Source organism: Myxine glutinosa, chromosome 8 (genome assembly GCF_964187855.1).
Source record: "Myxine glutinosa chromosome 8, kmMyxGlut1.1, whole genome shotgun sequence".
In the NCBI taxonomy this organism is placed as follows: Eukaryota; Metazoa; Chordata; class Myxini; order Myxiniformes; family Myxinidae; genus Myxine; species Myxine glutinosa.
The window spans coordinates 96,214,049-96,502,406 of NC_136268.1; the positions used below are offsets into that span (position 1 = coordinate 96,214,049).

Here is a 288,358-nt window from a genome sequence, read left to right on the forward strand (position 1 = left end):
TAATCATTTCGTCCTTGTCACATACGCTACATCTCTGCCAAATTTCGTCCGAATCCGTCCACAACTTTTGGAGATATTTTGTTCACAAACGGACAGGCAGGGACTGTCGGACTTGTGTTAGGAGGGATGTCCACTGTCGGCCAGGACTACTTTTGGCTTATTAGACATCCCGTCAGGTTAGTAGGCCCAGTTCGTCTTGCGAGAATAGCTTTCTTGTTCGGCAATGTCCTCTAATCGACTTGCGGACGGACGTTGAGAAATCCAAAGCTTCCTGTATCTGTGACCTGCGGTCATTTTCACTTCCCCTTTTTCAGCCATAAAGCTGCTGAAGCCAAGAACCTTTTTCATTCCGAACTGGGAAATCCCACATCTAATCGGTACAGTGAGTGCTCTCTGTTTGGAGGGAGACGCCAGTCGGTGTTTGCTCGAGAAGGGCCATGTCCGTCACGTCTCTCCTCGCGTTCGTGCTGTGTTTGAACCTTCCTGCAACTCTTGCACGAGTGACGCTGAAATCCAATGGTTATGAAGGACTCGTCATCGGGATTAACGAGGAGGTTGAGGAGAGTGAAGAATTGATCACGAAAATAGAGGTGAGATCTCGGCGTACACACATTTGTACTTGCAATTCGTTCTCCACTCGCTTTTGGATATTGTTTAGCATGTACAGAAGCTTCTTTCCGGAGTTCGTTTCTCAGGAAACAAGCAAAATTTGCTCCAAAAATCGAATGGGACAACAAACTTCCTGCTATGTGACACGTTCTCAAATGCAGGGCTTCTTTTATCAAGTTTTCCAAGAATATTTCTTATTGTACCGGAGCCAGGTCCCCCTAGTGGGTACCTCAAGAACCGCCGGATATGCACTCCGCAAAGCAAGTAGGCCCTACAGTGGTGGTTACAATGCACAAGGAACTTGGCCTCAGGAGGCCATGATAAAATGTTCCCTCACAAGGAACTTCGAAGCAGGATGAGGTCACATTATGAAATCCTGCCCTATTATTACCAGACCAACTTAAGGTTGGTTGTTTGTCCGTGCCAACTGGGAAAATCCCACATGCCAGTGCTTGCTGGGTGGAGGGAGCCAGATGCAAACCGGTATTTGCTCGAGAAGGGCCATCCATGTAACTTTTAAAGTCATCCATGTCATGACTCGTCCGTGGGTCGAAATGCATGGACTCGCATTCGGCGAGGAGGCGTGAGGGGTGGAGGAGGAGTGGGTGTGAGAACAGTGCGGTAAGCGCAGGCAGCGTGGGTGTGAGAACAGTGCGTCAAGCACAGGCATCAGAATGGGTGTGAGAACAGTGCGTCAAGCACAGCCATCAGCAGGGTGTGAGAACAGTGCGTCAAGCACAGGCATCAGAGTGGGTGTGAGAACAGTGCGTCAAGCACAGGCATCAGAATGGGTGTGAGAACAGTGCGTCAAGCACAGGCATCAGCAGGGTGTGAGAACAGTGCGTCAAGCACAGGCATCAGAGTGGGTGTGAGAACAGTGCGGCAAGCGCAGGCATCAGCGTGGGTGTGAGAACAGTGCGTCAAGCACAGGCATCAGCGTGGGTGTGAGAACAGTGCGTCAAGCACAGGCATCAGCAAGGTGTGAGAACAGTGCGTCAAGCACAGGCGTCAGAGTGGGTGTGAGAACAGTGCGTCAAGCACAGGCATCAGAATGGGTGTGAGAACAGTGCGTCAAGCACAGCCATCAGCAGGGTGTGAGAACAGTGCGTCAAGCACAGGCATCAGAGTGGGTGTGAGAACAGTGCGTCAAGCACAGGCATCAGAATGGGTGTGAGAACAGTGCGTCAAGCACAGGCATCAGAGTGGGTGTGAGAACAGTGCGGCAAGCGCAGGCATCAGCGTGAGTGTGAGAACAGTGCGTCAAGCACAGGCATCAGCAAGGTGTGAGAACAGTGCGTCAAGCACAGGCGTCAGCAGGGTGTTTCATACACGGACAACATACATATTTAAGTAAATAATTCGAATCCATGCATTTTTAGTCCTTGGAAGTAATTTCCACAACAGTATTTTCACATTCGGGAGATTTCATACTAAAACTACAATATACAACAGTAGTTCATGATAATCTCATTCACAGCCTATTGCAATTAACACTAAACCCTTTCATTCATTCAGAGAAGTTGTTTCATGTGTTGTTACCCAGATCGAATCATGCTGAAATTGTTTAAAATTTGTGCCCAGGGAGTCAAACTATTCGGCCTCGGGTTCCTCTATATCTGAGACACGACGATCATGATCGCACACACATGCACCACAATATCAACCTTTAAGACGTTTCACAAGGCATTGCAAATGAAGATGTTCAAACTTGTTGTTTATCAGAGTGACAAGGGTGGGTCACATGATGTATTTGTCAATTTGCATGTTTGGAAGTTTTGAAACACAAGTGTAAGGTTTGTGTCTGTCTGTCTCTGTCTGTCTGTCTGTCTGGCTGTCTGTCTGTCTGTCTGTCTCTCTCTCTCTCTCTCTCTCTCTCTCTCTCTCTCTCTCTCTCTCTCTCTCTCTCTCTCTCTCTCTCTCTCTCTCTCGCCCTCCTATCTTCTAGTTGTATATTTATACAGCAGACACAATCTGCTCGTGTAGCTGTCAACCCAAACCTGCTTGAAGAAGTGAGGATATTTCATAACATGCTTAGCCTCGACCTATAACTGTGCACAGTCGCCTCTGAGCTGTCCAGCTTGTGTTTGAATCCACATCCAGGGTGTAAAAAGTCATCCTGGTGTTCAGCAGGCAGGGCGAGGTATCGGTGCGTTCGCCGTCCAATGGATGGATGTAACCAATCCGTCTACATCAAGGTCCCACAGTATCTTTTGTTAAGAGAAGAGAAGTTATCGCAGACTCCTTGAACAAATTACAAATTCCTGCATAAAGTGTAGGGAGCAAGTAGTCTGTTTTTCTTGGATATCCTTCGGAACACCAACTTACACCGCAATTATGTCACAGTGCGGTTGTTGTCTAGTTTCAGAGAGCCGTTTCCACAAACAACCTTGAAAGTGACGGCGTTTTTCCTTAGTTGGAATCTCAGCTGTTTTACTCACATTATAATAGTACATACTTTAAAGATGTACTCACATTCTAATAGTACATACTTTATAGACGTACTCACATTCTAATAGTACATACTTCAAAGATGTACTCACATTCTAATAGTACATACTTTATAGACGTACTCACATTCTAATAGTACATACTTTATAGACGTACTCACATTCTAATAGTACATACTTTAAAGACATACTCATATTCTAATTGCACATACTTTATAGACGTACTCACATTCTAATTGCACATACTTTATAGACGAACTCGCATTCTAATTGTACATACTTTATAGACGTACTCACATTCTAATAGTACATACTTTATAGACGGACTCCCATTCTAATAGTACATACTATATAGACGTACTAACATTCTAATTGGACATATTTTAGAGACGTACTCACATTCTAATAGCACATACTTTAAAGACGTACTCACATTTTAATTGCACATAGTTTATAGACGTACTCACATTCTAATAGTACATAATTTATAGACATACTCACATTCTAATAGTACAAACTTTATAGACGTACTCACATTCAAATTGTACATACTTCATCGACGTAGTAACATTCTAATTGTACATATTTTATAGACGGACTCACATTCTACGAGTACATACTTTATAGACATACTCACATTCTAATTGTGCATACATTATAGATGTACTCACATTCTAATTGTGCATACTTTCTCGACCTACTCACATTTTAATTGTACATACTATATAGACGTACTCACATTCTAATTGTACATACTTTATAGACGTACTCACATTCTAATTGTACATACTTTATAGACGTACTCACATTTTAATTGCACATAGTTTATAGACGTACTCACATTCTAATAGTACATACTTTATCGATGTACTTGCATTATAATTGTACATACTTCATCGACGTACTCACATTCGAATTGCACATACTTCATAGATGTACTCACATTCTAATAGTATATACTTTATAGACGTACTCACATTCTAATTGTACATACTTTACAGACGTACTCACATTCTAATCGTACATACTTTATAGACGTACTCACATTCTAATTGTACATACTTCATAGACGTACTCACATTCTAATCGAACATACTTTATAGACGTACTCACATTCTAATAGTACATATTTTATAGACGTATTCACATTCTGATAGCACATACTTTAAAGACATACTCACATTTTAAATGTACATACTTTATAGATGTACTCACATTCTAATAGTATATACTTTATAGACGTACTCACATTATAATTGTACATACTTCATCGACGTACTCACATTCTAATTGCACATACTTTATAGATGTACTCACATTCTAATAGTATATACTTTATAGACGTACTCAAATTCTAATTGTACATACTTTATAGACATACTCACATTCTAATAGTACAAACTTTATAGACGTACTCACATTCTAATTGTACATACTTCATCGACGTACTCACATTATAATTGTACATACTTTATAGATGGACTCACATTCTACGAGTACATACTTTATAGACATACTCACATTCTAATTGTGCACACATTATAGATGTACTCACATTCTAATTGTGCATACTTTCTCGACCTACTCACATTTTAATTGTACATACTTTATAGACGTACTAGCATTTTAATTGTACATACTTTATAGACGTACTACTAGCATTTTACGTACTAGCATTTTAATTGTACATACTTTATAGACGTACTCACATTCTAATAGTACATACTTTATAGACGTACTCACATTCTAATTGTACATACTTCATAGACATACTCACATTATAATTGTACATACTTTATAGACGTACTCACATTCTAATTGTACATACTTTATTGATGTACTCACATTCTAATGGTGCATACATTATAGATGTACTCACATTCTTGTTAATTAATTAATTGTACATACTTTATAGACGTACTAGCATTTTAATTGTACATACTTTATAGACGTACTCACATTCTAATAGTACATACTTTATAGACGTACTCACATTCTAATTGTACATACTTCATAGACATACTCACATTATAATTGTACATACTTTATAGACCGACTCACATACTAATTGTACATACTTTACAGACGTACTCGCACTCTAATTGTACATACTTTATAGACGTACTCACATTCTAATTGTACATACTTTATTGATGTACTCACATTCTAATGGTGCATACATTATATGTACTCACATTCTAATTGTGCATACTTTCTCGACCTACTCACATTTTAATTGTACATACTTTATAGACGTACTAGCATTTTAATTGTACATACTTTATCAACGTACTCACATTCTAAGTGTGCATACTTTATCGATGTACTCGCATTCTAATTGTACTTACTTTATAGATGTACTCACATTCTAATTGTACATACTTTGTAGACGTACTCACATTCTAATTGTACATACTTTACAGACGTACTCACATTCTAATTGTACATACTTTATTGATGTACTCACATTCTAAGTGTACATACTTTATCGATGTACTCACATTCTAATTGTACATACTTTATAGACTGACTCACATTCTACTAGTACATACTTTATAGACAGACTCACATTCTACTAGTACATACTTTATAGACACACTCAAATTCTTAATGTACATACTTTATAGACGTACTCGCATTCTAATTGTCCATACTTTATTGACGTACTCACATTCTAATTGCACATACTTCATAGACTTACTCACATTATAATTGTGCATACTTTATAGACGGACTCACATTCTAATTGCACATACTTTATGGACGTACTCGCATTCTAATTGTACATTCTTTATTGACGTACTGACATTCTAATAGTACATACTTTATAGATGTACTCACATTCTAATTGTACAAACTTTATAGACGACTGACATTCTAAGTGTACATACTTTATAGATGTACTCACATTCTAATTGTACATCCTTTATAGACGTACTCACATTCTAATTGTACATACTTTATTGACGTACTCACATTCTAAATGTACATACTTTATTGATGTACTCACATTCTAATTGCACATCCTTTATAGACGTACTCACATTCTAATTGTACATCCTTTAGAGACGTACTCACATTCTAATTGTACATACTTTATTGACGTACTCACATTCTAATTGTACATACTTTATTGACGTACTCACATTCGAAGTGTACATACTTTATCGATGTACTCACATTCTAATTGTACATACATTATAGACGTACTCACATTGTAATTGTACATACTTTATAGATGTACTCACATTCTAATTGTACCTACTTTACAGACGTACTCACATTCTAATTGTACATACTTTATTGATGTACTCACATTGTAAGTGCACATACATTATCGATGTACTCACATTCTAATTGTACATGCTTTATGTTTGTACATGCTGTATTGTACATGCTAATTGTACACTGACTGGGTGGGGCTTGGGTGGCTGGGTGGCTGGGTGGCTTGGTGGGTTGGAGGATTTGATTTTAAAAAAGGCCTCCCCAAGAGTAGTTCAGTTCCTCATTGAGGTCCGTGAACAGTTCCTTGAGTCATTGGTGGGGGAGAACTGCTGGCACCCACAGCTCTTTCGCTGGAGAGGCAGTCCATGAGAAGTGGGTCAGGTCTTAAACGGGTGGGTCAGTCTTAAGCAGGTTGGAGAGGATCGCGCTTTTACTGTGGCGCCCTTCTTGCCTCGTGCCACCTCCAGCAGAGCTGTTTGGCTCGTCCGGTGGCGTTGAGGCCCACCGGCCGAGTGCACTTCGGACCGCGAGACTCACGCTTGGGTCGTGACTGGTATTCCTTTGTCTCGTCGCACTCTCTATTGCCATCTACTGTCAGATGCTTGAGGCCTTAAGTATAAACAATTAAGGTTCCCATTCATACGAATCCCCAGAGCACGTATTTTGGTTTATATAACTGTTATACGCCATTGAAATTGTTGGTACTCCTTTTCTCTCCCCTCCCCGTTTTAATACATGTTTTGAATTCACTGGCTCTCTTTTGAATTATTTGGATGGTGGCGGCCGTTGCTGGTTATAGCTGATTTGGCTATGTATCAGAATAGAGTAAAAACTAACAGAATAGCTGATTAAACTATCAGACCGGCTATAAACGATCAGAATAGCCAATGCAGATATAAATACTTTTAGAGAATATTCGGGTTAACAAGTGCTTAACGCTCATTCATAAATTCACCTCCTCGCTGGGTAAAAACCTTCATTTGGGTTCCATCTTCAAAACCGATTGGCTTCCTGACATTCGAATTGAACCAGGTATAAGTAAAGCAAGGTCCTTTATCCTAATTGGAGCATCTTGCCTATTTGGCTTGCGTGACCACTGGAACAATAGTTACAATGAAACGTAACGTGATGAAGCTGACTCTGAGGGCCTCTCAATTACTCACCGCAGGTAGGTGGGTGGTCTTTCTGTCTTCTACCGACACCTCTCCACCCTTTCTCTCCCAGCTCTGTCTGTGCTCTGTCCCCCAATATATTCCTGCAGGTCGCACAAGATCTGCCAGCAACCCTCTTCTGGTGCAACTGCCAAAATCAAGACTCTCTGCTCACCTTCACTCTTTCATTCCTCTTTTCTCCCACCTCTAGAACAAACTCCCTCACTCTCTTCAATCCCACTCCTCCCTTCAAGTCTTTAAAACAGCTGTTCACCACCATCTCTTATCTTCCCCCATCCAAAACCTTGATCTTTCTTACCCCCGTTAAAACACCCCAAATCCACCTCTTTCAATCTCCAACTTCTTTCCTGAAATTCCTAGTGGTGTTTATTTGCTTTATACTGTGTACCCCTCCCTCTCTTCCCCCAGCCCTCCCCTTTCCACAGATCTACCGACGTCCTTGTTCTCTACTGTTGTTGTGCTTATGCTTCCCCCTCTCTCTCTCCCTCTTGTCTCCCGCTCCCTTCATTGTATGTTTTATGTGTCCGTGCATGTTTTTGTGTTTAATATGTTAGCTCTTACACGAGCCTCCACTCTGTAAACAAACAAAAAAAATTATTGGTCGACAACCTTTTGAAATATCATGCTGCATATCACTTTTGATGCTGCATATCACATGCTGCATAAATATCATGCTGCATATCACATCTCTCAATAGAGAAGAATCACTTTTTAAAATTTCAAAAATTCTCGAATCCGAATCCGTCAACAACGTTTTGAGATATCCTGCTCACAGACAAATGGACAGACAGATATACAGACAAACAGACAGACAAACAAGGGTAAAAACATAATCTCCATCCACGTTTGGTGGCGGAGGTAAAGATGACACTAATGACACCAAAGGGTCCATTGTTATGATCCACGACCAGTGGATTCCAGCCTAACTTGCTCAATTGTATTGTGATGAATTGTCGTTGTGTGCAGGAAATGATGACGAAAGCATCTCAGTACCTGTACAACGCAACAAATCAACGAGCATTTTTTCGGCAGATAAACATTCTGATTCCAAAAGGTTGGTCACGAAGACCTGAATATCTCAACCGTCGTGGAGAATCCTATGGACAGGTAAATCAGTTATTGCATTAAATTACTTTACGAATATAGTAGCATCAAAACAATGTCACAATTGTTGATTGTTCAAGCAAAATCGTAAAAAGATCTTAAAACAAATAAAGCATGTTTTAAATATAATGACATATAGTTTTAAATACAATGACATATACGTACCTGCGTATTCTAGTGAACTAATGTTTCCCAATTCTGAAGAGGAAAGCCCACTTTCTATTCCATTATTTAATGTCAATTTATTCATTTCATTAGTTCACAATTGCATTGCAATACCTGAAACCAGTAAAGCAAAATCATATTGAACAAACGGGTAATTTCTGAACTACACTGTCCAGCAAAAGTTACAGAATCATCTTAGAAACAAGCAACTTTTCTCATCAAGCTTCATCACCGTTTTTGAAGAATTGGAGATTTTGTTCACCCCGAGTTTATTTATTTATTTATTTTTGTTATTGAGGCTTTCTCCGTCTCCTCTTCAGTTTTCCTGGTGCCATTAGGCTCCTTTCCATAACTCACAAGAGGTGATGTTTTGCAAATCATATTTATGGTCATCGATGCTAAATTTTTTATTCTTGTTCTTCCAATGTAAAGGTCCACATCACCTGTGAGATCACTCCTTTTTTCTTCTTTTTTTGTATACAGAATCGAGGCTCGTGTAAGAGCTAACACATTGAACATGAAAACATGCACAGACACATAAACCATACAATGAAGGGAGCAGGAGACAAGAGGGGGAGAGAGGGAAACACACAAGCACAACAACAGCAGAGAACAGGGACGTCGGTAGATCTGTGGATGGGGGAGAGCTGGGGGAGGAGGGAGGGGTACAGGGTGTAAAGCAAATGAACACTTATAGTGGGGTGCCCGGACACTCAGTCATTTCAAATATTGATGCAAAAGTTTCGTTTTCAGTACCAATTTGAAGGTAAGGGCCTATAGAACAATTTTGGTTCGAGTGTCAAGCACTCAGATCAAAAATGGGGATTCTGGGGACGTGGGGGGTTCCCGACCCCCCACCGGCCTATGCGGAAATATGGAAACTGTTATAACTTTTGATTGGATGATCCGATCTGAACATATGAGGTATGTATGGATTCAGGATCAGGAGTAGCAACTTGTATTTCAAGCATATTGCCCATAGAAGCAATAATTTTGCCAATATCGGTGCATATCCACAAAAAAAGACCAAGGGTCATCGGCCCGGTAAGCTGAAACATGTTTAAAAAAAAATAAACTGGACAATTATACTCGGACCCAATGATGTAGTGACATTTTTATTTATCTTTTAACTATGCTACAATATGGTGGTGAGTAACTGCTTGGACGATTGCTTGAATAACTCCTTGAACAATAGTTTTAATAAGAAAGTGGCTAACAAATCGACCATACACAGTCACGTGAAAAAGTAAGTAAAGTTTAGACTTTTTCAACGTATTTCAAAATACAGCTATTTGATCTTCATTTCAACAATATTGATGGATAAAGGTGATATAATATAACAAATATCATGAAACATTTACATTTTGTAGTCCATTGTATAATTTAAATAAACATAAATGCAAATTTCGCATGTGGAAAAAGTAAGTACACCCTTGGCTCTAATCGGTGGTATTGCCCCCTTTGGCAGAAACAACCTCAAGTAGGCCTTTCTTATAACTGTCTACCAGTCTCTGACATCGACTGGGAGAAATTTTTGCCCTCTCCTCCATGCAGAATTCTTTCAGCTGTGCGATGTTTGAGGGGTTCCTTGCATGCACAGCTCGTTTAAAATCCCCCCACAACATCTCGATGGGATTTAGATCCGGGCTTTGACTTGGCCATTCCAGAACCCTCCATTTCTTTCTTTTCAGCCATTCCTTGGTGGATTTACTGGTATGTTTAGGGTCATTGTCATGTTGCAAGGTCCACCTTCGGTTGAGCTTAAACTCTCTGACAGATGGCCTCACATTATCCTCAAGCACCCTCTGGTACAATGAAGAATTCATCGTGGATTCTATGATTGTGAGCTGCCCAGGCCCTGATGCAGCAAAGCTGCCCCAAACCATAATATTTCCATCACCAGGCTTTACAGTTGGTATCAGGTTCTTGTGGTCAAATGCTGTCTTTGGTTTTCGCCAAGCATGTCTTCTGGTACTGTGGCCAAATAGCTCTACCTTTGACTCATCTGTCCAGAGCAACTGTTCCAGAAGTGCTGGACTTTGCCTAGGTGTTCATTGGCAAACTTTAGTCTTGCCCTGATGTTCTTTCTGGATAGCAAAGGTTTCCTCCTGGCACACCTCCCATGTAGATGAAATTTGTGCAGCCTCTTTCTAATGGTACACTCGTGCACTTTGACATCAACAGTGGCAAGAGCTACCTGTAGGTCCCGTGATGACATTCTTGGGTTCTTAGAGACTTCTTTCAGCATCTTGCGGCCTGCTCTTGGGCTGAACTTGCTGGGGCGGCCTGGCCTGAACAAGTTGGCAGTTGTTTGGAATCTTCTCCACTTGTAGATGATCTTCCAGACGGTCGAATGATTGATTTCAAATTGTTTGGAGATCTTTTTCAATCCCTTCCCAGACTCGTAGGCATCTATAACCTTCTTTCTGAAGGCCTCAGAGAGCTCTTTTGATCTTGGCATGGTAACGCTGCACACTTCAACAACAAGTAGCAAACCAAACTAAATGTCTGAGGTTTAAATAAGACAGGTTCCTCCAAGATCCTCTCTAACGATGTTCTAATCATTTGCACCTGAGCTGGTGCACCTGATTCTAATTTTAGGTATTTGAAGTAGTGATAAATGTAGGGGTGTACTTACTTTTTCCACATGCGAAATTTGCATTTATGTTTATTTAAATTATACAATGGACTACAAAATGTAAATGTTTCATGATATTTGTTATATTATATCACCTTTATCTATCAATATTGTTGAAATGAAGATCAATTAGCTGTATGTTGAAATATGTTGAAAAAGTGAAAACTTTACATGGGGTGTACTTACTTTTTCACGTGACTGCATACATGTCAGTATTGGAAATTGTTCTGGTCCAGCTACTTCTCGCATTTGCACTTGCACAGACGTGTGCACTTCAACTTTGCCCTCATGCACTTGCACAGAGCGCAGGTACTTGTGCAAGTGCACTTCACATCCAGGTGGAATACATCCTTGGCGAGGGGCAGTGAGGTCCAAATGGGAAGCAGCTTGCCGTTCTCTTCCTTCCACCCATGATTAGTGGGGTTGTTGACAGGCATCATGGACCTTTGGGCTGTTGTCCAGATGCTCGGTTGGAAGACACTCCTTTTGAGATGTTGATCCAAAGCATCACTCGTTGGGGGAATTCTCTCCACGTTCCTAGTCTTCTGTGAGAACACCCTCATTCGGACGAGGTCAACGTCATTGTCCTCGTTTGACTCATTGGAGTAAAGCCTACAGACAAAGTTCGTTGCCACTTCTTTCAGCCTTGGCGATGTTTGTAATGGAGTTTCGACGATAGTTGCAGATTCCTCCATGAGTAGGAAAAATTCCACACAAAAAAAATTATATGAGTGCTTGACACTCGAACCAAAATTGTTCTATAGTCCCTTACCTTCAAATTGGTACTGAAAACGAAACTTTTGCATCAATTTGAAATGAAAAGAAAAATTACCCATGCACGGCCCCCCACTATTATAGGAATTTCAGAAAAGAAGTTGGGGGTTTAAACAGTCAGATTTGCGGCGTTTTAACAGGGGTAGAAAGAAAATCAAGGTTTTGGATGGTGCAAGATAAGAGATGGTGGTGAACAGCTGTTTTAAAGACCTGGAGGGAGGAGAGGGATTCAGGAGAGTGAGGGAGTTTGTTCCAGAGGTGGGAAAAAACAGAATGAAAGAGTGAAGGTGAGCAGGGAGTCTTTATTTTGGCAGTTTCACCAGAAGAGGGTTGCTGGCAGATCTTGTGCGTCCTGCAGGAATATTTCGGCGACAGAGCACAGAGAGAGCGGGGGGAGCAAGGCCAGAGAGGAGTCGCTAGAAGACAGAAAGACCACCAACCTGCCTGTGGTGAGAGAGAGAAAGGCTCTCAGAATCAGCTTCATCGCGGGAGATTCCAATGATACTGAATGCTTTTGTTTCAACCGTGTGAGGCTGAGCTAGGTGTGAGGCAGGAGCACCAGCCAAGAGGAAGGAACCAGCTTTTGAGGCCATTTTGCCCTGCAGAGCAGGGGTTGGCCTTTTTCGGGCACCGTGGTCCCCTTTTTTGAAGCGATGTTTTATGGCCGGATGCCCTTCCTGCCGCCAACCCTGTTAGTCGCCTCTTGCGACACACAGGGATTTACCAGTGAAACTGGTACTCAATTTGCCGACCTCGGAAGGATGACAGGCTGAGTCAACCCCCCTGGCGTTAATTCAGCGATTGACTGGGATTCGAACCCAGGATCCTAGGCATCCCAAGCCAGCACCCTGACCGCTAAGCCAACACCAGGCTCTAAGCCAACACCAGGCTCTAAGCCAACACCAGGCTCTAAGCCAACACCAGGCTCCCAGTCAAGAGGGGAGAGCAGTATTCCATTGAGCTGCGGCTGAAAGCTTTGCATGTGGTGAGGAAGCCCAGGCGGCGACTGGCTTTGGAGGCCAGCTTGGAAATGTAGTCCTGCCAGGAAAGATCATGGCAGATAGTGAGACCCAAAAGCTTGAGTGACAGAACTTCTTCAAGAGGATTGTTCAGAAAGTAGATGGGAGTGTTGTCCCGTCGGTCTTTTCAGAGAGACAAAATGAGAGTGTGAGATTTGTCAGGATTGAAAGACATGTTCCACTTGTTTAACCAGTTTGTGACTTTATCCAGGTCTGCAAAGAGTGAAGAGGCTGCTGCCTGCCGGTCTGAGGGTTGAGATATGGAGCGGCAGAGAGTGGAGTCATCAGCAAAGAGATAGAGAGAATTTTCCTGAGAGTCGGAGAGATCATGAATGAAGACCAGAAAAAGCACAGAGCCCAGAGCATTGCCTTGAGGAAAATAAGCCTGAACAGGAAGGGGAGATGAGAAAATTCCATTCAGGGCCGCACGTTGACTGCGACCAGAAAGGAAATCTGCAAGCCATGCGTGGAGGTTTCCATGGATACCATAGGAGGGAGTTTGGTGAACATGGTGGGGTGCCAGACCATATCGAAGGCACATGATATGTCAAGGGAGATAGCTCTGATTTCCTCTTTGGCATTGAGGACCTCCATCCATTGTTGATACTGCAGAAGCAGCATCTCCAGAGTGGAATTACCTGGTCTGAATCCAAATTGATGATCAGAGATCATGCCATTGGAGAAGAGGAAGGATTTGATGTCAGAAGCGATGATTGATTCCATGACCTTGCTGATTATTGGGAGCAGGCTGATTGGTCTGTCGTTGCAAGGATCTGTTTTTGCACCTTTTTGTGTAAAGCGGTAATGTTGGCTGATTTCCAAGCAGATGACAGATGACCTTGACCAAAAGAGAGGGTGAAGAGAACAGAGAGAGGCTGAGATTGAACAGCAGAGCAGGATTGTAGGACCCTTGGGCTGATGCCATCTGGTCCAGTTGCAGAATCAGAGTCGAGGATTGGCAGAAACTTCTCCACCTTGTCAGGAGAGAAGGACACAGAGTCCAGGAGCAGCTGGGTTAGACTGGGTAAGGTGGGCACAGAGAGAGATGGGTTTGGGACACAAGATTTTGAAGCAAACACAGAGTTGAGGCATTCGGCTTTGTCACCTGCAGTGTCGGCTGTGTAGCCATTTGAGGTAAGGGAGGGGCTGGAGGGGAAACAAACACCAGAAACAGATTTGACCAGATGCCACCAGGATTTGGAGGAGGGAGTCAGGTTTGAGTGTTCAGTCTTGAGATAGAGAGATATTGTTTCCTGGCTCTCCTGAGGGTACAAACACTTGTTCCGAGCTTTGTGAAAGGAAGTGAAGTTGCCTTCAGTTGGATTAGCCTTCCAAGAGGCAAAGGCAAGTTGTTTCAGGGCAACTGCCTCACCACAAGATTCAGTGTACCATGGACGGGAGGAAGAGTATGACAACTGAAGACGAGATTGGATAAATCTGTGCATGAGAGAGAGCAGTTTACTTTGGAAGAATTTCCAGGGAGAGTTTATGTCAGAGGCAGTAGAGATGGGAAACCAATCCAGATGTTTGATGGCGCTTGAAGACTGTGCCAGTCAGCCTGAGTGAAATGCCAGACTCGTTGACGCTGAGGAGGCTCTCTAAGAATGGCCAGACAGATGTCCACTTTAACAAGCAAATGATCAGAAGAACCGATTGGAGCAGAAGAAGAGCAGCAGACATTTGCAGGAAAGTTAGTCATAACCAAGTCTAGAAGAGAAGATGGAAATTGACAGATTGTGTCAGTCCCAGTGAGTCACAGAGGTCCTCTGCTGAGGTGCCATTGCTGGTGAGAGAGGCACCCACACCCAGCCAACTGGCATGATGACAGTTGAGGTCGCCACAATTGAGGAAGAGAGAGTTGGGATGAGTGGATAGAAGTTGGTCGATGTTGTCAGACAGCGAGATGTGAATGGAGTCATCACTGTTTGGAGGATGGTACAGAACACATATGAACAAAAGGTGGAAGCGGAGAGGAAGCCATAGCCCGAGGTACTCCTGGCGGTGTGGTGGAGAGAGGGCAGTGCAAGGAGAGTGAGGAAGGGAGTTTTTGATAAAGAGAGCAACCCCACGTCCACGACGAGGCTCGGGTCTTTCATGCAGTTGATTGCAGGGGAGGGAGTAACCCGGAAGAGATATTAAGGAATCAGAGACATCATGAAGGAGGAACGTTTCTGTTTGGCAGATCAAGTCTGGTTTGTCAGAAGCAACCTGAATGGGGAGATCAGTCAAGTTTAAGCGAAGGCCCCAGATGTTTTCGGTCCATATCGTGAAGGAAGAGGGAGGGGGAGCATCAGGTACAGGACAGGTACAGGACAGGTAGGCTAAGATGAGTGAGGGGTGAGAGGTGGAGGTAGGTAGAGTTGTTGATAGTGTGTCAAAGATTGCAGAAGAGCTAGGAGAAAGGGAAGGATGAGGAGGACAAAAGGTTTGATGGTGATGGGATGAGGAACAGTGAGGCATTGTTTGAGGGGGGGGGGGCAGAGCAAAGTCGAAGGTTGGAGGAGATGGAGGTGTGAGATGGAAGGGAGAGTGAGTGGGGAGGAGGCAGCTTTGAGGAGGAGGAGGAGGAGGGAGGGGGGAGAATTGGAAAAAGATGGTAGGGGGGGGGGGGGGAGATTAGAAGGGGAGGCATGGGGGGAGGGTTGTAGGGGAGGAGCAAGGAGGAGATTTGGAAGGGAGGGGTGAGGGGGGATTTTAGGAGGGGAGGGGTGAGGGGGGAGTTTAGGAGGGGAGGGGCAAGAGGGGAGAATTGAAAGGGAGGGGTGAGGGGGGAGTTTTGGAGAGGAGGGGGGGAGTTTAGAAAGTGGACGATTAATGAAAAACAAACATTTATTACAAACTGGGTTTATTGTGATTTTTCAAGTCAGAGATCTGTTTGAAAACAATGGAAGAGGGGTGTAATGAAGGTGAGTTTAGAGAATGTAGAAAGGGAGAAATGTAAGAGATTGAATTTTTTTTTTTTGAAATGGAATGATTTGAAGAGGAAATGGAAAAAAGCCTTTTAAGCCTCCCATGGATGGGAGGAAGGGTATGACAACTGAAGATGAGATTGGATAAATCTGTGCAGGAGAGAGAGCAGTTTACTTTGGAAGAATTTCCAGGAAGAGTTTATGTCAGAGGCGGGAGAGATGGGAGACCAGTCCAGATGTTTGATGGCTGCTTGAAGACCGTGCCAGTCAGCCTGAGTGAAATGCCAGACTCGTTGATGCTGAGGAGGCTCTCTAAGAATGGCCAGAGGGATGTCCACTTTAACAAGCACATGATCAGAAGAACTGATTGGAACTTTTACAACTTTTAACAACTTTTAAGTTGGGAAAAAAACAGCGTGTTGTAATATACCACTGAATAAAACACTGCAGGAGAAAGTTTAAACATATTTAAACAAAACCGTGAAAAACAATCTCGGAAAAGTCCCTGAAGTGAGATCCATATTGATCCATATTTTGAGATTCCATATTCCATATTGGAATATCGAAACGTTTTTGGAAGAGATTATTTGTTATGTGTCATGGGTTCAATCTACAGAAATTATAAATTGAGGAGGAAGTGTTGTACCATCTACTTTCTTCTGCTGTCATATCTGTCAGTCTGTGTCTCTCTCTTCAATATATTTTCTCTTTTCGCTATCTCCCCATCCCTCCTTCCTCGTCTCTGTTCCCTACATCTATCCTTACCCACTTTCCTCCCTCAAATACATTATCTTGCCACCACACATTATAGTTAGGCAGCTTAGCTATTTTTGGGGGAACGACTTTACAAAAGTACCATTTTTATTTTAGTAGTTCATTGGACCATATGCAATAGAATTAGGACCGGAGGCAAGACATATACAGTGTTTGACTTTTGCGCAAATACGACTCGCACAGCATAATATCGAGCAATACATTTATGCAAATAAATCATCAGCTATTGGAGTTAGACTAAAATCGTAAATACTGAAGGAACTGCGCTCCAACGCGAGTCGAAAGAATTGACGCGACCAAAGACGGAATTCGTCCGAGTTGCTTTATTGAAACAAAACAGCTCAGGTATTCTAACAAGCCCGTTTATCGGGCAGCAATATATATACACATTTATGTCGGGAAGTTTGCCCAGCAAAAGCTATACCGGGCATGCCCGGGTGTCAAGGGCGAGCCTTGGAAAGGCGAGTCTGGACCTGCCCGGGCGTGTTTGGCTGCGGCCTGGCAAGTCGAGGCTGGGCGTGCCCGGGCGCTCTGGGCGAGCCCTGCAAAGGCGATAGCGGGCATGCCCGGACGCTCTGGGCGAGCCCTGGAAAGGCGATAGCGGGCATGCCCGGACGCTCTGGGCGAGCCTTGAAAAGGCGATAGCGGGCATGCCCGGACGCTCTGGGCGAGCCCTGGAAAGGCGAGAGCGGGCATGCCCGGGAAAGACGAGACCGGGCGTGCCCGGGAGGTTCGGGCGTGCCCGGGAACAGCGAGTCCGGGCATGCCCGGGAGAGGCGCGTCTGGCCGTGTTCTGGCCGGTGCAAGGCGATTGTGTGCATCCAGCGGTAACCGCTACACACGCCCCTCCAGAATCGACCTGCACCGGCAGGGTCAATTTAAGGGGGGTCCGGATGACCCGGCCGAAGCGACCCCTGGAGGGTCGTGGGGAGGGGTCCGACGTGGTGGTGGGTGGTCGAGCGGGGGGAACTGTGGACGGGGGGCGGCCTCGCCGCGGAGGAAGGGCCAACCGTGGTGGTCGGTCGACGTCCATGTGCGCCGGTTTGAGGCGGTCCACAGAAATCCGGTCCGGCCGGCCGCCGATGAAAGACTTGTCGCCCCGTCGCAGGACCCGGAAGGGCCCATCGTACGGCGGCCGGAGTGGCCCCCGGTGCGCATCATGACGCACAAAGACGTACTCCGCTGTGCGAAGCGCCGGGGGGACGTAGGACTGGGGGCCACCGTGGCGGGACGTCGGCACGGGGGCAAATCGTCGGGCGGCCTCCTGGAGGTCCGAGCGCTGGCGAGCGGCGGACCAGGGACTGGTAGCGTCGGGCACGAATTCGCCCGGGACGCGGAGTGGCTGGCCGTAGACGAGCTCGGCGGCGGACGCCTGGAGGTCTTCCTTGGGGGCCGTGCGAAGGCCCAAAAGGACCCACGGCAGCCGGTCGGCCCAACCGTCGTCCTGAAGGCCGGCCATGAGCGCGGCCTTCATGGAGCGGTGAAACCGCTCGCACAACCCGTTGGCTTGGGGGTGGTAGGCCGTGGTGCGGTGCAGCGTGACCCCCAACGAATGGGCGACCGCGCCCCAAAGCTCAGACGTGAACTGTGGGCCGCGGTCGGACGAGATGTCCGCTGGTGCGCCGAAGCGCGCGACCCAGGTGGCGATGAACGCCTGTGCCACGTCGGCGGTGGTGGTGGAGGCGAGGGGCACAGCCTCCGGCCACCTGGTGGTCCTGTCCACCATGGTGAGCAGGTGGGTGAACCCCCGCGAGGGGGGCAGGGGACCCACCAGGTCCACGTGGACGTGGTCGAAACGCCGTTCAGGCACGGCGAAAGGTGCCAGCGGGGCCTGGGTGTGGCGGTGGACCTTGACCCGCTGGCAGGCCGTGCAGGCGTTGGCCCAGTCGCGGATGTTTCGTCGAAGGCCGTGCCAGACGAAACATGCCGACACCAGCTTCTGAGAAGCTTTCCGGCCCGGGTGAGAAAGGCCGTGCATGGAGGCGAAGATGCGGCGCTGCCAGGAAACGGGCACGATGGGGCGAGGCTGGCCCTGGGAGACGTCGCAGAGCAGGACGGTGCCCGCGAAGGGAATGTCGGCCAGGCGGAGGCCCGTGTCCGCCGCACGGAGTGCCTGCACTGAGGCGTCGGTGGTCTGGTTGGCCGCCATGAGCGCGAAGTCCACGCTGAGGTGGACCGCGTTCGCGCTGGCCCGAGAAAGACAGTCGGCCACGGCGTTGTCTTTGCCGGCGACGTGCCGGATGTCCGTGGTGAACTCCGACACGGCGGAGAGGTGGCGCTGCTGGCGGGCCGACCACGGCTCCGTGACCTTAGCCATTGCGTAGACCAACGGCTTGTGGTCGACGAAAGCCGTGAACGGGCGGCCCTCCAGGAGGTGTCGGAAATGGCGAACGGCCAGGAATAGCCCGAGCAGCTCGCGGTCGAACGTGCTGTAGTTTAACTCGTTCGGCCGGAGTTGCCGGCTGAAAAAAAGCGAGTGGCTGCCAAACCCCGTCCACCCATTGCTCATGGACGGCGCCCACCGCGTAGTTGGAGGCGTCCGTAGTGAGGGCGATGGGCGCGTTGAGCACCGGGTGAGCCAGCAGCGTTGCGTCGGCGAGGGCCCGTTTGGCGCTGGCGAAGGCCGCGTCCATGGCCGCGGACCAAACAATGTCATGCTTGGCCGGCTTGCCCCGGGGGGCCTCGTAAAGGGGCCGCATGAGCTGAGCAGCGCGGGGCACGAATCGGTGATAATAATTCACCATGCCGAGGAACTCTTGGAGGGCCTTGATGGAACGGGGACGCGGGAACGTGGTGATGGCCTCGACCTTGGTCGGCAGCGGCACGGCCCCGGTCTTGGTGATGCGGTGGCCCAAAAAGTCAACGGTCGTTGCGCCGAAGTAGCATTTGACCGGGTTGACAATTAAGCCGTGCTCGCTGAGGCGACCGAACAGTGTTCGGCGGTGGAGGAGGTGCTCGGCGCGGGACGTGCTGGCGACGAGGATATCGTCCAGATAGACGAAAAGAAACGGCAGGTTGCGCAGCACGCCGTCCATTAAGCGCTGGAACGCCTGGGCCACGTTCTTGAGGCCAAACGGCATCCGCAAAAATTCGAACAGGCCGAACGGCGTGATGACGGCCGTCTTCGGGACGTCGGCCGCCCGGACAGGTACCTGGTGGTAGCCCCGTATCAGGTCAATTTTCGAAAAGATGACCCGTCCCGCCAAACGGGCAGAAAAGTCCTGAATATGCGGGATCGGGTACCTGTCGGGGGTGGTAGCGTCGTTGAGACGGCGGTAGTCGCCACACGGGCGCCATCCACCCCCCGGCTTTGGCACGATGTGCAGTGGCGAGGCCCACGCACTATCGGAGCGCCGCACGATGCCGAGGTGCTCCAACGCGTCGAACTCGGCCTTCGCCACGGCGAGCTTGGCCGGGTCGAGGCGGCGGGCCCTGGCATAGACCTGCGGGACCGTAGTGGGTATGTGGTGCTCGATCCCGTGCCGCACCGCGACGGCCGAAAACGTCGGCCGCGTGAGGGCCGGGAATTCCGCGAGCAGGCGAGCGAACTCGTTCGCTGCCGGGAGGGCGCACGCCAGTTCGGTCGGCGCGGAGCTGCTCATCGTGCACGCCAGGGAGCTGAAGGTCTCGGCGTTGACAAGGTGACGACGTTTGACGTCGACCAGCAGCCCGTGCGCGCAGAGGAAGTCGGCGCCCAGCAAAGCCATGGGGACGCAGGCGGTCACAAAAGTCCATTGAAAACGCTGGCTGCCGAAGCAGAGGGTGACGACGCATGGGCCGAAAGTGCATATGGCCGAGCCATTAGCAGCGACCAAAGAGGGGCCGCAAACGGCGTCCCGCCTGTCCTGCTCGGAGGCGGGTATGATGCTCAGTTGGGCGCCGGTGTCACACAGGAAACGCCGCCCAGACGCTTTGTCCCGAATAAACAGCAAGTTGCCCGAGTGGCCGGCGCTCATGGCTGGGAATGAACGCCGGCCCGGCCGTTTCCCGACCTGCCGAAAGTGCACGGGGGCCGGCACGTCCGAGCCTTGTGTCCGAACCTGGCGTGGTAATAACACCACGCCCGGTCAGGTGGAGGCCCCGGCCGTCGTGTCGGAAGCGGGCGGTGCGGCGTGGCGGCCGCCAGTTGCACCGGCAGTTCGGCCTCCAACCGCGCAGGGCGCTCGGGCGTCGTGGGCGTCGCCTCGGACGGCGGCGGGCTCCAGTTAACCGCGCCGATGTGCTGGCGCGCCGAGGAGATCTTATCGGCTTCCCTGGCGAGGGCGCGGGAATCCGTGATCAACGTGCCAGCCAGGGCGAGGCGTACCGGGTGAGGCAGCTGGCGAAGGAACAGCTCGCGGAACAGAAAATCCGGAGAGTGCTCACCGAGCAACGAGAGCATATAGTCCATGCGCTCTGACGGGCGCGTGTCGCCGAGCTCAGGCAGAGCGAGCAGGCGCCGTGCGCGTGCTGCCGGTGAGAGGGTGAAAGCGTCGAGGAGGAGTGTCTTCAGCGCGTCGTATTTGTCAGCAGCCGGCAGGTGCTCGAGGAGGCTCAAGGCGCGGGCCGCGGTGGTGGAACCGAGCGCCGCCACAACATGGTGGAAGCGGGTGTCGTCCGCGGTGATGCCTCGCAGGGCGAACTGAGAGTCCGCCTGAGCGAACCAAACAGCCGCGTGAGCCTCCCAGAAGGTAGGCAGTTTAAGCGTCACTGCCGTATCCATGTCGGTAGGTCACCAATGAAGGAACTGCGCTCCAACGCGAGTCGAAAGAATTGACGCGACCAAAGACGGAATTCGTCCGAGTTGCTTTATTGAAACAAAACAGCTCAGGTATTCTAACAAGCCCGTTTATCGGGCAGCAATATATATACACATTTATGTCGGGAAGTTTGCCCGGCAAAAGCTATACCGGGCATGCCCGGGTGTCAAGGGCGAGCCTTGGAAAGGCGAGTCTGGACCTGCCCGGGCGTGTTTGGCTGCGGCCTGGCAAGTCGAGGCTGGGCGTGCCCGGACGCTCTGGGCGAGCCCTGGAAAGGCGAGAGCGGGCATGCCCGGACGCTCTGGGTGAGCCCTGGAAAGGCGAGAGCGGGCATGCCCGGGAAAGACGAGACCGGGCGTGCCCGGGAGGTTCGGGGGTGCCCGGGAACAGTGAGTCCGGGCATGCCCGGGAGAGGCGCGTCTGGCCGTGTTCTGGCCGGTGCAAGGCGATTGTGTGCATCCAGCGGTAACCGCTACAACACATAAATTGCTGGACAAATTACCTTGAACAACATGTTGTCTGTTCTAAAGCTATATTGTCATTACATCCTTGTAGTTGCGTACATGTTTGATATATGAGAGGTGCACGAGTCACAAGTATAACACATTTGTATAAACACTCGGTATTATATTACTAATTATTATTACATGGAAGCGTAGGATTTATTATGCAGGCATGCATAAGTTTTACAAATAACACTGCATGTAATGAAATAAAAGTTAGCATCCTTGTTGAAAATATACACATAATTGGTTTTTGTCCTTGGTTTCTGTCCAATAAAAAGGTGAAGAACACTGTATATTTCTTGCCTCCGGTCCTAAATCTATTGCATATGGTCTAATGGACCATCAAAATAAAAATGGCGCTTTTGTCAAGCCGTTCCCCATTTTCGATAAATATGCTGCTAAGCTGCCTGACTATTACAACGAGAACGGCACTTATTTGAGAGCATACCTCCGCCAGGTGAACAGTTTACGTTTTGTATCCCAGAGTAGACCAGAAAATCACAATACAGAATCACATTTAATCAAAATCATCCGTCCACAACTTTTTGAGGTATCCTGCTATATATTGGTTTTAGCCCCATCTCTCAATGGTGAAAAATCACTTCTAAATTAAATAATTCTCATATCCGAATCCATATCCAAAGCTGATCCAAAAGGATGACAGGATATCATTTTGTAAACAGATGACAGTTGTAAACCTCCTGGCATTAATTCAACGGAATTCGAACATAGGACCTTAGGATCACAAGCCCACCACCCATTAGGCCAACACCAGGTGACTCCATTCTAAACTAGAACGGCACTCAGTAGGTTGGCCATATCACTCAATGGTGAAGAATCACTTTAAAATTTCTAGTAGCCGGATCCGAATCCGGATATTCACCAAAATCTAAACATTTCGTCCTTGTCACATACGATACATGTCTGCCAAATTTCGTCCGAATCCGTCCACAACTTTTTGAAATATTTTGTTCACAAACAAACAGAGAGACAAACAGACAGGGGTGAAAACATAACCTCCATCCACCTTTGGTCGCAGAGGTAATACATCATGTTCAGCATTGCCTGAAGTTAGTGCCTCCTTCCTTTAGCAAAGTTTCCTTCCTGGCAAGGGAATTGGGTTGCTGTTTTGTCACTGAAAACCATTTTTAACATGTGACTTCCCTAACTGATGGCTCACAGAATCATATCTGATTCCACGTGTTTACCAAACTTATGATAGTGCTCGTGAATGCGTTCAGCAAAATGAAATCACAGTCATCAGGCCTGGATTTTTAATTTTGATGGGTTTGTAGAGTTCATTCAGATATGCTCGAACCATTTGTTTCTTTCTTTTTCCCCATTCTTTCTTACAGAAAATGTCTGATTTTCCTGACATCGACATATCTATGGAGTAGCACTATTGCACTTTGGTTGTAATTACCCTCGCGAGAGGAGTGGGTATTGCATTTGAGTCCATTTGTTTGTTTGTCTGTTTGTCACACGGAATAAATATGATTTTCTCTGCAACCGTTGGTCCGATTGACAGGAAATTTTCACCATAGGTGCAACTCCTCCTGCAGAATTTGAAAATTATAAATATGACGTCATACGTCACGTGTTATGGCCGCCATCTTGGAAAAAACGAAAAGCTTTGCACCTCTATATCTCCGAAAGTGCTGCATAGAAAAAATTGAGACATGGCTCATTGTAAAGAACTCTCCATGGGGAATAGAATATGGTAATGATGATGTCATCGGTCACGTGGTTCGGCCGCCATATTTGTCCTAAATGGCCGATAAAAAAGTAAATTCCGGCAAGTCCTCGGTCTCTGACAGATTTTTCATTTGTTTGTCTGTCTGTATGTCGCATGGAATAAATATGATTTTCTCTGCAACCGTTGGTCCGATTGACAGGAAATTTTCACCATAGGTGCAACTCCTCCTGCAGAATTTTTAAATTATAAATATGACGTCATACGTCACGTGGTATGGCCGCCATCTTGGAAAAAACGAAAAGCTTTACACCTCTATATCTCCGAAAGCGCTGCATAAAAAAAATTGAGACATGGCTCATTGTAAAGAAATCTCCATGGGGAATAAAATATGTTAATGATGATGTCATAATTCGACAAGTACAAAACGTCATCCGATCAAGATGCAATTTCTTGAGCATCATCTAGGGATAAATTGGAGGATAAAAAAACCGATGACGTCATTGGTCACGTGGTTCGGCCGCCATATTTGTTTTAACACAAAAGCCTTTTTTTTTAAAACACTGAAAATACGTACTGGCGAGGGTCTGCAATCTCTGATTGCTCTTTCTTGTTCCCTTTTTAATGTCTTCCATGGTTTGAGCTTGGGATATAAATGAATGTCTTTGTCTTGCACCAGTCTCAGCATAAAGCTTGTCGCCTGCATCCCTTCCGCAATGCTAATAATGTCCTGGTTTCTGTAAACTAGTCAATACTAATTTTTAAAATGATCTTTGATCCCATGCTTGAACTTTTCTTTCAACCGTTAAACCATTTTCTGGGAGTTTACATGTATCCATCAACTGTTTAATTTCTGCACTTGCTATCCACTTTTGGCTTCTCCCACAACTTGCAATTAACTAGTTATTCGCTTATTTTCCACAGTCAAAGATTCACTTAGGATGTCACATGACGTGCATGGTTGACATGCTGTCGTTACAATTACAAAGCTCAGTTTGATTGCTTAAAACCTTTTCATAAAAATTTTTTTGAATGACACATCAAAAGATCACAGCACACATAAAAAATGATTAATGCAGACTCCTTTTTCACATTCACACAGGTAAATTTACTATAATCACTTCCGGATCCAAAACTTATTTTTTAAATTACAAGTGATTCTTCACCATTGAGAGATGGGGCCAAAAACGATATATAGCACTAGTATAAAAGCCCTTCAAAATGACGGGTTGTGACAGTTTATTTGAAGTTGCAGCCTCCTGAGTGTGCCAAAGTCTGAAGCCTCAGCCTAGTGTCAGGTGTGCTTATATATATATTTTATTTATTAGGCATAATACAGATGTAAATGAACACTCGTTTTAGTTTGCGCACATTGCACATCACTTGCAGCGAATTTTACCTCCCTGTGCCTTGTATTTATTGTTATTTTTCAAAAAGTTTCTGTACACCACCCTTGAGGCTTGGTTTGCAAGCCACCATCTACAATTCCAATCGAAGAGACATATTTACACTTTTATAGAAAATATTTTTCGAGTTTGTTTTATCCTGAAAAATAGACCGTAGTGATTGCACATTCGTGTTCAAATATTGGCGTTTAAAACCCGGCTCAAATTGGCCTTGTGAAGGGGGACAGACATCAGTACAAACACACAAACACACAAACTGACATTGTGTTTTATATGGCAGATGATATTTCAAAAAGTTGTGGACAAAAAAAAGTTGACAGTGGACAAAAAAGTTGTGGACATGATATTTCAAAAAGTTGTGGACGGATTATGACAAAACTTGGGGGACGAGTTGGTAAGGTGACAAGAACAAGAGATTCGATTTTGGTTCAGGTTTGAATCCAGATCCGGCCTATCAGTGGGATACAAAATGTAAACTGTTCAGCCTGGCGGGGTTATGCTCTCTACCGAGTGCCGTTCTAGTTATTACAGTATCGAGGCTCATTGAAGACCTTCTAATGTGATCGAAAGAAACACAGAGAACACTTCATAAGTATCGATGTGTGCATAAAATTACAGGAATGTAACTTAAATTCCATGCAAATAAATTCTTTCATTGAAAGTAGCTATGAAATAACCATAAATAGACGCATCATCGCATTAGGGATATTGCACAACAAAACATAGCACGTGACTAATAATAGGACAATGTAATCAAATTTACATGATGATAAATTATAAAACAATGTAATTAATTTTCTTAAACATAATTTCATAGTGCATATCAGATGACATTTGGTGGTGTTACACGAAATTAAGCGAAAGGTTTTGATGTATGGTGTAAAATCAGTGCTGATATTTAACTTGCTTAAAAGACAACAGAAAGGGGCAGGAATGGAATAATGAAATTTGAGAAACAATATAATAAAGGTAAAAAGGATAGTGACTTGTAAGACTGGTACATGCGAGAGAAATAAGAAAAGCAAGGAGAAGAAGAAGAAGAAGGTATACTTCCAAAAGCAACCAATGCTGGTTGAATGGCATTGAGAGGGGGTGGTGTAACACCATCTTACTATAATTCACCAAATGTCCGTCCGTCTGTCTGTCCGTTTGAAGGTACCGCAAAAACGGCTCAACCAATCGCAACGATATTTTGGGTGGATAATCCTGGGACCGCCTGGAGTAAAATAGGCTATATTGTTTTTCCAATTTTTCCAATTTTTCCAAACACATGGAATAATATTTACCGATATGAACAGTGATGTGGCTTTTGTTGAAATTCTACAAATACTGTTTAGATTTTGATGAGAATTACGAACCTGCCGCGAATGTGGAAGTGGACAGATGACGGCAATGAGCGGGTTTGATAATATCCCAATACAACCGTCATTCAATCGTAATGTTAAATCGTTAAACGTTAATCGTGTTAATCGTTTTGTTAAAGTATCAATTCATGATTGGAATTGAGTGAATACAATTATGATTTTGAATTCGTAATTGTGTTCACCCAACAGCACGGAACTTCACATCAGGATTTAAATATTTGTTTATGTCACGAATGTTGTTAAAAGTTTGTTTTTTATATTAATGCTATTTAATTTGTGATTGGAGTTATGTTGTTTGGAATGAAAAAAAGAGATATCGAGTTCAAGTGAATGACGAAATGCCATGACGGTTTATACTTTCTAAGCGTGAAATTCGTGGATTGCCATATGCAGATTCGCCATTGACTGGTTATGGAACAAACGTACCTGTTTGTTTGCGAACGGGTACGTTTTTCATGGAAGTCCTTCACGAACTTGCTGTCCATGTCTGATGTACGACTGAAAGTGCTACAGGAATGTGGAATTTATTGGTTTCATGCTTTAGCATTCACCATTTCTGCATTGTCTGTTTGCTTCTGGCCTCCTACCCGTGCGTAGCACAGGTACCTCACTAGTTATAATAAAATAACAGCAAGGCTTGCAAGCAGTTTACCATGGGAAAAAACACCTTTTGCTAAAACTTTCTTCGGATTGATACGAATAATGGAGAGTGCTCCACATTGAAAAGACTCGACTCGGGTCCAAAGACAAGAACCATATTATATATGAACCCGCAAATTCATGCTTTGTAAAAGGAGGCCTTCCCGTCAGTTTATTACAATGGTGTTACATTGTTCTTGCTTATTTCAATGTTTATTACAATGATCTTACCGAAGAAGAGATCTGTTCGGCTTTTCCGGCAGACGGTGTAAAGCTTCCGAGGACTATCCGCTGCTACATTGGTGACCGTTCGGGTGGAATATTGAACCACATGTCCACCCACGGTCTGCCGTTACATTGGTGTCAGGAGTGGGATTCTTACTGTTCTTGCTGTTTACAATGGTCTTTGTAAACAGCAAGAATCTTAAAAACAGCGATGGCAAAACGTCACAACAATGTAGATTGAATCACATAATCCAAGAAGATCATTTGAAATATTTTCAAGATCAAAATCAAGAGAATCACCAATGCTTTGTCTTTCATAGGACTGCAATCGACAGCAAAGTGAAACAGAGGTAAACACATTTTTAATAGATCGTTGAATTAAATAATGAATAAACCAAATTGTGGCAAACCAGCAAATGTAGAAATTGATTAACAAGGGTTATGGGTACCATTGATTATGGGTTGTGTTGTTCTCTTTGAGAGAAAATCTATATGAGCAGGAAGAAGGACAGACTATGGATGTTTATGGAATATATTTGGAAAGAAGATCATGGATCTTCGACCTTCTCCTCTCCTCTGACGCTGGCAACCTCAACATTCTCGTCCTCCTCGACCTCAGCGCTGCCTTTGACACCATCGATCACACCATCCTCCTCACCCGACTTGAATCCACCTTTAACGTTACCGGCACTGCCCTCTCTTGGATTAAATCATACCTCTCTGACAGACGCCAGTTCATCTCCATCAATAACTGCAAATCCCCCACTGCTCCCCTCCCCCAAGGTGTCCCCCAAGGTTCAGTTCTTGGCCCCCTCCTCTTCATCCTTTACCTGTCCCCCCTCGGTCACTTAATCCGCCGTCATGGTCTCCAATTCCACTGCTTCGCCGATGACATCCAGCTTTTCATCTCCACCAAGTCCGTCTCCACCGACACCCACTCTATCCTGACAAACTGCATCACTGAAATAAAATCCTGGCTTCAAATCAACTTCCTCAAGCTTAACTGTGATAAATCTGAAATAATCATCATTGGCCCAAAAACGCTCACAAAATCCACCCATAACTTTGCCCTCAACATCGACGGTATCCCAGTATCCACCTCCCCTCACATCCGGAATCTTGGCGTCATCTTTGACCAAACCCTTTCCTTCGACAAATACACTAAACAGATCACAAAGTCAGCCTTCTTTCACCTGAAAAACATTGCCCGTCTCCGCTCATCCCTCTCCTCCACGGCTGCAGAAACCCTCATCCACGCCTTCATCACCTCCCGTCTGGACTACTGCAATAACCTCCTCTATGGTTCACCCTCAAAAATCACCAATAAACTCCAATACATTCAGAACTCCGCTGCCCGTCTACTCACCCATTCCCGGACCCGTGACCACATCACCCCCGTCCTTTACAAGCTTCACTGGCTCCCCATCCCCCAGAGAATCCAGTACAAAATCCTCCTCTTGACATACAAAGCCCTCCATAACCTGGCCCCATCCTACCTGGCTGACCTCCTCTCCAGACACACTCCCACCCGCAACCTCCGCTCTGCTGGTACCAACCTCCTGACCCCCTCCATCCAGACCAAATTCAGATCCTGGGGGGACAGGGCCTTCTCCATCGCTGCTCCCACCCTCTGGAACTCAATACCTCACACCATCAGAGACTCCTCCTCACTCACCACATTCAAAACATCACTAAAGACCCACCTGTTCAACACTGCATTCAACATTCAACCCACAGCATCTAACCCCTGACTATCTCTTCTCCTTCCTCCTCCTTTTGCTTTAAATATTTCCCTATTGATTCTTGTCTTTTTGCAATTGTTGTTTTCATGTATTGTTATGCATTATGTTTTCCACTCTGTCAAAGCGCCTTTGGGCTTCTGGAAAAGCGCTATACAAAATAAATGAATTATTATAATTATTATTATTATTATTATGGATCACACTTTCTTAAAAGCCTACATCTATTTGTTACCTTTTATGAGATAAAACAATAAAAACTAAAAATCATGTTCTACCACTTAAACTTTAAAAAAAAAAGATTGAATAATTTCAAGGCTTTCATTTTTATCCCTCACAATTGGTGAATGAATGTATTTGCAGGCAGACATACGAATTGATATTCCAGATGTACTGATGGGCCATGGACCATATACATTCCAGTTTGGACAATGTGGAGTTCAGGGAGATTTCATTCACTTTACTCCAGAATTTATACTCGATGATGAGTTGCAAAATTATTTTGGAGCCCGAGGTAATGTTGAACATGCCTGATGTGTTGTTGGATATGCCTGATGTGTTGTTACATTTGCCCCAAGTGTTGTTACATATGCCCAAATTGTTGTTGAATATGTACGAGTTATTTTTGAATATATGCACAAGGTGTTGTTGAATGTGCCCGAGGTGTCGTTGAATACGCCCGAAGGGGACAAAGCACACAAAGAGCAAAGGGTGCAAGACCAGAAAGAAGGTGGTATACGGACCTGTCTGTGATAGCAAAGTGATAGGCCCATAGACTCAGCTTCATTGCAGGAGATTGTAATAATCTTAAAGGCCTTGGCTTCCATAGCTTCAAGCTGAGCAAGATGTGAGGCAAGGGAGTCAGCCCAAAGGGGAGAGCAGTACTCCATCAAGCTGTGGATGAAAATCTTGCAGGTGGATAAGAGTTCAGGTGTGCCAAGGAAGGACTTTGTACGACGGAGAATGCCAAGTCAGGAGCCGGCTTTGGAGGCAAATTTTGAAATGTGGCAAGACGTTGCAACCTTTCTGTCTGAAGGATGAGGGATGTCACGGCAGAGGGTGGAGTCACCAGCAAATAGATAAAGAGGATTTTCCAAAGAGAAAGAGATCAGTTATTAACATCAGGAATATCACGGGTCCAGAACACTGCCTTGGGGCACTCCAGCCTTGACAGGGAGAGGATATTAAAGGATTTCATTGAGTGCTGCATGTCAAATACGAGAGCAGAGAAAGTCAGTAAGCCAAGTGTAGAGCTGGCCTTGGATGCTGTAGGCAGAGAGTTTGGACAAAAAGACAGGATGCCTTTTTGATACTGACTGGATCAAAAGCACGAGATATGTCCAGATAGATGGCCCTAATATCATGTCTCGCACCGAGGGCCTCCAACCATTGTTTGGTAAGTAGAAGCAGCATGTCCAAGGAGGAATTTCCAACCAGATGAAAGATGACCTAGCACAAATGACAGGGTGAAAAGGGCAGAGAAAAAATGTGCAAGAACAGCAGAGCAGGGTTTTTTAAAGGACACATGAGCTGATGCCCTCTGGTCCACTATTAGATTTCGAGTTGAGGGTTGAAAGAAACTTGAACTGGAAATTCTTCTTTCTTTTTGGTCTTTCTTTTTGAAGACGACTCCGCATTGTGTCATATCATACCTGATCCCACTGCTAGGCAGACTGCAGGTGTAAGTCACTCTCAGCTGATCTGGAATTGATTAGATGCTGGACTGTTAAATGGAGGATGTCCTTCAATCCTGGAAAATCTTACCATCTCCCGCGATTACACTAGAAGGGTCGTCAAACTGACCCACCTGTCTATTTAAATATTCAGACACTGAAAGAGCTTCAGTCTCTTGAAATTATTGGCCTCGCCATTAGCCATAACCTCGCCTGGGCCAACCACATGGCAAAGCTGACCTCCTAAGCTTGCTGCGGAGTGGGCATCCTCGATCGATATAAGTCTTTCCTTGGAAAATCAAAGCTACTCACAGTCTACAAGGCATTTTTCCATAGCTCAATGAAGTACTGGTCTCTGCAATGGACTGGTGTCCCAGCATAACATCTGTCTCTCCTGGATTGTGTGGAATATAACGCTCCCGGAATTATTGGAATCTCCCATGATGAGGCTGAAGCACAAGGTCTGTTGCTTTCACATCGCAGGCAGGTTGGTGGTCTCCATTTTTTAAACTGCATCTTCTCCAATATTTCTCACTCTGCTCTTAGTCTTCCAACCCTCCACAGAAACTGCAAGATGCACACATTCTTCCAGTAACCCTCTCCTGTTAAACTTCCAAATTCCAGGCTGACTGCACATCTCAACTCCTTTGTTCCTCACTTCCCCCAATCAATGGAACTGCCTTCCAGACTGTTCTTTCCCATTCTTCCTTCCAGGGCCTCAATCAGGCAGTGCATGCCTGCCTCATATCATCCCCCACCCTGACTCATGATCTTTATTACACCTAGTAACCCTTTCCAACACAACCCTCTTACTTGATGGTTTCAGTGCATGGTGACATTTTAAATCACCACAGATGTGGAACATAGAGTTGGGATAGATGGTTATGAGTTGATTCATGTGCGAAGAATATAATATGGAGTTGTAGTGACTTATAGTTGTGCATGTATCATTTTCTAGATAAACAGTCGGTTCAGGCAAAATCAATTCACCAAGCTTGATCCTCACATACTGAATCAATTCACCAAGCTTGATCCTCACATACTGAATCAATTCACCAAGCATCATTATTGTCAGAAAACTCAGCTGACAGGGTCACATCTGCTAATTTGGTGCCATCAATATGCCAAAGTGGAAGAAAACTAATATAATTTGCAGCAAGCACCTCAACTACCTCATTTATAAATCAGGCTGGTTGCAGGAACCACAAGAAGAGACCGAGAAACAACCTTCATCTAAAAGTCAGCAGATGACAAGGGCTTGGGCGACAGAAACAGCAAAGACTTACTTTTCCAGGGGGGATGCTAATCACCAGTGGATGACAAGGGCATTTCATTGTCTGCAGAAATAGCATGGGCTTCCTCTGCCAGGAGAGTTGCCAACCGACAATGAATTGCAGGTGTAAGAGCATGACAAAGAAAGATGAGACGAGAAGAAAACTACAAGGCAGCCATAACCTGGGACAGCAACAACCCACCAGTCTCAAGCTGTGTGGGTGAGATGAACAAAGAATGTGGCAGCTGTTCAGCCTTGAATTGGATGCGTGAAACACCAACCGGCAATGGAAGTTCTCGATCGAACACCGAAGGACATCCTCCAGAGCAGCAACCTCATGGGTGGGCATTTGTTGGTTTTGTCAGGAGATTTCCGCCAAACTCTTCCTATTGTGCGTGGTGGAATGAAAGCCAACGTGATCGACACTTGCCGCAAATCTTCAAGTCTATGGAAGAATATACAAAGTCTTCATCTGACATGACAACAAACATGCAATCCTTCCTACGAGGTCATCATGATGCAAGTCAATTTGCAAAACTGTTGTTGAGGATTGGAGATGGCCAGGTGCCTCATGTTAGTGATGGATATTTCATCAGTATACCACAAAAATTGGGGACCATAATATTTTCAGCCAAATAATCTCCAGTCAAGGGTGTACCAAACATTACTGCAACACAACAAAGACATGGAGTAGCTGGGTGAGCATGCAATCCTTGAATCAGTAAAAACAATCAACTGGGAACTTTTACAAAACTTCCCAGGGAGGCACTTCCTACAAATCCATGGACAAAGCCATGAGTGATGACGAAACAGTTGCATATCCCACAGAGTTCCTGAACAGCCTGGAGCTCTCAGGCCTGCCACCTTATCACCTCCTTCTGAAATTAGAGTACCAGCCATGTTCTTACGCAACCTTGAGCAACGGAACTCAAGGAATGTTCAACCAGTTGCTGCAGAATTGCCTACATATCACCATCGCCACTGGAGCAAATAATGGAGAGCAAGCCATGATTCCAAGGATACTGGTCATCCAATCATACACAGGCTTGCCTTTTCACTTTAGGCAAATTCAGTATCCTCTCAGTGTCTGCTTCGGCATAGTCGAAGTCCCACGGACAAAGCCTCAAGGTTGTCGGCCGAAGTCTTCAAGAGCTCATATTCTCACATGGCCAAGCTGTACGTGACAGCAAGCAGAGTGGGAAGCCCCAAAGGACTTTTTGGAAACTCTCAATATTGTTTACCAGGAAGTCCTTCAGTGAAACTAACGCAGTTGCAGCTCATCCTCAGTTCACGGTTCAGTCAGTTATTGTCATTGAGGATCACAAAAGAAAAAAATAATTCTACTCTTCACCAGGTTTTGACCCTGGTAGGCCTTTCTCAATGAGTGCTTAATAATGCTGCCTTCACAACTTCATAAAATCACGACATAATTGTTTACCATATTGACAGCAATGGAAATTTCACATGTTTTTATGGCAACAGAAAGATGATAATTTACAGAACGAATACTTTCCAACACCATTTTTTAGGGTATGCTGCAATGTCACTGTGCATCCCTCCTGTTCCAGAACGTGTGCTTGTGCACGAATGGGGACATTACTGGTGGGGGTTGTTTGACGAATATGGTGTGGAGGAGAAATTCTACATCTCTTCCATGGGCAAGTTGGAGCTTATCAGGTGGAACTGAATTATCAAGATTTATATTTGTTTTGCAAAATCACAATATCGGACAATGAAGAGTAAATAAAATATCAACTAGAACAGCACTCGGTAGAGCGCGTACCTCCGCCAGGCTGACTAGTGTACGGTTTTAATCCCACTGATAGGCCGGATCTGGACTCGGACCTGAACCAAAATCTAATCGGCTTGTTCTTGTCACATACTCAACTCATCCACAAAATTTTGTTATAATTCATCCACAAAATTTTGTTATAATTCATCCACAACTTTTTGAGATATCGTGCTATGTATCGTTTTTGGTCCTATCACTCAATGGTGAAGAATCACTTAAAAACTCTCGTATCCAGATCCGGTTCCGGATCTTCACCAACATCTAATCATTTCGTCCGTGTCACATACCTAACCTCTCCACCAAATTTCATTCCAATCTGTCCGCAACTTTTTGAGATATCCTACTTCACAAACAGATGGACAGATAGATATACAAACAGGGGTGAAAACATAACCTCACCCATCTTTGGAGGCGGAGGTAATTAAAAGGATAAACCTCTGGCAAGTACAAAGTAGTTGTAGATCTTGTTACAAAGTACAAAGTAGAACTTGCTGCTCACTGCAGTCCCCTACAGGTTAGGTCTGCTACAGCATGTTAGGCAGGAGAACCGAGAACAATGTTACATTCTCGACAGGAATGGGTGAGCTCGGCTGGGGAGGAGCACCTGAACGAGAGGAGGATCAACGAGTAGTCAGATCTGCTTTCTGTAGTGTGCACAGAGCCTGACATTTATCCTTATTCCAGTTTAAGTTTTCCAGGCTATCTCCAGATGTTTGGAGCATCCAGACAGGATAGTGTGTGTGGTCGACACATCCTACCAGTCAGGATCCTTGTGGAAATATATATTCATTCTTTCTATGCTCTTCCAGCCGAAGAAAGTTGCAGCAACCATCCTTTTATTCATGTGTACAACACACGCCACACACTTGTGCTGGGTGGTGACATACTCTACTGCCACCACCTTACATACCATTATCTCTCAAAACTGTTGCTTCTTCACTGCCAACAAATCCATCTCCATTCTATGCTATCCACATCTGGAAGTAATACTGTATACAGTGCCTTCAGAAAGTATTCACACCCCTTGACCTTTTTCACATTTAGTTGTGATTCAGCCTGAATTTAAAACGGTTTACATTGAGATATTTTGTCACTGATCTACACATAATACCCCAGAATGTCAGTAATTTTTTTAATATAATTTTTTTTATTAAATAAAAATTAAATTATGAAATCTCTTGAGTCAATAAGTATTCAACCCCTTCGCTATGACACTCCAAATTGAGCTCAGGTGCATCCAATTCCCTTTGATCAACCTTGACATGTCTCTACAACTTGATCGGAGTCCACCTGTGGCCAATTCAATTGATTGTACATTATTCAGAAAGAAACCGTATAATGTCTCTCAGAAATCTTTCTGTATAAGGTCCCTCAGTTGACAGTGCATGTCAAAGCAGAAACTCTACCATGAAGTCCAAAGAACTGTCCATAGAGCTCCTAGATAGAATTATGAGGAGGCATAGATCTGTGGAAGGGTATAAAACAATTTCTAGAGTGTTGAAAGTTCACAAGAGCAAAATGAGCTCCATCATTAGGAAATGGAAAGAATATGGAACTTCCCAGACTCTTCCTAGAGGTGGCCGTCCGACCAAACTGAGCAACCGGGCAAGAAGGACCTTAGTCAGGGAGGTGGCCAAGAACCCAATAACTACTCTAACAGAACTACAGAGACTGAGCAACCGGGCAAGAAGGACCTTGGTCAGGGAGGTGGCCAAGAACCCAATAACTACTCTGACAGAACTACAGAGTTCCTTGGCTGAGACAGGAAAACCTGCCAGAAGGACAACAGTCTCTGCAGCACTTCCCAAATCTAGGCTTTAGTGGAGAGTGACCAGATGGAGGCAACTCCTGAGAAAACGGCACATAACAGCACGCCGAGAGTTTGCAAAAAGGCACGTGAAAGACTGAGAGCATTAGGCAAAATATTCTGTTGTCTGAAAAGACGAAAATTGAACTCTTTGGCCTGAATTCAAAGTGCTACAACTGCTGGAAACCGAGCCCAGCTCATCACCCATCTAATATCCCTACAGGGAAGCATGGTGGTGGCAGCATCATGCTACATGGATGGTTTTCAGTGGCAGGGACTTGGAGACTTGTAAGGATAGAGGGAACAATTAATGGAGCCAAATAGAGGCAAATCCTTGAGGAGAACCTGCTTCAGAGTGTTTAATAAATTAAAAATAGCCTTTACAGCTAAATCACTTGGTCATTGTCGTGTCCAAATATCAGCTTCAAGCTCAAAAGGTGCCTGAGATAATGCCCAGAAGAGAAAGGAAATAAATAAGTGCTTGATTAATCGATAAAAATTAAGTAACTTATCAATTAATTGATTAATCAAAAAACAAAAAACAGCATTTTTGTCAAAACAGTTTCTCACTATTCTGCTGAAATGTCACCTTCCTAGCTCAAAGGATGGCTGAGATATCGCCCGGACAAACAAGAAAACCAGAAAACAAACAAGAAAACAAACAAGAAAACAAGAAAACAAACAAGAAAACAAGAAAACAAGTACAGATACATTCGAACTACACCCCCATGCCAAATAATGAAATATCCTCCAGCGCGGCATTGCCGGGGTGCCTCTGGCGTCCGGCAATACCACCGTGCAGCTCATAGAGACTCTATTTGGAGAGAGAGGTGCACAATATTTGATTGATTAATTGCATAATTAAAATAAATAAAAGATCGTCATTAAAATATTTTCTTAATCAATTGTCTAACAGCATAACTAAACCACTAGTGCTTCATTCGAAGATGTAACTTTTAGAAATTTAATTAAATAATCATTAATTAAAAAATTAAACAATTAATTAATTAATCCAAAAATAATTGATCGATTAATTGATGAATCAATAAATCAAAAATACCCTTTACAGCCAAATCATTTGGTCATTGCCAAGTCCAAATATAAGCTTGCTAGCTCAAAAGGTGCCTGAGATATTGCCCAGATGAGAAAGAAAATAAATAAATGATTAATAATGAAAATAAATAAATAATAATCTTAAAAAATTAAATAATTAATCAATTGGCTAATATAATATACTAGCGGGGTCACCCGTGGGAATCCCACGGGCATGGATGTGTGTGACATTTCGACATATTGAGTTAGATGCTGCACATTCATTTTTACAAAATGGTTACTGGCAAGTCATCAGATCCAGAAATGGTGTAATGAACACAATTTATTTATTTCACATAATATGTGACCCCTCACTCCTCTCCACCTGACACTCTCCTGTCTCCACCTGACACTCTCCTCTCTCCACCTAGCACTCCTCTTCTCTCCAATCCCTCACATTCCTCTCCTTTCCAATCCCTCACCTCTCCAATCCTTCACACTCCTCTCCTCTCCAATCCCTCACACGCCTCTCCAATCGCACCTCACACTCCTCTCCAATCGCGCCTCACACTCCTCTCCAATCGCGCCTCACACTCCTCTCCAATCGTTCCTCACACTCCTCTCCAATCGCGCCTCACACCCCTCTCCAATCGTGCCTCACACTCCCCTCTAATCACTCCTCTCCAATCGCGCCTCACACTCCTCTCCAATCGCGCCTCACACTCCTCTCCAATCACGCCTCACACTCCTCTCCAATCGCGCCTCACACTCCCCTCCAATCACTCCTCTCCAATCACGCCTCACACTCCTCTCCAATCGCGCCTCACGCTCCCCTCCAATCACTCCTCTCCAATCGCGCCTCACACCCCTCTCCAATCGCGCCTCACACTCCTCTCCAATCGCGCCTCACACTCCTCTCCAATCGCCCCTCACACTCCTCTCCAATCGCGCCTCACACTCCTCTCCAATCGTGCCTCACACACCTCTCCAATCGCGCCTCACACTCCTCTCCAATCGCGCCTCACACTCCTCTCCAATCGTGCCTCACACTCCTCTCCAATCGCGCCTCACACTCCTCTCCAATCGCGCCTCACACTCCCCTCCAATCACTCCTCACTCTCCTCTCCAATCTCTCCTCACTCGCCTCTCCAATCGCTCCTCACTCGCCTCTCCAATCGCTCCTCACTCGCCTGTCCAATGGCTCCTCACTCGCCTCTCCAATCGCTCCTCACTCGCCTCTCCAATCGCTCCTCACTCGCCTCTCCAATCGCTCCTCACTCGCCTCTCCAATCGCTCCTCACTCGCCTCTCCAATCGCTCCTCACTCGCCTCTCCAATCGGCTTTCCCCGTCTCGTTTCTCTCGTTTTTCTCCCGTCTCATTCTTTTTCTTGCTCCAAATCGGCCCGTCTCACCCGTCGGCCCGTCGGAATCGGAAATCGGCCCGTCTTGCTTTCTTGCTTGCGCGAAAATAAATTGTGTTCATTACACCATTTCTGGATCTGATGACTTGCCAGTAACCATTTTGTAAAAATGAATGTGCAGCATCTAACTCAATATGTCGAAATGTCACACACATCCATGCCCGTGGGATTCCCACGGGTGACCCCGCAAGTTTGCATTGACGTTCGTCGACGGACTCGTTCGCCCGTCTCATTCGTTTTCTTGCTACATCCTGTTCAAGTCTGCGTTCTTCATCGATCGTCTCATTCATTTTGGAAATAGAAGTTTCCACGCAGCGCATGAATTGTCACGATCCTCAAGAGGAAGTGTCTCGTAATCATCAAATGATAAATGGCAAGTAAATTATATTGTGGAAAATTAAAGATTTCAAATAAACCTATTTAAAGTGTATGCGCACATCACTAATAAAAAAAACGAAGAAATATCTCTCGGTAATTTCCTGAAACGTATTTTACTTCCGGCTAATAATGTTGAATGAAATAAAAACGAAGAAATATATGTCGGCATCATTGTTGACGTTTTTGTGACGACTGTCATCAAACGAAAAAGTAATATATCTTAACGGAAAAGCAAAAGCGAATTTTTTATATATATTGACACGTTGCCGTCGGTGTCATGTTGGGCGGTGTATGATACACCATGACGCGATTTTAAAAAAATATATCTCTGCATTTTCCCGCGTGTGTGGAATGTTCTCAATTATTGCTGACACCGAGTCTAAAACCATCGATAAAAATGAAATCATATGGTGAGTTAGATTGGAGATAAAGGCGTGAGAGAGACTCAATGGCCTTGAAGTTACAGGCGTTTGAGAATTCATTTCGTTCTATAAACGGCAACTTTCATCGGATTTTCTTCCCGTTTTTTTTCAACCGAGTCTAAAACTATGTTAGCGACTGTGAAAAATGAAATGATATATCGAATTTGATTTGAAATAAAACTGGGAGAGAGAGCAAGACACCACGGGCCTACAAAACAGGCCTCAAAGCTATGCGAGTTAATAAAATGGTGGATATTTGTTTATAATTATATGAAGCCTCTCCCAGAATGGGTGGAGCTAAGGGTGGAGCTACTCTGCAAACCGAGTAAGCCACACCCCGGACAGACACCCAACAGATAGACAGACAGACAGACAGACAGAATCATCTACGGCTACTAGTACCGACTGCAAAGCCGCAATGAGCCGGCGAAGCCAAAGCCTCTTGCCACTATTTTTACCCATCACTATGGCATCAGTAGGTTAGGTAGTTGGTAGTAGGTAGGTGTAGTAGGTACCGTACCTGGTAAGACTTGGTAAAAGAGAAGAGCAGACAGTCCTCCCAAAAAAACATGACCCATCACCAGGGACATCGACTGCAGCATATTCCCAAAAAGAAGACAATGGTGTCACATCCGATGGCTTTACTTGGTGCAACGTAAAAACCTCTCTCAAGTTACCACGGACTGTTGTCGAATCATGTTTCAGTGATGATAGCACTGGTGGAGGTTGTACCATTTTTCCTTTCATTTCAGTTCTTGTTCTTTCTCCGTAACAGACAACAGTGCCCAAAGCAATGACGATTTAGCTTAGGAAATTTGAGTATATGATGAGAACTATTTCGAGCAGTATATGCTTACGCGTGATTCGGTTGTTTTGCACCAACCTCGTTCCCGGCATCGCAGACGTGTCGAGGGCGCTGGTAAGATGTCCTGTGTCGAGGGCGCTGATTGGCTGATTCGGTTCTCCGACGGCCACGAGATTTCTAAAAAATAATTTTTCGTCAATGTGAGAATATTTGACGCCGTTTTCACCGTCCGAAACGCGTAATAAGCTTGTAAAAAAATATTTTTTCAAATGCTCGAATCTCATTGGTTCTGGTCTTTGATGACGATTTTCGTTGAAGATAACGAGGTTGGTCTTAACGTATTTTAATTACTAATGAGAGGTTTCATTAGATTATGAATCAAAGAATGACGGGTGAAACAAACTCCTATTGAACTTTTTCGCAATTGTTTTATGCAAACTTCCGCATCCGGTCGATGGCTGTCTCCAGCACTCCATCCAGTGAGTGATTTCATTTTAGAAATATTTTTGCAAATGCTCGACTCTCATTGGGTCCGGTGTTTGGTGACGCGTTTTGTTGAAGATAACCAGGCCCGTGTGGGCCGATGTTGGTCTTAAATTATTTTATTAATACATCGGAGGTGCATAAGATTGTGAATCAAACGACGACGGGTGAAAGAGACTCCTAATGAACGTTTTAAATTTGTTATGCATACTTCCGCCTCTGCAAAATGGCTGCGCCCACTGCGCTTCGGATTCTCGAGCCAAGGCATAATCAGGTTTTCAACATAATACGTACTCGTTTATTGACAACACCGGCTTCACCTGGCTATTATAATATAGATAAACCACCACCATTTCATCCAAATTTGTAACTTTAAAAATTTTTTTAGTCATTAATCGAATAATTTAATAATAATCGATTAATTGATTGATCAATAAATCAAAAATACCGTTTTTGACAAAGTACTTACTCACGATTGTGCCCAAATTTCAGCTTCCTAGCTCAAAGGATGGTTGAGATATCACCCGGACAAACAAACAAGAAAACGAAAAAGCAAGAAAACAAACGACGAGAGTGAAAACTGAGTACTCCCTTTCAGCGTGTCATTGCCGAGCCCCCTTCGGTGCCCGGCAATGACGTTATGCAGCGCCTGGAGATGGCATAGGAAAGGAGCAGTGCACAAAAAGTCAAGGTGAAAAAAGTCATTGGGTGAGGATAGTTTCTGAAGGCACTGTATATATCACAAAGGACATTTCCCACAAGAGACAACATTTAAGAAACACAAAGGGAACCTTCTCTCAGGACTTCTTGTCCTTGCTGAGATTTTGTGACGTTGCTGCATTGTTCTCTTTACCGAAGCAAGGGAGGACCTCCATCTCAATAAAAGTGAGAAATGCCAAGAGTGCATCAAGGATAACATCCTGTAGCGTTTTTTTTTTGTTTTGTTTTTGTATACAAGATCGAGGCTCGTGAAAGAGCGAACATTAATCACACAGAAAGACAAACCGACAGAAAAAACATATAACATCGGGAGCAGTAGACAAGATAGGGAGAGAGGGGGAAGGACACAAACACAACATTTGAGAGCAGGGACCGAGAGACATGGAGACATCGAGAGATCTGTGGGAGGGAGAGGGCTTTGGGGGGGGGAGGCATGGGAAGGGGGAGGGGTGGGAGAGGTATAAAACATATGGACACTGCCAGGACTTCCAGGAAAGAAGTTGGAATTTCAAACAAGGTGGATCTGGGGTGAATTAGCGGGGGTAGAAAAGATCAAGGTTTTGGATGGGGGAAGACAAGAAATGGTGGTGAACAGCTGTTTTAAAGACATGGAGGGAGGAGTGGGATTGAAGGGAGTGTGGGAGTTTGTTCCAGAGGTGGGAGAAAAGAGGAATGAAAGAGTGAAGGTGAGCAGAGAGCCGAGATTTCGGCAGTTTCACCATCAAAGGGTTGCTGGCAGATCTTGTGCGACCTATAGGAATATTTGGGGGACAGAGCACAGAGAGAGCTGGGGGAGCAAGGCCGGAGAGGAGTCGGTAGAAGACAGAAAGACCACCTACCTGCCTGCGGTGAGTGAGTGAAAGGCCCTCAGAGATAGCTTCATCGCGGGAGATTCCAATGATTCTGAAAGCTTTGGTTTCAACAGCGTGAAGCCGAGCTAGGTGTGAGGCAGGAGCACCGGCCCATAGGGGAGAACAGTATTCCATTGAGCTGTGGATGAAAGCCTTGTATGTGGTGAGGAGCTCAGGTGTGCCTAGGAAGGACTTCGCACGACGGAGGATGCCCAGTCGGCGACTGGCTTTGGAGGCCAGCTTGGAAATGTGGTTTTCCCAAGAAAGATCATGGCAGATAGTGAGACCCAAAAGCTTGAGCGACAGAACTTCTTGGAGAGGATTGTTGAGAAAGTAGATGAGAGGGTTGTCCAGTAGATCTTTTCGGAGAGACATAGTAAGAGTGTGAGATTTGTCAGGATTGAAAGACATGTTCCACTTGTTTGACCAGTCTGTGATTTTGTCCAGGTCTTCAGAGAGTGAGGAGGCTACAGGCTGCCGATCTAAGGGAAGAGGAATGGAGTGGCAGAGGGTGGAGTCATCAGCAAAGAGATAGAGAGGATTTTCCAGAGAGTCGGAGAGATCATTGATAAAGACCAGAAAAAGCACATGGCCCAGAACACTGCCTTGGGGAACTCCAGCCTGAACAGGATGGGGAGATGAGAGAAATCCATTCAGGGCCACACGTTGACTACGACCAGAGAGGAAGTCCGCAAGCCATGCATGGAGATTTCCATGGATACCACATAAGGAGAGTTTGGTGAGCAGAGCTGAGTGCCAGACCGTATCGAAGGCACGTGATATGTCAAGGGAGACAGCTCTGATTTCCTGTTTGGCATTGAGGACCTCCATCCATTGTTGAAACAGCAGAAGCAGCATGTCCAGAGTAGAGTGACCTGGTCTGAAACCAAATTGATGATCAGAGATCAAGCCATTGGAGAAGAGGAAAGATTTCATATCCGAAGCAATGATGGATTCCATGACTTTGCTGATAATTGGGAGCAGGCTGATTGGTCTGTAGTTGCAAGGATCTGTTTTTGCACCTTTTTTGTGTAAAGCGGTAATGTTTGTTGATTTCCAGGATGCTGGCAGATGACCTTGAGCAAAAGAGAGGGTGAAAAGAACAGAGAGAGGGTGAGATAGAGTGGCAGAGCAGGATTTTAGGACCCGTGGGCTGATGCCGTCTGGTCCAGTTGCAGAATCAGAGTCGAGGTTAGACAAAAACTCCTCCACCTTGTCAGGAGAGAAGGACACAGAGTACAGGAGCAGTTGGGTTCGACTGGGAAAGGTGGGAACAGAGAGAGATGGGTTTGGGACTAAAGATTTTGAGGCAAACACAGAGTTGAGGCATTCGGCTTTGTCACGTGCGATGTCAACTGTGTAGCCATTTGAGGTAAGGGAGGGGATGGAGGGGGAACAAACACCAGAAACGGATTTGACCAGATGCCACCAGGATTTGGAGGAAGGAGACAGGTTTGAGAGTTCATTCTTGAGTGTGGAGAGATAGTGCTTCCTGGCACTCCTGAGGGTAGACACACACTTGTTCTGAGCTTGGTGGAAGGAACTGAGATTGCCTTCAGTTGGATTAGCCTTCCAAGAGGCAAAGGCAAGTTGTTTCAGGGCAACTGCCTCACCACAAGATTCAGTGTACCATGGACGGGAGGAAGGGTAAGACAACTGAAGACGAGATGGGATAAATCTGTGCATGAGAGAGAGCAGTTTGCTTTGGAAGAATTCCCAGGAAGAATTGATGTCAGAGGCAGTGGAGATGGGAGACCAATCCAGACGATTGATGGCTGCTTGAAGACAGTCCCAGTCGGCCTGAGTGAATTGCCAGACTCGTCGACGCTGAGGAGGCTCTCTGAGAATGGCCAGAGAGATGTCCACTTTGACAAGCACATGATCAGAAGAACTGATTGGAGCAGAAGAAGAGCAGCAGACATTAGCAGGAAAGTTTGTCATAACCAAGTCTAGAAGAGAAGATACTCCATTGGCTGAGATCCAGGTCGGGAAATTGACAGATTGTGTCAATCTCAGTGAGTCACAGAAGTCCTTTGCTGAGGTGCCATAACTGGTGAAAGAGGAACCCACACCCAACCAGCTGGCATGATGACAGTTGACGTCACCACATATGAGGAAGAGAGAGAGTTGGGATGAGTGGATAGAAGTTGGTCCATGTTGTCAGACAGTGAAATGTAAATGGAGTCATCACTGTTTGGAGGACGGTACAGAACACATATGAACAAAAGGTGGGAATGGAGAGGAAGCCATAGCCAGAGGTACTCCTGAGGGTGAGGAGGAGAGAGGGCAGTGCAAGGAGAGTGAAGAAGAGAGTTTTTGATAAAGATAGCCACCCCACCACCAGGATGAGGCTCAGGTCTATCATGCCGGAGGATGGAGTAACCAGGAAGAGATATTAAGGAATCAGAGACATCTTGAAGGAGGAAAGTCTCTGTTAAGCAGATCAATTCTGGATTGTCAGAAGCAACCTGTTTGGAGAGATCAGTCAGGTTTGAGCGAAGGCCCCGGATGTTTGAGGTCCATACCGTTGATGAAGAGAGAGGGGGAGCATCGGGTACAGGACAGGGGAGGGGAGGAGTAGGGTAAGATGAAGGATGAGAGGGGGAGGTAGGGAGAGCAGTTGATAGTGTGTCAGAGATTACAGAAGAGTTCCAAGAAAGGGAAGGATGAGGAGGATGAAAGGTTTGATGGTGAAGGGATGAGGCACAGTGAGGGGTTGTTTGAGGGGGGGCAGAGGAAAGTAGAAGGTTGGGGGGGGTGGAGGTATGAGATAGAAGGGAGACGAAGTGGGGAGGAGGCAGCTTTGAGGAGGAGGGGGGAGGAGGGAGAATTGGAGAGGAATGGTATGGGGGAAGATTTGAATGGGAGGGGTTGGGGGGGGAGTTTTGAAGTGGAGGAGTGAGGGGGGAGTTTAGGAGGGGAAGGGCAAGGGGGGAGTTCAGGAGTGGAGGGGCAAGGGGGGAGTTTTAGGAGTAGAGGGGCAAGGTGGGACTTTAGGAGTGTAGGTACAAGGGGGGGGGGGGGATTTGGAGGGGAAGGGCAAGAGGGGAGTTTAGAAAGTGGATGAATAATGAAAGACGAACATTGATAACAAATTGGGTTTGTTGTGATTTTCAAGTTAGCAATCCGATTCAGAACGATGGAGGAGGGGTGGAATGAATGTGAATTTAGACCATGTAGTGAGGGAGACGTATAAGAGATTGAATTTCTTTTTTTTGACGTGGAATGAGTTGGAGAGGAAATTGAAAAAAGCCTTTTAAAGAGGAATAGAAACAGCGTGTTGTAATATACCACTGAATAAAACACTGAAGGGGAAAGTTTAAACATATTTAAATAATATTTAAACAGAACCGTGAACAATCTTATATGCACAAAATACCAACGGGGGGAGGGCCGAGAGGGACCACCACGAGTCACGTGAACAGGGCAAAAGGTGGATGGCAAGGAGATAATGGGGGCGGGGCGAACAGCACACCTGGACAGAAAGTACAGGATGAGACAACAGCACACGTGGAGAAAGGAAAATAAATGTTTTTGGTTTTTTTTTTTGTTTGTTTTTTTGTTTTGTTTTTTTTGGGGGGGGGGGGGGAATAAAACGTTAGACAAAGAGTATTATGTTCGGGGTAGAAGGGAAAAAACTAAGAGCCAAGCAAAACACGATATAGGTAAGTTAACAAACACCGACGAGGGTACAAGGCCGCACACGCGGAGCAGAACACGATTAATTAATTACGAGTTACAGGAAATTCAAACCAAAACTAACTATAAACAAACAATAACGCATGGACGATAAAATAACGAGTTGAAATTTGACAAACACACGAATGAAAAAATAACCGCTTTGGATGCCCGGAGAGAAACCAAGCCTCAAGGTCGGAAGCTTCAACAACTAGGCCGCGTGGCACGAAATACTCGACTATTTTATACAGGTATGAAAGATTAACACCGATAATCTCCCGAGGGACACGCAAAAGGTACACACACGTAAGATAAATACAGTTTCGACAAAAATACAAATGTGACAATTACTTAATTTCGAGCGTGCGTGAAGATGGTGGAACCTAATTTTGATCAATTAATTTTGGCACACGATTGTCCTTCGGATAGCAGACCAGTGCAAGCAAATGCACATGTAGCCAACCTGTCGCCTGTTAGTAATGGAATCAACATTCTGCCCAGCAGGAGAGACATAGCAGAAAAGTAGCATGTGATCACCATCTCAACCAAGAAATCCTTTCTGTTCAACTTAGAGCAGGTTCCTACGTCCTATCTTTAAAATTCCCAAATGGTCAGCATTAAATAATTTTTTACACACAAAATCTTGCATCATAGAAAAGTGAAGCGGCAGAGGATAAAACGGAAGGAATTGACAATGTAGCAGCGGTGCCACAGATGGACATAATAAGCAAGGGAATTAATGAATAGCGAAAGGAGAGAGAGGACAGGAGGAAACACATTGACGTGAAAATAAGTTGGGTACAGTTAATTTGGATTAGGTTACAACAACAACAACAACAACAACAACAACAACAGGTACAGTTAATTTGGGTTGGGTTAGGTACAGTTAATTTGGGTTAGGTTAGGTACAGTTCATTTGGGTTAGGTTAGGTACAGTTAATTTGGGTTAGGTTAGGTACAGTGAATTTGGGTTAGGTTAGGTACAGTTCATTTGGGTTAGGTTAGGTACAGTTAATTTGGGTTAGGTTAGGTACAGTTCATTTGGGTTAGGTTAGGTACAGTTCATTTGGGTTAGGTTAGGTACAGTTCATTTGGGTTAGGTTAGGTACAGTTCATTTGGGTTAGGTTAGGTACAGTTCATTTGGGTTAGGTTAGGTACAGTTCATTTGGGTTAGGTTCGGTGCAGTTAATTTGGGTTAGGTTAGATACAGTTCATTTGGGTTAGGTTAGGTACAGTTAATTTGGGTTAGGTTAGATACAGTTCATTTGGGTTAGGTTAGGTACAGTTCATTTGGGTTAGGTTAGGTACAGTTCATTTGGGTTAGGTTAGGTACAGTTCATTTGGGTTAGGTTAGGTACAGTTCATTTGGGTTAGGTTAGGTACAGTTCATTTGGGTTAGGTTAGGTACAGTTAATTTGGGTTAGGTTAGATACAGTTCATTTGGGTTAGGTTAGGTACAGTTCATTTGGGTTAGGTTAGGTACAGTTCATTTGGGTTAGGTTAGGTACAGTTCATTTGGGTTAGGTTAGGTACAGTTCATTTGGGTTAGGTTAGGTACAGTTCATTTGGGTTAGGTTAGGTACAGTTCATTTGGGTTAGGTTCGGTGCAGTTAATTTGGGTTAGGTTAGGTACAGTTCATTTGGGTTAGGTTAGGCACAGTTCATTTAAGTTAGGTTAGGTACAGTTAATTTGGGTTAGGTACCGGTACAGTTAATTTGGGTTTGGTTAGGTACAGTTAATAAGGGTTAGGTTAGGTACAGTTCATTTGGGTTAGGTTAGGTACAGTTAATTGGGATTAGGTTAGGTACAATTAATTTGGATTCGGTTAGGTACAGTTCAGTTGTGTTAGGTTACATTAGGTACTGTGAATTTGGTTTAGGTTCGGTACAGCTGATTTGGGTTACATTAGGTACTGTGAATTTGGATTTAAATGATTGCATGTAGGGATGGCCAGGGGGTGACAGGATGCTGGTGCACTGCCTGTTTGAAGCCGTGAATGGAAAATTGGGATTGAACAACCTCAGGAAGATGGTTCCTTGAATTATAGAAAAGAGGAGTAATGGTGTGAAAGTGGTTGGAAAACCTGGATTTGGAAGTTTAATGAGCATGGAGTTACTGGAAGAATACATTCATCCTGGAGTAGCTGGAGAGGGTCACAGGCTTTGAGAGCAGTGAGCTACACCAGAGGAGAGGAGGAAATTAAGAGAGAGGTCACTGACTTCTCTGTGACATGGACTGAAGACATGTACTGTATATGTACTGAAAAATTCAATACATCACAGTGTAAACCTTATTTATGTACTTACTTACTTAGAATTAGTTCTTCCTGTCCCTATTGGGGCATTGGGCAGCAAAGTGTCGCCATCTTGTCCGGTCCATAGCAATTTCTCTCGCGCTCACCATGTGGTGTTTCGTGTCTTCAGGTCTTCTTTAAAAGAGTTTCGCCAGGTCTTTTTCGGGCGATATTATTTCCTTTTACCACCTAGTGTTATCCATTCGAGGGCTACTCTGGCATGGCAGATATCAGGGAGACGAAAGATATGTCCGGCTAACCTCAACCTTCTTTCTGTTACGATGGTACTAAAGCGCGGCGTTACGCGCGCTGCTTGCGAGCAAGGAGGAAGCGGACAAGCGGTAACTTATAAGCGTCTTTATTTCAGGAGCTCACTGTAACACTGGCGCGCTCCGGGCTGCGTGCCCGGTGTATATCATGAAGCCACGCCTACCCCTCGGGCGTGGCCACCGCCCACTTGGTGCGCGGAATGATGTCACCACGCCAGTGGGCTTTTGTGTCCGCCACACGCGCCCCCCCAGAATTCCCGCGCACCTGGAGGGCCAGTTTGCGGGGCAGACGAATGACCCGGCCGAAGCGCCCCCTGGCGATCGGCGGCGTCCGGGGTGCAGGGATGCCAGGTGGGATGCCCCTGGCTGCCCCTGGGATGGGTGCAGGACCGGGTGGCGGCGGGGCTGGGTGGTGCCGGGGGTCCGCCCGCAGGGGGGCGGCCCCGACGTGGGGGTCGGGCCACTGGCGGTGGATGGTCCACGTCGAGGTGGGCCGGCTTGAGGCGGTCCACCGAAACGCGGTCAGGAATACCGCCGATGTCCAGGGTGAAGTGCTTCGCCCCGGTCTCCAGCACACGGAAAGGCCCGTCGTACGGGGGCCGCAGTGGTGTCCGGTGGGCATCGTGGCGGACGAAGACGTACTCCGCCGTGCGAAGCTCCGGGACGACGTGCGTCGGTGGGTGCCCGTGGCATGCCGTTGGCACCGGGGCGAACCTCTGGGCGGTCTCTTGCAGAGCGGAGCGCTGCTGTGCCGCGGACCATGGTGCCGTGGAGTCAGGGAGGAACTCGCCCGGCACCCGCAGCGGTTGCCCGAAGACCAACGCCGCCGCGGATGCGCGCAGGTCCTCCTTGGGCGCCGTCCGGAGGCCCAGCAGGACCCAGGGGAACCTGTCGACCCAGCCGCCGTCACGGAGGGTGGCCCGGAGCGCGGCCTTCAATGAGCGGTGAAATCGCTCACACAGGCCGTTAGCCTGGGGGTGGTAGGCCGTGGTTCGGTGCAGCCGGACCCCGAGCCCCTGCGCGACCGCCCCCCAGAGCTCCGAGGTGAACTGGGGGCCGCGGTCGGACGAGATGTCTGAGGGGGCGCCGAACTGGGCGACCCAGGTGGCGATGAAAGCCTGCGCGACATCGGCCGCCATTGTCGACGCCAAGGGCACGGCCTCCGGCCACCGGGTGGTGCGGTCCACCATGGTGAGGACGTAGGTGAAACCCCGCGAGGGGGGCAGAGGTCCCACCAGGTCCACGTGGACGTGGTCAAACCGGCGTTCCGGCACCGTGAACGGGGCCAACGGGGCCTGGGTGTGCCGGTGCACCTTGGCGCGCTGGCAAGCGAGGCACGTCCTGGCCCAGCCGCGGACGGCCTTCCGGAGGCCATGCCACACGAACTTGTCGGCGATCAGCCTTTGGAAGGCCCTCGCGCCCGGGTGGGACAGGCCGTGGATGGCGTCAAACACCTAGCGCTGCCAGCCCGCGGGCACGATGGGGCGAGGACGCCCGAGGGAGACGTCGCACAAGAGGGCCGCGCCTGCGTCGTCGAACGCCACCTCGGTGACGCGGAGGCCCGTGACGGCGGTCCGCAAGGCCTGGACGTCGGGGTCAGCGGCCTGGTCCACTGCCATCCGGGCATAGTCGATGCCGAGGTGGACTGCGTGGGCGACGGCCTGGGAAAGGCAATCCGCCACCGGGTTGTCCTTCCCCGCGACGTGCTGGATGTCCGTCATGTAATCGGACACGGCCGAGAGGTGACGCTGCTGCCGGGCCGACCACGGCTCCGTGACCTTTCCCATTGCGAAGATCAGCGGCTTGTGGTCGACGAAGGCAGTGAACGCACGGCCCTCGAGCAGATGGCGGAAGTGCCTGACCGCCAAGTGAAGCCCGAGCAACTCGCGGTCGAAGGTACTGTAATGGCGTTCGGGCGGGCGAAGCTGCCGGCTAAAGAACGCCAGCGGTTGCCAAGCTCCACGCACCCATTGCTCGTGCACCGCGCCCACCACGTAGTCCGAGGCATCGGTGGTGAGGGCGATCGGTGCATCGGGCGCCGGGTGCGCGAGCATGGTGGCGTTAGCCAAGGCGAGCTTCGCGCCCGTGAACGCCGTGTCCATCTGCTCAGTCCAGGTAACGTCGCCTTTGCCCGGCTTACCTCGGAGAGCTTCGTGCAGGGGGCGCAGGAGCTGGGCGATACGGGGCAGGAACCGATGGTAAAAGTTCACCATGCCCAGGAACTCCTGCAGCCCTCTGATCGTGCGGGGGCGCGGAAACCCCTTCACCACCTCCACCTTGGCCGGCAGGGGGACGGCTCCGTGCCTGGTGACACGGTGCCCCAGAAAATCGATTATGGTGGCGCCGAACCGGCACTTTGCGGGGTTCACAATCAGGCCATGCTGGCCCAGGCGTTCGAAGAGCGTGCGGAGGTGGCGTAGGTGCTCTTCGCGGGACGCGCTGGCGACGAGGATATCGTCCAGGTAGACGTAGACAAAATCCAAGTCGCGCAGGACGCTGTCCATCAGTCGCTGGAACGCCTGAGCCGCATTCTTCAGACCGAAGGGCATGCGCAGGAACTCGAAGAGTCCGAATGGCGTGATGACCGCCGTCTTCGGGACGTCCTCCGGCCTGACGGGGACCTGATGGTAGCCGCGTATGAGGTCGACCTTCGAGAAGAAGGACATGCCCGCCAAACGGGCGGAAAAGTCCTGAATGTGGGGGACGGGGTAGCGGTCAGGAGTCGTGGCGTCATTGAGACGGCGATAGTCCCCGCACGGTCGCCATCCCCCGCCGGGCTTCGGCACGATGTGCAGCGGCGACGCCCAAGCGCTCTCTGAGTGCCGAACGATGCCGAGTCGCTCCAGTGTAGCGAACGCCGCTTTTGCCACCGCCAGCTTTGTCGGATCGAGGCGGCGTGCCCGGGCGTAGACCGGTGGCCCGATGGTGGGGATGTGATGGGCCACCCCGTGCTTGACGGCCCCCGCCGAGAAGGTGGGCCGCGTGAGGGCCGGGAAGCCGGCGAGGAGGCGGGTGAATGCGTCCGCTGCCGGAAGCGTACAGACCAACGTGGCCGGAACCAAACCGTTCGGCAAGCCGCTTGGCAAGCCGCTCGTTGAGCTGGGCAACGCACAAGCGAGCGAGCTGAATGTCTCGGCCTGGACAAGACGTCTGCGCTTGACGTCGACCAGGAGCCCATTAGCGCACAGGAAGTCCGCGCCAAGCAGTGCCATGGGCACGTCGGCGGTGACGAACGTCCATCGGAAAACCTGCCCTCCGAACCGCAGAGAGAGGCAGCGTTTTCCGTACGTACGGATGGGCGTCCCGTTCGTGGCAAGCAGCGCGGGGCCCCCACCCGCGGCGTGCTTGTCTGACGTGCCGGCGGGAACGACACTCACCTGCGCTCCCGTGTCGCACAGGTAACGGCGCCCGGAGAAGGTGTCCGTTATGAACAGCAGGCTGCTCGAACGGCCGGCGCTCATCGCCACTATTGAGCGCCGGCCCGGGCGTTTCCCAACCTGTTGAAGGAGCATGGCGGATGACACTGCCGAGCTTCGTGGCCGAACTTGGCGTGGAACCAGCACCAGGTGGTGGAGCTGGAGGAGCGCGGCTGGCTCTGCCAGGCCGGTGGAGTTGGCGGGTTTCCCCGTGGTGGCGGTTTTCGCCGCGGCGGTGGGCGGGGCGTGGCGGCGGTCACGAGGTGCGTATCAGCATGCTGTGTATGCTGTATAAGCTGATGCTGTGGATCAGCAGCATCAGCAGCATCAGCCACGAGGGCCGTGACGGCCACGCCGACTCTCGCCCGCGTGTCCGAAGCGTCGAAGTACCTGTCCGCCTCGGCTGCCAATGCTCGGGGTTCAGTTAGCCCGGTCCCGGCCAACGCGAGGCGAACCTGCGCTGGAAGTTGGCGATGGAAAAGCGCCCGGAATAGAGAACCGGGGGCTTCGTCGCCCAACAGTGACAGCATATGGTCCATTCGGACCGACGGGCGCGTGTCACCGAGCTCGGGGAGATCCAGGAGGCGGTCGGCCCGTGCGTCGTCCGTGAGGCCGAACGTGGCTAGGAGTAGCCGCTTGAGTGCCTCATACTTGTGGCCGTCCGGTGGGTGGCGAAGGACGGACACAACTCGAGCGGCCGTGCCGGGCCCGAGGGAGGCGACGACGTGGCAATAGCGCGTGTCATCGCCGGTGAGGCGCCGAAGCTGAAATTGGGCTTCGGCCTGGACGAACCAGACTTCGGCCTGAGCCTCTCAAAATTCGGGAAGTTTGATGAAGTTGGCTATGGCAATGGCGTCGCGTGTGGAAGGATCGCTCCGGCAGATCCAACGTCGAGGGGGTCACCAGTAAAGCGCGGCGTTACGCGCGCTGCTTGCGAGCAAGGAGGAAGCGGACAAGCGGTAACTTATAAGCGTCTTTATTTCAGGAGCTCACTGTAACACTGGCGTGCTCCGGGCTGCGCGCCCGGTGTATATCATGAGGCCACGCCTACCCCTCGGGCGTGGCCACCGCCCACTTGGTGCGCGGAATGATGTCACCACGCCAGTGGGCTTTTGTGTCCGCCACAGTACAGTAGACAGCTTAACCCAGTTCTCTCGACCACTTGTTTGTGATATGGTCTCTCTATGTGATTCCAAGAATCTTTTGGAGGCAACGATGCACCTTTATGTACACCCCATATTTAATGTGCATAAGAATATGAATCCACAGTTTGGAGAGTTGAAAAAGTTAGGGTTTTCACAGTTTGCAATAACATCGTTGGTCTAGTAGTTTAACTATCGTGTACCGTACCAAAATTAATTTGCATGTAAAGGTATGGCGAGCCCAAATGTTTCTTGATATGATTTTTAGGTCTCCTGGAACATAGTTCCCGGGAGTGTATGGGCTGGCGCATCGTTACTCCTGCCAGGGAGTAATGCGTTTGATCGTGTCCGTCCGTGTGTGTGTTTGTTTGTGTGTGTGTGTGTGTGTGTGTGTGTGTGTGTGTGTGTGTGTGTGTGTGTGTGTGTGTGTGTGTGTGTGTGTGTGTGTGTGTGTGTGTGTGTGTGTGTGTGTGGTCGTGTGTTTGTGAACAAGATATCTGGAAAAGTTCTGAACGGATTTGGATGAAAGTTGGTGGGATGATTGCCCTTGGGATAATGAAGAATTGATTAGTTTTTGGTGAAGCTCAGGATATTATTCCGGATCCAGGAAAAAAAATTGGGAATTTTTTACCATTGGAAGGTAGGGCTCATTTTTTTTTTACATTATCTTCTATATATTCTATATTTAACATTGTGATATGAAAATAGTTTTCATATTTGTTGTAAATGTAGTTTAAACTTGTGGTTATGCGTTAGAGCGGTGTATTTTTTTAGCAGCGTTGTCTTCAATGTTCTTTTTTTTCTCTCTAATAAAGAGATATTCTGTCATTTTAAAACCAGCAAAGTGTGCATTAGGTTTCCCCGTTTCATAAAATGTATCGTTTGATACGTATAATGCTTTAAAACTGTTTTTTTTTTGTTTGTTTTTTACCTCAGAAGAGATATCAACATTTACCTCAGCGAATGTCAATCGCGGTGTCAGTATTTGATGAACTTCTAAAGACTTAGGTGACATACGTGTGACAAGCATGTGCCCGGGATTCTTCCCAGAAGAATGAGTGGTCGCATTAGCTTGTACGACTTAAAATGAGCGAGTTTTGTTTTGACGTTTGGGCCAGTTTTACATGTTGTATCCCTAAGGAATGAAACAAACGTTTTTCTTGCTTACAATAATTTTATTTGAAGTCACACATGCCTCAAAATACACTCACCTATATGGAATTGAACGCTGAATCCGAAAATGTAAGTGAAATTGCCTTGTTTTTTTTTTTTACATTGTCTTCTATATATTCTAAATATATATCTGTGCAGTGTCTGTCTTGTGTTGTCTTGTCTTGTGTTGTCACTGAACTACTCCCTCAAACTTTTGTGAAATTGTACTATTCCAACTTGACCCACGGCAGGAGTATGCGCTCTACTGAGTGGCGTTCTAGTTTGTTCTTTGTCCGTCAGTCCGTAAAAACTTGCAACTTCTTCCCCGAAACTGCTGATGGGATTGTGACCAAACTTGCCAAAAATTATATTTGGTATTGAAGGAACTGCGCTCCAACGCGAGTCGAAAGAATTGACGCGACCAAAGACGGAATTCGTCCGAGTTGCTTTATTGAAACAAAACAGCTCAGGTATTCTGACAAGCCCGTTTATCGGGCAGCAATATATATACACATTTATGTCGGGAAGTTTGCCCGGCAAAAGCTATACCGGGCATGCCCGGGTGTCAAGGGCGAGCCTTGGAAAGGCGAGTCTGGACCTGCCCGGGCGTGTTTGGCTGCGGCCTGGCAAGTCGAGGCTGGGCGTGCCCGGGCGCTCTGGACGAGCACTGGAAAAGCGAGAGCGGGCATGCCCGGACGCTCTGGGCGAGCCCTGGAAAGGCGATAGCGGGCATGCCCGGACGCTCTGGGCGAGCCCTGGAAAGGCGATAGCGGGCATGCCCGGACGCTCTGGGCGAGCCCTGAAAAGGCGATAGCGGGCATGCCCGGACGCTCTGGGCGAGCCCTGGAAAGGCGAGAGCGGGCATGCCCGGGAAAGACGAGACCGGGCGTGCCCGGGAGGTTCGGGCGTGCCTGGGAACAGTGAGTCCGGGCATGCCCGGGAGAGGCGCGTCTGGCCGGTGCAAGGCGATTGTGTGCATCCAGCGGTAACCGCTACACACGCCCCTCGAGAATCGACCTGCACCGGCAGGGTCAATTTAAGGGGGGTCCGGATGACCCGGCCGAAGCGACCCCTGGAGGGTCGTGGGGAGGGGTCCGACATGGTGGTGGGTGGTCGAGCGGGGGGAACTGTGGACGGGGGGCGGCCTCGCCGCGGAGGAAGGGCCAACCGTGGTGGTCGGTCGACGTCCATGTGCGCCGGTTTGAGGCGGTCCACAGAAATCCGGTCCGGCCGGCCGCCGAAGTCGACGATGAAAGACTTGTCGCCCCGTCGCAGGACCCGGAAGGGCCCGTCGTACGGCGGCCGGAGTGGCCCCCGGTGCGCGTCATGACGCACAAAGACGTACTCCGCTGTGCGAAGCGCCGGGGGGACGTAGGACTGGGGGCCACCGTGGCGGGACGTCGGCACGGGGGCAAATCGTCGGGCGGCCTCCTGGAGGTCCGAGCGCTGGCGAGCGGCGGACCAGGGACTGGTAGCGTCGGGCACGAATTCGCCTGGGACGCGGAGCGGCTGGCCATAGACGAGCTCGGCGGAGAACGCCTGGAGGTCTTCCTTGGGGGCCGTGCGAAGGCCCAAAAGGACCCACGGCAGCCGGTCGGCCCAACCGTCGTCCTGAAGGCCGGCCATGAGTGCGGCCTTCATGGAGCGGTGAAACCGCTCGCACAACCCGTTGGCTTGGGGGTGGTAGGCCGTGGTGCGGTGCAGCGTGACCCCCAACGAACGGGCGACCGCGCCCCAAAGCTCAGACGTGAACTGTGGGCCGCGGTCGGACGAGATGTCCGCTGGTGCGCCAAAGCGCGCGACCCAGGTGGCGATGAATGCCTGCGCCACGTCAGCGGTGGTGGTGGAGGCGAGGGGCACGGCCTCCGGCCACCTGGTGGTCCTGTCCACCATGGTGAGCAGGTGGGTGAACCCCCGCGAGGGGGGCAGGGGACCCACCAGGTCCACGTGGACGTGGTCGAAACGCCATTCAGGCACGGCGAAAGGTGCCAGCGGGGCCTGGGTGTGGCGGTGGACCTTGACCCGCTGGCAGGCTGTGCAGGCGTTGGCCCAGTCGCGGATGTTTCGTCGAAGGCCGTGCCAGACGAAACGCGCCGACACCAGCTTCTGAGAAGCTTTCCGGCCCGGGTGAGAAAGGCCGTGGATGGAGGCGAAGATGCGGCGCTGCCAGGAAACGGGCACGATGGGGCGAGGCTGGCCCTGGGAGACGTCGCAGAGCAGGACGGTGCCCGTGAAGGGAATGTCGGCCAGGCGGAGGCCCGTGTCCGCCGCACGGAGTGCCTGCACCGAGGCGTCGGTGGTCTGGTCGGCCGCCATGAGCGCGAAGTCCACGCCGAGGTGGACCGCGTTCGCGCTGGCCCGAGAAAGACAGTCGGCCACGGCGTTGTCTTTGCCGGCGACGTGCCGGATGTCCGTGGTGAACTCCGACACGGCGGAGAGGTGGCGCTGCTGGCGGGCCGACCACGGCTCCGTGACCTTAGCCATTGCGTAGACCAACGGCTTGTGGTCGACGAAAGCCGTGAACGGGCGGCCCTCCAGGAGGTGTCGGAAATGGCGAACGGCCAGGAATAGCCCGAGCAGCTCGCGGTCGAACGTGCTGTAGTTTAACTCGTTCGGCCGGAGTTGCCGGCTGAAAAAAGCGAGTGGCTGCCAAACCCCGTCCACCCATTGCTCATGGACGGCGCCCACCGCGTAGTTGGAGGCGTCCGTAGTGAGGGCGATGGGCGCGTTGAGCACCGGGTGAGCCAGCAGCGTTGCGTCGGCGAGGGCCCGTTTGGCGCTGGCGAAGGCCGCTTCCATGGCCGCGGACCAAACAATGTCATGCTTGGCCGGCTTGCCCCGGAGGGCCTCGTAAAGGGGCCGCATGAGCTGAGCAGCGCTGGGCACGAATCGGTGATAAAAATTCACCATGCCGAGGAACTCTTGGAGGGCCTTGATGGAACGGGGACGCGGGAACGTGGTGATGGCCTCGACCTTGGTCGGCAGCGGCACGGCCCCGGTCTTGGTGATGCGGTGGCCCAAAAAGTCAACGGTCGTCGCGCCGAAGTGGCATTTGACCGGGTTGACAATTAAGCCGTGCTCGCTGAGGCGACCGAACAGTGTTCGGAGGTGGAGGAGGTGCTCGGCGCGGGACGTGCTGGCGACGAGGATATCGTCCAGATAGACGAAAAGAAACGGCAGGTCGCGCAGCACGCCGTCCATCAAGCGCTGGAACGCCTGGGCCGCGTTCTTGAGGCCAAATGGCATCCGCAAAAATTCGAACAGGCCGAACGGCGTGATGACGGCCATCTTCGGGACGTCGGCCGCCCGGACAGGTACCTGGTGGTAGCCCCGTATCAGGTCAATTTTCGAAAAGATGACCCGTCCCGCCAAACGGGCGGAAAAGTCCTGAATATGCGGGATCGGGTACCTGTCGGGGGTGGTAGCGTCGTTGAGACGGCGGTAGTCGCCACACGGGCGCCATCCACCCCCCGGCTTTGGCACGATGTGCAGTGGCGAGGCCCACGCGCTATCGGAGCGCCGCACGATGCCGAGGTGCTCCAACGCGTCGAACTCGGCCTTCGCCACGGCGAGCTTGGCCGGGTCGAGGCGGCGGGCCCTGGCGTAGACCGGCGGGCCCATAGTGGGTATGTGGTGCTCGATCCCGTGCCGCACCGCGACGGCCGAAAACGTCGGCCGCGTGAGGGCCGGGAATTCCGCGAGCAGGCGAGCGAACTCGTTCGCTGCCGGGAGGGCGCACGCCAGTTCGGTCGGCGCGGAGCTGCTCATCGTGCACGCCAGGGAGCTGAAGGTCTCGGCGTTGACAAGGCGACGACGTTTGACGTCGACCAGCAGCCCGTGCGCGCAGAGGAAGTCGGCGCCCAGCAAAGCCATGGGGACGCAGGCGGTCACAAAAGTCCATTGAAAACGCTGGCTGCTGAAGCAGAGGGTGACGACGCGTGGGCCGAAAGTGCGTATGGCTGAGCCATTAGCAGCGACCAAAGAGGGGCCGCAAACGGCGTCCCGCATGTCCTGCTCGGAGGCGGGTATGACGCTCAGTTGGGCGCCGGTGTCACACAGGAAACGCCGCCCAGACGCTTTGTCCCAAATAAACAGCATGTTGCCCGAGTGGCCGGCGCTCATGGCTGGGAATGAACGCCGGCCCGGCCGTTTCCCGACCTGCCGAAAGTGCACGGGGGCCGGCACGTCCGAGCCTTGTGTCCGAACCTGGCGTGGTAATAACACCATGCCCGGTCAGGTGGAGGCCCCGGCCGTCGTGTCGGAAGCGGGCGGTGCGGCGTGGCGGCCGCCAGTTGCACCGGCAGTTCGGCCTCCAACCGCGCAGGGCGCTCGGGTGTCGTGGGCGTCGCCTCGGACGGCGGCGGGCTCCAGGTAACCGCGCCGATGTGCTGGCCCGCCAAGGAGATCTTATCGGCTTCCCTGGCGAGGGCGCGGGAATCCGTGATCAACGTGCCAGCCAGGGCGAGGCGTACCGGGTGAGGCAGCTGGCGAAGGAACAGCTCGCGGAACAGAAAATCCGGAGAGTGCTCACCGAGCAACGAGAGCATATAGTCCATGCGCTCGGACGGGCGCGTGTCGCCGAGCTCGGGCACAGCGAGCAGGCGCCGTGCGCGTGCTGCCGGTGAGAGGGCGAAAACGTCGAGGAGGAGTGTCTTCAGCGCGTCGTATTTGTCAGCAGCCGGCGGGTGCTCGAGGAGGCTCAAGGCACGGGCCGCGGTGGCGGAACCGAGCGCCGCCACAACATGGTGGAAGCGGGTGTCGTCCGCGGTGATGCCTCGCAGGGCGAACTGAGAGTCCGCCTGAGCGAACCAAACAGCCGCGTGAGCCTCCCAGAAGGTAGGCAGTTTAAGCGTCACTGCCGTATCCATGTCGGTAGGTCACCAATGAAGGAACTGCGCTCCAACGCGAGTCGAAAGAATTGACGCGACCAAAGACGGAATTCGTCCGAGTTGCTTTATTGAAACAAAACAGCTCAGGTATTCTGACAAGCCCGTTTATCGGGCAGCAATATCTATCTATAATTCCAGTAATCTCTGTCTGTACGTTTGTCTGTGACCGCTGTTTCTCGACAACCACGGGTCCGATATACTTTTAACTTGCCAGGTATATTGCTGGGGACCCGAGGATGTGCCTTTTCAAGGTTTCATATTAATCGGACAATTACTTACCGAGCTATGTCCAAAAAACGATTCAACCAATCAGAGAGCAGCGAACGATCGCGTGTGCCGGCGTTGCGAATGGACCAAACCATTCCATGTAAATAGAGGGGGGGGTTCTGTGGTCGTTGCGAATGGACGAAACCATTTCATGTAAATAGAGGGGGGGGATTGTCACTGTACTCGCAAGCCGTTCGCCGTTCGCTTTGGCGTTGCGAATGGACCAAACCATTTCATGTAAATAGAGGGGGGGGATATAATTTTAGATAGATATATAGTACGGGCATATATATAGTACGGGCATGCCCTAGTCTATCTATAATTCCAGTAATCTCTGTCTGTACGTTTGTCTGTGACCGCTGTTTCTCGACAACCACGGGTCCGATATACTTTTAACTTGCCAGGTATATTGCTGGGGACCCGAGGATGTGCCTTTTCAAGGTTTCATATTAATCGGACAATTACTTACCGAGCTATGTCCAAAAAACGATTCAACCAATCAGAGAGCAGCGAACGATCGCGTGTGCCGAACGTGGCGGGCACACTCTGCCTCGGATGGCACATTTGAGAGCGTATTCATTTATTTCACGTTTGCAAACTATGTTGGCGTTAAACTATGTTTTACAACTAATAAAAACGAATTTGCGATTTTTTTTTTTTTTTTTTTTTTTTTTTTTTTTTTTTTTTTTTTTTTTTTTTTTTTTTTTTTTTTTTTTTTTTTTTTTTTTTTTTTTTTGTATACAAGGTCGAGGCTCGTGAAAGAGCGAACATTAATCACCCAGAAAGACAAACCGACACATAAAACATATAACATAGGGAGCGGTAGACAAGATGGGGAGAGAGGGGGAAGGACACAAACACAACATTTGAGAGCAGTGACCGAGAGACATGGAGACATCGAGAGATCTGAGAGAGGGCGAGGGCTTGGGGGGGGGGGGCGTGGGAGAGGTATAAAACATATGGACACTGCCAGGACTTCCAGGAAAGAAGTTGGAATTTCAAACAAGGTGGATCTGGGGTGAATTAGCGGGGGTAGAAAAGATCAAGGTTTTGGATGGGGGAAGATAAGAGATGGTGGTGAACAGCTGTTTTAAAGACCTGGAGGGAGGAGTGGGATTGAAGGGAGTGAGGGAGTTTGTTCCAGAGGCGGGAGAAAAGAGGAATGAAAGAGTGAAGGTGAGCAGAGAGCCGAGATTTCGGCAGTTTAACCATCAGAGGGTTGCTGGCAGATCTTGTGCGACCTGTAGGAATATTTGGGGGACAGAGCACAGAGAGAGCTGGGGGTGCAAGGCCGGAGAGGAGTCGGTAGAAGACAGAAAGACCACCTACCTGCCTGCGGTGAGTGAGTGAAAGGCCCTCAGAGATAGCTTCATCGCGGGAGATTCCAATAATTCTGAAAGCTTTGGTTTCAACAGCGTGAAGCCGAGCTAGGTGTGAGGCAGGAGCACCGGCCCATAGGGGAGAACAGTATTCCATTGAGCTGCGGATGAAAGCCTTGTATGTGGTGAGGAGCTCAGGTGTGCCGAGGAAGGACTTCGCACGACGGAGGATGCCCAGTCGGCGACTGGCTTTGGAGGCCAGCTTGGAAATGTGGTTTTCCCAAGAAAGATCATGGCAGATAGTGAGACCCAAAATCTTGAGCGACAGAACTTCTTGGAGAGGATTGTTGAGAAAGTAGATGGGAGGGTTGTCCAGTCGATCTTTTCGGAGAGACATAGTAAGAGTGTGAGATTTGTCAGGATTGAAAGACATGTTCCACTTGTTTGACCAGTCTGTGATTTTGTCCAGGTCTTCCGAGAGTGAGGAGGCAGCAGACTGCCGATCTGAGGGAAGAGGAATGGAGCGGCAGAGAGTGGAGTCATCAGCAAAGAGATAGAGAGGATTTTCGAGAGAGTCAGAGAGATCATTGATGAAGACCAGAAAAAGCACGGGGCCCAGAACACTGCCTTGGGGAACTCCAGCCTGAACAGGAAGAGGAGATGAGAGAAACCCATTCAGGGCCACACGTTGACGACGACTAGAGAGGAAGTCCGCCAGCCATGCGTGGAGATTTCCATGGATACCAAAGGAGGAGAGTTTGGTGAGCAGAGCGGGGTGCCAGACCGTGTCGAAGGCACGTGATATGTCGAGGGAGACAGCTCTAATTTCCTGTTTGGCATTGAGGACCTCCATCCATTGTTGAGACAGCAGAAGCAGCATGTCCAGAGTAGAGTGACCTGGTCTGAAACCAAATTGATGATCAGAGATCAAGCCATTGGAGAAGAGGAAAGATTTCATATCCGAAGCAATGATGGATTCCATGACTTTGCTGATAATTGGGAGAAGGCTGATTGGTCTGTAGTTGCTAGGATCTGTTTTTGCACCTTTTTTGTGCAAAGCGGTGATGTTGGCTGATTTCCAAGCAGATGGCAGTTGACCTTGAGCAAAAGAGAGGGTGAAGAGAACAGAGAGAGGGTGAGACAGAGCAGCAGAGCAGGATTTTAGGACCCGTGGGCTGATGCCGTCGGGTCCAGTTGCAGAATCAGAGTCGAGGGTTGACAGAAACTTTTCCACCTTGTCAGGAGGAAAGGACACGGAGTCCAGGAGCAGCAGGGTACGACTGGGTATGGTGGGTACAGAGAGGGATGGGTTTGGGACACAAGATTTAGAGGCAAACACAGAGTTGAGGCATTCAGCTTTTTCACGTGCGGAGTCAGCTGTGTAGCCGTTTGAGGTAAGGGAGGGGATGGAGGGGGAACAAACACCAGAAACGGATTTGACCAGACGCCACCAGGATTTGGAAGAGGGAGACAGATAAGAGAGTTCGGTCTTGAGAACGGAGAGATATTGTTTCCTGGCTCTCCTGAGGGTGGACACACACTTGTTTCGGGCTTTGTGAAAGGAAATGAGATTTCCTTCCGTTGGATTTGCTTTCCAGGAGACGAAGGCAAGTTGTTTCTGGGCAACAGCCTCACCACAAGATTCCGTGTACCATGGACGGGAGGAAGGGTATGACAACTGAAGACGAGATGGGATAAATCTGTGCATGAGAGAGAGCAATTTACTTTGGAAGAATTCCCAGGATGAGTTGATGTCAGAGGTGGTAGAGATGGGAGACCAGTCCAGATGATTGATGGCTGCTTGAAGACCGTGCCAGTTGGCCTGAGTGAAATGCCAGACTCGTCGACGCTGAGCAGGCTGAGCAGGATTCATTCGCTTTCCTGCGCGTTTGTGCACGCGATGGCGATTTCTTTACCAAACTCCGGAAGCCGTTCGCTTTGGACCAAACCATTGCATGTAAATAGAGGGGGGGGATTGTCACCACTCGCAAGCCCTTCGCTTTGGACCAAACCATTTCATGTAAATAGAGGGGGGGGATATAATTTTAGATATAGATATAGTACGGGCATGCCCTAGTATATACACATTTATGTCGGGAAGTTTGCCCGGCAAAAGCTATACCGGGCATGCCCGGGTGTCAAGGGCGAGCCTTGGAAAGGCGAGTCTGGACCTGCCCGGGCGTGTTTGGCTGCGGCCTGGCAAGTCGAGGCTGGGCGTGCCCGGGCGCTCTGGACGAGCACTGGAAAAGCGAGAGCGGGCATGCCCGCTCTGGGCGAGCCCTGGAAAGGCGATAGCGGGCATGCCCGGACGCTCTGGGCGAGCCCTGGAAAGGCGATAGCGGGCATGCCCGGACGCTCTGGGCGAGCCCTGAAAAGGCGATAGCGGGCATGCCCGGACGCTCTGGGCGAGCCCTGGAAAGGCGATAGCGGGCATGCCCGGACGCTCTGGGCGAGCCCTGAAAAGGCGATAGCGGGCATGCCCGGACGCTCTGGGCGAGCCCTGGAAAGGCGAGACCGGGCATGCCCGGGAAAGACGAGACCGGGCGTGCCCGGGAGGTTCGGGCGTGCCCGGGAACAGTGAGTCCGGGCATGCCCGGGAGAGGCGCGTCTGGCCGTGTTCTGGCCGGTGCAAGGCGATTGTGTGCATCCAGCGGTAACCGCTACAGTATGTTGCAACTCAAGTTTGTTCACGAAATTGAGAAAATGAGGGTCTAAGGGGATCTGCAGGGGGTCAATGTGGACCCTGTCTCCTAGCAACCATTGAAATTGGTTTAAAATACTGTGATACTGTTCAAAATACCTTTAGTTGATGAAGTATACTGCCTTATTCTACCAGGTGAGCACCTAGGGGTATTGCCCCTATTTTTTCTTCTTTAGAAACGTGCACCAATAAGTATGTACGATTTTTTTGTACAATGGTTGTACACGATTGAAGTGCATAAAGTTGAACAGAGTGAAATGGAATATGCGATGTGCAAACAAACAAGCCAGACCTCTTTGTAGGTGCAACCTTGACATCGCTTGGAACATGGAGTCCTGTCGCAAAGACACTGAAACTGGACTTCCAGATGAGCATTGCTATTTCGCGTACGACAATGTCCAGACATCAACCTCCTCCGTCATGAGCCAGCAGTATCTGCCAAGCGTGCGTTCTCTTGTCTCACTCACGTCGGTATCTCCTCCTGCAATGATCAAATTATTGCTTCTTCAATAATATCACTTTCATGAATAATATACTTCGATTTCTCTTGCAGATTGTTAAATTTTGTGATAAAACCTCACACAACACTGAAGCTCCAAATCTACAGAATAGGTTTTGCAATCATCAAAGTACATGGGATGTCATGATGAAAAGTGAGGATTTCAAAAACGACACCAACTCACCTGTAACGGTGACTTCTACTTTACCAACATTTATTTATCTTTACTCATCAAAACCGGTGTTCTGTTTGGTGCTGGATACTTCTGCAAGTATGAAAAAAGTGAGTACGTATTTGATTGATGTGACCTTTACAAGATCGTTGGTTGGGTTAACCCTCGTCTACATGTTTAAAATGTGTACAATGAGTGATATTACATCCCATGATGAATTAAAATGGAAACCGCCTTGAATATGTTATGATGTCATGGATGTTTGAGGTCGGTTTTATTTGTTTGCAATTGAAAGTTTTATGGAAGATTTGCTATGGCAGCGAAATTTTGTTCCATGCATGTTACAGAGGACAATGGGAATGAAATATCATTTTGTTTTACACAATTTACCAAAATCTATGAAACGATTCCTTTTCGAGGAGAAAATGAAGCAATATGTGTGGTTGAGTGAACCGAACATGAATGAGAGGGAGTTAAAAGAGGAGGTGGGTTTGCATCAATTAGTTATTTCTCCCATTGATATGACAAAGGCAGGTAGAACTAGAACGGCACTCAGTAGAGAGCGTACCTCTGCCAGGTGAACAGTTTACGTTTTGTATCCCAGAGTAGACCAGAAAATCACAATACAGAATCACATTTAATCAAAATCATCCGTCCACAACTTTTTGAGATTTCCTGTTTTGTATCGTTTTTGGCCCTATCTCCCAATGGTGAAGAATCACTTTAAAAATTATACTAGCCGGATCCGAATCTTCACTAAAATTGAATCGATTCTTCCTTGTCACACACACAATCGGTCCACCAAGTTTCGTCCAAATCCGTCCACAACTTTTTGAGATATCCTGCTATGTATCATTTTTGGCCCTATCTCCCAATGGTGAAGAATCACTTTTAAAGTTCTAGTAGCCGGATCCGAATTCGGATCTTCACCAAAATCTAATCATTTCGTCCTTGTCACACACGCTACATATCTGCCAAAATTTGTCCTAATCTGTCCACAATTTTTTGAGATATCTTGTTCACAAACACACAAATTGAAAAATCACATAGAGCGACACTTGGCAAAACAGAACAAAGTAGAATGGCATTCAATAGAGCATCCTTTTGACCTCAAAAATAATTGGTGGTTGAATTCAGTGACCTGATATGCAAATCGTCTTCAAAGTTTAAGTTAATTGGATGAAAATTGACAATTTTAGAAATTTGGCCGATGTTGACCTTTTGGCCAATGTTGACCTTTTGGCCGATGTTGACCTCAAAAATAGTTGGTCGTTGGTTTCAGTAAGCTGATATGAAAATCCTTTTTAAAATCCTATTCAAATTTCAAGTCAATCGGATGAAAAATGAGGATTTTACGAATTTGAAAAAAGTGGTTGACCTTTACCTATGTTGACCTTTTGGCATATGTTGACCTCAAAAATAGTTGGTGGTTGAATTCAGTTTGCTGATATGAAAATCCCCTTCAAATTCCAAGTCAATCAGATGAAAAGTGAAGATTTTAGAAAGTAGAAATTGTTGTTGACCTTTGGCGTATGCTGATCTCAAAAATAGTTTGCGGTTGAATTCAGTTAGCTGATGTGAAAATCCTATTCAAATTTCAAGTCAATCGGATGAAAATTGAGGATTTTAGAAATTTGAAAAAAAGTGGTTGACCTTTGGCCTATATTGACCTTTTGGCCAATGTTGATCTCAAAAATAGTTGGTGGTTGAATTCAGTTCGCTGATATGAAAATCCCATTTAAATTATAAGTCAATTGGATGAAAATTGAGGATTTTAGAAATTTGAAATTGTTGTTGAACTTTGGCCTATGTTGACCTTTTGGCCTAGGCTAATCTCAAAAATTGTTGGTTGTTGAATTCCATTAGCTTACATGAAAATCCTATTGAAATTTCAAGTCAATCGGATGAAAATTGAGGATTTTAGAAATTCGAAAAAAGTGGTTGACCTTTGGCCTATGTTGACCTTTCAGCCTAAGCTAATCTCAAAAATAGTTCGTGGTTGAATTCAATTAGCCGATATGTAAATCCCATTCAAATTTCAAGTCAGTCGGATGAAAATTGAGGATTTTAGAAATTCGAAAAAAGTGGTTGACCTTTGGCCTATGTTGACCTTTCAGCCTAAGCTAATCTCAAAAATAGTTCGTGGTTGAATTCAATTAGCCGATATGTAAATCCCATTCAAATTTCAAGTCAGTCGGATGAAAATTGAGGATTTTAGAAATTTGAAAAAAAGTGGTTGACCTTTGGCCTATGCTGACCTTTTGACCTTTTGACCTTAAAATATATATAGGGTTTTGTAGGACCACAAACTCTACCATTTGATGAAGTCGTGAAGATCGGTTTAAAATTGTGACCTATAGGCAAGTATAAGTGGGTAGACAAACAAACGCACAAACCGGAGTGATCATCATACTTGGAAAAAAAAAAAAAAAAAAATTGCCAAGTAACAAATGGACAAACGGACAGACAGGTGTGAAAACATAACCTCTATCCACCTTTAGTGGCGGAGGTAAAGATCATTCGAGCCTAGAGGGATGATAATGGACAGTTGACTCTGATCAGAGAGGAGTCAGTGTGTTGAGAAAGCAGAGAGGGTTGGAGCTCTGGGGAAACAGAGAGGGGGTGAAGCTTTGGGAAAGCAGAGAGGAGTGGAGCTTTGGGAAAGCAGAGAGGGTTGGAGCTTTGGGAAAGCAGAGAGGGGTGGAGCTTTGGGAAAGCAGAGAGAGATGGAGCTTTGGGGAAGGAGGGAGGAGGTGGAGCTTTGGGAAAGCAGAGAGGGTTGGAGCTTTGGGAAAGCAGAGAGGGGTGGAGCTTTGGGAAAGCAGAGAGAGATGGAGCTTTGTGGAAGGAGGGAGGAGGTGGAGCTTTGGGAAAGCAGAGAGGGTTGGAGCTTTGGGAAAGCAGAGAGGGGTGGAGCTTTGGGAAAGCAGAGAGAGGTGGAGCTTTGGGGAAGTTGGGAGGAGGTGGAGCTTTGGGAAAGCAGAGAGGGGTGGAGCTTTGGGGAAGCAGAGAGAGGTGGAACTTTGGGGAAGCAGAGAGTGGTGGAGCTTTGGGGAAGCAGAGAGGGGTGGAGCTTTGGGAAGCAGAGAGGGGTAGAGCTTTGGGAAACAGAGAGGGGTGGAGCTTTGGGGAAGCAGAGAGGGGGAGAAGCTTTGGGAAAGCAGAGAGGGGTGGAGCTTTGGGAAGCAGAGAGGGGTGAAGCTTTGGGAAGCAGAGAGGGGTGGAGCTTTGGGGAAGCTGAGAGAGGTGGAACTTTGGGGAAGCAGAGAGTGGTGGAGCTTTGGGGAAGCAGAGAGGGGTGGAGCTTTGGGGAAGCAGAGAGGGGTGGAGCTTTGGGAAACCGAGAGGGGTGGAGCTTTCGGGAAGCAGAGAGGGGTGGAGCTTTGGGGGAAACAGAGAGGCATCAGAGCATGGAAGAAGCAGAGAGGCATCAGAGCATGGAAGAAGCAGAGAGACATTAGAGCATGGAAGAAGCAGAGAGGGGTGGAGCTTTGGGGAAACAGAGAGGCATCAGAGCATGGAAGAAGCAGAGAGGCATTAGAGCATGGAAGAATCAGAGAGGGGTGGAGCTTTGGGGAAGCAGAGAGGCAACATATAATTGGGCAACACAGAGAACAGGGGTCGAGGTGGGGGTCAATGGGCACCAGGTGTGTGGGTACCGAAGCGTGAGGGAGATGATGTGGGGAAGTGTATTGATGTGAAGGGGTTTAGCAGTGTAACCTGCACTCTTTACAAAACCGGTTTGATTTGAGAATTCTAAAAGCAGAAAGATGAAGGCAGACATCAGGATTGGAATGGCAGGATGGGTGATTTAAGGCACGAAGACAGACAGGGCTGTATGGGCGCGATGGGAGACAGTACACAGATTTGTGAGCAATCCAGGAATTAAGCAGAAAGGAAGGTTAGAAGCGGAAGGATTATGGGAGTAGGACATTTGGAAATAAATGTGTGGGAAGATTAAACATTGTAAAATTGTCCTTAAAATATTTGAGATGACATAGTGAGAGGGAAGGAGGAAGAGGAGAGATGATGAAAGAAATTATTTTGGAAATGGCTTCAGAAATGAGCTCAGAATGAGTGGTATTTTATTTATTTGTGGTAATTTTGAGAAGAATAAGGGAGCGAGGGATTGCTTTTGAGGCAGGATGAAGAAGAACAAGTCTGGTGAAAGATAAAGTTTAGCAAGGAGTTTTTTTTTTTGTTTTTTTTTGTATACAGAGTCGAGGCTCGTGAATGAATGAGGAAGCAGGCTTGTCAAACACTTGGCCAGGGAATGATATGGGTCGGCCATCAAAACGTGAGTTCAGAGGTCGTGGGTTGTTTTATAGAGGGTATAAAGAAGGAATTACAGTGAGGGTGTCAATCGGGATGATGAGAGACAATGGGAGAAAGCACAACAAAGGGTTGTTGTTGTTTTTGTTGTGTTATAGCCCCGGACAGTTCTCTCAAACAAGTCCGCAGCACTGAGACATCCGATCGATCTCCCAGGAACGACCCAGAGTACCCCCACATCCAGGATGGTGTACACCCGCCTTCACCAAGTCAGGGCCACGACAGAGTTAGAGAGCGAGAGAGAGAGAGAGGGAGCGAGAGAGAGAGAGAGAGAGAGAGACAGAGAGAGAGAGAGAGAGAGAGAGAGAGAGAGAGAGAGAGAGAAAAAAAAGAGAGGCAGAGAGAGAGAGAAAAAAGAGAGGCAGAGAGAGAAAGAGAGGCAGAGAGAGAGAGAGAGAGAGAGAGAGAGAGAGAGAGAGAGAGAGAGAGAGAGAGAGAGACAGACAGACAGACAAGAGGGTAAGGGCCAGTTCATGGGGGACCGATCGGCACCCTGACCATGACTGTCCTGACAAATCCAAGGCAGCAGTGAAGAATGGGGAAGATTTGGCCCCCGACTTGTATTGGAGGGTACAACCACTGCGAAGAGGCATCCCCAACACCAAATGCTTGTGCGAGTAGTCCGATCGAACTGAGGCAGAGGCATAAGATCAAAATTACAAAATAGGCACATAAAAGTCTGAGCAAAAGTGGACTACAAATGCTAGCAACAGATACAAATCCAGAAATTTATTTAACTGTGGAAGCAGGTCACTTGGACGAGATAAGAAAAGCTGCCACGACCGGAAACCGGAAGTCCTAATTGTATTGGTCAGGTTACAGTTCTCGTTAGTATGAAAATTCCAAAACGGATGTTTTTTTTGCATTTTTTTTTGCAGGAGAATCGGCTTCAGCGATTAAGACAAGCTGTGGAAGCTTACATCATGCAGATGCAGTATGGTGACAAAATTGGGATTGTCACATTCAACAGCATTCCTCATATTCAGAGCGATCTTGTGGAGATTCGAAACAAAAACAGCCGTGTGAAACTCCTTAGCAGACTGCCCACCACTGCTGAGCGTGGAACCGTTATCTGTTCAGGAATCCAACTCGCTCTCAAAGTACGTATTAAGTAGATCCCGTTTAATTCAGTTCAACAGTAATAAGCCCTCAGTGAAAGGGCGTCTAAAATTAAAAAGAGAATGGAATTTCCTGCTCAATGTTACGTGACCATCAATGGCGAAAGGAGAATACATCAATGTGATTGCCTGATACTGTACATTTAAAAGACATTTTTGTTTTGATGAAAATGATCCAGGTGGTTTCACAAGATGATGGGCAAACAAGAGGAGATGAGCTCGTTCTGATGACGGATGGAAAGGACGAACGCATAAGTATGTGCTTTAAAGCGGTTAAAAAAAGCGGAGTCGTCATTCACACCATCGCCCTGGGATCATCTGCCGACAAGAATTTGGAAAAACTATCCACAATTACAAGTAAGTGATGAAGGGAGACAATTATTGCACTCGTAATGTTTTTGTTGGAGAACCCATTCGATGAATCATGTTGCGATTTTGCATTGTAAATGAATTCTTGCTCTTCCATGAACATTGCTCTTGTAGAGGAAAATAAAATAAAATTATAACATTGATAGATTGATGGAATAAATTATGATTACAAGAAGTACTGACGATGTGTAAGGCTCATGTAGGACATGGTACAAACCTTGTGTGCAGGACAATGATGTGGAGATATCAATGCTTTTCTCCAATAAATAACTAGAGAGCTCACAAAACAACTTACCCCGCACAATCTTGACAAAAGGATATGGGAAGGGTCTTTCAAACTATACGTCTGAATGCTGAATCTCACAGCTAGTCTGCCCGCAGGGGATGAAACAGCATAACTATTTTTCGAAGTACTGCTAAACGGAAGATTTTTGATTGAGCACATTTTTACAGGACACATTCTTACTCAGACCTTCACCACTTGATAGAGGTCATGACAAACTGGAAGCCTATTGTTTTTTTAGGTCAGTGGGTCAAAAGGTCAAAATCACATACATCATCAATTTTCAACCAATCCACTAGATATCCGTGTATGTATGTATCTATATATCAACAACATAACAGTGTGACAAGCGCTGTCCCATCTCCTGTGGACCAAAGTCCGACACCAAAGCGTCACCTCAGTCCCGGTGGCCTCAGCCCGGCCACTCTGTCGACAGACAGTGATTTCATTCTTTGGTCCCCATTGGCTAAACATAAAGCAGAGCCGCCAATCCAGATTTTGGGCTTATTTGTCTCTTTTGAAGGCGCCTTTTTATTTATTTATTTAAAAAAAAAAAAAAGGTTAAAAAAAAAACATTAGCATACACATGCACCTTTGGCCAAAGGCTGAAGCACATGGTCAATCACAACACATGCATCCTGACCCCAAAGCACCAGAATGCATGGTCATACAATTGGACCCCTCCTCCATAGGAGTGAGTCCCCACGACTTCAACACCATGCCGTTCTGCTTTTGAGTCCAGCAGTTAAGATGGTGGTTTTGGTATTCTATTTGCCAATTGATTCATTCTTTATTTATTTTATGATTACTATTATTATTTTTTCTCATCTGTGCAATATCTCAGGCACCTTTTGAATTAGGAAGCTGATAATTGGACACGACAATGACCAAGTGATTTGACTGCAATGGGTATTTTTGATTTATTGATTAATCAATAAATCGATTAATTATTTAATTTATCTGATTGATGACCTGATTAATTTTTATTTTTTTTAAGTTACAGATTCGGATGAAACGGTGGTGGTTTAGGTATTCTATTAGCCAATTGATAAATTGCAAAATTAATTTATGATTATTATTTATTTATTTTCATTATTAATCATTTATTTATTTTCATTATTAATCATTTATTTATTTTATTTCTCATCTGGGCAATATCTCAGGCACCTTTTGAGCAAGGAAGCTGATATTTGGACATCACAGTGACCAAGTGATGTGGCTATAAAGGATATTTTTGATTTATTGATTAATTAATTAATCAATTAATTATTTATTGATTAATCAATTAATTATTTAACTTTTACGATTAATGACTTATTTAATTAATTTTCAAAAAGTTACAGCTTTGGATGAAGCAGTGGTGGTTTAGGTGTGCTATTAGCTAATTGATTTTAAAAATATTTCATGATTATTGTTTATTGATTTTAATTATGCAATTAATTAATCAATTATTCTTCACCTTTCCCTCCCAATACAGCCTGGTGTTAGCTTAGTGGTTAGGCTGCCGGCTTGGGATCCTAGGATCCTGGGTTCGAATCCCAGTCGATCGCTCAATTAACACCAGCGGGGTTTACTCAGCCTGTCATCCTTGCGAGGTCGGCAAATTGAGTACCAGTTCACTGGTAATTCCCTGTGTGTCGCAAGGGGCGACTAACAGGGTTGGCGGCAGGAAGGGCATCCGGCCATAAAACATTGCTTCAAAAAGGGGCCATGGTGCCCAAAAAAGGCCAACCCCTGCTCTGTGGGGGAAAAATGGCCTCTAAAGGTGGTTCTTTAGTTAAGGCCTGCCTTTTTTAATTAAAAAAAGGTAAAAAATCAATCATTTGAACAGTCTTGGACGTGCACCTTGACCCTACGGCCAAGGCACACTATCTATCAAGACTGTCCCATTGGCATACACGTGCACTTCAACCCCAAGGCTGAAGCACATGGTCATTCAAAACACATGCATCCTGACCCCGAAGGGCCAGAATGCATGGTCATACAATTGGACCCCTCCTCCAAAGGAGTGAGTCCCCATGATTTCAACACCATGCCGTTCTGCTTTTGAGGCCAGCAGTTAAGGCCTGCCTTTTTTATAATAAAAAAGGTAAAAACATCAAACATTTGAACAGCCTTGGACGTGCACCTTGACCCCACGGCCAAGGCACACTATCTATCAAGGCTGTCCCATTAACATACACATGCACCTCAACCCAAAGGCTGAAGCACATGGTCATTCAAACACATGCATCCTGACCCTGAAGGGCCAGAATGCATGGTCATACAATTGGACCCCTCCTCCATAGGAGTGAGTCCCCATGATTTCAACACCATGCCGTTCTGCTTTTGAGGCCAGCAGTTAAGGCCTGCCTTTTTTATAATAAAAAAGGTAAAAAAATCAAACATTTGAACAGCCCTGGACGTGCACCTTGACCCCACGGCCAAGGCACACTATCTATCAAGGCTGTCCCATTAACATACACATGCACCTCAACCCAAAGGCTGAAGCACATAGTCATTCAAACACATGCATCCTGACCCTGAACGGCCAGAATGCATGGTCATACAATTGGACCCCTCCTCCATAGGAGTGAGTCCCCATGATTTCAACACCATGCCGTTCTCATCAGCACGGCATACTACAAAAAATCTAACCAATGAGGACCAAACTCGTCTATGAAGTGAATCAAGGCACCTCCTCACTTTAATGGTGAGCACCAGCCACTGATTATGTCTCACACGCGAGAAACCGCATAACCCGCAAGGAAGCAACAGCCTGTCTGCCACCCAGACCATATATATATATATATATATATATATATATATATATATATATATATATATATATATATATGTGTGTGTGTGTGTGTGTGTGTGTGTGTGTGTGTGTGTGTGTGTGTGTGTGTGTATATGTATATATATATGTGTGTATATATATATATGTGTATATATATATATATATATATATATTTATATATATATATATATGTGTGTGTGTGTGTGTGTGTATATACAGTGCATTCAGAAAGTATTCAGACCCCTTCACTTTTTTCACATTTTGTTATGTTACAGCCTTATGCTGAAATCGATTAAATTCATTTTTTCCCTCATCAATCTACAGACTTGGCATTTAATATGGAATAATTTGTTTTGTGGGGGTGAACTTACTTTCCAAGATGACTTAGAACCAAAAGTTCATTGGAATTATGTTTAAATTATTCTAGATTTTGTTAATGTGACCTTTAAAAGAAACAAAAACCACATTTGACATTTCGAAGCAAATAAATTGATCCTTGAAAGTGATGTAAACTGATATCGAACTCGATCCACGGACAGTACTGTGTTAAACTTCTGTACGTTTTCCAGAAGTATCTCTTTATTTTGCACATTAGCCAAAAAAAAATTCAATAAACACAAAAGCTAAATTATGACTGGGATTACGGACAGTAAAATTAGAGTTCAGTACTTCGTGTAACCCCCACGAGCATTCAGGAGAGCACGTACACGTCGAGGCATGCTGTTCACGAGATTTGCCAAGGTTTGGACAAGAATCGCTTGCCATGGAGTGACAATAGTCTGCTGCAATTCACGCACAGAGGTAAGCTGCTGGTCCAAGTTGTCGATTTGACACGTTAATTCTGCCCACAAGTTCTCTATCGGATTCATATCCGGGGACATGGCCGGCCACTCCATATGCTCTACACGATGGTCAGCAAGAAAGTGTTGGATCATGCGAGCACGATGAGGCCGTGCATTGTCATCTTGGAAGACAAAGTTTCCTCGAAAGGCTGCACGAGCAAATGGAAGCAATGTTTCTTCCAGAATGACCCTGTACTTGAACTGGTTCAGGTTTCCATTCAGAACAACCAGGTCAGTTTTGCCCCCTGCATGAAAAGCAGCACAAACGGTCACCCCACCACCTCCAGCTTGGACTCTTGGCACTATACAATCTTCGTTGTGGGCTTCATGTACTTGTCTGCGCACTCGGATGCGGCCATCTTGACGATAGACCAGAAATCTAGACTCGTCACTGAAGGTCACGTGATTCCAGTGTCCTGGCTGCCATTGACGGTGCTCTCTGGCCCACTGCAATCGGCGCTGGCTGTGTTGTCTGGTCAGGTGTGGCTTTCTCAGGGGACGCCTGGCACGATAGCCTGCTTGAACCAGTCGTTGGTTGACTAGCCTTCTGGATACAGGCACATTTGTCGGTTGCTGCCACTCAGCCCTAAGCCGATTAGCTGACTTGGTACGGCCATTGCAGACTAACCGGTGCAGCTGGCGATCATCTCTCCTTGTGGTTCTGCGTGAACGTCCTGGCCTCGGTATTGGAGTAGGGACACCCCTCTGAGCATTTCGTTTCAGGATCTTTGACACCTGACCTTGAGTGATGCCATACTGCCGAGCAATAGTACGCTGTTTCATGCCAGAATTTCGTAAAGCCACCACTCCCTGACAAACAGCATTGTCAAGTTGACGGACCATCTCCAGAGGAAGCGGCAATAACTTTTGTAGATGTGCAGCAGTTGTTTTCCACTAATACAGAACGCAACAACCCTTATATACCCGATTGTGAAGCCAATCGTCAAATGTACCTGTCCTTACATTTTGTCACGCCACCTGTGATAAAATCCTGTTATTGACTTCTTGCTGCGACAGACAATCAGTGACATGGTTCTTTCAACAAAGACATCACCGAAGGGTAAAAGAAACTCACCAGATTGATATACTGAGTTCAGAAAGTAAACCCAAGTCAAGAAAAAAAAATATTCGATATTAAATGCCAAGTCTGTATATATATGAGTTCAGAAAGTAAACCCAAGTCAAGAAAAAATATATTCCATATTAAATGCCAAGTCTGTACATTCAATACTCCATAATGACAAAGAGAAAACAGGATTTTAGAAAGTTTTGCAAATTTATTAAAAAGAAAAAAATGAAATATCACATTGACATAAGTATTCAGACCCTTTGCTATGACACTTGAAATTTAGCTCAGGTGCCTCCCATTTCTCTTGATCATCTTTGAGATGTTTCTACACCTTGATTGGAGTCCACCTGTGGTAAATTCAATTGATTGGACATGATTTGGAAAGGCACACACCTGTCTATATCAGGTCTCACATCTGACAATGCATATCAGAGCAAAAACCAAGCCATGATGTCGAAGGAACTGCCTGCAGAGCTCAGAGACAGGATTGTGTCGAGGCACAGATCTGCGGAAGCCGACAAAAAAATTTCTGCTGCATTGAAGGTTCCCAAGAGCACAGTGGCCTCGATAATTCTTAAAGGGAAGAAGTTTGGAACAACCAGGACTCTTCCTAGAGCTGGCCGCCCGGCCAAACTGAGCAATCAGGGGAGAAGGGCCTTGGTAATAGAGGTGACCAAGAACCCGATGGTCACTCTGGCTGAGCTCCAGAGATCCTGTGTGGAGATGCGAGAAACTTCCAGAAGGACAACCATCACTGCAACACTCCACCGATCTGGGCTTTATGGCAGAGTGGCCAGACGGAAGCCAAACAGTTCAATCTTGGTTTCATCAGACCACAGAATCTTGTTTCTCACAGTCTGAGTCCTTTCGGTGCTTTTTTGCAAACTCCAAGCAGGTTTTCATGTGTATGTTCACAAGTTCTGAATTAGTCGAGATGTTCACTAAGTGCTGAAATGCTTGTGTATTTGTTCCTGTTTATTTTTATGGTATTATTTCATTTATGAGTATATTTCCATATGCATTTCTCTCCAAGTTCAACATTATTTGGGCCGTTATTGATTATGCAATCCTAATCCATTAATGTATCTCATGTAACAATAAAGTTTAACGTTAAAATCAACATATAGACTGGTGGAAAAATGTTCAAATTCCACTTCAGGGGGTACGGAATGTTAGGAGCAGGCATCCATGTCAGCTAGGTAATATGACCCATACTGAACATATTTCAGGTGGATGCCCATTGATTTGGGCCTTTTTAATTTTTTTATACCAAAAACAAAATGGCCGGACAAATAGAAAATGTATAACTTAGAAAATGTCTGATAACTTCAGTTGTACTGAAGCTGTGGTTCTGAAATTTGACATATATCATCGCAGCAATACCAGTAAAGTGTCCAAGAAGTATTAGGCCATTCCATAACGAATTGATAAAGTTATATACAGATCAGTCACAAAAATGTACCAAAAATCTCAAAGCTGAACTCTGTTAATTTTCAAATCACGCGACTTATCTTGACTTTTACTGTGGGTATGTTTGTGTAGTTTGGTATATTTTACTCCAGTGATACCAGTAAGATGTCCTGCAAATATCATGCCAAACTATACATATTTGATAAAGTTATGTGCATATTTATATACAATAGTCAGATTTGACTATTAAGAAAAATATGTTAACCTTTACCAAAAATATGGTTCTGAAATGTTGCATTTGTATCTCATTGATACCTATGAATTGTTCTAAATATATGAATTGTCCTAAATATATTGATGCAAAGATATTATGTTTTAATCACATGTTAAAATCATTTATTATATAATAAATTATTTTAGCATAATGTGATTTTAGCATATGTGTTTAATAATAATAATAATAATAATTCATTTATTTTGTATAGCGCTTTTCCAGAAGCCCAAAGGCGCTTTGACAGAGTGGCAAACATAATGCATAACAATACATGAAAACAACAATTGCAAAAAAGACAAGAATCAATAGGGAAATATTTAAAGCAAAAGGAGGGAGAAGGAGAAGAGATAGTCAGGGGTTAAATTCTGTGGGTTGAATGTTGAATGCAGTGTTGAACAGGTGGGTCTTTAGTGATGTTTTGAATGTGGTGAGTGAGGAGGAGTCTCTGATGGTGTGAGGTAGTGAGTTCCAGAGGGTGGGCGCAGCGATGGAGAAGGCCCTGTCCCCCCAGGATCTGAATTTGGTCCGGATAGAGGGGGTCAGGAGGTTTGTACCAGCAGAGCGGAGGTTGCGGGTGGGAGTGTGTCTGGAGAGGAGGTCAGCCAGGTAGGATGGGGCCAGGTTATGGAGGGCTTTGTATGTCAAGAGGAGGATTTTGTACTGGATTCTCTGGGGGATGGGGAGCCAGTGAAGCTTGTAAAGGACGGGGGTGATGTGGTCACGGGTCCGGGAATGGGTGAGTAGACGGGCAGCGGAGTTCTGAATGTATTGGAGTTTATTGGTGATTTTTTAGGGTGAACCATAGAGGAGGCTATTGCAGTAGTCCAGACGGGAGGTGATGAAGGCGTGGATGAGGGTTTCTGCAGCCGTGGAGGAGAGGGATGAGCGGAGACGGGCAATGTTTTTCAGGTGAAAGAAGGCTGACTTTGTGATCTGTTTAGTGTATTTGTCGAAGGAAAGGGTTTGGTCAAAGATGACGCCAAGATTCCGGATGTGAGGGGAGGTGGATACTGGGATACCGTCGATGTTGAGGGCAAAGTTATGGGTGGATTTTGTGAGCGTTTTTGGGCCAATGATGATTATTTCAGATTTATCACAGTTAAGCTTGAGGAAGTTGATTTGAAGCCAGGATTTTATTTCAGTGATGCAGTTTGTCAGGATAGAGTGGGTGTCGGTGGAGACGAACTTGGTGGAGATGAAAAGCTGGATGTCATCGGCGAAGCAGTGGAATTGGAGACCATGACGGCGGATTAAGTGACCGAGCGGGGACAGGTAAAGGATGAAGAGGAGGGGGCCAAGAACTGAACCTTGGGGGACACCTTGGGGGAGGGGAGCAGTGGGGGATTTGCAGTTATTGATGGAGATGAACTGGCATCTGTCATAGAGGTATGATTTAATCCAAGAGAGGGCAGTGCCGGTAACGTTAAAGGTGGATTCAAGTCGGGTGAGGAGGATAGTGTGATCGATGGTGTCAAAGGCAGCGCTGAGGTCGAGGAGGACGAGAATGTTGAGGTTGCCAGCGTCAGAGGAGAGGAGAAGGTCGATGGTGATTTTGAGGAGAGCAGTTTCAGTACTGTGGTTGGACCGGAATCCGGATTGGAATGTTTCATACAGGTTATTGGCAGAGAGATGATGTTTGAGTTGAGTGGCTACAGCGCATTCCAAAACTTTTGACAGAAAGGGTAGGTTGGAGATGGGTCTGAAGTTGTTTAGGGTATCAGGGTTTAGACCAGGTTTTTTTAGAATGGGGGTAACAGCAGCAATTTTGAGGGAAGGTGGGACGATGCCTGTAGACAGGGAGGAGTTTATTGTTGCAATGATAAGTGGAGAGAGAACAGGGAGGGAGGCTTTGACAAAGCTGGAGGGGATGGGGTCAAGAGTGCAGGTGGCAGTTTTCATTCCTATGAGGAGTTCAGAGAGGTCAGTAGGGGAGATTGGGGAGAACCGAGACAGGGGATGGCAGGACAAGGGGGGGCAGGTGGTTGGAGGGGGAGCGGGTGCGGCGGTGGTCAAGCTGTTGTAGATGTTGTCAATTTTGCGTTGGAAGAAAGAGAGGAAGGAGATGCAGTTGTCTACTGTGAATGACTGGGTGGTGGTGTTCAGGGGGCGGAGGAGTTTGTTTATTGTCGAGAAGAGTGCTTTTGGGTTTCCGGAGCCAGAGTGGATAATTTGAGAGTAGTAGGCAGAGCGGGCGCGGGAGAGGGCATCTTTGTAGTGTTGTAGGTGGTCCTTGTAGGCTTGGGAGTGAACTGTGAGACCCGTTTTATTGCGGAGTCTTTCAAGTTGGCGAGCACGAGTTTTCATCAGGTGGAGTTCAGGGGTAAACCAGGGAGCAGAATGGGTGAAAGAAACTGTTTTGGTTTTTACAGGCGCAAGCTGGTCAAGGCAGGAGGAGAGAGTGTGGTTGTAGTAGTCAGTGAGGTCAGAAGGGGTGTGGAGGTCAATGAAGGGAGAAGTGGACATTTTTTCAGAGAGGGTGGATGAGAATGAGGTAGGTGAAAGAGCGTTTAGCTTACGGAAGTTGATTGTGCGATAATGCCTTGGTGTTGGGGCGGGGATGTTGATGGTCAGAGTGATGGCTAAGTGGTCAGAGAGGGTGAGGTCAGAGCCATAGAGATGGTGCAAATTTAATCCAGTGGAGCAGACAAGGTCCAAAATGTGACCACGGATATGGGTAGGAAAGTCGACATGTTGAGTGAGGTTAAAGCAGGTGAGTAAATCAGTGAAGTCAGTGGTTATTGTGGAGTCAGTGGAGTCCATGTGGATATTGAAATCACCAAGGAGGAGGATTGAGGGGGAGAGGGAACATAGCTGGGTCAGAAAGTAGGAGAAGTCAGACAGGAATGATGCGTGTGGTTTGGGAGGGCGGTAGACGACAGCCATGACTGACTGCGTGCGACCAGAGAGTTTTAAAGCCAGGTGTTCAAATGATGGAGCAGATGAGATGGAGATGAGGTTGGTCTTGATGTCTTGACGGTGGATAACGGCAATTCCACCACCTCGGCCCTCCGAGCGTGGTTTATTGACGTAGGAATATCCATTGGGTGTGGTGAGGTTAAGTGTGTAGTAGTCCAGAGGTTGTTGCCAGGTTTCGGTGAGACAGAGAAAGTCCAGTTTGTTATCCAGGATGTATTCGTTCAGGATGAGGCATTTGTTGTTGAGGGACCGGGTGTTGAACAGGGTGAGCTTGATGTTGTTTTGAACAGCAGGGATGAATTCAGGTGATTTAGCCAGGGTTCGTAGGCAGGAGGTGCGATCGTGTGCGTTGCTGTGACCAGGTGCGCTGGGACGAAGAGTGAGAGTGCGCTGAGCCGACCAGAGGACGGGGATGGAGTGACCTGATTGCAAATAAACAAACTTACGACCGGAGCCACGGTGAATGTACCTGGGTCGTCGGAGGAGTCCATTTGATTTGATGGCAGAGATGCATGATGGGGTGGAGCGGGTATTGAGCAGAAGAAGCCTTGCGGCGGAGTACCTCAGAGCCATGCCAGGCAGGAGCGAAGGGACGAGTACGAGGCCAAGGTCGAGGAGGCAAAGTGGCAAACGCAGCGGCAAACGACTGCAGCCGCTAATCAAGACCACAGCGGCAAACAGCCACTGCCGCAAACAACGGGAGCGGGCCTGAGGAAACAGTGGAGGAGCCGGGCAGGTGAAGCCAGGAGCAGAGCCGGGACCGAGCAGAGGGCAGACCCAACGGTCAAAAATCCGCCACGACCACCAGAAAAGCAAACTATGTACAATGGCCCAGTCGGAGAAGCGGCGAACAAGTAACGCCAGCGTCCTCTCCGTCTCCAGACCGGACCGGAAGCCAACTCCGTGGACCGGAAGACAATTATGTTTAAAACATAATTTCACCAAATCATTAGGCGTTAAACCTCTCACAAACTTGAAACTCATTATGGAAAGATTCACGTATTTTCTGTTCGTATCCACCATGTTGGGCGCGGCCGGAAGTGCCTCGTTATCAAGTCAGCTTCACTTCCGGTGTTTCCGCTTCCGTTCAGCGTCAGTGTTGCCTGATGTTCAGACCGATGACCGATGTTTGAGATGAACTTCAGCTTTTCACCAGCTATACAGGTGCAGCATTGATCTTTTTTGGCTTGAACACGGACATCTTTGCGACGGGAAAACGCTGATTGAAAGGTTTGATACCTACAGCCCGCAGTCCGGCTATCGTGAAGTCGGGCTGCACAAATTTCAATTTTTTATAGGATTCGACATTACGGCAGTAATGGGACGGCACGGTCGGGATGCCACGTAAAAATGCCGACAGAAACTGGCTATCATATTATGCAATTTCTGATGTTTGCAGGATGTGGTGAACTGAGTTGAGCTTCAACATGGAATCCAAGGTAAAATGCCAGAGCCAAAAGCGGAGTTCTGACACAAGTACTGACTGGACCCTCTGCATCTTCTGTCAAAACAGAGACCCAAAGAAACCAACGAGAAACCTCGGAGACGCCGGAATTCAAAGAGTCCGTGAAGCCGCTGCAGAGCGCAAGAAGTACAATGACTTTGAGAACTGGCACACTGTTGAAAGAATTCAAAACATTGACTTTAAGGAAATCACAAAACAGACTGAAGTCCTGAATCACAAAGACTGCTATTCGACGTTTACAAGTTCGTTCAAAATAACTCGACTCAGGAAAAAATATGAAAGCACTCTTGCCACCTCAAGCAGTGCACCTGAGACAAGTTCACCACCGAGACCATCTCTACGCAGTAAACTGTCCATTATGGACACTGATTTGTGCTTTTTCTGCCAAGAGAAAAGTTGCAAACAAACGTATTTGGTCGCTACTTTTGATGTTTCTGACAAAATTCTCCAAGGAGCTCAAACAGACCCTGTGTTGCGGTGTCGCCTGGCAGGAGTAAGTGATCTCGTGGCTGCTGATGCCAGGTATCATCTTAAGTGTTATGTACAGTTCAATAGAAAAGCATCGAAATCTAGTACAAGCACAACTCAAACGTCCAGAGATATCTGCTTTGAGAAAGTCGCATCTGAAGTATCGACTGGACTGGCCTGAGGTGAAATCTATACGCTTCTAGACGTTTGGGAAAGGTACAGGTCTTTGCTCAGCGAATTCGGCATTGACGCTGGACCATACCGGGACAATAAATCCCGCCTCAAAGAGAAACTACACCGACTTCTTCCAGGACAGATCAACTTTGTACCTCAACTCGATCCACATCAACCACAATTGTTGTTTTCCACACTGTCATCTAAGATCGCTGTTCAGACACAGAAAAGGCGTTTGGATGAAATGGAGACAAAGAGAAATATGGATGATCTTAGGCCAACCCAGTTCTCGCGCTCAGAGACAGAAGAGTTGTTGACCTTGCATCACTGTGCGTTACGCATTAGAGGTGACATCAGTTCTCGTCCAGGCCTAAATAATTGCACGTCAGTTAGTAAGGAGAGTGCCGAAAAGATTGTACCGGAGAGCTTGTTTCTATTCCTCAGTATTTTGCTGTCTGGGGAAGTGGACGGACAGGCTGACGATAAATTTGTGAAGCGAACTGCTTTGAGCATAAGTCAAGACCTAGTCTACGCAGTGTCGAAGCACAAAACGCTCACACCAAAACACGTTGGACTTGGCCTAGCAATTCATCAGGCAACACGTTCAAAATCATTGATTGAACTCATCCATCACGCAGGACACTGTCCCAGCTATGACCAGATACGTAGACTGGACACAACTCTTGGAGTTCAAAATCTGCAACACTTCGCAGATTGCAACAATACTCCTGTCCCTTCAAATATATCATCCAACAAGTTTTGCCAATACGCTGCTGATAACATCGACATTATCGAAGAAACGTTAGATGGTATGGGGACGTTTCATGCGACGCAGATGGTAGTTTACCAGAGAGGGACCCCTCAACATCAGCAACAGGAAGTACTTCCTCTTGGAAAGTCAAGGTCCTTGAAGGTCCCTCCCGAACTTCATCGTTTGGAGAAAGTCACTCGCCAATCTTCTCGAGAAGATCCTAAATTCACAGCCACCTTGAATGAGACGATGTTTACCCCAGATGATCAGGTGTCTGACGAAGCTTCTGCCCGAGATATGGCCTGGATTCTCTCTCGCATCTATGGCTCTAACAGTGATGATGTGCCAGCGTGGACCGGGTTCAACCAAGTTACAACACAAGACAAACACGAGCTCTGCACAATCGGGTATTTGCCGCTCCTCAACGCCCCGGCCCACGAGAACGACACACTGTGGACAGTTATGATGCGATGCCTGAGGATTTCCAACATTATAAATCCTGGCCAGTCCACAGTCATTACTCTGGACCAGCAGCTGTACTGCAAGGCCAAGGAAATACAGTGGGCAAACAGTAATGAATGCAAAACGATATTCTTGCGACTTGGGGGGTTCCACATTGTCAAGAATTTCATGTGTGTGATTGGAAATCATTTTGCAGACTCTGGTCTTACGGAGGTGTGGGCGGAGAGTTCCGTTTTTGGAGAGAATACAGCTCAAAATAACATGCAGGCCAAATCGTACAACCGGGCTATTCGTGCACACAAGCTAACATTTGAAGCTGTTTGGAAAACACTCTGGCCGACATTCATCGTATGGGCTAAAGATCACCAAGTAGAAGAAGTTGAGCTCCAAACATTATCAGTCCACGTCGTAGAAGCTTTGGAAGCACACAATGAGCGAGATGTGACCAGCAACAAAGTCAAAGCACTGAAAGACGCAGTTCAGCACTCCAGAATAACAAGACTGTTGGACCACTTCCAAGAGACACAACCACCCACTACCAGATTTTGGGTGACGTACATCAAAATGATCTCCATCTTGTTGCTGTTCCTGCGTGCAGAGAGAACTGGAAATTGGAACCTACATAAATCGTCCTTTGCTGCAATGTTACCCTGGTTTGCTCAGTATGACCACGCAAACTACACTCGCTGGGGGGCAGTTTATCTTGCTGACATTATGATCCTTGAAACAAGCCACCCCGATGTTCACCAGGAGTTCATGAATGGAAATTTTGTGGTCAAGACAACCAATAACACATTCAATCAGCTATCGACGGATCAAGCCTTAGAGCACGTCAACAAAGTCGGCAAAGTTGCCGGTGGTCTTGTAGGAATAACGAGATCAGAAGGAGCAAGAGATCAATGGTGCCTCACATTCAACGAACGGAGCAGAATAGTAGACGACACAAGCGCCATGTTGGACATGCATGCTACAGATGAAGACTACAACCCTTCTTATGTAAAAGAAGCCGGACCCTCAAGACTAAAGCGGGACAAGGAAGATGTTCAGAAGATTGTCGACCAACTGAAGAAATTCGGCATTTTTCAACACCAAAATCTAGCTGTCGTTAGCCTGGCCACTCGAGATGTAGCTTCTCCTCAAATAACGGAATGTCTTCTGACAGCACATGCACAAGGGCAAGACAAATTGAAAGAATTTGTGGGCTTACGTCTCATCACGAAAAAAGTGGGATTCCATGACAAGCTCAGACAGTCGAAAAGCCTGACGCTGAAAAGCATGTATCAGGTCCAGAACAAAAATTCGACTCTGAAACAAAAACTCGTCAAAGCAGACCGTAACCTCTTTCAACGCTTGCTTGTTTCAAAAGAAGCTGGACGCGAGGTGGACCTGAAGGAAATCCTCAGCCATGAACTTTCGCCGGTTCCTCTATCACTTGCAGACACATCCGGAGCAATGCGATCCACAAACAAAGCAGCTCTCGGAAATATCCTTCAGACAAGAACAACTGTAGAGAAAGAGCCGCCGACAGCAAATCTGAAAACGTGTGTAATCATCGATGGCCAGGCACTTGTTCAAGCAATCGGCAAACCTGCAAATGCCCACAATTTTGGACAACTCGCAGACCGGTTCGTAGCCTCTGTCTTCAGTCACTTCAGTGACACTTGCTCCAGAGTTGACGTTGTGTTTGATAGGTATGAAGCACATACCATCAAGGACACCACTCGGATTTTACGGACCGGGAAAACCCGGCCAATACGTCGCAAAGTGGACAACAGGGATGTGCCATTACCCGTCAACTGGAGGCAATTTATTGACCTCCCAGAAAACAAGCAAGACCTGGAACACTTTTTGAGCATGGAGCTCATTCGTCAAGCAAGGTCGACTCAACCGAATCGTGAAGTCGTGACATCTGGCGGATTCCATGACCGAACGGCGGTTGAGTCATCCCGTGGAACGGACGTCAACTCCCTCAAATCAAACCACGATGAAGCTGATACCAGAATATTGTTACACGCCAAGTCTGTGACAGATCTTGGGTTTGAGCGTCTGATCATTTGTTCCAGGGACACAGACGTCCTTGTTCTCCTCGTTCACTTTGCCAGTGACTTATCTGGAGAGCTTTGGTTGCAAACGGGAACAGCGAAGCAACGGAGCTTTGTTGCTGTGCACGCTGTAGACCTTGATCCAGCTCCCCGCCACAATCTTCCAGCATTCCATGCCCTCTCGGGCTGCGACACAGTCAGTCAATTTTGTGGCATTGGCAAAACAATAGCATGGAAAACGTTCATCAAGAACTGTCCCTTATTGGACGGGCTCGGACGCGGCACACTTACTGAAAGAACACTGACAGATGTAGAGAGCTTCATCTGCAGACTGTATTCAAACAATGATAACAACACAAACATCAATGACGTGCGTTTCAAAATGTTCCTCAAAGGTCACAAAGAACCAGAGAAGTTGCCACCAACCCGATCTTCTCTGAAGCTGCATATCAAGCGAGCACACCATCAGTGTACAATTTGGCTCTCTTCACTGATCGCACAACCAGATATATCTTCCCCGGTGGGAAATGGATGGAACAAGGACGGTACAACTGGAAATATACTTCCTCATTTGATGAGTGATAAACCATTTCCAGAGGTTTACCTCAAGCTTACACAATGCCAGTGTAAGAATTGCGAATCTCACAGATGAAGTTGTCGTCTTAAGGAGCTAAGATGTACCGCTGGTTGTGGTTGCGCTGACGGAACGTGTCGGAATCCTTTGAACAGTGCCCAAGATGACTCGGACTACACCACCGAAGACTGATGTTAATATTATCCCAACACAGTTTTTTTTTGAAATCAAACGAACTTCATCAAAGTATGTCCGTACATTTGTACAAGCTCAATATAATGCATCAAGATGTAATTTTCTTAGATTTTCAGAGCATTTTTTCATGTTTGTCTCTCCATAGGGAAAGAAATAGATAAAATATCACTTAGATCGTTTGAGGAAGATGTGTGTATTATTATAATATGTCCAAATACAGCAAATTTCATTGTTATCCTGTATAAATACAAAGTTGTGTAATTTTATTACAATCCGGAGTTTTCGGAGTTTTCGATAATGGCAGCCACTTTGTTTTGGCTGTATAATATTTAAAAAGGCCAAATTTGATGGGCATCCACTTGAAATATGTTCACTATGAACCACTTTAACAGTCTGACATGGATGCCAGCTCCTAACATTCCGTACTCCCTAAAGTGATTTCTAGGCCCCTTTTCAGATTTTGCCTCTAGTCTAATAATTTTGATGTAGTTCTTAAACGTTTTTACTTCGAATTCTATTGTTTTCTTACCGAATTTTCACTTGAACCACATTAAACTATGTAAATGTAAATACATTTAGGCTGTGCGTATGATATTGTAATTTAAAGGTGTGATTTTAATTTTGCTAGTTGTTTATGTCACTACTATTGCCATAATACATTCAGTGATATACGGGAATGACGATTTACGAGTATCATCTCTATATCTATCTATAATTCCAGTAATCTCTGTGTGTCTGTGTGTCTGTGTGTTTGTCTGTGACCGCTGTTTCTCGACAACCACGGGTCCGATATACTTGAAACTTGCCAGGTATATTGCTGGGGACCCGAGGATGTGCCTTTTCAAGGTTTGAAATTAATCGGACAAGTGGTTCCCAAGGTATGGTCACCGTACTCGCAAGCCGTTCGCTTTGGCTTTGCGAATGAACCAAACCATTTCATGTAAATAGAGGGGGGGGGGGGGGTTCTACCGTACTCGCAAGCCGTTCGCTTTGGCTTTGCGAATGGACCAAACCATTTCATGTAAATAGAGGGGGGGGGGTTCTACCGTACTCGCAAGCCGTTCGCTTTGGCTTTGCGAATGGACCAAACCATTTCATGTAAATAGAGGGGGGGGTTCTGTGGTCGTTACTGCCACGTGGTTTCAAAGTTTTTTTTTGTTGTTGTTGTTTGCACGCATGTTTTTTTGCACCCACGTACGGGCACGCCCTAGTCTATCTATAATTCCAGTAATCTCTGTGTGTGTGTGTGTCTGTCTGTCTGTATGCAACCGCTGTTTCTCGACAACTACCGGTCCGATATACTTGAAACTTGCCAGGTATATTGCTGGGGACCCAAGGATGTGCCTTTTCAAGGTTTGAAATTAATCGGACAAGTGGTTCCCAAGGTATGGTCACCGTACTCGCAAGCCGTTCGCTTTGGCTTTGCGAATGGACCAAACCATTTCATGTAAATAGAGGGGGGGGGTTCTGTGGTCGTTGCGAATGGACCAAACCATTTCATGTAAATAGAGGGGGGGGGGTTCTGTGGTCGTTACTGCCACGTGGTTTCAAAGTTTTTTTTTGTTGTTGTTTGCACGCATGTTTTTTTGCACGCACGTACGGGCAAGCACGTACGGGCGCCCTAGTCTATCTATAATTCCAGTAATCTCTGTGTGTGTGTGTGTGTCTGTCTGTCTGTATGCGACCGCTGTTTCTCGACAACTACCGGTCCGATATACTTGAAACTTGCCAGGTATATTGCTGGGGACCCGAGGATGTGCCTTTTCAAGGTTTGAAATTAATCGGACAAGTGGTTCCCAAGGTATGGTCACCGTACTCGCAAGCCGTTCGCTTTGGCTTTGCGAATGGACCAAACCATTTCATGTAAATAGAGGGGGGGGGGTTCTGTGGTCGTTACTGCCACGTGGTTTCAAAGTTTTTTTTTGTTGTTGTTGTTTGCACGCATGTTTTTTTGCACGCACGTACGGGCAAGCATGTACGGGCAAGCACGTACGTGCGGGCACGCCCTAGTCTCTATATAATTCCAGCAATCTCTGTGTGTGTGTGTGTGTGTGTGTGTGTGTGTGTGTGTGTGTCTGTCTGTATGCGACCGCTGTTTCTCGACAACTACCGGTCCGATATACTTGAAACTTGCCAGGTATATTGCTGGGGACCCGAGGATGTGCCTTTTCAAGGTTTGAAATTAATCGGACAAGTGGTTCCCAAGGTATTTTCACCGTACTCGCAAGCTGTTCGCTTTGGCTTTGCGAATGGACCAAACCATTTCATGTAAATAGAGGGGGGGGGGGGGTTCTGTGGTCGTTACTGCCACGTGGTTTCAAAGTTTTTTTTTGTTGTTGTTGTTTGCACGCATGTTTTTTTGCACGCACGTACGGGCAAGCACGTACGGGCAAGCACGTACGTGCGGGCGCGCCCTAGTTAGTACAAAAAACATTACTAAGGATTCTGTATGGTCTGGTACGGGAGGAGGTCCATGGGGGGGGGGGGAGGGGGGTGACACCATGAGTTACTGCACTGGGTGACACCAACCCTAGTGACGCCACTGTTTTCATCACAATCCCAAAAGACACTTAAGACTCCGAAAACCTTTAAGACCCTGAAAACCCTTTAAACCCAAACGACAATGAAGACCCCAAATACCTCTCGAAGATCCCAAAGGCATATGAATTAGGTCCGGAAAACCTTTATACATATAATAATATAATTTGACATCCCATCCTTTTAAAGTGACATGTAATATTTCACTTGCAATCCTAGATGGAAGGAGATTCTTCGCCTCCGACAAGGTTGAGTCCAATAGTGTGATTGATTCTTTCATTTCTTCTGCTTCCAAAAGAGAAGAAGTGAAATTGAAGCCCATTCAGGTACAGTTCACAGTTTCACTTTAATGAACGTACTATGGTGACAACACACACTTCATGCATATTTCTTTGAAGTTGAAAAAAGCTCAGGAGAAGATGAGGTCACCCTTTTGTAGATTGGCTTTGGTTTATGGTTAATCATCCCCTCAACATTCTTCACCTTAACAGCAAAAAAACACTGCAGATTATCTCGTTGAGTCTCATCATCTCATTGATATTTTTGCACTGCATCAGGGGAACGTAAAGCACATTTCCATCCCAATACGCAAAACACAGGTTTTCTCACAAACATGAAGGTGGAGTGGAGACAGAGGCAGAGATGCTTAGCACGATGGCCAGCTCAAGACTAACTCATGCCTGAGTGAGTCTAGCTCATCTAACTCGTGCCTGAGTGAGTCTAGCTCATCTAACTTCTACCAGAGTGATTTTAGCTCACCTACTGTGTCTCGTGCCGGAGTGACTTTAAATATTGTAACTCATGCCGGATTGAGTTTAGCTTATCTATCTCGTGCCGGAGTGACTTTAAATCTTGTAACTCATGCCGGATTGAGTTTAGCTTATCTATCTCGTGCCGGAGTTATTTTAGCTCATTTAACTCGTGTCATAGTGAGTTTAGCTCACCTAACCCACACTGGAGTGATTTTACCTCATCTATCTCGTGCCGGAGTGATTTTACCTCATCTATCTCGTGCTGGAGTGATTTTAGCTCATCTATCTCGTGCCGGAGTGATTTTAGCTCATCTATCTCGTGCCGGAGTGATTTTAGCTCATCTATCTCATGTCGGAGTGATTTTAGCTCATCTATCTCGTGCTGGAGTGATTTTAGCTCATCTATTTCGTGCTGGAGTGATTTTAGCTCATCTATCTCGTGCTGGAGTGATTTTAGCTCATCTATCTCGTGCCGGAGTGATTTTAGCTCATCTATCTCATGCCAGCGTGATTTTCGCTCATCTATCTCATGCATTGAGGTAGTTAGGAGTAGAGGAATGGTTGATCAGAGTAGTGATGGCAATGTACAAAAGAGCGCGCACAGCTGTAAGGATGAAGGATGGGAACAGTGGTGAGTTTGAGGTGAAGGTGGGAGTGTATCAGGGGTCGGTACTAAGTCCACTACTATTTGTAGCTGTGATGGATGTGCTGGCTCAGAACATAATGGAGGGTTTACCGTGGGAGTTGTTGTATGCAGATGATCTGGTGTTGATTGCGGAAAGTATGGATGGACTGAAGGAGAAGATGAACAGGTGGAAGGAATGTTTGGAGACAAAAGGTCTGAAGGTGAATATCGGAAAGACGAAGGTGATGGCAAGTGGTAAAGCATGTGATGAGGTGGTAAGAACTGGGAAGTGGCCGTGTGCTGTGTGCAGGAAGGGTGTCGGAGTGACCTCCATTCAATGTACTATGTGCGCTGAGTGGGTTCATCAAAAATGTGGTGGTCTGAAAGGGTCATTAACCAGTGTGGCAGCTACATTCAAAAATTTAGCTAATCAATCTTGTGCTGGAGTGATTGTAGCTCATCCAACTTGTGCTAGAGTGATTTATAGTTCATCTAATTCATGTCGGAGTGATTATAGCTCATCTATTTCATGCTGGAGTGATTTTAGCTCATCGAATTCGTACCAGAGTGATTTTAGCTCATTTAACTTGTGTCGGTGTGATTTTACCTCATCAATCTCGTTCCGGAGTGATTTTAGCTCATCTATCTCATGTCGGAGTGATTTTACCTCATCTATCTCGTACTGGAGTGATTTTAGCTCATATATCTCGTGCCGGAATGATTTTAGCTCTCATAACTCGGACTGGAGTGTGTTTAGCTAATCTATCTCATGCCAGAGTGATTTTAGCTAATCTATCTCATACCAGAGTGATTTTAGCTCATCTATTTCATGCTGGAGTGATTTTAGCTCATCTAACCCATGCTGGAGTGGGTTGAGCTCTTTTCAGTCGTGCCAGAGTGGGTTGAGCTCATCTAACTTGTGCTGGAGTGAGTTTAGCTCATCTTACTCATGCTGAAGTTTAGTTTAAGTCCATTTCATGCTGGATCAAGCTTAGCTCAAGGCTAGCAAGTGCTGGAATAAGTTTAGCTCACCTCACTCATGCCCCAAAAATTTGATTTCTTCAAACTTCCAACAGGATTGGAACAGCACCGGGCAACGCCAGGTACCCCTGCTAGTACCTTATAAATACTTTCTTCTAATCATTATTAGCCCTCCTTACCTCCATGCTCGACCACCCTTTTATTTCTGACTCCAGATTTACATGTCTGGAATAGACTTACTTTGTAACATTTCCTGGGGTCCACTTTTTTAGGTCACCCTGTATTTTATTATTTAAACTTCTGATATTAGTATAGAATATTTCAACTTTTTGCTTCCTGGAATTATTTTTTGCAGCATGACCTTACCAAAAGCCCTATCAGTAGCAGTTCCTTCTTTTATAGCCTCTCCAGGCTCCATGCTCTTCTAGCCTAAAAAAAACCCCTCAATTCCTTCCTCAATTCAAACTACAAACATTGATGTCCAAAACACTTTCTTTGCCCCAAAAATGATTCCCATTGTTTCCTCAACCCAAAACTATGGTTTTTTCAATCCGCCCAGTAAATCTTTTCTCCATCATTTGCTCCTACATCTATTACAGCCAACGTCTTCCTGTCATAATAGACATGGTGTCCTTAACCTCACTCCAACAGCCCCTAACTCCAGCCCCTTCAAAACAACACACAACTCTATGTCTGCAATCATTCCTTCAGAATGAAGAATCTACCTAGCTCATTTTCCTGCCCAAACCAAACTATCTCCCTGGCCCCATTCGTACTAATCTTCACCCAATCTTTACGACTGCCTGCCATTGTCTCACCCACAACACTGCATTCCCTTGTATCAACCTCATCAAAGCCTACCCTCACATTACTGTCACCATAACATTCTCACCGCTGCCCAGCCCTGTAACATGTTCGCCACTGCGCACACTCACCATACCCTCACCGCTGCCCAGCCCTGTAACATGTTCGCCACTGCTCACACTCACCATACCCTCACCGCTGCCCAGCCCTGTAACATGTTCGCCACTGCGCACACTCACCATACCCTCACCGCTGCCTGCACTCATCGCTACCTCCAGTCACCGCTGCTTAAACTCATCGCTACCTCCAGTCACCGCTGCTTAAACTCACCGCTGCCTACACTCATTGCTGTCTACACTCACCGCTGCCTACACTCACCGCTGCCTACAGTCACCGCTGCTTACACTCACCGCTGCCTACAGTCATCGCATCCTCATCGCTACCTCCAGTCACCGCTGCCTACACTCACCGCTGCCTACACGCACCGCTGCCTACACTCACCGCTGCCTACACTCACCGCTGTCTACACTCACTGCATCCTCACCGCTGCCTACAGTCATCGCTACCTCCAGTCACCACTGCTTACACTCACCACTGCCTACACTCACCGCATCCTCACGGCTGCGTACAGTCAATGCATCCTCACCACTGCCTACACTCACCGCACCCTCACCGCAGCTTGTAATCGCCCATCCTCACCATTGTCTACATTCACCACACCCACTCCATTGCCTGCACTCACCACACCCTCACTACTGCATACACCACCACCTCCTACCTTAGTACTTCACTCATAATAGCTTGTAGTTAAGTCGATATTGTTTATAATATATTCAATATGTTAAAGGCTAACTTAGTGTGGTACGTCACGAAGTTACCGAATGATAATGCTTGCTTTTCCCTGTGCTGTTTCCTCCTTTAGCTCGAAAGTGCCGGCATGCAGTTGGGAATGAATGACTGGCTTAATGGAACAGTGTACGTGGACAGAACAGTTGGGACCAACACAGAGTTTGTTGTGTCCTGGAGAAACCAGAAACCACCAAACATACGCATCACCAACCCAAACGGAACACATTATGGAATACATGACTTTGTTGTTGACGAATCTTTCAAAACCGCTCGTTTGCAACTTCAAGGCCGAAGAGAAGTAAATACATTCATTTATTTTTTCCCCAATTGTGATGTAAGGCTCATTCATGGAGGGGTTTGTACACACACTGTACTACATTGGGCAAGGACATGGGTGGAAAAAGAGAACTTTTCCATGAATTACAATAACCATCTTGTGGTTTGCCATTGCTCTCCCAGGTGAATCAGCATTTGAATCTGCAACAACCAAATTACAATAGAGCGACCAAGCGCCCTAATGCAACCTCGATGAAAACACCAGTTTTTGTTTTTTTTGCATACTAAGTCGAGGCTCGTGTAAGAGCTAACACATAGAACATATAATAACGGGAGCAGGAGACAAGAGGGGGTGGGGGGGGGGGGGGGGAGGAGAGAGAGAGAGAGAGATAGAGAGAGGGGGAATCACAACAACAGTAGGGAATAGGGACATCGTGAGATCTGTGGAAGGGAGAGGGCTGGGGTGGGGTACACGATATAAAGCAAATGGACACTATTGGGATTTTCAGGAAAGAAATCGGAATTTTAAAGAGGTGGATTTGGGGTGGTTTCATGGGGGCAAAAAAATCAAGGTTTTGGATGGGGGAAGATAAGAGATGGTGGTGAACAGCTGTTTTGAAGACCTGGAAGGAGGAGTGGGATTGAAGAGATTGTGGGAGTTTGTTCCAGAGATGGGGAAAAAGAGGAATGAAAGAGTGAAGGTGAGCAGTGAGTCTTGAGTTTGGCAGTTTCACCATAAGATGGTTGCTGGCAGATATTGTGCGTCCTACCGGAATATTTGGGGGACAGAGCACAGACAGAGCAAGGGAAGCTAGGCCAAAGAGTAGTCGGTAGAAGACAGAAAGACCACCAACCTGCCTGCGGTGAGACAGTGAAAAGTCCTCAGAATCAGCTTCATCGTGGAAAATACCGATGACTCCAAAAGCCTTGGTATCTATGGCGTGACGCCGAGCTAGGTGAGAGGCAAGAACATCATCGCAGAGGGGAAAGCAGTATTCCATCAAGCTGTGGATGAAAGCTTTGTATGTGGTGAAGAGCTGAGAAGTCATCATAACTCGGTTACTTCACAGGATGGAGGATGCCCACCAGTCTGCGACTGACTTTGGAGACCAGCTTGGAAATGTGGTTTTTCCAGGAAAGATCATGGCAGATATTGGGACCCAAAAGCTTGAGTGACAGAACTTCTCGAGAAGATTGTTGAGAACGTATAATGAAAGGAGCAGAAGACAAGAAGGGGAGGGAGAGGGAAGCACAACAACAGTAGGGAACAGGGACATCAGGAGATCTGTGGAAGGGAGAGGGCTGGGGTGAGAAATCGGGATTGTAAGGGAGGTGGATTTGGAGTGGTTTCATGAGGGTAGAAAATATCAAAGTTTTGGATGGGGAGATAGTTTTGGTTTTGGAAATAAGAGATGGTGGTGAACAGCTGTTTTAAAGACCTGGAAGGAGGAGTGGGATTGAATAGATTGTGGGAGTTTTGGACAGCGTCGTGACGACCACGTCAAACTACTATCAGGGCGGGTAAACTGGAGAAACCGCTGTTATCTCCATCCATATTATCAGCGCCTTGAGTGTGGGGTGACACCCACCAGCGACAAGTGGCCACCTACCGGCAAGGACCGACCACACAGTTCCCCACCTAAGAGCGTCTGGTTGAGCTACTATCTGGACAGTCTGCCCAAAAGGAGCAGCCACACCCATGTCATAGTAAATGCCCACGTCGAGCTCCGCGTCACTATGATGCGCGAGTCCTATACCGGAACTCTTGTCCCTGGTCGAATTGTCCTTGTTTGTGTTTGCTTGTTTAGCATTTGCATGATATATGTGTGCACTGTGCAACCTCTTCGTCACTCTTCGGTGGAGTTTGTTGCATGACACAAATACTACACGTTGCATCCTGCAACTTTGAAAGGGGAAGGGGAGGTGTGGGATTCCATTCCGGGTTACTTTCTGGGTTAGGGTTATTACCGGACGTGACATCACGTTCTGTGACATATAACCAGAATAACCCTGCTCTTTTATTGTTCTCCATGCTCTCTTCTCCCTGATTTAATTTGTCGTTTTCCCCTTGGTCTTTTATCATGTACTAATGTCCTTATAATTTCTGTGTGTGCCATGTGTGTGCCAACTCAGGGTCCTGGAATCTCAGGTTCAAATCACACATACTGCAATGCTTTCTTATTGTCCACGTATGTCCTTGTAATTCATGTAAAACCAGCTCCAGCATGAACTGTCAAAACTGTAGTAAAGAAGGAAATAGATTTTAATGGCTTTTTTTGTTTGTTTTTTTCTTCATTCTTCCCACTTCGTGTACTCCCTAGGTGGGAGCATGGCACTACGCTGTTCATAACGCCGACACCTCTGAGGATCAAGTGAGCATTACGGTGACCAGTCACAGTTGGGACTCGTCCATCGTGCCCATCACCGTGGTTGCGCACATGGATGGGGAAAAGAACTCTTGGCCGCAACCGATGATTGCATACGCAAGAGTCATGCAGAAATACAGGCCAGTCATTGGTGCAAATGTGCTTGCCAAAATCGAGGATGAACACGGGTCAGTAGTGAGCTTACAACTTTTGGATAATGGAGCAGGTAAGTTTCTTTCAAGAAGTGAACAATATTGTTCTCGCAGTAAATTCGTTAAATGAATGATTTTAAAACATAGCTTTCTTGAGAGACTTGGACATTGATGCAAGAAACACAGGTCATAGCACTTGCAAGGAGTGTTTTCACAGTTGCGTCGATTTTTTGTTTTGGTGTACAGTACACTGAACTACTGGGGTAAAAGAGCTAGTACACCGAGCGGATCAGGACGTAGCAGGAGCAGGTTTTCATCTTTTGGGTTACAACGGTCGGTTTAAAACTTTTCCTGAAATAACAAGCATTCTGAGTATTGCGCTGCAATACATGTCCCCTACCGGCAGTCTCCCGTCCGGAAAACTGTTGGGGAAATTCCCAAAGTTCAAAGTGCCATAACTTTGTCAAAAATGATCGAAACGTCGTGAAGTACGAACTAGATCTGTAACTTATCATGAAGAAACCATGTACCAAGTTTGAAATCATTAGCATTAAGAGTTTAGAAAAAAAGTCTGGAAAACTGTTCTTTGCGGGACGGACTGACTGACAGACGGACAGACGGAGGGATGGAGTGCAAACCTATAGTCCCCTCCGGTGTACACCGGTAGGGGACTAATAAAAGCAAACTAGATTGACACTCGTAGAGCGCAAAGTATCGCATCATGCGTTCATCGTTTACTGAACACGCTACTATTGTGGCCCATATACCTGTATCATCCATGCACCATATTATCTCACATAGTTTCTTGGCATGGGTTATGTACGTCATAAATTTAATTATTCCCTCACATCGGGTCATGCACAGATCAGATACATGAAGATTCAGATTTTTCACATAAAGATTTAAATTCAACCAATTATGGCTGGGATACCACTACACGGATGACGTCGTCGTATCACCCTATATATCCCATGAGGAGTTGATGGCAAGTTTCAAAAAAAAAATGCGCCGAGTGGTTTAAGATAAAATTCTGTCCAATTTTTTCCCTTTAATCCAATATGACTGCCATACAATGTGACCTATGACGTCAGGGTTAGCAATAAAATATTATCCATGGGGAGTCCTTCCTAAGTTAAAAGTTTCGCATCAATCAGACAAGCGGTTGCAGAGCAAACCATTTTTAAAGCCAAAATATATAGACGCAGACATACATACACAGATGCACACACAGACACGCACTCACACACACAGACAAACAGACAGAGGCATTGCATCCCCTTCGGGGCGATACTAATCAGGACACATTGTACAAACAATACAGTCATAATTTCTTATGTTTGATTTAAAAACTTCTACCCTGTTTGAGATTTGAAAATGACACAAGTGACATTCTCTTGCAGGTGCAGACCTTCTGAAGGATGATGGAATTTACACGCGGTACTTTACAAATTTCAGCAAAACCGGACGACACAATTTAAAGGTGTTTGTGAAAGGAGAGGAAGGATCTTCCAAAATTTCATTACGACGTGGTTTTGGAAGTGAATTCATCCCGTCCAAAGAAAAAGGTCCATCCTTGTGAACAACAGAGTTATGAATATCGGTTTGAAACCACGAGCACTTGATATCTGTTTAATACCACCAGCACTTGATATCGGTTTAATACCACGAGCACTTGATATCGGTTTGATACCACGAGCACTTGATATCGGTTTAATACCACGAGCACTTGATATCGGTTTAATACCACGAGCACTTGATATCGGTTTGATACCACGAGCACTTGATATCGGTTTAATACCACGAGCACTTGATATCGGTTTGATACCACGAGCACTTGATATCGGTTTGATACCACGAGCACTTGATATCGGTTTGATACCACGAGCACTTGATATCGGTTTGATACCACGAGCACTTGATATCGGTTTAATACCACGAGCACTTGATATCGGTTTGATACCACGAGCACTTGATATCGGTTTGATACCACGAGCACTTGATATCGGTTTAATACCACGAGCACTTGATATCGCTTTGATACCACGAGCACTTGATATCGCTTTGATACCACGAGCACTTGATATCGCTTTGATACCACGAGCACTTGATATCGGTTTAATACCACGAGCACTTGATATCGGTTTGATACCACGAGCACTTGATATCAGCTTAATACCACGAGCACTTGATATCGCTTTGATACCACGAGCACTTGATATCGCTTTGATACCACGAGCACTTGATATCGGTTTAATACCACGAGCACTTGATATCGGTTTGATACCACGAGCACTTGATATCGCTTTGATACCACGAGCACTTGATATCGGCTTAATACCACGAGCACTTGATATCGCTTTGATACCACGAGCACTTGATATCGCTTTGATACCACGAGCACTTGATATCGGTTTAATACCACGAGCACTTGATATCGCTTTGATACCACGAGCACTTGATATCGCTTTGATACCACGAGCACTTGATATCGGATTGAAACCACGAGCACTTGATATCGGTTTGAAACCACGAGCACTTGATATCGGTTTGAAACCACGAGCACTTGAAATCGGTTTGATACCACGAGCACTTGATATCGGTTTAATACCCCGAGCACTTGATATCGGTTTAATACCCCGAGCACTTGATATCGCTTTGATACCACGAGCACTTGATATCGCTTTGATACCCTGAGCACTTGATATCGGTTTGAAACCATGAGCACTTGATATCGGTTTGATACCACGAGCACTTGATATCGGTTTAATACCACGAGCACTTGATATCGCTTTGATACCACGAGCACTTGATATCGCTTTGATACCACGAGCACTTGATATCGCTTTGATACCACGAGCACTTGATATCGGTTTAATACCACGAGCACTTGATATCGCTTTGATACCACGAGCACTTGATATCGGTTTAATACCACGAGCACTTGATATCGCTTTGATACCACGAGCACTTGATATCGCTTTGATACCACGAGCACTTGATATCGGTTTGATACCACGAGCACTTGATATCGGATTGAAACCACGATCACTTGATATCGGTTTGAAACCACGAGCACTTGATATCGGTTTGAAACCACGAGCACTTGAAATCGGTTTGATACCACGAGCACTTGATATCGCTTTGATACCACGAGCACTTGATATCGCTTTGATACCCTGAGCACTTGATATCGGTTTGAAACCATGAGCACTTGATATCGGTTTGAAACCACGAGCACTTGATATCGGTTTGAAATCACGAGCACTTGATATGGGTTTGAAACCACGAGCACTTGAAATCGGTTTGAAACCACGAGCACTTGAAATCGGTTTAATACCCCGAGCACTTGATATCGCTTTGATACCACGAGCACTTGATATCGCTTTGATACCCTGAGCACTTGATATCGGTTTGAAACCATGAGCACTTGATATCGGTTTGAAACCACGAGCACTTGATATCGGTTTGAAACCACGAGCACTTGAAATCGGTTTAATACCCCGAGCACTTGATATCGCTTTGATACCACGAGCACTTGATATCGCTTTGATACCCTGAGCACTTGATATCGGTTTGAAACCACGAGCACTTGATATCGGTTTGAAACCACGAGCACTTGATATGGGTGTGAAACCACGAGCACTTGAAATCGGTTTGAAACCACGAGCACTTGATATCGCTTTGATACCACGAGCACTTGATATCGGTTTGAAACCACGAGCACTTGATATCGGTTTGAAACCACGAGCACTTGAAATCGGTTTGATACCACGAGCACTTGATATCGGTTTGAAACCACGAGCACTTGATATCGCTTTGATACCACGAGCACTTGATATCGGTTTGAAACCACGAGCACTTGATATCGGTTTGAAACCACGAGCACTTGAAATCGGTTTGATACCACGAGCACTTGATATCGGTTTAATACCCCGAGCACTTGATATCGCTTTGATACCACGAGCACTTGATATCGCTTTGATACCCTGAGCACTTGATATCGGTTTGAAACCATGAGCACTTGATATCGCTTTGATACCACGAGCACTTGATATCGGTTTGATACCACGAGCACTTGATATCGGTTTGAAACCACGAGCACTTGATATCGCTTTGATACCACGAGCACTTAATTTCGGTTTAATACCACGAACACTTGAGGACGGTTTGATACCACGAGCACTTGATATCGCTTTGATACCACGAGCACTTGATATCGGTTTGAAACCATGAGCACTTGATATCGCTTTGATACCACGAGCACTTGATATCGGTTTGATACCACGAGCACTTGATATCGGTTTGAAACCACGAGCACTTGATATCGCTTTGATACCACGAGCACTTAATTTCGGTTTAATACCACGAACACTTGAGGACGGTTTGATACCACGAGCACTTAATATCGGTTTAATACTATGATCACTTGATATCGGTTTGATACCACGAGCACTTGATATCGCTTTGATACCACGAGCACTTGATATCGGTTTGATACCACGAGCACTTGATATCGAATTGAAACCACGAGCACTTGATATCGGTTTAATACTATGATCACTTGATATCGGTTTGATACCACGAGCACTTGATATCGCTTTGATACCACTATTACTTGGATATCAGTTTGATATCAGAAACACATGTGATACCAAGAGCACTTGATATGGGTCCAAGTCGAGTTTTACCCCAGTTGGGTATTTACGCTAGCAGCAGTTCGACTGGTTTGAAGGTTTAAAAGTGCAATGAACATATTCACTGGTGGCCAAAAATATTGGCACCTTTTTCAAATAATGCACCATTTCTTCCAGAAAATTGTTGAAATTAAAAAATATTTTGGTATCCACATATGTATTTATTTGGTTTGCAGTGGAACAAAACAAAAAGCTCGAAAAATTACTAAATCCTAGCTTATTCCATACAGAAATCATAAAATTTCCAGGACAATATTATTGGCACCTTTTGGAAGTTGATAGAATTAATTGGATTTCAAGCAGGTGATTCTCCTTTACTTTGGAATTGAAACCACCTGTGGTGAGTTGCCGGTGCCTGCAATATAAAAATCACTCATTCAACCAGTTTGAATAGAGATAAGGAGTCATACTGCTGTTTTGTGTCACTGTGTGTACCGCAATGAGCATGGAGGAAAGAAAGAAAACCAGAGAATTTTCTGAGGAGGTCAGACACAAGATTCGCGAGCGCATGGTAATTAATTGGCTAATAGCATACCTAAACGTGAAAAGCTGAATGCCTCAACTCTGTGTTTGTCTCTAAATCTTGTGTCCCAAACCCATCCCTCTCTGTACCCACCATACCCAGTCATACCCAGCTGCTCCTGGACTCTGTGTCCTTTCCTCCTGACAAGGTGGAAAAGTTTCTGTCAACCCTTGACTCTGATTCTGCAACTGGACCTGACGGCATCAGCCCATGGGTCCTAAAATCATGTTCTTCCGCTCTTTCACTCCCTCTCTCTGTTCTCTACACCCTCTCTTTTGCTCAAGGTCATCTTCCATCTGCTTGGAAATCTGCCAACATCACCGCTTTGCACAAAAAAGGTGCAAAAACAGATCCCAGCAACTACAGACCAATCAGCCTTCTCCCAATTATCAGCAAAGTCATGGAATCCATCATTGCTTCAGATATGAAATCTTTCCTCTTCTCCAATGGCTTGATCTCTGAACATCAATTTGGTTTCAGACCTGGACACTCCACTCTGGACATGCTGCTTCTGCTTTCTCAACAATGGATGGAGGTCCTCAATGCCAAACAGGAAATTAGAGCAGTCTCCCTTGACATATCACGTGCCTTCGATACGGTCTGGCACCCCGCTCTGCTCACCAAACTCTCCTCTTTTGGTATCCATGGAAATCTCCACGCATGGCTGGCGGACTTCCTCTCTAGTCGTGGGTCAACGTGTGGCCCTGAATGGGTTTCTCTCATCTCCTCTTCCTGTTCAGGCTGGAGTTCCCCAAGGCAGTGTTCTGGGCCCTGTGCTTTTTCTGGTCTTCATCAATGATCTCTCTGACTCTCTTGAAAATCCTCTCTATCTCTTTGCTGACGACTCTACTCTCTAGGTCGCTCCATTCTTCATCCCTCAGATCGGCAGTCTGCAGCCTCCTCACTCTCTGCAGACCTTGACAAAATCACAGACTGGGCAAACAAGTGGAACATGTCTTTCAATCCTGACAAATCTCACACTCTTACGATGTCTCTCCGAAAAGACCGACTGGACAACCCTCCCATCCACTTTCTGAATAATCCTCTCCAAGAAGTTCTGTCACTCAAGCTTTTGGGTCTCACTATCTGCCATGATCTTTCCTGGGAAAACCACATTTCAAATCTGGCCTCCAAAGCCAGTCGCCGCCACAGCCTCCAAAGCCCCCCCCCTCCCCTTCCCACGCCTCCTGCCCCCAAGCCCTCTCCCTCCCACACTTCTCCCTGCTCTCAAATGTTGTGGTTGTATGCTTCCCCTTCTCTCCCCATCTTGTCTTCCGCTCCCTCTTTTTGTATATTTTGTTTGTCTGGTTGATTTGTTTGTGAAATAAATGTTAGCTCTTTCACGAGCCTCGATTCAGTATACAAAAAAAGAAAAAAAGAAAAAAAAAGCCAGTCGCCGACTGGGCATCCTCCGTCGTGCGAAGTCCTTCCTTGGCACACCTGAGCTCCTCACTACATACAAGGCTTTCATCTGCAGCTCAATGGAATACTGCTCTCCCCTCTGGGCTGGTGCTCCTGTCTCACACCTAGCTCGCCTTCACGCTGTTGAAACCAAAGCATTCAGAATCATTGGAATCTCCCGCGATGAAGCTAACTCCAAGGGCCTCTCACTCACTCACCACAGGCAGGTTGGTGGTCTTTCCGTCTTCTACCGACTCCTCTCTGGCCTTGCCCCCCCAGCTCTCTCTGGGCTCTGTCCCACAAATATTCCTACAGGTCGCACAAGATCTGCCTGCAACCCTCTTATGGTTAAACTGCCAAAATCAAGACTCTCTGCTCACCTTCACTCCTTCATTCCTCTTTTCTCCCGCCTCTGGAACAAACTCCCTCACTCTCTTCAATCCCACTCCACCCTCCAAGTCTTTAAAACAGCTGTTCACCACCATCTCTTATCTTCCCCCATCCAAAACCTTGATCTTTTCTACCCCCGCTAATTTCACCCCAAATCCACTTTTTTGAAATACCAACCTCTGTCCAGGAAGTCCTTGGTGTCCTTGTGTTTTATACTTCTCCCTCCCCCCCCCCACCCCCTTTCCATGCCTCCTCCCCCTGGGCCCTCTCCCTTCCACACATCTCCCTGCTCTCGGATGTTGTGTTTGTGTGCTTCCCCTTCTCTCCCCATCTTGTCTGCCGCTCCCTCTTTTTGGGTATTTTGTTTGTCTGGTTGATTTGTTTGTGAAGTAAATGTTAGCTCTTTCACGAGCCTCGATTCAGTATACACAAAAAAAAAAAAAAAAAAAAAAAACTACCACCGTTTCATCTGAATCTGGAACTTTTTGAAAACCAATTAATTGAATTAATCTAAAAATTAATTGAATAATCAGTAAATAAAAAATACCCTTTATGACCAAATCACTTGGTCACTGTCTTATCCAAATATCAGCATCCAAGTTCAAAAGTTGCATGAAATATTGCTGACGAGAAAGAAAATAAATAATTGATTGCTTAATTGGGTATTTAAAATAAATAAAAATTGTGTAATAATTAATTTCTTAATCAATTTGGTAATCGCATAGCATACCTAAATCACCACTGTTTAATCCAAATCTGTAACTTTTTCAAAAACAATTAATTAAATAATTAATCTTAAAATTAAATAATTAATCGATTAATTCATTGATGAATAAATCAAAAATACACTTCATAACCTAATCACTTGGTCACTGTAGTATCCAAATATCAGCCTCCAAGCTCAAAAAGGTGCATGAAATATTGCTGATGAGAAAGAAAATAAATAAGTACTTAATAAATCGATAATAAAATAATAAAAGGTAGTAGTTGTCCATCCGTCCATCTGCCTGTCTGTCTGTCTCCTCCATAACTCAAAAACCATGAAATCTAGCGGCCCCAACATTTGCATGCATACACGTCGACCTTCAACAGAATGCAATGATGAAAACTGTGTGTTTGGGTGTGTTATAACATCTGGGTTCTTAACTCGCTGGGTTCTTAAGCCGCCATTTTGTTTCAGCCTATTCAAACGTGCCTTGCCTTGGAATCACCATCGATTATCATTGCATAATTGAAGCATATCATCAAAATCTGGATTCGAATATGAGGATTAGATGCTGCAGACTAAATATATGTCCAAATCTGGAGTGAAATCTGACAAAATTTACTATATCAAGCGATTTTTATGACTAAGTGTATATAATATAACTAAGTTTTTTTTATTTAACTTAATAATAATTCTTAACTTAATTCATACTTCCATGGGATAGGGTGTCAATCCACTGTATCTGCGATCTGTTTTTTAAATTACTCGGCCATTTCAACCAGAAGCAATCAGCTTGCTATCGCTTGCCAAGCCAGCCGTTCCTTATGACCCATTTTGTTGGAGTGGTTGCTGGAGTGCTGAAGCCGCTTGGCCAGGGCTCTACAAAAGAAGTCAGAAATATCTGTGTACTTAATTAATTAGTCATAAGGACTTGGAAGTTTGGGTGCGTTATAACACCCTTATTGAATATGATTAACCACCACTTGATGAACGCTATTCAGGCTGCTTTTGCAAGCCATGGCGTTACAGTAGACAGAACTCCCTTTTTGTTTTTACATACCCATTTTTTCATTGACATATTTTTGTGCGATATACTAACCATCCCCTCCCTGCCCCCTTCCCATTCACTCTCTCTTCTCCCACACCCCTTCCCTACCCACCCTCCTCTCCTTCCCTCACCCATCTCTCCTTCCCCTCCTCTCCTCCCCCCTCTCAGCTCTCTTCATATTCCCATCAGGAAGCAACTCATTGTTACTCGGCAATGCTGGGTACTTTTGTTAGTCGATAATAATTAAGTAGCTAATCAATTACTTAACTACCCTTAAATTGACTGCTCTTAAATTCAATTATTTGACTGCTCCTGCTCATTTTGTCACCCTTGAGGCAGTGAAGTCGAAGACCCTCCATTTCTTTGGAATCTAGTGACAGGATGAGTGTCTGTGAGAATAAAAACTACACCAGTGAAATAAAAACAGCGACCTTTTAACCATTCAACCACAAATATACTCATTCTGCCCGGTTGCTCGTCCATCCCCCGTGCAGCAGATGGGATTTTTGGAATCGTATGTGTGTGTGCGCGTGTATGTGTGTGTGTGTGTGTGTGTGTGTGTGTGTGTGTGTGTGTGTGTGTGTGTGTGTGCGCGTACGAGCGTGTATTTGTGTGTCCAGGCCATAACTTTTTTTACCATTTGAGTTTTTGTTATCAGATTTTCAACAAGCCCTTACTGTAAGAATATGGAGAGCACTAATTGATAATTGGGTCAAAATGTCAAAGGGAAAAGTAACAGTGAGTACAAATAGGCGTGGTCAGCCCGTCCACAGCACGTCAAGCATGAGACGGCCGTTTTTTAATCGCTTCTGTGTTTTTTATTTATTTACCATTGAGCTTCAGTGCATCTGTCCAGGCCATAACATCTTTACCATTTCAGCTTTTAGCATTAAATCTTCAGCAAACCTTCATTATGAGAATATGGAGAAGACAAGTTAATTGTCTTTAGAAGATTATGAGAAGAGAAGACAAATTTTCCATTTTTTTTTTTCAACTGTTGTTTTCTTCAAGTTTCGTTCGACTACAAAGCGGACACTTTGTATTTTGAGATGCTTTCTAGTTATATCTTCATTAAGGAGCATTGGTCCATTGTGGAGTCATGGGTTAATGATGCCCAAATATGGGGCAATGGCACCCCTTAAGAGTCAAACCCACAAGCAGGAACACTAAATGAGGAACAGGAAGGATATGCCATTTATAAAGTGAAACACTGATGAAGTTTCAAAAGTCAGAATCACAAAATCTTATAATTATCAATTTTCTCAAGTGGCATCTTATTAAAAGAACTGTACAATTAAGTCAACAATACGATGACAGCGAGTATTATGAAATTGTTCTTTTGTGAGTACCTCCATGTCTGATTCTTATTGATCGGAACTTCCCACCAAAATGAATGACGTTGTTCTGTTGTGTGTAGATGGTGTACGGAGAAATATTTCTTCAGCACCGGTATTCACTTCAACGGGAGACTTCAGCCGGACTCAATCTGGGGAAAGCTTTATAATTTCCATACCTCCAGGTGCTCCCACTGATATTTTCCCACCAAACAGGATCATTGATCTCAATGCCAGTGAGCAAAAGATTGGTTTAGTAGAGCTCACCTGGACTGCACCTGGTGACAATGCAGACTCTGGACAAGGTTAGTCAAATTTGTGGATGTTTTTCCATTGCTGTCTTTATGACATTTACTTCATGTTGTTATAGTAACTATGACTTGTTTTTTTAATATAAACATGTGCAGAAGAGCATTTGTGAATCATCAAACCAACATGCAGTTTGCTCATCATTCAGATCATTTGTTAGAGGGATCACGTCGGCCAAGATGCTCCAAGCGGGATTGAGGGCCTATTTGCTCCTATACAAAAAATCAATTTTGAGCAGCCAATCCGGCGGCATGCTGGGCACCTTACCTAGCTGATTGCCCGTCATTATCATCAAAGATGCAATGTCCTCATCAAAGATGCAACACGAGCGGTGGTTCTAACCGGCGAAGTGGTGAATTTGACAATGAGCATTACATGCTCGAGACCCGAATATCCTCTAAAGGATTTAAAGCCAAGTCAGCTATTCTCAACCAGCGATTGGTAATACATTGGTGATAGTCTGTAAGGATCAATAATGGTCCGAATGACTCAGAGACCCAGTGAGTTTATAATGTGTATTGAGAATGGGGAGGTGGTAGAACAGGAATGCAGTGGTTATAACATAAAATAAACAGGTATATAACAAATACAATATGCGCCCCTGGGTTTCATACAAACGGGAATATTATGTATCCTAACTTAAGGCCTCAAGCATGCCACATTAGGAGACCAGAGAGAGATGCGACAAGGAGCACTAAATGCGGCCCGTTCATGCACCGCAAATCGATTGGTGTGTGTGGCTGGAAGAGCGAGAGACAGGTATGGTCATGCATGGCCCATGGTCCTGTAGGTCAGGGAGGGGACTTTGCACGATGCTGGCGCGCAGACCGAGTAGGAGAGGAGTGGATAGCACGATGATGGGTGATGGAACCCAAACATTGATTGCTCCCTACCCCTGTCCAATCAGCCATCGGCTCTCTCCGCTTCTCTAAACTGAACTCCAGACTTGACTAAATGCAGTAACAATGCAGTAACAAATCAATGGCTAAGTTAGTATACCTGCAGGAGTTAGTTAGTCGCATGCACAGGCAAAAATCAGAAGTCGACTCCCTATCCTTGCCTGGGAAGGGGGTGTGCCTATGACCTGGAAGCACATTTGCAAAATTTGGTGATCAGCGAAGCCGTTTTTGATGATTTAAGGTTCAGACTTACACACACATACATACATTTTAGGTGAAGTCACCCAGTGAAGATCGGGTTATTTAGACTTTCGTAAAACATCAAGAAGATAGCTGCAGCAAAAAACTTTAACTTGGGATTGCAACACGCCAATGATGGGCCAAAGTGCTTCCTAATTTCCTTGTAAAATGTCTACAAGAACTTGTGAATACTACTTACACTGTATAGTCCTCTGAGACAGTGGCTCCTTTGTATATTACTTTCTATTCTGCAATCGATATGTAAATATTTAAATGCAAGTGGTTAGGTTTCCGACAGAGAATCACCTTCAAACACCGAAGCACAGAGGACCAAACCAAGCTCTTCACTCCCCACCGAAGGGGACACCAGACAAACAACGGTCGATTGATCAAAATGCAGATAATTCATGATTTAACTTCAATTTGATTAAGAACTAGAAGAGCCTACCTGTTGCTTTGCGAACGGACCAATTCGTCGTCACATCCCTTCCTGCTAGAAAGGGGAGAGGCAGGGAGGGGGGCGGGGGGGTTGAGGGGAAGGAGGTGAGGAGAGGGGGGAGGGGAAAAAGGGAGGGAGGGAGTGGAGAGGATGGGAGGTCGAGGGGAGATATATATACTGCATATATATATTTTGGGGGGCTTTCACATGCCCCTCCGTTTGGGAGAGTGGGGGGAGGGTGGAGGGGATGGGCGAGAAGGGAATGAGGACAAATTTACCTGTGCAAACAGTGCTTTAACCTCAGCATTACCCAGGTAAAAAAGGAAATTGTAGTACCCTCTGCCACCACCACCAGAAGGCGCTACACGGTACACATTTACATATGGAAGTTACACCCAACTCCCGTTTTGAGGTCATGGCCACATAGCCTGTGTTACCACCCACCCCTCTCCCTCCCCCCTCCCGCCCTGCACACACATTATTGTTATACTAGCGGGGTCACCCGTGGGAATCCCACGGGCATGGATGTGTGTGACATTTCGACATATTGAGTTAGATGCTGCACATTCATTTTTACAAAATGGTTACTGGCAAGTCATCAGATCCAGAAATGGTGTGATGAACACAATTTATTTATTTCACATAATATGTGACCCCTCACTCCTCTCCACCTGACACTCTCCTGTCTCCACCTGACACTCTCCTCTCTCCACCTAGCACTCCTCTCCTCTCCAATCCCTCACATTCCTCTCCTTTCCAATCCCTCACCTCTCCAATCCCTCACACACCTCTCCTCTCCAATCCCTCACACGCCTCTCCAATCGCGCCTCACACTCCTCTCCAATCGCGCCTCACACTCCTCTCCAATCGCGCCTCACACTCCTCTCCAATCGCGCCTCACACTCCCCTCCAATCACTCCACTCCAATCGCGCCTCACACTCCTCTCCAATCGCGCTCACACTCCTCTCCAATCACGCCTCACACTCCTCTCCAATCACGCCTCACACTCCTCTCCAATCGCGCCTCACACTCCTCTCTAATCGTGCCTCACACACCTCTCCAATCGCGCCTCACACTCCTCTCCAATCGTGCCTCACACTCCTCTCCAATCACGCCTCACACTCCTCTCCAATCACGCCTCACACCCCTCTCCAATCGCGCCTCACACTCCTCTCTAATCGTGCCTCACACACCTCTCCAATCGCGCCTCACACTCCTCTCCAATCGTGCCTCACACTCCTCTCCAATCGCGCCTCACACTCCCCTCCAATCACTCCTCACTCTCCTCTCCAATCGCTCCTCACTCGCCTCTCCAATCGCTCCTCACTCGCCTCTCCAATCGGCTTTCCCCGTCTCGTTTCTCTCGTTTTTCTCCCGTCTCATTCTTTTTCTTGCTCCAAATCGGCCCGTCTCGCCCGTCGGCCCGTCGGAATCGGAAATCGGGCCGTCTTGCTTTCGTGCTTGCGCGTAAATAAATTGTGTTCATTACACCATTTCTGGATCTGATGACTTGCCAGTAACCATTTTGTAAAAATGAATGTGCAGCATCGAACTCAATATGTCGAAATGTCACACACATCCATGCCCGTGGGATTCCCACGGGTGACCCCGCAAGTTTGCATTGACGTTCGTCGATGGACTCGTTCGCCCGTCTCATTCGTTTTCTTGCTACATCCTGTTCAAGTCTGCGTTCTTCATCGATCGTCTCATTCATTTTGGAAATAGAAGTTTCCACGCAGCGCATGAATTGTCGCGATCCTCAAGAGGAAGTGTCTCGTAATCATCAAATGATAAATGGCAACTAAATTATATTGTGGAAAATTAAAGATTTCAAATAAACCTATTTAAAGTGTATGCGCACATCACTAATAAAAAAAACGAAGAAATATCTCTCGGTAATTTCCTGAAACATATTTTACTTCCGGCTAATAATGTTGAATGAAATAAAAACGAAGAAATATATGTCGGCATCATTGTTGACGTTTTTGTGACGACTGTCATCAAACGAAAAAGTAATATATCTTAACGGAAAAGCAAAAGCGAATTTTTAATATATATCGACACGTTGCCATCGGTGTCATGTTGGGTGGTGTATGATACACCATGACGCGATTTTTAAAAATATATCTCTGCATTTTCCCGCGTGTGTGGAATGTTCTCAATTATTGCTGACACCGAGTCTAAAACCATCGATAAAAATGAAATCATATGGTGAGTTAGATTGGAGATAAAGGCGTGAGAGAGACTCAATGGCCTTGAAGTTACAGGCGTTTGAGAATTCATTTCGTTCTATAAAGGGCAACTTTCATCGGATTTTCTTCCCGTTTTTTTTCAACCGGGTCTAAAACTATGTTAGCGACTATGAAAAATGAAATGATATATCGAATTTGATTTGAAATAAAACTGGGAGAGAGAGCAAGACACCACGGGCCTACAAAACAGGCCTCAAAGCTATGCGAGTTAATAAAATGGTGGATATTTGTTTATAATTATATGAAGCCACTCCCAGAATGGGTGGAGCTATGGGTGGAGCTACTCTGCAAACCGAGTAAGCCACACCCCGGACAGACACCCAACAGACAGACAGACAGACAGACAGAATCATCTACGGCTATTATAATATAGATAACTAATATAAAAAAACGAAGAAATATCTCTCGGTAATTTCCTGAAACATATTTTACTTCCGGCTAATAATGTTGAATGAAATAAAAACGACGAAATATATGTCGGCATCATTGTTGACGTTTTTGTGACGACTGTCATCAAACGAAAAAGTAATATATCTTAACGGAAAAGCAAAAGCGAATTTTTAATATATATCGACACGTTGCCATCGGTGTCATGTTGGGCGGTGTATGATACACCATGACGCGATTTTTAAAAATATATCTCTGCATTTTCCCGCGTGTGTGGAATGTTCTCAATTATTGCTGACACCGAGTCTAAAACCATCGATAAAAATGAAATCATATGGTGAGTTAGATTGGAAATAAAGGCGTGAGAGAGACTCAATGGCCTTGAAGTTACAGGCGTTTGAGAATTCATTTCGTTCTATAAAGGGCAACTTTCATCGGATTTTCTTCCCGTTTTTTTTCAACCGAGTCTAAAACTATGTTAGCGACTGTGAAAAATGAAATGATATATCGAATTTGATTTGAAATAAAACTGGGAGAGAGAGCAAGACACCACGGGCCTACAAAACAGGCCTCAAAGCTATGCGAGTTAATAAAATGGTGGATATTTGTTTATAATTATATGAAACCACTCCCAGAATGGGTGGAGCTATGGGTGGAGCTACTCTGCAAACCGAGTAAGCCACACCCCAGACAGACACCCAACAGACAGACAGACAGACAGACAGAATCATCTACGGCTATTATAATATAGATATAAATACATATATTGCTAAATAAATAAATACATATATTGTTAAATATATAAATACACTAGCTGAATGCACCCGGCGTTGCCCGGGTTCTTTTTGAATGAATTTACTACTATAATTCAGCTTTTACTCGCGGCCGTAGAAGATTGACTACTATAATTCAGCTCAGATTTTAATTGCGAAATGGGCCCAGCCCAGCCGAGGCAGCCTCTGCCGGCCTCGCCACCTAGCCTATAACCTTCCCGGGGCCCGTCACGACATTTTTAGTTCTTTTTGAATGAATTTACTACGATAATTCAGCTTTTACTCGCGGCCGTAGAACATTGACTACGATCATTCAGCTCAGCTTTTAATTGCGTAATGGGCCCAGCCCGGCCAAGGCGGCCTCGACCGGCCTCGCCACCTAGCCTATAAACTTCCCGGGGCCTGTCCCAACATTTTTGGTTTAAAAAAAAAAGAATTTACTGCTATAATTCAGCTTTTACTCGCGGCCGTAGAACATTGACTACTATAATTCAGCTCGGCTTTTAATTGCGAAATGGGCCCAGCCCGGCCGAAGTGGCCCTGCCTGGCCTCACCACCTAGCCTATAACCTTCCCAGGGTCCGTCCCGACATTTTTAGTTCTTTTTGAATGAATTTACTACTATAATTCAGCTTTTACTAGCGGCCGTAGAAGATTGACTACTATAATTCAGCTCAGCTTTTAATTGCGAAATGGGCCCAGCCCGGCCGAAGTGGCCCCGACCGGCCTCGCCACCTAGCCTATAACCTTCCGGGGCCCGTCCCGACATTTTAAGTTATTTTTGAATGAATTTACTACGATAATTCAGCTTTTACTCACGGCCATAGAAGATTGACTACTATAATTCAGCTCGGCTTTTAATTGTGAAATGGGCCCAGCCCGGCCGAAGCGGCCTTGCCCGGCCTCGCCACCTAGCCGAAAACCTTCCCGGGGCCCGTACCGACATTTTTTGTTTCAGAGGTTTCCTCCTATCTTTCACCGTTCAGGAGATTAGCGCGTGCAGACAAACAAACAAACAAAAACTTTCTTTTATATATAATAATATAGATATATAGATAAAATAGATAGAATATAGAAGAAGACAGAAGAAGATATTGTTAAAAATATATATTAAAAATATATATGTTGACCTTACACGTGTGTGCCTTTCCCTGTTCTCCCTGTCCCTCTTTGCTTCTTTTGATTATAATAAACGTGTTTCCCACCACTGGCATGTCGGCTTGATACGCGGTTTGGAATTGACAATTATAACGACAGCGCGAGTCGAACTCGCAGCCGTTGGAAATTTGGTGCAAATGTTGCAAGGAGCGTTACATTTGCGGTACGTTTCCCCGCGGTTCACGCTTGGCCCCAATCCTTTTAAACAGGATAATTACCAAAGGCGATAAATCTAGTTAGAGTTTCTGTATGTTGGAAACCAAAGGAAAGATGTGTTCGGTTTTCACGATGGACAAGTGGGTCTCTCAGCACCATCCGTTGCTAAATTAGTGATCGCCCAGAAGGAGGATTTGACCTCATGTCCACCCCACAGTCAACCGTTACAATACATACGTGATGTACATACATACGTTAAATTTTAGTATGATCGCCTTCCTGAGGCTTTGATAACATTGAGGTTTAAAAAAAAATTAATTTGATTTTGTTTACTTTGTTTCTCTAATGTAAAAGTGTAATTTCTGATGGGCTCGTAAAAGTGTGTTGTAAATTATTTTTATACATTACTTCCGCTATCGAAGGTGGATGGAGGTTATGTTTTCACCCCTGTCTGTCTGTCCGTTTATCTCAAAAAAGTTGTGGACAGATTTGGACAAAACTTGGTGGACAGGTTGGGTGTGTGACAAGGACGAATTGATTAAAGTTTGGTGGAGATCCGTATCTGGATCCAGATCAGAGAATTTTTTCATTTTTAAATTGTTCCTTCACCATTGAGAGATGAAGCCAAAATGATACACTACATGGACAAAAGTATGCGGACACCCCTTCTAATTAGTGGATTCGGCTGTTTCAGCCACACCCATTGCTGACAGGTATATATAATCAAGCACACAGCCATGAAATCTCCATGGACAAACATTGGCAGTAGAATGGGCCGTAGGCCTACTGAAGAACTCAGTGACTTTCAACGTGGCACCGTCATAGGATGCCACCTTTCCAACAAGTCAGTTCGTCAAATTTCTGCCCTGCTAGAGCTGCTCTGGTCAACTGTAAGTGCTGTTACTGTGAAGTGCAAATGTCTAGGAGCAACAACAGCTCAGCCGTGAAGTGGTAGGCCACACAAGCTAACGGAACAGGACCGCCAGGTGCTGAAGAGTGAAGCATGTAAAAATCGTCTGTCATTGGTTGCAACACTCACTACCGAGTTCCAAACTGCCTCTGGAAGCAACATCAGCACAACAACTGTTCGTCAGGAGCTTCATGAAATGGGTTTCCATGGCCGAGCAGCCACACACAAGCCTAATATCACCATGCACAATGACAAGAGTCGGCTGGAGTGGTATAAAACTCGCCGCCATTGGACTCTGGAGCAGTGGAAATGCGTTCTCTGGAGTGATGAATCACGCTTCACCATCTGGCAGTCCGACGGACAAATCTGGGTTTGGCGGATGCCAGGAGAATGCTACCTGCCCGAATGCTTAGTGCCAACTATAAAGTTTGATGGAGGAGGAATAATGGTCTGCGGCTGTTTTTCTTGGTTCGGGCTAGGCCCATTAGTTCCATTGAAGGGAAATCTTAATGCCACAGCATACAATGACATTCAAGACGATTGTGTGCTTCCAAATTTGTGGCAACAGTTTGGGGAAGGCCCTTTCCTGTTTCAGCATGACAATGCCCCTGTGCACAAAGCGAGGTCCGTACAGAAATGGTTTGTCAAGATCGGTGTGGAAGAACTTGACTGGCCTGCACATAGCCCTGACCTCAACCCCATCGAATACCTTTGAGATGAAATGGAACGCCAACTGGGAGCCAGGCCGAATCGCCCAACATCAGTGCCCGATCTCACTCATGCTCTTGGGGCTGAATGGAAGCAAATCCCCTCAGCAATGTTCTGACATGTAGTTGAAAGCCTTTCCAGAAGAGTGGAGGCTGTTATTGCAGCAAAGGGGGGGGGGGGGGGGGGACCAACTCCATATTAATGGCTATGTTTTGGAATGTTCGGGTGTCCACATACTTTTGACCATGTAGTGTATATAGCGTAATTTTGTTTTTTTAAGTTGTGGATGCATTCTGACAAACATTGGTGAATGAGTTGGTTAGGCGATGATCATATATACAATAAAATCTCTTCCTTCCTCTCCAAACAGCATCACGTTACCGCCTGAAGGTGTCCACAACTATGCCAGAACTACTGGATGCTTCTGCAAAAAGCATAATCACCGAAGAGGACATGGAAGGAAATCTGGACTCTCCGTCACCAGCCGGCCACTTTGAACGGATTCTACTGAACATTTCAAAGGACGAAAGTCTACCAGAGGTCATGTACTTTGCCATGTGGGCTTACGACGAGACCAACCTCGAATCTGAAATGTCCAACATGGCACGTGTGTACCCAGCATCGATTTCCAAAGCAGAAGTGAACTTTGCTGCTCGTGATGAAGGCACAGTGATCGTCCCGAAATTAGAAAAAGACAAAATACCGTTAAAAATCATTGTCAGCATTGCGTTTGGATGTTTCATTTTGGCCTGCATCTTGGTAGGCCTCACACTCGCATGTGTGTTCTGTAAAAGAAAGTCATCTACTGTGGTATAGGTAAAAAAAAAAAAAACTTTCAGGATGTACAAGTGACGGGAAGTTGCCTTGACCGATTAACCCTAGTCATACAAACGACAACATATCAGTAAAAGATTTTTAGGAAATTATTTATGGAATTTTTGTCTTTTAAAGGACGAGTGGAACATTTATGTACACCTGAACCTATTACAATTACGAGGTCTTCACACGTATAAGAATAATAATTGGGAAATATTTTTTACTTAACTTGGTCCTTCTTCATATGAAGATTAACCTTTCACGAAGCTTTGTCCAAATGTGACAGGATAAGTTTGATTCCTCTCACTTAGTGTGTGAATTATCTCACTCCTAAATTGACTATTTTGTTGAAGTATTTTGATTTGCATGCACTTAATTTCCCCTAAATCGTGTTTATCAAACGTAGAAGCTTTCCTTTTGTATACTGTACAGACATTTTCAGTTCTAGTGTAAAAAATGTTTTTGGCTGAAAACACTTGTGAGGCTCCATGAGTGAATGAATGCAGGTTAGCTGGATAAAAACCAACGCCTAAGGGTTCAGTGAGAAAAATAAATAGTGCAATCGAATGGGCGCACCCAAGAGACGAACCTTTTTCTGCATTCCAAAAACATATCTTCGGACACACCACCATTCTACAAACCCCATCAATGCACAGATATCCACAAACACGCGCACACACACACACACACACACACACACACACACACACACACACACACACACACACACACACACACACACACACACACACACACACACACACACCTTTTGATAGTGTCCCACATTCATGGATGATAAAATGCATGAAAGTGTACAATATCAACCCCCAAATAATCAAACTGATTGAGAAAGCAATGGAGCTCTGGAATACCACATTTATATTACAGCACGTGGAAGGAAAGATTGAAATACTACGGGTGAAGATATAATGCAATATTTTCCAGGGAGACAGCCTTTCACCACTGCTGTTTTACCTGGTCTGGACCCATTAAGCAACCCCAGTAATGAGCAAGGTCATAGATACACGCTAACATCCAATAGAAAGACACCCAAAGAAGCATGAATGGTGAAAGCCTAAAGCTCTTCACACCGAATGACGATTTTATTTTTTATTATTTTTTTTTTTTTGTATACTGAATCGAGGCTCGTGGAAGAGCTAACATTTATTTCACAAACAAATCAACCAGACAAACAAAATATACAAAAAGAGGGAGCGGAAGACAAGATGGGGAGAGAAGGGGAAGCACACAACCACAACATTTGAGAGCAGGGAGAAGTGTGGGAGGGAGAGGGCTTGGGGGGAGGAGGCGTGGGAAGGGGGAGGGGGGGGGAGAGGTATAAAACTCAAGGGGACCGACCGACGATGAATTAGCAGAACAACTCAAATGAGCGAAGCGGTACTCTGACGACATTCAAATGGAATTTTACCTGGACATATGTGTCAAGTGCACATTTGTACAAGGTAAACCAACAAAAATAGACAACATAAAAATCGGCTTAAATACAACAATAAAGCAGCTAGAAAACGAAGCATCGTACAAAAACCTCGGAGTAGAATAGGGCCTACAAATATGCCACAAACAAATGTGCAAAACAATTACCAAACAATACCGATGTAGAACAAGGTTGATCCTGAAAAAAAGAAACAAAATCAAAGCCATAAACCAACTTACTCTACCAATGTTCCAATACAGCTGCGGAATAATAAACTGGCCACATTCTGAAATCAACAAATTATATGTAAAAACCAGGACAAAATAATGTACCTACTGAGACAAGAATTAGGTGGCGGCCTCATGGAACTCAACCAAGTGCACAGAATGACAACTGTATGATTAGCTGAGTAAGTGAAAGCTTTATCAATCTACCGAGTCCAATATTTATGCAACCACGAAGACAGCAAGCCAGAAAAGGCATCTCTAACTCATCTTGCAAAATAATTTCAAAGATAGGTGCGAATAGAAGATGTCTCAATATCACTGAAACAGCAACAAATACAGCCCCAACGATTGTGAAAAAGACATTGAAGGGAAAATAAAAACAAAATATCAACAGATATATACTGACAACTGTGAAAATAATCCCCCGTTCTCCTCCACAAGGGAGTTTACCACTTTGGGCGAAATCCGTGTTGAGGTGTATATCCGTGTTAAGATAGTTAATCTTGGCATTTTTTCCAAGGCTGCTTCTAATAACAAAAGTAATAACACTAAAAGGATAATATTAATGTTATTACAAAACAATATTTACACAAATAATATCCTCTTTCCCCAAAGGGTTATTTTTCCTCCTTGGACAAACACCATATTGACATGTATAAATAGCTTATCGTGGTGGTTTGAGGGGCAAGTCTACCAAAATAAAAAAAATTGTGCACCACAAGCACATATGACTACCTTTTTAAGCAGTCGCTACTGCTGTTTTTTGTTTTTTTTTGGATACAAAGTCGAGGCTCGTGTAAGAGCTAACACATTCAACACAAAAACATGCACAGACACATAAAACATACAATGAAGGGAGCGGGAGACAAGAGGGGGAGAGAGAGGGAAACACACAAGCACAGCAACAGTAGAGAAGAGGGACGTCGGTAGATCTGTGGAAGGGCTGGGGGAGCAGGGAGGGTACACGGTATAAAGCAAATGAACACGACTAGGAATTTTAGGAAAGAAGTTGGGGATTGAAAGAGATGGATTTGGGGTGTTTTAACGGGGGTAGAAAATATCAAGGTTTTGGATGGCGGAAGACAAGAGATGGTGGTGAACAGCTGTTTTAAAGACCTGGAGGGAGTGGATTGAACAGAGTGTGGGAGTTTGTTCCAGATGCAGGAGAAAAGAGGAATGAAAGAGTGAAGGTGAACGGAGAGTCTTGATTTTGGCAGTTTCACCAGAACAGGGTTGCTGGCAGATCTTGTGTGACCTGTAGGAATATTTGGGGGCAGAGCACAGACAGAACATGGGAGCAAGACCGGAGAGGAGTCGGTAAAAGACAGAAAGACCACCCACCTAAACGGCTTGCGGTGAGAGAGAGAAAGGTCCTCAGAATCAGCTTCATTGCGGGAGATACCAATGATTCTGAATGCTTTGGTTTCAACCACATGAAGCCGAGATAGGTGTGAGGCAGGAGCACCAGCCAAGAGGGGAGAGCAGTATTCCATTGAGCTGTGGATGAAAGCTTTGTATGTCGTGTTTAACACTAAACTGAAAGAAATCTGAAGGAATCCCGATGTCCTTGAGGCATTATATGCTTATCGCGTCCACCACAGACTAAGGGACCTCAGCCTAGATCTATTGAAACCCATGTACCCCAAAGAGGATAACAAGAATAAAAAGACATAAAATATCATAACCCCAGTGGTTTTAGAAATTTCGCTGTACGGAGTTAAAGGCCGTCAGTCAGCCATCTTTGGTCAGATTACAAAACAAAATAGTCTGTATATGTATAACATCATGGATTGTCTTTATGCCAAGTTTGAACAAAATCGGTGAACATGTCCAATAAATGCATGGGGACACGTTTAAGTAACAGAATGGCTGCCAGTTGGCCATCTTGAAGCTGATCTCGAAAAATAAAATGGCATGCATATGTAACCCATCATTCATTTGATGTGTGCCAAGTTTGAACAAGATCGGTAAATGCATGTCCGAGCAATGGTCGAGGATGTGGTTAATATCGGGGTTTTTACAACTAAAATGGCCGCCAGTCTACCAGTCAGCCATCTTTGATCAGATCGCAAAATAAAGTGAGGTGCATGTGTATGCCGTCATGTGCTATGCTTGTGCCAAGTTTGAACAAAATCAGACCATGCATGTTCAATAAATGGTTAGGGACACGTTTAAGTAACAAAATGGCCGCCAGTCGGCCATATTGGATCTGTTCTCGAAAGAAAATAACGTGCATATGTATGCTATGATTCCTTATCGGTGTGCCAAGTCTGAAAAGCATTGGCAGATGCATGTCCGAGAAATGGTTGAGGACGTGTTCAACATCGGGTTGTTTTTACAACTAAAATGGTCGTCAGTCGGCCATCTTTGATCGCACCACGAAACAAAATGATGTGCATGTGTATACCATCGTGTATTTTCTGTGCGAAGTACGAACAAAATCGGTCCATACATCTCTGAGATATGGTTGTGGACGCATGCACGGACGGACGGACAGACAGACGAGACCCAATACTTAAGCCCCGTTTTGGACCAAATGGCTTTATGAAGATGGCACGACTGAGTCAATCGGACAAGTGTAGGTTCTGCTATGGAGAGAGCAGGTTGTGATTTCTATGTTGTTTCAGGCGTATACAAAGACCATGCATTTGAAAATAAAGTTTTCAGACTGACATGCGTTTCATAGAATGATGTTTCATAGACTTGCCCATGAAAGCTATCGTGTTGATCTACATCAGCGAACACGTAGAATGATGGATGGAATGAACCAGAACGTTGATCGAGGGACACTAACTGCCAAGGGAAGCAAGGATAAACTGATGTTTTGGGCGTTAACCCTTCACCAAAAGGAAAACAAACCAGTTTTTTACTCCAAAGAAGGATTAACACCAGTTAAAGGTCAGCTTCACATCGCTTGCCGTGGTACTTCCATCAACCTCCTGTTAATTTAATTCCTTGAAACCCACTTTGGGGTTGTTTATTTCTCTGACATTAGAAAAACCAGTAACGTCACCAGTAACGTCACGCTAATCCACGACCAAAAATGTTCTTCTATGTCGAACTTAGATTGTTTTATCAGACAAGGTTACCAACATTATGCGCACTTATAGACCATGGAACTTAGTGATATACCCACCACTAATTGCAATAGAAACCATTCAAGTGTTTTTCAACTGCAAATATACTATAGAATAACATACTAAAAGTCTCGGGAAATCGAAGTACAGGCTCTTGCTTATTTTTCAAGTTGGCTGCCAATTCCCGCCAAAACTGAATTTTTTTTAATTGGCCCTATATACGCAAGTAAAAGTGCTAAAAATGTATATGAAACACCTAGACATATGTTGTTGGTGACAAGAAATCCATTTCTGACATTTTTAAACTGGTCACATATTTCAAATTCAAAATGGCTGCCAAAATTCCCTCCAAAACTGACAAATTTTAAAATTGGCCATATATACGCAAGTAATAGTGCTAAAAATATATGTGAAACACCTACGTATATGTTGTTGGTAACAAGAAACCCATTTCTGACAAATGTTTTCAAACTGGTCACATATTTAAAATTCAAAATGGCCATGAAACTAATATATTTAGAGATAAAATCAAATATAAGCAATTACTTGTACTTCATATAATGAATCATTGGTTCAAAGGTAATGAAAGTGAATGAAATACATTGGATACACTGGCTTAGTTGTTGTCTTTAATAGTAAAGTGTTCTTTTATTTTCTTTCACAGAGTAACTAGCTCATCATGGACAAGTGCGTTTTCTGTGAAGAACCGTTATCCAATGGAGAGGCAACTTCCACATTACGCCCAAAAGGATGTCAAGGCATTGCTAAAGCTAACGAGTTGCGGAACAGAAATATAAGTACCGTGCCTGGCCAACTTGTGCATGTCAAATGTAGGAAGAACTTTTGTTGCCCAAACAGCATAACCAGTGACAACAAAAAGCGAAGTCTTGACTCGGCAGCTCCAAGTAGTTCACAGTGTGCACGTCGATCCACAAATATGGCATTCAATTACAAAGGTAACTGCATATTTTGTGGTGTTTCCGATGCACAGAAATATAACAAACCAACACATTAACTTTTCGCTGTCAGAACGATAGATTTCCAGAAAACGATATTGCAGGTATGCAATGAACGCAATGATTCATGGTCAGACACTGTTAGAGGTAGAATTGAGTACGCACAGGATCTACATGCTGCAGATACAGTATATCATAACCTCTGCAGCACAAACTTCAGAACAGGAAGGCGAATGTGAATAATGTGAATCAGCGAATAATGATGATGAAGTCAACATGGAACAGAGAGATTATGTGACATTTGGTAACAAAGATAGTGAACAAATGAGTACTGAAGATGGAGAACAAATGCGTGACACAGATGGTGAAAGACAGGGTGAAAAAGGCGGCGATGGGACGGGTGACACAGATGGCAAACAAATGGGCGATCCGGATGTAGGACAAGACAACATAGTTGGCAAACAAATGGGTGACGCAGATGGCGAACAAGTAGATGACACAGAGGGTGAACAAATGAGTGATACAGGTGATGAACAGGTAACTGCCAGGCTTCCCCGGAATGGCGACGTGATTGACCTCCATGAGTTACAGGCCATGTATGATGGTTTGATAACAGGTGAAGTAGCTGAGGAGAGTGCTTTCTCAACAGACGTCCTTCAGAAGATCGACTCAGCAATGAAAGAAAAAAAGGGTTCCATGAAAGACCTCCGAACAGCGCAACTTTGGCTCCAGTACATGGACATGATTGACATTGTTCGGAAATTCATCAAATCGGAACGTACTGGAGACTGGAATTTGCACTTGCAGGCCTTGTATGATATGCTTCTTTTCCTGGCAGCTTCTGGTCACAATTTATACACAAAATCAATCGATATCTACCTCCAGCGACTAGCTCAGTTACCAGTGCAAGATCCTAATGTTCAACAACATTTTGAGAATGGATTTCATGTAGTGCGACGTTCAGACCGTTACTGGGCTGGGTTGTCAACAGACCTGGTGATTGAGCAGGTGCTCATGAGAAGCCTGAAAACTACAGCAGGTCTTACTAGAGGTAGAGGGATGGAGGAATCACAGAGACTCACATGGGTACTATCGAACCCTATGTGTGCAGAGGTGAACAATGCCTTGCAAGAGTTCACGTCAGTTTGCTACTCCACTAGTGAACAACATAAAGACCAAACTACAGCACGTAAAGAGAGGGACACAGGTGACACGCACAAGATCATGACATTCCTGTCATCAAAAAGCCCATTCGATAATGAGGATTCGACCTTACACAGCATTGCCACTGGAGTTACTGCAAGTGATTCAGTTAATGTTGACAAAGCCCTCCCTGTTGGAAAGACTATTTTAGATGGAATGGTTGGTCAAAAAGTCTTACAATATGTATTCAAGAAGACAGATCAGGTTGTAACCCTTGGAGCCAAAACAGCTGTGAAGAAGGGCACAGAGTCTGTGTTAATCGACCCACAACTGCTGTTCCAGCGTCTGGTTACTGTAGGGACACGCCATGGTGATCTGAATGAAGTTTTCTCACATGAACTTTGTAGTTACCCATCAGCACTGTTTGAAACAACCAACGTATTGCTTGCACCCGACAAACCTACACTGGCTGATGCAATATGGAAACAACTTCCTGATGCTTCCAAGACATCTAGCCTACCAAATGACCCACCAAATGATGTGCAGTATGTCCTAGATGGTGGAGCTCTCTTGCACAGAATTCCATGGAATGGTGGAGAGACGTACAATGCCATTTGTAGTCGTTACGTCCAGTATGTTGCAGGCAAATATGACCCTGCCATCATTGTATTTGATGGTTATGAAGGTGGCCCGACCACGACAGATGTTACACATGGTAAACGGGCCAGAGGAAGTGTCAGTGCTTCCGTGCATTTTACAGGGGGCATGGTGTGTTCGTTGAAGAGAGAAGACTTTCTGGCCAACAAGACCAATAAGCAACGATTCATAAATCTGCTCAGCGAACACTTTGAACACCATGGCACTGAAGTATTGCATGCAGAGGCTGATGCAGACGTCCTGATGGTGCAAACGACTATTGCATCTGCAGATAGAAAGAACTCTGTCCTCATTGGAGATGACACCGACCTACTTGTGCTCCTCTGCGGTCAGGCATCAGAGACATCCTTTGACATTTATTTCAGACCTCAGCCAAAGTTGACTTCCAAGAAGCCACCCAGATTCTGGAACATCAAACTGGTCCAAAAGGCACTTGGAAAATATATTTGTGACAACCTTCTCTTTGCGCATGCCATACTTGGGTGCGATACTACATCCGGGTTGTTCGGCATTGAGAAACCCATGGCTCTGAACAAACTCAATAGGTCAAATGAATATTTCCGGCAACAAGCTGCAGTCTTCAAAAACCCATGTGCCACACATGACGGCATAATGACAGCTGGAGAAAACGCCCTAGTTTGTTTGTACAATGGCAAACCTGGCGATAGACTGAACGCCCTTCGTCTGCAACGCTTCCACCAGAAGGTTTCATCCAGTACAACTTGTGTGAAACCTCGCAACTTGCCTCCCACATCGTCAGCAGCTCAGTACCATAGCCAGCGTGTGTATCACCAAGTCCAGCAATGGAGTGGGGTAGATATGCGTGCCGAGGATTGGGGATGGAGGATCAGCGATGGGAAGATGTTTCCTGTTCAAACGAACTTGAAGCCTGCACCTGAGTATCTCCTGCAAGCGATCAACTGTTCCTGCAAGACAGACTGTAGAGGAAGATGCAGTTGCGTAAAGTATGGACTACAATGTTCTCCAGCGTGTATAGAATGTAAAGGACTTCATTGCTCCAATGTGACTCTGCCTGATCAAGAAAGTGACTCTGATGATATGTAATGGTATCCAGCAGAGGTTTAGTATTCAGTGCACTAGATATTTTAACATGTTTCTAGAAAATGGAAGTACAAAACTAGTGTCGAGTATAATAACACTGCTCCTGCGCCGCTGTGCCCAGCATTTTGCTTAATTGTTGGTTTGATGCACCCCACTGGACGTGCCAATTTCATAAAATCTTTGTGAAACTTCACAGAGTGCAGTGCTGAATTCTGCAAGAGCTTCTTTTTTTCTCTTTTTTTTGTATACAGAGTCGAGGCTCGTGAAAGAGCTAACATTTATCAAACAAACAAATCAAACAAACAAGTAAACAAAGTATATAAAAATGGGAGCAGTCGACAAGATGGGGAGATAGGCTATGAGCCAGACCCCCCAAATTGACCGGTCGGTACCATACAGATGGAGTAAGGCTCATTGTGATTTTTAGCAAGATATATGTCCCTAGATATGAAAACAAAGTGATAGCAGTGTATAACTCTCGGCCATCTCTGTGTTATCACCCGATATATTATTATACGCCTGCTTCGCTTCGCCAAAAAATGTGATATTTGCTAAAATTGGAATAAATATGTTTTTAAGGACCACAGAGTGCCGAGATCGAGATCGAGATCGTATTTGTTCGAGAGATCATGATAAACCTAGAGTGTGGAGCAAGTTTGCATGCATTGTGAAATATAATGTAGCTGATGTTACAAACCGACTTTAGGATACTAGCTAATACCAAAAATTACACTGAGATACCAAAAGTAGTAGACGAATAAACCTAAAATGTTCAAAAGCTATGTTTCGTTCCAAAATATCAAAATTAGGGGGTATGGTTGAACATATTTTGAACTTTGCCAAAATATGTGCCCCAAACAACCACCATATTACAAAGTAATGATATATTCCAATGCAGTGGTTCCTTGCGAAGATTTTGAGGGGTCAAATGTTACTCTGGGAGTTTTCATTTTTGAAATATTGACAAAAATGTACAATGTGAATTCTGAACTCGAAGCGATTTCGACCACTTTTTCACTAAATTTAACATATTTTTTGTCATTATATCAATATTTTGATAAATAACCCCCACAAATGTTCTATATTTCTATTACTATATTAGTTGGCATCCAGTATGCAAATTATTGGCACTCTGTGGTCCTTAAAAACATATTTATTCCAATTTTAGCAAATATCACATTTTTTGGCGAAGCGAAGCAGGCGTATAATAATATTTCGGGTGATAACACAGAGATGGCCGAGAGTTATACACTGCTATCACTTTTTTTTCATATCTAGGGACATATATCTTGCTAAAAATCACAATGAGCCTTACTCCATCTGTATGGTACCGACCAACCCCCTTGGCTCATAGCCTAAGAGAAGGGGAGGAAGCACACAAACACAACATTTGAGGGCAGGGACATCGGGAGATGTGTGGGAGGCAGAGGGCCTGGGGGGAGGCAGGATAGGTATAAAACGCAAGGACTTCCAGGAAAGAAGACAAAAGTCACCTTAAAAAAGTGGATTTGGGGTGAAATTAGCGGGGGTAGAAAAGATCAAGGTTTTGGATTGGGGAAGATAAGAGATGGTGGTGAACAGCCGTTTTAAAGACCTGGAGGGAGGAGTGGGATTGAAGAGAGTGAGGGAGTTTGTTCCAGAGGCGGGAGAAAAGACGAATGAAGGAGTGAAGGTGAGCAGAGAGTCTTGATTTTGGCAGTTTAACCATAAGAGGGTTGCAGGCAGATCTTGTGCGACCTGCAGGAATATTTGGGGAACAGAGCCCAGAGAGAGCTGGGGGAGCAAGGCCGGAGAGGAGTCGGTAGAAGACGGAAAGACCACCAACCTGCCTGCGGTGAGTAAGTGAAAGGCCCTCGGAGATACCGTCATCGCGGGAGATTCCAATGATTCTGAACGCTTTGGTTTCAACAGCGTGAAGACGGGCTAGGTGTGAGGCAGAAGCACCAGCCCAGAGGGGAGAGCAGTATTCCATTGAGCTGCGGATGAAAGCCTTGTATGTAGTGAGGAGCTCAGGTGTGCCAAGGAAGGACTTCGCATGACGGAGGATGCCCAGTCGGCGACTGGCTTTGGAGGCCAGCTTGGAAATGTGGTTTTCCCAGGAAAGATCATGGCAGATAGTGAGACCCAAAAGTTTGAGTGACAGAACTTCTTGGAAAGGATTATTCAGAAAGTAGATGGGAGGGTTGTCCAGTCGGTCTTTTCGGAGAGACATCGTAAGAGTGTGAGATTTGTCAGGATTGAAAGACATGTTCCACTTGTTTGCCCAGTCTGTGATTTTGTCCAGGTCTGCAGAGAGTGAGGAGGCTGCAGACTGCCGATCTGAGGGATGAGGAATGGAGCGGCAGAGAGTGGAGTCATCAGCAAAGAGATAGAGAGGATTTTCAAGAGAGTCAGAGAGATCATTGATGAAGACCAGAAAAAGCTGCATTAGCTGCTGCTAATGTCACGACCTAAATTAATATCCAATAGCAAACAATAGCAATAGCAATAGCAAACAGTTTGGCGGCCATTTTGAATTTGAAGTGAACAGTTTGTATATGTCAGAAATGGGTTGATTATATTCAATAACATATACCAACGTATTTCACATCTGTTTTAGCTGTATTACTTGCTGATAAGAAGGTAATATTCTAAAATTAGCAGTTTTGGTGGTTATTTTGGCACATTTTGGCGGCCATTTTGAATTTGAAATATGTAACCAGTTTAAAAATGTCAGAAATGGGTTTCTTGTTACCAACAACATATATGTCGGTGTTTCACATATATTTTTAGCACTATTACTTGCGTATATATGGCCAATTTTAAAATTTGTCAGTTTTGGTGGGAATTTTGGCAGCCATTTTGAATTTGAAATATGTGACCAGTTTTAAAATGTCAGAAATGGGTTTCTTGTCACCAACAACATATGTCTAGGTGTTTCATATACATTTTAAAAAAATTCAGTTGTTTTTTTTTTTTTTGTATACAAGATCGAGGCTCGTGAAAGAGCTATCATTAATCACACAAAAAGTCAAACCGACACACAAAACACAAAAAACAAGGGGAGCGGCAGACAAGATGGGGAGAGAGGGGGGAGGACACAAACACAACATTTGAGAGCAGGGACAGCGGGAGGACTTGGGGGGAGGTGGGAGAGGTACAAAACATATGAAGTATGAACACTGCAAGGACTCTGGGGTGAATTACCGGGGGTAGAAAAGATCAAGGTTTTGGATGGGGGGAAGATAAGAGATGGTGGTGAACAGCTGTTTTAAAGACCTGGAGGGAGGAGTGGGATTGAAGGGAGTGGGGGAGTTTGTTCCAGAGGCGGGAGAAATGGGGAATGAAAGAGTGAAGGTGAGCAGAGAGCCTAGATTTTGGCAGTTTAACCATAAGAGGGTTGCAGGCAGATCTTGTGTGACCTGAAGGAATATTGGGGGGACAGAGCACAGAGAGAGAGCTGGGGGAGCAAGGCCGGAGAGGAGTCGGTAGAAGACAGAAAGACCACCAAACTGCCTGCGGTGAGTGAGTGAAAGGCCCTCGGAGTTGACTTCATCGCAGGAGATTCCAATGATTCTGAAAGCTTTGGCCTCAACAGCGTGAAGCCGAGCTAGGTGTGAGGTGGAGGGAACAACATGGCGCAGTTACTAGCCAAGCTTACCTTTGCAGTCACAACCACGAGCCTCTTTGCTATTCCCTTGTACCGATCCTCAACAACCTTGTTCTGTCTCTGGTCGTACAGGGGAAATAAAATAAATAATAAAATAGCACAGCAACACCAGTATCATCATAAATCTACTTGTATAAAATAACGCCTTCATCGTGCCATGTGTTCATCAATGGTTCACGTCACAACCAATCAAACGTAATTGTGTAAGTCATCAAATCCAGGAGTCTTTGATCCACGTGTAGTGCATTTCCTATCCAGTCTCATATCAGGTCAAGCTGACAAATGCAAAGCTTCCCTTATCATCACACCCCATTTTTGTCCCCACCCTTCCGAAAAGGTCGGAGCCGGGAGACGTTAAAATGAGCTCCGTCCGACCGACCGATATGGCGGGAATTTTGGCGGCCAACTAGAAAAATAAGCATGAGCCTGTACTTCAATTTCCCGAGACTTTTAGTATGTTATTCTATAGTATATTTGGAGTTGAAAAACACTTGAATGGTTTCTATTGCAATTAGTGATGGGTTTGGCCATATACCTTTACAGATTCCCTGGTCTATTAAGACCCTGATTGAAATGAAAAGAGTCTTTTACCATCGGCTGGCTGTTGGTAATTTTCATTGATGCCGAGGAAAAGCTTTTTTGCAATGTTGACCTTTGCAATGTCCACGAATGTGCAGACATAAATTATAATTGATAACAACATCAAAATGTACTATGGTATTTATGAGAACATGTTTTTTTCTGTTTACATGACATACAAATGATTAGACACTGAGATGGTTACTATCATGGAAACATTACTGTGTAATGAATTAGGGTTCAATAAAAGATTCAATTTACATTTTGAATTTTGAAAAGCAAACTTTGACTTTTCCAGTATTTTTGTACACAATCAAGTCTCGTGGAGCAGCTGGAAGAGAACAGAAGGTAACTTTTCAAACAAATAAATTGCTCCTGAAGTGATTTAGGGTTTATTAGCGCTGAGGAAGCGCCTCTAGCGAATGACTTCCAGCCAGTGTAACGCGAATTCCTGTCACAGGAATTCTGAGATCATATAAGTGTGACGTGGCAGTTCCTGATTGGTTCGTGTTGGGGAACCCCTTCTCGCTGCCGACGTGACGTAAATTCGCGCACGCGCACTGGTGAAGCGCGAGATTCGGCCCAAGGTTCTGTTCCTGCTCGCCATGAAGTTGGTCAACATGTGCTTCTGCCGGCCTGCGCTAACTACGTCTACGGCCTCAGCGCAATCCAAGAGGATTCACTTGTTACGCAAAGGGTTTGAATACTTATGTAACTGAAAATCATCTGATTTTCTCTGTTAATCTAACTTATTGTACACCGCTCCTTTCCTATGCCATCTCCAGGCGCTGCATGACGTCATTGCCGCTAATTATTGAATTATTCGATTAATGACTTAATTTAAAAAAAATTAAATTACAGATTCGGGTGAAACGTTGGTGGTTTTTTTTTGTTGTTGTTGTTGTTGTTGTTGTATACAAGATCGAGGCTCGTGTAAGAGCTAATATTAATGACAAAAAAAAGAAACGGACACCTAAAATGTAATAAAGGGAGCGGGAGACAAGATGGGGAGAGAGGGGGAAGCACACAAGTACAACATTTGAGAGCAAGGACATCGGGAGATCTGTGAGAGGGAGGGGGCTTGGGGGGAGGAGGCACGGGGAATGGGGGGGGGGGCACGGAAAGGAGGGGCACGAGAAGGGAGGGCGTTTAGGTATTCTATTAGCCAATTGAATAATGATTTAATTATTTTATAATTATTATTTCTTTATTTTCATTATTAATCATTTATTTATTTTCTTTCTCATCTGGGCAATATCTCAGGTACCTTTTGAGCTCGGAAGCTCATATTTGGAAACGACAGTGACCGAGTGATGTGACTATAAAGGATATTTTTGATTTATTGATTAATCGATTAATTATTTATTGATTAATAATTTGTTTATTTAACTTTTTTTCGATTAATGGCTCATTTAATTAATTTTCAAAAAGTTACAGCTTCGGATGAAGCACTGGTGGTTTAGGTATGCTATTCGCCAATTGATTAAGAAAATATTTTATGATCATTATTTATTGGTTTTAATTATGCAATTAATCAATCAAATATTGTGCACCTTTCCCTCCAAATACAGTCTCTAAGAGCTGCATGGCGGTATTTCCGGGTGCCAGAGGCATTATTTGGCATGGGGGTGGTGTACTTTGAATGTATCTGTACTTGTTTTTGATCTATTGATTAATCAATTAATCTATTAATTATTTAATTATTCGATTAATGCCTTAATTAATTTTTTAAAATTTAAGATACAGATTCGGATGAAACGGTGGTGGTTTAGGTATTATATTAGCCAATTGATTAATTATTTCATGATTATTATTTATCTATTTTCATTATTAGTCATTTATTTATTTTCTTTCTCATCTGGGCAATATCTCAGGCACCTTTTGTGTGAGGAAGCTGCAATTTCGGCATAATAGTGAGCACGTGCTTTGGCAAAACGTTCTTTTTTGTTTTTTTTTGATTAATCGCTTAATTGATTTGTTACGTATTTATTATCGATTAATTAAGTACTTATTATTTCCTTTCTCTTCTGGGCATTATCATAGGCACCTTTTGAGCTTGGAAGCTGATATTTGGACATGACAGTGACCAAGTGATTTGGCTGTAAAGGCTATTTTTGATTTATTGATGAATCAATTAATCGATTAATTATTTAATTATTAGATTAATGACTTCATTAAAAAAAAATATTTAAGTTACAGATTCGCATGATACTGTGGTAGTTTAGAACTTTAGGTATTCTATTAGCCAATTCATTAATTATTTAATTATTTTATGATTATTATTTATTTTCATTATTGATCATTTATTTATTTTCTTTCTCATATGGGTAATATCACAGGCACCTTTTGAGGTAGGAAGCTGATATTTGGACACGACAGTGACCAAGTGATTTGGCTGTAAAGGCTATTTTTGATGTATTGATTAATCAATTAATCGATTAATCATTTATTGATTAATCAATTAATTATTAATTTTTTCAATTGATGACTTATTTAATTATTTTTTGAAAAGGTTACAGATTTAGATGAAACACTGGTGGTTTAGGCATGCACTTAGCCAATTGATTAAGAAATGAATTATTTTATGATCGTTATTTATTGATTTTAATTATGCAATTAATTAATCAATTATTGTACACCTCTCCCTCCCAATAGTCTCTATGAGCTGCACGGTGATATTGCGGGGTGCCAGAGGTGCTCGGTCAATGCCGCGCTGGAGGATATTTATTTATTTGGCATGGGGGCGGTGTACTTTGAATGTATCTGTACTTTTTCACATTTTATCTGCATTTTATCTTCATCACTTTGGAGTATTTTGTGAACACTCTTCAGGCCGAATTCCCAAAAGGTGCTTAAGGGTTAGACACGTGTTAAATAGCTAATTGTGTGATGATCACCTCTTCAAAGTTAATCGCCTTTCGCTGAAGAGTGTTCATCTAATGTGCGATCAAAACCTAATCACAAGCGTTTAAATAACAAGGAAACGTTTACACTTTAGCGAGGGCTTGTTTAAGAGTGCGTTTAAGGTCTTGGAGCAAGCATTAGGCAAAAATGGTAAAGTTATAACTGCAGTTGTACTTTCATATACGTCCTGGCAGTTCAAGTTAACTTTAGAATAACTATAGGTTACACTAGAGTCCCTGTATATAGAGAGTTGTGCCAACTCAAATTTGGACGCCATTTTGTGTCTAAGTGTGTCGGATTAGATATACATGTACATTCGCAATATGGGGTGATATATTCTAAACCTGCTAAAAAAAAATTTACTACACATATTTAGTCTTATTATTACATACAGGTGATATTTGTTTTGTCAAAAACTCAGCTATTGCCGTGAAAAAGAGCTGTGTGGTGATATTAAAAGTGGTATGGCAATGCATATTACAAGCCAACACTGCATATAAGAGCTAACATTATAAGTAAGACAAACCAATGCTGTCGTTCTCTGAATTTTAATAACTTTTAGAAAGGAGTGTGGGTTTTTTATTTTTCTCCTCCAATCTCAGCAGCCGTTCTTCAATAGAATCACTAGTATCTTGGCCCTCTTGTGTATCAGTGTCCATAGGTTCACTCTCAGCTACAAAAGAGCACATATACAATTAATGGCCAACTGGAAAATTGGTATGTACAATTGCTCAGTATTCTGTAGATAAATGTTGTAATCGGGAAAGATAATTTTATACTTAACGTTAAATATAACACAATTTTTTTACAATTTAATTTTGCAAAATATTTAGAATAATGTAAAAAGAAAATGGCAACAGGAAGATAGTCATCATAATCTGAACGTACAATTATAGTTCAAAGAGCTATACAAATATAGACAAGCACATGCCTGTCATTTTGTAATCGTTTAAAATATGTCATTGATTGAACATGTCCTGCCATGATTTTGTAATAAATAAAACAATTCTTACATTGAGATTCATTTGAGGAGTCAATACATTCATGAGTGGAGTAGGTGTGGTCGGATAGGTTTGGTAGATGTAGTCTCTCAGTTCTGGACGGTCCACGCTTCTTAGGGGAGTTGCGCAGCTTCACGGGTTTCCAATAGCTAAATATTGTTGGAACTGCAGAGCACTTCAACCTCTTGTTGTCATCAGCTCGCCCCCTCTCAAACTGATTCACATCGAAATGTTCCTGCAATCATACAACGAGTGTCCTTGATGTATTTATTTATTGAAATTTTTATTCTAACACAACACAGTTTAATTTTAATGAGCTGTCATGTACTAGTACTTCCACAACAGAAAATCACATGGACAATCTTCCGGAAGATGGCCAGACAAATCGCTAGCTCTATCGACCACATGTATATTGATATCAAACAGGGATAACAGCTTTTGAAAGTTGAGCCAGTTTTAAATGTGGGTACACAAATACACCTGTTTTACTGCATTAATCACCTAGAAATATTGTATGTTTTGGGAACGATAGCTGTCACCAGGTTAAATATATAGGGATTGTCCAATGTGCAAAATCTTCCATCACTACAATTTGGCCATAAATCCCGGGGTGGGAAATATTTGAGCAAATATGCCACAAGACGCATGAGCACTGTACAAAGCAAACAATAACTCGTCAAATTTTGGACGTATGGATGGCTGCACAACCCGCAAAAAAATTGAGCAGGTCACCCCCTAAAATTGCTTTTATGATTGCCGATTAGGCTAAAGATTTTAAACCAAAAAAATAACTTGCCTCGGAATAAGTTTTGAATGGACGGACAGACAACTGAAAACAAAACGGACCATGGGTTTCCCACCCCTATAAAATCAAAATTAATTCCCTCTGAAAAAGTACAGTGACATTGGCCGCAGACTACCCAACCGCAGACCAGGCAATGTCACTGTACCGGGACATTTCATCAATCAATGACAATATGCGGTCCGCTAGGACTACCCGAAAAAAATTGAGCAGGGTTCTTCCCACGGAAATGCATTTTTGGTCAGCTCCTTGAAGATTATAAACAAACACAAATCACTTCCCTTTAAAAGGGTTTTCAACGGACAGACAACCAAAAAAAAACCGAGCAGATAGAATTGCTTTTGAACATCGATCATCAAGCGGCGTGGGCCTACCTGGCAGAGTCTCGAGGAGTCGATCGCTTTCCAGCTCTTTCGTCTGACTTTCGCTTCCCAAATTTGTCTTCTGACTTTATCACTTGGAAATCTATACATCTTATATTTCCCAGATTGGTTTGAACAACCAAAAGCAGAACAACCAGTCATTTTGTTTGGCAATAAACAACATTCCCGTACCAAGCTGACGTTCACGCACGGTGAAGTTAGACACAAAATGGCGCCACGAAATCACGTGACCAGAAATCTCGGGTCAGCGCATGGCGCAACTCTCTTTATACAGGGACTCTAGGTTACGCTATTGTCGCTTATGTTCTACAATAAGAATTGCCGGTAACTGAAGTTATTACCGTTCTAATTACAGTAATCTGCAGAAAAGAATTGCATTGATTTATAATTGGATGGAAAATCTTCGAGTATACTGCAGGATGAGTCATAAGTCCCAGGACACGGTTTTTGTATATTGAATCGAGGCTCGTGCAAGAGCTAACATTTACTTCACAAACAAATCAACCAGACAAACAAAATATATGAAAAGCGGGAGCGGAAGACAAGATGGGGAGAGAACTCTCTCTCTCTCATCCCAACTCTCTCTTCCTCATATGTGGTGATTTCAATTGTCACCATGCCAGTTGGCTGGGTGTGGGTACCTCTCTCACCAGCCATGGCTCTTCAGCAAAGGACTTCTGCGATTCACTGGGACTGACACAATCTGTCAATTTCCCGACCCGGATCTCAGTCAACGGAGCATCTTCTCTTCTGGACTTGGTTATGACTAACTTCCCTGAAAATGTCTGCTGCTCTTCTTCTGCTCCAATCGGCTCATCTGATCATGTGCTTGTTAAAGTGGACATCTCTCTGACCATTCTCAGAGAGCCTCCTCAGCGTCGACGAGTCTGGCATTTCACTCAGGCCAACTGGCACGGTCTTCAAGCAGCCATCAATCATCTGGACTGGTCTCCCATCTCGACCGCCTCTGACATCAACTCATCCTGGGAATTCTTTCAAAGTAAATTTCTCTTTCTCATTTATCCTGGGCAGATTTATCATACATATTTATCATATCATATATCATACATATATCATACAGATTTATCCCATCTCGTCTTCAGATGTCATACCGTTCCTCCCGTCCATGGTACACGGCATCTTGTGGTGAGGCTGTTGCCCAGAAACAACTTGCTTTCATCTCCTGGAAAGCAAATCTAACGGGAGGAAATCTCATTTCCTTTCACAAAGCCCGAAACAAGTGTGTGTCCACCCTCAGGAGAGCCAGGAAACAATATCTCTCCGTTCTCAAGCCCGAACTCTCTTATCTGTCTCCCGCTTCCAAATCCTGGTTGCGTCTGGTCAAATCTGCTTCTGGTGTTTGTTCCCCCTCCATCCCCTCCCTCACCTCAAACGGCTACACGGCTGACTCCGCACGTGAAAAAGCTGAATGCCTCAACTCTGTGTTTGCCTATAAATCTTGTGTCCCAAACCCATCCCTCTCTGTAACCAGTCGTACCCAGCTGCTCCTGGACTCTGTGTCCTTTCCTCCTGACAAGGTGGAAAAGTTTTTGTCAACCCTCGACTCTGATTCTGCAACTGGTCCTGACGGCATCAGCCCACGGGTCCTAAAATCATGTTCTTCCGCTCTTTCACTCCCTCTCTCTCTGTTCTCTTCACCCTCTCTTTTGCTCAAGGTCATCTGCCATCTGCTTGGAAATCAGCCAACATCACTGCTTTGCACAAAAAAGGTGCAAAAACAGCTCCCAGCAACTACAGACCAATCAGCCTTCCCCCAATTATCAGCAAAGTCATGGAATCCATCTTTGCTTCAGAAATGAAATCTTTCCTCTTCTCCAATGGCTTGATCTCTGACCATCAATTTGGTTTCAGACCTGGTCACTCTACTCTGGACATGCTGCTTCTGCTTTCTCAACAATGGATGGAGGTCCACAACGCCAAACAGGAAATTAGAGCTGTCTTCCTTGACATTTCACGTGCCTTCGATACGGTCTGGCACCCCGCTCTGCTCACCAAACCCTCCTCCTTTGGTATCCATGGAAATCTCCACACATGGCTGGCGGACTTCCTCTCTAGTCGTAGTCAACGTGTGGCCCTGAATGGGTTTCTCTCATCTCCTCTTCCTGTTCAGGATGGAGTTCCCCAAGGCAGTGTTCTGGGCCCTGTGCTTTTTCTGGTCTTCATCAATGATCTCTCTGACTCTCTTGAAAATCCTCTCTATCTCTTTGCTGACGACTCTGCTCTCTGTCGCTCCATTCCTCATCCCTCAGATCGGCAGTCTGCAGCCTCCTCAGTCTCTGCAGACCTGGACAAAATCACAGACTGGGCAAACAAGTGGCACATGTCTTTCAATCCTGACAAATCTCACACTCTTACGATGTCTCTCCGAAAAGACCGACTGGACAACCCTCCCATCCACTTTCTGAATAATCCTCTCCAAGGAGTTCTGTCACTCAAGCTTTTGGGTCTCACTATCTGCCATGATCTTTCCTGGGAAACCCACATTTCAAATCTGGCCTCCAAAGCCAGTTGCCGACTGGGCATCCTCCGTTGTGCGAAGTCCTTCCGTGGTACACCTGAGCTCCTCACCACTTACAAGGCTTTCATCCGCAGCTCTATGGAATACTGCTCTCCCCTCTGGTCTGGTGCTCCTGCCTCACTCCTAGCTCGTCTTCACGCTGTTGAAACCAAAGCGTTCAGAATCATTGGATTCTCCCGCGATGAAGCTAACTCCAAGGGCCTTTCACTCACTCACTGCAGGCAGGTTGGTGGTCTTTCCATCTTCTACCGACTCCTCTCTGGCCTTGCCCCCCTCCCCCCCCCCAGCTCTCTCTGGACTCTGTCCCCCAAATATTCCTACAGGTCGCACAAGATCTGCCTGCAACCCTCTTATGGTTAAACTGACAAAATCAAGACTTTCTGCTCACCTTCACTCCTTCATTCCTCTTTTCTCCCGCCTCTGGAACAAACTCCCTCACTCTCTTCAATCCCACTCCACCCTCCAGGTCTTTAAAACAGCTGTTCACCACCATCTTCCCCCATCCAAAACCTTGATCTTTTCTACACCCGCTAATTTCACCCAAAATCATACACTTTTTTTTTTTTGAAATACCAACTTCTGTCCTGGAAGTCCTTGGTCCCCTTGTGTTTTATACCTTCCCCCCCCCCCCCCCTTCCCATGCCTCCTCCGCCCAAGCCCTCTCCCTCCCACACTTCTCCCTGTTCTCAAATGTTGTGTTTGTGTGCTTCCCCTTCTCTCCCCATCTTGCCTTCCGCTCCCTCTTTTTATATATTTTGTCTGTCTGGTTGATTTGTTTGTGAAATAAATGTTAGCTCTTTCACGAGCCTCGATTCAGTATACAAAAAAAAAAGAAAAAAAAAAGGGGGGAAGCACACACACACACCATTTGAGAGCAGGGAGATGTGTGGAAGGGAGAGGGCTTGGGGGGAGGAGGCGTGGGAAGGGGGGGGGAGAAGTATAAAACACAAGGACACCAAGGGCTTCCAGGACAGAAGTTGGTATTTCAAAAAAGTTTGGAATTGGGGTGAAATTAGCGGGGGTAGAAAAGATCAAGGTTTTGGATGGGGGTGGTGGTGAACAGCTGTTTTAAAGACCTGGAGGGTGGAGTGGGATTGAAGAGAGTGAGGGAGTTTGTTCGAGAGGCGGGAGAAAAGAGGAATGAAGGAGTGAAGGTGAGCAGAGAGTCTTGATTTTGGCAGTTTAACCATAAGAGGGTTGCAGGCAGATCTTGTGTGACCTGTAGGAATATTTGCGGGACAGAGCCCAGAGAGAGCTGGGGGGGGGGGGGGGCAAGGCCAGAGAGGAGTCGGTAGAAGACGGAAAGACCACCAACCTGCCTGCAGTGAGTGAGTGAGAGGCCCTTGGAGTTAGCTTCATCGCGGGAGATTCCAATGATTCTGAATGCATTGGTTTCAACAGCGTGAAGACGAGCTAGGTGTGAGGCGAGTGTGAGATTTGGCAGGATTGAAAGACATGTTCCACTTGTTTGCCCAGTCTGTGATTTTGTCCAGGTCTGCAGAGAGTGAAGAGTCTGCAGACTGCCGATCTGAGGGATGAAGAATGGAGTGACAGAGAGTAGAGTCATCAGCAAAGAGATAGAGAGGATTTTCAAGAGAGTCAGAGAGATCATTGATGAAGTCCAGAAAAAGCACATGGCCCAGAACACTGCCTTGGGGAACTCCAGCCTGAACAGGAAGAGGAGATGAGAGAAACCCATTCAGGGCCACACGTTGACGATGACTAGAGGGGAAGTCCGCCAGCCATGCGTGGAGATTTCCATGGATACCAAAAGAGGAGAGTTTGGTGAGAAGAGCGTGGTGCGAGACCGTATCGAAGGCACGTGATATGTCAAGGGAGACTGCTCTAATTTCCTGTTTGGCATTGAGGACCTCCATCCATTGTTGAGAAAGCAGAAGCAGCATGTCCAGAGTAGAGTGACCAGGTCTGAAACCAAATTGATGATCAGAGATCAAGCTATTGGAGAAGTGGAAAGATTTCATATCTGAAGCAATGATGGATTACATGACTTTGCTGATAATTGGGAGAAGGCTGATTGGTCTGTCGTTGCTGGGATCGGTTTTTGCACCTTTTTTGTGCAAAGCGGTGATGTTGGCAGATTTCCAAGCAGATGGAAGATGACCTTGAGCAAAAGAGAGGGTGAAGAGAACAGAGAGAGGGAGTGAAAGAGAGGAAGTGAAAGAGCGGAAGAACAGGATTTTTGGATCCGTGGTCTGATGCCGTCAGGTCCAGTTGCAGAATCAGAGTCGAGGGTTAACAGAAACTTTTCTACCTTGTCAGGAGGAAAGGACACAGAGTCCAGGAGCAGCTGGGTACAACTGGGTACGGTGGGTACAGAGAGGGATGGGTTTGGGACACAAGATTTAGAGGCAAACACAGAGTTGAGGCATTCAGCTTTTTCACGTGTGGAGTCAGCCGTGTGGCCGTTTGAGGTGAGGGAGGGGATGGAGGGGGAACAAACACCAGAAACAGATTTGACCAGACGCCACCAGGATTTGGAAGAGGGAGACAGATAAGAGAGTTCGGTCCTGAGAACGGAGAGATATTGTTTCCTGGCTCTCCTGAGGGTGGACACACACTTGTTTCGGGCTTTGTGAAAGGAAATGAGATTTCCTTCTGTTGGATTTGCTTTCCAGGAGACGAAAGCAAGTTGTTTCTGGGCAATAGCCTCACCACACGATTCCGTGTACCATGGACGGGAGGAAGGGTATGAAAACTGAAGACGAGATGGGATAAATCTGTGCATGAGAGAGAGCAATTTACTTTGGAAGAATTCCCAGGATGAGTTGATATCAGAGGCGGTAGAGATGGGAGACCAGTCCAGATGATTGATGGCTGCTTGAAGACCGTGCCAGTTGGCCTGAGTGAAATGCCAGACTTGTCGACGCTGAGGAGGCTCTCTGAGAATGGTCAGAGAGATGTCCACTTTAACAAGCACATGATCAGATGAGCCGATTGGAGCAGAAGAAGAGCAACAGACATTTTCAGGGAAGTTAGTCATAACCAAGTCCAGAAGAGAAGATGCTCCGTTGACTGAGATCCGGTTCGGGAAATTGACAGATTGTGTCAGTCACAGTGAGTCACAGAAGTCCTTTGCTGAAGAGCCATGGCTGGTGAGAGCGGTACCCACACCCAGCCAACTGGCATGGTGACAATTGAAATCACCACATATGAGGAAGCGAGAGTTGGGATGGGTAGATAGAAGTTGGTCCATATTATCAGATAGCAAGATGTAGATGGAGTCATCACTGTTTGGTGGACGGTACAACACACATATGAGCAAAAGGTGGGAGCGAAGGGGAAGGCGTAGCCAAAGGTATTCCTGGGGGTGAGGTGGGGAGAGGGCAGTGCAGGGCGAGTGAGGAAGAGAGTTTTTTTATAAAGATAGCAACCCCACCTCCAGGACGAGGCTCAGGTCTATCATACCGAAGGAGGGAGTAACCTGGAAGAGATACCAAGGAATCAGAGACATCATGAAGGAGGAAAGTTTCTGTTCAGCAGATCACGTCTGGTTTGTCAGAAGCAACCTGTATGGAGAGATCAGTCAGGTTTGAGCGAAGGCCCCGGATGTTTGAGGTCCATACTGTTAAAGAAGAGGAAGGGGGAGCATCGGATACAGAACAGGGGGGGGGGGGGGAGCGGTAGGGTAAGATGTGGAAGAGGAGGAAGATGTAGGGAGAGCTGTTGAAGGTGTGTCAGAGATTTCAGAATAGCTTGGAGAAAGGGAAGAATGGGGCGGACAAAAGGTTTGATGGTGATTGGGTGAGGCGCAGTGAGGTGTTATTTGAGTTGGGGGAAGTGTGAGGCAGAAGGTTGAGGGAGATGAAGGTGAAAGTTGGAAGGGGGAAGATGTGGGGAGGACGCTTTGAGGAGGAGGGGTGAGAGGGGAGTCTAGGAGGGTAGGAGCGAGGGAGAGTCTCGGAGGGGAGGGGTGTGTGGGGAGTTAAGGAGGGAAGGGGCAAGGGGGGAGATTTGAAAGGGATGGGTGATGGGGAAGATTTGGAGGGGAGGGGCAAGGGGGAAGATTTGAAAGAGATGGGTGATGGGGATGATTTGGGGGGGAGGGTCAAGGGGGTAGATTTAGAGGGGAGGGGTGATGGGGAAGTTTTGGAGGGGAGGGGTGATGGGGAAGTTTTGGAGGGAAGGGGTGATGGGGAAGATTTGGAGGGGAGGGGAAAGGTGGAAGATTTGAAAGGGATGGGTGATGGGGAAGATTTGGAGGGGAGGGGCAAGGGGGAATATTTGAAAGAGATGGGTGATGGGGAAGATTTGGAGGGGCGGGGTGAGATTGGATTTTGAAAAGTGTACGATTAATGGGAAACGAACATTTATTGCAAAATGAGTTTCTTGAGACCTTCGAGTCAAAAATACGTTTGAGGATGCTGAAGGATGGGTGCAGTGCTGGAGAGTTTAGGGAATGTATGAAAGAGGCACTGTAAGAGATAGAATTTTTTTTTGGAATGAATAGATTTGGTGAGCAAGTCAAAAGCATCCTTTTATAGAAGAAGAAGAAAAAGGTGTTATAGTATACGACAGAATACAGTTCTTCAGGGGACAGACTAAACATTTTTTAACAACGTGATCACGTGATCACGAACAACGTGGTCGAAGAACGAACGAACAAATAAGAACGAACAAACGGATAAGAACAGAGAAGGAAATATTTTTTTGCTTTTTTTTTTAAAGGAGATTTTAAAACAAGGAAGTATGGGGTGAAAAGACCGGGAAAAACAGAAACCGAAAGTAATTACAGTGCGATCGAAGAACCACTGAGACAAAAACAAAGCCTCAAGCAAAGGTCGGACACGGTAGCCTACTAGTACTACACTAGGCCTCAGAATACGCGACACGAACTAACCGACGATTCTGCACACAGGTATGAAAAACCAACACCGATAATCCTATTAAAGACACACCAATAGGTACATACACCGAACGAAAGATACAGTTTTGACAAAAACACAATTGTGAAAAATTACTTAACTTCGAAAGCGTGCGCGCATGGACAGCTTTGAAGAGACGTGACCTCCAATCTTGCGCATGCGCAGATCCTAGGTTTTAGCTGCATTAGCTGCTTATACAGGTTTTAGGTTTTAGCTGCTTATACAAGATTTGTTTATCCCATGTATTTATACTGGGTTTTTTTTCTTCAGATAATACAAATAATGCATTCGACCAAGATGGCAGACACCAGTCCATTTACAGTGGAAGAGAGGCTGGTAGCAGTACAAGAGGAGAAACACAAACAAGATTATGAAACAGGTGCAAGAAGACTTCGAGGAGCGTTTTGGAAAGCCAGCACTGTCCATATCAAATCTTCATCTTTGGGGAAAAAAGGAATTTCAGACTGGAAGTGTGCTCGAAAGCAAGCACAATGGACGACCAAAACTTCGTAATTTGGGAATTCAATACATGAAAACATCCGTTATCAGATCTCCGAAAAAATCATTACGGAAACGTTCTGCAGAGTTGAGTGTTTCATATTCATCGTTACATCACACAGTGAAAAAAGACCTTCGCATGAAACCATATAAACCAACTGTCATCTGTGAATTGTCAGATGCAGATCATGAAAACAGGTTGACAGCTTATGACTGTGGCCACACTTTTGTGGCCACTGCACGCAGTCCTTGACACTCTGTAGGTTAACGTTAAAGCTAAGGCTGCAGAACATTGCATGACATCTGTTTATCAAATGAAAAAACACATTCAGGAACCATTTGGCACCATAACACATGGTATTTTGCATCTGTTTTCACACCGCACATGGAGAAAAATTATCTTCCTAAAGGCGTACGTCATACGGATGCACCCAATGTGTAACGAGGCATTGCAATTGTTGTATGACTATAATATTCTATTATTACTCCTGTTATTATGTATTACTGTTATTTCTGTGATATGTTATTACTCCTGGGGCAATATTATTGCACGGACAATATTATTGGCACCTTTTCGAAGTTGTTAGAAATAATTCGATTTCAAGCAGGTGATTCTCCTTTACTTTGGAATTGAACTCCCCTATGGTGAGTTGCAGGTGCCTGCAATATAAAAAATCACTCAATCAACCAGTTTGAATGGAGAAAAGGAGTTATTCTGCTGTTTTGTGTCACTGTGTGTACCGCAATGAGCATGGAGAAAAGAAAGAAACCCAGAGAATTGTCTGAGGAGGTCAGACACAAGATTGTAGCTGAGCATGGACAATCTCAAGGCTACAAGTCCATCTCCAGAGAACTTGATGTTCCTGTGTCCACCATACGCAATGTTATCAGGAAGTGTAAGGCCCATGGCACTGTAGCCAACCTCCCTGGACGTAGCCGCAAGAGAAAACTTGATCGAACATTGCAGCGAAGGATTGATTGAATGGTGGAGAAAGCACCTCAATCAACTGCCAAACTGATTCAAGTTGACCTTCAGACACAAGGTACGACAGTTTCAACTCGCACCATCTGTCGCAAACTCAATGAAAAGGGGTTCTATGGGAGGAGACCAAGGAGGACCCCATTGCTGAGAAAGAGACATAAGAAAGCCCGAGTGGAGTTTGCCAAAACACACCTGAACAAACCAAAATTCTTCTGGAAAATGTCCTGTGGAGAGATGTCGTCGTAGGTGTTTGCAAAATTAGAGCTTATCAGTAAAGCACATCATCTCTATGTTTACAGAAAACAAAATGAAGCCTTCAAAGAAAAGAACACGTTCCATACAGTCAAACATGGACGAGGTTCAGTGATGTTTTGGGGTTGCTGTGCTGCTTCTGGCACTGGGTGCCTTAAATGTGTGCATGGGCATCATGAAATCAGGACATTAACAAGGCATTTTGGAGCACAATGTTCAACCCAGTGTCAGAAAGCTGGGTCTCCGTCGAAGGTCATGGATCTTGCAGCAGGACAATGACCCCAAACACAATTCAAAAAGCACCCAAGAATGGTTCAAGACAAAACGCTGGACTGTTCTGAAGTGGCCAGCAATGAGTCCAGATCTAAATCGCATTGAACACCTGTGGGGAGATCTGAAAACAGCAGTTGGGAGAAGGCACCCTTCAAATCTGGGAGAACTGGAGCAGTTTGCACAAGAAGAATGGGCCAATCTGCCAGTAGAGAGGTGTAGGAAGCTCATTCATGGCTATAGGAAGTGCTTACAGCAGTTATTTTGTCCAAAGGTTGTGCTACCAAATATTAAGTCTAGGATGTCAATAATTTTGTCAATGACATTTCTTTTTATTTTCTGAGTTAAAAGGATATATTAAGTTCTGAATCAAAAACAAAGGTTACGTACTATTAACAGTGAAATAAAGAATTGTGGAGACCAAATACTTTTGGCAATCTAAACTTATTTTTAGAGAAAATTGTGAATGATTTGAAAAAAGTGCAATGGTGCTAATATTTTTTAACCACAACTGTATAACAATATCAAATTTGTTCGGCGTTAGAGACTCTCCAAGGAATAATTTCAATGGCTGATAAATCTAATGCAAGATGACCTGGATCAACCGACGATGAGGAACAATGCGCTGAATTCCCTCCAACAATTGTCTGTGGTGCTTTGATTCTCTGCAAGTGCATCATTTCAATTGGATGTTGGAGATATGGGTGGAGTTTCACAGGCTAATCGGCTGTTTAGACGAGCACAACTAAACAGCTGTTAATCTCCCTCCAGGAGCAATCGGCTGTTTAGACGAGCACAACTAAACAGCTGTTAATCTCCCTTCGTAAATTGCTATTTAAACTGGTACTTAGCCATGCATACAAAGATGTTTTTGCCAGCATTTAAGGGTTAGGCGTGTTAAATAATATAGCAAGACTCTCGTTAAATATCTTTCGTAAATTCGGCCCGATGAGAGATATGTTCCAGAACCAGAGTTTGAGCTGTTCGCTTTAATTACTTTGATCAAATTATCCAACTGCTTCACCCTTGGATTGTTTGAGCTTACTGATCTCCAGGCTCTTAGACATCAACCCCCACTATGGTACCATGTCTTTGCAACCCTACATCCCACTATGGTGAGCTTTGGAACTCCACTACCCGCTATGGTATGAATACTTTGAAAATCATGTCCCACTTACAAATTTGAAACTCGACTTCCCACTGTGGTAAAAGGACTTTGGAAATCGATTTTCCACGACAGTATAAAGAATGCTGAACTAAACTACCTACTTACAGTATAAAATCTTTGGAACTAGACTCCTCACTATGGTACAATAAATTTGGAAGTCAATGCCTCACTATGGTACAATGGCTTTCGAGCTAGACTATACCTACTATATGATATATTGATATAAGGACTTTCTAGCTATAGACCGATCCGACTGAGGGTTCAATGGACGGGCGCCCTCTATAGATGCCGCCATAGGTGGGAGGCGTCCGCTTCATTCGGCTTGCTCTCCAGCGTTCAGATTACATGCAGTTACCGGGCTCAGTTCACTTTGCCGAAAGAATATCGATACAAATAATATTTGTTTGTTAGATTCATCGGAGAAGATGGAATCATGGACGATACCACCAGTCCACCGAGCTATACGACTGGTGAGGAGCCGGTGTGGCGGCCCGCGCGGAGGTGGACTCTGAGGGAAGAATCCATGCGGGGCGGCAGTGATACACCCGCCGTGCCCTGGCCGTATGGAAGAGTCGATGAAGCGATAAGGAGCCGGTGAGGCGGCCCGTGCGAAGGGACAGAGGCCCAGTCGGGTCTGCCAGACGAGTCGCGACCCTAGTGATCAAGGAACTTGGGGCTCGGCAGCGGCCACTCGGGGCCTAGCCGTAGTTGCCAGAGGTGGCCGGCCCGGACGGAGGTGGACTCTGAGGGAAGAAACCATGCGGGGCAGCTGTGGTACGGCCGCCAAGACCTGGCCGTATGGAGGAGTCGATGAAGGGACGGGCACCTCGTCGGGTCGGTCAGAGGAGTCGTTATCATAGTGGTCGAGAAACTCGGGGATAAGGCGGAAGGGGGCTCGGCATGGCGTAGCACAGGGTACGCGGTTGCCAACAAAATAGGTTTGGTGCAGGTGGAAGTGGAAACCGGGTACCCCCATGTGCCAGGTGCCTTCAGGGCGGCATGGCCGTGCGCCTTAGGTGCCCGGCGATATCGCCGAAAACGGGGTCTGTAGCATATGCCTTCAGGTGCCAGGTGTCCACGACCGCTCCACACATATAGAGAAACACTTGAGAATGATTATCACAGACACTTTTCATGTACGATCGCGATGATAGTTGTGCTGGCGCAGACAGCTGGAGTTAAGTTTGGATCAGGACGCCCCCCAGTAATTGCGGACGCAAGAGCGCCGCCTATCGGCGAGGGGGCACAATCGTCCTTATCCGATCGGTCTATACTATACCTACTATATGATATAAGGACTTTCGAGCTATACGATACCTACTATATGATATAAGGACTTTTGAGCTATACTATACCTACTATATGATATAAGGACTTTCGAGCTATACTATACCTACTATATGATATAAGGACTTTCGAGCGAGACCATACCTATTACGGTGTAAGGACTTTCGAGCGAGACCATACCTACTATGGTATGAGGACTTTCGAGCTAGACCATACCTACTATGGTGTAAGGACTTTCGAGCTAGACCATACCTACTGCGGTGTCAGGACTTTCGAGCTAGACCATACCGACTACGGTGTATGGACTTTCAAGCTAAACCATACCTACTGTGGTATAAGGATCTTCGAGCTAGATCATACCTACTACGGTAAAAGGACTTTTGAGCTGGACCATACCTACTATGGTATAAGGACCTTTAAGCTAGACCATACCTACTATGGTATAAGGACTTTTGAGAAAGACTATACCCACTATGATACAAAGACTTTTGAGATAGACCATACCTACTATGATTGTTGATATAAGGACTTTGGAAAGTTTGTCAGCGGTACTGGATGATTGGGATGGATATACTTAGGAAAAAGCCTTTTCAGATGGTCATGGTCATGTTATTACCGTCGCCAGAGGAGAGGGTATTGCATTTGAGTCCGTTTGTTTGTTACTTAGCAAAAAAAAGAAAAAAAAATTTTTTTGCAAGTATGTTGATCACTCCGGTTTGTGTGAGTGTTTGTTTGTGTGTGTGTTTGTCTGTCCGCTCACTTATACTTGCCTACAGGTCACAATTTTAAACCGATCTTTACGAAACTTTACCAAATGGCAGAGTTTGTGTTTCGACAAAATCTATATATTTTTGAGATCAACATAGGCCAAAAGGTCAACATAGGCTAAAGGTCAACCACTTTTTTTCAAATTTCTAAAGTCCTCAATTTTCATCCGATTGACTTGAAATTTGAATATGATATATATGTCGGCGAATTGAATTCAACCCCCCACTATTTTTGAAATCAGCACAGGCCAAAAGGTCAACATAGGCCAAAGGTCAACAACCATTTCAAATCTCTAAAATCCTCAATTTTCATCCGATTGACTTGAAATTTGAATAGAATTTACATATCAGCTAACTGAATTCAACCGCCAACTATTTTTGAGATTAGCTTCGGCCAAAAAGTCAACATAGGCCAAAGCTCAACCACTTTTTTCAAATTTCTAAAATCCTCAATTTTCATCCGCTTGACTTGAAATTTGAATAGGATTTACATATCGGCTTACTGAATTCAACCACCAACTATTTTTGAGATCAGCGTAGGCCAAAAGGTCAACATAGGCCAAAGGTCAACCACTTTTTTTTATATTTCTAAAATTCTCAATTTTCATCCGATTCACTCGAAATTTGAATAGGATTTACACATCAGCAAACTGAATTCAACCACCAACTATTTTTGAGATCACCATAGGCCAAAAGAGCAACATAGGCCAAAAGTCAACAACAATTTCAAATTTCTAAAATCCTCAATTTTCATACGATTCACTTGAAATTTGAATGGGATATACACATCAGTTAGCTGAATTCAACCAACAACTATTTTTGAGATCAGCATAGGCCAAAAGTTCAACATAGGCACAAGGTCAACCGCTTTTTTCAAATTTCTAAAAGCCTCAATTTTCATCCGATTGACTTGAAATTTGAATAGGATTTTCATATCAGCCAACTGAATTCAACCACCAACTATTTTTGAGGGTAAAAGGATGCTCAACTGAGTGCCATTCCACTTTGTTCTGTTTTTCCAAGTGTCGCTCTATGAGTGATTTTTCATTTGTTTGTCTGTTTGTTTGTCTGTTTGTCCGCCCAGAATAAATATGATTTTCTCTGCAACCGTTGGTCCGATTGACAGGAAATTTTCACCATAGGTGCAACTCCACCTGTATAATCTTTTAATGATAATTATGACGTCATAGGTCACGTGGTTTGGCCGCCATCTTGGAAAACCGAAAAAATTTGCCCCTCTATATCTCCGAAAGCGCTGAATATAAAAAATTGAGACATGGCTCAATGTAAAGAACTCTCCATGGGGAATAAAATGTGTTAATGATGATGTCATAGGTCCCTCCATTATGACATCATAATTCGACAAGTACAAAACTTCATCCGATCAAGATGAAATTTCTTGAGCATAATCTAGGAATAAATTTGTTTAGAAAAAAAAATAATGATGACGTCATCGGTCACGTGATTCGGCCGCCATATTTGTTTTAACACAAAAGCCTTAAAAACTACTGAAAATACATCCTGGCATGGGTTTACAATCTCTGATTACTCTTTTTCTTGTTAGGAAATGTAAAGGGCATCAAATTGAACATTGTAGACAGTGGAAAAGGTAATGTTGATGTTGAGTTCCAAAGACATAAATATTCGATACAATTGATGAAATATGACCGCATTTCCACAATGTCACACAACTCAGTGTAAGGGTGATCATGAAAACTGTTCATTGATATAATTGGAGAGTGGAGATATCATACAGAGAAAGCTTCTCCACGATTAAACATTAAAATAAGCACTCAAAAATCCTTGGAGGAGCCCAGGAATTTGCAAACACTTGCGTTTAACCAGTTCGACCCGTTCGCGCAGTTTGTGCACACAAGCCTCCCCTGTGTTCCACCTCTGCGAAGGAACAACGCCCTGGCAGTTAGTTTCACGACGCACCGATTGTGCAGAGCTCGCTTTATATTTCGCTCACGTCGAAGACTCCTCTGCTGCAGCCATGGAAGGAATATTTAAAGGCATGCAGAAACAAGTGAACAAGGTCGTGCAGGTAAGTTTGAACCTGAGACTGTGACGTAATGACATGTTTTCAGAAGTTTCCTTGAAATCCCACGAGTTTCGGTGAGACAACAAGTTTGTGGTTAAGTTATAGAAGTAAATGAATAACACCGTGGGTTGTTAAAGAGAATGTGCACCTGGTACAAAATCGACAGTTTGACGAGTAAACATTGATAACAGTTGCTTATCACGACCGAACATGCGTGTTCACCGAAACACCAATTCTGCAGTTTTTTTTGTTTTTCTTTGTGTACATGATCGAGGCTCGTGCAAGAGCTAACATTAATGACAAAAAAACAAAAACAAACGGACACATAAGACGAAATAAAGGGAGCGGGAGACATGCTGGGGAGAGAGGGGGAAGCACACAAGTGCAACATTTGAGAGCAGGGACATCGGGAGATCTGTGGGAGGGAGAGGGATTGGGGGGAGGAGGCGTGGGAAGGGGGGTGGGAGGTGGGAGAGGTAAAAACACATGGACACAGCAAGGACTTCCAGGAAAGAAGTCGGTATTTCAGAAAAGTGGATCTGGGGTGAGTTAACGGGGGTAGAAAAGATCAAGGTTTTGGATGGGGGAAGATAAGAGATGGTGGTGAACAGATGTTTTAAAGACCTGGAGGGAGGAGTGGGATTGAAGAGAGTGAGGGAGTTTGTTCCAGAGGTGGGAGAAAAGAGGAATGAAAGGGTGAAGGTGAGCAGAGAGAGTTTATAGTTTATACTTAGAGTTTATACTTTGGATGAGAATCAAACCCCGGCAAGACAACCTGATGCTAATTGCGCCCTGCCACTCATTGTACCATTCTGTCCTACTCGTACACAGCGAGACTGATGAGAGCAGCAGGATGCTTAAAAAGTAGGACATTCCATTGTAAAGAGTTTTCAAAGGTGAAAAGAAACTTTTTCATTCAATAAATGCAAGTCAGAAAAGAGGAGGTTTTTTAATGAAAACTTTTTCATTAAAGTTTTAATCATATATATATATATATACAGTATATATATATATTTATATATATAATATTATATATATATATATATATATATATATATAAAATCATATAGATATATATATATATATAGTACCGGATGTGTTTCTTTTTTGCTTTCCACATGTCCATCTCAGTATTTGTGGTCTGAAACCAAAAATATGAAATTATCATCTTTAAAGGAATTGCTTCTAAGAATTGGACTTTCAAACAATAATGACAGGAACAACAAATGGACAAATGTGGATAAATGCTGCATATTCATTTTGTTATTTTTTTATCAGGGCAAAACTAGGCAGTCGGCAGAGTGATTTGAGGATCTCATTTTGATTGGACCTGGAAGTTCTGTTCATCTATCTATAATTCCAGTAATCTCTGTCTGTCTGTCTGTACGTCTGTACGTTTGTTTGTTTGTCTGTGACCGCTGTTTCTCGACAACTACCGGTCCGATATACTTTTAACTTGCCAGGTATATTGCTGGGGACCCGAGGATGTGCCTTTTCAAGGTTTCATATTAATCGGACAATTACTTACCGAGCTATGTCCAAAAAACGATTCAACCAATCAGAGAGCAGCGAACGATCGCGTGTGCCGAACGTGGCGATGGCGGACACACTCTGCCTCGGATGGCACATTTGAGAGCGTATTCATTTATTTCACGTTTGCAAACTATGTTGGCGCTATGTTGGCGTTAAACGATGTTTTAAAACTAATAAAAACGAATTTGCGATTCATTCGCTTTCCTGCGCGTTTGTGTACGCGATGGCGATTTCTTTACCAAACTCCGGAAGCCGTTCGCTTTGGACCGAACCATTTCATGTAAATAGAGGGGGGGGATTGTCACCACTCGCAAGCCGTTCGCTTTGGACCAAACCATTTCATGTAAATAGAGGGGGGGGATATAATTTTAGATATATCTATCTATAATTCCAGTAATCTCTGTACGTTTGTACGTTTGTACGTTTGTCTGTCTGTGACCGCTGTTTCTCGACAACCACGGGTCCGATATACTTTTAACTTGCCAGGTATATTGCTGGGGACCCGAGGATGTGCCTTTTCAAGGTTTCATATTAATCGGACAATTACTTACCGAGCTATGTCCAAAAAACGATTCAACCAATCAGAGAGCAGCGAGCTATCGCGTGTGCCGGCGTTGCGAATGGACCAAACCATTCCATGTAAATAGAGGGGGGGGTTCTGTGGTCGTTGCGAATGGACGAAACCATTTCATGTAAATAGAGGGGGGGGATTGTCACTGTACTCGCAAGCCGTTCGCCGTTCGCTTTGGCGTTGCGAATGGACCAAACCATTTCATGTAAATAGAGGGGGGGGATATAATTTTAGATAGATATATAGTACGGGCATATATATAGTACGGGCATGCCCTAGTATATATAGTACGGGCATGCCCTAGTCTATCTATAATTCCAGTAATCTCTGTCTGTACGTTTGTCTGTGACCGCTGTTTCTCGACAACCACGGGTCCGATATACTTTTAACTTGCCAGGTATATTGCTGGGGACCCGAGGATGTGCCTTTTCAAGGTTTCATATTAATCGGACAATTACTTACCGAGCTATGTCCAAAAAACGATTCAACCAATCAGAGAGCAGCGAACGATCGCGTGTGCCGAACGTGGCGGACACACTCTGCCTCGGATGGCACATTTGACAGCGTATTCATTTATTTCACGTTGGAAAACTATGTTGCCGTTAAACTATGTTTTAATAAAGTTTTAAAACTAATAAAAACGAATTTGCGATTCATTCGCTTTCCTGCGCGTTTGTGCACGCGATGGCGATTGCTTTACCAAACTCCGGAAGCCGTTCGCTTTGGACCAAACCATTTCATGTAAATAGAGGGGGGGGGGGATATAATTTTAGATATAGATATAGTACGGGCAATGCCCTAGTCTATCTATAATTCCAGTAATCTCTGTACGTTTGTACGTCTGTTTGTCTGTGACCGCTGTTTCTCGACAACCACGGGTCCGATATACTTTTAACTTGCCAGGTATATTGCTGGGGACCCGAGGATGTGCCTTTTCAAGGTTTCATATTAATCGGACAATTACTTACCGAGCTATGTCCAAAAAACGATTCAACCAATCAGAGAGCAGCGAACGATCGCGTGTGCCGAACGTGGAGGACACACTCTGCCTCGGATGGCACATTTGAGAGCGTATTCATTTATTTCACGTTTGCAAACTATGTTGGCGTTAAACTATGTTTTAAAACTAATAAAACCGAATTTGCGATTCATTCGCTTTCCTGCGCGTTTGTGCACGCGATGGCGATTTCTTTACCAAACTCCGGAAGCCGTTCGCTTTGGACCAAACCATTGCATGTAAATAGAGGGGGGGGATTGTCACCGTACTCGCAAGCCGTTCGCTTTGGACCAAACCATTTCATGTAAATAGAGGGGGGGGATATAATTTTAGATATAGATATAGTACGGGCAATGCCCTAGTCTATCTATAATTCCATTAATCTCTGTGTGTATGTGTGTGTGTATGTATGCGACAACGATTTCTCGACAACTACCGGTCCGATATACTTGAAACTTGCCAGGTATATTGCTGGGGACCCGAGGATGTGCCTTTTCAAGGTTTGAAATTAATCGGACAAGTACTTACCGAGCTATGGCGATTTAGCCGTTCGCCGTTCGCTTTGGCGTTGCGAATGGACCAAACCATTGCATGTAAATAGAGGGGGGGGGTTCTGTGGTCGTTGCGAATGGACCAAACCATTCATGTAAATAGAGGGGGGGGGGGGTTCTGTGGTCGTTACTGCCACGTGGTTTCAAAGTTTTTTTTTGTTGTTGTTGTTTGCACGCATGTTTTTTTGCACCCACGTACGGGCACGCCCTAGGATGTTTACACACACACACCCCTACACAAAAATTTTTTTTTTTTTTTTTTGGCAAGGAACGGGCACCCACGTACGGGCACGTCCTAGCTTATATATAGTACGGGCATGCCCTAGTTGTATAAATTCAGAAATGAACAATAACGTTAATAACTATAATTATATAGAAATTTGAACCGCTCTTGTATTTACATTGCAACATCTCAGGTTTTGTTATAACAGAAAAAAAATATATCAAAAACTACAAACATCCGGCGATGCACAAATCGCACACAACACTGACGTAGGTTTATCCTTCTTAACTTAGTAATCAGTAGATGGCCCCCATGGATTTGTGCCATGAACTGCATTGCATTCTTTATAGATGGCTGGTGAAGCCACCGGACAGGCAGAAAAGACTGAACTGGACCAAGAATCTGTGGACATGTTCAACAAAGTTGATACCACCAAGATGTTGTGTGACAAGATCATCGCCCAGGTAGAAGTGGTTCTGCAGTGCAATATTGGTAAGATTCAGGATGATATTCCCCCACACCTCCCCTTCTCCCACCCCTCCCCAGCACCCGAGATCACGGCTCCTACTCCTCCTCCTCCGCAACACCATCACCCCACCCAGGTCCACTCCTCCCCAGTTCAATATAATAATTTCCAACATGCTTTGAATCACGAGTGCGAATTGTTCAATGCACAAACCGGTGCTGCATCATGGAGTGTACATGCTGTCACTGTTTATCATCAACTCTCACCACAAGGCTCTGTGTTCCTCGTGTTTACCTCGTTCAGATTTTTATCATCACATTTCCTTTTGATGCACTTGCAAAATTATTTACTACAAGTAAAAACCCCGTCAAAAATGAAGAGTTCGAACAGTTTATTCGACAGTACAGCCTCGTGAGCGTGCCAAAGTCAGAAGCCTCGGCCTAGTGTCAGTGTGCTTCTATCTTCTTTATTTTTTAGACATCATAGAGATGTAAATTAACACTCGTTTTACCCTGCACGCATTGCACATCACGTGCAGTGAATTTCACATCCCTGCGCCTTGTATTTATTGTTATTTAAAAAAAAAAAAACGCTTCTCTACACCGCCCTTGAGGCTCGGTTTGCAAGCCACCTTCTACAATTCCAATAGAAGAGACAATTACTCCTTAATTAAAAAAAAATTTCGAGTTTATTTTATCCTCGATAATAGACGGTAGTGAATACACATGTGTGTTAAAAGATTGGCCTTTAAAACCTACCCTTATGAAGGGGGACAGACATTTGTACAAACACACAAACTGCCATTGTGTTTTATATGGTAGATCTGCTATTTTTGTTCTTTTTTATTTATTCCCATTGGTGTACTTGATAATAGTTTAGGATTACAGACAACTGTGTTCATTGTTCTGGTTATTTTGGATTCTTTACTTGTTTTTTTTTGTACAAGATCGAGGCTCATGGAGGAGCGACAACATAGAACGGATAAGGTAACAAAACAAAATGTAATGATTTTTGTATGTAACAAAAGGGAAGAGTAGATTTTTTTGTATGTAACATTTTGTATGTAACATTTTGTATGTAACATTTTGTATGTAACATTTTGTATGTAACATTTTGTATGTAACAAAACAAAGGGAAGAGTAGAAATAGAGGGGGGAGACACACCAACAGCAGGGATGAGGGACCAAATAAAGGGAGACATGGAGAAATAAGGGATGAGGGGATAGAAGAAAATGAGGGGTAGGGGACGTAACTTCACGGGGTTCACGGGGTGAACAAGATAAGTACAGCAGTAACTCTCAGGAAGGAAAAACTAGAAAATTGGAAAAAGGTGGATTTGGGGACGGTTAACTGGGGTATAAAAGATCATGGTTTTAGATGGGAGATGAAATGAGATGTTGGTGAACATCTGCCTTGAAGACCTTGAGGGAAGCGTGAGATTGAAGAGAATGTGGAAGTTTATTCCACAGGTGGGAAAAAGGAAGAACGAATGAGTGGTGGTGAGCAGTGATTCTCGATTTTGGGAGTTTCACCAAAAAGGGGTTACTGTGAGTCCTGTAGAAACCCTGGAGGAGTGGCAGAGCATAGAAATAGAAGAGGGTACAAAACCTTAAAGGAAGTGGAAGAAGACAGGACAGACCACCACCTGTCTGTAATGTGAAAGTGATAGGCCCATGTGGACTCGGCTTCATCACGGAAGATTCCAATGTTCTTGAACGGCTTGGTTTCCACAACATCAATCTGAACAAAGTGTAATTCATGAGAACCAGCCAAGGTGGCTTTTCTGTGACTTTTTTCCAATCTAGTTTACACCCTGCGGACGTGGCAAAATGCACTCTCCTTAATATTTGTACTCGAGTACAATCACCAGGGATTGTCAGCAATCTATGTGATCCTCAAGTGTTTAAACCAACATGCAATGCAGTAATTAAGGTGAACGTCACTCGGTAGAGCACAGACCTCCGCCAGGATGAACAGTTTACGTTTTGTATCCCACTGATAGGCCAAATCGGGATCCGGACCTACACCAAAATATAATCGGATTGTTATTGTCACCTACCCAACTCATCTACTCGTACATCGTTTTGTCACAAGTCATCGATAAATTTTTGAAATATCATGCTGTAAGAATTTTTTATAAGTTCTCATATCCCGATTCAGATCTGCACCAAAATCGAAACGATTCGTCCTTAGCACACATCCGACCTGTCCAACAAATTTCATCCGAATCCGGCCACAAATTTTGAGATATCCTGTTCACAAACAACCAGACAGACAGACAGGAGTGAAAACATAACATCCATCCACATTTGGTGGCGGAGGTAAACATCATGATACTGTGATCATTATAATCGTCATTATAATTGTTGATTTTCTGTAACAGCATATTGTTATTTTGGTGATTATAAATAACAATATTTTGGTATGTAGAATTTGTATAAGCAATTGGATGTTTCATTGGGTTTGACAAAACATCTGTGCAGGAAAGGAGGTTTTTGTGCAGTTCGTAAAAGTCGGTTTTATTACAGGAGCAAAAGTTAGCGGAATGTTTTCGTCATTTGTGATGAAAGATGAAAATGCCACCAAGACGAACATTGAAATCCTGGGCCAGGTTTTGAGCAAGGCTGGGACTGATGTTGGTGCTGATTCATCTTACGGTGAGAATGGGAGACAGATTGTTAACAGTCTTTTAAACTTTATACGCAATGGATTACACACACAATGTAAACTTTATACACTTTATAAACTTTTTAAAAATCAATTATAAAACACAATGGGTAAACAAATGTTCATTATTTTTGAGGAAGAACATATCAGACATAAACTTTATTAATATGATAAACTTCAAAATCTGTGACAAACTGGATTTCAGATTCATCCTCAAAGTTACACTGACCTGTATGTGCACCGTCTCATCCCTCCCAATGCGCTTCAAATTGAAAATAAATAAACTTTAAACATTAAAAAAAAAAATCTGAATTATTTATGAAGTGACATTTGAAATGTCAAATTTGTCCTCCCATTCGAAACAAGATAAAAAGTGCAAGAAAATTATCCTTTCTTGCTCTTCCATGAGCCTCAATTTGGTAGAGCCAGGGAAACAAAAAGACCAAACCTCTTGAGATGAGGTTGCTTTCATACCATTGGGGCCTGTCTGCTCAACCACATTTCAACGTGATTGGCTGTTTGTGCAGCTGATAGTTCACAACTCGGATTTTTAAATGATTTATGAGAAATAAAAAAAATGGGGAATTCATAGAACACGATACCCCGCACAGGGTTCAAGTATTTAAAACAATGATTTTGAAGGTCGTTTCAAAAAAATTTGGAAGTTTAGCGCTACTGAAGTCTTATACACCAACCACCATAATACACTATATTAAGACGACGTTGAGCGACAGTTTAGGAGACGGAGGCTTTATTGATCACTGCAGAAAGCAGTGTCAATGGGCATCGTATCGTCAATCCGCGGCCTCTTCTTCTCCCCGATATGACACCCCCTCACATGACACACCCACTCATGCTACATATCGATAAAAACATGGTTCTTGGGAGCATTATGAAGGTGATTTGTGTTCTACAGTGCTCAAGTATATAATTCAATTTATTGTGCGGTTCGGAAAAAATCGGAGCTGAAGTACTGTAAACCGGAAACATGTCTTCCTATGTACTGTATGTTCCGATTCGTCTTCAAAATATAACATTCTCTCTTCATTCTTCATTCTAACAACTCTCTCAAAATATAACATCCCAACTTCCTCATATGTGGCGACTTCAACTGTCATCATGCCAGCTGGCTGGGTGTGGGTTCCTCTCTCACCAGCCATGGCACCTCAGCAAAGGACTTCTGCGACTCACTGCGACTGACACAATCTGTCAATTTCCTGACCCAGATCTCAGTCAGCGGAGCATCTTCTCTTCTAGACCTGGTTATGACTAACTTCCCTGAAAATGTCTGCTGCTCTTCTTCTGCTCCAATTTTTTTTTGTATACTGAATCGAGGCTCGTGAAAGAGCTAACATTTACTTCACAAACAAATCAACCAGACAAACAAAATACCCAAAAAGAGGGAGCGGAAGACAAGATGGGGAGAGAAGGGGAAGTACACAAACACAACATCCGAGAGCAGGGAGATGTGTGGAAGGGAGAGGGCCCGGGGGGAGGAGGCATGGGAAGGGGGGGGGGGGGAAGGAAAAGTATAAAACACAAGGACACCAAGGACTTCCTGGACAGAAATTGGTATTTCAAAAAAGTGGAATTGGGGTGAAATTAGCGGGGATAGAAAAGATCAAGGTTTTGGATGGGGGAAGATAAGAGATGGTGGTGAACAGCTGTTTTAAAGACTTGGAGGGTGGAATGGGATTGAAGAGAGTGAGGGGGTTTGTTCCAGAGGCGGGAGAAAAGAGGAATGAAGGAGTGAAGGTGAGCAGAGAGTCTTGATTTTGGCAGTTTTACCATAAGAGGGTTGCAGGCAGATCTTGTGCGACCTGTAGGAATATTTGCGGGACAGAGCCCAGAGAGAGCTGGGGGGGCAAGGCCGGAGAGGAGTCGGTAGAAGATGGAAAGACCACCCACCTGCCTGCGGTGAGTGAGTGAGAGGCCCTTGGAGTTAGCTTCATCGCGGGAGATTCCAATGATTCTGAACGCTTTGGTTTCAACAGCGTGAAGGCGAGCTAGGTGTGAGGCAGGAGCACCAGCCCAGAGGGGAGAGAAGTATTCCATTGAGCTGCGGATGAAAGCCTTGTATGTGGTGAGGAGCTCAGGTGTGCCAAGGAAGGACTTCGCACGACGGAGGATGCCCAGTCGGCGACTGGCTTTGGAGGCCAGATTTGAAATGTGGTTTTCCCAGGAAAGATCATGGCAGATAGTGAGACCCAAAAGCTTGAGTGACAGAACTTCTTGGAGAGGATTATTCAGAAAGTGGATGGGAGGGTTGTCCAGTCGGTCTTTTCGGAGAGACATCGTAAGAGTGTGAGATTTGTCATGATTGAAAGACATGTTCCACTTGTTTGCCCAGTCTGTGATTTTGTCAAGGTCTGCAGAGAGTGAGGAGGCTGCAGACTGCCGATCTGAGGGATGAAGAATGGAGCGACAGAGAGTAGAGTCGTCAGCAAAGAGATAGAGAGGATTTTCAAGAGAGTCAGAGAGATCATTGATGAAGAACAGAAAAAGCACAGGGCCCAGAACACTGCCTTGGGGAACTCCAGCCTGAACAGGAACAGGAGATGAGAGAAACCCATTCAGGGCCACACGTTGACTACGACTTGAGAGGAAGTCCGCCAGCCATGCGTGGAGATTTCCATGGATACCAAAAGAGGAGAGTTTGGTGAGCAGAGCGGGGTGCCAGACCGTATCGAAGGCATGTGATATGTCAAGGGAGACTGCTCTAATTTCCTGTTTTGCATTGAGGACCTCCATCCATTGTTGAGAAAGCAGAAGCAGCATGTCCAGAGTGGAGTGTCCAGGTCTGAAACCAAATTGATGATCAGAGATCAAGCCATTGGAGAAGAGGAAAGATTTCATATCTGAAGCAATGATGGATTCCATGACTTTGCTGATAACTGGGAGAAGGCTGATTGGTCTGTAGTTGCTGGGATCTGTTTTTGCAGCTTTTTTGTGCAAAGCAGTGATGTTGGCAGATTTCCAAGCAGATGGAAGATGACCTTGAGCAAAAGAGAGGGTGAAGAGAACAGAGAGAGGGAGTGAAAGAGCGGAAGAACATGATTTTAGGACCCGTGGGATGATGCCGTCAGGTCCAGTTGCAGAATCAGAGTCGAGGGTTGACAGAAACTTTTCCACCTTGTCAGGAGGAAAGGACACAGAGTTCAGGAGCAGCTGGGTATGACTGGGTACGGTGGGTACAGAGAGGGATGGGTTTGGGACACAAGATTTAGAGGCAAACGCAGAGTTGAGGCATTCAGCTTTTTCACGTGCGGAGTCAGCCGTGTGGCCATTTGAGGTGAGGGAGGGGATGGAGGGGGAACAAACACCAGAAACAGATTTGACCAGACGCCACCAGGATTTGGAAGAGGGAGACAAATAAGAGAGTTCGGTCCTGAGAACGGAGAGATATTGTTTCCTGGCTCTCCTGAGGGTGGACACACACTTGTTTCGGGCTTTGTGAAAGGAAATGAGATTTCCTTCCGTTGGATTTGCTTTCCAGGAGACGAAAGCAAGTTGTTTCTGGGCAATAGCCTCACCACAAGATTCCGTGTACCATGGACGGGAGGAAGGGTATGACAACTGAAGACGAGATGGGATAAATCTGTGCATGAGAGAGAGCAATTTACTTTGGAAGAATTCCCAGGATGAGTTGATGTCAGAGGCAGTAGAGATGGGAGACCAGTCCAGATGATTGATGGCTGCTTGAAGACCGTGCCAGTTGGCCTGAGTGAAATGCCAGACTCGTCGACGCTGAGGAGGCTCTCTGAGAATGGTCAGAGAGATGTCCACTTTAACAAGCACATGATCAGAAGAGCCGATTGGAGCAGAAGAAGAGCAGCAGACATTTTCAGGGAAGTTAGTCATAACCAAGTCCAGAAGAGAAGATGCTCCGTTGACTGAGATCCGGGTTGGGAAATTGACAGATTGTGTCAGTCCCAGTGAGTCACAGAAGTCCTTTGCTGAAGAGCCATGGCTGGTGAGAGAGGTACCCACCACCAGCCAACTGGCATGGTGACAGTTGAAATCACCACATATGAGGAAGAGAGAGTTGGGATGGGTAGATAGAAGTTGGTCCATATTATCAGACAGCGAGATGTAGATGGAGTCATCACTGTTTGGTGGACGGTACAACACACATATGAACAAAAGGTGGGAGCGAAGGGGAAGCCGTACCCAAAGGTATTCCTGGGGGTGAGGTGGAGAGAGGGCAGTGCAGGGCGAGTGAGGAAGAGAGTTTTTTATAAAGATAGCAACCCCACCTCCAGGACGAGGCTCAGGTCTATCATACCGGAGGAGGGAGTAACCTGGGAAAGATACCAAGGAATCAGAGACATCATGAAGGAGGAAAGTTTCTGTTAAGCAGATCACGTCTGGTTTGTCAGAAGCAACCTGTATGGAGAGATCAGTTAAGTTTGAGCGAAGGCCCCGGATGTTTGAGGTCCATACTGTTAAGGAAGAGGAAGGGGGAGCATCGGATACAGAACAGGGGGGGGAGCGGTAGGGTAAGATGTGGAAGAGGAGGAAGAGGTAGGGAGAGCTGTTGAAGGTGTGTCAGAGATTACAGAATATCTTGGAGAAAGGGAAGAATGGGGCAGACAAAAGGTTTGATGGTGATTGGGTGAGGCGCAGTGAGGTGTTATTTGAGTTGGGGGAAGAGTGAGGCAGAAGGTTGAGGGAGATGAAGGTGAAAGTTGGAAGGGGGAAGAAGCGGGAGGACGCTTTGAGGAGGAGGGGTGAGAGGGGAGTCTAGGAGGGGAGGAGTGAGGGAGAGTCTCGGAGTGGAGTGGGGGGAGTTTAGGAGGGAAGGGGCAGGGGGGGAGATTTGAAAGGGATGGGTGATGGGGAAGATTTGGGGGGGAGGGGCAAGGGGGAAGATTTGAAAGAGATGGGTGATGGGGAAGATTTGGAAGGAAGGGGTGAGATTGGATTTTGAAAAGTGTACGATTAATGGGAAACGAACATTTATTGCAAAAGGAGTTTCTTGAGACATTCGAGTCAAAAATACATTTGAGGACGCTGAAGGATGGGTGGAGTTCTGGAGAGTTTAGGGAATGAATGAAAGATGCACTGTAAGAGATGGAATTTTTTTTGGAATGAATAGATTTGGTGAGCAAGTCGAAAGCATCCTTTTATAGAAGAAGAAGAAAAAGGTGTTATAGAATATGACAAAATAAAGTTCTTCAGGGGACAGATGTAACATTTTTTAACAACGTGATCACGAACAACGTGGTCGAAGAACGAACGAACAATAAGAACGAACAAAGGGATAATAACAGGGAAGGAAAATATTTTTTTTTGTTTTTTTTTTTGAGATTTTAAAACAAGGAAGTATGGGGTGAAAAGAACGTGAAAATCAGAGACCGAAAGTAATTTGCAGCGCGATCGAAGAACCGCTGAGACAAAAAAAAAAGCCTCAAGCCAAGGGCTGACACGGTAGCCTACTAGCACTACACTAGGCCTCAGAATACACGATACGAAAAAACCGACGATTCTGTACACAGGTATGAAAAACCAACACCGAGAAACCTATTAAAGTCACCCCAATAGGTACATACACTGAAAGAAAGATACAGATTCGACAAAAACACAATTGTGAAAAATTACTTAACTTCGAAAGCGTGCGCGCGGGGACAGCTTTGAAGAGACGTGACGACCAACCTTGCGCATGCGCAGAAGCCCCAATCAGTTCTTCTGATAATTTCCTTGTTAAAGTGAACATCTCTCTGGCCATTCTCAGAGGGCCTCCTCAGCGCCGACGAGTCGAGCATTTCACTCAAGCCGACTGGCATGGTCTTCAAGCAGCCATCAATCATCTGGACTGGTCTCCCATCTCTACTGCCTCTGACATCAATTCTTCCTGGGAATTCTTCCAAAGTAAACTGCTCTCTCTCTCATGCACGGATTTATCGCATCTCGTCTTCAGTTGTCATACCCTTCCTCCCTTCAGTTGTCATACCCTTCCTCCCGTCCATGGTACACTGAAGCTTGGGGTGAGGCAGTTGCCCTGAAACAACTTGCCTTCACCTCATGGAAGGCTAATCCAACTGAAGGCAATCTCAGTTCATTTCACCAAGCTCGGAACAAGTGTGTGTCTACCCTCAGGAGAGCCAGGAAACAATATATCTCCACACTCAAGACTGGACTCTCAAACCTGTCTCCCTCCTCCAAATCCTGGTGGCATCTGGTCAAATCTGTTTCTGGTGTTTGCTCTCCCTCCATCCCCTCCCTTACCTCAAACGGCTACACAGCTGACACCGCACGTGAAAAACTCGGATGCCTCAACTCTGTGTTTGCCTCTAAATCTTGTGTCCCGAACCCATCTCTCTCTCTCTGTACCCACCTTACCCAGTTGAACCCAGCTGCCCCTGGACACTGTGTCATTCTCTCCTGACAAGGTGGAGAAGTTTTTGTCAAACCTCGACTCTGATTTTGCAACTGGACCAGACTGCATCAGCCAATGGGTCCTAAAATCCTGCTCTGCCACTCTATCTCACCCTCTCTCTGTTCTCTTCACGCACTCTTTTGCTCAAGGTCATCTGCCATCTGCATGGAAATCAGCCAACATTACCGCTTTCCACAAAATGGTGCAAAAACAGATTCTTGCAACTACAGACCAATCAGCCTGCTCCCAATAATCAGTAAGGTCATGGAATCAATCATCGCTTCTGACATCAAATACTTCCTCTTCTCCAATGGCTGGATCTTGGATCATCAATTTGGATTCAGACCAGGTCATTCTTCTCTGGAGATGCTGCTTCTGCTGTCTCAACAATCGATGGAGGTCCTCAATGCCAAACAGGAAATCAGAGCTGTCTCCCTTGACATATCACGTGCCTTTGATACGATCTGGTACCCCGCTCTACTTACCAAACTCTCCTCCGATGGTATCCATGGAAATCTCCATGCATGGCTTGTGGACTTTCCTCTCTGGTCGTAGTCAACGTGTGGCCCTGAATGGATTTCTCTCATCCCTTCCTTTTTCAGGCTGGAGTTCCCCAAGGCAGTGTTCTGGGCCCTGTGCTTTTTCTGGTTTTCATCAATGATCTCTCCGACTCTCTGGAAAATCCTCTCTATCTATTTGCTGATGACTCGACTCTCTGCCGCTCCATACCTCATCCCTCAGATCGGCAGGCTGCAGCCTCCTCACTCTTTCCTGGGAAAAAAACATTTCCAAGCTGGCCTCCAATGCCAGTCGACGACTGGGCATCCTCCGTCGTGCGATGTCCTTCCTTGGCACACCTGAGCCCCTCACTACATACAAGGCTTTCATCCGCAGCTCAATGGAATACTGTTCTCCCTTCTGGGCCGATGCTCCTGCCTCACACCTAGCTCGTCTTAACGCTGTTGAAACCAAAGCTTTCAGAATCATTGGAATCTCCTGCGATGAAGCTAACTCCGAGGGCCTTTCACTCACTCACCACAGGCAGGTTGGTGGTCTTTCTGTCTTCTACCGACTCGTCTCCGGCCTTGCTTCCCCAGCTCTGTCTGTGCTCTGTCCGCCAAATATTCCTACAGGTCGCACAAGATCTGCCAGCAACCCTCTTATGGTTAAACTGCCAAAATCAAGACTCTTTGCTCACCTTCACTCCTTCATTCCTCTTTTCTCCTGCTTCTGGAACAAACTCTCTCACTCTCTTCAATCCCACTCCTCCTTCCATGTCTTTAAAACAGCTGTTCACCACCATCTCTTATCTTCCCCCATCCAAAACCTTGATCTTTTCTACCCCCCGTTAATTCACCTCAGATCAACTTTTTTTAAATACCGACTTCTTTCCTGGAAGTCCTTGCAGTGTCCATGTGTTTTTACCACACATGCCTTCTCCCCCTAAGCCTTCTCCCTTCCACAGATCTCCCGATGTCCCTGTTCTCTACTGTTGTACTTCTGTGCATCCCTCTCTATCCCCATATTGTCTCCCGCTCCCTTTATCATATGTTTCATGTGTCAGTTTGTGTTTTTTGTCATTAATGTTAGCTCTTACATGGGCCTCAATCTTGTATACAAAAAAAAACATTCAATTTGAATAAGTTAGTTGTTCATCGATCATAAACTTGTGACCATAAACTGATCCATTGGGCAAACAGACGGACAGGAACCAATTATTGGTTAACCCCGCTTTTTGCTTTGCGTGTTCGACTGTACGTCGTAACAAAATATTTGTTTGGCCCTTTTGTTGCCCTAGTGGGGCGGCTTAGCCCAAATATTCAAAAGAATTGTGCATTTTGTGATACAAGCACCAAATTTGGCACAAATGTACATTAATATGTTGCGAACATTTTCAGATATTGGGCCACTTGAAATTCCGTAATTCTTTTTTTCAAATTTTTTCAAATTTCGTAATTTCAAATTTTTCGGGTGACACCGTCACAATTTCGGTCTTCGAGGCCGGCCGATAGGCAAAGTGTGACCGGAAGGGACGAGGTTCTCCTGACCACGTGGCCCTCGATCTGGGAACCGAGAGGCGTTCCATTAGTGGACGCGCCCCTCACGCCCGACTTTTGGGCGGCCCCGGCAGGCCGTTTGTTTTGACGTTCCGTGACAGGCCCCGCACCCCCACCTCCGGGCCGACCGGAAGCTTGTGCTGAGTACATCATACCTGAACAACTCAGTGAGGCAGAACACAGCAGTGCACACCAGGGTGACCCCTTCAGTGCATAAACCAATTAACCTGTCCACTGCAGGGCATATAGAAATGAAGTTATTTTCTGCATATAATAATAATATAAGTTCAGTTCTATATAACAATTTCTGTTATCACCACTACCACTACAACTACCACTACTACAAGCTTTGTCTGGAATTTTGTGGACTAACAGACAAACAGACATACAGACAAGCTGGGATCAAAACATTACCTCCTTCCACCATTGAGTGTAGAGGTAAACATCATGGAAATTATATCATGCCCTAGATTTAATTCATGCTTACCCATGTATTTGCTTCACTGGTTCACAAGGTCTTTTGCATACATGTAATTCAGACTCTCGTCTTCATTGCTGACCACACAATGTTCGCAACATATTAATGTACATTTGTGCCAAATTTGGTGCTTGTATCACAAAATGCACAATTCTTTTGAATATTTGGGCTAAGCCGCCCCACTATATCCGCCGGCCTCGAAGACCGAAATTGTGACGGTGTCACCCGAAAAATTTGAAATTACGAAATTTGAAAAAATTTGAAAAAAAAAATTACGGAATTTCAAGTGGCCCAATATCTGAAAATGTTCGCAACATATTAATGTACATTTGTGCCAAATTTGGTGCTTGTATCACAAAATGCACAACAGGTTTGCTATGCTGCTACACTACCCCATCCAAGCAGTGAGCTCATTATTCTGGAAGTTTAGGTTCAAATTCCATATCCAGTGTTGATTTGTCTGTTGTCCTCTTATAACCTTGAAATTCATGTGAAAGTACACTGCTTTGTCCTCATGTCCTTGTCCTGTGTGTGATTCAACGTACGTGAGCCTTGCGCTGTTGAATGAGATTGTTCTTTTTTACAGTAATATAACACTCATGGAGGAGTTTGTGCAGAAACCACATACATGACAAAGACATCGGTAAATGTCAGTGACCTTTACATTAATTATAAGGACATTGGCTGGCAAAAGACACACAAACATGGTGTACAGGATTTGAACTTGGGTTTCTCAGATCAAAAACTAGGAGTTCACATGGGAACATTACCAGGCCTTTTAATCTATCTATAATTCCAGCAATCTCTGTGTGTCTGTCTGTGTGTCTGTGTGTCTGTGTGTCTGTGTGTCTGTGTGTTTGTCTGTGACCGCTGTTTCTCGACAACCACGGGTCCGATATACTTGAAACTTGCCAGGTATATTGCTGGGGACCCGAGGATGTGCCTTTTCAAGGTTTGTAATTAATCGGACAAGTACCTACCGAGCTATGTCCAAAAAACGCTTCAACCAATCAGAGAGCAGCGAGCTATCACGTGTGCCGAACCGTTAATGCAATGCAAGCGTTAATGCGTTAATGCAAGGCTTTTCTTTTTTTCCCTCTTCTCTTTCTACTTTTCCTTGCGATTAAATTGCAAACAGCCAAAATACGTTGGCGCTAATTGAATAATTGGCCATTAACACTAAAATAATCGTAACTGCGATATGCCAACTTCCGGACAGTGCAGCCTTCCATGTTGTTGTTGTTTGCAGCAGCTGTTTGCAGCAAGGCAAGGCTTTTCTTTTTTTCCCTCTTCTCTTTCTACTTTTCCTTGCGATTAAATTGCAAACAGCCAAAATACGTTGGCGCTAATTGAATAATTGGGCATTAACACTAAAATAATCGTAACTGCGCTTTGCCAACTTCCGGACAGTGAAGCCTTCCCTGTTGTTGTTGTTTGCAGCAGCTGTTTGCAGCAAGGCAAGGCTTTTCTTTTTTTCCCTCTTCTCTTTCTACTTTTCCTTGCGATTAAATTGCAAAAAGCCAAAATACGTTGGCGATAATTGAATAAATGGGCATTAATAGATAGATAGATAGATATGCGATATGCGAACTTCCGGACAGTGTGCGCGTTACGAGCTGACCGCCATTACGGTACGTAATTCGATTTCTTATGCGCATTATTTCTCCCAATTCAGTCAGAGCGAAGGGCGGAAGCGAAGAGCGTTGTTATTTTTTGTTTACGGGCGTACGGGCGGGGAAGAGCGTACGGGTAGCGTTTTTTTTTTTTTTGGGCAAGGAACGGGCACCCACGTACGGGCAATGCCCTAGTATTAATAAATCCACAACGCAAAAACAACAAAACAGTCACATTGGGGGAATCTCCACACTACATATGCAAGCATGGGGAGGAGGCAGAGGGATTTAAGGGTTAATGAAGGGAATTCAATTTAAGTAAAGGAAGGGAACAATATAATAATTTGAATTCTTATAAGTCAGTGATTCATTCCTATAACAGGTCCTATGTTCAAATATTCAAAAACACTGTAAACCAACTTCAGTGTTTCATTCCCATCACTAACTGCAGCCTGTTCTCTCTCCCTTCATTTGTTAGCCCGTCCCGTGCACAGCAGGAGATGGGGTTTTGTAATCACTTCTGTCTGTCTGTCTGTGTGTCTGTCTGTGTGTCTGTCCGTGTGTGTGTGTCTGTCCGGGTCGTAACTTTTTGCCATTTGAGCTATTGTCATCAAATTTTCAGCAAAGCTTTATTATAACAATGTGGAGAAGGCAAATTCGTAATTTGGTCAAAAGTTTAAAAGTTAAAAAGAGTAAATTTCAGCGTCACATAAAATTGTCAATTTTCATCAGATTGCCCTAAAATTTCAATTTACCATTTGAGTTTTGTCATCAAATTTTCTACAAAGTTTTATTATGATAATATGGAGAAGGCAAATGAATAATTTGCTCAAAAGGTCAATAGGTCAAAGGTCATGGTTACACAAAATCGTCTTTATGTCCAATTGACCTGAAATTTTAAAAGTCTGCATATTGAGTCACTGAATTGGTTCACCAATCAAAAGCTAGAAGCTGATTGTTTTTTTTAGATCAAAAGGTCAGAGGTCAATGTTGCGTAAAATAGCCAATCTTTACCCGATTGACCTGAAATTTAAAGAATATGCATACCGGGTCACTTAATTGGTTCACTAATCAAAAGGTGGGAGTTGATTGTTTTTTTGATGAAAAGGTCAAAGGTCAAGGTTGCATAAAATAGTAAATTTTCATCTCATTGACTTGAAATTTTAAGAATTTGCATATTGGGTCACAGAATTGGTTCACCAGTCAAAAGCTAGACGCTGATAATTATTTTAGATCTAAAGCTTGACCTTTGGGTCAAGGCTACATAAAATGTTAAATTTGAATTTTGTAATTTTTTTAAACCGTTTTCGTTATTTTGAGCATAAGGAAGAAGAATAATACGTCTGAGTAGAAACGGATGCGGACGGACTTGGCATTTTCCAATGCTTTCTAGTTTATTTTACATTCTTGTACTCATTTACAAGTCTCGAATCTAATTTTTAAAAAAGAATGATATTGCCTATCAAGATTGGGTTTGTTTAATGTTTTGTGGATGCTCAGGTGCCTCATTGACAAAATGTGGAGACTCCGAACAGAAGATCGGTGCCTTGGAGGCAACCTTTAAGCAAGAGATGGCAGAAAGATTCTTGAAGCCATTCCAACAATTTTTGGCAGAGGAGTATCCGAACATCATGGTGGGTGCCACAGATTTGAATTTATTTTGTGAAGCAACGAGACATGTTAAAAAGAATGGTGTTTGATCCAAATTAACAAAAACAACAGCTGAAGGTTGAATCAACAGTCAATGCAAGACAATTTGTTGATGAAGAACACTTGTATGGAAACTTTTGATACTCTCGGCATTTTCCATTTACAAGAGATGGATATGATAGAAGTGTGATGGTGGGGAATGATTTTTTTTTTTTAATAACCAAGAACAAGATATTTGGCCCAACTAACTCATCACTGCTTCACTATGACTACAATGGCCTTGTCCATTGTCCAGACTATGTGTTTATTCTCCTTCTTTATCTTTCTTCTCTTGTTTTTCATTCTGATCCAAAGAATCACCTTTTTCTCTCTAATCGCAGTCTTCCTTCCTGTCTGTACATGTGCCGGCTCTCATTACCGCCTCACGTCACACCTGTACATACAAAATAACTTTTGTACACTTGATAATCTGAGATATCTCTCACATACCTGTCCACCTGTTCGCCACCACTCCATCCTCTTGATGTTATTTCATTCTTGTGTCTCAATATCTGTCAACAGAAAAATAAATAAAAAATTGAAGGAAAGATAATTCGCATATGATGTATTTTTGAAATGGTGAACAGCTTTAAAATTGATTAGAAAGGAAAAAAGTGAACAGACATTTTATCTTTAAGAGAAACGTCTTTCATATTTGTTGTTGAATGTGATACGAACTTAAAGCTTCCCGTACAATGCAAAGCTGTCCAAGTGAAAACGATTCGTGTTTCCGTCGATCTTGTGCTCTGAAGTCGTGCTTTTTGTCCACAGAAAGAGCGCAAAGTTCTGGATGGAAAGCGTCTTGAACTCGATTCCTGCAGAGCCACACTGAAAAAATCAACTCAGGAAGTGGATAAGAAAGAGGTAAACTTCCGGCTTCCTGGCAACAGATGTTGGGAATCCTCCAACTGAGTGCACTTGTAATTGCTGCTCATCTTAAACAATATTCAGTCAAATGCACTGGTAGAGGAACACGCATTGTGCAAGTCAAACCACTCAACCACATCTCATAATTACGGTCGCCGGCCACCAGGAATTGCTCGGCCATTACCAGTAATTATTACCCTCGCCAGAGGAGAGGGTTTTGCATTTGAGTCTGTTTGCCTGTTTGTTTGTCTGTTTGTTTGTCTGTTTGTCCGCACAGAATAAATATGATATTCTCTGCAACCGTTGGTCCGATTGACAGGAAATTTTCACCATAGGTGCACCTCCACCTGTATAATTTTTTAATGATAATGATGACGTTATCGGTCACGTGGTTCGGCCGCCATCTTGGAAAAACCGAAAAACTTTGCACCTCTATATCTCCGAAAGCGCTGAATAGAAAAAAATGGAGACATGGCTCATTGTAAAGAACTCTCCATGGGGAATAACGTATGTTAATGATGATGTCATAGGTGCCTCCAGTATGACGTCATAATTCGACAAGTACAAGACTTCATCTGATCAAGATGAAATTTCTTGAGCATAATCTAGGAATAAATTAATTTAGAAAAAAAATAATGATGACGTCATCGGTCACGTGCTTCGGCCGCCATATTTGTTTTAACACAAAAGCCTTTAAAACCACTGAAAATACATCCTGGTGAGGGTTTGCAATCTCTGATTGCTCTTTTTCTTGTTACCTATGCATTACAAGGAAATAGGAGAAAAAGGGAGTGAAGAAGGGGCAAATTTGGTTTACATGAGAATACAGCATCTAGGTTAGCAAGAATAGGACAACCATCAGGGACGCCTCTTTGTGGTGGTCGTACCCTTCAACGCAATTCGGGGGTGAAATCTTCCCCATTCTTCCCTGTTGCCCGGATTCGTCACGGTAGCATGGTCATGGTCAGAGTGCTGATCGGTCCCCATTGACCGGCCCTTTCCCTCGTGTCTCTCTCCGTTCTTTGTAACTCTCTCTTTCTCTGTCATGACCCTGTCTTTGTGAAGGCAGCGGTACACCATCCTGGATATGGCGGATCTCTGGGTCGCTCCTGCAAGATCGATTGGCTGTCTCTGTGCCGCAAGCTTGTTCGAGAGAACTGTCCGGAGCTTTCCAACAACAACAACAATAGGAGATTATTTACCAATCAATTATATTCTCAATATGATATCATTTTAGGGTGTCATCACAGGATTAAAAGAATAATGAGGACCAAATAACCTTGCACCTCACATCTCATCTCTAGCACATCCTGCTTTGCAAAGGCAGTTAAGCATACCTCAATCAAGATCCTGGTGATTTCATCCATTAAACTTGCATCTCGACCTTGTGCCCAATAATAGGAAACTCTGCTATGAGCAACAGGAGACTCTTACCAACCATCAAAACGTACTCCATTAAAAAAACATTTCGAACCACCTAAATAACAAGCAAATTCATGCAATGATTGTGTCGTGGCTTTAATTTCTGCCAATACGTCCACTCAGACAGTCACTGCCACACTTGGACAACGTCCACAGACAGCCACACTTCCACTAACCACGAGTAAATGGTCTCCTATTGGTCTGGAGCTAATGAGGAAATTTTCATCTCACTTTTTCAGCCAAGATGAGGAAAACGACAACATAATTAATTAAAACGGCACTCGCAGAGTGCGTAGTCTCACCTGCATGTTCATGCTGAACAAAAACACCATCGATAACTGAACATGCTACTATTAAGGCCTACTACTATTATAGCCCATATACTCGTATTATCCATGCACCCTATTATGTCACATAGTTTCTTGGCATGGGTTATGTAAATCATAAATGTAATTCTTCCCACACATTGGGTCATAGATCAGACATATGAAGTTTCAGATTTTTCAGATAAAGATTTCAATCCTACCAATTATGGCTGGAATACCACTTCACTGATGATGTAATTGTTATCACCGTATACAGTCACGTGAAAAAGTAAGTGCACCCCATGTAAAGTTTTGACTTTTTCAACATATTTCAACATACAGCTATTTGATCTTCATTTCAACAATATTGATAGATAAAGGTGATATTGAAGGAGCTCGGGCTCCCACGTCGATCGGAAGAATGGACGCGACAAAAAGCTGGAATTCGTCCGAGTTGCTTTATTCAAACAAAACACTCAGGTACTCTGAAAAGCCCGTTTATCGGGCAGCAATATATATACACACATTATCCCGGAGCGTTTGCCCAGGAAAGGCGAGAGGGGGCGTGGCCGAGCGTCCCGACCGAGGCCTGGCAAGTTGAGCGCGGGCCTGCCCGGGCGTCCTGGACGAGCCCGGCATGGTGATCGCTCCGCGTCCTTGATAGGTGCAAGGCGATTGTGAAAACCCAGCGGTAGCCGCTACACACGTCCCCCCAGAATCGACTTGCACCGGCAGGGTCAATTTGAGGGGGGTCCTGATGACCCGGCCGAAGCGACCCCTGGTGGGTCGTGGGGGGGGGGGGTCCGGTGTGGTGGTGGGCGGTCGAGTGGGGGGGCACCGTGGACGGGGGGGCGGCCTCGCCACGGCGGAAGGGCCACCCGTGGTGGTTGGTCGACGTCCACGTGTGCCGGCTTGAGGCGGTCCACCGCAATCCGGTCCGACCTGCCGCCGATGTCGATGACGAACGACTTGTCGTCCCGTCGCAGGACCCAGAAGGGCCCGTTGTACGGCGGCCGGAGTGGCCCCCGATGTGCGTCGTGATGCACAAAAACATACTCCGCTGTGCGAAGTGCTGGGGGGACGTAGGACTGGGGGTCACCGTGGTGGGATGTTGGCACCGGGGCAAACCGTCGGGCGGCCTCCTGGAGGTCCGAGCGCTGGTGAGCTGCGGACCAGGGACTGGTAGCGTCGGGCACGAATTCGCCCGGGACGCGTAGCGCCTGGCCGTAGACAAGCTCGGCGGTGGATGCCTGGAGGTCCTCCTTGGGGGCCGTGCGGAGGCCCAAAAGGACCCACGGCAGCCGGTCGGCCCAACCGCCGTCTTGAAGGCCGGCCATGAGCGCGGCCTTCATGGAGCAGTGGAATCGCTCGCACAACCCGTTTGCTTGGGGGTGGTAGGCCGTAGTATGGTGGAGCTTGACCCCCATCTTGTGGGCGACCGCACCCCACATCTCGGAGGTGAACTGTGGTCCGCGGTCTGACCGGTGCGCCGAAGCGGGCGACCCAGGTGGCGATGAAAGCCTGCGCCACGTCGGCGGTGGTGGTGGAGACGAGGGGAACGGCCTCCAGCCACCTGGTGGTCCTGTCCACCATGGTGAGCAGGTGTGTGAACCCCCGTGACGGGGGGAGGGGGCCCACCAGATCCACGTTGACGTGGTCGAAACGTCGTTCGGGCACGGTGAAAGGTGCCAGCGGGGCCTGGGTGTGTCGGTGGACCTTGGCCCGTTGGCAGGCTGTGCAGGTGCTGGTCCAATCGCGGACGTCCCGATGAAGGCCGTGCCAGACGAATCGCGCCGACACCAGCTTCTGGGAAGCTTTCCGGCCCAGGTGGGAAAGGCCGTGGAGGGAGGCGAAGATGCGGCGTTGCCAGGTGACGGGCACGATGGGGCGAGGCTGGCCTTGGGAGACGTCGCAGAGCAGGACAGTGTCCACGAAGGGGATGTCGGCCAGGCGGAGGCCCGTGTCCGCCGCCCGGAGGGCTTGCACCGTGGTGTCGGTGGTTTGGTCCGCCGCCATAAGCACGAAGTCCACGCCCAGGTGGACCGCGTTCGCGCTGGCCCGGGAAAGACAGTCGGCCACGGCGTTGTTTTTGCCGGCGACGTGCCAGATGTCCGTGGTAAACTCCGACACGGCGGAGAGGTGGCACTGTTGGCGGGCCGACCACGGCTCCATGACCTTGGCCATTGCATAAACCAACGGCTTGTGGTCGACGAACGCCGTGAAAGGTCGGCCCTCCAGGAGGTGGCGGAAATGGCGGTCGGCCAGGTGTAGACCGAGGAGCTCACGGTCAGACGTGCTGTATTTGAGCTCGTTCGGCCGGAGCTGCCGGCTGAAAAAAGCGAGTGGCTGCCAAACCCCATTCAACCATTGCTCATGTACAGCGCCCACCGCGTAGTCGGAGGCATCCGTGGTGATGGTGATGGGAGCGTTGAGCACCGGGTGAGCGAGCAGTGTTGCGTCGGCGAAGGCCCGCTTTGAGCTTTGGAACGCCGCGTCCATTGCTGCGGACCAGGCGATCTCGTGCTTGGCCGGCTTGCCCCGGAGGGCTTCGTAGAGGGGCCGCATGAGTTGAGCAGCGCGGGGCACGAAGCGGTGATAAAAATTCACCATTCCCAGGAATTCCTGCAGGGCCTTTATGGTGCGGGGACGCGGGAACGTGGTGATGGCCTCGACCTTGGTTGGCAGCGGCACGGCCCCGTTCTTGGTGATGTGGTGGCCCAAAAAATCAACGGCCGTCGTGCCGAAGTGGCATTTGGCCGGGTTGACGATGAGGCCGTGCTCGCTGAGGCGCCCGAACAGTGTTCGGAGGTGGAGGAGGTGCTCGGCCTGGGACGTGCTGGCGACGAGGATGTCGTCCAGCTAAACGAAAAGGAACGGCAGGTCACGCAGCATGCCGTCCATCAAGCGCTGGAACGCCTGAGCCGCGTTCTTGAGACCAAACGGCATCCGTAAGAATTCGAATAAGCCGAACGGCGTGATGACTGCCGTTTTAGGGACGTCGGCCACCCTGACAGGTACCTGGTGATATCCCCGTATGAGATCAATTTTCGAAAAAATGACCCGTCCCGCCAGACGGGCGGAGAAGTCTTGGATGTGTGGGATCGGATACCTGTCGGGGGTGGTAGCGTCGTTAAGGCGGCGGTAGTCGCCACATGGGCGCCAGCCGCCCCCTGGTTTTGGACGATGTGTAGTGGCGAAGCCCACGCGCTATCGGAGCGCCGCACGATGCCGAGGTGTTCTAAAGCGTCGAACTCGGCTTTGGCCATGGCGAGCTTGGCTGGGTCGAGGCGGCGGGCTCTGGCGTAGACTGGCGGGCCCGTGGTTGGTATGTGGTGCTCGATCCCATGCCGTACTGCGACGGCCGAAAACGTCGGCCACGTGAGGGCCGGGAACTCCGTGAGCAGGCGAGCAAACTCGTTCGCCGCCGGGAGGGCGCATGCCAGCTCGGTCGGCGCGGAGCTGCTCAATGTGCATACCAGGGAGCTGAAGGTTTCGGCCTTGATTAAACGATGCCGTTGGACGTCCACCAGCAGTCCGTGTGCGCAGAGGAAGTCGGCGCCTAGCAGAGCCATGTGCACGTTTGCGGTTACAAACGTCCAAGCAAAGCGTTGGCCGCCGAAGCAGAGGGTGACGTTGCGCGGGCCGAAGGTGCGGATGGCCGATCCGTTGGCCGCAACCAAGGAGGGGCCGCAAACCGCGGACTGCCTGTCCTAGTCAGAGGCGGGTATGACGCTCAGTTGGGCGCCGGTGTCGCACAGGAAGCGCCGTCCAGACGCTTTATCCGTGATGAACAGTAAGTTGCCCGTGTGGCCGGCGCTCATGGCTGGTAATGAACGCCGGCCCGGCCGTTTCCCGGACTGCCGAAGGTGCAGGGGGTCGGCATGTCCGGGCCTTCTGTCCGAACTTGGCATGATAGTAACACCACGCTTGGTCAGGTGGAGGCCCCGGTCATCGTGCTGGAGGTGGTCGGCTCAGTGTAGCGGCCGCCAATTGCGTCGGCAGTTCGGTCGTCGACCGTGCCGGGTGCTCAGGCGCCATGGGTGTTGCGTTGGATGGCGGTGGGCCCCAGGTCGCTGCTGCGATGCCCTGGCCTGCGGCGGAGATCTTGTCGGCTTCCCTGGCAAGGGCACGGGGATCCGTGATCATCGTGCTTGCCAGGGCGAGGCGTACCGGGCTAGGCAGCTGACGGAAGAACAGCTCCCGGAACAGGTATGCCGGAGAGTGCTCGCCGAGCAGCGAAAGCATGTAGTCCATTCGCTCGGAAGGGCGCGTGTCGCCGAACTCGGGCAGGTCGAGCAGGCGCCGTGCGCGTTCCGCCGATGGGAGGGCGAAAGCGTTGAGGAGAAGCTTTTTTATCACGCCGTATTTGTCAGCGGCTGGCGGGCTCTCGAGGAGGCTCAGGGCGCGGGCCGCGGTGGCTGAACCGAGCACTGCTACCACATGGTTGAAGCGGGTGTCGTCGGCCGTGATGCCTCGCAGGGCGAACAGGGAGTCCGCCTGTGCGAACCAAACCGCCGCGTGAGCCTCCCAGAAGGTAGGCAGTTTAAGGGCCACTGCCGTGTCCATGTCGGTAGGTCACCAATGAAGGAGCTCGGGCTCCCACGTCGATCGGAAGAATGGACGCGACAAAAAGCTGGAATTCGTCCGAGTTGCTTTATTCAAACAAAACACTCAGGTACTCTGAAAAGCCCGTTTATCGGGCAGCAATATGTATACACACATTATCCCGGAGCGTTTGCCCAGGAAAGGCGAGAGGGGGCGTGGCCGTGCGTCCTGGCTGCGGCCTGGCAAGTTGAGGGCGAGCCTGCCCGGGCGTCCTGGACGAGCCCGGCATGGTGATCACTCCGCGTCCTTGATAGGTGCAAGGCGATTGTGAAAACCCAGCGGTAGCCGCTACAATATAATATAACAAATATCATGAAACATTTACATTTTGTCGTCCATTGTATGATTAAAATAAACATAAATGCAAATTTCGCATGTGGAAGAAGTAAGTACACCCTTGGCTCTAATAGGTGGTATCTACAAAATGTAAATGTTTCATGATATTTGTTGTATTATATCACCTTTATCTATTAATATTGTTGAAATGAAGATCAAATAGCTGTATGTTGAAATATGTTGAAAAAGTCAAAACTTTACATGGGGTGTACTTACTTTTTCACGTCACTGTATACCCCATCGGGAGTTGATGACATATGCCAAGTTTCATTTTTTTTCGTTGTGCGCTTTCGAAGAAAATAATGTCCAAATTTTCTCCTTTAATCCAATATGGCTGCCATACCATGTGACCTAATATGTCAGGGTTAGCAATAAAATATTATCCACAGGAGTCCCTCCTATGTTTCGTATTTTCGACCTTTCGCAAGGTTTCGCATTGATGGAGCAAGCGTTTGCAAAGAAAAACATTTTTATACGAAAATATATAGACGCGGACACACACACACAGACACAGACAGACAAACACACAGACAGGGTCAATGCAATAGTTTTGCATCCCCTTTGGGGCGGGACTACCAAATCTGGATGAGTAAGCAACACTGGAACTTTTCTGTAAGTGCGTCCATATTGCTCTCACAATTTAACTGTGCACATCATTGATTCAGCAAACTATGAAACTAGGTGTGTCAAACATGCATAGTTTGCCATTGCCACCGTTGGTGACCTGCATGGTGGCAGATAGGTGGCGTTAAGCAATTGGGGTTTTGATTGTGGTGGTAAAGTTTGTCTGTCTATCAGTCTGTCTACCACCGTCTGTCTGTCTATCAGTCTATTTGTATCATCGAAGAAATACTTCATTTCAATTGAATTTTATATTTTGAACCTGTAGAATACAAATTGGAACATAAATCGGAACACGAATCAGAACATGAACCTGCAGTTTAAACGAACTTTGATGAATACATAGTTTAGTTAGACGTATAAATAACGTGTGGAACACAAACTCTGGCTTTGAATTTGGACAAATTGTACAGTGGTTCGTCCCAAGTGCGGTAAAGCAATTGCTTCAGTCTGTCCAGCTGGCAGCTAAATAAAGTCGAAAATAATTTCAAACAGGAAATGTATTGTTTTTATGGACATTATAAAGGACACAAACAACAGGCACAAATAAATAATTAAAGTGTTAAATAATGTGGTGTGAAAGAGGGTGTATCAATGGCAGTAAACTTGCGACGCAATGTTTGTTTGTTTTTTGTTTTTTTACAGCCTTTAAAACTTTTATTTTATTTGAATTTAATTATAGCCAGCGAAGCCGGTGTTGTCAATAAACGCGTACGTATTATGTCGAAAACCAGATTATGCTGTATCCCCTGGCTTGAGAATTCCGAAGCGCAATGGAGGCCGCCATCTTGCGGATGTGGAAGTATGCATAACAAATTGAAAAACGTTAAATAGGAGTTTCTTTCACCCGTCTTTGTTTGATTCACAATCTTATGCACCTCTAATTGATAATTAAAATACTTTAAGACCAACCTCGGCACGCACGGGCCTGGTTATCTTCAACGAAAATCGTCACCAAACACTGGAACCAATGAGATTCGAGCATTTGTAAAAAATATTTCTAAAACCAAATCACGCAATGGAAGCCACCATCGACCGGATGCGGAAGTTTGCATAAAACAATTGCGAAAAAGTTCAATAGGAGTTTGTTTCACCCGTCTTTGTTTGATTCACAATCTAATGCACCTCTAATTTGTAATTAAAATACGTTAAGACCAACCTCGTTATCTTCAACGAAAATCGTCACCAAACACCGGAACCAATGAGATTCGAGCATTTGAATGCATAAAACAATTGCGAAAAAGTTCAATAGGAGTTTGTTTCACCCGTCTTTGTTTGATTCACAATCGAATGCACCTCTAATTTGTAATTAAAATACGTTAAGACCAACCTCGTTATCTTCAACAAAAATCGTCACCAAACACCGGAACCAATGAGATTCGAGTATTTGAAAAATATTTTTAAAAAGCTTATTACGCGTTTCGGAGGGTGAAAACGGCGTCAAATATTCTAAAATTGACGAAGAATTATTTTTTAGAAATCCCGCGGCCGTAGGGGCTAGTTTTTCACGGCCGGAAATATCCGAAGTTGAGACGGAATTCACCGAATTAATCAAGAAGTAAATTTTATCAATTTTCATCTCATCCAGAATGCAAATGGTACCTACTACACCTACTACACCTACCTACTACCAACTACCTAACCTACTGATGCCATAGTGATGGGTAAAATAGTGGCAAGAGGCTTTGGCTTCGCTGGCTCATTGCGGCTTTGCAGTCGGGTACGAGAAGCCGGCGAAGCCGGTGTTGTCAATAAACGCGGACGTATTATGTCGAAAACCAGATTATGCTGTATCCCTTGGCTTGAGAATTCCAAAGCGCAATGGAGGCCGCCATCTTGCGGATGCAGAAGTATACATAACAAATTGAAAAACGTTCAAGAGGAGTTTCTTTCACCCGTCTTTGTTTGATTCACAATCTTATGCACCTCTAATTGATAATTAAAATACTTTAAGACCAACCTCGGCCCACACGGGCCTGGTTATCTTCAACGAAAAGCGTCACCAAACACCGGAACCAATGAGATTCGAGCATTTGAAAAAATATTTCTAAAACCAAATCACGCAATGGAGGCCGCCATCGACCGGATTCGGAAGTTTGCATAAAACAATTGCGAAAAAGTTTAATAGGAGTTTGTTTCACACATCTTTGTTTGATTCACAATCTAATGCACCTCTAATTTGTAATTAAAATACGTTAAGACCAACCTCGTTATCTTCAACCAAAATCGTCACCAAACACCGGAACCAATGAGATTCGAGCATTTGAATGCATAAAACAATTGCGAAAAAGTTCAATAGGAGTTTGTTTCACCCGTCTTTGTTTGATTCACAATCCAATGCACCTCTAATTTGTAATTAAAATACGCTAAGACCAACCTCGTTATCTTCAACGAAAATTGTCACCAAACAACGAAAATTGTCAGCAAACAACGAAAATTGTCACCAAACACCAATGAGATTCGAGCATTTGAAAAATATTTTTTTAAAGCTTATTACGCATTTCGGAGGGTGAAAACGGCGTCAAATATTCAAAAATTGATGAAGAATTATTTTTTAGAAATCTTGCGGCCGTCGGGGATAGTTTTTCATGGCCGGAAATATCCGAAGTTGAGACGGAATTCACCGAATTAATCAAGAAGTAAATTTTATCAATTTTAATCTCATCCAGAATGCAAATGGTACCTACTACACCGACTACACCTACTACACCTACTACACTGACGGTACCTACAACACCTACCTACTACCAACTACTTAACCTACTGATGCCACAGTGATGGGTAAAATAGTGGCAAGAGGCTTTGGCTTCGCCGGCTCATTGCGGCTTTGCAGTCGGGTACTAGTGTGGTGCTGCGCACACACGACTCGATTGCCAGAGAGGTAGGCCACAACGCGTTGGTAATACAAAGAGTCTTTATTCAAAGCTCGCACTTCAGCACTGGGCGGGCTCAAGCTTAGAGCCCGCATATATGTGCCGAGGTCACGCCTAGTCCCCGGGCGTGGCCGATCGGTCGAAAGGAGGGGCATGTGCTTTCGCTCCCCACCTGGACGCTCGCGCCACACACTGGTGCGCGGAATTATTGCCCCTTGTGCCCGCCACACGTGCACCCCCAGAATTCCCGCGCACCTGAAGGGTGAGTTTGCGGGGAAGCCGGATGACACGGCCGAAACGCCCCCTGGCGATGGGTGCAGGGCTGGGGGGTAGCGGGACGGTGGGGCTGGGGGGTGCCGGGGGTCCGACTGCCGGGGGGCGGCCTCGACGCGGAGGCAGAGCTGCTTGCGGGGGGTGGTCCGGATCGAGGTGGGCCGGCTTGAGGCGGTCCACGGAGATGCAATCCGGGGCACCGCCGATGTCGATGGTGAAAAATTTGTCCCCGGTCTCCAGCACGTGGAAGAGCCCGTCGTACGGGGGCCGTAGCGGTGCCCGGTGGGCGTCGTGCCAGATGAAGACGTACTTTGCCGTGCAAAGCCCCGGGGCGACGTGGGAAGGCGGGCAACCGTGGTGTGCCGTCGGCAACGGGGCGAACCTCCGGGCGGTCTCCTGAAGGGCGGAGCGCTGTTGCGCCGCAGACCAAGGAGCCGTGGAGTCGGGGATAAATTCACCCGGTACCCGCAGTGGTTGCCCGAAGACCAGCCCCGCCGAGGACGCGCGCAGGTCGTCCTTGGGCGCCGTCCTGAGGCCCAGCAGGACCCAGGGGTGTCTGTCGACCCAGCCGCCGTCGCGGAGGCTGGCCCGGAGCGCGGCCTTCATTGAGCGATGAAAGCGCTCGCACAGGCCATTGGCCTGGGGGTGGTAGGCCGTGGTGCGGTGTAGTTTCACACCGAGCCCTTGCGCCACCACGGCCCAGAGCTCCGAGGTGAACTGGGGGCCGCGGTCGGACGAGATGTCCGAGGGGGCACCGAACCGGGCAGCCCAAGTGGTGACGAAGGCTTGCGCCACATCAGCCGCAGACGTCGCCGCCAATGGGACGGCTTCCGGCCACCGTGTGGTGCGGTCCACCATGGTGAGGAGGTGGGTGAACCCCCGCGAGGGGGGCAGAGGTCCCACCAAGTCGATGTGCACATGGTCGAACCGACGCTCGGGCACCGCAAACGGGGCCAACGGGGCCTGGGTGTGGCGGTGGACCTTTGCGCGCTGGCACGTGAGGCACGTCCTGGCCCAGTCGCGAACGTCCTTCCGGAGGTCATGTCAGATGAACTTCGCCACGACGAGCTTCTGGGATGCCTTCGTGCCCGGGTGGGACAGGCCGTGGATGGCGTCGAAAACTGGGCGCCGCCAGCCAGCGGGCACGATGGGGCAAGGCCGGCCGAGGGAGACGTCGCATAGGAGGGCCGCGCCCGCGGCGTCGAACGGCACCTCAGTGACGCAGAGGCCCGTGACGGCAGTCCTCAAGGCCTGGACGCCGGGGTCGGCGGTCTGGTCCTCCGCCATCCGGGCATAGTCGACCCCGAGGTGGACCGCGAGCACGACGGACCGGGAAAGGCAATCCGCCACCGGGTTGTCTTTACCCGCCACGTGACGGATGTCCGTCGTGTACTCAGACACGGCAGAGAGGTGACGCTGCTGCCGTGCCGACCATGGCTCGGCGACCTTGGCCATCGCGAACACAAGGGGCTTGTGGTCGACGAAAGCCATGAACGGCCGGCCCTCCAACAGATGGCGGAAGTGTCGGACTGCCAGGTGGAGCACGAGCAGCTTGCGGTCGAAGGTGCTACAGCGGCGTTCGTGCGGGCGAAGCTGCCGGCTAAAAAACGCCAGCGGTTGCCAAGCACCATTGGAATCTCCCGCGATGAAGCTATCTCTGAGGGCCTTTCACTCACTCACCGCAGGCAGGTAGGTGGTCTTTCTGTCTTCTACCGACTCCTCTCCGGCCTTGCTCCCCCAGCTCTTTCTGTCTTCTATCGACCATGCACCCACTGCTCGTGCACCGCGCCCACCGCGTAGTCCGACGCGTCGGTGGTGAGGGCAATCGGTGCATCAGGTGCCGGGTGTGCCAGCATGGTGGCGTTGGCCAGGGCCAGCTTTGTGCCCGCAAATGCCGTGGTCATCGGCGCCGAGCAGGTGATGTCACCTTTGCCATGCTTGCCCCGGAGGGCCTCGTGCAAGGGGTGGAGGAGCTGGGCGACATTGGGCACGAAACGGTGGTAAAAATTTACCATGCCCAGGAACTCCTGGAGCCCCTTGATCGTGCGGGGCCGCGGGAAATCCCTGACCGCCTCCACCTTGGCCGGTAAAATGACGGCCCCGTGCCTGGTGATGTGGTGCCCCAAGAAGTCGATGGTGGCGATGCCGAAACGGCACTTGGCGGGGTTGATGATTAGGCCATGCTGGCCCAGGCGTTCGAAGAGCGTGCGGAGGTGGAGCAGGTGCTACTCCCGGGACGCGCTCGCGACCAGGATGTCATCCAGGTAGACAAACAGGAAAGGTAAGTCACGCAAGATGCTGTCCATATGCCGTTGGAACGCCTGGGCCGCATTCTTCAACCCGAAAGGCATTCTCAGGAACTCGAAGAGGCCGAAAGGGGTAATGACGGCCGTCTTTGGGATGTCGTCCGGTTGGACGGGGACCTGGTGGTAGCCCCGGATGAGGTCCACCTTGGAAAACACGGTCGTGTTTGCCAACCGGGCGGAAAAGTCCTGGATATGGGGAACCGGGTAGCGGTCGGGGGTGGTGGCATCATTGAGCCGGCGGTAGTCCCCACACAGCCGCCATCCTCCGCCGGGCTTCTTTCTTTTTTTTTTTCTCTTTTTTTTTTTTTTGTATACAAGATCGAGGCTCGTGAAAGAGCGAACATTAATCACACAGAAAGACAAACCGACACATAAAACATATAACATCGGGAGCGGTAGACAAGATGGGGAGAGAGGGGGAAGGACACAAACACAACATTTGAGAGCAGGGACCGAGAGACATGGAGACATCGAGAGATCTGAGAGAGGGCGAGGGCTTTGGGGGGGGGGCATGGGAAGGGGGCAGTGGGAGAGGTATAAAACATATGGACACTGCCAGGACTTCCAGGAAAGAAGTTGGAATTTCAAACAAGGTGGATCTGGGGTGAATTAGCGGGGGTAGAAAAGATCAAGGTTTTGGATGGGGGAAGATAAGAGATGGTGGTGAACAGCTGTTTTAAAAACCTGGAGGGAGGAGTGGGATTGAAGGGAGTGTGGGAGTTTGTTCCAGAGGCCGGCGGCCCGACCGTGGGGATATGGTGCTCCACCCCGTGGGCTTCGGCACAATGTGCAGAGGAGAAGCCCAAGCGCTGTTGGAGCGCCGTACGATCCCCAGCCACTCCAGCGTGGCGAACTCCGCTTTCGCCACCGCGAGCTTCATGGGCTCGAGTCGGCGTGCCCGGGCATAGACCGGCGGCCCGACCGTGGGGATATGGTGCTCCACCCCGTGTTTAACGGCCGCCGCTGAGAAGGTGGGCTGTGTGAGGGCCGGGAAACTGGCGAGGAGGCGGGTAAAGTCGTCCGCTGCCGGAAGCGTGCAAACTAAACTCGCCGGGACAGAACCCTCCAGCAAGCCGCTTGGCAAGCCGCTCGGTGAGCCGCTCAGTGAGCCGCTCAACGAGCCGCTCAGCGAACAAGCGAGCGAGCTGAAGGTTTCGGCCTGGACGAGCCGTCTGCGCTTCACGTCGACCAACAGCCCATTCGCACATAGGAAGTCCGCACCGAGCAGTGCCATTGGCACGCTGGCGGTCACGAACGACCATTGAAAGCGCTGCCCTCTGAACCGCAGGGAGAGGCAACGCTTCCCAAATGTGCGGATGGGTGTACCGTTGGTGGCAAGCAAAGTGGGGCCCCGGCCCGCGGTTTGCTTGTCGGACATGGAGGCGGGGAGGACGCTTACCTGCGCTCCTATGTCTCAAAGAAAACAGCGCCCGGACAAGGTGTCCGTGATGAAAAGGAGGCTGCCGGAATGGCCGATGCTCATGGCCGCAAGTGAGCGCCGGTCGTTTCCCGACTCGACAAAAGAGCATGGCGGGCGACATGTTTTAGCCTGGCGGCCGAACCTGGCATGGTAGTAGCACCAGGTTTGCGGCGGTAACGGCCGCGGCGGCCATGCCGGCGGCGGTGGTGGTGGCGGCGGCGGTAGTGGACGGGGCATAGCAGCGGCCACGAGGGAAGTCGGGAGCGCTGGAGCCTCCGCGCCAGGATCCACTACGGCAGCACCGTACACCGACCGCGTGTCGCAGGCCGCAAAATACTTGTCGGCCTCTCCAGCCAGGGCGCGGGGTTCCTTTATTTTGGAACCAGCCAGCCTGAGGCGTACCTGTGCGGGTAGCTGGCGTAGGAAAAGTGCCCGGAATAAGAAATCCGGGGGCTGGTCTCCAAGCAGGGACAGCATGGAATCCATCCGGACGGATGGTCGTGTGCCGCCGAGGGCGGGAAGGTCCAGGAGGCGGTCGGCCCGTTCGATCTCCGTGAGCCCGAACGTGGTGATGAGGAGACATTTGAGCGCCTCGTACCTGCTGTCGCCCGGCAGGCGCCGAAGGATGGACACGACTCGGGCGGCAGTGCCGGGCCCGAGGGCGGCGACCACGTGGTAGTACCGGGTCTCGTCCACCGTTATGCCTCGGAGTTGGAATTGAGCTTCTGCCTGCAAAAACCAAACGTCGGCCTGCGCTTCCCAAAACTTGGGGAGTTTGACTGCGACGGCATTGGTAGCCATGGCGCGTTCGGTGGTCAGAAACGGCTGAACCAATCGGGGTCACCAGTGTCGTGCTGTGCACACACGACTCGATTGCCAGAGAGGTAGGCCACAACGCGTTGGTAATACAAAGAGTCTTTATTCAAAGCTCGCACTTCAGCACTGGGCGGGCTCGAGCTTTGAGCCCGCATATATGTGCCGAGGCCACGCCTAGTCCCCGGGCGTGGCCGATCGGTCGAAAGGCGGGGCATGTGCTTTCGCTCCCCGCCTTGACGCTCGCGCCACCCACTGGTGCGCGGAATTATTGCCCCTTGTGCCCGCCACACTAGTATATTTAAATACTGTAGAACACAAATTGCCTTGTTTGCACTTCTAAAAACCTTCAATTTAGCAGTACTTGGGATAATTTGACGCCGTCTGGGTAAATCAAATAGCGAGATTCAGACAAAATGGTGGTGTCTCGTGAAGCAACCACAGAGATAACTTCGTCCAAATAAAATCTCTGTTTCGTGCATCGTTTTTTTTCAAAGATTGTTCAAAAAACGTGAGTGTCTCTAAGAAAAATAGGCAGAGGGTTTGTTATTGAACAAATGCATGGACAAACTTCAATGGTGATGAAAAAATCAAATTTGTCTCTCGGGTTCTACGAACTCTCTAGTTTCCATTAGGTTTCTCTTTGTTTAAAGTTCACACTATTTTAAACAAATGCCGATTCTGGTGAAATGTTGCAGTTACAGAAACTGTGCAACTGGTGTTCACTGACAGCATTTATGACAAGACACCTGTAAATTATGGAGCATATTATAACTTTACCAAACATGTTAATACAACATTGCTCAACCTTTTATTCCAAGCTAAGGTGTGGTGGCCATTGGCACAAATACAACGACACACCTTGACCTGGTCTAACAGGATAATTTACTTCGGCAACTAAATCCCGATTATCTTGCACAAACCTGTCCCACCCTTTAGCAGGTAAAAGAGCAGGTGAAATGCCACTTAAATTTCCATATGTTGTTACAGAGGTGGATAAGTCAATCTCACCTTTTACCTGTGTTGGCATTTGGAATTAAATGTAGTTCTGATTTTACTCTCTTTCTCATTTTATTCTAAAACAAATGATCATCGCATTCCCTGTAAAAGTTCAGTGAAAGAATCATTAGGTGAAAATAGACTGGAACCTCACTGATTCTGTTGCATGAAAACTTTTCACACATCTCCTCAGCAACAGACTAAAAGTTTCCTGAGATTCAATACATGACCAAAAGTATGCGGACACCCGAACATCACACATCTCATTCCAAAATCATGGGCATTAATATTGAGTTGGTCCCCCCTTTGCTGCTATAACAGCCTCCACTCATCTGGGAAGGCTTTCCACTAGATGTTGGAACATTGCTGCAGGGATTTGCTTCCATTCTGCCACAAGAGCATTAGTGAGGTCGGGCACTGATGTTGGGCGATTAGGCCTGGCTCGCAGTCGGCGTTCCAATTCATCCCAAAGTTGTTCAATGGGGTTGAGGTCAGGGCTATGTGCAGGACAGTCAAGTTCTTCCACACTGATCTCGACAAACCATTTCTGTATGGACCTCGCTTTGTGCACGGGGGCATTGACATGCTGAAACAGGAAAGGGCCTTCCCCAAACTGTTGCCACAAATTTGGAAGCACACAATCATCTAGAATGTCATTGTATGCTGTAGCATAAAGATTTCCCTTCACTGGAACTTGGAGGCCAAGCCTGAACCATGAAAAACAGCCCTAGACCATTATTCCCCCTCCATCAAACTTTACAGTTGGCACTATGCATTCAGGCAGGTGGCGTTCTCCTGGCATCCGCCAAACCCAGATTCTTCCGTCGGACTGCCAGATGGTGAAGCGAGATTCATCACTTCAGAGAACGTGTTTCCACTGCTCCAGAGTCCAATGGTGGTGAGCTTTACACCACTCCAGCCGACGCTTGGCATTGCGCATGGTGATCTTAGACTTGTGTGCGGTTGCTTGGCCATGGAAACCCATTTCATGAAGCTCCCGACGAACAGTTGTTGTGCTGACGTTGCTTCCCGAGGCAGTTTGGAAATCGGTAGTGAGTGTTGCAACCGAGGAGAGACGATTCTTGCGTGCTATGCGCTTCAGCACTCAGTGGTCCCATTCTGTGAGCTTGTGTGGCCTACCACCTCGTGGCTGAGCTGTTGTTGCTTCCAGACGTTTCCACTTCACAATAACAGCACTTTCAGTTGATCAGAGCAGCTCTAGCAGGGCAGAAATTTGACGAAACTGAATTGTTGGAAAGGTGGCATCCTCTGACGGTGCCCTGGAGAATGCCACTGAGCTCTTCAGTACAGCCCATTATACTGCCAATGTTTGTCTATGGAGATTGCATGGCTGTGTGCTTGATTATATATACCTGTCAGAATGGGTGTGGCTGAAACAGTCGAATCCACAAACTAGAAGGGGTGTCCGCATACTTTAGGTCATGTATTGTAGCTCCATCCAGGAAATCATCCCTTATTAAGTAGTATAGAAAGCTACTCTCACCTGATGACATCCTCTCAAAAGTCTGACTTGCATCATACACATACAACTTGTGCACATATCACAATATACCGATACTCCTTTTACAATAATTTTCTGTGGTTGATCAATTTCAGCTCAAATTGCATTTGCAAAAGAGTAAAACAAGAAAGATGCCTGCGCATACTTGAGAAATCCCAATAAACAATCGTTTCCATGGAACCAGAAATTTGGTGGCAACATACATGATGACAGAAGAAGGATTGACCAATATGCTCCAGTCTGTGTCCAGGAAGCTTCACATTTTGGATGTGGAAGTGTCATTATGTGGGGTGCTATTGCTGAACCTTTGGCACCAACATTTTCCATGTTCATGGAAACGTGACGGCAGATCTATACATTCATGACATCTTACAGCAACGTGTTGCCGAACCATCAACAAAATAGTCCAGGAAAATTAATTTCGTCCCTAATACCTGCTGTTGGTGTGTTTTCTCCCTCTAATTCTACTCTTCCCTTTGTTCTTTGTTCCAGCTCCTCCACGAACCTAGACATTGTATCCAAAAAAATGCTCTTGCTCACAGGGCCATTCAAACAAGGAATGTTCTTGTAAATGCCAACGTTAACGTCATGACACTGGCCTGCCATCTCACCAGATTTAAATCAAATTGGACAACTCCTGGTACATCATTGATTGGCACATTTGAACAATGCCAAGACAGACACAGACACCCTATGAGGTGGAGCAGGAACTGATTCAGGAATGAAATGCCATTCCTCAGGCTTGTGCATACGTGTCTGTATTTTAAAAAATCATTTTCTCAACAAACGTTGGTCCGATTGACACTTAATTTTGCAAAATAGGAGCGCCTCCTCCTGCAAAAAATTTTTATGATAATTATGATGTCATAGGTCACGTGGTACGGACGCCATCTTGGAAAAAGGTTGCACCTCTAAATCTCCGAAACCGCTCAATGGAAAAAAATTGAAACATGGTTCATTGTCAAGTACTCCCCAAAGGGAATAAGATATGTTCATGATGATGTCATCAGCACCTTCATTATGACGTCATAATTCGACAAGTACAACGCTTGACCTGACCAGTATGAATTTAATTTCTCTCTGCAACTGTTAGTCCGATGGAGACAAACTTTTCACCATAGGAGCGACTCTTCCTGTACAAGTTTTAATGATAATTATGACATCATAGGTCATGCGGCACAGGCGCCATCTTGGAAAAATCGAAAAACGTTGCACCTCTCTATCTCCGAAACTGCTCCGTGGAAAAATTGAAACGTGGCTCATTATAAAGAACTCTGCATGGGGAATATGCGTTGCTAACGATGATGTCATTGGTGCCTTAATTATGACGTCATAATTCGACAAGTATAACGCTTAGTCCGATCAGTTTTAAATTTATTGAGTTTTTTTTTTTTTTTTTTTGTTTTTTTTTAATACTGAATCGAGGCTCGTGAAAGAGCTGACATTTACTTCACAAACAAATCAACCAGACAAACAAAATATATAAAAAGAGGGAGCGGAAGACAAGATGGGGAGAGAAGGGGAAGCACACAAACACTTGAGAGCATACAACATTTGAGAGCAGGGAGATGTGTGGGAGGGAGAGGGCTTGGGGGGACGAGGCGTGGGAAGGGGGGGGGGGGTGGGAAAAGTATAAAACACAAGGACACCAAGGACTTCCAGGACAGAAGTTGGTATTTCAAAAAAGTGGAATTGGGATGAAATTAGCGGGGGTAGAAAAGATCAAGGTTTTGGATGGGGGAAGATAAGAGATGGTGGTGAACAGCTGTTTTAAAGACCTGGAGGGTGGAGTGGGATTGAAGAGAGTGAGGGAGTTTGTTCCAGAGGCGGGAGAAAAGAGGAATGAAGGAGTGAAGGTGAGCAGAGACTCTTGATTTTGGCAGTTTAACCATAAGAGGGTTGCAGGCAGATCTTGTGTGACCTGTAGGAATATTTGCGGGACAGAGCTCAGAGAGAGCTGGGGGGCAAGGCCAGAGAGGAGTCGGTAGAAGACGGAAAGACCACCAACCTGCCTGCAGTGAGTGAGTGAGAGGCCCTTGGAGTTAGCTTCATCGCGGGAGATTCCAATTATTCTCAATGCTTTGGTTTCAACAGCGTGAAGATGAGCTAGGTGTGAGGCAGGAGCACCAGCCCAGAGGGGAGAGCAGTATTCCATTGAGCTGTGGATGAAAGCCTTGTATGTGGTGAGGAGCTCAGGTGTGCCAAGGAAGGACTTCGCACGACGGAGGATGCCCAGTCGGCGACTGGCTTTGGAGGCCAGATTTGAAATGTGGTTTTCCCAGGAAAGATCATGGCAGATAGTGAGACCCAAAAGCTTGAGTGACAGAATTTCTTGGAGAGGATTATTCAGAAAGTGGATGGGAGGGTTGTCCAGTCGGTCTTTTCGGAGAGACATCGTAAGAGTGTAAGATTTGTCAGGATTGAAAGACATGTTCCAATTGTTTGCCCAGTCTGTGATTTTGTCCAGGTCTGCAGAGAGTGAGGAGGCTGCAGACTGCCGATCTGAGGGATGAAGAATGGAGCGACAGAGAGTAGAGTCATCAGCAAAGACATAGAGAGGATTTTCAAGAGAGTCAGAGAGATCATTGATGAAGACCAGAAAAAGCACAGGGCCCAGAACACTGCCTTGGGGAACTCCAGCCTGAACAGGAAGAGGAGATGAGAGAAACCCATTCAGGGCCACACGTTGACTACGACTAGAGAGGAAGTCCGCCAGCCATGCGTGGATATTTCCATGGATACCAAAAGAGGAGAGTTTGGTGAGCAAAGCGGGGTGCCAGACCGTATCGAAGGCACGTGATATGTCAAGGGAGACAGCTCTAATTTCCTGTTTGGCATTGAGGACCTCCATCCATTGTTGAGAAAGCAGAAGCAGCATGTCCAGAGTAGAGTGACCAGGTCTGAAACCAAATTGATGATCAGAGATCAAGCCATTGGAGAAGAGGAAAGATTTCATATCTGAAGCAATGATGGATTCCATGACTTTGCTGATAATTAGGAGAAGGCTGATTGGTCTGTAGTTGCTGGGATCTGTTTTTGCACCTTTTTTGTGCAAAGCGGTGATGTTGGCAGATTTTCAAGCAGATGGCAGATAACCTTGAGCAAAAGAGAGGGTGAAGAGAACAGAGAGAGGGAGTGAAAGAGCGGAAGAACAGGATTTTAGGACCCATGGGCTGATGCCGTCAGGTCCAGTTGCAGAATCAGAGTCGAGGGTTGACAGAAACTTTTCCACCTTGTCAGGAGGAAAGGACACAGAGTCCAGGAGCAGCTGGGTACGACTGGGTACGGTGGGTACAGAGAGGGATGGGTTTTGGACACAAGATTTAGAGGCAAACACAGAGTTGAGGCATTCAGCTTTTTCACGTGCAGAGTCAGCCGTGTGGCCATTTGAGGTGAGGGAGGGGATGGAGGGGGAACAAACACCAGAAACAGATTTGACCAGATGCCACCAGGATTGATCTACACAACAATTATATTGGAGAATGTAAATTTATGAACTAAATGGTCACATGGTCTGGCAGCCATATTGGTTCAAAGAAAAATAACGGAAAAAAGCAGAACAGTTGGTTCGCACCAAGTTGATTGTGCGGGTTAAGTAATCCATGAATACCATCTAGTTACTTCTACGTTGAATCGTGGATCATATGTGAAAACATTCGCCACATTGCAGCATTAAGTGATTCGCTCGCAATGACATGGACGTGTAATTAATCTAAATTTACCTCTGTAAGAGATTTGCACCTTATCTGTGTCGCATGATGTCACATAAATAAATGGCATGAAGAACACTCACTTGTTCGGTTTTCTTATGGCAGAGAGTGTATTGTGCAGAATTTGTCATATCACGTATGTGTTATCTCGATAACTGTTCAGGGTCACTCACCCCTCTTGTTACCTCTATGTATTTGTTAACCTCGTGAAATGTGTTCTCTTCCAGGCTGATGAAGCACTTCGGAAAGCACAGATGGAATATGATGGACAATTTGAAACCACAAAGATTCTTCTTCAAGGACTCAAAAAAACACATGTAAGAGGCCACATTGGAGGCTTTGATAAAGGAGTGAAAATGTAAACAGTGGATTGCTTACTACTGGATTAACTGATGAATTTGAAAGTTTGACATTCACACAGATCTGTCCACTGTGATTCCTCAACAGGAAACTCAAGAGGCTGCAATAAATGCTCTTGTGGAGATTCAAATGAACTATCATTCTGAAAGCATGCAGTGTCTGAATAAGCTGAGTGGAGATCTCAAAAGGTATCCTCCATCGAAAAAGACCTAATTGCAAATCTCATTAGAAAACATGTTGGTGGTGGTTCGTCTGCAGCCCGTGCCTGCTGGTTGCATCATTGTTCTGGAGGCTTGGCATTGCCACTGATGCACTGCTCCCTGTTACTACTTTGGAAGGATGACAGGCTGAGTCAACCCTCCTGGTGTTAACGGGGGCTCAAAATCACGACCCTAAAATCTCAAGCCAACCACCTTAACTGTTAAGCCAACCACCTTTACCGTAAAGCCAGCCACCTTAACCATAAAGCCAATCACCTTAAATGTTAATCCAACTACCTTTACCGTAAAGCCAGCCACCTTAACTGTAAAGCCAATCACCTTAACTGTAAAGCCAACCACATTAACCATGAAGCCAAACACATTAACCATGAAGCCAAACACCTTTACCGTAAAGCCAGCCACCTTAAACCACAAAGCCAACCCCCTTAACCGTAAAGCCAACCCCCTTAACCGTAAAAGCCAGCCTCCTTAACCATAAAGCCAACCCCCTTAACCATAAAGCCAGCCCCCTTAACCGTAAAGCCAACCCCCTTAACCGTAAAGCCAACCCCCTTAACCGTAAAAGCCAGCCTCCTTAACCATAAAGCCAGCCTCCTTAACCATAAAGCCAGCCCCCTTAACCATAAAGCCAACCCCCTTAACCGTAAAGCCAACCCCCTTAACCATAAAGCCAGCCCCCTTAAACATAAAGCCAGCCCCCTTAAACATAAAGCCAGCCCCCTTAACCGTAAAGCCAACCCCCTTAACCATAAAAGCCAGCCTCCTTGACCATAAAGCCAACTCCCTTAACCGTAAAAAGCCAGCCTCCTTAACCATAAAGCCAGCCTCCTTAACCGTAAAGCCAGCCCCCTTAACCGTAAAGCCAACCCCCTTAACCGTAAAAGCCAACCACCTTAACCGTAAAGCCAGCCACCTTAATCCACAAAACCAGCCACCTTAAACCACAAAGCCAGCCTCCTTAACCATAAAGCCAGCCCCCTTAACCATAAAGCCAACCACCTTAACCATAAAGCCAACCACCTTAACCCTAAAGCCAATGACCTTAACCGTAAAGCCAACCCCCTTAACCGTAAAAGCCAACCACCTTAACCGTAAAGCCAGCCACCTTAAACCACAAAGCCAGCCACCTTAAACCACAAAGCCAGCATCCTTAACCATAAAGCCAACCCCCTTAACCATAAAAGCCAGCCTCCTTAACCACAAAGCCAGCCTCCTTAACCATAAACCCAGCCCCCTTAACCGTAAAGCCAACCACCTTAACCATAAAGCCAACCACCTTAACCCTAAAGCCAATGACCTTAACCGTAAAGCCAACCACCTTAACCATAAAGCCATCCACCTTTACCGTAAAGCCAACCACCTTAACCGTAAAGCCAACCACCTTAACCGTAAAGCCAACCACCTTAACCTTAAATTATTCATCAACTTCTTTCTAAAACGTTATTTCTGTCTCATTGTAATACAATTGCTGGAAATGGCTGATTTTCCTTGTATTGCTTTGCAGTGGATCATCACAAACCTCACGCGGTTACAAAAGCCAGGAGTTAGACTTTCAATGATGCGGTGCCAAAGCAGGTGAGCTGAACTCCTCTAATGTGAAACCTACTGTGGTCAACTCTGTGAGCTGAACACCTCTAATGTGAAACCTACTGTGGTCAAGTCTGTGAGCTGAACTCCTCTAATGTGAAACCTACTGTGGTCGAGTCTGTGAGCTGAACTCTGTTAATATGAAACCTAATGTGGTCGAGTCTGTGAGCTGAACTCTGTTAATATGAAACCTAATGTGGTCGAGTCTGTGAGCTGAACTCTGTTAATATTGTTGCGGATCTCAGCGTCGGTCTTTTTCCCTTACCAAGGGGGGATTAGTCCCCTTGTCTTTTACTAGCCGACGGGACCCGGGACCTATGACGTCACTCCTGTACAGCGTTAAATAGGGTTTTAGGACTAGGGATTCGCTATTACCTAAGTACTAATGCCGCCCAGAAACGAGGAAATAAGCCCTGCCCGAATCACCGGTGTTGGTGGAGATGCCGAGCGGTAGCGAACCCGTGACCCGAGCCGTTAGCAATGACTAAACCCGATCCGAGCAGTTCGTAATCGTGCCACGCTTACCCAATGGAGGAAATGACTGAAACGGTCGAATTTGGAAGAAAGGAATAACAGAATTTATTTACACTTTGTACAATAAGAAGAAGAATAACATTGCAGCCTTAAACAGTCTTAACTTATCCCAACACAAACGGGCCCGTCACACTCAGACACACTCACACGGGGTTGCAGACGAACAGGTCGATGGTCCAGGGATGGCGTCCAGGCAGCTCGCTCTCCGGTCCCCAACTCGCACCGCGGAGTAGATGAACCAGACGGCAGCGGCCAGGAGCTCTCCGCGTGTCGTTCTTGCGCACGGGATTATCACAGGGCAAACGGTATGGCTGGCTTCGGCGGTTACACTCACGGGGCTGCGTACGTAATAAATGGACAGTTCGATACGCGCTTCTCAATCAAGGCTCAAACTGTCATGTGCACGCCGGTCCTCCCAATGCAGTTCTCACACGAGTGCTCCGGATCAGTTCTCTCAATACCAGTTCGCTCCAACTCGTCTCCCAGCCAGACCTCATAACCCAACTGAGGTGGGGGCCTCGTGCCAAGGGTTTTATTGCCACGCCCTTGGAACCCTCTCAAACTCACCAGACATTGCTTGCCACGCCCTATCAAGCCATGCCCACCGAGCTCTGATTGGCTGTTGCTCTTACCGTCACCGCCTTCTGACGTGCTGCTTGTCGCGTCCACACCCCGACCTCGCGCTCCTCCCTCTTTTCAGGCCTACCTCGTGGTTAAACCACCCAGCATAACCAAACCACACAGCATAACCAAACCACACAGCACAACCAAACCACACAGCATAACCAAACCACACAGCATAACCAAACCACCCATTATAACCAAACCAGCGAGCACACCCAAACCACCCAGCATAACCAAACCACACAGCATAACCAAACCACCCAGCATAACTAAACCACACAGCAAACCAAACCACCCAGCATAACCAAACCACCCAGCATAACCAAACCACCCATTATAACCAAACCAGCGAGCACACCCAAACCACCCGGCATAACCAAACCACACAGCATAACCAAACCACCCAGCATAACCAAACCACCCAGCATAACCAAACCACCCAGCATAACCAAACCACCCAGCATAACCAAACCACACAGCACAACCAAACCACACAGCACAACCAAACAACACAGCATAACCAAACCACCCAGCATAACCAAACCACTCAGCAAAACCAAACGACTCAGCACAACCAAATCATACAGCACAACCAAACCACACAGCATAACCAAACCATGCAGCACAACCAAACCATACAGCATAACCAAACCATGCAGCACAACCAAACCATACAGCACAACCAAACCATGCAGCACAACCAAAACACACAGCTCAACCAAACCACCCAACACAACCAAACCACCGAGCACAACCAAATCACCCAGCATAACCAAACCACCGAGCACAACCAAATCACCCAGCATAACCAAACCACCCAACATAACCAAACCACCAAGCACAACCAAATCACACAGCACAACCAAACCACCCAACACAACCAAACCACCGAGCACAACCAAACCACCCAACACAACCAAACCACCGAGCACAACCAAATCACCCAGCATAACCAAAACCAAACCACACAGTATAACCAAAAAACCCAGCATAACCAAACCACCCAGCACAACCAAACCACCCAGCACAACCAAACCAGCAAGCACACCCAAACCACCTGGCACAACCAAACCACCCAGCATAACCAAAACCAAACCACACAGTATAACCAAAAAACCCAGCATAACCAAACCACCCAGCACAACCAAACCACCCAGCACAACCAAACCAGCAAGCACACCCAAACCACCTGGCACAACCAAACCACCCAGCATAACCAAACCACCCAGCATAACCAAACCACCCAGCATAACCAAACCACACAGCACAACCAAACCACCCAGCATAACCAAACCAGCGAGCACACCCAAAGCACACAGCATAACCAAACCACTCAGCACAACCAAACCACCCAGCATAACCAAACCAGCGAGCACACCCAAACCACCCGGCACAACCTAATCACCCAGCACAACCAAACCACTCAGCACAACAAAACCACCCCGCACACCAAACCACCCAGCATAACTAAACCACACAGCAAACCAAACCACCCAGCATAACCAAACCACCCAGCATAACCAAACCACCCAGCATAACAAAACCACACAGCACAACCAAACCACACAGCATAACCAAACCACCCAGCACAACCAAACCATTCAGCACAGCCAAACCACACAGCACAACCAAACCATTCAGCACAACCAAGCAACTCAGCACAACCAAACCATTCAGCATAAACAAACCACTCAGCACAACCAAGCAACTCAGCACAACCAAACAAATCCAAGGCAAGGCACGTTTGAGTAGGCCGAAATAAAATGGCAGCTTAACAGCACTGGTCGCAGGTAGACTGAGGTGCAGTGGGCTGACCAAGATGGTGGGCCGCCATATTGGTGGGCCGCCTTATTGGTAAGCCCCCACATCAGGTTTTTTTCTTACGAGCACCTCGTTAATCATCTTTAAAAAGGGTGTTATAACACACCAATACACCTAGTTTTCATCTTTACAATCTGTTGGAGATCCAGGTCTATGCATGCAAGGTTTGTGGCCGCCAGGTTTCATGGTTTTGGAGTTATGGAGGAGACAGACGGACGGACGGACACTGCCTTGTATTATCATATATTCAGGTTGTAACAAGAAAATATGGAAAAACGTCAAGGGGATGAATACTTTCTGAAGGCACTGTATACGGCATAATATGTTTGTTTAACTCTACTCGCCTATTTATCCTGTAATGTTGAATATTTTGGTTCTTTTCTTGAAGTATATGTGACATGTTCTTTAAAAATCATTCTTTTTCAGGCACGATACAAGATTTCGGACAAGCTGGCAATTTCCTTCATCATCACGAGCAGGTGGCTGGTTCCTTCAGTAATTCCTATTTTAAAATTTAAAAAAATCTGCATGATTTCATTTTCAAATGCTTAATACACGTTTATTTTGCCACAGACAATGCAAACAATTTTGTCTGTCTTTGTGATCAATTGCTCCAAATTCTTCAACCATTCTTAGTTATCACAGACACGCCATACAGTACAATTGTACCACAATGGTAGACGGATTGGAGGATCTAAAAGGATCGGTCATTACTCTGTCCCATATGATGCTGTGACAAGTTGGAGAAGAGCATTTCAAGTTAATGACCAAAGATTACCTTTTGAGGGTAATGACCAAACTTTTGCTGAATGTGCCAAATGTGAAATTTATTTTTATTGCCGTTCAATGCAAGGAGTTAATGGGTTGCAGACAAGGGCATTCTACAGTTATCAAATGGTACAGGTCCCCATCGTACATAAGGTGCATTCAAGTTTTTTGTTTTCTTTCAATCGCTTCCTGGAATTGTTTTCTTTCACTTGTCTCTCTATCATCAGGTGTGTTGTGAGAATATTTTTGGTACGAGGGATGAGATGTGGTGCTTTTGTGCTTTGAAATTGTTGTACTTCAAATGTTGGGTCAATAAAAGTACAACTCTGACTCACCATGTAAAATGAGATGTTTTATCAATAGTTAATTCTCCTAATCACCAATACTTCATCTGTACTGAGAGTACAGTGTGTTTCTCATTCGCCTAAAACACACATCAACAACAGTGACATCGCATGGCCAATGTATCACACTGCTTCATTTTCCATAATCCAACAATGATAGCAACCAACAAAATGGCATTAACAGCCTCACTGGCAAAGTTTTAAAAGGTGTGTGTGTGTGTGTGTGTGTGTGTGTGTGTGTGTGTGTGTGTGTGTGTGTGTGTGTGTGTGTGTGTGTGTGTGTGTGTGTGTGTGTGTGTGTGTGTTACGTGCTCCTCCCCGACCCCCTGGTCGCGATGTACCTCCGAGTCCCGAGAGGAGCCACGGCAGAAAAATACGTTATTCTGTGTCAGAAACCAATAGTGAAACCACACCAATGATTAATCAACAAACAAATGTTGTATTAAAAATCACACAAGAATAACGGTACAACAAATATCAATCAAAAGTACACTCAATACATCTTATGATGGTACCATCAACTAGCATAGGATAACTCACGGTGTTCCAAGTGAGTGGAAAAACCTTCCCCCATGTCTCTATATTCCCGTCCTCAAGACGAGGTTGACTCGCTCAAGCGATCGCTAGAACAATGTCCAATCGAGACCAGAATCCCGTACGGATGGCAAGGGCAGTCGCACCGCCGAAGCAGCTCTCAGGCGTAGGCGGTCGAAGCGACGCAAAAAGTCACGTGGTCCAAAACCAAAAGCAAACTCGCGGGGGAATGGGAAATCCCAAAGGCGCCCCTCCAGATAGGAACGTTCCCGGTTCAGTCGGCGAACCGCCACTTAAACTTCAAACTCAGGGTTGCGCACACACATCCCCGACATACGACAGGATGGTGAAAAAGCTGAGGCGTAGCCAAGACCTTTTATTGAACAAAGCTCGTGTCAAAAAGGCCGGCGGCTCTTACTTGAGTCGACACGACCCGGCGATGATTCTTCAGAATCGCAACGCCCAAACCTGACCACGCAGGTTTTCAATCCCCGAGCGATAACACCTATCGCAGAAACTCCTTTCAAGGAAACTCAAAGTTCACTCGCATCTTTCGTTCGACAACGCTCGCTACAGAGCTGGAAGCTACTCGCTTCTTGTCCGACTTCACTCGCCACGCCCTCGCCTTCTTCTTCCTCCTCGTCTTCCGGTTCCCGATCCGGTTTCCTGTTTCATTTAAAGTTAACCCTTTTACATTTTGATAATACTAATGGCCATTTCACTTAAACAATGATAATAATAATACATAGAACCAGAAGTGTTTCCAGTGGATGAAAACCACAACAGCGGAAGTGACGAATCCGTAACAGTGTGTGTGTGTGTGTGTGTGTGTGTGTGTGTGTGTGTGTGTGTCTGTGTGTGTGTGTGTGTTTTTATCTCCATATGCGGGTTCCAGAAGGTGGAACGGAGTCCTCCCAGGTCTCAAAGTATCCACCTCCGTTTCAATATGGGATTCATTATTCATGGACAAAGTTGTGAAAATTTGGTGTTCTCAATGTTTTGCTCTGAGTGCTCTTTTCAGGATCTTCACCGAGCCCCAGATAGCTTCCATTGCAGTTTCCAACTGCAGTTTGTTTGTTGTTATATTCACAGGGATGGTTTTTAAGATCTCTGTAAGATTCTTTTCATCATTCCAGTTGCTCCAATAATCACTGATACAATTTTGGCACTCTTCAGCTTCAAGGATCTTTTCACTTCATTTTTTAGATCTTGACATTTGGTCATTTTCTGCATTTCAGTGTTGCTTCGACCAAAATCACAGGGTACTGAAATTCCATGAGTTTTCTGGAACTGGAATATTGAAATTTCTGCAGATGTGCCAGTGGATTGATCTACTTACTTTGTTGTGCCTTTAGGTGTACAGCTGTTCTGACATGAGTTGTTTTTTTTTACATCCCGATAGGACATGACTCATGCTTTCTGTTTATACCTTTCAAAACCTACACCTGTGCAATGTCCCACCAATTTCTTAAATCCATTCATGTGGTTTCCCTGGTCTTGAGCATTTATAGTCTTGGGCATGTAGTTTCACTGGTCTTTGTGTCTTGATTGAACTTTACGCCACTTGTGGGTTTGGTGAAATAGAAGAGGAGATACTATACACAAAGAATTAAGTTAAGCACCCCTACACAACGAATTAAGGTAAGCACCCCCTAATATATATTCTTTGTGTATATGTATACATTGGCATATATTCTAAGGTATGTGAGATCAAATAATGATTGGTATGACATTAGCAATTATCCATTGATGAAATTGAGTGATCAAAGTGAAAAAAAGTGATTGGTTGAGTCAGTGATCCGATCACGTGGGTCCTACACACGTTATTGACGCAAAGATCGCTAGAGGTCTTCTCAGAACAATGACTGTACGTTAGAAAACATAAACGTCATCCACACTGTCCGTGATGGACCTATAGCTCCATACTTAAATTGAGGTGAAAATATGCCTAAAATTCCCAAAAAATTTCACCTTAAATTATTCAGAATAAAATATTGAAAACGGCATGATTGTTATGTTTTTATGTGACCATAATATCACTTCTCCAGAAAATATAGCAATATCATGGGTATATTACACTGTTTTGACGACAACAAACTTGTAATGTGCGAGGTTGTAAAAAAACGGGGGGGGGTGCTTAACTTAATTCTTTGTGTATATATGTGATCAACTGGTGGAATGTGTTTCAAATACCAGGATTCGTGAATGACTGCTGTTTGAGCGAAGATTATGGCAATTAATATAATTATGGTCATTCGTGAATGACCTTACAAAAGTAGTTAACATGGCCAGTCAATCCAAAACAGCATTACTGAATGAAAACCTACTATTCCATTCAGCATCAGTCTAAGTAATCAACTCCAAACATACAAGTATTCCATACAAGTACTTTCAACCCGTGCTGCAACCATGCTTCAACGTCTTTTATACATGTACCTTTCATAAAAGTAACTTCAACATACAAGTACCTTTCTACCCATGCTGCGGACTTTTCATCCACAAAAAACCACCATACCTGCTGCAGGTGTTGGTCTGAAAATGTTGTAAATGTGCCTTCTTTCCCTGCTTAAAGGTAAAATGTAATTCATGCAGGAAAGTGGGACATTTCTCGCAAGTCTGCCATTAAAAAAAAAAAAAGTATGTGAGGTTGTCGTCCCTGAACTGACCATGCTTTACCTGTACGATGCTGTCCAGATAAAGGAGAAAATTCTCTGTAAGGTACAAATCAAGCAACCAGTTAGTATACCTGCAAATGGAGCTCATTGTTGATACTGGTTCGTCAGTCTCTATTCTGCCAGAACAGCTGTACCAGAGACATTTTGCCGACTGCCCTTTGACTAAGTCTCATGTCCAACCAGCCACTTACTTGAACCACATGGTATTCACAGAATACTTACTCTGCACAATCAACTTGTTGCGAGCCAACTCTTCTGTTTTTGAAGGGTTTTTTTCTTTAATCCAATATGGATGCCAGACCACGCGAGCGATGACATCATAAATTTATATTCTCTAATATAATCGTTGTGTAGATCACGCTCAATAAATTTCAAACTGATCAGATTAAGCATTGTCCCTGTCGAATGATGACGTCATAAGTAAGGCACCAATGACGTAATCGTTAGCAACCTTTATTCCCCATGCGGAGTTCTTTTCAATGAGCCACGTTTCAATTTTTGCCATGGAGCGTTTTTGGAGATACAGAGGTGCAACGTTTTTCGGTTTTTCCAAGATGGCGCCTGCACCACGTGACCTATGACATCATAATTACCATTAAAATATTCTACGGAGGAGGCACTCCTATGGTGAAAATTTGGTGTCCACATCCGAGTGACACATCGGACTAAGTTGCAGAGAAATTATTTTTTTTCATACTAATTAGATCAAGCATTGTACTTGTCGAATTATGACGTCATAATGAAGGCACCGATGGCGTCATCATTAACATATCTTATTCCCCATGGGGAGTGTAGTGAAATTATACCAAGGTGAACCCAGGGGTGCTCGCCACGGAAGGGGCCGTCTATAAGACCCGGGACAACCGGGCGTGCGGACACTTCGACGGGACTCACTGTGACATTATCCAGTAGTTGAACGGTATGTACGCCCCCAAATGCTGCGCTGATGATGCGCTGCGCTAACCATTGTTATATTGAACTTCCATTGCTGTTCTTGAAATGCTCTGATTTAATGCCTATTGCTGCATGTATTGTTACAGGATGTATCACCGATCTAAATGATATTAAAGCCTACCCAGAGGTAAAGTCGTGTCTGCGCTTGATTTTCACGACATTTAATATCATTTAGTTCGCCGAATGGCTGACCACAAGATGATCGTGGTTCCGATTCTCGGAGCCGACCCTCAAGCTGAAGGATCTGCATCGGAGTTTGCTCACTGGCTCAACACGCTGCAGAATTACTTCGCTGCTCACGAGACAGAGCCAACCGCTGCGATACAGCTGTCCGTGTTACAGTCCAAGGTCCATCACACTGTTTACAAGACCATTTCTCGATTTGAGACGTATGATACGGCCCTAGCCGAGCTGACGCGCCTCTACGTAAAGAAACGGAGCGCTGTGCACGGCCGGCATCAACTCTCTCAGCGACGGCAACAACCGTCTGAATCGATCGATCGCTTCGCGCAGGAGCTGCGCTACTTATTGGCAGATTGCGTGCAGGACGTCCGGACTCACGAGCAAGTGCAGGACGATTTGCTCCGAGATGCATTCATATCCGGAATTAGTTCTGGAGTCTTGCGGCTCCGTCTCTTGGAGGTCGCGGAGCTGACATTTACAGAAGCACTACGGCTGGCACGCGTATACACAGATGCTCGAGAACAATTGACCGCATATGATCACCCACGAGTCGTGGCGGGGACCTCGCAACTCGCGCGACCCGAGAGGGCCACCGCCGAGGATACGGAGGAGGACCCGACCCCCACGACGGCCGAGTCCCTGGGTGCTCCGGAAGCGGTCTCCGCATCCGGCCTCACTGCGGCCGCCGCTGCCAGGCCACGGCCTGCCCGGTATGCAAAATGTTATTTTTGTGGCAATCGGCAGCATCCCCGCTCTGAATGCCCGGCCCGAGAGGCGACATGTCACCTCTGCTCCACCAAAGGCCATTTTGCAAAAGTCTGCAGAAAGGCCGCTCGGGGCACGCATTCCCGAGCGACCTTGAATGGGCTCATCGCGGAGCCAACGGATCGAGCACCGGACGGGGCGCCTTGCACAGCTTTGATGAGCCGCTCTCCTCCTCGCGGGCCTCTGGCTTCTCGCCCGACCTTGGTGAGATACGTCGGGCCGCCGAAACAAATGGCGCGAACGCGACCGGTCACAGAGCATCCAACCTTGACTGGCTTTCAAACGCCTACTTCAAACAAGCGACATGCACCTACTTTGGAAATGCCTCTCGAAGTGCGGCAAACGCAGCACGTGACACGAGCGCCATCTGATGACAGCTTTTGCGAATTACATGCTCCCCCTCTGGCATGTCAATCTGCAGATGGCAGAAATCTTTCTCACGTGGCTCGAGCGCCATCTGACGGTAGCTTTTGCGAATTACATGCTTTGGCATATGACTCTGCAGATGGCAGAGATCTTTCTCCCGTGGCTCGAGCGCCATCTGGCGGCTGCTCTCACGACCACCCCACACCCACTCTGGCAAATGAAACTACCGAAGAGCCAACTGACTTCAATGCTCCTGCTGAGGCCCGAAGGATTGCAGCCGGCGTGGGATCCACCCGCGAGGCGCGATCTTCTCGCCCGGCCGGAACTATACCTGCCGGGTCTGCCGGCCTAGCGCAGGCCTTCATTCCGCTCACAGTCGCGGGCGTTTTTGCGCAAGCTTTGATTGATACGGGATCCACGGATAGTTTTATTGATCAGCGACTCGTGCATCAACATGGGTGGCCGGTTCTCGGGACAACCCGCCGGATCTTCATGGCGTCTCAGGGACTTCGGTTGAGCACAAAAGGGGCGTGTCGATTGAAACTTGTGATAAATGGACGCACGTTCCCGGACGTGTATCTCATGGTATTACCGGCCTTATGCGCTGACGTTCTGTTAGGACTTGATTTCCTTAAGCGGCATGGTCGTTTGGAAATAGACTTCGGAGGGCCGGACACGCTCGCTGTGTGTGCCCTCGCTCAAATGGACATGGAGCCACTCTCACTGTTCCCCAACCTGACCACTGATTGTACCCCTGTAGCCATCAATTCGCGGCGCTACTCTCGCGCGGACGCGCAATTCATTGCGGAAGAAACGGCCCTTCTCTTGAAGGACGGTATCATAGAACACAGTAGGTCACCGTGGAGGGCCCAAGTCTTAGTGGTGCGGAGTGAGGCCCACCGCAGGCGAATGGTAATCGACTATTCGCAAACGATTAATCGTTTTACACAGCTGGATGCCTACCCATTACCGGGGATGGACGCCCTGGTACGCCAGGTGGCCCTGTATTCCGTTTATAGCACTCTCGATCTACGTAGTGCGTATCATCAAGTCCCCATCTCTAGGGCTGATCGCGTCTTTACAGCCTTTGAATCGGGTCAGCGGTTGTACCAGTTCACGAGACTTCCCTTTGGGGTAACGAATGGCGTCGCTTGTTTTCAGAGAGCTATGGATGACCTCGTTGCGAAGGAGCATTTGACGGATGTCTTTGTCTATCTGGACAATCTTACGGTTTGTGGGTATGACCAGGCGCATCACGACGCTAATCTAAAACGCTTCCTCGAGGTCGCGCGGAAATATCGCTTAACCATGAATGAGGCGAAGTGTCAATACTCTCTACGCATGGTAGACCTTTTGGGGTACACCGTGACCCATGGCTCCGTCTCTCCGGATAAGGAGCGTCTGCGCCCTTTGCTCGATATGGCTCCGCCCCGCATTTTGTGCGCGCGGGCAATCTGCCGTACTCGATGGAGGACATCCGCCGCATCTGCCGTGATTGCGCGATCTGTGCGGAACTCAAACCGCGTTTTTATAGCCCCCCTCTGGGGACACTCGTTAGGGCTACTAGACCGTGGGAGCGCTTGGCGATGGACTTCAAAGGGCCGCTGCCAATGTCGAGCAACTCTCGCTATCTGCTCACTATCGTCGATGAGTATTCCCGATTCCCCTTTGCTTACACGTGCGGGGATATGTCGGCTGCCACGGTTATTCGGTGCCTGCGGAATTTGTTTTCTATGTTCGGGTGTCCGGCCTACGTGCATACCGATCGGGGTGCGGTGTTCCTGTCCCAGGAAGTGAGGGGCTACTTGCTCCAACATAATGTCGCTTCGAGCTACACCACCCCGTACCGGCCCCAAGCTAATGGACAGATCGAACGCTTTAATGGGATTATATGGCGGGCCGTCATGCTAAGCCTTCGGACCCTCGGCCGAGGCCTCGATAAATGGGCGTGGTCGCTGCCTGCCGCACTGAACTCGATCCGGGCTCTCCTATGTACTGCCACCAACCAGACTCCTCACGAACGACTGTTCCACCACCCTAGAAGCTCCGGCAGTATCCAGTCTTTACCCAGCTGGCTCGCTGAACCGGGGCCCGCCTATCTCAAACGAGCGGTTCGCACTAGCAAGTACGACCCCCTTGTTGACAAGGTGCAGGTCCTCCAGGCTAATCCCGAGCATGCCCGCGTGTTAACGGCGGATGGCCGCGAGTCTACTGTCTCCGTACGCCATCTCGCCCCTTGTGGGGACGACGACAGGGGTATCGACGAACCCGTCTACGAGTCTATGGACTCTATCGAAGCTTCCCCTATGGAACTACCGCTGTCACTCCCGTCGTCCCCCGCCCCCGTGCCCGAAGGCGCAGGGGCGCCCCCTCCGACTCCGACCTCCGGCGGCTATTCCGACGCGGGGGACTCCGGGCTAGGGGACGCCGTGCCCGGTAGTTTCCAAACACGAACTGGCAGGGAGGTTCGCCGCCCCGACCGCTACGGGTGGACCGACTGACGTGGATTGACGTAACCCTTTGGGTTTATTGCTGATGCTTGCTTGCAAACTGCCGAGCGGTAGTATAGTTTTAACGACGGGGAGAATGTAGTGAAATTATACCAAGGTGAACCCAGGGGTGCTCGCCACGGAAGGGGCCGTCTATAAGACCCGGGACAACCGGGGCGTGCGGACACTTCGACGGGACTCACTGTGACATTATCCAGTAGTTGAACGGTATGTACGCCCCCAAATGCTGCGCTGATGATGCGCTGCGCTAACCATTGTTATATTGAACTTCCATTGCTGTTCTTGAAATGCTCTGATTTAATGCCTATTGCTGCATGTATTGTTACAGGATGTATCACCGATCTAAATGATATTAAAGCCTACCCAGAGGTAAAGTCGTGTCTGCGCTTGATTTTCATGACGTCGCTTGTTTTCAGAGAGCTATGGATGACCTCGTTGCGAAGGAGCATTTGACGGATGTCTTTGCCTATCTGGACAATCTTACGGTTTGTGGGTATGACCAGGCGCATCACGACGCTAATCTAAAACGCTTCCTCGAGGTCGCGCGGAAATATCGCTTAACCATGAATGAGGCGAAGTGTCAATACTCTCTACGCACGGTAGACCTTTTGGGGTACACCGTGACCCATGGCTCCGTCTCTCCGGATAAGGAGCGTCTGCGCCCTTTGCTCGATATGGCTCCGCCCGGCGATCGGGCTTCGCTGAAACGCGCTCTAGGGCTGTTCGCCCACTACTCAAAGTGGGTGCAAAATTTCTCCGCTAAGCTCCGCCCCCTCGTGGCCTGCGACACTTTCCCCATGGGCCCGGCCACCCTGGCGGCCTTCGAGGGCCTTAAAGTCGACATTGCTGGCGCCGCTGTCGCAACGATTGACGAGAGTGCCTCTTTCGTTTTGGAGAGTGATGCCTCGGATCATGCGATAGCGGCGACTCTCTCCCAAGGAGGCCGCCCTGTGGCTTTCTTCTCGCGGACTCTCACCTCCCCCGAGCGGAGGCATTCGTCTGTCGAAAAGGAAGCGTACGCGATCGTCGAATCAATTCGGCGATGGCGTTCGTATCTGCTTGGGCGGAGTTTCCAAATCATCACGGACCAACAGAGTGTTGCGTTTATGTACGACACCTTACATGCTCAGCGCATTAAGAATGAGAAAATCACCCGTTGGCGTATCGAACTCGCCGACTTCTGCTACACCATCAAATACCGCCCGGGGAAGGATAACCTGGTCGCTGACGCCTTATCGAGGCCGGCCACTTGCGCGGGGGTCGTATCTTTGGAGGGGCTGCGCACTTTGCACTGCACTATGTGTCATCCCGGGGTAACGTGCTTCGCGCATTTTGTGCGCGCGGGCAATCTGCCGTACTCGATGGAGGACATCCGCCGCATCTGCCGTGATTGCGCGATCTGTGCGGAACTCAAACCGCGTTTTTATAGCCCCCCTCTGGGGACACTCGTTAGGGCTACTAGACCGTGGGAGCGCTTGGCGATGGACTTCAAAGGGCCGCTGCCAATGTCGAGCAACTCTCGCTATCTGCTCACTATCGTCGATGAGTATTCCCGATTCCCCTTTGCTTACACGTGCGGGGATATGTCGGCTGCCACGGTTATTCGGTGCCTGCGGAATTTGTTTTCTATGTTCGGGTGTCCGGCCTACGTGCATACCGATCGGGGTGCGGTGTTCCTGTCCCAGGAAGTGAGGGGCTACTTGCTCCAACATAATGTCGCTTCGAGCTACACCACCCCGTACCGGCCCCAAGCTAATGGACAGATTGAACGCTTTAATGGGATTATATGGCGGGCCGTCATGCTAAGCCTTCGGACCCTCGGCCGAGGCCTCGATAAATGGGCGTGGTCGCTGCCTGCCGCACTGAACTCGATCCGGGCTCTCCTATGTACTGCCACCAACCAGACTCCTCACGAACAACTGTTCCACCACCCTAGAAGCTCCGGCAGTATCCAGTCTTTACCCAGCTGGCTCGCTGAACCGGGGCCCGCCTATCTCAAACGAGCGGTTCGCACTAGCAAGTACGACCCCCTTGTTGACAAGGTGCAGGTCCTCCAGGCTAATCCCGAGCATGCCCGCGTGTTAACGGCGGATGGCCGCGAGTCTACTGTCTCCGTACGCCATCTCACCCCTTGTGGGGACGACGACAGGGGTATCGACGAACCCGTCTACGAGTCTATGGACTCTATCGAAGCTTCCCCTATGGAACTACCGCTGTCACTCCCATCGTCCCCCGCCCCCGTGCCCGAAGGCGCAGGGGCGCCCCCTCCGACTCCGACCTCCGGCGGCTATTCCGACGCGGGGGACTCCGGGCTAGGGGACGCCGTGCCCGGTAGTTTCCGAACACGAACTGGCAGGGAGGTTCGCCGCCCCGACCGCTACGGGTGGACCGACTGACGTGGATTGACGTAACCCTTTGGGTTTATTGCTGATGCTTGCTTGCAAACTGCCGAGCGGTAGTATAGTTTTAACGACGGGGAGAATGTAGTGAAATTATACCAAGCTGAACCCAGGGGTGCTCGCCACGGAAGGGGCCGTCTATAAGACCCGGGACAACCGGGGCGTGCGGACACTTCGACGGGACTCACTGTGACATTATCCAGTAGTTGAACGGTATGTACGCCCCCAAATGCTGCGCTGATGATGCGCTGCGCTAACCATTGTTATATTGAACTTCCATTGCTGTTCTTGAAATGCTCTGATTTAATGCCTATTGCTGCATGTATTTTTACAGGATGTATCACCGATCTAAATGATATTAAAGCCTACCCAGAGGTAAAGTCGTGTCTGCGCTTGATTTTCACGACGTCGCTTGTTTTCAGAGAGCTATGGATGACCTCGTTGCGAAGGAGCATTTGACGGATGTCTTTGTCTATCTGGACAATCTTACGGTTTGTGGGTATGACCAGGCGCATCACGACGCTAATCTAAAACGCTTCCTCGAGGTCGCGCGGAAATATCGCTTAACCATGAATGAGGCGAAGTGTCAATACTCTCTATGCATGGTAAACCTTTTGGGGTACACCGTGACCCATGGCTCCGTCTCTCCGGATAAGGAGCGTCTGCGCCCTTTGCTCGATATGGCTCCGCCCGGCGATCGGGCTTCGCTGAAACGCGCTCTAGGGCTGTTCGCCCACTACTCAAAGTGGGTGCAAAATTTCTCCGCTAAGCTCCGCCCCCTCGTGGCCTGCGACACTTTCCCCACTCATACTCGACAATGAGTCTTGTTTAAAGTTTTTCCATTGAGCGGTTTCGGAGATATAGAAGTGTACATTTTTTCCAAGATGGCGTCCGTACCACGTGACCTATGACGTCATAAGTAAGAATAAAAAAATTCTACAAGTGAAGGCGCTCCTATGGTAAAATTTCCTGTCAATCGGACAAACGGTTGCCGAGAAAATTATTTTTTTAAATGCAGATACGTATGCACGCACGTACGCACCCGAATGCCAAACCCTGCTTTTCGCTTCACGAGTGCAGGGTGAAGATGACAAACCTGTAGTGGGATGTCTACGTGCCACAGTTTTTCATGATGATGTTACAACTCTAGCTTCGTTCTGCATAGTTAAGTCTGGTCCACCACTGCTGGGGTTGTGATCACAGCATTGTGTCGCTTTGCCCAGTCAAACTACCGAGAGACCCTGCCACAGAGTGGGCAATATCCATTGTTGGACCATTCAAACGTGGCACTTGGTACTGCCACCACACCTTCACCTTGGTTTACTATTACAGAAAGTGGCCTGAGATGGCATTTAGTTGAAGTGTTCCCAACAGAGTGGTTACCGACAATGGCCCGCAATTCATGCCCACCACCTTCTCACGGTTCCTGGAGGAGAGAGAGAGAGAGAGATAGTTACAGCCAACACACTCCAGCATTCACTAATCCTAAGGTAATGGAGTTGTGGGAAGGTTTCGCAGGGTGATGAAGGAGTGCATACAGAATGCGGAAGGAGAGCAGAAACCTTGGAAACCTAATGTAACTGAATTTCTCCAGAATTCTCGGGCAATACCACACGCCACTACCGGGGTATCGCCGTTGGAGTTGCTCCACAAAAGGAAGATGTTCACCGAGCTGAACTTCCTTCCGGTCATTGGCGATTCCGAACTGCACCTGAATGTGAGGGACGCTGTCATCGAAAGACAGAGAAAAAACAAAGACGTCACCGATCAAACAAGGGGAGCGAAGATTCCGACATTTAAACCAGGGGGATCATATGCGAGTAAAGAAACCTGTGCACGTGCGTACAGGGACTTCAAGATGCAATGACCTTACGTCGATTCGGGGGCAAAAAATGGGACCGAATAAGTTTGTGCTTAGTGATGGAAAAAAAACCCCCCCAGTAAACATGGGGGCGATACCCCTGGCGCTCACCTGGTAGAATAAGCAGTACACTGCACCGATTAAGGGTATTTTAAACCAATTTCAATGGTTTCTAGAAGATAGGGCAGCATGTAGAATCATACTAACTTAATCATAAGACTTTAAACAAACAAACAAAAAATACCTATTTTGTGGAGCAACCCCCCTTTCCCCAATCCCTTATACCTCCTCAGACCCCAATTTTTTGAATGCCTTGAACAAATATTGGTACATCGTGGGTGATGAAGGTTGTGGTCAAGTTTCATCGAGATTGTGTGTGTAGTTTCAGAGAAGAAAGCAAATACCTATTTTGGGGGGCAACCCGCCCTTCCCCAAACCCATATACCTCCTCAGACCCCAATTTTTTTAATGCCATGAACAAACATAGGTACATCATGGGTGATGAAGGTTGTGGTGAAGTTTCATCGAAATTGTGCGTGTAGTTTCTGAGAAGAAAGCAAATACCTATTTTGGGGGGCAACCCCCCCCCCATAGACTCCCAAGGGGGGGGGGGTCAATGCCGTGAAAAACGTTGGTACATCATGGGTGATGAAGGTTGTGATCAACCCTCATCGAGTGTATAGTTTCTGAGAAAAAAAAGCTAATTCCTATTTAGGGGGGTCAAATCTGGATCCACTTTGACCACCCGGTAAACCCCTTTAGACCCCGATTTTATAAATGCCGTGAACAATACTTTAGTCATAACACAACAAATATCACTTGTGCCAAGTTTGTTCGCAATCCGATCAGCGGTTTCGGAGAAGAAGTTTCAAGTGTTTACGGATGCACAACGCGCGATCGCAGAAGCTCCTCTGAACTTTGTTCCAGGTGAGCTAAAAATGGCACCGCACCTGGCCCTCTATCCGGAGTCTGCACTAATGCCGACAAAAAGGAAATTAAAGAAATGAAACATTTAAAAGGTCAGTGCGAAGAACAAGGGTTAGAAGACTTCCGACATGGCTGAAAGACTTTGAGAGATAGAATGAAACGTTGAGTGTTATGGTACTGGGCATAAGTTGAAAACAAGCCAAGTAAATATTCAATGTTGATGTGCTGGTATTCATCAAGTACTTCAATTACATTTCTTACATTTAGTATCGTTAATATTATTATTATTTTTAGTGATTGTAGGAAAATGTTCTCCAATGTTATGTAATCGATTCTGTGCATTGATGGACTTAATGTGTGAAGGTACCGAGTAATGGGACAATTGCTGTGTTTGCATTTTTTATTTTTTATTTTTTTTGGATACAGAATCGAGGTTCGTGAAAGAGCTAACATTTATCACACAAACAAATCAAAGAGACAAACAAAATAAATAAAAAGAGGGAGCGGAAGACAAGATGGGGTGAGAAAGGAAAGCACACAAACACAACATTTGAGAGCAGGGACATCGGGAGATGTGTGGGAAGGAGAGTGCTTAGGGAGAGGAGGCGTGGGAAGGGGGGGGGGGGGGGTGAGAGAAGTATAAAACACAAGGACACCAAGGACTTCCAGGAAAGAAGTTGGTATTTCAAAAAAGTGGATTTGGGGTGAAATTAGCGGGGATAGAAAAGATCAAGGTTTTGGATGGGGGAAGATAAGAGATGGTGGTGAACAGCTGTTTTAAAGACCTGGAGGGAGGAGTGGGATTGAAGAGAGTGAGGGAGTTTGTTCCAGAGGCGGGAGAAAAGAGGAATGAAGGAGTGAAGGTGAGCAGAAAGTCTTGATTTTGGCAGTTTAACCATAAGAGGGTTGCAGGCAGATCTTGTGCGACCTGTAGGAATATTTGGGGGACAGAGCCCAGAGAGAGCTGGGGGCGGGGGGGGGGGGGGGCAAGGCCGGAGAGGAGTCGGTAGAAGACGGAAAGACCACCAACCTGCCTGCGGTGAGTAAGTGAAAGGCCCTTGGAGTTAGCTTCATCGCGGGAGATTCCAATGATTCTGAACGCTTTGGTTTCAACAGCCTGAAGCCGAGCTAGGTGTGAGGCAGGAGCACCAGCCCAGAGGGGAGAGCAGTACTCCATTGAGCTGTGGATGAAAGCCTTGTATGTGGTGAGGAGCTCAGGTGTGCCAAGGAAGGACTTCGCACGACGGAGGATGCCCAGTCGGTGACTGGCTTTGGAGGCCAGATTTGAAATGTGGTTTTCCCAGGAAAGATCATGGCAGATAGTGAGACCCAAAAGCTTGAGTGGCAGAACTTCTTGGAGAGGATTATTCAGAAAGTAGATGGGAGGGTTTTCCAGTCGGTCTTTTCGGAGAGACATCGTAAGAGTGTGAGATTTGTCAGGATTGAAAGACATGTTCCACTTGTTTGCCCAGTCTGTGATTTTGTCAAGGTCTGCAGAGAGTGAGGAGGCTGCAGACTGCCGATCTGAGCGATGAGGAATGGAGCGGTAGAGAGCGGAGTCATCAGCAAAGAGATAGAGAGGATTTTGAGGAGAGTCAGAGAGATCATTGATGAAGAGATTTGTTCTACCTGTTGATTTCCTTATTGATTGATTGATTTTGATTGATTGACACAATTGAAACACACAACAACACAACAAACATTGATTTTGTTCTAGCTGTTGATTTCCTTATCATTTCCAAGTTAAATTCTGCGTTACCAAAATGTCTTCATGAAAAGGGGAAATGTATCCTGTGATTACATTGATGATGTGAATGCTCATGTGATCCTGGACACGAGAGGGCGCTCGTGAAGGGGCGGATAAAGGAGTGGGTCCGGATCTGTCTTACAAACACAACAAACACAACACAACAAACACAACAGCACAACAAACAAAACAACAACACAACAATACAACAACACAATAAACACAACAACACAACACAACAAAACAACAACACAACAAACACAACAACACAATAAACACAACAACACAACAAACACAACAGCACAACAACCACAACCACACAACAAAACAACAAACACAACAAACACAACAATGCAACAAACATAACAAACACAACAAACACAACAACACAGCAACACAATAACACAATAAACACAACAACACAACAAACACAACAAACACAACAACACAACACAACAAACACAACACAACAACACAATAAACACAACAACACAACAAACACAACAACACAACAAAACAACAACACAAAAAACACAACAACACAACAAACACAACAACACAACAACACAACAAACCTGGATAGGATTCGGGTATCAACCACTACTCCACAACCCTCAAACCCATCCAGGTGCAGCCAAGTGAATCTTCCAGAAAAATCTCTGTAAGAATTCACTTCTCCTTGGACAGATAGATGAAGAAAGAAAAAAAAAAGAAAGAACATGCAAGAATTAGAACGAATAAGGAGAAATGTGAAAAAGTAGAAAGAAATGTGAAAGAAACAAAGATCCCTAACTCCTAGACCCAAGCACCTTGCCCTAACTCCTAGCCCTAACTCCTAGCCCTCACTCCTAGCCCTCACTCCGAGCTCTAACTCCGAGCCCTAACTCCGAGCCCTAACTCCTAGCCCTAACTACACGCCCTAACTCCTAGCCCTAACTCCTAGCACTCACTCCTAGCCCTCACTCCGAGCTCTAACTCCGAGCCCTAACTCCGAGCCCTAACTCCTAGCCCTAACTACACGCCCTAACTCCTAGCCCTAACTCCTAGCCCTCACTCCTAGCCCTCACTCCGAGCTCTAACTCCGAGCCCTAACTCCTAGCCTAACTTTCAGTGATTGTGATTCTTTACCATTGAGAGATAGGCAATAACGATATGGAGCACGATATCCCCAAAAGTTGTGGACAGATTCAAACTAAATTTGGTGGGTTCTTCACCATTGAGTAATAGGTCTTGAGTAATTGCTCTTTCACGAGCCTCGATTCAGTATCCAAAAACAAACAAAAAAAAAAAGGCCAAAAACGATATGGTAAATTTCAAAAATTCCAATTTAAAAAATCATTGTTGTGGACATGATATTGATGCATGCATGTGCCATGATATTGGTGCATGCATGTGGCATGATATTTATGCATGCATGTGGCATGATATTGGTGCATGCATGTGGCATGATATTGGCGCATGCATGTGGCATGATATTGGTGCATGCATGTGGCATGATATTGGTGCAGGCATGTGGCATGATATTGGTGCATGACTGTGGCATGATATTGGTGCATGCATGTGGCATGATATTGGTGCATGCATGTGGCATGATATTGATGCATGCATGTGGCATGATATTGGTGCATGCATGTGGCATGATATTGGTGCATGCATGTGGCATGATATTGGTGCATAACTGTGGCATGATATTGGTGCATGACTGTGGCATGATATTGGCACATGCATGAGGCATGATATTGGTGCATGCATGTGGCATGATATTGGTGCATGAATGTGGCATGATATTGGTGCATGCATGTGGCATGATATTGGCGCATGCATGTGGCATGATATTGGTGCATGCATGTGGCATGATATTGGTGCATGCATGTGGCATGATATTGATGCATGCATGTGGCATGATATTGGTGCATGCATGTGGCATGATATTGGTGCATGCATGTGGCATGATATTGATGCATGCATGTGGCATGATATTGGTGCATGCATGTGGCATGATATTGGTGCATGCATGTGGCATGATATTGGTGCATAACTGTGGCATGATATTGGTGCATGACTGTGGCATGATATTGGCACATGCATGAGGCATGATATTGGTGCATGCATGTGGCATGATATTGGTGCATGAATGTGGCATGATATTGGTGCATGCATGTGGCATGATATTGGCGCATGCATGTGGCATGATATTGGTGCATGCATGTGGCATGATATTGGTGCATGACTGTGGCATGATATTGGCGCATGCATGAGGCATGATATTGGTGCATGCATGTGTCATGATATTGGTGCATGCATGTGGCATGATATTGGCGCATGCATGTGGCATGATATTGGTGTCCAGTTAAACAACAGGGAAGTCCACCCTCCCCCACCCTCCTCCCCACTTCAGATTCATCACGTGACATTTTTTTAACACCACTCACAAGTTAATGTGTTTTGTCAGCAAAGTGAGACCATCCTCACCCCCACGACCACCACCCTCGGGGGAGGCCCCATCTGGAAAGATCGTGTATCACAATCGGCCGTGGGGGGCCCTTGTTGCCTCGGGGCCCCATACACTTGGGCATGGGTTGCATTACGGTCCAAACGCTGCCATTTTTCAGCACATGTAACAGATAGATCCAGTACAGCAGAGGATGCACAGGGGCAAATAAGCAAGATACGCTCAACGCCAAACTTCACGATATGTCCAAGGAATGGAGGGAAAAATAATGTAATCCATATATCATTTACGTTTCTCGGCGATGTATTTGAAACAAGCATGGGGGCGCCATTTGCTTTCTTTGGAGCCTGTAATGACGCATTCTCCCCCTGATACATCATCAGGAAATAATGTTTGGAATTAATGTTACTAGGGCATGCCCGTACTATATATATGCCCGTACTATATATCTATCTAAAATTATATCCCCCCCCTCTATTTACATGAAATGGTTTGGTCCATTCGCAACGCCAAAGCGAACGGCGAACGGCTTGCGAGTACAGTGACAATCCCCCCCCTCTATTTACATGAAATGGTTTCGTCCATTTGCAACGACCACAGAACCCCCCCCCTCTATTTACATGGAATGGTTTGGTCCATTCGCAACGCCGGCACACGCGATCGTTCGCTGCTCTCTGATTGGTTGAATCGTTTTTTGGACATAGCTCGGTAAGTAATTGTCCGATTAATATGAAACCTTGAAAAGGCACATCCTCGGGTCCCCAGCAATATACCTGGCAAGTTAAAAGTATATCGGACCCGTGGTTGTCGAGAAACAGCGGTCACAGACAAACGTACAGACAGACAGACAGAGATTACTGGAATTATAGATAGATGATGATACCAACAATATTTCCGTTTAGATCGAGGGATCCATGAGCTATCAAATCAAACTCTTATGGATCCACTATTCATTACAATGACGCACACACACATATACACACACATACACACAAACACACACACATCTCGTTTTTTCATTTCTGTTCCTCACAATTCTATCTCTCTTTTATTCACACACACACACACACACACACACACACACACACACACACACACACACACACACACACACACACACACACACTGACACACACACACTGACACACACACACACACTGTCACACACACACACACACACAGACACACACACACTGACACACACACACACACACACACACACACACACACACACACACACACCGCCATTCCCAGCACTTTACATTTCCCCTTATGTTAAACTGCATCGACCAATCTTTTGCCCAATCATGGAATTACCGTATGGAAACTCTCCTCCTGAATCCCTCCACTCTTTCTTCTTTTCCATTGTGCATACGTAATTCATAGACATGTTCCCTGAATGCAGCGCGAGCATCACTTCCTCCGTAAACCACCCGGCGGTTTGGCTTTTCCACGGTTCGAACCGAGCGTTGCGGAATTAACCCAAATTCACCCCCAGTGCACAAGGCTCGAAAGAAGCATGTCATGCGTATGAAACCTCCAGGGCAGGGAAATGAGGAACACATTGGTGCTTTTATTATTATTATTATTAAAATATTATAGTGATGATCACATGTGCTCGAGAAAGCCATCGATACAGCTGCGAAACATTGGACCTCAGATCTTATGGAGTACACATGGAGACATCGAGACCGTGTCGTCATCCCTGGGGAGTCTGTGCAAATGGAATCGCTCATGACAGCTCGTTTATAAAGGTTACATCACATCATGAATGGATTATTTCCTCTTTGTGACGAAAGCCCTCTTTCATTTTGTGTGGACACAATTTTGGATGAAATTTCCACGTGACGTCATTTCACAAGATCTGCCTCACAGACATGGAAAACATCTTTCGATGAAAAACTAACATTTGTCTTTACATTTCGTTTGGATGCACAATGTATAATTCAAGGTAAACTTGCGTGGAGTAAAACATGTAAAATACATCCAAACATCATCATGACATTACTATCGCAACCAAACAAACATCGTAACCATAGTAACCCATCTCCATCCCACGCAACAACATCGTGGCATAACCACCATATAACCAAACACCATCACGGTATAACCACCATATAACCAAACACCATCATGGTATAACCACCATATAACCAAATACCATCACGGTATAACCACAATATAACCAAACACCATCATGGTATAACCACCATATAACCAAACACCATCACGGTATAACCACCATATAACCAAATACCATCACGGTATAACCACAATATAACCAAATACCATCATGGTATAACCACCATATAACCAAACACCATCACGGTATAACCACCATATAACCAAACACCATCATGGTATAACCACAATATAACCAAATACCATCACGGTATAACCACCATATAACCAAACACCATCACGGTATAACCACCAAATAACCAAACACCATCACGGCATAACCACAATATAACCAAACACCATCACGGTATAACCACCATATAACCAAACACCATCACGGTATAACCACCATATAACCAAACACCATCACGGTATAACCACCATATAACCAAACACCATCACGGTATAACCACCATATAACCAAACACCATCATGGTATAACCACCATATAACCAAATACCATCATGGTATAACCACAATATAACCAAACACCATCATGGTATAACCACAATATAACCAAACACCATCACGGTATAACCACCATATAACCAAACACCATCACGGTACAACCACCATATAACCAAATACCATCATGGCATAACCACAATATAACCACACACCATCATGGCATAACCACAATATAACCAAACACCATCATGGTATAACCACCATATAACCAAACACCATCACGGTATAACCACCATATAACCAAACACCATCACGGTATAACCACCATATAACCAAATACCATCATGGCATAACCACAATATAACCACACACCATCACGGCATCACCACCATGTAACCACACACCATCATGGCATAACCACCATATAACCACACACCATCATGGCATAACCACCATATAACCAAACACCATCATGGCATAACCACCATATAACCACACACCATCATGGCATAACCACCAGATAACCACACACCATCATGACATAACCACCATATAACCACACACCATCATGGCATAACCACCATATAACCACACACCATCATGGCATAACCATGGCATAACCACCATATGCCATCATGGCATAACGACCATATAACCACAATATAACCACACACCATCATGGCATAGCCACCATGTAACCACACACCATCATGGCATAACCACCATATAACCACACACCATCATGGCATAACCACCATATAACCAAACACCATCCTGGCATAACCACCATAAAACCACACACCATCATGGCATAACAACCAGATAACCACACACCATCATGACATAACCACCGTATAACCACACACCATCATGGCATAACCACCATATAACCAAACACCATCATGGCATAACCACCATATAACCACACACCATCATGGCATAACCACCATATCACCAAACACCATATTGGCATAACCACCATATAACCAAACACCATAGTGGCATAACCACCATATAACCAAACACCATAGTGGCATAACCACCATATAACCAAACACCATGGTGGCATAACCACCATAGAACCACACACCATAGTGGCATAACCACCATATAACCAAACACCATAGTGGCATAACCGCCATATAACCAAACACCATGGTGGCATAACCACCATATAACCACACACCATAGTGGCATAACCACCATATAACCAAACACCATAGTGGAATAACCGCCATATAACCAAACACCATAGTGGCATAGCACCATATAACCACACACCATAGTGGCATAGCCACCATATAACCAAACACCATAGTGGCATAACCACCATATAACCACACACCATAGTGGCATAGCCACCATATAACCAAACACCATGGTGGCATAACCACCATATAACCACACACCATGGTGGCATAACCACCATATAACCACACACCATAGTGGCATAGCACCATATTCCAAACACCATAGTGGCATAGCCACCATATAACCACACACCATTGTGGCATAGCCACCATATAACCAAACACCATAGTGGCATAGCCACCATATAACCACACACCATAGTGGCATAACCACCATATAACCATGCACCATATTGACATAACCACCATATAACCTCAAAGTAATGAGCACTAAATTCACCTTAAGTCACCACAAGCTCATCTTCCAGACAAATAAAGTGAAGACAATGATGTGATGTGCAACGTGGCATTGATCCTACTTTACCCTGAGACAGCCAGAAACAAAAGTAAAATCATTGTAGACAAACGACAAGAGCCAAAGCGAAGAGTTTGGAAATGGAAGCAGCATTTACAGCCAATATCATTCATTACGCAATGGAATCTTGTGGCCAACATATCCATCACCACAAGCCCCGATGCAATCCATCTCAAGGTTGCACTCCATGACCACATATCTCGGATATCATTTGAAAACCTCCATCTTTTGTCATCCTCAACTCTGATCTATGTTAGGCCACTGTTTCCAAACCCATCCATATTAGTGTCAGTGTTTCCTCCTCTCTTCCCTCTCCTCTTTCCCTGTTCTTTTATTCCCTTTGTGTTTGTCAAACAATCAACTCTAGTTGCTCTTACATGAGTCTCGCTGCTGTGAATAGATATTTTATTTTTATTTAGTCCTAATGAAGTCTTTTTAACCAAGCCTACCTCCACATTGCCACGTAACAGTGGTCTAGGCCCAATTCCTATTCCTAATTTTCATCAACGAACTTTATGGAAATTCCTCTATCTATTTTCTGATGACTCCACCCTCTGCCATGACTGACATCTCTCATCCTTTTCCTTATATATTATTTGACTTAAACCTTTTTATTAAAGATATCCGCTAACACCACGCTTATTTGCTCTGCTACCCATGGATGCATATTATCCGGACCTGGATTTTTATGATCCCTTCATTTTTCGAGCTCTCTCCCTCTCTCTTCACATCATCTACTCTCTAAATTGATCTCTTCTAAAAATCCTTGCCCTCAAAGACTAGAATATACTTTCTGCTATTGGAAGTTCCCCTGACTGTTCCTTTGTAAATGTAGAAGCAAAAAAAGATTGAATAATCCTGCAATCTCACCCTCAAACTCCACTGGCCTGCTGAGTTATTTTCTAGTCTCTGGTTCCTCCTGTATTGGTGTGTTAGACTCTAGTCCTGTTGTTTTGTATTGAATGAATACCTTCTGCTTATCCTTCATTACATTGCATACCTCCATGCTTAACCACCAGTCTCTTTATGCTTTTACCAATTGACACCTCACTGGAATATACCTACTCTGCACACATTTGCTCCTTGAAGGTTGCCCATTTATCCGATGCAGACGGCCCACTCATTAACTTTAACCAATCTAAAGCTCCAAAATCACTTCACATACCCTTAAGGTTTGCCATCCTAAGCTCCCACAGCCTTACACCATGATCCCGAACTTCACATCTCAACAATAGAGTTGCACTGGTTGTGCTTCGATGCTCTCCGACCTCGACCTCCTCCACCACAGTGGGATCCTTACTCACAAAGAGGTCCAACACTGCACTCCCCCTCATTGGCTTAGCTACAAACTGGGTTATCAAGCAATCCTGGACTAAGTCTAAAAATCCTCATCTGCTCTGCACTTTCCTTGTTCTTAGACCCAATCTGTCCCAGGCAAGCAAAAATCACCATAATCAATATTCCTTCCTTATCACATTCCCTTCGGAATTCTTCACATATCCATCTTTTCTCTCTTCCATCACACCAGGAGTACAATAGAAACATCCCACAAGTATCTTACATTTCTTAGAATCTCAATTCTCTATCCACACAGGACCCTTTACAACAATTCCCTCCTTAATGTCATGCCTTCCTATCGATACACTAATGTCTTTTACCCAGACTGCCAGACATCGTACCTTTTTCTCTTTCCTATGACACATGCAAACCCTGGAGCCTTGAGTTCCTGTCATCCTGTTGAATTGCTCACAAAACCTCATCTCACTTACAGCAATGATGTCATACCTCTCGCCATCCACCTTAGCTTCCAGCTCTTCTATCTTTCCATTCAAGCTCCTGGCATTGATATGGCATAAAATACCTTCAATCTTTCTCTTCCTTTAACCACCGCCCTGCTCGCTCAACCAATCTATACTTGGTTAAAAAGACTTTGAGGTTTAAGTCAAACAATGTAGACTTGGTTAAAAATACTTTGAGGTTTCAGTCAAACAATGTAGACTTGGATAAAAAGACTGAGGTTTAACTCACACAATTCAGACTTTGTTAAAACAATTTGAGGTTTAAGTCAAGCAATGTAGCCTTGGTTAAAAAATTTGAGGTTAAAGTCAAACAATGTGGACTTGGATAAAAAGACTTTTTGAGGTTTAAATCAAACAATCTAGACTTGGTTAAAAAGACTTTTTGAGGTTTAAATCAAACAATGTGGACTTGGTTAAAAAGACTTTTTGAGGTTTAAATCAAACAATGTGGACTTGGTTAAAAAGACTTTTTGAGGATTAAATCAAACAATGTGGACTTGGTTAAAAAGACTTTTTGAGGATTAAATCAAACAATGTGGACTTGGTTAAAAAGACTTTTTGAGGATTAAATCAAACAATGTGGACTTGGTTAAAAAGACTTTTTGAGGATTAAATCAAACAATGTGGACTTGGTTAAAAAGACTTTTTGAGGTTTAAATCAAACAATGTGGACTTGGTTAAAAAGACTTTTTGAGGTTTAAATCAAACAATCTAGACTTGGATAAAAAGACTTTTTGAGGATTAAATCAAACAATGTGGACTTGGATAAAAAGACTTTTTGAGGTTTAAATCAAACAATCTAGACTTGGTTAAAAAGACTTTTTGAGGTTTAAATCAAACAATGTGGACTTGGTTAAAAAGACTTTTTGAGGTTTAAATCAAACAATCTAGACTTGGTTAAAAAGACTTTTTGAGGTTTAAATCAAACAATGTGGACTTGGTTAAAAAGACTTTTTGAGGTTTAAATCAAACAATCTAGACTTGGATAAAAAGACTTTTTGAGGATTAAATCAAACAATGTGGACTTGGTTAAAAAGACTTTTTGAGGTTTAAATCAAACAATCTAGACTTGGTTAAAAAGACTTTTTGAGGATTAAATCAAACAATGTGGACTTGGATAAAAAGACTTTTTGAGGTTTAAATCAAACAATCTAGACTTGGTTAAAAAGACTTTTTGAGGTTTAAATCAAACAATGTGGACTTGGTTAAAAAGACTTTTTGAGGTTTAAATCAAACAATCTAGACTTGGATAAAAAGACTTTTTGAGGATTAAATCAAACAATGTGGACTTGGTTAAAAAGACTTTTTGAGGTTTAAATCAAACAATCTAGACTTGGTTAAAAAGACTTTTTGAGGATTAAATCAAACAATGTGGACTTGGATAAAAAGACTTTTTGAGGTTTAAATCAAACAATCTAGACTTGGTTAAAAAGACTTTTTGAGGTTTAAATCAAACAATCTAGACTTGGTTAAAAAGACTTTTTGAGGTTTAAATCAAACAATCTAGACTTGGTTAAAAAGACTTTTTGAGGTTTAAATCAAACAATCTAGACTTGGTTAAAAAGACTTTTTGAGGTTTAAATCAAACAATCTAGACTTGGTTAAAACGACTTTTTGAGGTTTAAATCAAACAATCTAGACTTGGTTAAAAAGACTTTTTGAGGTTTAAATCAAACAATCTAGACTTGGTTAAAAATACTTTTTGAGGTTTAAATCAAACAATCTAGACTTGGTTAAAAAGACTTTTTGAGGTTTAAATCAAACAATCTAGACTTGGTTAAAAAGACTTTTTGAGGTTTAAATCAAACAATCTAGACTTGGTTAAAAAGACTTTTTGAGGATTAAATCAAACAATGTGGACTTGGATAAAAAGACTTTTTGAGGATTAAATCAAACAATGTGGACTTGGATAAAAAGACTTTTTGAGGTTTAAATCAAACAATGTGGACTTGGATAAAAAGACTTTTTGAGGTTTAAATCAAACAATCTAGACTTGGTTAAAAAGACTTTTTGAGGATTAAATCAAACAATGTGGACTTGGATAAAAAGACTTTTTGAAGTTTAAATCAAACAATTTAACCTTAGTTAAAATAATTTGAGGCTTAGGTCAAACAATGTATACTTGGATAAAATACTTTTTGAGGTTTAAATCAAACAATCTAGACTTGGTTGAAAAGACTTTTTGAGGTTTAAATCAAACAATCTAGACTTGGTTAAAAATACTTTTTGAGGTTTAAATCAAACAATCTAGACTTGGTTAAAAAGACTTTTTGAGGTTTAAATCAAACAATCTAGACTTGGTTAAAACGACTTTTTGAGGTTTAAATCAAACAATCGAGACGATTAAAAATACTTTTTGAGGTTGAAGTCAAACAATGTAGACTTGGTTGAAAAGCCTTTTTGAGGTTTAAGTCAAACAATATAAAATTCAAGCCATTGGAGAAGAGGCACGATTTGACATCCGAAGCAATGATGGATTCCATGACTTTGCTGATAATTTGGAGCTGGCTGATTGGTCTGTAGTTTCAAGGATCTGTTTTTGTACCTTTTTGTGGAAAGCGGTAATGTTGGCTTTTTGGCAAGATGATGGCAGATGACCTTCAGCAATAGAGAGGGTTAAGAGAATCGAGAGATGGTGTGAAAGAACGGCAGCGCAGGATTTTAGGACCCGTGGGCTGCTGCCGTCTGGCCCAGTTGCAGAATCAGAGTCGAGGTTTGACAAAAACTTCTCCACCTTGTCAGGAGAGAAGGACACCGAGCCCAGGAGCAGCTGGGTTCGACTGGGTATGGTGGGTACAGAGAGAGATGGGTTTGGGACACAAGATTTTGAGGCAAACACCAAAGTTGAGGCATTCACGTGCGGCTTTGTCACGTGCGGTGTCAACTGTGTAGCCGTTTGAGGTAAGGGAGGGGATGGAAGGGGAACAAACACAAGAAACAGATTTGACCAGATGCCACCAGGATTTGGAGGAGGGAGACAGGTTTGAGAGTTCATTCTTGAGTGTGGAGAGATAGTGCTTCTTGGCTCCCCTGAGGGTAGACACACACTTGTTCTGAGCTTGGTGGAAAGAACTGAGATTGCCTTCAGTTGGATTAGCCTTCCAAGAGGCAAAGGCAAGTTGTTTCAGGGCAACTGCCTCACCACAAGATTCAGTGTACCATGGATGGGAGGAAGGGTATGACAACTGAAGATGAGATGGGATAAATCCATGCATGAGAGAGAGCAGTTTACTTTGGAAGAATTCCCAGAAAGAATTGATGTCAGAGGCAGTAGAGATGGGAAACCAATCCAGATGATTGATGGCTGCTTGAAGACCGTGCCAGTCGGTCTGAGTGAAATGCCAGACTCATCGACACTGAGGAGCCTCTCTGAGAATGGCCAGAGAGATATCCACTTAAACAAGCACGTGATCAGAAGAACCGATTGGAGCAGAAGAAGAGCAGCAGACATTTGCAGGGAAATTTTTCATAACGAAGTCTAGAAGAGAAGATACTCCACTGACTGAGATCCGGATCGGGCAATTGACAGATTGTGTCCATCCCAGTTGGTCGCAGAAGTCCTTTGCTAAGGTGCCATGGCTGGTGAGAGAGAAACCCACACCCAGCCAGCTGGCATGATGACAGTTGAAGTCGCCACATATGAGGAAGAGAGAGTTGGGATGAGTGGATAGAAGTTGGTCCATGTTATCAGACAGCGAAATGTAAATGGAGTCATCACCGTTTGGAGGACGGTACAGAACACATATGAACAAAAGGTGGGAGTGGAGAGGAAGCCATAGCCAGAGGTACTCCTGGGGGTGAGGTGGAGAGAGGGCAGTGCAAGGAGAGTGAGGAAGAGAGTTTTTGATAAAGATAGCCACCCCACAACCAGGACGAGGCTCAGGTCTATCATACCGGAGGAGGGAGTAACCAGGAAGAGATATTAAGGAATCAGAGACATCTTGAAGGAGGAAAGTTTCTGTTAAGCAGATCAAATCTGGATTTTCAGAAGCAACCTGTATGGAGAGGTCAATCAGGTTTGAGCAAAGGCCCCGGATGTTTGAGGTCCATAACGTTAAAGAAGAGGGAGGGGGAGCATCAGGTATAGGACAGGGGAGGACTGGGTAGGGTAAGATGCGGGGTCAGAGGGGGAGGTAGGGAGAGCTGTTGATAATGTGTTGGACATTCAAGAAGGGTTAGGAGAAAGGGAAGGATGAGGAGTAGGGATAGTAGACTTGGTGAGGAGTAGACTTGGTTTAAAAGACTTTTTGAAGTTTAAGTCAAACGATGTAGAGTTGGTTAAAAATGTAGACTTGGTTTAAAAGACTTTCTGAGGTTTAAGTCAAACAATATAGACTTGGTTAACAGCTCGTTAGAGTCGAGATGGGCACCAGAGTTGTGTTACGGATTCGTCACTTCCGTTGTTGTGGTTTTCATCCCCTTGAAACATTTCTGGTTCTATGTAGTATTATTATTCTTGTTTGAGGGAGATAGCCATTATTATTGTCACAAGGTACAAATGTTAATGTTAAATGAAACAGGAAACCAGATCGGGAACCGGAAGACGAAGAGGAAGAGGAGGAAAAAACACGAAGGCGGGGCGAGTGAAGTCGGACAAGAAGCGAGTCGCTTCAAGCTCCGTGGCGAGCATTGTCGAACAAAAGTCGCGAGTGAACTTTGAGTTCCTTGAAAGGAATTCCTGCGATAGGTGTTTTCGCTGGGATTGAGAAACCTGCGTGGTCAGGTTTGGCATTGGGATTCTGACGAATCATCGCCGGGTCGTTTCGACTCAAGTATGAGCCGTCGGCCATTTTGACCCTCGCGCTTTGTTCATCGCAAAAGGTCTCTGCTACGCGTCAGTTTTTTCACCATCCTGTCGTCTGTCGGGGATGTGTGTGCGCAACGCGGAGTTTGAAGATTAATTTGCGGTTCGCCGACTGAACAGTGAACATTCATATCTGGAGGGCGCCTTTGGATTTCCCATTCCTCCGTGAGTTTGCCTGACACGGTTTTGGACCACGTGACGTTTTATGCCGCTTCGGCCGCCTACGCCTGTGAGCTGTTCTGGCAGTGTGACCGGGCCCGTAATCTGAACGGGGTTCGGGTTTCGATTTGATCTCGCTCTGACACTCGCTGGAGGGGATCACCTTTGAGTTATAGAGACATTGGGGAGTGTTCTTTTTCAATCACTTGGAGCACAGTGAGTTATCTTACCCTAGCTGATGGTACCATCATAAGATGTGTTGATTGTATGGTTGATTGCTATCATTGTTGTATCGTTATTCCTGTGTGATTTTTAATACATTATTTGTTTGTTGATAACCCTTGGTGTGGTTTCAATATTGATCTCTAACATGGAATAACACATTTTTCTGCCATGGCTCCTCTCGGGGCTTGGAGGTACATCGTGACCAGGGGGTCGGGGAGCAGCACGTAACAGAAATTGGGGGCTCGTCCAGGATTAAATTCCCTAATAACACTCATCCGGGATTAAATTCCCTGATAATTCGTCCGGGAGAGAATTCCCTAGCATTCCCAAAATTCCCAAATTTGGAATTTTTCTAGAGTTCCCAAATTTTTCAAAAAAATTGGAAAATTTTGTGTGAAGGTTAACAGGTGCTAACTAATAGTCACCATGGTGTTTGATGCAGGAGTGTTTGCGGCATCCCCTAATGAGGCACAGTTCCAAGCATTAAAAAAATCGGAACTCTTGATATTGGCCAGACATTTTAACTTGGAGGTCCGAGTTAGTATGAAGAAGGCAGAGATGCAGACATTGGTGGTAGAATCTCTGGTGGGACAGGGAACATGGACAGAGGTAGCCTTGGATTGGTTACCCGAGGAAAAAGAAAATGTGGAGCTCCGGAAAACGGAGATGCAACTGCAGAGCCAGGAAAGGTTAAAAGCAGAGGAAAGGAGAGCTGAAAAGGAAAGAGCAGAACAGGAACGAGAACTCGAGGAGAGAAGAGCAGAGGAAAGAGCAGAGGAAAGGAGAGCTGCAAGATAACTCGAGGAGAGAAAAGCAGAGGAAAGGAGAGCTGAAAGGGAGTTAAAGGAACGTGACATGGAGTGTCAGGGGAAATTGAACTCAAGAAGTTGGAATTAATGAGAGAACGGGGAGAGGTAACATCCATGCCGGCTAGTTCGACAACTAGTCAGAACACCTGGGATGTTGGTAGGCATGTGAGGCTGGTTCCACCCTTCAATGGAAAGGAGGTAGCCAACTTTTTTTTACACTTTGAGAAAGTGGCTCGAATGCTAAAATGTCCTGAGGAGTCCTGGACCATGTTAGTGCAAGGTGTTCTGGTGGGTAAAGCTCAGGATATTTTTTTGGCTCTACCAATTGACCAATGTGCAGATTATGAGATAGTGAAGAAAACCATTCTCAAAGCCTATGAATTGGTCCCTGAAGCTTACCGGCAAAAATTCCGGAATGCCAGGAAGAGGGAGAGTGAGACCCATGTGGAGTTTGGCAGAATGAAGGAAACCATGTTTGATCGGTGGTGCGATTCGAAAGGGGTTGGGAAAGACTTCAAACTGTTGCGACAATTGAACCTGGTGGAGGAATTCAAACAGTGTGTCCACAAGGACATTAAAGTACATCTTGAGGAAAAGAAGGTACCAGAGGTGTATGAGGCAGCAACCGCGGCAGATGACTATGCCTTGACACACAGGATGGGGTTCCACAAACCTAACTTCTCGCATAAAATTAGCCAGGGGAGTTATGGTACATCCGGTGTGGAGAACGAAAATTCATGGGAGCGGCCTAGAGAGGACTATGAGGACAAATCTGATACCGCGACTTTTAGGGATCAGAAGACTACAGTTCCAAGACAGACCTATATTCCGGGGGGCTCGAGGCAAACCACAAGTTTCTCCTCCGGGCCTACTTGCGCTTTTTGCAAGAAACCTGGACACTTAATGTCCCACTGTTATGCCCTGGAAAGGAAAAATCAGGAGCGGAGTCAGACTAGTACAATTCCGAATGCATTGGCAAATGTGAGAAATCGCCCTCAAAAGGGTTACAAACCATTTATTTCCGAGGGGTTTGTGTCACTGGAAGGAGACTTGACTAACCAGAGACCGGTTAGGGTGTTGAGGGACACAGGAGCACATCAATCTTTGATGCTTGAGGGCATTTTGCCATTGTCAGAGAAGACGGCAACTGGTGTTAGTGTTCGTTTACAGGGGGTTGGTGGCTGTGTTAAAGCTCCACTTCATGTCATCCATTTAGAGTCTGATTTGGTGTCAGGACCGGTCACCTTAGGTTTACAAGCCACGCTTCCTGTAGAGGGAGTATCTTTTGTTATCCGGAATGATTTGGCCGGTGGTCAGGTTTCTGGTACCCCGATGTTTGTTGAAAAGCCTAGTATGGAAAATGACACCGCACAGGTAGAGCAGGAGATTCCGGGTACCTTTCGATCCTGTACCGCGACTCGTGCTATGGGTAGGAAGCGCCCTGAAGAGAAGAGGAAGTACCCTGAAACAAAGTGTCAGCACACACAAGTCAGGGATGGAAGCAATGTTGGCAAGCTCTTTGTAGGTGGACTGAACTTCAACACAAGGGAAGATGTTCTGGACTCTGTCTTCGGCAAATATGGACCGCTCTTGGAAGTGCTGCTGATAAAAGACAGAGAGACGCAAAGGTCAAGAGGATTTGGCTTTGTCACATTTGAAAACACAAAGGACGCCAAAGATGCAGAAAAGGATTTGAATGGCAAGGATTTGGATCGTCGGACCATAACAGTAGAGAAGGCAGGCCATAGGCATCGAGGGGGCTACAGAGGAGGAAAACGTGGAGGTAGTTTCAGGGGTGGCTATGGCTCCTGGGGTGGGAGTAATAGTTTTGGTGGTGGCCGCAGTCGAGATTACTATGGAGGCTCCCAGAGTTACGGCAGCTCCCGAAGGGATGATTATCAGGGTAGTGGCCGAGAAGGAGACCGCTATTCACGTGACTACCGCACCAAGCGGTCCAACCATGATTATTATGAAAGTTAGGAAGAGTTGAAGCACTGAATGCTGCGGAGCAGCCGAGCCAAGATTCCGACACGGATTAACCGTGAACTCCACGTTCCTAAAGGCGTCCACGTAGTGAACTTTCCGACATGGATTAACCGTGAACTCCATGTTCCTAAAGGCATCCATGTAGTGAATACTTCCAGGCCTCACCACCCAACCACCATGGAACCTGGCTCTCAGCTCGGCCTCCCGGAAAAAGTGTTATAGATTTGTTTGCCTTTGGATTTTTGATCACAACCCCTTAACCTTCATTCAAAAGAAACTAAAAATAAAAATCAGAGGTTGATGAGATGGAGTTTGGCTTTGCAGGGGTTCAACTTGGAAATTGAGCATGTAAAGGGCAGGGACAATGTCATTGCTGATGCTTTGTCCAGAGTGAATTAACTTTGGAAATCTCTGTAAGTTGTTTGAAGTTTTGTTGCTTTATTTTTGGGAAATATTGATTATTGTTGCTCACGGGAATTGATGATTTGGGGTGTGAGTCTACTTTTCTTTGTTTAAAGAATTTTGCCTACAAAGAAAGTTTTCACTATGTTCAAACTTTCTTTCTTGAGAGGGGGAAGTGTTACGGATTCTTCACTTCTGTTGTTGTGGTTTTCATCCCCTTGAAACATTTCTGGTTCTATGTAGTATTATTATTATTGTTTGAGGGAGATAGCCATTATTATTGTCACAAGGTAAAAATGTTAATGTTAAATGAAACAGGAAACCGGATTGGGAACCGGAAGACGAAGAGGAAGAGGAGGAAAAAACATGAAGGCGGGGCGAGTGAAGTCGGACAAGAAGCGAGTCGCTTCAAGCTCCGTGGCGAGCATTGTCGAACGAAAGTCGCGAGTGAACTTTGAGTTCCTTGAAAGGAATTCCTGCGATAGGTCTTATCACTGGGATTGAGAAACTTGCGTGGTCAGGTTTGGTGTTGGGATTCTGACAAATCATCGCCGGGTTGTTTCGACTCAAGTACGAGCCGTCGGCCATTTTGACCCTCACGTTTTGTTCATCGCAAAAGGTCTTTGCTACGCGTCAGTTTTTTTCACCATCCTGTCGTCTGTCGGGGATGTGTGTGCGCAACGCGGAGTTTGAAGATTAATTTGCCATTTGCCGACTGAACAGTGAACGTTCATATCTGGAGGGCGCCTTTGGATTTCCCATTCCTCCGTGATTTTGCCTGACACGGTTTTGGACCACATCACTTTTTATGCCGCTTTGGCCGCCTACGCCTGTGAGCTGTTCTGGCAGTGTGACCGGGCCCGCCATCTGAACGGGGTTCGGGTTTCGATTTGACCCTTGGTGTGGTTTCAATATTGATCTTTGACACGGAATGACACATTTTTCTGCCGTGGCTCCTCCCGGGGCTCGGAGGTACAATGTGACCAGGGGGTCGGGGAGGAGCACGTACCAGTTGGTTCAAACGATCTGGTTAAAACACCAGATCTGTTAACCATCAAGATTGGTTAACAGCTTGTTGGAGTCGAGATGGGCACCAGGGAGATTGGAGAGTGTCATCAAGAGTAGATTTTCTACATTTGCAAATAACACAAATTTTGGAGGTAAAGTACGTAGATAGCAGAGACGGAAGGTGATCAACTTCAAATAAGTCTAGATAGTTTCATAGATTGGACAAAATATTGGCAGATTCAGTTTAACATAAACAAATTTAAGGTGCGTGCGATGGGTTCTTCATCTTCTTTCGTGTGCAGCACATGCCTGAAAGACGCATCATTGGCTGAGGGCACGCATGTACTGTTGATGCGCAACACTATGTAGGTTAGTTAAGGAATTTGTCATTTGTTCAGGGTGTCAGGGCTAGCTTGTCTACACTTCGCAAAGGACACAATGGGATCTTTAACGACCACCAACTGAGACCGACAGACGGTATGCCCAGTTTAACGTCCATCCGTGGGACAGCGCACAACACACATTGATGCCTCGCCCTGCCTGTGAGACACCATGACAGTTTGTAGCTGGGTCGAGATTCAAAACCCAGGCTCGGTGCCTCAAAAATAAAATGTTTATACCTCTACGGTCCACACCATCCTGCTATCTTTTACCTCGGGGAGGGGTGGTGAGCAGATTATAGGCAGTTTCAACTTTAGTTAAAGCTAACTTTAGGTAGTGTTAATCTTGTACAGGAATTTAGTGAGGCCTCATCTAGCATATTGTGTTCAGTTTTGGTCACCACATCTGAGGAAGGACATGGCTGTCATAGACAGCGACTACATTGATTCAGCACCGAGGTAGACTCAGCTACAAGGAGCGCCTGAAGGGGACAGGACTTTATGCATTAGAAAGGAGTGAATTACAAAAGGATATTATAGAAAGGTTTCATATAATGAAGGGAAGACAAAATAAATGTAGATGAGTTTTTTTTTGCAGAATAGATAGCGATGGAGCCACACCCTAAAAGTAAAGATGATGAGAGTTAACACAGTAACCTGGCAAGGGTCTTTCACTCAGAGTAGTTCAGGCATGGACTGGTCTTCCATCAAAGGTAGTGGCAGCAGAAACAGTAGCCGGTTACAATTGGAATGACATATAGGTACCTTGATGCATTGGAGATAGCAGGGCATGATGATATTGGCAGGACTTGTTTGGGAGCTTGCACGTAGATGGGTGATGTAGTATCTGGTGTTTTGTGTAGTGCAGACATGGCCTCCTCCTGTGCCAAAGTTCCTTGTTGTTATTCCTTGTTGACAATGAGAGAACAAAATGTACAACTACAAAGGCAAGAACATAATTCGTGACATTAAAAGAAAGAAAAAAATAATCAAAACCAATAAAGCATCCATAATTGAACCAGTGCGGTTCTAGTGTGACGTCATCACTGTAGACTACGGATTTTTATGTTAAGAAAATAGGCCTTTTATGTTTTGAAAAGCGGATTTTTTTTTTTTTTATGTGAAAAAATCCCGAAATATTTTTTTCCCCCGTTTTATTCATTTTTTATTATTACCAAGTTTTTCAGAAATCAGTCAAAAAAAGAACAAAAAATGGTAAGCTTTTTCCTGCACAACATTAAGCACTCTGGGCTAGCAAACAGGTAAAAAATGACGTTCAGGTACCTTTATTGCAACCGCATTGTTTGATAAGTAGAGGACTAGAAGAAATTGACAAGACCCTTTTAGGAACGGTTAAAGTAGGTGTTTGAAATCATTATCTTGGTAATGTTCTCCTTGGTGAGGCGGTGGCGGCGGTCGGTGAGGACGTTTCTGTAGACGGAGAAGGACCTTTCCACGTCGACGCTGACGATGGGGCAGTACCTCAAGAGGGGGATGTCGGCAAGCTTGACTCCAGCCGGCACACCAACCTCAGATCCGTGCTGATCTCCATCCAGGATCAAAGCCACTGTCCTCAGCACACCAATGTCGGGATTGCGCTGCAGCACCGCCTTGAACTTGGTGAGCAGGATCTCCTTACGGCAGCCTCGGATCTTTTCGAGCTCCTCCTTGGCCTGATCAAGGAGCTGGAAGGCCTTGGCCAGCTCCATGCCGGCCTCCTCCAGCTGCTTAAGGATCTTCGGGATGAACGACACGTGGGCATTTAAGAAGACCAAACTGAGCTTGATGTCCGCCTTTCCGAACAGGTCCTTGGCACTCCGGATTGCCATCGCGTCGTCATCGTTCAGCTGGTCCACAATGTCCTTGACGGCCTCGAAGTGCTCGGCGTAAAACACCGCGGCGTCGATCCACGTCCCCCACCGAGTCAGAATGGGCTCCGGGGGGAGAGAAAGATTGGGCTGCTGCTCCCTCCAAAGGACAACACGCGACGGGGCTTTGACGAACACCTTCTTCGTCGTGGCAATCAGGTCGTTGACGTCCTTGAACATTTCTCGGACTGTCTCACAGACACGGTGGAGCGCGTGGGCAATGCAAGTCACATGCAGCAAGTCCGGGAAGAGTTCCTTCAGGGCATGGCCGGCCTTGATCATATAGGCCGCGGCGTCGCTGACGAGGACCTTGAGGCACTCCGGCTTGAAATCAGGCCAAAGATAGCGCAGCGTGTCATTGATTGCGCGCACGATCTCCCCGGAGTTGGTCTTCTCCAGAAACATGCACTGGACGAGGTGGGGACGAAAGTACCCCTCCTTGGACAAGCGTCCCGCGATGATGTTGGCCACATATCGACCTGCCGTATCGGTCGTCTCATCGACGGACAGCCAGATGGGCTGCTGTCCGAGGTCGGCACGGATCCCCGCCAAGGCCTCATCGTAGCACTTGTCGAGGTAGTGCTTTCGAATCCAGCTTTCATCGGGGATCTGGAGAGTGATGTGCTTCTCCAGGAACGACCGGAGGGCAGGGTTTTCCAATTTCGACCATGGGATGCCAGCGGCCAGCATGGCCTGGCACAGCTCCTGAGCCACAACGTCGCACTTGTGCCTCTTTCCGCCACCAAAGTCCTCCATGGTGGCTTGCGTGACCGTCCTCTTCTTCTTCAAGGCCAAGTTGCTCTTGTGGCGGTCTCCTCGGACATGTTGGGCCAGCTCAGACTTCTGCTTCGCCCGGAAAGTCTTTTCACAAGCTCGACAGAAAGCCGTGTCACTCGACACGTACTTGAAGGTGGCCCCATCGCCGCCAGCGTTGAATTCCTTCAGCCACTTGTCACGAAGAGCAGCACTCATCTTGATAGGAGACTTGTTCACACTTTGTGTACACTCTCTCACTGTAGTACACCGCCTCACTGCTGTACACGCTGGGGACGCAATGCACGCAAGTGGACGCAACGTTTTGTTTTTGAGATCGATCGCAGTTAAAAATTTCGATCGCAGTTAAAAATTTCGAAAAATTCCCTAATTCTTTTTAGCGTTGCCAGACATTTTCGACCAAAAAGGGCATTTTATTTTATTTTTCCCGAAAAAGGGCGAAATTTTTTTTTTCTCCAAAAATAGCAAAATAATTTTTTTGCGCGCAAAAAAGCCGTTTTATGTGAAAAAATATTTTTTGTTTTTTCACATAAAAATCCGATGTGCACTCATCAGTCATGAGCCATGAGTGACATATTCTTTTTTTTTCCTTTTTGTTTGTATACAGAATCGAGGCTCATGAAAGAGATAACATTTATCACACAAAAAATCAAACAGCCACACAAAGTATATAATAAGGGGAGCGGTAGACAAGATAGGGAGAGAAGGGGAAGCACAAACACAACATTTGAGAGCAAGGACATCGGGAGATCTGTGGGAGGGAGAGGGCTTGGGGGAAGGAGGCGTGGGAAGGTGGGGGGAGGGGAGGTGGGAGAGGTATAAAACACACGGACACTGCAAGGATTTCCAAGAAAGAAGTCGGAATTTAAAAAAAGTGGATCTGGGGTGAAATTAGCGAGGGTAGAAAAGATCAAGGTTTTGGATGGGGGAAGATAGGAGATGGTGGTGAACAGCTGTTTTAAAGACCTGGAGGGAGGAGTGGGATTGAAGGGAGTGTGGGAGTTTGTTCCAGAGGTGAGAGAAAAGAGGAATGAAAGAGTGAAGGTAAAGAGTGAAGTGAAGGCATTAATCCTAATATCCCAACAAATAACATCGCTAACCAAACAGCGTAATCAATCACGGTATCACTGTACCATCATTGTCCCCAGAACACATTTGGTATGATGGATTAACAGAGATGGTAAAACTAAATGCTTCCATTGTTCCACGAGTTTGTAGGCCTTAAATAATAACAACCCAATAATGCACTATGCGAATTTACTTGCAACATTGATAATAAACTCAACAAAATCGAGTTTGTTCCAGAGGCGGGATAAAAGAGTAATGAAGGACTGAAGGTGAGCAGAGAGTCTTGATTTTGGCAGTTTGACCATAAGAGGGTTGCTGGCAGATCTTGTGCGACCTGTAGGAATATTTGGGGGACAGAGCCCAGAGAGAGCTGGGGGAGTAAGGCCGGAGAGGAGTCGGTAGAAGACAGAAAGACCACCAACCTGCCTGCGGTGAGCGAGTGAAAGGCCCTCGGTGTTAGCTTCATCGCGGGAGATTCCAATGATTCTGAAATCTTTGGTTTCAACAGCGTGAAGCCGAGCTAGGTGTGAGGCAGGAGCACCAGCCCAGAGGGGAGAGCAGTATTCCATTGAGCTGTGGATGAAAGCCTTGTATGTGGTGAGGAGCTCAGGTGTGCCAAGGAAGGACTTCACACGACGGAGGATGCCCAGTCGGCGACTGGCTTTGGAGGCCAGATTGGAAATGTGGTTTTCCCAGGAAAGATCATGGCAGATAGTGGGACCTAAAAGCTTGAATGAAAGAACTTCTTGGAGAGGATTGTTGAGAAAGTAGATGGGAGGGTTGTCCAGTCGCTCTTTTCGGAGAGACATCGTGAGAGTGTGAGATTTGTCAGGATTGAAAGACATGTTCCACTTGTTTGCCCAGTCTGTGATTTTGTCCAGGTCTGCAGAGAGTGAGGAGGCTGCGGACTGCCAATCTGAGGGTTGGTATATTGAGCAGCAGAGAGTGGAGTCATCAGAAAAGAGATAGAGAGGCTTTTCCAGAGAGCCAGAAAGATCATTGATGAAGACCAGAAAAAACACAGGGCCCAGAACACTGCCTTGGGGAACTCCAGCCTGAACAGGAAGGGGAGATGAGAGAAACCCATTCAGGGCCACACGTTGGCTACGACCAGAGAGGAAGTCCGCAAGCCATGCGTGGAGATTTCCATGGATAACAACATCAGAGTTGATCTTCTTTCATATTTAGCACAAGGCTGCTGTTAGCTTGCCTACTCTTCACGAAGGAAACCGTGGGATCTATAAGGTCCACCACCTAATTCTAACAGACGGGACCCCCGGTTTAACATCCATCTGAGCAACAACACACATATTGATGAATCACCTTGCCTGGATGACAGTTTATAGCTGGGTCGGCATTCAAACCCAGGCTAGACAGCTTAGAGGTGAGATCAGAGTTTGCATTAATCAGCGACTCGTCATACAGTCATGTGAAAAAGTAAGTACACCCCATGTAAAGTTTTCACTTTTTCAACATATTTCAACATACAGCTATTTGATCTTCATTTCAACAATATTGAGAGATAAAGGTGATATAATATAACAAATATCATGAAACATTCACATTTTGTAGTCCATTGTATAATTTAAATAAACATAAATGCAAATTTCGTATGTGGAAAAAGTAAGTACACCCCTACATTTATCACGACTTCAAATACCTAAAATTAGAATCAGGTGCACCAGCTCATTTGCAAATGATTAGAACATCGTCAGAGAGGATCTTGGAAGAACCTGTCGAATTTAAACCTCAGACATTTAGTTTGGTTTGCTCTTTGTTGTTGAAGTGTGCGGTGTCACCATGCCTAGATCAAAAGAGCTCTCTGGGGCCTTCAGAAAGAAGGTTATAGATGCCTACGAGTCTGCGAAGGGATTTAAAAAGATCTCCAAACAATTTGAAATCAATCATTCGACTGTCCGGAAGATCATCTACAAGTGGAGAAGATTCAAAACAACTGCCAACTTGTTCAGGCCAGGCCGCCCCAGCAAGTTCAGCCCGAGAGCAGACCACAAGATGCTGAAAGAAGTCTCTAAGAACCCCAGAATGTCATCACGGGACCTACAGGTATCTCTTGCCACTGTTGATGTCAAAGTGCACGAGTCTACCATTAGAAAGAGGCTGCACAAATTTGATCTACAGGGGAGGTGTGCCAGGAGGAAACCTTTGCTGTCCAGAAAGAACATCAGGCCAAGACTAAAGTTTGCCAATGAACACCTAAGCAAAGACCAGCACTTCTGGAACAATGTGCTCTGGACAGATGAGTCAAAGGTAGAGCTATTTGGCCACAGTTCCAGAAGACATGTTTGGCGAAAACCAAATGTAGCATTTGACCACAAGAACCTGATACCAACTGTAAAGCATGGTGGTGGAAATATTATGGTTTGGGGCAACTTTTCTGCATCAGGGCCTCGGCAGCTCACCATCATATAATCCACTATGAATTCTTCATTGTACCAGAGGGTGCTTGAGGATAATGTGAGGCCATCTGTCGGAAAGTTGAAGCTCAACCGAATGTGGACCTTGCAACATGACAATGACCCGAAACAAAACCAGTAAATCCACCAAGGAATGGCTGAAAAGAAAGAAATGGAGGGTTCTGGAACGGCCAAGTCAAAGTCTGGATCTAAATCCCATCGAGATGTTGTGGGGGGATTTGAAACGAGCTGTGCATGCAAGAAACCCCTCAAACATCGCACAGCTGAAAGAATTCTGCATGGAGGAGTGGGCAAAAATTTCTCCCAGTCGATGTCAGAGACTGGTAGACAGTTATAAGAAACGCCTACTTGAGGTTGTTTCTGCCAAAGTGGGCAATACCACCTATTTGAGCCAAGGGTGTACTTACTTTTTCCACATGCGAAATTTGCATTTATGTTTATTTAAATTATACAATGGACTACAAAATGTAAATGTTTCATGATATTTGTTCTATTATATCACCTTTATCTATCAATATTGTTGAAAAGAAGATCAAATAGCTGTATGTTGAAATATGTTGAAAAAGTCAAAACTTTACATGGGGTGTACTTACTTTTTCACGTGACTGTATATGATTCATAAGCAGAGACACATAAAGAGATTAAAAACAAGAGCTCATCATCTCATCTAAAGCTCATCTATGCAAGATTCACGGAATCTGGCAAAAGAGCCGAGAAAACCTTTATTATTATTATCTCTTCCAGTTATCCCCACACGTTTCCAATTTCATCATTCCAGAGATCTTTTCACTTCGCATGCCATTCCTTGGAAGATTCCTCCACAACAGAGAGGTCTTTTTCTTTGTATTAAAGCCAAAAACTCCCAGTAATGTTCTTCAAAGCTGGAGTAAATCCTTCCATTTCAATAAGAAGACAGTATGAAGGATACAGGTGCTGTGAGCTGGGTAGTTGTGGGTTTGGGGTTCAACATTATGGTGTGTTCACTGCTTGCCAAGTTTTCATTTAGTATTTCACTTAAAGGATAGTAGCCTTACTTTGGTGTTTCAGTGTCAGTCATGTCTCTATCTCATTGTCTTCTTGTTCATGTGACCCTACGAAAGCGGATTCGTGGTCTGAACATGGGATGTAATATGTGAACCAACCTCAGAGGACACCAGAATGATTTCTAAATTCAGACTCTTAATCTAGGTTAATGGGAGGAATAAATATCCGAGGTAGGGATAGGAAATGACAGGAGGTGGCGATGCACTATCTGCATGAAGCCACGGATGGAAAAATGAGACAGAACAGTCTCTGGAAAGTGGTTCCATAGACAGGAAAAGTGAGGAATAAAAGAGTTTAGGTGTTCAGTTAGCCTGGATTTTGGAACTTTAACCAGATGGGAGTTACTTGAGGAATGCGTGCATTCTGGAGTTGCTGGGGAGGATCAGAGGACTGAGACAGCAGAGACAGCAATGTTAGAGAATATACGGTAGAAGACCAAAGAGACCACCGGCTTGCATGTGATGTGGGAGCAACAGACCCCGTGCTTCAGCTTCATCACGTGAGATTCCAAACATTCTGAGAACTTTAGATTCCACAGTCTTCAGTAGAGACAGATGCCATGCTGGAGAACCAGGCCATAGCAGTAGTCCTTTGAGATTCGAAAAAAATCCTTTAAAACCATGGGTGGCTGTCATTTTGCAAGGAAAGACTTGAATTGATGGAACCTGCCTAATCTTTGACTAGCTTTGGAGGCCAGCTTTGATATGTGGGTGGCTCAGGAAACGTCATGGTTCAAGAGGCTGAACCTCTTCCAGTGGTTGGACATTGAAAAAGATAGGTGGGTTAATTTGATGATCACACTGGAGCAACATTGTGAGACTGTAAAATTCTGCAGGATTGAAAGTCATGTTCCATTTACCAGGCTAGTATCTAATCAATCTACAGTCACGTGAAAAAGTAAGTACACCCCATGTAAAGTTTTGACTTTTTCAACATATTTCAACATACAGCTATTTGATCTTCATTTCAACAATATTGATAGATAAAGGTGATATAATATAACAAATATCATGAAACATTTACATTTTGTAGTCCATTGTATAATTTAAATAAACATAAATGCAAATTTCGCATGTGGAAAAAGTAAGTACACCCCTACATTTATCACTACTTTAAATACCTAAAATTAGAATCAGGTGCACCAGCTCAGGTGCAAATGATTAGAACATCGTTAGAGAGGATCTTGGAGGAACCTGTCTTATTTAAACCTCAGACATTTAGTTTGGTTTGCTCTTTGTTGTTGAAGTGTGTGGCGTCACCATGCCTAGATCAAAAGAGCTCTCTGATGCCTTCAGAAAGAAGGTTATAGATTCCTACGAGTCTGGGAAGGGATTTAAAAAGATCTCCAAACAATTTGAAATCAATTATTCGACTGTCCGGAAGATCATCTACAAGTGGAGAAGATTCCAAACAACTGCCAACTTGTTCAGGCCAGGCCGCCCCAGCAAGTTCACCCCGAGAGCAGATCGCAAGATGCTGAAAGAAGTCTCTAAGAACTCCAGAATGTCATCACGGGACATACAGGTAGCTCTTGCCACTGTTGATGTCAAAGTGCACGAGTCTACCATTGGAAAGAGGCTGCACAAATTTGATCTACATGGGAGGTGTGCCAGGAGGAAACCTTTGCTGTCCAGAAAGAACATCAGCGCAAGACTAAAGTTTGCCAATGAACACCTCGGCAAAGCCCAGCACTTCTGGAACAATGTGCTCTGGACAGATGAGTCAAAGGTAGAGCTATTTGGCCACAGTACCAGAAGACATGTTTGGCGAAAACCAAAGACAGCATTTGACCACAAGAACCTGATACCAACTGTAAAGCATGGTGGTGGAAATATTATGGTTTGGGGGAGCTTTGCTGCATTAGGGCCTGGGCAGCTCACCATCATAGATGCCACTATGAATTCTTCATTGTACCAGAAGGTGCTTGAGGATAATGTGAGGCCATATGTCGGAAAGTTGAAGCTCAACCGAAGGTGGACCTTGCAATATGGCAATGACCCTAAACATACCAGTAAATCCACCAAGGAATGGCTGAAAAGAAAGAAATGGAGGGTTCTGGAATGGCCAAGTCAAAGCCCGGATCTAAATCCCATCGAGATGTTGTGGGGGGATTTGAAACGAGCTGTGCATGCAAGAAACACTTCAACCATCACACAGCTGAAATAATTCTACATGGAGGAGTGGGCAAAAATTTCTCCCAGTCGATGTCAGAGACTGGTAGACAGTTATAAGAAACGCCTTCTTTAGGTTGTTTCTGCCAAAGTGGGCAATACCACCTATTAGAGCCAAGGATGTACTTACTTTTTCCACATGCAAAATTTGCATTTTTGTTTATTTAAATTACTAGGGCATTGCCCGTACTATATCTATATCTAAAATTATATCCCCCCCCTCTATTTACATGAAATGGTTTGGTCCAAAGCGAACGGCTTGCGAGTACGGTGACAATCCCCCCCCTCTATTTACATGCAATGGTTTGGTCCAAAGCGAACGGCTTCCGGAGTTTGGTAAAGAAATCGCCATCGCGTGCACAAACGCGCAGGAAAGCGAATGAATCGCAAATTCGGTTTTATTAGTTTTAAAACATAGTTTAACGCCAACATAGTTTGCAAACGTGAAATAAATGAATACGCTCTCAAATGTGCCATCCGAGGCAGAGTGTGTCCTCCACGTTCGGCACACGCGATCGTTCGCTGCTCTCTGATTGGTTGAATCGTTTTTTGGACATAGCTCGGTAAGTAATTGTCCGATTAATATGAAACCTTGAAAAGGCACATCCTCGGGTCCCCAGCAATATACCTGGCAAGTTAAAAGTATATCGGACCCGTGGTTGTCGAGAAACAGCGGTCACAGACAAACAAACGTACAGACGTACAAACGTACAGAGATTACTGGAATTATAGATAGACTAGGGCATGCCCGTACTATATATATGCCCGTACTATATATCTATCTAAAATTATATCCCCCCCCTCTATTTACATGAAATGGTTTGGTCCATTCGCAACGCCAAAGCGAACGGCGAACGGCTTGCGAGTACAGTGACAATCCCCCCCCCCCCTCTATTTACATGAATGGTTTGGTCCATTCGCAACGACCACAGAACCCCCCCCCTCTATTTACATGCAATGGTTCGGTCCAAAGCGAACGGCTTCCGGAGTTTGGTAAAGAAATCGCCATCGCGTACACAAACGCGCAGGAAAGCGAATGAATCGCAAATTCGTTTTTATTAGTTGTAAAACGTAGTTTAACGCCAACATAGTTTGCAAACGTGAAATAAATGAATACGCTCTCAAATGTGCCATCCGAGGCAGAGTGTGCCCGCCACGTTCGGCACACGCGATCGTTCGCTGCTCTCTGATTGGTTGAATCGTTTTTTGGACATAGCTCGGTAAGTAATTGTCCGATTAATATGAAACCTTGAAAAGGCACATCCTCGGGTCCCCAGCAATATACCTGGCAAGTTTCAAGTATATCGGACCGGTAGTTGTCGAGAAACAGCGGTCACAGACAAACAAACAAACGTACAGACAGACAGACAGAGATTACTGGAATTATAGATAGATACAATGGACTACAAAATGTAAATGTTTCATGATATTTGTTATATTATATCACCTTTATCTATCAATATTGTTGAAATGAAGATCAAATAGCTGTATTTTGAAATATGTTGAAAAAGTCAAAACTTTGCATGGGGTGTACTTACTTTTTCACGTGACTGTACATCAGCGAAGAGTGATGCAGCTGATTTTCATATCGTGTCATCACACAACTGCCTGCCATTGGTGGGCATACTTAAGAGCTGTGATTAGCCTCTGACAGATCCTTTGATGCATGAATGCGTCATCTAACATGCCACATCTCATTGGATGTTCCGTAGTCTGGGGTGCAAGACCGCACTCACAGTTAGCATCATCTGTGCTGTATCCCCATCTCAACATATTGGTTTTACACCTTCGAACTATAGTGTGGTCTATTCAGGCTGCGCCAGGTTGTCCATGGTTGATTCGTACCTGGTGGTCGTTTGTCTACCGGCTCAAGATTCATTATCTCATCCTCTGAGGCCAACTGCAATCTTTCACCCCAAAAGTTCAGCCTCCTTGAGGTTGCAGTACCTTCTGGTAAATTGACATGATAGGAAGCTCCGGTGAGATTTAAGCCATGGAGAGATCACTTGATGGCCATGAGGAGGGTGTCCCTTATCTGTTTGTATAAGATGTTCTATCTGGATTGCTACTACCCTCCTAATATCAGGTGGTACAATAGCAGCAAACAGATATAGATGGCTGGTATTGGTGGATTTCAGATACCAGTAATATAACATCTCGAGTTCAGCAACGAGTCCAGCTTCTTGGCATGGGTTGATCGGTCCCAAACTGGGCAAGAATATTCCACCACAATGCAATCGCTGATTGCAAGTAATGTTGATCAAATTGGTGTTGGGTTGACTCCCCATTTGGAACAGTTACTGACTTTTGCTCTCAATTTGCTGTGATATGGGCTCTGTACATCAGGGAATGACACAAGGTCACCACGAGGTGCACAGGATTTGAGCAGTGCCCAAGCCTGGTTCCATTCCACAATATCTACAATTTTTGGTCTGCACTTTGTTCTTTTTCATCAAGCACAAGAGCCTGAATCAACTCCTCTAGTGAATCTAACCTTAAAAAAAAAAAAATTGGCCACAGAGCAAAAGCTGTTGTCCAAGATGAATCTCAAACAGCTGCAGGAGAGTGCCAGCACTGTGTTAAATGAGTTAGACCAGGACCAGCTTATTGAGGCATGTAGTTATTTGAAATGTGATATGTTCAGGCGGAGAGTGAGATTCCTGGGGAAGATGGTGTCAGAGGAGGTCTACACCATGGACCCGGCCGAAACTACACCAGTTCAGTCATTGAAAAACCGAAAGCCAGCCATGGTTGGGGAGCTGAGGAAGGTCCTGGGTTTCCTCTCCTACTACAGGTCTTACATACAGAATTTTTCACGTATCGCAAAGCCATTGTATGATGTACTGGCAGCCCATGACCTAGAGTTACAGTCAAAGACAGAAAGGAAGGGGGGGAAGGAAAATAAAGATGCCAGAAAAACAGGCCAGTTGCCCAGTAAATGTCCTATTGTCTGGAGTGAAGAGCATCAACAGGCAGTGGAACAGATAATCAGCCACCTCACCAGCCCACCTGTCTTAGGTTACCCTCGGTTTGATCGGTCATTTGTGCTGCACTGTGATGCATCACAGGAGGGCTTGGGAGCAGTGTTGTACCAACGTCAGGAGGGGAAACTGCGGGTCATAGCTTTTGGATCAAGAACTCTCACTCCGCCAGAAAGGAAGTACAACCTGCATTCAGGGAAGTTGGAGTTCCTGGCAGTAAAATGGGTGATATGTGAGCGCTTCAAGGACTACTTATACCATGCGCCCTCCTTCACTGTCTACACAGACAACAACACACTCACATATGTACTCACAACAGCAAAGCTGAATGCCACTGGACAGAGATGGGTTGCTGAATTGGCGGATTTCAACTTTGATGTCAAGTACAGGCCAGGCCGAACGAACGCAGACGCGGATGGACTGTCTCGCATGCCTCTTGATTTCTGTAAGTTCATGGATGGGTGTACAGAAGGAATGTGTCCAGAGGTTGCTGAAGCTGTCATTCAAGGGGTGTCCACCACACAGAGGGATTTCATGCCACATCTAAGTCCATTGGCCATCAATGCAATGGCCACAGAGATTCAACTTGACCAGCCTTCTACCTCATTACATCCCATTCCACTGAGTCACCTCCAGTCCGCTCAACGAGAGGATCCTGTCATTGGCCCGGTGCTGAAGCTAAAAGACCAGGGTGAGCACCCAAGCAATGCGACAGTAGAAAAGGAAAGCCCTGAGGTGAAGGCCTTGCTGAGGGAGTGGTCAAAGCTGCAGGTAAATAGCAAAGGTTTCCTGTATCGCAAGACTGCAACAAGGACCCAACTCGCGTTGCTACGCTGCTACCATCCACTTGTATACAAGGAAGTGCACAAAGATATGGGACACCTGGGCTCAGAAAGAACGTTAGAACTTATCAGGGACCGATTTTACTGACCAAGGATGCAGCGGGATGTGGAGAGATTTGTGACACAGGAATGCGAGTGCTTAATGAAGCGAAAACCAGGCCGGATCATGCGAGCACCCATGCTGAATATAAAGACCACATATCCCTTTGAATTGCTGTCCATCGACTTCCTGCACCTTGAAATGTGTAAAGGAGGGTATGAGTACATTCTTGTGGTGATGGACCATTTCACTTGATTTGCACAGGCGTATGCAACAACCAACAAGTCAGCAAGGACAGTTGCAGACAAGATATTCAGTGACTTTGTGCTGAAGTTTGGTTTTCTCATACGAATCCATCACGATATGGGACGAGAATTTGAAAATCAACTGATGGCCAACAGTTGGTGAAGCAACAAAGTGGGATTAAAGGCTCCCACACCACACCATACCACCCCCAAGAAAATGGACAGGTAGAGAGGTTTAATAGGACATTGCTGGCAATGCTGAGGACTCTGACTGAAGAACAAAAGCAAAATTGGAAGAACTCATTAGCAAGTGTGGTGCATGCCTATAACTGCACCCGCAATGAAGCAACAGGGTTCTCACCGTACTTCCTGCTCTATGGGAGGTCTCCCAGACTTCCAAGAGATCTACTATTTGTATTTGACATTGAGGGGAAAGAGAGCTCTTATGCTGACTATGTTGAGAAGTGGAGGAACAAGATGAGAGATGCATATGGAATCGCAAACAAAACTGCAGCCAAGCAGGCCACTCGGGGAAAACTGTCACATGACAAAAGAGTCTACGGTGTAGAGCCACAAACAGGTGATCGGGTTTTGGTGAGGAATGTTGGTGAGGGGGGGGGGGGGAGTCCTGGGAAGATCCGATCCTACTGGGAGGACCAGGTTTACGTTATTGTCGGAAGAAAGACTCCAGATAGCCCAGTGTATGAGGTGAGACCTGAAAATGGGAGGCAGAGCCAGGACCCTCCACCGCAATCTTCTGTTGCCATGTGACTCCCTGCCAGTGGCAGAACCTCAGCAGAGACCGCACAGAGAGGAAACAGCACAGAGTGAGCGAGGACTGAGGAGAAGGTGGACACGCCGTAAAGGTTCCGCTGTGGAAGGGGTTGAGCCAGTTGGTGAGTCAGAAGACGAAATCTTTGAGGACCAAGCCCAATGGGGCACAGTGGAGGGATTGGATATCTTGGACCTCAACCCCGACGCCATAGCATTTCAACCACGGAGGAGGGTACAACGACAGCCAAATCCATCTCCGGTGGTCATGCAGAAAGAACTACTGGAAGACTGGTGCCTCAGTGAAGAGGCAGAGGGACACACCAGTGAAGGACCACAAGAGCTCCTGGAATCGGAGGAAGAAGTAGTACAAGAAGACACCTCCAATGGCAACTATTCCCATCCAAAGAGACGGATTAAACCTCCACAAACATTGACCTATGAGTCACTGGGAAAACCATCATTGGTGAGAAGGATAGTAAGCACCCAGGAATCCCGGATTCAGTTGGTTGATGGAGACATCTTTAACTGCCCCCCAACAGAGACTCTTGCAATCTTGCATACTGCATTAGCAGAGATTGCTCCATGGGAGCAGGAATGCTTACACTCTTTGAAGAGAAGTGCTCCGGTATACAAGAGCTGTTCAGTCACACAAGGAAGACCGGAGATTGTGTGGTGCTAAAAAAAGGAAAAAGATTTGTGTACTACCTCATCACAAAGGAGAGTGCTGACCAGAGATCAATGTGCACCAGCTTGAAGGAAAGCTTGGAGGCAATGAGAAACCACTGCATTGCTCATGGAATAACCAAGGTCTGCATGCCAAAGAGGCCTTAAAATGCATGTTGTTGTTGTTGTTGTTGTTGCATGCCAAAGAATGGACGTGGGTTGGAGGACTTGAATTTGGAAACGGTGCTGAAGATTTTGGAGGAGGTCTTCCAAGAAACTGACACCAGTATCTCTGTCTACTCATGGTAAAAACCTCAGGAGTACGTACGAGTGATGGAAGAACGAACAGTTGTTTGGGTGAAGTGAATGTCGGGACGACATTTCTTTTGAGGGGGAGAGTGTTACGAGAAAAACTACTACCCCCATTTACATTACTACCACCCCATAAAAAAACTCAAAATAATGATGAGATTAATATTAAAACGCAGAAGGCAGCCTGAATGATAACAAAGAGTGGAGATGCAACCGCTGACCACCGGGTGTTAACAACACAGTTGCTCTTACAGCACCTCAGGTTGCCGCGAACGGCGTATCGGAAGGCACCAAGCCTGCATCTCCTATTTTATATCTACGATTATTATACAATTCAGAATAATGATGAGATTAATATTAAAACTCAGAAACCAGTCCGAATAATAATAATGAGTGGAGATGCAGCCTCGGACCATCTGCTGTGAACAACACCACTGTTCTTACAGCACATCCGGTTGCCGCGAATATTGTGTTTGAACGCACCAGGCTGGCATCTCATGTTGTGCATCTTTGATTATTATTCCAGGTATGGATCGATTTCTCTCAAAATAGTGAATATTGAGGCACGATGTTGTTGAGTTTATTATCAATGTTGCAAGTAAATTCACATAGTGCATTATTGGGTTGTTATTAGTTCAGGCCGACAAACTCGTGGAACAATGGAAGCATTTAGTTTAACCATCTCTGTCAATCCATCATACCAAATGTGTTCTGGGGACAATGATGGTACAGTGATACCGTGATTGATTACGCTGTTTGGTTAGCGATGTTATTTGTTGGGATATTAGGATTAATGCCTTCACTTCACTCTTTACCTTCACTCTTTCATTCCTCTTTTCTCTCACCTCTGGAACAAACTCCCACACTCCCTTCAATCCCACTCCTCCCTCCAGGTCTTTAAAGCAGCTGTTCACCACCATCTCTTATCTTCCCCCATCCAAAACCTTGATCTTTTCTACCCCCGCTAATTCACCCAGATCCACTTTGTTTGAAATTCCAACTTCTTTCCTGGAAGTCCGTGCAGTGTCCATGTGTTTTATACCTCTCCCACCCCCCCCCCCCCTTCCCATGCTTCCCCTCCCCCCCAAATCCCTCTCACTCCCACAGATCTCTCGATGTCCCTGCTCTCAAATGTTGTGTTTGTATCCTTCCCCCTCTCTCCCCATCTTGTCTATCGCTCCCCATGTTATATGTTTTATGTGTTGGTTTGTCTTTCTGTGTGATTAATGTTAGCTCTTTCACGAGCCTCGATCTTGTATACAAAACAAAAAAAATAAAAAAATGCAAGCATTCTGTGCATGATTAATTGAACAGTGAACACCACTGTTCTTACAGCACATCCGGTTGCCGCGAATATTGTGTTTGAATGCGCCAGGCCGGCATCTCATGTTGTGCATCTTTGATTATATTATTCCAGTAAAAGAATTTGGAATTGGAATGGCAACTCTGCTCTGATCCATCTACCTCATCACCCTGCACCATCACACCGGAATACTGTTATAGTGCAACGTTAACTTTTATTTTATCTTCCTTTTGTTGAAATGTTTTTTTCCTACTGAGTCAATTTTAACTGCCAAAAGCATTGCACCACATTGTTATGTGCTAACCTGCTTAAAAGAGCAGCTTGAGTTCTCAACCTCCTGTGATGCTTTTGTAATTTTGCATTTCCTGTAGTACCATGTATGAATAACACAGACATTCTGCCCATGTACATTCGCTGGTTCAAAAGGAACCGAGTCTGGGACTTGCTGTAATGTCTTTGTCTGGATCGAGTTGCGTTTTGAAACCTTGTGTTCCTTCCTGTGTTTTTATCATTCAAAAAGGAATTCCCAGTCCATATGTGCACACATTTATCAAAACGATTCTATGCAAATCAAAATAATGGGAGCACAAAGGCTTTTGTATTGTCTACTGAGGCATTAAATAAAAGTCACTTTATCTAGCAAAATGTAAAAAAAAAAAAACTGCCTAAACAAAAAAATTTCCTTTAACAAATCTATTGCAAACAATGTCAATGGGTTACTTGGACAAAGTAGAATGTGCATTTATGTTAAGCTTTTTCTGTTGAGTTAAGTTCATGTGCATTGTCTGGTGCTGGTGCTGATCTTCCTGATAACATTGGATTTTAGGTCCTTCATTGAAGCTCAAGGCTAAAACTTCTGCATCGAGTGTGTCCTGTTTTACTGTTAGCGTTTCAATGGAGTTTTGAACCCTTTCCTGCATCTTATCCGGACCTTTTTGTTTGAATTATTGAATCCAAATTCATGTCTCATGGCCTAATTACCAAGGCCTCAGCTAAATATATTTTATACTGGGAGACCTCCTTTTAAGCTTCTTGACTTTCCATTTTGCTTCCTCTACTTCTTTTCAAACCACCCTCTCACCCCCCAAAGGCCTACTTCATTTAAAACAAATAAATCATAAACTCATTCTGCCTGTATTTTCTTCCTTTGCTCATTCTTTATATCTTTTATTCTTTTATATCTAATTTGCTTCTCAAGAAGTGTTTCATGACATTTTAAAATGTTTCATTTTACAAACTTGTCCATCATGGACTCCATACATTATCTTCTTCTTCCTCTTCTTCCTCACACAATTTATTTTCAAAATCTAACAGATCACGCAAGAGCCATTCCATCGCCCGTCCCTGCAAATCTTAAGCATGACTTTCCTCCGTACCTTCAAAAACCCTTCATTTTCATCCCCATCACGATGTCATTTATCCCCCACCAGTGTTGCCACCACGCAGCAGCGTGGCACATAGGCCTAAATGCTTTGCCGAGGAGATGCTGGGTCGACTGGTGCCATCGACCACGTCAACATGACTCACATATCCGAACTGGGCAACTGGGATGAACCATGAACAGTTATATACATACATACATATATATATTACTGTTAAGTGTGCGTGGTGGTTCTGCAGAAGCGGTCTCATGGCAAGGATTAGGCTCGATGGTTTGGTTATGTTGGGTGGTTTTCCATTGCCTTTCCAGCAGTCAGGAAGGGCAGGAATTTGTACTTTGTTCAAAGTGCCTGCAATAGCTCACCGACTATTCGCGAAAGACACTGTTGGATGTCTAATATCCACCAATTAATGCTGGCAGATAGTACACCTCGATTAATGTCGATCTGCAGGATGGTGGACTTTGTGACGCAAGGCCCGGTCCCTGAAACCACAATCCAACAGTTTCTTGTCGGGTCGAGAATGGAACAAACACTAAACAGCTCAAAGGTAAATACGCACTTTTGGATATACAGACTTGGCATTTAATATGGCATTTTTTTTTTTCTTGACTTGGGTTTACTTTCTTAACTCAGTATGTCAATCTGGTGTGTTTCTTTTACACTTTGGTGATTTATTTGTTAAAAGAACCATGTCACTGATTGTCTGTCGCAGCAAGAAGTCAACAACAGGATTATATCACAGGTGGCATGGCAAAATGTACGGACAGGTGCATTTGATGATTGGCTTCACAGTCGGGTATACAAGGGTTGTTGCGTTCTGTATTAGTGGAAAACAACTGCTGCACGTCTCCAAAAGTTATTACCGCTTCCTCTGGAGATGGTCCGTCAACTCGACAATGCTGTTTGTCATGGAGTGGTGGCTTTACGAAATTCTGGCATGAAACAGCGTGCTATTGCTCAGCAGTATGGCATCACTCAAGGTCAGGTGTCAAAGATCCTGAAACGAAATGCTCAGAGGGGTGTCCCTACTCCAATACCGAGGCCAGGACGTCCCCGCAGAACCACAAGGAGGGATGATCGCCAGCTGCACCGCTTAGTCCGCAATGGCCGTACCAAGTCAGCTAATCGGCTTAGGGCTGAGTGGCAGCAACTGACAAATGTGCCTGTATCCAGCAGGCTAGTCAACCAACGATTGGTTCAAGCAGGCTATCGTGCCAGGCGTCCCCTGGGAAAGCCACGCCTGACCAGACAACACCGCCAGCACCGATTGCAATGGGCCAGAGAGCACCGTCAATGGCAGCCAGGACACTGGAATCACGTGATCTTCAGTGACGAGTCTAGATTTCTGGACTATCATCAAAATGCCCGCGTCCGAGTGTGCAGACAAGTGCATGAAGCCTACAACAAAGATTGTATAGTGCCAATAGTCCAAGCTGGAGGTGGTGGGGTGACCGCTAGGGCTGCTTTTCATACAACAACATGCATTTTAAAGGCCATTTTCCCTGCTAGAGCGGGGGTTAGCCTTGCGGTCCCCATGACAATCTTCTCCATTTTGCCCTATTTTCTGCATCTCTCCTTGTTAACCCCCTTGCCCGCATTTCTTCTTAAACCATCTTTAGCCAAGTCTTTCTCGGTCTTCCCCGTCCTCTACTTCCTTCTACATTCATTTCCATCACTCTTCTCAACCAGTCACTTTCATCCTTCCTCAACACATGACCAAACCATCTCAACCTGTTCCTCTTCACAGCATCAATCACAGGCACTATTCCCATCATCTTTCGCAATTCACCATTTGTCTTCCTCTCTCTCAACGATACTCCGCACATCCGTCGAACCATTCGCATTTCCACCCTTTCCAACCTTCGTTGCTGCTCTACGTTCATTACCCATGTCTCGCTCCCATAAATCATAACACTTCTCACACATGCAGCATACACCTTTCCCTTCAGCTTCAACGACACTCCCCTCATCATCAGCACGCCACTCAGTTCCCGAAACTTCTTCCATGCACATCTCACTCGAGCAACCGTTGCCGAGTCTGATCCACCCTCTCCATTTAGCATGTCTCCGAGGTAGCAAAATGTTTTCACACCTTCCAGCTTCACGCCGTCTCCAAGATCCAACTCAACATCTCCTCCATCTGCAGCTCCCTCTGTGCACACCTTACACTTGAATGTAGCTGCCACACTGGTTAATGACCCTCTCACACCACTACATTTTTGATGAACCCACTCAGCGCACATTGTACATTGAATGGAGTTCACTCCGACACCCTTCCTACACACAGCACAGGGCCACTTCCCAGTTCTTTCCACCTCACCACATGCTTTACCACTTGCCATCACCTTCGTCTTTCCGATATTCACCTTCAGACCTTTTGTCTCCATACATTCCTTTCACGTGTTCATCTTTTCCTTCAGTCCATCCATACTTTCCGCAATCAACACCAGATCATCTGCATACAACAACTCCCACGGTAAACCCTCCTTTACGTTCTGAGCCAGCACCTCCATCACAGCTACAAATAGTAGTGGCCTTAGTAACGACCCCTGATGCACTCCCACCTTCACCTCAAACTCACCACTGTTCCCGTCCTTCGTCCTTACAGCTGTGCGCGCTCTTTTGTACATTGCCATCACTACTCTGATCAACCATTCCTCCACTCCTAACTTCCTCAATGCCCATGTCAATACTTTGCGTGGTACCCTATCGAATGCTTTCTCCAGATCAACAAACCCAAGAAACAACTTCTTCCTCTTCTCCATGTACTTCTCCTGCAACTGCCTCACAATGAAAAGCACGTCTGTCGTTCCTCTTCCTGGCATGAATCCAAACTGCATTTCGTCGATCTTCACTTTCTTCCTTATCCTCCTCTCCAACACCCTTTCCAATACCTTCATTCCATGCTCCAATAACTTTATCGCTTGGTACGAGCCACACTCCAGAGGGTCACCTTTCCCCTTGTATAGAGGGATGAGGGTACTCAGTTCCCAAGCCACTGGAATGCGGCCTTCTTTCACCACCAGATTACAGACCTCTGTCATTCTCTTCACACCCCAACTTCCTGCTGGCTTCAACATATCTCCCACAACTCCCGTCGGCCCTCCCGCTTTTCTACCCTTCATTGCTTTTATCGCTTCCTCAACTTCCTTCTCAGTTATCTTCTCTGCCGGTCCTAAAACTGGGTTACTCTCTATGTTGCCATCCCATTCATTCTCTGCATTCAACAGCATTTCCATATATCTTTTCCATCTTCCTTTAATTCCATCTTGGTCGACAACGATTTGTCCCACTTCATCCTTCAAGCAACTCACCCCCATCACATCACACCTCTCTTTCGCGATCTGCTTTGCAATCCTGAATACCGCTCTCTGACCCTCTTCCGAATCCAAGCGTTCTCCGAACATTTTCCTACATGCCTCCTGCGCCTTTGCTACCTCTTTCTTTGCAGCCTTCCTGGCTGCCTTATAACTTTCATGCTCTGCTGTTTCTGCTCCCGTACCCTTCGCCTTCTGCCACTCCTTGAACTTCTTCCTCTTCATGTCAATCCTCTTTCAAACTTCATCATCCCACCACCATGTTTCCGAGTGCCTCAGTGGTCCTTTTGTCCATCCACATACCTCACCAACGGCTCCCAACAGACTAGCTTTCATTGACATCCAACCACTTTCAAGCTCAACCACATCATCCTCGACCCTACTCAGCCTCTCTTTTAATGCCTCCCTTACTGCCACCTCTTTCAACCTCCACACCTTCATTCTCGGTTGGTACTTCACACGCCGAGCTCTCCTCGCACCTTTCACCCTTACGTCACAGACAACCAAGTGGTGCTGTGAAACAGCCTCCTCCCCCGGGATCACCTTTGTGTCCCGGAGGTGCCCCCTATCCTGCCTACACACCATCAGGTAGTCAACGGTTGTTGTCGACCCACCTGACGTGTATGTAATAAGCTTATTATCCTCTTTCTGGAACTGAGTATTACAAATCAACAAATCAGCTCCATCAGCAAACTCCAAAATCCTTTCACCTTCTCCATTTCTCACACCATATCCGTAACCCCCATGAACTCCCTCAAAACCATCAATACTCCTTCCTACATGTCCATTTAGGTCTCCTCCTACCACAACAACTTCCTCATCTTTCACGTTTTCCATCAGCTTCTCTAACGCACACCAGAACTTGTCCTTTTCCTCATCGCTTCGAACAACCTGCGGAGCATATCCCGAGATGACGTTCACCAAGAGCTTTCCAATCACCATTTTCACCATCATCAACCTATCACTCACTCTAGTCATACTCACCACACTGTCTACAAACTCCTCAGAAAACAGGACACCAACACCATTCACGCCCTCCGGGCACCCTTGCCACACGAACTTGTATTTCTGTCCCTGCCTACCCTTCACCATTCTCACACCACTTCCCTTCCATTTCGTCTCTTGCACACAACATATATCTACTCTTCTTCTGACCAATACTTTTGTATACTGCTTTTCATGCAGGGGGCAAAACTGACCTGGTTGTTCTGAATGGAAACCTGAACCAATTCAAGTACAGGACCATTCTGGAAGAAACATTGCTTCCATTTGCTCGTGTAGCCTTTCGAGGAAACTTTGTCTTCCAAGATGACAATGCACGGCCTCATCGTGCTTGCATGATCCAACACTTTCTTGCTGACCGTGGTGTAGAGCATATGGAGTGGCATGCCATGTCCCCGGATATGAATCTGAAAGAGAACTTGTGGGCAGAATTAACGTGTCAAATCGACCACTTGGACCAGCAGCCTGCCTCTGTGCGTGAATTGCAGCAGGCTATTGTCACTGCATGGCAAGCGATTCCTGTCCAAACCTTAGCAAATCTCGTGAACAGCATGCCTCAACGTGTACATGCTCTCCTGAATGCTCGTGGGGGTTACACGAAGTACTGAACTGTAATTTTACTGTCCGTAATCCCAGTCGTAATTTAACTTTTGTTTTTGTTTAAAAAAATGTTGGCTAATGTGCAAAATAAAGAGATACTTCTGGAAAACATACAGAAGTTTAACACAGCACTGTCCATGAATTGAGTTCGATTTTTTTTTTTTTTTTTTGTATACTGAATCGAGGCTCGTGAAAGAGCTAACATTTACTTCACAAACAAATCAACCAGACAAACAAAATATATAAAAAGAGGGAGTGGAAAACAAGATGGGGAGAGAAGGGGAAGCACACAATCACAACATTTGAGAGCAGGGAGATGTGTGGAAGGGAGAGGGCTTGGGGGGACGAGGCGTGGGAAGGGGGGGGGGGGGGGAGGGAGAAGTATAAAACACAAGGACACCAAGAACTTCCAGGACAGAAGTTGGTATTTCAAAAAAGTGTAATTGGGGTGAAATTAGCAGGGGTAGAAAAGATCAAGGTTTTGAATGGGGGAAGATAAGAGATGGTGGTGAACAGCTGTTTTAAAGACCTGGAGGGTGGAGTGGGATTGAAGAGAGTGAGGGAGTTTGTTCCAGAGGCAGGAGAAAAGAGGAATGAAGGAGTGAAGGTGAGCAGAGAGTCTTGATTTTGGCAGTTTGACCATAAGAGGGTTGCAGGCAGATCTTGTGCGACCTGTAGGAATATTTGCGGGACAGAGCCCAGAGAGAGCTGGGGGGGCAAGGCCAGAGAGGAGTCGGTAGAAGACGGAAAGACCACCAACCTGCCTGCGGTGAGTGAGTGAGAGGCCCTTGGAGTTAGCTTCATCGCGGGAGATTCCAATGATTCTGAATGCTTTGGTTTCAACAGCGTGAAGACGAGCTAGGTGTGAGGCAGGAGCACCAGCCCAGAGGGGAGAGAAGTATTCCATTGAGCTGCGGATGAAAGCCTTGTATGTGATGAGGAGCTCAGGTGTGCCAAGGAAGGATTTCGCACGACCGAGGATGCCCAGTCGGCGACTGGCTTTGGAGGCCAGATTTGAAATGTGGTTTTCCCAGGAAAGATCATGGCAGATAGTGAGACCCAAAAGCTTGAGTGACAGAACTTCTTGGAGAGGATTATTCAGAAAGTGGATGGGAGGGTTGTCCAGTCGGTCTTTTCGGAGAGACATCGTAAGAGTGTGGGATTTGTCAGGATTGAAAGACATGTTCCACTTGTTTGCCCAGTCTGTGATTTTGTCCAGGTCTGCAGAGAGTGAGGAGGCTGCAGACTGCCGATCTGAGGGATGAAGAATGGAGCGACAGAGAGTAGAGTCATCAGCAAAGAGATACAGAGGATTTTCAAGAGAGTCAGAGAGATCATTGATGAAGACCAGAAAAAGCACAGGGCCCAGAACACTGCCTTGTGGAACTCCAGCCTGAACAGGAGGAGGAGATGAGAGAAACCTATTCAGGGCCACACGTTGACTACGACTAGAGAGGAAGTCCGCCAGCCATGCGTGGAGATTTCCATGGATACCAAAAGAGGAGAGTTTGGTGAGCAGAGCGGGGTGCCAGACCGTATCGAAGGCACATGATATGTCAAGGGAGACTGCTCTAATTTCCTGTTTGGCATTGAGGACCTCCATCCATTGTTGAGAAAGCAGAAGCAGCATGTCCAGAGTAGAGTGTCCAGGTCTGAAACCAAATTGATGATCAGAGATCAAGCCATTGGAGAAGAGGAAAGATTTCATATCTGAAGCAATGATGGATTCCATGACTTTGCTGATAATTGGGAGAAGGCTGATTGGTCTGTAGTTGCTGGGATCTGTTTTTGGACCTTTTTTGTGCAAAGCGGTGATGTTGGCAGATTTCCAAGCAGATGGAAGATGACCTTGAGCAAAAGAGAGGGTGAAGAGAACAGAGAGAGGGAGTGAAAGAGCGGAAGAACAGGATTTTTAGGACCCGTGGGCTGATGCCGTCAGGTCCAGTTGCAGAATCCGAGTCGAGGGTTGACAGAAACTTTTCCAGCTTGTCAGGAGGAAAAGACACAGAGTCCAGGAGCAGCTGGGTACGACTGGGTACGGTGGGTACAGAGAGGGATGGGTTTGGGACACAAGATTTAGAGGCAAACACAGAGTAGAGGCATTCAGCTTTTTCACGTGCGGAGTCAGCCGTGTGGCCATTTGAGGTGAGGGAGGGGATGGAGGGGGAACAAACACCAGAAACAGCTTTGACCAGACGCCACCAGGATTTGGAAGAGGGAGACAGATAAGAGAGTTCGGTCCTGAGAATGGAGAGATATTGTTTCCTGGCTCTCCTGAGGGTGGACACACACTTGTTTCGGGCTTTGTGAAAGGAAATGAGATTTCCTTCCATTGGATTTGCTTTCCAGGAGACGAAAGCAAGTTGTTTCTGGGCAATAGCCTCACCACAAGATTCCGTGTACCATGGACGGGAGGAAGGGTATGACAACAGAAGACAAGATGGGATAAATCTGTGCATGAGAGAGAGCAGTTTGCTTTGGAAGAATTCCCAGGAAGAATTTATGTCAGAGGCAGTAGAGATGGGAGACGGGAGACGATATCAGTTTACATCACTTTCAAGGATCAATTTATTTGTTTCGAAATGTCAAATGTGGTTTTTGTTTCTTTTAAAGGTCACATTAACAAAATCTAGAATAATTTCAACATAATTCCAATGAACTTTTGGTTCTAAGACATCTTGAAAAGTAAGTTCACCCCCACAAAAAAAAAATTCCATATTAAATGCCAAGTCTGTGTATATATATATATATATATATATATATATATATATATATACTAGCGGGGTCACCCGTGGGAATCCCACGGGCATGGATGTGTGTGACATTTCGACATATTGAGTTATATGCTGCACATTCATTTTTACAAAATGGTTACTGGCAAGTCATCAGATCCAGAAATGGTGTGAATTTAGTTATTTCACATAATATGTGACCCCTCACTCCTCTCCACCTGACACTCTCCTGTCTCCACCTGACACTCTCCTGTCTCCACCTGACACTCTCCTCTCTCCACCTAGCACTCCTCTCCTCTCCAAACCCTCACATCCCTCTCCTTTCCAATCCCTCACCTCTCCAATCCCTCACACTCCTCTCCTCTCCAATCCTTCACACGCCTCTCCAATCGCGCCTCACACTCCTCTCCAATCGCGCCTCACACTCCTCTCCAATCGCGCCTCACACTCCTCTCCAATCGTGCCTCACACTCCTCTCCAATCGTGCCTCACACTCCCCTCCAATCACTCCTCTCCAATCGTGCCTCACACTCCTCTCCAATCACGCCTCACACTCCTCTCCAATCGTGCCTCACACTCCTCTCCAATCGTGCCTCACACTCCTCTCCAATCGCGCCTCACTCGCCTCTCCAATCGGCTTTCCCCGTCTCGTTTCTCTCCTTTTTCTCCCGTCTCATTCTTTTTCTTGCTCCAAATCGGCCCGTCGGAATCGGAAATCGGCCCGTCTCGCCCGTCGGCCCGTCGGAATCGGAAATCGGCCCGTCTTGCTTTTGTGCTTGTGCGTAAATAAATTGTGTTCATGACACCATTTCTGGTGTTGGGCTAGCGGCTAGGGTGCCGGCTTAGGATCCTGGGTTCGAATCTCGGTCGATCGCCGAATTAATGCCAGGGGGGTTGACTCAGCCTGTCATCCTTCCGAGGTCGGCTAATTGAGTACCAGTTCACTGGTAATTCCCTGTTTGTCGTTGAAGGCGGCAAAAAGGGTTGGCGTCAGGAAGGGCATCCGGCCGTAAAACATTGCTTCAAAAAGGGGACAAAAAAACAACAACTACCACGGTCCCCGAAAAGGCCAACCCCCGCTTTGCGGGGAAAAATGGCCTCTAAACGGTGGTTTTTACACCATTTCTGGATCTGATGACTTGCCAGTAACCATTTTGTAAAAATGAATGTGCAGCATCTAACTCAATATGTCGAAATGTCACACACATCCATGCCCGTGGGATTCCCACGGGTGACCCCGCAAGTTTGCATTGACGTTCGTCGATGGACTCGTTCGCCCGTCTCATTCGTTTTCTTGCTGCATCCTGTTCAAGTCTGCGTTCTTCATCGATCGTCTCATTCATTTTGGAAATAGAAGTTTCCACGCAGCGCATGAATTGTCACGATCCTCAAGAGGAATTTGTCTCGTAATCATCAAATGATAAATGGCAAGTAAATTATATTGTGGAAAATTAAAGATTTCAAATAAACCTATTTAAAGTGTATTCGCACATAACTAATTTTAAAAAACGAAGAAATATCTCTCGGTAATTTCCTGAAACATATTTTACTTCCGGCTAATAATGTTGAATTAAATAAAAACGAAGAAATATATGTCGGCATCATTGTTGACGTTTTTGTGACGACTGTCATCAAACGAAAAAGTAATATATCTTAACGGAAAAGCAAAAGCGAATTTTTAATATATATCGACACGTTGCCGTCGGTGTCATGTTGGGCGGTGTATGATACACCATGACGCGATTTTTAAAAATATATCTCTGCATTTTCCCGCGTGTGTGGAATGTTCTCAATTATTGCTGACACCGAGTCCAAAACCATCGATAAAAATGAAATCATATGGTGAGTTAGATTGGAGATAAAGGCGTGAGAGAGACTCAATGGCCTTGAAGTTGAAGTTACAGGCGTTTGAGAATTCATTTCGTTCTATAAACGGCAACTTTCATTCGATTTCCTTCCCGTTTTTTTTCAACCGAGTCGAAAACTATGTTAGCGACTGTGAAAAATGAAATGATATATCGAATTTTTAATATGTATCGACACGTTGCCGTCGGTGTCATGTTAGGCGGTGTATGATACACCATGACGCGATTTAAAAAAATATATCTGCATTTTCCCGCGTGTGTGGAATGTTCTCAATTATTGCTGACACCGACTCTAAAACCATCGATAAAAATGAAATCATATGGTGAGTTAGATTGGAGATAAAGGCGTGAGAGAGACTCAATGGCCTTGAAGTTACAGGCATTTGAGAATTCATTTCGTTCTATAAACGGCAACTTTCATCGGATTTTCTTCTCGTTTTTTTTCAACCGAGTCTAAAACTATGTTAGCGACTGTGAAAAATGAAATGATATATCGAATTTAAAATAGATATCGACACATTGCCGTCGGTGTCATGTTGGGCGGTGTATGATACACCATGACGCGATTTTAAAAAATATATCTCTGCATTTTCCCGCGTGTGTGGAATGTTTGTGGAAAATTAAAGATTTCAAATAAACCTATTTAAAGTGTATGCGCACATAACTAATAAAAAAAACGAAGAAATATCTCTCGGTAAATTCCTGAAACATATTTTACTTCCGGCTAATATGTTGAATGAAATAAAAACGAAGAAATATATGTCGGCATCATTGTTGACGTTTTTGTGACGACTATCATCAAACGAAATAGTAATATATCATAACGGAAAAGCAAAAGCGAATTTTTAATATATATCGACACATTGCCGGCGGTGTCATGTTGGGCGGTGTATGATACACCATGACGCGATTTTAAAAAATATATCTCTGCATTTTCCCGCGTGTGTGGAATGTTCTCAATTATTGCTGACACCGAGTCTAAAAGTAAAACCATCGATAAAAATGAAATCATATGGTGAGTTAGATTGGAGATAAAGGCGTGAGAGAGACTCAATGGCCTTGAAGTTACAGGCCTTTGAGAATTCATTTCGTTCTATAAACGGCAACTTTCATTGGATTTTCTTCCCGTTTTTTTTCAACCGAGTCTAAAACTATGTTAGCGACTGTGAAAAATGAAATGATTTATCGAATTTGATTTGAAATAAAACTGGGGGAGAGCAAGACACCACGGGCCTACAAAACAGGACTCAAAGCTATGCGAGTTAATAAAATGGTGGATATTTGTTTATAGCCACTCCCAGAATGGGTGGAGCTATGGGTGGAGCTACTCTGCAAACCGAGTAAGCCACACCCCGGACAGACACCCAACAGATAGACAGACAGACAGACAGACAGAATCATCTACGGCTATTATAATATAGATAGATAGATATATATATATATATATATATATATATATATATATATATATATATATATATATATATATATATATATATATAGTCACATGAAAAAGTAAGTACACCCCATGTAAAGTTTTGACTTTTTCAACATATTTCAACACACAGCTATTTGATCTTCATTTCAACAATATTGATAGATAAAGGTGATATAATATAACAAGTATCATGAAACATTTACATTTTGTAGTCCATTGTATAATTTAAATAAACATAAATGCAAATTTTGCATGCGGAAAAAGTAAGTACACCCTTGGCTCTAATACGTGGTATTGCCCCCTTTGGCAGAAACGTTTCAAGTAGGCGTTTCTTATAACTGTCTACCAGTCTCTGTCATCGACTGGGAGAAATTTTTGTCCACTCCTGCATGCAGAATTATTTCAGCTGTGCGATGTTTGAGGGGTTTCTTGCATGCACAGCTCGTTTCGAATCCCCCCCACAACATTTCGATGGGATTTAGATCTGGGCTTTGACTTGGCCATTCCAGAACCCTCCATTTCTTTCATTCAGCCATTCCTTGGTGGATTTACTGGTGTGTTTAGGGTCATTGTCATGTTGCAAGGTCCACATTCGGTTGAGTTTCAACTTTCCGACAGATGGCCTCACATTATCCTCAAGTACCCTCTGGTACAATGAAGAATTCATGGTGTATGCCATGATGGTGAGCTGCCCAGGCCCTGATGCAGCAAAGCTGCCCCAAACCATAATATTTCCACCACCATGCTTTACAGTTGGTATCAGGTTCTTGTGGTCAAATGCTGTCTTTGGTTTTCGCCAAACATGTCTTCTGATACTGTGGCAAAATAGCTCTACCTTTGACTCATCTGTCCAGAGCACATTGTTCCAGAAGTGCTGGTCTTTGCCTAGGTGTTCATTAGCAAACTTTAGTCTTGCCCTGATGTTCTTTCTGGACAGCAAAGGTTTCCTCCTGGCACACCTCCCATGTAGATCAAATTTGTGCAGCTTCTTTCTAATGGTAGACTCGTGCACTTTGATATCACCAGTGGCAAGAGCTACCTGTAGGTCCCGTGATGACATTCTGGGTTTCTAAGAGACTTCTTTCAGCATCTTGCAGTCTGCTCTCGGGCTGAACTTGCTGGGGTGGCCTGGCCTGAACAAGTTGGCAGTTGTTTGGAATCTTCTCCACTTGTAGATGATCTTCCGGACAGTCGAATGATTGATTTCAAAATTGTTTGGAGATCTTTTTAAATCCCTTCCCAGACTCGTAGGCATCTGTAACCTTCTTTCTGAAGGCCTCAGAGAGCTCTTTTGATCTAGGCATGGTGACGCCACACACTTCAACAACAAAGAGCAAACCAAACTAAATGTCTGAGGTTTAAATAAGACAGGTTCCTCCAAGATCCTCTCTAACGATGTTCTAATCATTTGCACCTGAGCTGGTGCACCTGATTCTAATTTTAGGTATTTGAAGTAGTGATAAATGTAGGGGTGTACTTACTTTTTCCACATGCAAAATTTGCATTTATGTTTATTTAAATTATACAATGGACTACAAAATGTAAATGTTTCATGATATTTGTTATAGTATATCACCTTTATCTATCAATATTGTTGAAATGAAGATCAAATAGCTGTATGTTGAAATATGTTGAGAAAGTCAAAACTTAACATGGGGTGTACTTACTTTTTCACGTGACTGTATATACATCAATCTATAATTCCAGTAATCTCTGTGTGTATGTGTGTTTGTCTGTGACCGCTGTTTCTCGACAACCACGGGTCCGATATACTTGAAACTTGCCAGGTATATTGCTGGGGACCCGAGGATGTGCCTTTTCAAGGTTTGAAATTAATCGGACAAGTGGTTCCCAAGGTATGGTCACCGTACTCGCAAGCCGTTCGCTTTGGCTTGGCGAATGGACCAAACCATTTCATGTAAATAGAGGGGGGGGGGGGTTCTACCGTACTCGCAAGCCGTTCGCTTTGGCTTTGCGAATGGACCAAACCATTTCATGTAAATAGAGGGGGGGGGGGGGTTCTGTGGTCGTTACTGCCACGTGGTTTCAAAGTTTTTTTTTGTTGTTGTTGTTTGCACGCATGTTTTTTTGCACCCACGTACGGGCACGCCCTAGTATATACAATGCCTATAGAAAGTCCATACCCCTTTTCAATATTTTCACCTTTTGTTGCCTTATAGCCTGGAATTAAATTGCATCAAATCAGACTTTTTCCACCTTTATTTATTTATAGTGTCCCACAACTTTCAAGTGAAAAACAAATCCTACAAATTTCAGAAAATTAATTAAAAATACACCACCAGAATAACTTGGTTGGATAAGTCTCCACCCGCCTTATAATATAAATTGTAAATTAGCTCAGGTTCAACCAATCACCTTCAAAATCACACACCAAGTTACTTGGCCTCCACCTGTGTTAAATTGTAGTGATTCTGATTATTTCAGAATAAAATCAGCTGTTCCTGCAGGTTTCTTCTGCTGGGTAGTGCATTTCACAGCAAAGACTCAACCATGACCCCCAATGAGCTTTCAAAAGATGTTCGGGATAAAGTTGTGGAAAGGCGCAGATCAGGGTATGGGTATAAAAGTATTTCAAAAGCCTTGAATATCCCTCAGAGCACAGTCAAGACAATCATCAAGAAGTGGAAGGTGTATGGTACCACCAAGACCCTGCCTAGATCAGGTGGTCTGTCCAAACAGGATAACCAAGCAAGGAGGAGGCTGATCAGAAAAAGGGTGGCAAGAAGGAAGCCATTACTCAAAAAGCCCACATTGAGTCTCATTTGAGGTATGCAAAAAACAACTCCAGAGATTCTGACGCCATGTGGCAAAAAGTTTTGCGGTCTGATGAAACGAAGATGGAACTTTTTGGCCTAAATGCAAAACACTATGTTTGGCACAAACCCAACACAGCACATCACCCAAAGAACACCATCCCTACTGTGAAGCATGGTGGTGGCAGCATCATATCATGGGGATGTTTCTCATCAACAGGGACTGGGGCACTTGTTAGGACAGAAGGCAAAAAGGATGGAGCAAAATACAGAAAAATCCAAGAGGAAAACCTGCTGCCCTCTCCAAGAAAGCTGAAATTGAGATGGAAGTTCACCTTTCAGCATGACAACGACCTGGGTTTGGCTAAAGCCTAAAGCACACAGCCAAAGCTGCACAGGAGTGGCTAAAGAACAAAAAGATAAATGTCCTTGAGTGGCCCAGTAAAAGCCCCAACATAAATCCAATCGAAAATATGTGGCAAGACTTGAACATTGCTGTCCATCAACGCTCCACACAAATCTTAACTGAGCTTGAACAGTTTTGTACATAAGAATGGACAAATATTGCCCAATCAAGGTGTGCAAAGTTGGTAGAAACCTATCCCAACAGACCCACAGCTGTAATTATTAATTTTGTTTTGTTTTTGTTTTGTTTTTGTTTTTTTGTTTTTTTTTTGTTTTTTTTGGCGTCAGGAAGGGCATCCGGCCATAAAAAAAAACATTGCCTCAAACAGGGAACCATGATTGTCATGGGGCCCGCAAGGCTAACCCCCGCTCTAGCGGGGAAAATGGCCTTTAAAAAACGATCATTCATTCATTCATATAGGTACTGTATGTATGTATGTATGTATATATATATATATATATATAATTTGGTATATTTCTTTAGAACAAACTCAAATGAAAAGATGGCATATTAGAGAACATCTCGTAAAATGAAACAAAATAATATTGCTTGATTGGGAACGTAAATACCATTTGTCCAAATATGCATGCTTGATTCAAAGTTTCTGTTAGTACAGATCCTTTCCAGGCACAATAGTAATGGCAGAGGAAATCGTTTCAGCATGACGTAGCAGCACAACTCAGGCCTTGGGACTCCCACCAGCCTTTCCTGCCTTTTATGGTATTAACAAAGTCGGGGAATCCCAGTACCTAGCCATCACATCTAATGCTGCAAGTTGAGAAGACGCAACTTTCCCAAACCTTTCTCAGAGATGCACAGACTTTCACATCAGGATATGTCAACAATGAAGCTTGAAAGGTATAAGTAGTTCAATGAAGAAAACACTGTCAACGTGAAATCTCGGGTTCATGAATGGTGAGTTCGGGTTCAGCACACTCTGTACTTTCACAGTAGTAAGAGTATCCATCTCCACTTTTTTTGAGCCAAAATCGCAAATTCTTCATTCTACTGTGAGCTTGATCACAAGGTTATTTTATTTAGGCTTGAAAGCATTCTCTCACCAGACCGTCATCCCACCTTTCTTTTGGCTACAAAGCATGCAATCATCTGGATTTACTGCTGTTCAAGTTATTTGACTCATAAATAGCTCCGGGAGCACAATGATGTACCTGGTAGTGGTATCTACCGTACACTGTCTTAGTTGGTCATTCTTTCTGAGTACTTTCTTCATGATGCCATGAGTTTACAATAACATCCCATATACTGTGTCCATTTGACCATCATATAGGCCCACCAATGCAAACCACTAGCATCCACATTCCAAACTACAATTGCTGTGATAATTGGGAATAAACAACAAACTATGAAAAAATACAACATTACAACATCATTATACAAAGGCCAACTTGCACCAAGTTTGATTTAAATCCCTCCAGCTGTTCTCAAATATCACATTTCTGCTTGACATGACCTCTGACCTTTGATGCCGAAATCTAATCAGTTCATCTTTTAATCATAATATATACTTATACCAAGTTTGGTCAAAATCCCATCACTAGTTCACAAGTTAGCTCGGTAAAAGGATTTTTAATCCAACATGACCTTTGACCTCGTGACCTCAACATCTAAACAGTTAATCTTTACATCATTATACATACCTGTACCAAGTTTCACTTCGATCCCTTCAGCCGTTCTCAAGTTATCACGGAAACAAAAACCTATCATGGACGGACGCACGCACAGACGAACAGAAGGATGCCACACGGACAACCCAAAAACATAATTTCTGCGAAGACTTCGTCGGCATGCACAGGCCACTAACTTCAAAATCGAAATTTTCGTGGAAACATTTTGTATTTCTTCGCAAAACAACTTTGAACATGATAAAGAAAAAGAAAACGTTTGGCAACAACAATCGGTTTCCAATGTCTTGTGGTGCAACCACAATCGAGTGCACAACCGTTCAGTGTGCATGACAGTGGTAGTTCAAAGCTTCCTCGGTGTTTTGAAGTTTCTCAAGAATGAACTGTATAACGATGATTCTACACTGAACATGAAGACGAAGTGCTTTATTGCAATTAATTAGATAATGTAAAATACGGTAATATATATACAGTCACGTGAAAAAGTAAGTACACCCCATGTAAAGTTTTGACTTTTTCAACATATTTCAACATACAGCTATTTGATCTTCATTTCAACAATATTGAGAGATAAAGGTGATATAATATAACAAATATCATGAAACAATTACATTTTGTAGTCCATTGTATAATTTAAATAAACATAAATGCAAATTTCGCATGTGGAAAAAGTAAGTACACCCCTACATTTATCACTACTTCAAATACCTAAAATTAGAGTCAGGTGCACCAGCTCAGGTGCAAATGATTAGAACATCGTTAGAGAGGATCTTGGAGGAACCTGTCTTATTTAAACCTCAGGCATTTCGTTTGGTTTGCTCTTTGTTGTTGAAGTGTGCGGCGTCACCATGCCTAGATCAAAAGAGCTCTCCGAGGCCTTCAGAAAGAAGGTTTTATATGCCTACGAGTCTGGGAAGGGATTTAAAAAGATCTCCAAACAATTTGAAATCAATCATTCGACTGTCCGGAAGATAACCTACAAGTGGAGAAGATTCAAAACAACTGCCAACTTGTTCAGGCCAGGCCGCCTCAGCAAGTTCAGCCCGAGAACAGACCGCAAGATGCTGAAAGAAGTCTCTAAGAACCCCCAGATTGTCATCACAGGACCTACAGGTAGCTCTTGCCACTGTTGATGTCAAAGTGCACGAGTCTACCATTAGAAAGAGGCTGCACAAATTTGATCTACATGGGAGGTGTGCCAGGAGGAAACCTTTGCTGTCCAGAAAGATCATCAGGGCAAGACAAAAGTTTGCCAATGAACACCGAGGCAAAGACCAGCACTTCTGCAACAAAGTGCTCTGGACAGATGAGTCAAAGGTAGAGCTATTTGGCCACAGCACCAGAAGACATGTTTGGTAAAAACCAAAGACAGCATTTGACTACAATAACCTGACACCAACTGTAAAGCATGGTGGTGGAAATATTATGGTTTGGGGCAGCTTTGCTGCATCAGGGCCTGGGCAGCTCACCATCATAGAATCCACTATGAATTCTTCATTGTACCAGAGGGTGCTTGAGGATAATGTGAGGCCATCTGTCGGAAAGTTGAGGTTCAAACCGAAGGTGGACCTTGCAACATGACAATGACCCTAAACATACCAGTAAATCCACCAAGGAATGGCTGAAAAGAAAGAAATGGAGGGTTCTGGAATGGCAAGTCAAAGCCCGGATCTAAATCCCATCGAGATGTTGTGGGGGGATTTGAAACGAGCTGTGCATGCAAGAAACCCCTCAAACATCACACAGCTGAAAGAATACTGCATGGAGGAGTGGGCAAATATTTCTCCCAGTCGATGTCAGAGACTGGTAGACAGTTATAAGAAACGCCTACTTGAGGTTGTTTCTGCCAAAGGGGGCAATACCACCTATTAGAACCAAGGGTGTACTTACTTTTTCCACATGCGAAATTTGCATTTATGTTTATTTAAATTATACAATGGACTACAAAATGTAAATGTTTCATGATATTTGTTATATTTTATCACCTTTATCTATCAATATTGTTGAAATGAAGATCAAATAGCTGTATGTTGAAATATGTTGAAAAAGTCAAAACTTTACATGGGGTGTATCTACTTTTTCACATGACTGTATACATATATATATATATATATATATATATACATATATATATATATATATATATATATATATATATATATATATATATATACACTACCGGTCAAAAGTTTTAGAACACCTCAATTTTTCCAGTTTTTATTGAAATTTACGCAGTTTGTCTCAATGTACTCTGAAATTAAGCATAGAACAAATAAACAATTGGAGATAAAAAAGAAATCAAAGAATCATTTTGTTTAACAAAATTTAATTTAAATTTTTGACTCAGCAAAGTCGCCACCTTTTGCAGATATAACCGCCGAACACACTCTTGGCATTCTTTCTGCAATGGAAATCAAATATTTTTCGGGAAGTTCTTCCCAACACTGTTGTAGAAGTTCCCACAAATGTGTTGCACTTGTAGGTTGCTTTGCTTTCACCCATCTGTCCAGTTCATCCCAAACCAGCTCGATGGGGTTTAAGTCTGGAGACTGTGCTGGCCATTCTATGATTTGAAGCCTACCGTCTTGTTCTTTTCCTCGAAGGTAGTTTTGACATAGCCTGGAGGTGTGTTTAGGGTCATTATCTTGCTGCAGGATGAACCCCTGACCAACTAGCGTATACTAGAGGGTATTGCATGGTGCTACAAAATGCTGTGGTAGCCCTTTTGGTTCAGGGTGCCAGTGACTCTGTGCAAGTCGCCAACTCTGGATCCAGCAAAAGAGCCCCAGACAATCACGCTTCCTTCTCCATGTTTGACAGTTGGTGTCACACACTGAGGAACCATCCTATCGCCTACTCGACGGCGTACAAAAACCCTGCGTGATGAACCAAATATTTCAAATTTTGATTCATCGGTCCATAAGACCTTCTTACAGTCTTCAGTAGTCCACTGGCAGTGCTTCATGGCCCAGGCCACTGGCAGTGCTTCATGGCCCAGGCAAACCTCTTTTTCTTATTTTGCCATCTTTGCAATGGCTTTCTTACTGCCACTCGATCTGTCAAACCTACAGCTTGAAGTCTTCTCTTCACAGTTGAAACTGAGACGTGCTTACTTCGACCAGTGTTAAGCTGTGCTTGAAGCTGTTGTCCTGTGAACCGCCTATCATGCAAGCTGTTGACTCTCAGAAACTTGTCTTCTGAATCTGTTGTGGCTTTGGGTCTGTCAGACCTCTTCCTGTCAGAGTTTCCTCCAGTTTCCCAGTGCCTTTTGATGGTGTAGGAAACTGTACTCACTGACACCTTGGCTTTCTTCGCAATTTCTCTAAAGGAAAGACCTACACTTTTAAGGGTTATAATGGTCTGTCTGTCTTCCTTTGTCAATTGCCTTTTTCTCGCCATTATGATAGCAATATACTACTTCCTGCAGTGCAATATTGTCCAAATAATGCTTCAGAGGGTGTAATAACAGTCTGTTCCAATACTGCTTTTATACAGACAGGGGGTTTGTAATCAAGTAATCAGCAGAGGTTGGGACACCTGTCGGGATTGTTTGCATCAACTTCCCGAACAATATTTGATTTCCATTGCAGAAAGAATGCCACGAGTGTGTTCGGCGGTTATATCTGAAAAAGGTGGCTACTTTGCTGAGTCAAAAATTTAAATCAAATTTTGTTAAACAAAATTATTCTATGATTTCTTTTTATCTCCAATTTTTTATTTGTTCTATGCTTAATTTCAGAGTACATCGAGACATTAAACTGCGTAAGTTTAATGAAAACTGGAAAAATTGAGGTGTTCTAAAACTTTTGACCGGTAGTGTATATATATTCATGTATATACTGAACATCAAAATAAACTTATCACTTTATGTTTTTTGAAAGTGCAGCTTTACAAACACATTTCTTCAATTGTAATGGCTGATTATGTAACGGGAACTTCACTTCAATCACCTGGTTGATCAACAATGGCATGCTTGAGTGGTTCTGTATATAGTTTAGTGGGAAGAAAGGGGTATCGTGCTCCCCCCCGGAAATGAACTTCTAATCGACGTCTCTAGATCAGAAAAAATGCGTAGAAAACGATGAGCTATGTTAACAAATTGTAAAAATGTCCCACGTATCATTTGTTATGCAAATTAGTCCGCCATTACCTATATCTTAGCCATTACTGCAGATAACTGAACAAATAAGGTGTCTAGACCCATGTTTTGAGGGTCAAAGTTTATTTAAAAAACTATTCTTGAAGTGACCACATGTGTCCATGGCATACTAGTATGCAAATTAGTGCCGCCATTACCGAAAATCTTTTTTTGCCATATCTCGGCCAATATTGCACATAACTGCACAAGTAAGGTGTCTAGACCCATGTTTTAAGGGTCAAGGATCATTAAAGGACCATTCCTGAAGTAACTATGTGTGTCCTTGGTATGTAAACATGTAAATTCTAAAGTGCTAGCATTACCAAAAATTTGATTTTTGGCTGTATCTTGGCCAATATTGTAGATAAGTTAAGAGGGGTTTTTCAGGGCAATGATTTCACAAATGGTGTTATTTTTGCGATCACAAGTCCACTATCAGATCAAGCAATCATCGTCGCTTTCAATGAAATAATCAAAGTCAAACTCGTCCTCTTCTTCCTCCTCCTCCTCTTCTTCACGATCTTCAGTGTCCAGAAGATCAACCAGCGAGGTTGGTAGGACAGGACCGCAGGACCACACCGGTTCCAACACGCCTTCGTCAGTCCTCATCCATCCCTGCCCCTCATCGTAGGGTTTTGGCTTTTCTACAATGGGTTCGTCAGCTCGCTTGTACAAGGCAACGCGGTGGTTCACACGCTGGATGTGCGGCTTCAGAGCAGACTGGCAGGGAGGAAGGCGAGCCAGGTCGACTTTAGACTTGGAATTGAGTTTCTTGTCCTCCCCCACCATTTTGCGCAGCAGCTTGGTACGGATGATGTCCACCGAAGACTCTCGACCTTGTCCGTACATCAGGCAGGTGAACTGTTCCAACTGCTTCAGCACCTGTGGCTTGATGTTCCAGTCATCACCGAGTTGCCTGAAGGCCTTGTGAAACCTGGGGTTCTTCTCCAGCTTTTTCAGGGGCCCCACCTTCCCCTTGCCTTTGAAGGAACTGGTGCAGTTCTCTCCACTGAATACATAGAACCCAAGAAGAGTGCCGCAGTAGTTTTCTCCCAGGGATTCTGTAAGCTCAGAGAGGTTGAGTAGTTGTCGATGTTTCCCTGACCCCGTATCCAGGTATACAGTCAGCTTGATGGCATGAGCGTGGTAGAGAAGAATCACGAAGATATCTGTGTCAGGGATTCTGACCACAGCGTTCTTGTATCTCAGGGCGGCGGTGTGATGGAGGTACAGTACCACCCTAGTATCAGTCTCTTCCTGGTTGCTGTAGATTGTGGAGAGCTCACGCACCTTGACCTGAAACACAAAGAGGCATTGGACTTTAAAAATTGAGGTAGAAAGCTGTACATGAGCCAGAATGAAATTGCATCAACTTTGTCATGATCGACCTTCGTGAATGAGACATGGTTACCTTCGCAAAAGCGGAAGGTTATGTTTTGATCGCTGTGTATTTATTACCTTCGCAAAAGCGGAAGGTTATGTTTTGATCGCTGTGTATTTATTTGTATGTCTGTGTGTGTGTGTGTGTGTATGTTATTCGCATAACTCAAAAAGTATTCAACCGAATTGCATGAAATTTGGTGGGATGATTGGTTATTATACGGGACACATTTGATTAGATTTTGGGAGCAATCGGGTCAAAGGTCAAGGTCAAGGTCACGAAAAGGTCAAAATCGTATTTTTACCATAGCGCGGTCAATTTTTATCCAATTGGCATGCAACTAATGCCAAAATGTTCAGAATTCAATGCCCGATCTTGTGATATACGACATGACCCAGTGAAGACATTACCCTTGTTAGCGGTTGGGGGTCAAAGGTCAGGGGGGTCACGACCTTGCAAAATGTGCGTTTTTTGTCATAACTCGGTCAATTCTTATCCGATTTGCATGAAATCAGCACCAAACTGTTCACTGTTCTGTTCCCTACACTCCCATGCCAAGTACAGAACAGTAGCTGCGGCGAAGGTATGCGCTCTACCGAGTGCCCGTTCTAGTTCTTGATTGGGTCATTCTGTCGTCGTTTCAGTAGTTTCTCAGAGCGATAGTTCGAGTTCTCGTACCCATTCCGTTTCAGTTCTTCAACATAGAGCAAGCGCAAGGAAGATAGCCGTAAGATCTCATTCTGCTGGACAACATGAGTTTGAATGTGCTCCAGTACCGAGACGAGTGCCTTGTTGTGGGCGGCTGACATGCGAGCATGCTCGGTATTAATTGCTCTTTTGGCTCTACGAATCTCGCGCTCATAGTTAGCGAACGCTGTGCGGAAAGCTCTCAAGCATGATGGATGGTGTTTGGCCTCGACAGCAAAGAGGTCTTTGTTTTTCACCCGTCGATGAAGTCGAACTAGACCCATTTTCTCGGCCCGTGATTTGATTTGCTCCCATGCATTTTCTTTGTTCTTCCAAGATGAGAAGACTTCCACTCGCTCAGTTTTGCGATCACCATCTTTGATCTCTACTTTGTCACAGAAAATGCACTCTGGTGGGAAGATGGGTCCAGCGGAACCCGCTGAAGACAATTTACGAGGGGAGTGATGCCATTGCGAGGTTGATACTTCTGGTTCTGTATCACATCCCAGACGATTGAGGTTGCCAGTAAAGTGCTGATAACACTGACGGTGATACCCAACACTTTCCAGATCATCGGGGAGAGTTGAAGGAATCTGGTCGCACACTGATTGCATACGATATGGGGACTCATGTGATTGATGGAGACGTTGGTCCTGGATCTTATGAAGTTGCTGTAGTTTTTCACTTGCAGTTCCTTTGATTTTACTGAGGGGTGTAAAACTATCATGATCAGACGTGGATAGCACAATAGCACATGATGGATGCATGTAGGCCGGGAGTGTTTGGGAGCTGCAGGATCTGCGCTCTGGTTACGTTTTCTTTTGGCCATGATGGCTTAATGTCCACTTCTATCACCACTGCTTATCTGGAATGGGAAAGAGAATGGGAAAGAAAAGTTACATTGGTGAAAGTATTGCCCTAAAAAAACACTGAAAAAACCCTCTGTCAACTTATCTGCAATATTGGCTGAGATACAGCTAAAAATCAAATTTTCAGTAATGTCGACACTTTAGAATTTACATATTTACATGCCAAGGACACACATAGTTACTTCAGGAATGGTCTTTTAATGATGCTTGGCCCTCAAAACATGGGTCTAGACACCTTACTTGTGTAGTTATGTGCAATATTAGCCGAAATATGCCAAAAAAATGATTTTTCGGTAATGGCGGCACTAATTTGCATACTAGTATGCCACGGACACATGTGGTCACTTCAAGAATAGTTTTATTGTGATCTTTGACCCTCAAAACATGGGTCTAGACACCTTATTTGTTCAGTTATCTGCAGTAATGGCTGAGATATAGGTAATGGCGGCCTAATTTGCATAACAAATGATACGTGGGACATTTTTACAATTTGTTAACATAGCTCATCGTTTTCTACACATTTTTTCTGATCTAGAGACATCAATTAGAAGTTGATTTCCGGGGGGTGCACGATACCCCTTTCTTCCCACTAAACTAATAGGGATCTTTTCCTTTAAATAATGACCCTCATAATGAAATCCTTCAGTTCTCGTGGTTCGACATTCATTTACTGCTCTCTATAGTCACTCTGGAGGCTTCTGACAGGGAAAACAACACGATAATTCAGATGCCAGGCCTGACATCTGAACGACGTTTAAGGGCAATTGAGATGCTTGAGGCTGGTGTAAGCCAGCGAACAATTGCCCAACGCCTTGGTTGCTCACAGCCTGCAATTTCCAACCTGGCCAGGCGTTATGGTGAAACTGAAACTGTGAATGATGGTCCACGAAGAGAAAGACCACGGGTAACCACCCTAAACCAAGACTGCTGGATTGTGCTGCAGCATCTTCGTGATCGTTTCCACGATGCGACACAAACAGCTGCAGCAACAAAAGGTCGACACAACAACCGCATCAGTGTCTCTACTGTGTGGAGGCGCTTGAGAAGTCGGGGCTGGTGGAAAGACGTCCTTGCAGAGGTCCAGTGTTGAACGCAGTGCATTGGGGGAACAGACTAAGATGGTGTCTGCAGCATCCCCGCTGGACACAGCAACAGTGGAGTGCAGTCTTGTTCAGCGATGAGTCCACATTTCGCCTCCATGCTGCTGATGGGTGTCAACGGGTATGGTGCAGAGGTGGGGAAAGGTATGCATCATGCTGTATTCGCCAGATCAATCGTTGGGGATGACCCAGTGTGATGGTATGGGCCGGTATTTCAACCCGTTTCAGGACACCTCTTGTCATCATTGAAGGCAATCTCACTAGTCAGCGTTATGTCAATGAAGTTTTGAGACCTCATCTGCTGCCATTTCTCCAGGCTCAACCTGACATCGCAGTTTTCCAGCAGGACAGACAACGCTCGATCCCATGCTGCTCACCTGACCACCAACTTCTCCAGGAACAGGGTGTTGGAGTGATGCCTTGGATGCTTTATTCCCCTGACCTCAATCCCATTGAGCATTTATGGGATGAGCTTGGTCGACGTCTTTCATCTAGGAGATCAACGTTTGTCATAGGCAAATGCTCATTCAAGGCTTGCAGGAGGAGTGGGACAGACTTCCACAAGACCACATCAGACGCCTGGTACAGAGCATGCGTCGGAGGTGTACAGCCTGCATCACAGCTCAGGGAGGACACACACGATATTGAGGACTGCTCTCATTATTTCCTTTGACTGTGAGGAGTGTTGTGTCCATTCCCATGTCATTTTGTTTTGAATGTATTCAGGTGCATACCTTTGTGTTGCAGTGCTGTGACTTTTGTTGCACCACCCCTTGTGATGTTTATGCTTTTTGCTTTTTGGATTGAGGCAACCTCTTGCTTATTGACATGTGTTTAGTAAAGATAGCTGAACTATTTTTCATTTTTGCGTGGAGGATTTCATGAGTGTCCTTCTAAAGATTTGATGTTTATTTTGATGTTGAGTATATATATATATATATATATATATATATATATATATATATATATATATATATATATATATATATATATATATATATATATATATATATATATGTATATATATATATATATATATATATATATATATATATATATATAATATATATATATATATATATATATATATATATATATATATATATATATATATATATATATATATATATATATATATATATATATACAGACTTGGCATTTAATATTGAATTTTTTTTTTTTTGTGGGGGTGAACTTACTTTTCAAGATGTCTTAGAACCAAAAGTTCATTGGAATTATGTTGAAATTATTCCAGATTTTGTTAATGTGACCTTTAAAAGAAACAAAAACCACATTTGACATTTCGAAACAAATAAATTGATCCTTGAAAGTGATGTTAACTGATATCGAACTCAATTCATGGACAGTACTGTGTTAAACTTCTGTACGTTTTCCAGAAGTATCTCTTTATTTTGCACATTCGCCAAATTGTTTTTCAACAAAAACAAAAGTTAAATTACGACTGGGATTACGGACAGTAAAATTACAGTTCAGTACTTTGTGTAACCCCCACGAGCATTCAGGGGAGCATGTACACGTTGAGGCATGCTGTTCACGAGATTTGCCAAAGTTTGGACAGGAATCGCTTGCCATGCAGTGACAATAGCCTGCTGCAATTCACGCACAGAGGTCGGCTGCTGGTCCAAGTGGTCGATTTGACGCGTTAATTCTGCCCACAAGTTCTCTATCGGATTCATATCCGGAGACATGGCAGGCCACTCCATATGCTCTACACCACGGTCAGCAAGAAAGTGTTGGATCATGCGAGCACGATGAGGCCGTGCATTGTCATCTTGGAAGACAAAGTTTCCTCGAAAGGCTGCACGAGCAAATGGAAGCAATGTTTCTTCCCGAATAGCCCTGTGCTTGAACTGGTTCAGGTTTCCATTCAGAACAACCAGGTCAGTTTTGCCCCCTGCATGAAAAGCAGCCCAAACGGTCACCCCACCACCTCCAGATTGGACTCTTGGCACTATACAATCTTTGTTGTAGGCTTCATGCACTTGTCTACACACTCGGATGCGACCATCTTGACGATAGACCAGAAATCTAGACTCGTCACTGAAGATCAAGCGATTCCAGTGTCCTGGCTGCCATTGACGGTGCTCTCTGGCCCACTGCAATCGGCGCTGGCGGTGTTGTCTGGTCAGGCGTGGCTTTCTCAGGGGACGCCTGGCACGATAGCCTGCTTGAACCAGTCGTTGGTTGACTAGCCTTCTGGATACAGGCACATTTGTCAGTTGCTGCCACTCAGCCCTAAGCCGATTAGCTGACTTGGTACGGCCATTGCGGACTAACCGGTGCAGCTGGCGGTCATCCCTCCTTGTGGTTCTGCAAGGACATCCTGGCCTCTGTATTGGAGTAGGGACACCCCTCTGAGCATTTCGTTTCAGGATGTTTGACACCTTTGTATACTGAATCGAGGCTCGTGAAAGAGCTAACATTTATTTCACAAACAAATCAACCAGACAAACAAAATATACAAAAAGAGGGAGCGGAAGACAAGATGGGGAGAGAAGGGGAAGCACACAACCACAACATTTGAGAGCTGGGAGAAGTATGGGAGGGAGAGGGCTTGGGGGCAGGAGGCGTGGGAAGGGGGGGGGGGGAGAGGTATAAAACACAAGGAGACCGAAATTAGCGGGGGTAGAAAAGATCAAGGTTTTGGATGGGGGAGGATAAGAGATGGTGGTGAACAGCTGTTTTAAAGACCTGGAGGGTGGAGTGGGATTGAAGAGAGTGAGGGAGTTTGTTCCAGAGGCGGGAGAAAAGAGGAATGAAGGAGTGAAGGTGAGCAGAAAGTCTTGATTTTGGCAGTTTAACCATAAGAGGGTTGCAGGCAGATCTTGTGCGACCTGTAGGAATATTTGGGGGACAGAGCCCAGAGAGAGCTGGGGGGGGCAAGGCCAGAGAGGAGTCGGTAGAAGACGGAAAGACCACCAACCTGCCTACGGTGAGTGAGTGAAAGGCCCTTGGAGTTAGCTTCATCGCGGGAGATTCCAATGATTCTGAACGCTTTGGTTTCAACAGCGTGAAGACGAGCTAGGTGTGAGGCAGGAGCACCAGACCAGAGGGGAAAGCAGTATTCCATAGAGCTGCGGATGAAAGCCTTGTATGTGGTGAGGAGCTCAGGTGTGCCAAGGAAGGACTTCGCATGACGGAGGATGCCCAGTCGGCGACTGGCTTTGGAGGCCAGATTTGAAATGTGGTTTTCCCAGGAAAGATCATGGCAAATAGTGAGACCCAAAAGCTTGAGTGACAGAACTTCTTGGAGAGGATTATTCAGAAAGTGGATGGGAGGGTTTTCCAGTCGGTCTTTTCGGAGAGACATCGTAAGAGTGTGAGATTTATCAGGATTGAAAGACATGTTCCATTTGTTTGCCCAGTCTGTGATTTTGTCCAGGTCTGCAGAGAGTGAGGAGGCTGCAGACTGCCGATCTGAGGGATGAGGAATGGAGCGACAGAGAGTAGAGTCGTCAGCAAAGAGATAGAGAGGATTTTCAAGAGAGTCAGAGAGATCATTGATGAAGACCAGAAAAAGCACATGGCCCAGAACACTACCTTGGGGAACTCCAGCCTGAACAGGAAGAGGAGATGAGAGAAACCCATTCAGGGCCACACGTTGACTACGACCAGAGAGGAAGTCCGCCAGCCATGCGTGGAGATTTCCATGGATACCAAAAGAGGAGAGTTTGGTGAGCAGAGCGGGGTGCCAGACCGTATCGAAGGCACGTGAAATGTCAAGGGAGACAGCTCTAATTTCCTGTTTGGCATTGAGGACCTCCATCCATTGTTGAGAAAGCAGAAGCAGCATGTCCAGAGTAGAGTGACCAGGTCTGAAACCAAATTGATGATCAGAGATCAAGCCATTGGAGAAGAGGAAAGATTTCATATCTGAAGCAATGATGGATTCCATGACTTTGCTGATAATTGGGAGAAGGCTGATTGGTCTGTAGTTGCTAGGATCTGTTTTTGCACCTTTTTTGTGCAAAGCGGTGATGTTGGCTGATTTCCAAGCAGATGGCAGATGACCTTGAGCAAAAGAGAGGGTGAAGAGAACAGAAAAAGGGAGTGAAAGAGCGGAAGAACATGATTTTAGGACCCGTGGGCTGATGCCGTCAGGACCAGTTGCAGAATCAGAGTCGAGGGTTGACAGAAACTTTTCCACCTTGTCAGGAGGAAAGGACACAGAGTCCAGGAGCAGCTGGGTACGACTGGGTACGGTGGGTACAGAGAGCGATGAGTTTGGGACACAAGATTTAGAGGCAAACACAGAGTTGAGGCATTCAGCTTTTTCACGTGCGGAGTCAGCTGTTAAGCCGTTTGAGGTGAGGGAGGGGATGGAGGGGGAACAAACACCAGAAACAGATTTGACCAGACGCCACCAGGATTTGGAAGAGGGAGACAGATAAGAGAGTTCGGTCTTGAGAACGGTGAGATATTGTTTCCTGGCTCTCCTGAGGGTGGACACACACTTGTTTCGGGCTTTGTGAAAGGAAATGAGATTTCCTTCCATTGGATTTGCTTTCCAGGAGACGAAAGCAAGTTGTTTCAGGGCAACAGCCTCACCACAAGATTCCGTGTACCATGGACGGGAGGAAGGGTATGACAACTGAAGACGAGATGGGATAAATCTGTGCATGAGAGAGAGCAATTTACTTTGAAAGAATTCCCAGGATGAGTTGATGTCAGAGGCGGTAGAGATGATTGATGGCTCCTTGAAGACCATGCCAGTTGGCCTGAGTGAAATGCCAGACTCGTCGACGCTGAGGAGGCTCTCTGAGAATGGTCAGAGAGATGTCCACTTTTACAAGCACATGATCAGATGCGCCGATTGGAGCAGAAGAAGAGCAGCAGACATTTTCAGGGAAGTTAGTCATAACCAAATCCAGAAGAGAAGATGCTCCGTTGACTGAGATCCGGGTCGGGAAATTGACAGATTGTGTCAGTCCCAGTGAGTCGCAGAAGTCCTTTGCTGAAGAGCCATGGCTGGTGAGAGAGGTACCCACACCCAGCCAACTGGCATGGTGACAATTGAAATCACCACATATGAGGAAGAGAGAGTTGGGATGGGTAGATAGAAGTTGGTCCATATTATCAGACAGCGAGATGTAGATGGAGTCATCACTGTTTGGTGGACGGTACAACACACATATGAACAAAAGGTGGGAGCGAAGGGGAAGCCGTAGCCAAAGGTATTCCTGGGGGTGAGGTGGAGAGAGGGCAGTGGAGGGCGAGTGAGGAAGAGAGTTTTTTATAAAGATTGCAACCCCACCTCCAGGACGAGGCTCAGGTCTATCATACCGGAGGAGGGAGTAACCTGGGAGAGATACCAAGGCATCAGAGACATCATGAAGGAGGAAAGTTTCTGTTAAGCAGATCACGTCTGGTTTGTCAGAAGCAACCTGTATGGAGAGATCAGTCAAGTTTGAGCGAAGGCCCCGGATGTTTGAGGTCCATACCGTTAATGAAGAGGAAGGGGGAGCCTCGGGTACAGAACAGGGGGGGGGGGGGGGAGGGGTAGGGTAAGATGTGGAAGAGGAGGAAGAGGTAGGGAGAGCTGTTGAAGGTGTGTCAGAGATTTCAGAGATTTCAGAATAGCTTGGAGAAAGGGAAGAATGGGGCGGACAAAAGGTGTGATGGAGATTGGGTGAGGCACAGTGAGGTGTTATTTGAGGAGGGGGAAGAGCGAGGCAGAAGGTTGGGGGAGATGAAGGTGAAAGTTGGAAGGGGGAAGAAGCAGGGAGGATGCTTTGAGGAGGAGGGGTGAGAGGGGAGTCTAGGAGGGGAGGAGCGAGGGAGAGTCTCGGAGGGGAAGGGTGTGGGGGGAGTTTAGGAGGGAAGGGGGGATGGGGAAGATTTGGAGGGGAGGGGTGAGATTGGATTTTGAAAAGTGTACGATTCATGGGAAACGAACATTTTTTGCAAAATGAGTTTGAGACCGAGTCAAAAATAAGTTTGAGGATGCTGAAGGAGGGGTGGAGTTCTGGATAGTTTAGGGAATGTAGAAAGGAGGAACTGTAAGAGATGGTATTATATATATTTTTTGGAATGAATAGATTTGGTGAGCAAGACGAAAGCATCCTTTTGTAGGAGAAGAAGAAAAAGGTGTTATAATATATGAGAGAAAATAGTTGTTCAGGGGAGAGATTATACATTTCTAACCACGTGATCGCGAACAACGTGAACGAAGAACGAACGAACAAATAAACGAATAAGCCCTGAGAAGGAAATATTTTTGGGTTTTTTTTTTTTGAGAGATATTAAACAAGGAGGTATGGGGTGAACGACTGGGACGAAACAGACAACGAAAATAATTGCAGCGCATTCGATGAATCGCTGAGAGAAAAACAAAACCACAAGGTCGGAGACGGTACGGTAACCTGAGCCTACGAGTACTAGGCCTCAGAATACTCGATACGCATTCACCAACGATTGTGTATACATGTACGAAAAATTAGCACCGAAAATTTTCCAAAAGATACGCTATAGGTACATACACCGAAAGATAGATACAGTCTCGACAAAAACACAATTGTGAAAGATCATTAAGCTTCGAAAGCGTGAGCGCATGGAACAGCTTCGAAAAGAAAAAGCAAAAAAAACCTGACCTTGAGTGATGCCATACTGCCGAGCAATAGCACGCTGTTTCATGCCGTAATTTCGTAAAGCCACCACTCCATGACAAACAGCATTGTCGAGTTGACGGACCATCTCCAGAGGAAGCGGCAATAACTTTTGGAGATGTGCAGCAGTTGTTTTCCACTAATACATAACGCAACAATCCTGTATACCCGACTGTGAAGCCAATCATCAAATGCACCTGTCCGTACATTTTGCCACGCCACCTGTGATATAATCCTGTTGTTGACTTCTTGCTGCGACAGACAATCAGTGACATGGTTCTTTTAACAAATAAATCACCAAAGTGTAAAAGAAACTCACTAGATTGATATACTGAGTTAAGAAAGTAAACCTAAGTCAAGAAAAAAAAAAAATTCCATATTAAATGCCAGGTCTGTATATATATATATATATATATATTGTTACGGACGCGGTTTAGATGTTATTTTGACCGAGCGGTTGGTATGACCGCGACCGAACAGTTATTCCCCGACTAGACCCCGATTCCATCCAGACGTTGACCCAATCGCGCTATGCTAAATCAATGATGGAAATGACACAACGACTGGGATAGATGAAACGACGCAAGGGGTACAGTTCTCAAGACCTCCGGAGGAGGGTATAATTACAGTGGTGGAGAAAAGGGGGTAGATTACAAGGTAGTGAGGTAAAGACACAGAAGAGATGGGCACTTAATTACAGTCTTATATTAGCCCAGACAGATCACAGACAAACGGAACAAGGCTGACTTACACAGGGATTGATGGCAGGAAGGGACAGGTAGTCGATAGCACAAGGTGCACCTTGGCTCGGGGACAGGATAAAGCACGGTCCAGTCCAGAGATGCGGGGAGGCCTCACAGCGCTCGGAGGGTACGTCTTGCTTGCTCCAAGCTCAGCGCGCATCTGACGTCACCTCCCTCTTCCTGCGCATGCTCAGCGGGGAGTGACACGCCCTCGGCTGGTTGGCTCCGCCCCCCTGGGGCCGGTCCGCCGCTTCCATTGGGTGCGGGGGTTACCGGGCTCCGCCCTTGACGAGGAGCTGACAGGGAGCCCCTATTTGGTAACCCCGTCGAGCACATGTTCGATGGCGGCTCGTTGGGAAGGCCTCATGCCCTCCCAACACCCCCTACCAACCAAGCCGGAGTGAGGACGCGCACTCCCTGTGCACGCCGCCGCCATTGCTGTTGTTGTTGTTGTTGTTGTTGTTGCTGAACCTTGAGGAAGAGCTGCGGGGAGGTATTGGGAGGTCCTAAACTTCCTAACGGTGCCATACAATCACATTCTGGTGCAACGAAGGGTCAGAATTAATGGAAACGAGTCCTTAACTGACATAGACTAAGAATAACTAGCAAGATGTCCTATAGTTGTCTTACATGAGATGCGGTGAACCTGGGCACGACATTTAATGGGGGAAATAGGGGGAGGTCGGGTCTACAGAGTGTTGTTTACAGAAAATGGGACTAGGGAATGGGGGATTGGGGATAGTTGGGAAGTATTGAGGAAATAGGGGAATATTTACAAGCGGATATGGATGGATGCAAATCCCATATCCGCAACATTGCACCCTTCTCTACCTCGGGGCGTCCCGACCCGATAGATTTTTTACCTACGTTAGTGTGGCACTCAGATGTAGTTCCCTCTACTATTAACTCAACCCTGAGTGCGACAGTTTTACAGATGTTCACAAATGAGTAAATATGTCCCCCTGCGACGTTGCACCCTTCTCCTAACAGAAACACACCCACAGGATAACCGAATCGCGGAAAGCATCCTCAAACTAAACATACAGCCGGTAGGGAGCATCATTTATACAAGACTGATATTTACACTACGATCCAGGACCTGTTCTTTAAGGAACACATGCAGATGTTATGCATAGGGAGAGCACGCATGCCAGCATCGATACACCAACCCACGAGTGCCCTGTGGCCCTACGGCCTTTAATAATGTGCAGAGCACCCCGTCCAAGCACCAAAAGCACCACCCCATTACGCACAGTCAGCACCATCCGGTGCACCAATAAAGTGTTCATAAAAATGCACAATCAAGTGTCCATGGTCACCGGTGGTGTCGCAGCCGGCCGATGTTCTGCCGCTGGTCTTGCCTTCTTGGAGTGCACTTGGCCTTCTGGCTTCTTTAGAAATAAAGAAAGGCGCCAACCGCGTCCATTTCTTAATTGTGGCCGTCAGGGGGCCAACTAAAAGTGGTTCACCTGTATGGCATAGGTGCCACGTTGACCCAGAGGTCCATCCACGGGTGGTGCTTGACCGCAAAAGAACTGCGGTCCATTGTGGGCGGCCACAAAAATTGCGGTCCATATGGTGTATCGATCCAGGCAGCAAGCAGCGGAAGTACAGGCCCACAACTGCGGAGCCAGCACCTCTCTCTCCTCTCTCTCTGCCCCAAAGCCAGATCCTCGGAGGTGGGAGACAAAAGAAGACAAGTGAGTAAGGTGGTAAGGGCGCAAAAGTGCACGCAATTCAAGGTAATGCACACTGGGGGCACATGGGAACCAGGTGAGACAGTTACGTTCCTACCGTACGCCCCCCCCCCCCCCCCCCCCCACCAGGTAACCTACATTGCCCCTCCCTTACCCCTTACTGTATCCACAAAACACAACACTACCCATAAACATCTACTTTACACATCAACAAACGTCCCTACTGTCTTCCCCGTTCCTCCCATAAACCAAATTCGTCTTCTCTCCCTCCTAACCAATCAAATTTGCCATTTCCAACTCTCATCAAAATTTGCCATCTCCAACTCAACATCAAAATTTGCCATCACCAATTCATCATCAGTCCCTCCTAAGGAGGGAGAGATGGAATCAACCCAATGTCTCATCCACGTCGTGATGCGTCTCACAAATCCACACAGCAATTCTCCTTTCCTGCAACACAGAACAAAGGAACACAGGTGTGGAGTCATCATCACCACCTCACGTAAGTGGCTGCGTATGGTGCGACAGGTTCATCAATCCTAACTATTTCCTAAATGACTTTAACAACTTTACATTACCCGGGGTCTTTCCCTGCCAATCCATTGGCCAACTTACACTATGGGTTCTAAAAACCAATTCCCATTGACCAAACTGTGGTGCTTCTCAATTTGGGGTCTCACTCCCCCGATTCAACACTCGGTGCCCCCGCACAATTTCGGTGGCTGGGTCGTGTGACGCTCCCAGCTGGTCCGCCCACCTGCACACCTCCACCACTGTTGTTGCCTACCGAGCTCACCTGCTCCTCACCCTAACCTAACTAACTGGGGAAGGCCCTCTCGCACTCTCACCCCTCAGTGCCCTCTCTGGCACGGGCTGCCCGATCCACACCCGGGATCCTCAGGCACCCACTGACACTAACGGCTCCCAGAGCCCACCTGCGGCCTCACCTGGCCGACATGTAACAGTGGCGGAGTGCCCAACCATTCACACTCATACTAACAGGCCACACGACCAGCCAATTTCACCACACCAATGCACCCATCCACAATACCATTCTGCAACCGCACCACAAATGCCAATATCCAACCACAATTTACCTATACCTTCTAACTATTCTTTAAACTACCCTCCCCGGGTACTCGTGAAAAGGGGTCCACTCTTCCCCCAATTCACACCTTCGCACCATGCACACCACTCCGTACCACTTACTCCAACTCTCTCCACACCACTCATTCTCTGCTCCATATATTCCACACACCTGCACTTGCACACCTGTGCTCTCATACTTGGTGCCGCCTGCACCCTTCTCTCCCCCAAGCGCATTCGCGCTGATCCACAACACTCACTACTCATACACTGCTCCACACACCTGTCCAGTTCTCACACAGCATCATCTCATCTAACTACTCCCCTCTGAAACTTGCGCTTCCCAGTCGTCCCTTTAAACTATTGCGCTCCCTCGTCATTATCATCCACTCTAATCTACCTGCGTCCCCTCTACAGGTATCCTTGTCACTAACTAACCTTAACGTTACCTAATGTCATCTTCGCTAGATCCCTACACTCAATATCCTAACCCACCCGGGCTAGTTTTCACTGCCATACACCCCATAATCTATAGCGCATTTGCCCCCTTTTGTGAGGGATGACAGAGTTGCCATCCCACCACACCGGGCATCTCCCACTACCAATTTTGCACATCAAATTTCAACAAATCAAAAATTTGCCAATCACTACCCATCATCTGCCAATCATTACTGCCAATCCTTTGCCAATCATCAAATTTTGTTTTTCTAATTTCGGGGCCAAAACACTATCCTCGTCATTACAGTCTACTTACTAATGCCTCTCGGTGCGCCAATTCACTTCTAAAGCTCGGCTTCGTACAGCCGAGCAATGAATGCGGGTTGTTTGGTGCCAGCGGCTGGATACGTCCCGCATTCGGTGCAGGGAAGGAGGTTTACCCGGGCCGAGGTCCCACGCACAATCTCGGCATGGAGCCATCCCATGGCCCGATCTCGACCTGCCGGCACGTCTCAACAAAAAGTGGTCGCCATGACGACCCTTCCTATCGAGCTGCCCGCTCCGCCTAGTTGAGCATGGACGCGGACGTTCCAAGCGAGGCCCAGCGTGGATCGCGTACGGCGGTCCTTTCGAACCCGCCGTGGCTCGGATCCCCGCTGGTTCTCGCGGCACGCGAAGCCCGGCACGCACCGAGGGCCCGATTCGGCTAAAAGTCGCTCTAACCGCTAACCCGGTTACCGCCGATGCCTCACCTGCATGCTTACACGCATACGCTACCCCTTTCTTGCTCATACCTCCAGCTGTTCCCATGCTTCTCGTACCTTTCCTTACACACCTCGGTACACTCATTCCGCTCACAGACTTGGTCACACACCTGACCACCGAGCACCTTGGCACACATTCGTCGCTCGCACACCTCACCAACACACCTCTTCGCGCCCCCTCCTCGGTCACCTCCTCTGTGACAATCACAGGTGTGCTCTCACTCGCACACCCAACCACGTGCCTCACGACCAATTCCAGCGTGCATTCCCATACACGCTCTACCATTCCAGGTGTGCTTCCTTCCATTCCAGGTGTACATCCTCTCTCACCTGCCACAACCAACTCATGCTCTGTGTCACTCTTACTACTCTCACCTCCACTCTTGACAGCGCACTCTTTCCTCATGCACCCGTCCGTTACACACCTTGCTCGCGCATCCTCTCCCGTTACATCCTCTGTAACACTCACCACAGGTGTACACTCTTCCTTACTTTTGACAGCGCACTCTTTCCTCATGCACCCCAGAGTCGGACTTTCTCGCACACCTCCTTTTTCGCACACCAGACCTGTCGCACACTTCACCAACGGCCTCTCACGAACACCCGGGTCCATCTCGACCCCCAAGCTCATTAAATAACCTGGCGCATCATACGCACGACCATATTGGTCACCACTTACACCGGATCCTCTTTCTCTTCGCTTCTCCTCCATCACCTGCGAATCCCTCATCCGGTTAATGAGCACATCATCACGATCCGAACACAGACTTTGGACCAATTCTTTTACTTCCTCTTTGATCTCTTTCTTATCCCCTCTCCGTCGCTTCTTAATTTCGCTCACCCCTTCTTCCACTTCGTCTAATTTCTGCTTCACCTCCTTCATCTCCTCGTGCGCCCCCTTAAGTTCTTCCTCTAACTCCACCTTATTTTTTTCTATGTGCTCCCGCACCTCCCGCTCTTTAACCTCCATCACCTCTACCACCTTGTTCATTTTCCTCGTCAGGTCCTCATGTACCGTCTGACACTCTTTTTTAATTACCCCTACGTCCTTTTTCATCTCCTTCTGTGTCGATTTTAAACCCTCTATTACCGCTGTGTTCTTCTTTACCTGGCCCCCAACTCCTTTTGTCCCACTGTCAGTTGTTCTACTCCCAGCGTCAACTCCTCTATACCACCTTGCAATTTTACAGTCCCCTTTCTCACCTCCTTCTCCATGCGCTCCTTACAGTGCCTCACCTCCTCACGCACTCCTCCGACCGCCTCACTCACACCTCTTCTGATCTCTTCTCCCATCACTTGCATCTCCTGCCCAGATGCCACCCTCATCTGCTCCATTTCCTCCCTGTGAGCATCCAATTTAGTTTCTACCCCCATTCTGACCCCCTCTATCTGCTGCCCCATTTGTTTAACTTCCCTTTCCGCTTGGTCCCTCATGTCCCTCAATTTGCCTTCCATACTAGTTTCTAACCCCTCTAACCCCTTTTTCATCCCTTCCATTTGATTCTCTTGAGCGGCCATTCTGTTTTCTACCCCCGTTAACCCATGTTTCACCCCTTCTATCCCATTGTCTAACCCCTCAAATTTCTTGTCTCATCCCTCAAATTTCTTGTCTAATCCCTCAAATTTCTTGTCTAATCCCTCAAATTTCTTGTCTAATCCCTCACCGGTACCCCTCGCTTCGTCCCTCATTACCCCCATTTGGCCCTCCAATCGCTCACCCAGTCGCTCAATTTGGCTCCCCATACTCATCTGTACAGCTGCCTGTAGCTGCGCAATGAGGGCCTGCATGTCAATCCCTCCCACTTGTGCAGCGGGCGCGGCCGCCGTAGCCATCTGCGAGGCGCCATTTTGCGCGCCCGTAACCTCGTGCGCGAGGACGCCATTTTGCGAACCTGCCGCCCTCACTGCTTCGCTCTCCTCTTGTCCCTCAATTTGGTCCTGGATCGACCCTGCCTCACTCTCCTCTACCGGAACCCAGCCGTCTTGATCTGCCATAGCGCGACTTTCAAAATTCGGGGTTTTTTTTTTGTAAAACAAAATCTAATTTCGGTGACTTTATAATTTTGACCAAATTTTTTTTCTAGATGTTTTTTTAAAAACTTGGTTCGGGCCTCGAATCTCACTCCTCGACACCAATTGTTACGGCCGCGGTTTAGATGTTATTTTGACCGAGCGGTTGGTATGACCGCGACCGAACAGTTATTCCCCGACTAGACCCCGATTCCACCCAGACGTTGACCAAATCGCGCTATGCTAAATCAATGATGGAAAGGACACAACGACTGGGATAGATGAAACGATGCAAGGGGTACAGTTCTCAAGACCTCCAGAGGAGGGTATAATTACAGTGGTGGAGAAAAGGGGGTAGATATCAAGGTAGTGAGGTAAAGACACAGAAGAGATGGGCACTTAATTACAGTCTTATCTTATCCCAGACAGACCACAGACAAACGGAACAAGGCTGACTTACACAGGGATTGATGGCAGGAAGGGACAGGTAGTCGATAGCACAAGGTGCACCTTGGCTCGGGGACAGGATAAAGCACGGTCCAGTCCAGAGATGCGGGGAGGCCTCACAGCGCTCGGAGGGTACGTCTTGCTTGCTCCAAGCTCAGCGCGCATCTGACGTCACCTCCCTCTTCCTGCGCATGCTCAGCGGGGAGTGACACGCCCTCGGCTGGTTGGCTCCGCCCCCCTGGGGCCGGTCCGCCGCTTCCATTGGGTGCGGGGGTTACCGGGCTCCGCCCTTGACGAGGAGCTGACAGGGAGCCCCTATTTGGTAACCCCGTCGAGCACATGTTCGATGGCGGCTCGTTGGGAAGGCCTCATGCCCTCCCAACACCCCCTACCAACCAAGCCGGAGTGAGGACGCGCACTCCCTGTGCACGCCGCCGCCGTTGCTGTTGTTGTTGTTGTTGTTGCTGAACCGTGAGGAAGAGCTGCGGGGAGGTATTGGGAGGTCCTAAACTTCCTAACTGTGCCATACAATCACATTCTGGTGCAACGAAGGGTCAGAATTAATGGAAACGAGTCCTTAACTGACATAGACTAAGAATAACTAGCAAGATGTCCTATAGTTGTCTTACATGAGATGCGGTGAACCTGGGCACGACATTTAATGGGGGAAATAGGGGGAGGTCGGGTCTACAGAGTGTTGTTTACAGAAAATGGGACTAGGGAATGGGGGATTGGGCATAGTTGGGAAGTATTGAGGAAATAGGGGAATATTTACAAGCGGATATGAATGGATGCAAATCCCATATCCGCAACAATATATATATATATATATATATATATATATATATATATATATATATTAGGGTGGTCCTCAAATGTACACCAAAAAATAAAATTGGACTTTTTTCAGGTGCTTGTTGCTAAAATTGTTCCTTATTGTGAAAAAATGAAATGTGCCAAAGATGGTTTCTATACGACGTTATTTACTACTGTCACACATGGGTTGAAAATTACAATGTTTCAGTATCGACACACAAAATTGTTTTTAATAAACTAACACTCAGATGTAATCCCAAATCAGTAAGAATGTATGACAATCATCATAAACACACAGAGTAAGAGTCCTCCAGACCATTGATTCCTCATTAATAAGTTGTGCGGTAAATTATTTCCTCCTTATCTTCTTTGCGTCGGGGAACTGATGGCGATGCCACTCAACAACTTGCAACAGGTACTGGCGCTGCTGTTCATCCTTTGTCAAGACTTGATTGTAGTCCTGTATTAATGCTACACCACGTTCTGCAAAGTCGTTGACAGTGGCAATACCGCGCGAGACTTGCTGTGATGACTGAAATGATGGGTCATCGGCCCACTCACCAGGGTCCTTTTCTAGGAAGTCAGTATTGACTTTGAATGCAGTAAAAATTCGCAGTGAGGCAGAAATAACAAAATCTGCAACAGTCTTGGCAGCGATGGCTTCTTTTGCCGTAAGATCCACATGTACCCGTGGTTGAGGATTCTCTTGGCATTCTTCTTTAAGAGCAGCTACTATCATTCGCTTGACATCAAGCTCAACACCATCGTCAAACAGAGCAAGTCCTGCCAGTTCTTCGCTGAGGTACCACAAGTGATTGGAAAGCTTTTTTCTGGTGGCTTCGGCAATCACTGAATCAGGATAGAAAATGAGTGCTTTTAAGAGAGCTAGGTCTCCAGCGGGAGCACCAATGGCAGATGGAGCGCTGAACCAGGCTTTGGTATACACTGCTCCAACAAATGCTGTAAAACACTTTATGCCAGTGAGTTCCTTTGGGGTCAATCGAAACTGATCACGGAACAAGTAGATCCTGATTCCATAAATCACACGGGCCATCCATCTTGCCCGATGCATGGCTCCTGGCTGCATGAACCTGAATCCTCTCGGAGGACGCTCACCAAACAGAATAATAGTCAACTCAAGAAGTTCACGGTAGTCATCTCGTAATTGGCCCGATTCCAGTTTCTTGATGCAGAATGAAACGACATCTTCTTTGCAACTTAAAAATACACCTGAAACTACAGAGTCCAGGTCATCGGACATGATTGGCTTAAACTTGCTTTGGTCAATGGAATTCCAGTTTGACTGGAAACGCTTGAAGACTGCTATCTCAGGTCCTTTTGATGGACCAAGAAATGGTTTGAATGCTGCCATTGCTGCCTCTACCACTAGTTCCAGAATGTGATGCCGGCATGCAAAATGTAATAGTGGTCGTCCAAGCTTTTGCTGCAAAATAGTGCACGCACCAAGTGCTGAACCAGTGTTGCTGGCTGTCGTGTCAAAGCTCATACCTGCCACCATGTCTTGCAAATGCCATTCTTCGAGGCATTGCATAACAGCAGCAGCTGTTGCTAGTCCAGTTCCTGCTGGCAGCTTTGGCACACCCAGAAGCTTTCCAGTTCCTTGTGGGTCACTGACAATGACAGGAAGGCGATCAACTTTTTTAGTCCCATCGTCTGGAAGGAGCTTGCCATCCCAATGAACCACCAGACTTGTGTTTGGAGCATAGGATGCCTGGATGTCACCTGCAATTGTCTTCCGTTGGAGCCGCCTGGATTTCCTGATCGATGTGCGGTTGATGGCCAACTCTGAAGGGTCGTGTCCCAGAGCAGAGGCTGCTGCTGACAAGTTGTGAACAGCTGATCGATCGCTAACCTTGGTGCGGTCGAGAGCTGCTGTTAGGTCCGGTGTAACAATGCTACTTGCACGCTTTCGGCTCTGCCTCTTTGAAGCAGATAGAACAGCAGAGTCGTCATGATCACTGGCTTCAGCACTGCTGTCTGTTGATGATGCTAGCTCAAGAGTCTCCTCTCGGGCTGCTTGCTTCTCTTTTTCATGCTGCTCTCTTTCAGTCAACACCTTGTGGCGTTGATGTGTCCGCTCCTCTTTTCCTGCTAGCACCTTGTCAACACCAACCATAAAGCCCCGTCGACCTGGCTCCCGTTGTGCCTTAAGGAATTCACGGTCCTCTGGTATTTTGATCAGATCAAGGACATCAACATGAGCAATGTCAAATAAGTCACGTAGACCGGTTTGAAACTGCTCTTCTTTCTTTATCTGAGGGACAGATCGCCGGCTCTTTCCTTTCAGGATGGATCTGTATTGTTCTACTTTTCTCTCTAGTTTTGCAATGATATTCCCGCTCATCTGCAGTGGGGATCCGTGCTTTCTCCCAGATGCATAATGTCTCACGAACAACAGTTGTTGCGGCACTGCTTATGTCCAATTTCTCAGCATGATGTAGCTTAAAGTATCGCTGCAGAATCTCTTGCCAAGATGGGAGCCGAGTTTCTGGTAGTTTTTCAATATGGCAGCCTATCAGCCGCACATGGTTCTTTTTTCTGGTTGCTCTTCTTGAAGTACTTGCACTCGCCATCATAACTGAAACAAACCGAAATAATTTCTGTATAGTGCTGATTAGCAGATTAGCAGGGGCCATGTGACAGTGGTAAAAGTTTTCAAAATGAAATGAAATTTTACCCAATTTGTTCTCTCTACAGGTGTAATAAAAAAATGGAAAAGCACTTTAGAAAAGTTAATGTTTGCATTTGAGGACCACCCTAATATATATATATATATATATATATATATATATATATATATATATATATATATATATATATATATATATATTGTTGTGGTTTTGAGTCTGTCAAGTGAGTCAAATAAAGGTTAAATTTGCCCCCCATAGTTAGTCAGACAAGCAACATGTAGCCTCGCGATAGTATAGTTATGTCTTAGTATTTGTAAGCTTATTAGTCCTTTTCCTTTGTTAGTTCTGCGTTGAGTAGAGCCAGGAGAATAGGCCCTACTTCCACCGACAATCCTACATCCGTAGCCTCATGCCCTTTTGCGTTAACGTGGGTTCATTTTGGGCGAGTAACATGAGGCAGGCTTGGAAAGTCAGGAGGACCGAGGCGGAGCGGCAGAAGCGATGACGGTAAGCAGGAGCTGCCAATCAGAGCTCAGAGGTGGTAACGGCGGCGTTGCGTCACAGGGTGTGGTGAGGATCGAGAGTGTTCCAGAAGATTCGGGGGGCGTAGCTATAAGACCCGCTGCGCAAAGCCCTCGACAGGACTCGATGTAAAGGACTGAAGCGAAGGACTGCAGCAAAGAGAGAGGACTCACGAGAGAGGGACGTGCATAAAAGAGGACTCGCGGCTGTTGATTAACTTGATGAACTTCACGCACTTCCACAAGAACTGTACAGATATGCGGGCGCAGCCAGACGCGCTTGAACCGAATACAGTACCTTTGAGACGCGTGAGTGAGAACGGCTGAGTAACTGCCAGCCGCGCTAAAGTCCGCCCTTTGCCGTTCTGCCCCCAACATCTGCCTTGTTCGGGAGACGCGCTACGAGTCCCTGCCTTCGCCTGCCACCATCTTCGCGGGACGTGCCGGGGCCGTGGAGAGCCGGACGGAGGCCATCTCTGGACGACCACGTGGACGCGTTGGGGAACATCTACCCATCTGCAATTCCCTGTGTGAGTGTGAGACGGGCCCATTGTCCAAGGGATAAGTTAAGACTGTTTAAGGCTACTCTGTGTCTCTGCGTCCCTGACCCTTGTGTATATACGTGTGGGAAATAATTAAACCCTTTGCTCTTCCTTTTCCTGATTCGACCATTTCTGTGGTTTCTTCGATTGGCTAAGCGTGGTACGGGTAGAACCGCTCTGATCGGGTTCCATCATCTAGGTAACTGCGCGGACCACGTGTACGCAATCCGCTCGGCGTACTCAAACCACACGTGGTTCGTGTGAGGCTTGTTTCCTCGCTCCCAGGGCAGCGGGGGGAATTAGGCACGAGCGAGAAGTGGTCCTGAAACCCTACTCCGCGTCTGTCCGGAAGGGGCGTTGCAAGTCTCGGTTCCGCCAAGCCCAGAAAGACAAGGGGATTATTTCCCCCTTGATAAGGGGATTAAGGGAGGCATAGAGAACCATAACAATTGGTAGTCAGGGGTGGGGATTTGGAACCTGGGACAAAAAAATTTTAGACAAAATTTTGGACACCAATTGTACATATTTGGTGTAACAATTGGTGTCGGGGAGTGGGATTTGGAACCCTACTAAATTTTTGTTGGACGAATTCGGCCCAAAATCACGAGCGACCAAAATTTAGTTTTAAAATTCAAAATTTTAAATTCGTACCATGGCTAGCCAAAGCGGTCGAATGCCGGTGGGGGTAGAAGACGAGGTAAATGAAGAGGAGGAATTAATGACCCAGGACCCCCGGGAAGAATTGGGAGAAGAGGAGGACATTGATGAGGGGCCGGCAGCAGGGGTAGAAAATGGCGGCGCCTCGCACGTGGCAGAGGAAGCCGAGCCCGCGGTGCCAATGGATATGGGCCTATTTATGACACACATGATGGCCTTTGTGGCCAAAACGGAGTATAGCCTGAAAGAAATGAGGAACGAAGCAAGGTGTAGCAAGGGCGAGTTGACTGCAAAAACGGACATCCAAGAGAAAAAGATGGATGCCCAGAGTGACAAATCCACTCGGGAAAGGAAAGAATTGGGGGACAAATCCACCCGGGAATTGGAAGAGGTAAAAAAGGGGCTGGAAAGCAAAATGGACACCCAAAAGAACGAATTGGAAAAAATGAGGGTGGCGTCGAGAAAATAAATAAAAGAAGCGGGGAGGGACATAAGGCGCAGGCTGAGCGAGGGGG

At 45.8% G+C, this 288,358-nt stretch overlaps 2 protein-coding genes and 1 long non-coding RNA gene across 4 annotated transcripts; 2 read left to right on the top strand and 1 right to left on the bottom strand.

Annotated features, from left to right (window-relative positions):
- The first annotated feature begins 338 nt into the window (after window positions 1-338).
- Window positions 339-116,008, top strand: LOC137432735 (calcium-activated chloride channel regulator 3A-1). 2 transcript variants are annotated; one of them, XM_068124880.2, is made up of 15 exons: window positions 339-590; window positions 8,420-8,560; window positions 27,729-27,758; window positions 29,511-29,661; window positions 33,662-33,770; window positions 63,235-63,376; window positions 63,486-63,713; window positions 68,814-69,035; window positions 69,233-69,410; window positions 87,884-87,990; window positions 91,749-91,973; window positions 94,273-94,543; window positions 95,870-96,034; window positions 104,649-104,870; window positions 113,167-116,008. In XM_068124880.2, exons 1-15 carry the CDS (start codon window positions 438-440, stop codon window positions 113,610-113,612), a joined length of 2,790 nt encoding a protein of 929 aa, XP_067980981.2. In that variant the 5' UTR covers window positions 339-437; the 3' UTR covers window positions 113,613-116,008. The 2 variants fall into 2 exon arrangements, with proteins under 2 accessions (XP_067980981.2, XP_067980982.2); XM_068124881.2 differs by lacking the exon at window positions 27,729-27,758.
- Window positions 116,009-129,830: 13,822 nt separating this feature from the next.
- On the bottom strand, window positions 129,831-130,417 carry LOC144893305 (uncharacterized). Its single transcript, XR_013624352.1, has 2 exons — window positions 130,315-130,417; window positions 129,831-129,974 (listed from the first exon to the last, which is right to left on the bottom strand). It is a non-coding gene; the product is annotated as an uncharacterized LOC144893305 (long non-coding RNA).
- Window positions 130,418-145,990: 15,573 nt separating this feature from the next.
- LOC137432736 (endophilin-B1) lies at window positions 145,991-193,718 on the top strand. The gene is made up of 9 exons (XM_068124882.2): window positions 145,991-146,180; window positions 150,403-150,544; window positions 153,047-153,175; window positions 165,213-165,346; window positions 166,173-166,265; window positions 187,701-187,790; window positions 187,921-188,021; window positions 189,559-189,629; window positions 193,047-193,718. The coding sequence occupies exons 1-8, from the start codon at window positions 146,130-146,132 to the stop codon at window positions 189,611-189,613; spliced, it is 795 nt and encodes a 264-aa protein (XP_067980983.2). The 5' UTR covers window positions 145,991-146,129; the 3' UTR covers window positions 189,614-189,629; window positions 193,047-193,718.
- Window positions 193,719-288,358: the final 94,640 nt, after the last annotated feature.

Excerpts from the sequence above, each read along its gene's own strand:
- LOC137432736 (XM_068124882.2), top strand. The coding sequence starts at position 146,130 with ATGGAAGGAATATTTAAAGGCATGCAGAAACAAGTGAACAAGGTCGTG. Across the intron at positions 153,176-165,212 it reads TGGTGCTGATTCATCTTACG|GTGCCTCATTGACAAAATGT; the intron begins GTGAGAATGGGA and ends GTGGATGCTCAG. Across the intron at positions 166,266-187,700 it reads AGGAAGTGGATAAGAAAGAG|GCTGATGAAGCACTTCGGAA; the intron begins GTAAACTTCCGG and ends GTTCTCTTCCAG.
- LOC137432735 (XM_068124880.2), top strand. The coding sequence starts at position 438 with ATGTCCGTCACGTCTCTCCTCGCGTTCGTGCTGTGTTTGAACCTTCCT. Across the intron at positions 29,662-33,661 it reads AAATTATTTTGGAGCCCGAG|AACGTGTGCTTGTGCACGAA; the intron begins GTAATGTTGAAC and ends CTCCTGTTCCAG. Across the intron at positions 33,771-63,234 it reads GGCAAGTTGGAGCTTATCAG|GTGCAACCTTGACATCGCTT; the intron begins GTGGAACTGAAT and ends ACCTCTTTGTAG.